Source organism: Cajanus cajan, chromosome 11, assembly GCF_000230855.2.
Source record: "Cajanus cajan strain Asha chromosome 11, NIPB_CcT2T_4, whole genome shotgun sequence".
NCBI lineage: Eukaryota > Viridiplantae > Streptophyta > Magnoliopsida > Fabales > Fabaceae > Cajanus > Cajanus cajan.
In genome coordinates, this window is record NC_138527.1 from 45,052,122 (window position 1) to 45,298,612 (window position 246,491).

The following is a 246,491-nucleotide window of genomic DNA, read 5'->3' on the forward strand; positions in this document are numbered from 1 at the left end:
TCTAATTTTATGTATATTTAAAAATCCACTAAAGATCTATTATTTTAAAGTTAGAGTTGATTTTAATTTTGTTAGCGTAAATTATTTACATTGATAACCAATTAAGGGCTCATTTATTGAATAACTTTTTATCATACAAAGTGCTTACGAATAAGTTGTTTTTGTATATTTAAAAATAAACCTGCTGGTTTTTTTTAAAAAAAAATATTTAGACTAAATTAAGTTGAAGAACCATTGACAAAGAGTTTTGCTAAAGCTTGTGGTTGTGGCGAAGTCCTTAAAATGTCCTCCATCCACCTGTGTGCAAATAATAAATACGAAGGCCCACTTTGAGATATTAATTATTATTGGGCCAGAGACTGGTCAATTTTATTTAAAACAATCAAAGTCTATCTTATCCGCAGAATGGGACATTGCAACTTCGGTAAATGGGCTTCAATAAGACGAAATCTAATATATAAACTATATTTTTATTTGACATTTTTTAAAATTAAATAGGACGGAATATAAAATTATAAAAGCTATATATTTTTATTTTCATTAAAATATCAAAATTTATAAAATAAAAAAAATAAAGGAATTTATTTTATTTTATATTCTATCTATATTTCAAGCATTACCTTTGTTCTAAAATACCAACATCATCTTGCCGTTTCACAAAAATGTGCATTTGCATGGAAGTACGTTTTATCTATTATTTTAGAAAAATAATTATATTTATAATTTAACCATATACCAGCTAATAGCTACTTTTTTTTTTAAGAAATAGTTATTTCTTTTGAGAAATTCTTTTAGAAAGTTAATATAAAATATTTCTTTAAAATAAATTTAACCGGGTGTCTGGCCTTACTGTTGGCCCAAAATGAAATTGCAGAACTTTAGCCCGACCCAAACAAATAACCGGGCTAAATGGAGTGGGTCAAAAATCAAACGCCTAAATTACGATACTTTTTTTGTTTTTTTTATTATTTTATTTATTGTTGTGTAGGATTTTAACAAAGAAGTCTTGAATAGGATAAGAATATTTGGCAAAAACTGGACAACACACATTATGAGTTTGCATAATGAAAATAAGCCCCATGGATGCAGACAGTTTTGGGCCTTTACTACGATCTTAATAAGTTTGCATATTTTTTCTTCTAAAAAAATTATTCTGTTTATTTGTCAATTTAAGTTTAGGATTAAAGAGTAATTAATTTGGAAAAAAATTACTTATCTTTTAGAACTTTGCAAAATGTTGGTTAAAATTAAGAATTATTTATCTAAAATAAATTGAACCAAATACATTCTTTGATGTATATTCTAATGAGTTAATCATCCCTACACTGTCAGTGTAAAATTTTTTATACTGACAACCAATTATATCTTTTAATGTTGTTTATTTTATTTATTTCATTAAATAAGCAACTGACATGTTACTACTAAAAGATATGATTAGTTGTCCGTGTAAAAAACCTTTACACTAACAGTACATAGATAATTAACTCTATTCTAATTTAGAGTACTACAACAAAAATTGTACAACATCATTTTTATGTAAAAGGTGATGTATATTCTTTCTCATAGGAAGCAAACTCTCACTGCATTCAAATTTTTCTCCAACAGTTTTCATTCTTGGCTCCGCCATGTGACAGAAGAGAATGCCATACTTATTGAGGACATGAACCATGTATAGCCCTAGTTGTTCAGGATTTGAGTCTCCACACTCACAATATTCTGTAAAAGGTGATAGCCTAATTCCAACTCTTTCTGCCTCTATCTCATTAACAACAGCTTCAACAACTTCCAAACCAAACCTGCAAGTGCAACGGTTCTCGAGGCATCCACCATACTCATCTGTTGTGTCAAACCTACATTTTCCACAATCACATTAAAAAAAAAAACTAAGCTATATAATACCATAAGTATCGCTGGTGTTGTTCTCTGATCAGCATATGAATTTTATTACGTATTATTACTTGAGTGAAACTCCAAATTCGACAGCAGTACTTATGTATTAGTACTAGTGCAGGTAAGTTTTATCAATATATATGTTAGTCTAGTTAGTGAGACAACAAGAGAATTTGAAAGTTTTGTAGGAGCAAAGCATGCAAAGTGAGAGAACATACCAGCTTCAATATATGGCATTCCTTGCAGCAAGTCTGAAGTCATTGACAAGACTTTTGTCCATATGCCTGGTGTGTTCGGATAGCTTCACATGCAATCAATGACATGGTAATGGAGAGAGTGTACTGTGTGAAGATGAAGAAGAAATGTGCAAAGAAGAATTAATGAAGTACCCTCGAACAGTTTCAGAAACAACACTGGCTTCAGCGATGAGAAGGCCTCTATTGGAAGTTCTGAGAGTGACAAGAGGAATAGAGTGTTGTGAAGGAGTAGCCATGTGACACACACACACACAATAAAGCTAGCAATTATTATAAACTCATGCACGTGAATGTGAGTCAAGTAGGTCTGTTGCGTGTAAATTGAAGGAGAAATGCTATACATTTCAAAATCATCCTCTGAAAATATTTGTCCAAACACTTAAGAACACTCATATTGATCAATTTACATTTTTGACATTTTAAAAATTTTAAGCATTCGGAGGATATTTTAGAATTCGAATTCGGAGGCTTTAGCATTTTTGAAATTGAAGACTTCTTATAATTTGTATGTTTTATTTTAACTAATAATTTTTTTAATTCAATAGCCATTGATTTTTTCTTTTAATAAAAAGGCATAACTTTCTCATTAGGTTGGTTCTTATATTAGGTTGGTTCTTATGGAATACACAATTGCAACTCCATGGTGAAGTCATAAATCAAACATTGGTGCTTAATTAAGAAATACAAGTATCAAACTATTTATGTTAATAATTCTTGATAATATTACTATCGATTTAATGATTAATGTTTCAAGTCTATTTAAATTCATTTTTTAAAGTAATTTAATTAAATTTTTAATTTTCAATTATAAAATTAAATGTATTATTTTCTCACATAGTGTTGTCGCAATGATAAATTTTTTTTTTTTACCAATATTGGTTGACATATGATAACAACTTGTATCTTTTAATTTACATGTCCAGGATTTGAATCCTAATTTTGAATATGAAGTATAGTATATTGGTAGCAGTGATAATATGGGTTGAACTTGGTAGATCAACTCATTAATCCGTCTAATTTTGATAGGTTAGATTAGACAAATGAGCCTACTAACCTGCCCAACTTGCTAATTCGATGGGGTAACTTGCCAGCTCACTTTTTCTTTAAAAAAATAAATTTGTAGAGAATTTATGTTAGATCAATGTTTTTATTTTATACTTTAACTTTTTTTCTAGATAATTATTCTCATTTTATATGAAATAGAAGTATATTGTTTTGATCACATGTTTTTTACTAGTAAATTTTCATGTATAATGTATTTTTTAATTGAAATATATATTACTTCGTGCCTTTTCATGAAAAATATAATATCTCTAGTTAATTTTAAAAATAATAATAAATTATATAAGTTGAAGTGATAATGTATATTGAAATATTTCAATTGAGATTTAAAAAAAAAATAAATGGGTTGAAGATGAGTCAATTTACCAACCCACCAACCCACTAAAGTGGACCAACACATCAACTCACTGTTAAGTGGAATGTGTTACATTTTTTAACTCATTTTTTTATGGGTTAATCTGACCCACTCTACTTCTTGATGAGTCAACCTATCTCTCTTTAAGTGAGTTGACTCACTTGGTCACTCTTATTTGTTGAGAGTAAAATATTCATCTTACTTTAAGTGAGTTGACTCACTTTGTCACTCTTATTTATTGAGAGGAAAATATTCATCTTATATGTACTCATAATTTCTCACATAGACAAAAATTAATACTTCGTATAAATATTATGATTAAAAAAATAATAAAAAGTTCCTATAAATATGATGTTTCAAACACCAAGCATTGGTCTCTCTTTTACCTTCTTTAGTCATATTTACATTTATTTTTATTTGGTCCCAAGATTTTGTTAAAAAAAGTTATTTAAACTTAAATTTAATCCAATTAAAACCTAAAATTTATGAGACAAGACCAAATTAATTCAATATTTTAACTAAAAGAATATATATATATATATATATATATATATATATATATATATATCATTAATAACATTAAATATAATTATAATAATAATAATAACTTTTTTCAAGTCTACTTTAACTTGAATAGTTACACACCGACTGTATCTCACATTTTCTATCTATTTTAGATCAATCATTTTTTCATTACGAATATGTTTTATCTTATGTTTCATTATACTTTTTCTTTTAAATTTAATCTTATCGAGTAATGCATAAATGGTATAATAGTGGAGTAGTTACTATGAGTAATATGATATGAAACGAAAAAAGAAATTAAAAGATATAGGCCTAAAATTTGATATTTTAAAAAACAAGGTTATTGCCTTGATAATAACTAGTTATAAACAAGCACTTTTTGCCTTCTGTATTTGTGTGTGTATATATATATATATATTATTTATTTATTTATTATTATTATTATTATTATTTTAATCTTTCTCTGTATTTGTGTATGTAGTTGAGTTTTTTAATTAAAAATAAACGGCGGTTAAAAGATGTGAATAACTGCTCTATTTTAACCCAAGAACCAGAAAAGAATGTTGTTTATGTTTCAATCTTTTTAATTATATAAACCAGTAGAGAGGATAAAGTAAGAGGTGACAAATCTTCCTGGCCTCTGACCACTTTTCAAATAACAAAAAAGTTGACACAAATTTGGGTACTGAAATAAATAATCCTCTTATTAGCACAAAGCTAGTATGGTATTGCAAAATCATAGCTTTAGCCAGATACTTGTCGGGAGCCAGTGACATTATTACAACAACAATGATCTACATGCTACATGCCATCACCATTTAGAAAACCTGCATTAGCAGAGATGTAAGGAAAATGTGAATAAAAATATAAGCAAGATTACACTGACCAACCAAATTACAAACAAGAAAGTGCAAGAGAAGATATGATTATTAAAACGGAGGCTCTAGTCTCTACCCTTGGTTTCTTCATTCAAGAAAAGGGTAGTCAGTATAACCAAGAACTGGATCAGAAATGTAGAATGTCTCTCTGTTATACTTGTTGAGAGGAGCATTTAGAGCAAATCTCTTTGGCAAATCTGGATTAGCCAAGAACAAACGACCATAAGCAACAAGATCAGCTCTGTTTTCAGCTACGGCATTGATCCCATCTTGGCGGTCATAACCTCCTGCAGCTATAAAAGTGCCCTTGAAGGCCTTCCTCATTGGAAGCAAACTGTGAGGGCACTCAACTTTTTCTCCAACAGTTTTCATTCTTGGCTCCACCATGTGGCAGTAGAGAATGCCATACTTGTTCAGGGCATTCACCATGTAAAGCCCCAATTGTTTGGGATTTGAGTCTCCACACTCTGCATACTCTGCAAAAGGTGATAGCCTAATTCCAACTCTGTCCGCCCCTATCTCATTAACAACAGCTTCCACAACTTCCAAAGCAAACCGGCAACGATTCTCAAGAGATCCACCATACTCATCCGTTCTGTCATTCACCTTGTCTTTCATGAATTGCTCAAGCAGGTAGCCATGAGCCCCATGAATCTCAACCCCATCAAACCCTACCATTTACACAACCACATGTATATATGTTAGTGAAACAATGTTAAATTGTACTTAATATTTTTTTCCCATGAGTCCATCACATAATCTATGCAATGTACGTGTATTTGATAATTAAAGACTAATCCGACATAATCTATGTAATGTACGTGTATTTGATAATTAAAGACTAATCCGACATAATCTATGTAATGTACTTGTATCTGATAATTAAAGACTAGTCCGACATAATCTATGCAATGTACGAGTATTTGATAATTAAAGACTAATCTGACATAATCTATGCAATGTACATAATTAAAGACTAATATGCGTATCTGATAATTAAATACTAATGTGTACTCCTTCTTAACACAAGGTCAACTAAGTCCCAAGGCTAGGGGATTTAATTTCAAACATTGGTAGGAGCAAAAGGTGAGGAAAATTACCAGCTTCTATGGCATTTCTGGCAGCAAGTCTGAAATCATTGACGATATGAGGAATTTCATCAGTCCTTAGGCGCCTTGGTGGCGTGAATTGTACTTGGTCAATGCCATTACTTCGAATTTGTGGTGAGAGTGGTTTGTCCGTAGAAGATATGGGTGGTTGGGCATTAGGCTGGTAAACTGTAAGAACATAAGAATGCAATTAGTCACCCCTTAATCAATAATCAATAACAAGAAAAGATGGTTGAGGAAAAAAGAAAAGACCTGAATCGGAAACCCTTCCGACATGCCAAATCTGACAAAAGAATATTCCGCCTTTGGCGTGAACGGCATCGACAATGGGTTTCCAGGCTTGGACCTGCTCCTTTGTCCATATGCCAGGCGTCTGCGGATAGCCTTGAGCGGTGTCGGAAACGCCGGTGGCTTCGGCAATGAGAAGGCCGCCGTTGGAAGATCTCTGAGAGTAATAGAGAACGGCGTGGGGCTGAGGAACGTTGCCGTAAGATCTCTGTCTGGTGAGCGGTGCCAAAACAACTCTGAAAAAATAAAGAGTGGAATCGGTTAAGAAATAGAATTGATGGAATAGGAAAAGGTGGTTAGTAGTTAGTGGTTAGTACCTGTGGGATAGGTTGAATTTGCCCATTTTGTAGGGAGTGAGAAGAGGAGTAACAGGATCTATAGAAGCCATTTTCTGAATGTTGCACCAATGGAATCGAGTGGATGCTATTTATAGAAGCTGAGCGTGACGTGTGCAATTGCGTTGCGTGGCCGCAGTCAACTTTGACCCATTAGCCACCACTCTCTAGTCTCTTCAGCTCACTCATTATTACTCAACTATAGAGATGAGGGGTGGGTAGATGGACCCGATCCGCGGATCGGTCTGTACGCCCGCGAATTTTGCGGATAACGGACCTATTTTTTTTTAAATTCGTATGATTATGTCTAATTTTTTAGTCCGGCTCGTTAAGTCTGCGGACTTGGCGGATTTAATCCGCGGGCTCGCAGGCTAGTCCGCAGACTTCACATTTAATATTTTTAAATATTATGGTTTTAATATTAAGTTGTGTATTTAATTTTTTAAAATTATTATGACTTAAAATTATGTTTAGTTGGTATATATTTGTCATTTGAATTATTTTTATGACATTTTGATGCTTTTATTATTAAAAGTTTGGTACTATTATTTAAGTATTTGTAATTATTTTTATTTTAATATTTTAATATTTAATATTTTAAACCATTTTAACTATTGATAAATTTTAGTATGATAAAATTTAGCTTATAAATAAAAAATATTTTTTTTCTTCTAATTTTATGTATTTTTATTTAAATATTTTTTTTGAACCATTATTTAGGCCCGCGGACCGGTCCATAATCCGCGGATTTTGGTAGGCCGAATACGGACTTAAAAAATAAGTCCATTTATTTTACGGACCGGACTTATCCGGCCCGTATAAAATGCAAGTTTTACGGATCGGGCCTTAAACGGGCCGGACCGGTCCGTATACCCACCCCTAAGAGATGGTAATGAGTCTCATGAAGGGATAATAGTAAAAATTTAATGTTAATTTTAAATTTATATTTAATATTAATTTTATTGAAATAATAAAAATACAAGATAATCAATATCTTAAAATATATAAATCTCACAAGTAAGTTAAAGTCTCGTCACAAAGATACAATAATTCAATCTCATAATTCTAAACAAAAGTAAATAACTTAAAATACATAAATTTTATTGGTCTAATCAAAGCTAAAAAATTAATCAAATTACATCTAACATAATTTTATAACATGTTTAACATATGTTGATAACTTCATCAACCTCACACTTATAAGAAAATAAGATGAGAGACTGTAGTTTTAGGATTATGTGGTACAAAGATAATTAAAATATTTAAGAAATATTATTAAACGGGTACTCGCGGGTACGAATATCATCATACCACCCCCCTGTTTATAAATAGATAAAAAATTATTCATCCTCATTATTCATGAGTAACCAATTAGCCTATTCATTTATCATCTGTAATAGATTTTACCTGCAAATACTTGTGAGTGCATGTATTTTTGTCATCCCTGCTCAACTAGCAGCCATGTCTTTTCCATTGAAGGGGAGTCGCAAAACAAAATTCTTTTTAAACCAAACGGACCCTTAATTTTACTAAATATTCTCTATAAGAGTATTTTAATTTAAAAATAATTAATATATAAAATATTATGAATTGAATGTTATGTAAAGGAAGAAATAAATTTTTAAAAATTAATGATTAAAAAATCAACCGTTTCAAGATCAATTATGATTGAAAAAACAATGTTTCTAAATTCAAAACCTAAAGGAAATGGATAAAATAATAAACCCACACCCACTCGGCCGATTAAAGTCCACGTTTCTTTTTTATGTTTACTTTTTGCCATTAAAGTAACTGTATCTGTCCACGAAATCGTCTACATTCATTCATCCTTCTCTATTAAAGTCCCTAACTCGGAAGAAATGATGTCCCCACCGTATAAATAAATTGTGTTTATTATTAATCATAGTGTCAAAAAATAGTTTTATAATTAATTTTTTTCTAAAAATAAGGTGATCACTTTTTAAAAAATATTATGATTGATGTAAACATAAAAGTGATAATTAATAATATATTAAAAAATTAACATATATTTATTTTAAAACTTATCTTTTTTTAAACACAATATTTACTATGGAATGGAGCGAATATCACTCTCTATCCTAAATTAAATATAGTTATAGTAACTTAAAAATATTTTAAATAATTAAAATTTTCACTTTTTAATATAATATTAAGTATTTTTCTTTCAATTTTTTTTTTACATTTTGGCAATTAATTTATTTTTATAAAAAATATCTGTTATATCTCTCGTCGTTATTAATAGATTATTTAATTAATGTATCTTTTTATAATCTAAAATATTTAAGAGTATATTAAAAAGATATATAAAACATTTTTTTAATAAAATCATATATATATATATATATATTAAAAATGGACTTAAAAAATAGTCTAAATAAAACAAAAACTCACGAGAGAAAATTACATTAAAAAAACAATCACTCAAAGAGATGATCCTAAATATTTATATCCCTCTTAACAAAACAATCCGCAACCTGACCTTTCAGAGAATATGAATACATTTCATAGAATGGATATATTAGTTGTCCGAAAACTTAAAATGTGAAACAAAATAGAGAACAAATAATATATTTATTACACTTTAATGTAATAATTACTTCTTGTTATTTTTTTTATTTTGACAATTCTAATTTATTTTAATTTAATTAATATAACGTTAAAAAATTATAAATTTAAATATATTTTTAGTCTTTACAAAATGAAAAAGTTTTTATTTTAGCGTTGTAATTTTTTTCATTATTCTAAAATTTGTAAACATTATTTTTTATTCATATAAAATAAGTAAAAATTGGTTTTGATCATTGTAAAACATTTTTCATTGATTTTTATCTCTCTAAAATCCAAATTCACTATTTATTTTGTATTGATTATTTTAAAGTATATACATAATATTTATCATAAAAATTTATAAAAAAAAATTATACAGGAGTCATAGGCTAACGAAATATTACAAACATTTGTGACTATCATTGGAATTATCACTTAACTCTCCAATAAACAAATAAGTATTCAACAAGGATTATTCGAGAGAGTAAAGACTAAAAAATATAGTTTCAAATTTTTGAGAATGATTTTTTTTTTTTTACAAAGATTGAGATTAAAACTTGCTCAATTTATAAGAACTAAAACATATTTAAAGTTGAAAATCTATTACACCCTTAATTTTTATTAGCGCATTCTTAAATTAATGTCTTTCCTTTTTCAATACTTATTTTATTAGTAAGAATCCAAGATATTTAAATATATATTTAAAAGTTAATTATATATTTTTTAAAATAAATCACATTAATTATAATTTTTAAATCTTATGTCAAAATCTTAAATATTAAATAAAACGGAATGGAGAGAATATATATATATATATATATATATATATATATATATATTTATTTATTTATTTATTTATTGAGAGAGTAAAATTGATAAAAAAAATGATGTATTTATTATTTTTTAATCTATATATAAAAAATTTAATCATTATGAGATAAAGGGAGTATTATTAATAAAAGTTTTAAGATAGTTATTATTGTTAGATCTAGTAAATTTATTATACATAACAATTGTAATAGTTTAATTTTCTTTTTACCTTTTTCTGTTGGTTCATAATTTTTTTCTTCTTAAAAATGACCTGATTGAATAAATTTACAATTGACAGTGTATTTAGTTTTAAAGTAAATACACTTTAATAAAAAAATTTATGCTACTGTAATAAAAAAAATATCTTTAATTATATTTTAATGAATGTAATTAAAGTAATTGTATTTAAAGTAAATATATTTTAATTAGTGTAATTAAAGTAATTAAAATTTTAAATTATAATAAATATTATTTTAACTTTTTTTGCTTTGCAAAAATTACAGTGCCAGTAATAGAACTTAAACTTAAGACTATATGTATATTCTTGATCACACCATTAATATTTAAATTTTAAAAATAGTTATAATTATTGTATATATTTATATGTTATTTCCTTCATTCGTATTCTTACAAAATTTTGCAAATTTCCCCTACCTTGTTGTTAATTTTTCTAGTGTTAGGAAGTTGAGTAGCTTACATACTATTTAATTAGAGGAGAATGGGGTGAGAGATAGATTTTTTTAGAAAAAAATTATAATTTTATTCAATTCTTAGGGAAAAAAAAAAGGAGATTTGATGAAAAGTGAATGAATTTTAAAGTATTTTTTTAGTATAATGTCCAAGATATTTTTATTTATAGTTTAAACTTAAAGTTATAAGAACATGTTTTTTTTTTTTATTTTTAAGTTTCTTCCATTTCCTTATGAATTAAACAATAAAAGAGATAATTTTTTATTTATCTTTTGAATCAAAGAAAACTTTTGACTTCTTTATTTTCACAATTTGAACTAAATATACTTTTAGGATATCACCGGTGATAAAAAAAAATTATAAAATCGGTTATTTTAAGTCAATAATTGATTTTACATCCAATTTTATTTTACTGATTTTATATCTAAACATTTTTAAAATTGATAAATATTCAATTTTAAAAATAAAATTCAGAATTGATTGTAATAACCTGCATGCACGTTCACACTTTTAGGGTAGAAATTAATAAATCAGAATGACAGTAAACATGATTTGGAGGATTTCTTTATTAAAAACGATGAGTTAAGTATTTATAAAAAATAATTAATCACAAAATTAATAAATATTTTTCATCAATAACATAATTTAAAAACAAAATAATCCGATTAAAGTTACTTAAATTATTCCATTAATTAAAAATTAAAAATAAAAATAAAATTAATAGAGAGATAAATTAACTTAAATAATAAATTAAAGAGTAAAATAAAAGTAATACTAGCGCTTACGAGACTCGGGGTGGGACGAGGGTGAAGAGGCGAGGAGCGAGGTTCGCAGGTTGTGTGGTCAAAGGAAGCAACGTTTTGGATCAATCGGAATCGCACGTTGCTCTTTCCCTTTCTCTCTTCTCCCATTCTTATTCCATTTGACTCTTTTTCTATCCAATTTCTCTTCCCAATCCAAACAATGGCTTCCTTTTTTCTTCGCCGCAACCGCAATCTATTCGCTCGCTCTCTACTCGGTTCGCTTCACTTTTTTTATTTTCGCTATTCTTTCTCTGCATTTAATTCTTTACGCTATTCCTTAATTTTTTACCATCAAATATTCTGAATTCTAATTAGTTATAGAACATAACACATGGTTAATTAATTTCGGATGTAAGCAATCCACTATTTTCCTATTATATGGTGTTGATGACATTTTATCACTAATCCAGGTAATACGGAGCATTTTCCTCTGTACTTTCAGTTCAAGTTTCAAACTTTAGGTGGTGCTGCAAACAAGGTACATCCATATAGCAGCCGTAATGGTCCCATCAGAAGTGATTTTACTGACTTGACGTAAGTATACATGTCTCATAGATAATCAGTATGGAAGTAATGTTGTTTGCTTTTGATTTCAAAAGCTGTTAAGTAACTTTTATTTTATGTGATTATTATGAATCTTTATGACAATGCCATGACTATGTAATTTTAGCTTACTTTTGATGGTTCTGAGTGCTGATGCCTGACTATTGGTTTTTTTAGTTGCCCTCATACATGGTATCCACAGGCCCGAAAGAAACGTCGCAGGGTTATCCTGCATGTTGGTCCAACAAATAGCGGCAAAACGTATCATGCTCTGAAGCAACTTGAGTCAAGTGCTTCGGGTAAGTTAGTTATCCATCTCTAGTTATTGTGAAGGTAAGAAATAATGTGGGAGGATGAAAATTTAGTAAGCAGATTTAGTATTTTTTTACTTTGCAGGTGTATATTGCGGTCCTTTGAGATTGTTGGCATGGGAGATAGCAAAACGGTTGAACAAGGCCCAAGTTCCTTGTGATCTCATTACGGGTCAGGAAAGAGAGGAAGTTGATGGTGCAAATCATAAGGCTGTTACAGTTGAAATGGCTGATGTATCAGCTGATTATCAATGTGCTGTTATTGATGAAATTCAGGCAAGTAAAATTTTCATTTGGAGATTCCTTTTTCATATTATATCTAAAATAACTCCTAGAATTACTTGGTTTTATGTGAACCAACATAATAAATTTCACGTTGAAAATAGGGTAGAACTTTAGGTTCCCCAAAAGGTTCTGTTCTTATCATAATCTTGTCGTGTTAGTTGTTCAATTTTAGTAGTTTTACTAGTTACTAATTGAGAATTGGATCTTTTTATTTTTATTTTTTTGTGTTTTTTAATAACTGAAACATTTACATCGAGGAGGCATTGTGGGCTTTTCTTGTTGTCATTCCATATCTTGTGATTCTATGAAAATAAAATCTTATAGGCTTTCCATGGTATGCTTGTTTTTGTGACTTCTTTTCCCATCTAACCTTTATTTTTGTTTTCATCCAGATGATAGGGTGTAGTACAAGGGGATATTCGTTTACACGGGCTTTATTAGGAATTGCTGCTGATGAACTTCACCTTTGTGGTGATCCAGCTGCTGTTCCCCTTATTCAGGAGATACTGAAAATTACTGGCGATGAAGTTGAGGTACTGAAACTCATGTCTTTTTTTGAGTATCTGAACAAAATCAAGAACAACATTTTATGTGGGGGATGGAAAGGGAGCATATACATTAGACCAATAATTTCATTCACGTGAATTTTCTGTGGTGGTAAATGACAACTGTTGTTCATGTCCCTCGGCTTATTCATGGTATTTTCATTAAAATGTTGTTTGAATTCACTGACTAAGTTTTCTTCTTCATGTGTGCTGCAGGTTCAATCTTACGAAAGATTGTCACCTTTAGTCCCCCTGAATGTTCCTCTTGGATCTTTCTCTGATGTAAGAAATGGTGATTGCATTGTAACATTTTCACGTCAGCAGATATACAAATTGAAGGTGAGCTTTACATGATTTAACTGTTCTTGAAATTAACTTGTATGCTTTCATATTTTGTTTTATGCTCAAACTTTTGTGTTTACTCATTTTCACTTTTATTGTTATTGTTCCCTTTTGTTTCTCACGTTAGATTGTTCTGAAAAAGAGGTTATCCAAATTTTTTTAAGAATTTATTTTAAGTATTAATGAAATGTGTGTCAAACATCTACATTTTTTTTTTGATAAATAATACACCAGCAATTTAGTAAAGGTTGTCACTGGTTTCAGTAATTTGCTTCATTAGTTTTCTCTATTTTACAGTGATCAATTTTTTTCCTTGGATAAATTTTATGTAGCTGACCATTAGTCTTTTGCTAAGTTAAGCAAAAAGCTGATCTATGGTACCTGGTCTACATAAGCAGTTGTGTCTAAAAAGGTGTTTAAATTCTTTTAATGTGACTTACATGTTTGCAACGTTATCAAAAGTGAAAAAAAAGAACAAAGTAAACAAAATGATTGATAATTTGATTTTTAACTTTGGTATTAGATGCCGAGAGGTAAGTAGGTAATTTGTGGAAACATTGATTTTTATTTTACTGTTTTGGCACTTCTGAATTTAAAACAGTATCGAGTTTTTGTCTTTGATTATAGATTTCTTTGTGCACTTTGCATTCCCTCCCCGCCATAAAGTTGATCCTCTACTTACTTTAGTGAGAACTGGATTGTGGTTGTGTCATCATCTCCACTATGATATAATTCACAAGTCACGACTATAATCAGATCTTAGTTGACTCCAATCTATTATCTTTCTAATTGAACATCCAAGCCTAAAGTTTTTAACAATATATATGGAATGTGGACAATATATACAGTGCCAGAGTTTGCTAGAATTAGGTAAGGTTTAGTCATTAAACACTCTTTTACTCTTTACATTTTTTTCTCCATTTTGATTAGCATAAGAAGAGAATGATACTTATAATGACATTTTATCTCATAAAGAATACAAGCTGCTAATGTATTGTGAATTGTGAAAATTCAATTGTATTGTTAGTGTCTACACTACAAACTAACTAACAAAAGTTGATATTCATATTGCTCAGAAGAGAATTGAGAAAGAAGGAAAGCATCTATGTTCAGTAGTTTATGGTTCACTGCCACCGGAGACTCGAACAAGGCAGGTGTGAGCTCCTACCTCTGTCTACGTAGTTTTTGGTTTTCCTTTTGAATTACCCTTGTTTCATGGTAATGTAATCTTTAAATTATAACATTTATGGCTCATATAAAAAATTATGCCATTGTTTTGTTCTTTTGTGATTTTTGTGTTTCTCAATTCTCAGTGTTATTTCATGGCTCTGTTTGAAAATTCCTTCTCTTCTTTTGTCTATAGTTTATTGGTTTACCTTAGTCTACTGCTACATTTATTTGGCATATATGTTAATAAATATTTCCCATTTCCTTTGTATTGTCCCTCCTCTATGCCAAGAATTTGCTCAGCTTAAAGTTTCATTAGGACTGCAGGCAAGCATGTTCAATGATGCAAGTAGTGAGTTTGATGTTCTTGTGGCCAGTGATGCCATTGGAATGGGTCTTAATCTAAACATCTCTAGGATCATATTTTCAACCATGAAGAAGTTTGATGGTTTTGAGATGCGGGAGCTGACTGTACCTGAGATCAAACAGATTGCAGGTAGCATAAAATACACATAAATGGATTGACCTTGTTCCTGAATTTGATTAAAGGATTGTATCTGATGTATATTAATGTTTTATGTTGTGTTGAATATTTTTTGTCAATAAGAATATTTTTTGTTATGTTTAAGCAATGTAACATTGACTATTAGCTTTGCATAGTTTTTCTAATCTTACCTTCTGTCATGAGGTATGCAGTTGGACCTATATATTGAATTTGATAGCTTAGATAAGTAGACATCAAAGCATCCTTTTTGTTTATATTTTATCCTTGTTGGATGCTGAGTTTGCTAAATAATTCGCATTTGGTATTAGGAACTTGTGTTTAACATTTTGCATATAATAAATTAATATTTTGACTCTGTTGCTTCTATGATACTAGTCAAATCTTCTAGGATGTAATTCAGAGATGAAAAGATTCTGTGGGACCATCAAAAGATTTTTTTTGGAAAAATCTGTGCTATTATACAAGAATTTAAACTTCTGCTGAAAGTTCGTTTTGTAACTTTTGTTCCCTGTTTTTGTGGCTTTAACATGCCCCCCTTGACATTTCTCCCCTTTTTTTTCTTTTTTTTTTTCTCTCTGCTCGACCTATTCATTCTCCTTAAGACAGCAAGAATATTTCTATTAATGTGTATGTTTTCTGTATTATTTTCAAGATTTTCATTGACTCATTTTAACGTTTAGGTAACTGATAACTTAGGGTTTGAAAAAACTTAACAGTAAAATAAAATTTCCATGATTCGCTGTTCTAACATATATTATTTTTATATTTTATGAATATGGAGGCTTTGGCTATTTATTATGTCTCTATTTGAATCACATGTTATTCGTGGTTGCATTGAAGGCATTCATACTTGCAGGGAGAGCTGGTAGATATGGGTCAAATTTTCCTCTAGGAGAAGTAACGTGCATGGATGAAAAAGATCTACCCTTGCTCCATTCATCATTGAATTCTCCATCACCCACTTTAGAGGTAACCTAACACCTAACTGTCCTATACGAAGTATGCAGCCTAGGTGAATCTGAAACAGTTTCTAGTAGATACACACTCATATCTGAACTTGGTTTACTTTATCTTTTATTGATGATTTGTTTATACTACTTATTCTGATACAGCGTGCTGGCTTACTTCCTACCTTTGATCTGATGTATATGTATTCACGATTACACCCAAGAAATGGTTTCTATCAAATACTGGTAAATTATATCTGCCTGTTGCTGTTTGCATCATCTTCCATTCTGTCATCCATAGTTACTATACATTGTATTATTTTTTATAGCAAAGAAAATTATGTGATTACTAGTCACTTACCAAATGGGCAACCATCCTATTCTACTCAATTTCATCTATCAAATCATTGAAGTTGAAAATCCTTAGGTGTCTTAACATCTAAATGCATTATCTTATTATATCCCAAAACTACATAATTATTTATCTTTTTTTCTTTAAATATTGCAGGCACATTTTCTTGACAATGCAAAATTATCTGAAAATTATTTCATTGTTAATTGTGAACAATTACTGGTATGTCTTTAATAGCTGCCTTGCCATTGAATTGTGGATATTTCATATCATTGCGACCTTGTTCATTAGTAATATCAATTATCAAATACCTCCATTATTTGATTATATTATTTACTGGGTTCCCTTTTGTTTGATGGGTGTTGTTTGTACATGCTGGTACTAGAAAGTGGCTGCTGTTATTGATGAGCTTCCCCTTGGATTACATGAGAAATACCTTTTCTGTATCAGGTACACAATTGTCTTTTCAGGAAATAACAAAATTTCAGAATGCAATATCCATGTCTGTATTTTATATCACTTAACCTTTTCAGATAAATTTTAACTGATACTTATTATAATATTCAGTCCAGCTGACATGGATGATGAGATTTCATCTCAAGGCCTGACACAGGTAATTATCATATTGTTAGTGTGAAATACGTTGATGTTAGTTTGAATGGCCATTAAAAATGATGCAATTTATGATAAACCAGTTTGCAGATAATTATGCAAAGAAAGGCCTTGTTCGGCTTCGTGAAATATTTACGCCAGGGTCACTCAAAGTGCCCAAGACGCCTGCTGCTCTTAAAGAGCTAGAATCCATTCACAAGGTTTCTTTTGTTTTATTTTTTTTTATAATTCACATGAATGATCCAGTGAGAGGGTGAACCACGGCACAACCCAAAGGTTGTAGCCTTATAACTTAATTGTCAGGGGCAATCAATGGTCATGGTCATGTGCAATGTCATGACTTCAATCACCATTTTTTCCCTTGGTTCAGTTTGTTGGAAAATAATAATAAATTTTATCTTTTTGAACCAATTTATCTCTCAATTTGTTGATGCAGGTCTTGGATCTGTATGTTTGGTTGAGCTTTCGGTTGGAAGACTCTTTCCCAGACCGTGTGCTGGCTTCATCCCAAAAGACTATTTGCAGCATGTGCGTGTTGGTTTTTATGTGGTTTACTGCTTTTATCCCTTTATTTTCTGTATATTTATGAATTTGAAACTATAGGTTGATTGAGGAATTCCTAGAAAGACTCGGGTGGCAGAAGCCAATGGCTAGAAGGTTGCCTGCGCATAAAATTTCAAGTTCTCTATTATCCCAACACATAAGACAACACCTCTGAGCGCATGGTTGGATATGCATTTCAAACAACCGATCTGCATCTGGCCTGAAGGACTCTCAGTTGCTTCTTCGTCTTTTTTGAATTTGATGTGAAAATAACAAAGAATGTGAGTTCATAAACACTGCAAGTCCACTCCCGTGCCAGTGCTACAATCCCGTTGAGCATTTTACAAGGTTCACTAACAAGATCGAATATGTTGTACATTTCTAGGTTATTTCCTACCTTTTTATACCTCTTGTTTTTTATTTATTTATTTATTTTTATCAGGACATGTTTGTAAACATTATATAATTCTTCATCTAAATGGTGAAAAAAAATGATAATGAACTAGTCTGGTTCAATTTTTAAAGCAACGATTATTACATCCCAAATCAAGTGTAAACTTGTGCGTTATAGTCATCAGGTTTAAGATTATTTTGGACAATCCTACTAGGAGGGTTTACGAAGAGACTGTTAACAATAATTTCTCTAATATAATTTTCAATACATTACTTTTATTGATGGAAATGATGAAATCATGACTGATACTTATTAAATAGTGAGTTTTGATCATTTCATAATTTTTATAAATTTTAATCAATAGTAATGAATATATTTGATAGTATATGTTAACATTTGTGATGTTCACAATTTTATGTATGATATAGTGTGTGTCTGTTTTTAGCCAAATTTTGAATTTTAATGTTCTGTTGAATGTAAAAAATATTTAACAAAACTTTTACGTTCAATGAATTTCAACGATGATGCAAACATGCCTATAGTGTATTTGGATTTGTTGGAAATTACGAAAATGACACAAGTAATTCAAGCATATCCACGTCTAGAAAAGAGTTACAAATTCACATTTAATGAAAAAGAAAAAAGTTATTTCTCAATTTGGTGTATCAAAAAAAAAAAACCTCCGGTTTTCCAAACTCAGCCACAGCCTTAATGTGTTTGGTTTAATATCCAAGATCCACGTTTGCATGCAAGTTTTGTCAAGGTATCGGACTGAACCAATGCATCCATGCACGTCAAGGTTCTCAACGCACAATCAAAACACAGGGTTACTACATAAGGTTAGACAGTAACAAAGTGAGACAGAAAGACTTGGGTTTCATGGCATGGGATGAAATGAGAGATCAATCACCAACATTTTATTAACTTAAAGCTTGTGCGAATTTATATAGTATGTTTTAATATCAACGACATTCTGCGTTAATATAATCTTCATCCTTCTTTTATATTTTTATATTAAAAAGTGTAAAACTTCATATAGCGTAAATTAAACAAGTTTCTAAATACACATCTTAAATAAGTTAAAATCATGTCGATTTCCTAACATAGTTTTAATTAAATGTTCACGTTGAAATAATTCTAAATTCAAAATTGACTTTTAAGTTAAAGTAATTCACTCGTTAAATATAAAAAAAAATATATATATACCAGGCATCATTACTAATTTACTTTTAAAATAAAAATATTCAAACATAAATTACTTCGCTTCAAAATCAACTTTAATAAAAAAAAATTACAAAATAAATTCCATTCAAAAACCAATTTTGTAAAGCCTAAACACACTAAACTGAAGTAGTACATCCTACGTCAAAATCACTAATATTTTGTCTCTGTGAGAAGCGTTCCATGAGTTTCTCAGCACGTTTCTTCTCTTCTAACATGCTCTTGGACTCAAGCTCTCCAACCAATCGCTTGAGCGTGGTGTCCTTGGGAATCAATCCCTGCAAGACCATTTCCTCGACGAACTCCAAAGCATCCTCTAGTTTCCCGCTGCTACACAAACCATTTACCAAGAGCGTGTAAGTCGCCAGATCAGGGCCAACATCGTTTTTGAACATGTGATCCAACAAAAACTTGAGCACCTTCATTCTCTTCTTCTTGCAGCACATCTTGAGTAATGGATGATAAGTCTCCACATTCGGCCTGCACGACCCCTCTTCCATTTCCTTAAGCAACCTGAGAGCAGTCTCTTCCAGCGAGTGTGCACAAGCAACGGAAATCATACTGTTGTAGGTCAACACATCTCTCCCAACCCCTTGCTTAGGCATATCCTCAAACACATCGCATGCATCCTTTAACCTCCCAGCTCTGCCAAGAATCACTATCAATCCGCTGTAAAACGCTGCGTCAGCCACACACCCATCACTCTTCATTTTCTCATAAACCTCCAAAGCCTCACTCAGTTGCCCCGCCTTCCCCATAGCCAGCATCACAATGGTGTAACTCACAGCATTAGGGGTGCACCCATTTCCCCTCATCTCCTCCAAAACTTCATCCACCTTGCGGAAATCCTTCTCGCGGCAATATGCTTCGATGAAATTGGTGTAAGAGAATACATCAGGCTCAAACCCATGTTCCTTCATATCCTTCATCACTTCCCTTGCAATTGTAAAGTGCCTAGCTTTGCACCACCCATGCATCAAAACATTGAAGGAATGAGAGCTCAAAGGAATCCAACTCTTGAACTCCAAAAAAACACTGTCGGCATCTTCAACACTGTCTCCTTTCACCAACGCATCCATGAGCATGTTCAACGCCGCGGTGTCCTTCTTGACGCCAAACTCCTCCATTCTTCGAAATGCGTGTATAGCATCTTTATGCTTGCGAGCCTTGGCAAACCTCCTAATTACCTTAGCCATCGTATCAAATGTGACATACCCTTCAAGTTTTGACATTTCCTCCACCAAGTCCCACATAGTATCAAAGATTCTGCACTTTCCCAAGATGTCAACCATTAAATTGTACTCTTGGGGAGAATGCCGATAACCTGTTTGTGATTTTGCCCAAGTGAAAAAACCCAAAGCTGAGACCCAATCGTTGGTGAATCTCTTGAGAACCTGAGACACCAAAGTGGTTGATGGCTGAAAAGCGAGTCCATGGAGTGCTGCAGCAACTGACTCGGGAGAAGAGTGGCGTTTCTTGAGAAGTTTGGTTATTGGTTCGATGGGGTCGAGGTTTTTTTGGTTGGGGAATTTGGGCTTGGTGGTGAGGATGTGGGTGTCCACCCAATGAGCGACGGAAGGGATAACGAAGTTGTCGTCGGAGTCCGCGTCTGGAGAGATGGGGGTGTCGGAGAACTTCAGCCACGGCGGAAGCTCCGGCGACTCCGCCATGGTGCAGAGAGGGTTTCCGTAAAGGGAGGCATTGACGGCGGCGATTCTTGAGTGAGGGAAGAGGTTAAGGATTCGGAACTTTGAGAGCATTTTTTTTTTCAGGAAGTGAGGCCAAGGTTGCTTAAGTTAAGACTCATCATCACTTCTATTTATATAATAACAGGATGAAAATAGTGTGTATAATTATTTTTAAAAAAATATAATAAAAAAATTATATCTAAAGAATATAATATTTTAATAAAAAATAAAGATTAAAAGTAATTATTTATTTCAGATATTTCTTTTATAACATGTATAAATTATTTTTTTTTTTATCTTTTCTTTTTATGATTAAGTCATTTTTATGTAAAGAAATATTAAGTGTTGTGAATATTTAATAAGATTTATATTTCATCTTATTAGTATTATTTTATTTTTAATTATTAAATAAATATTAAGTGTTATAAATATTTAAAGTAATTTTTATAATATGTTATTATTATGATAATATTTTCTCTATTGATGTTGTAACCTCTTAAAGTCATTTTTTTAAAATTCATATTTTGAGGTTAATTATTTTATTTTGAATCATATTTTATTCTTAATTATATTCTTTATAATATATATTAGATAGAATATTTATTATTGATGTGATTGTAAATTTTATTTAAATATAGTTGATCTTGGAGACAATTTAGAAAATAAATTATAATAATATTTTTATAAAGATCTAAAAGACACCGTTAAATAAATAAATTTTAAGAATATTTTTCTTTACTAAAAGTGAGAAAATGGTGCAAGATGAAAATGAGAGAATAATTTTTAATATTGGAAGTGAGAAAATAATACAAAAAAAAAATAATTCACCACAAGTGAGAATAAAATTATCCTAAAAATGAAAAATGATAGATTAAGTAACAAATACGATAGAAGTATATTACATTATGTTTGATCAATCAATATGAATAGAGTAACATTGAGAGCGAAATAATTTTGTCTAATTGTCTATATGATTTCCTAAAAAGATTATAAGTATCTTTACATTTATGATTTAATATTATTAATGATTAAATTGATTAAAATAATTGACTTGTTATGTGATTAAACTCTTGTGTTGTGTTATTAAACTAAAAAGCTTGGTTTCAATCAATTAATAAAATTGACATCGATGATATATGTTTTTATAACGTTATATGTATATTATTTTAAATTAATGGAGGCCAACGTGTATCAACCAGAATCATATGATTGTGATCTTTATAAAAATAATATGATCTAATAAGAATATGATTAATTTTTATTTATTTTTTTTAGATACAACATTTATAGGGAGAATAATTTTCTTAACTTTCTACATTATTTATTTTTTCTTAAAAGTCAACCAATGACATAAATATTTTTTTTTTATTAAATAATCTTTAAATTATTTTTATCTTTTTTGTTATTAATCATATAGTAAAAAGTCTAAATTAAATTTTTTTTATTAAATAAATCATGTTAGATTTTAAATAAGTTAGATGATATATTATTATTTAAGAAATGAGCTATTTAATCATAAAATCAAGAAAAGTTATTAAATAAAGGGTGAAGTTAAGTGACTTTTTATATTTTTGAATAATTTTTTAAAAATATATTAAAAAAAAAGTGTTAGAAGTAGCTTTGTACTATGCGGTGAAAGTGAAAAGAGTAGTGAAGTGCGGTGCGTGAGGGTTTGGTTGGAACCAACCTCCATCAGTAATCATTTCGATTCCATTTGGGTACACTTGTGTTTCAATTCTAGGGTTTTTCTTTCACTCACACTTCAATTTCAATTAGTTGACTTGAGCAGGAACAGCGATGAAGAGGCCATTTTCATGGGATAATCAAATTGATGTCTCTTCTTCCTCAAATTCCAGTAACACTTTTCGTCCTAATCCTCCAACTATCCCTAAGGCCCCCATACATATCACTTCCCAAGGCAATTCATACATTTCAATTTCAATTTCACTTTAATTAATTACTTGGAAATCTTATGCATTGCCTCCACAGGAATTCATAATACCTACTTGTTTTAGTACAGATTTCTGTTTTATTCCAAGATGTTGCTTTTATGCATATATGTAGTCTGTGGCAAAGGCAAATCATCAGGGTCGGATTTGTAATGAGAGTTTCGGATAGATGCATGCAGATTTAGGTTTCATCCTCATTGTCATTGTTGCAATATTTTCTACCGATAAGAAAAACAAATTATAGTCAGAGGCGTGAGTGGTGATTTATTGAAAATTATAGGCATCTAACCTGCTATGTTCTAACTGATGTTAAAGGGTAAATGGTCAGAATTTTGAACCATATATGTGATTTATTGTTCTGTTTTAAAGCATGTTATTGCTTTCTTATTCGATGTAAATTATTAGTGAGATCCTTTTTCTTTTTGTTGTATTTTGTTTCTTTGTTCAAAATACTTATGTTGCCAGTTGCTTTCAAGCATATCATCTAAGAGAATACAGATAGAAAGAAATTTCATTTCTAGTCACAGATAAAATGGAAGACCTTTGTAACATTTTAAAAGCTTATTGTTTTCACCCTGAACTTCTTGGTATTTTGGTTTCTAGATATCCTTTTACTTAATCTTAGGCTTTTTGCCATTCTGATTTCTGATGCATACACTTGCTTCTTGTATGCAGATGCATTCATCAAACGGGCAGAAATGTATCAGGATTACATGAAGCAGATTCCAATCCCAAGTCATCGAGGCTCTGTGATCCCATTTACCTCATGGATGGGATTGGGCAGATCCATTAAGCAGTTATACGGACAGCCTCTTCATTACCTCACAAATATTCTCCTCAAGCAGTGGGACCAGTTGAGAATTGGCAGTGAGGATGAATATAAGCCCTTGGACAACATGATTCATCCATGCAAAGCTGAAGCCACCATCTGGCTCGTTGAAGAAATCCATCGCCAAACGTCATCGCCTTTTCATATTGCTAGTCTGTGGCAGGTGGATCCAATGTACAATGGTTTTATTGATTCCATTTTCCCAACATTAGTACACACATCATGAAGTTAGTTAGTTTAGAGGCTTTGTACTGTATCCTGCATCTGCAAATAGTTTCAGCTATGTTTTCCTTTGGGTAAAGCAAAATTGAACAACTTTTTTGATACTTTTCTTGTTACCCTTTTTTGGTTTTGACTTTTTGACTGTTTTCCGTTTTATACATGGCTGCATCTCAGTATGTGTCCCAGGAGGCCAGGACACAGGATATTCCATTCCTAGTAAAAAATCCTGGCCTGAAGATTACATGATCCATCCCACTTTTTTGTTTTGAATTTTCGTCACAGGATCACTGCAAGCCCCTGTTTACACATTTTTAATAGCGTTGAACAAAAGAAACCCATATACTTCCCTCCTTGCATGCCGAATTTAAAATAGAAAGATATTATAATTTTGTTTGGATAATTTTTTTTTCTTCCATAAATTAGAAAGAAAAATGAAATAAGTTTATCTCACAAATTAAAATTAACTCATGCATAGGTTAAAATCAATTTTTAAAAAGACTAAATGATAGTGTTTTTCAAAAAGTGTCCATCAATTTGTTGTAGATGTGTAGTTATTTTAAAGAAGATAGTTTTCTTATTTAATAACATAATTTTCTTATTTTGACACATTTTTTTCATCAATAGAGTTGAACAGATCCATAATTTAAAACAAAAATTAAGTCCTTTGATTTCTGCCCATGCTTTTGGAATATCTATTTCACGTGTGATTCATGTATTGTTCGGTGTTTTCCCCTTCTGTTAAGTCCCACAAGCCCAATTGATAAATGTTTGGCTTAAATCGCTAAAAGAGTAAAGTTGATTTGTAAACCATAGGTAAGAAGATTCCTTTTAGTAAATTTATTACCAATAATCTTTACAAGAACAGAATCCTTCATTGAAAAAATGATACCTGTTATTGTCTCTAACTGTAATTTCCCTATTGTATAGTTTCGACACTAATTTTGCAAATGAATGACAATCAGAACACATTCGAAGATTTTTTACTACCCGAATGGGCATGCCTTGACCAGTAGTGATTAGTCCATAAGCCATGGCTAGTTTCTCACTATGTCTGCTGAGCAAATGCTCTTTCTCCTGCTCATCAACATCAAGTAAGACATTGGTTGTATCAGGAATATACCCTGCCTCGTTTAGCCTGCAGTTTATTTCCTGTAGCATTAATCCAATCTGTGTGTTCTCTGCGTGTGATTCATCACCAGAGATGAATTCATGAATCAATCCGTGAACCTCTATTAAGCTTGATCCAGGCACTTTCTGAACCCCCTTCTCCTTCATTTGCAACCTCACTCTTGCTACATCATTCCATTTTCCAGCTGATGCATATATGTTGGATAATAGCACATGAATCCCAACTCTTTCAGGGGCCAATTGTGTTAGCTTTTCAGCTGCATAATGTGCCAATTCAACATTTTTGTGTTTCCGACAAGCTGCTAGCAGGGATCCCCACACAACATCATTCGGTTGCATTGGCATACCCTGTATGAGATTGAGAGCTTCTTTCAACAGCCCAGCTCGACCAAGCAAATCAACCATACATCCATAGTGGACAATCTGAGGACTTATTCCGTGTGCCTTTTCCATTGACCCAAAAAGTTTCCTCCCTTCGTCCACAGAGCCACCATGGCTACAAGCTGTCAATAGTGCCACAAAAACAACATCATCTGGTTTCACCTTTTGCTTGAGCATCTCGTTGAAAAGCTCAATAGCCCCTTTTGTATTTCCCTCCATAGCCATAACTCCGATGGCAGCAGTCCAGGCAGATACATCCCGTTTTTCCATTCTTCTGAAAACATGCATAGCACTCGGAGGATCACCACACCTTGAAAACATGTCAACTAAAGCAGTGCCAAGCTGCAAGTCTATGTGAACATGATTTTTCTCAATGTAAGTATATACCCACTTGGCAAGATCAAGAGCTCCTAAGTATCCACAGGCAGAAGCAATACCCACCATTGTCACTCTATCTCCTTCAATCCCCTGGTTTTGCATATCTCTGAATAGCTCAATTGCTTCCTCAAACATGCTCGCTTGAACCAATGTCCCGATCATAGTGTTCCAAGATACAAGATCCCTTTCCAGCATCTCATCAAAGATTCTCCAAGCTAATTCCACGTCACCGTCTCTAACCAAACCTGCAATTAACGAATTCCAAGTCACCACCGTCTTGTTTGACATAAGCTCAAAAACTTTGCAAGCTGCTTCTCTTTTGCCACATTTCATGTACATGTCAATGATGGCATTGGAAATATTATCCCAACCTTCAAGTCCATTCCGTAAGACATAACCATGGGATGACTCCCCAACAGAAAGATCACCTAACTGTGCACAGGCTGCAATCGTAGATAACATGGTTACCTTATCCGGCCGTGGTCCTTTTCGCAGCATTTCGTTCAAAATTACTAGCACATCGCTGGGCCACCCATGGTGCACGTAATTTGACATGATAGTATTGAACATAACCAAATTCTTATCAGCACATTCATCAAAAATCCGCCTTGCAGCACATATATCCCCACATTTCATGTACATATCAACCAGTGCATTCACCATGAGTGTATTAAGCTCCACACCCAACTCTCTGATATAAGTGCATACTTTCTTACCCAATTCAAGATCCTTCAACTTGGCACAAGCAGATATAACGCAGACCATGGTGACCGGATTGGGCTCCACACCATCCTCAACCATCTGAAAGAAGAGAGAAACAGCCTCCTTTGCCAAGTCCCTCCCAGCATACCCATTGATCAAACTAGTCCAAGACACAACATTTCTCTCAAGCATTCTGTCAAACACCTTTCGTCCCAAGTCAACCTTCGCACACTCCGCATAAAAATGTATCAAAGAGTTACTAACAAAGATATCTCCCTCCAAACCCATCTTGACAACAGCCCCATGAACCTGCATACCCTCAGAAAGCGCCATAATCTTAGAGCATGCACTCAGCAAAAATGGGAAAGTGTACTTATCAGGCACAATACCCATCACCACCATCTTAACGTAGAGCAAGATTGCTTGATCACCTAACCCTGCTGAAGCATAACCTCTAATGAGACAGTTATACATGAACAAAGAGGCCATGTTTCCATCATCATCCTCAAAAGTATTTCGAGCATAGTCCAAGCTCTCATGGGTACCTATCTGAACACAAGCAGCAATAAGCTTGTTGAGGGCCTTGTGACACAACCCTTTCTTCATCATGTCACAGTGTAACTGCTTCAACTCCTTAAGGGTTTTGCAGTTTACAAGTAACTTAGGGGATGAGTTTGTGGTTATAGGTTTAGGTTCCTTCACGGTTTTGGGAACTAGAAGAACAGAACTAGGAAGAAGGGTGGTGGCCATGGCGTATCCGTAATTGGTGTGAGTTGCAGCACAAACTACACGACCATAATCTATCTGTTTCAACCTTTTAATATGTCATGTCTCCTGGATTTGTCTTTCATGTATACACATCATTAACAGTGCTATATTTTCGCATTACCGGATTTACCCTACATACAGCGAGAGTATTATTGGTTTAGTAATTTTTATAATTTTTTATTTACTTTTCGTATTGTATACAGTTCAAAAGAAATAATCCTATTTGTAAGATGTGAGAATCTAACATGTTTATATGTTTTGGTCATTATATCAATCATGATACAATATTAAACAATGTTATACTAAATAAGTGAGAGTATGACTTCACAATTTTATCCTAATTTATAAGATAACTCAAAAATTTCTATGAAATGAATTTTTAGAATCAATGACTGAAATATGGTTGTATTTTATAATTTTATATATGAAGTAATAATAATGAGATTTAAAATATTATAAATATTAGTATGTGAAATCAATTTTTTTTAGTTATTTTAACTTTGCTTGACAAAGCTTTATCATGAATATTAAAGAAAAACTATGACTATGAGTAATAATAATTAATTGAATCATTCTTCGGAGCCTCAAGAGAATATTAGGAATGAGATTTTGATTTCTTTTAATATGTTTGAGATATCACCATACAGTATTACAGATAAAATTAAATAGATAAGATGTCATAAATAAAGTTAGGAGAATGTCATTATCAAGAATTTATAATTACGTTTACAATAAGACTTTATTAGTCATAAATAAAATTAAGTGTCCTGTAAGTTAAGTAAATGTCATATAATATGTTTAGTCAGTAATGAGTTTTCTTCTCTATAAATTGAAGATTATATAAAAAATTAGTTTAGACAAATTTTAAATATAAATAACATTAATCAATATTGGGAGGGATAACCTAATCTGACTATATGTTTACTCATATTTTTGTATTTAGATGCAGAATATTAACCCTTAAAATAAATCAAAGTGAAATGTTGCTTATGAAGTATATGTTAATAATACTTACATGATGTATGCAATATATGGCACATATAAAAACAAAATTAATATTTAGGCATGCCGAATCCTATTTAGCATGAGAGAAAAAAAATGAAGAAAATATAGGTATAATAAGTAATATGATGTTATAACTAATAAGAACAGTAAAATAAATAAAAATGAGAAGTGTTGATGAAGTATTTTACATAAAATACTTAAAAATTACTACTCATAAAATATGCAACTACTACTTTTGCCTCTAAATGTCATACATTTTAAATAATTGACAAAGATTTAAAAAGTTAGTGTTAAATTCATTAATAATTTGTATCATTTTTCAAGATTACTTTTAGCATCATTGAAACTCTAAATCATGTTATTTTTACTTTATATATAAGAATGAGAGTAATAATTTCACATAATCAATTTTGGTTCTAAATTTGTAAAATCTCATCGTCTTTTTCACCAAATCTATATATTTGAATGACTTAAACATGTACCGCGTCTTTTTGGCTAGAATTCACCAAATCTCGAGACTTTTCCAACGAGAATTCACTTGGTCCCCACAAAAAACAGATAAAATTTCACGCCAAAACAGAATAACATTACTCTAGGTAGCCAGGAACAAGTAATAGTAATTAATAGTAATAGTAGGGGAAAGTTTGATTAAAGATTATAACCCATTCCATGCTCAAAAGAAACCAGTTTTGAGTACTAGATACAAATATGTAAGAAGCAATGAAGTCGCTCCTTTAGCCAAAATTTAAGAAATAAAATACAATTCCCTTCCTTTCTTGTCAGTCATTCTGGCCATCAGGAAAGGATGTTTGAGCTGTGAACTGGCAAAACAATAAAACACCAATTGCCAGTTGCAGAGTGCTTCACCTCATCTCTTGAGCACATTACATAAATAATAATGATGCATGTTGCGTTCAAGAATCAAGGACCACGGGTTGGAGCAAAACAAAAGCAACCTGAGTTCTGATCTTCAGGTATCATTCCACCACCTTTGCTTGTATCAAGTGCTTCCAGCATTCTCACCACATCTTCCATTTCTGGACGCTTGTTTGGATTCGCGTCCCAGCATTTCCTCATGATGTTCGCTAAGGCGCTTGGACAACACCGAGGAATGTCTGGTCGTAAATTCTGTGCAACAACACAAGCAGTGTGAGATCCATGCATCTATCATGGCCAACAACAGTAAATTAGGCAAACATTGCTATGAAAAAGTGTTGAACCCACCTGGCGAACAACCGCAGATGACACATCAGCAAAGCTTAGATCTGGATAAGGCATATCACAGCAGTAAATTTCCCACAAGCAAATGCCAAAGCTATAGACATCACATCTCCTGTTGTAAGGCTTACCATCCAGAACCTACATATAGTGTAATCCCAAGATTAAAGCTAATAACTGGAAGTGAAAATGTTTAGCAAATAACCCTGAATATATGCATACAAATAGTAATAGAAATGATGAGCCACAAGAATTGAGGGGTTTACATAATTTGTAAAAGGTCATACGTTCAAACATTTTTATTCCCATTGTACATACTATAATAGAAAGAATAAATTACACTCACATCCTATAAGTTTTCATGAAATTGCACGTAGATTCCATGCTTTTTCTATTCTTATATTGACTCTCTTAATTGTTTGAAAAAATACTACACAAGCATAGACATTAAACAAATCTCTTTTAATTGTTTGAAAAACATTACACTATGTGTCCTCCGGTAAAGGGGGTGCTATGCGCATTTTCCACAAAACCTTAAAAGATGTCGGTGTAATTTACTCTAAAAGAAAAGGAACAGTGTCATGCAAGTAACTTGTAAGTTGCAAGTTGTATTTGAAAACATAAAAAAGACAAATACGATAGGGAGGCAATCCCATGGAAACACCTACCTCTGGGGCCATATATCCAAGGGTTCCAGTTTCACCTGTCATGTCACTTGGATTCATAGCCTCAACCCGAGCAACTCCAAAATCAGCTATTTTTAGATTCCGACTATTATCTAGTAACATATTCTCTGTTTTAACATCACGATGAACGATCTTCTTCGAATGTAGATAACTAAGACTGCATATTGGGGAAAACAAATGATCTACATTAGTAAAAGATATGCAGTTTGTAATTGCAGAGATGATAAAAATGGGACATACCCCCTAGCAAGGTCCAAAGCCAGCTGAATCACAATCTTATAAGCAAGTTTCCTCCTCCTACTTTTAATCAAATATTGCTTTAGTGTCCCACCAGAGACAAACTCCACAATAACACAGCATGCCTTGGAAGGAAGGGACTCTTCAGCCGGATTTGAAGGGTTTTTAGAGGGAATCTTAAGATTTGAAGTACCCATTGAAGCTCCAACAAACTGTTGCAATAATGAATACAAAACAACTACTAATCTGAAAAGTTATTTATCAAAACAAAATTGCTTTGCAGAACTGTGAATTTAGTTCATATCTGATATCTCCTCTTAAACAGGTAACAAATACCGAAATCTAAGCATGCAGAATATAGCAGTGTGTGCTATCAGTAGATGTGGCTTCTTTCTTTAACTTTGTTAAGCATCAAGTAGTAGTAATTAATTTAAATAAATGAAATTGAAGACTATGAGTTTTTACTTTTGTCACATTTGGATGGTCAAGTTTCTGCCAGACAGCAACCTCCTGCCTAAACGATGCACGTAAAGCAGCGGCTTCAGCAGGAGTAGCTACACCATCCTCACCCCAGTCCAACACTTTCACTATAAAATTCAAGATGACAACCCAAAGGGATAATAGAATTAGTATACTGCTATATTTCCCCTACCACAAATTTATTATACACATTTATAAAAATATAGTTTGACATAGAGTGAATATGAGGAGTAAATAATCTAAAAATCCACTTCTTTTTTAAAATTCTAAAAGCTTTAGTTTTATTCGGTAGCCAGCAAAGTGACTTTAAAACGCATCATCTCAACATTTAACTTCATTGCTAAAAAACAAGGTGTCATTAGACCAACATAGAACCACATGGAGAAAAAAATAGCAAAACATTGCCTATTCTCTCTATGACAAAATTTCAATGCTAACTCAAATCACAAGAGAAGGACATCACAAGACATGAGTTACTCTTATTGAACACTACGCTGAGGCCACGTTCTCTTACTCCCATCATCATCAAACTCAGGCAAAGATTTAAATAATAATATTATAGCAAAACCCATATGATTGATTAAAGAAAGCATGTTTGGATTCTCATCAATGATCCACGTTCCTTCAAATGTTCACACCAAAAGCAATTAATAGTTGCTTCTCTTATCCACGTTTGAGGTTTGTGGAGGAGAATCCAAACACGTTCTAAACTCCACTACAACCATCCAATTGAGGTAGAAAGAATGCAGAACGTTCGAGTATTTAAAGAATAACATATTCAATCTCTTTTCACAATTTTTTTTTTAAGGGAAACACAAGATATAAAATAAATAAAGTTGAAATACCTGCAACGTCTAGAGTATCATATGTGCCCCTGTATACAGTACCATAGGCCCCATGAGCCACAGCATATCGTAAATCCAATTTGGCCAAATCAACCTCCCACTCTTCTTTGGGGCGTTTCAACTCAGCACTCCTCGACCAAACCCTGCTCAAGTGCTTTTCCAGTTGGGCATCCAAACTCTTGAGATCAATCTTATCAGCTCTGAAAATCATGTCTTTGCTGCTCATGTTTCCAGCACCCTTCATCTTATGCAGAGCCCCTTCTGCTTCCAATAAAATCTTTGGTGTCCTACCACCCTCACCTTCCGAATCCATTTCTCAACACCCACAACTTCAAATCCCAAAATCAATTAGGACAGCCCCAACAGTGTAAAACCACCAAGAAAAAATTAATAAAAAAAAAATTAAATCTGATAGCAAAGGAACTGCCTTCTTCTGTATGTTATATTCTGTCTAGAAAATTGACTTTCTGTGATTCAAACCCAGAATTTTTTTCTGCCCAAAAATTTGTTTTTTATTGACTATCTTCCCTTGGGAAAATAGTACCGTAAGGAATAAAGAAAAGCAGAGCTATCAGAAAACGACCCAGTTCGCACTATTCGACGACCAAGACCAACGAACCAGAAAAAATCATTTTTTTTATGGTGCAAAAAGAAAAAAAGAAAGGAAGAGGTATCAACCAATTTAAAGCACAAACCTTGAAAGCAGCAACCACGAAACGGGAAGCTGAAGCATCAAACGAAAGAAACAAAATGAGATTAGGAATTACGCTAAATAAGAGAAAAAGGCAGAGACGAAAAAATTGACTAATTTATATGGCCCAAAAAAAAGTGGGTGTTTGTTATTTTTTTTTATAAATTTTTTGCGTGTGTGGATACCTTTTTAGCTTTTGTAAGAATCAAAGGCTTTTGGGTTTTGATGCAATGAGCATTGCGGAGGTTGTCATGACCAATTGGGAGATGCCAACAGCAGGAACCTGATCCCAACAATTCATCGCTCTAATCAAACCCGCTTCCAAACGGTAGAAGAGCAAAAGGAGCGATTTTGAAGGGTAAAGCCACAAAACAGCAAAAGAAAACAGAAGGACCAAATAAACAGAAAAACAGCGGTGATGATCGCAGAAAGAAGCGCGCGTGTTCCCTAAAATGTGGTGAAGGAGAGAGAATGTTTCAAAATAGGTGGAACAGAACAACAACCATCATGCTTCCCTTCTTTCACTTCCTTTCATCATTCTTTTAACTCTTCACGACAATGTCTTTTCTCATTCTCATTATTCGCTTACAAAGGACACGTTTCATTCCTAATCTTTCATGCCCTTTTTCTCATTAATCTCTCCCATTTTACATTCTACCTAACACAAGGACAAATATGTCGTACAATCTTTTCATTACCATCAATTTTTGTCTCATAAATCCATAAGACGGGAAAATATCTTTTTTTTTTTTATTTCTTTCTTTCTTAATTTCTTATTATTATTTCCTTAAAACTATACTTATGAAGATTCAGATTCTGAGAATCTTAACTCCAATACCAGGATAATAATAATAATAATAACAGAATCTGTTTCATTACAACAAAATCGCTTTACTTTAGAAGAGTGTTTAATATTACATTTTTTTTTATTAAAAGTTACAAATATAATAGCCATTTTTTAACATTTTATTTATTTATTTAATATAAAAGGCAATCAAATGAAAAAATATAATTGAAGAAATGATAGCAAATAGAAATTTTTATTCAAACAAAAAATCCTGCATTACTTAGATACTCTTTCAAATAAACACGAAAAAAACTATTTACATTTTTTGAATATACTTTTTAAACATAATATGTTAATCTCAATTCTCATCTAATAAGTTTCACTCATATTTTTTTTTTATCGTTTTTAATAAATTTGACTAGTAATAAAAAAAATTAAAAAGATGTTAAATACTGTGATACTGATTTACCACTAATCCTAAAATAATAATAATAATAATAATAATAGTAATAATATATGAAATTAAACCACAACCTAGACAACAGAAATGACTTTTTTTTTTAAAGAAAATGTTAGTTATTAATATATTATGGATTCGAACAAACATCACCTTATTAATCCAGCACTTATACCCCTCTCCAAAACAATATTTACTTTGTTATGAAATTAGAAAACTAAAAGTAATTAATAAGTCATTTATTCGAGTAAAATAAATTCATTTTCTTAAGATTTGAAATTTATTTCTTATAGACAAAAAAAAGTAATTAAAAATAAAGAATATAGTAAAAATAATCGGCTAAATTATCTAATAGAAGTTAATCATTAATAAAATTAGTTGATATTTTACATGATTATCATTTAAAATTAATTTTTTTCTATAATTTTGCTTACTTGAATAAATTTTAAGAAAAAGTAAAAAAAAAAAAAGGAAAAGTAAAGATTTTTTTCCTTTTTTTTTTTTTTTTTTCCAAGTGCATATACCTACTGCTGAAGCAAGGGAGAAAAGTCAGAATAGGCGTCAATTATTATTTATTAGCTTAGCAACACACCAACAAACATAATGAATATTAAACCATAAATAATATAAATTCTTGAGCTCAATGATTGTGAGGCCTTCATCAGGTTTATTTAATTAAAGATATTGTTTGCTCCAGACTTAAATTGACCCAGTTAGCTGCTTCTGCTTCAGATTTCTTATTCTAATTTAGTCTCTTTCATTTCATGCATTCTTACCCTTCCTCTCCTCTAATTAATATTTCTTTCCTTTGACCTTACTTTAAAATATTACAATCAGAATAATAACATCGTCATCCACTCACCATGACATCATCACACACAATCTTTCAATTTCTTTTTAATTTTATTTTCCAAAAACAAGGTATATCCCACGGCTAAAAGCCATATGAACCAATCACGTGAATAAATATATTATCAACTATTGAGATATAAAATAAGAAAAAAAATAATAACTTATAAAATACACGTATAGTCCAATGTCAGACAGGCTTTTTAGGTGATGACTAAAAACAAAACTGTGAGGGCTTAATTCCAAAGCGGACAATATCTCATCATAATAAAGAAGTAACCATTTTGATAAAGTGGTGAAGAAGTAAAAATAGTATGTTAGGTTGAGTAAAATTTTATTAATTTATAATGAATAAATTATGTAAATAAATTTGATATTATATCTTAATTCAAAATCTTAAAATATTAGATTGATGAGTTTTTTTTTAAAATTTTTTATTACTTATATCACTTATCATGTCTAATTTTATTTAATATGAGTCTCTCATAACTATTCTCCCCATTCGTGATGAAGTCACTTATATGATTCATTAAATACAATCCAACTCAAACAGGATATACGACTTTGAAATTCGACAATAATGAAATGAGTGCGTCAATTAGCATGCTTTGGTGTGTCTATTTGTTAATTAAGTCAACATGGTTTAATTGTCCATTTATTAAATTATAGTATAATGGCAATTGACTAAGTATTTGGAGATATATATGATAACAAAATATGGGTTATACGGAATATTATAATCCAACTTTTTTTCTTTTGTCAACGACTAGCCTAATTCCGGTTGCGAAGAAATATGGGTTATCAGTGTCAAATTTTCCTTGCCTTTTTCTTTACTTTTAAGAAGGAAAAAAGAGAGAATAATATGTGGTATAAATAATTTTATATTACTATACACCTTGTACCATTTTAATTTACATTAAACTATAATTTTAATGTAAAACATAAAAGTGATCATGATAAAATAAACTTTATTTTTATTGTATTTTAATTTAATAGTATGAGATTTGGTTATGAAACCTTGCGACGCTACGCGTCTCCCAGTTCGAAAGTTAGAATATAGAAAACTTGTGATCATTGGTACGTACAAGGAAAGAACATTTGGAAAGTCAAGAAAATTATAAAGAACAGTATTTACATCAGCAAATGGTTTTCAGAATCTGCTGGAGAGTGGAGACGCAACACCCCATAACCATAATCATAATATTCTGCATATAAATTCTCATAATCACAAAAGGACTATACCAAGGAATATTATTATATACCAAAATAAAAAAGGAAAGAATATTGTTAATTATTTCTGTTTCAAACAAAATCATACATTTCATCATTATGCACATTTATAAAACATTTTATTTTTTTAGTATTCTTCTGTTTTTACTTATCTCTATAAATTAAAAATAATTATGTTTTCTTCACGACACCCTCATTATTATTATTTTTTTAATTTTTGCGTGTCGCGGATTTGATGAAATTAATTTTCTGTTGTGTATTTTAACTTAATTTTATCAAGATACATGATGAAATCTAACATTCCTTATATATTTTGACTAATTTTGGTCAAATTACACAATAAAATCTAGTTTCTTTCGAGAATAATTTTTTTATTAAAAAAATGTGAAACAGTGTGGAGATCAAATATGGGCCTTTGTTATCTGGCGTTAGGCCCATGTCCAGTAAAATAAGCACAAACATTTATTCTGAACTCTAACGCTACGTTTGTCTCATCTGAGCCTAAAGTGGTCCAAATTGAGTTATATGCGTCAAATGGCCCACTCCAATGTGCCAGTAACTTATTTGGACTGAAAAAAAAAAAAAAGATGTCAGAAACTTATAGATAGGTCCTGATGTTGTAAAAAAAATAATAATCAGAAGGAAAAAAAGCAGTACGCAACAGCATCCCATATACTGTGTAATAAAATATATTTGAATATTCCTTTAAATGCATTGGAGTGATAAAATGCAACATTTTCTAAATGAAGAATGGACAAATTAAATCTTGTACTTTGTACTGTCAAAGAGAAATCTATTGGATTCTGCAACGAATAAGGCTATCTGAGAAAGTTCATTAGCAACGTGACATGCAGGAAAAAAGACTACTCATTTGGATTCACACAAGCCATGTTGTGATTTTTTCTTCTTCTTTATTTCGGAATTCTGACATTTTCCTCTGTTCTCTAGTATCCACTTTTACTTTTGGTTTTGGCTATTTGGAACTTCCAAAGTGATGCCTTTTGGTGTTTTGGTAGACTTTACCTTATTAGATATTAGTTATTACTATTTACTATTTACAATTTACCATGTTTTAATTCAAATATAAGTTTTTTTTCTTTACTTATTTTTCCTCCATTCAAACAAACGAATGGAAAGAATTTAACTTAAATACATTGGTCGTATACATGTTGTTCTTATTAAAAATATTATTAATTCTAAAAACAGTCTTTGAGAGATATTCTCCACAGATTTTCCATTTATAGCACTATTTTTCCTCGACATATATTCATGGTTGGCTTCCAGGATATTCACTGATCTAGTTTGACTTTGAAGGATTCAAAGTCATACTAAGAGTAAAACTGTGTTTGAGGGATTTGATTTGACCACTTTTGTATATTTAGCCACTCATTAACGGTTGAACCGACTATGTAGCCCTTTGGATTATCCACAACCTCCCTTATTGCAATTGGCAAGTGTCACTTTTGGTAAGGTTCTGTTTTGTGGTCACAAATATTAATACATAAATATCCCACCACGTGGTTACTTCTGCGACCCTTTCTTCTCTTATATAAATGGATTCTCATGGAGGACATTATGACTAACAAATTCAAATTACAACATCATTTGTATCTTTGTTTCGGTTCTACAAAAACAAAATGGCTTTCAGGGCAGCGGTAAAGCCTTTTCCCCATTTTGATCATGATTATGTCACATTCTTACATAATAATTAATCTTGCTCTTGTTCTTATAGAAAACAAAATATATGTTAATGGACATAAAAATCATTGTCAATGGATTCTGTTTTATCGATGAATGTGATTGGAACAAGAAAAAAAATAAAATCTTGTATAATAATTGGTTTGATACACATGCAGAAAAATGTGCGATTGATCACACAGCTGGCTCAGTTTGGATCAGGAAGGCGATCATTTACTTCTCCCACCCTTCCAAAGTTGAAGCCTATGTCCACAACCATAGATGCTGCTAACCATACTCACAGGTGTGCCACCTCAAGCAACATAATTTCCCATTATTATTTTATCATTATAAAAACTTTACTAAGATAATTATTATAAAATTTTATATTAACTTATTAGGTATGATAACTTTTTATTGGTTGACTATGTAAAATTACTTTATATGAATCGGAAATAGTGTGTTTAATTAAGGTTTGTGATGGTATAGGATGACACTGAAGGCAGAGCTTGCACCAGTGTACATAGTGTGTGGAATGGTGGGTGTAGCTGTGGCAATTGGATCACACACTGCGTTTCAACAACTGGCACGTTCTCCAACTGTTCATATCAACAAGAAAAGAAGAGAATCAATGCCAGAGGTGTCTGATCCTGATCGCACCATCAACTCTGCTAGCAAATTCATTGATGGTTCTTTCTTAAGGAAGATGTCTCAAATTCAGGAAACCAATCCCACACTCCACGATCCTGTCCACCCTAATCCTTTCACCCGGTAAATATATACATCTTCATTAATCTTTTACTCAGACATTAATATCATCAAGTATCATTTGTCAAGACCAACAACGCTTAACATAAATTGTAACCACTTGTATTTCATATTCAAGCACTATAAAGTTTGAATCTATCTTATTATATATAACTCATGATTCTGATAAAAATCAGTCATTACTTTATGAACGATACTTTAGAGTTGGTATCAATATTATGGATAAAAAAACAAAAAATAGTATTATTGGACATGAAAACAAATCTAAAAACATTGTATTTGTGATGCATGCAAGTTTATGTTTATTATAGGGCTTGTTTTATATATTTACGAGTTAAGAAAGAGTAATGAAGGTGCATGGTTAACTTGTTGCAGTCCTAGAACCGCGGAGACATTGAAGACAGTGGGCATTGAGCCTAGCACCAGCAGGCGTTGAAATGCTTTTCCGTTATCAAAAGTGGTGGTTGATTGAGTGGTGCTTCCATCTTTAATTTTCAGTATTTGAAAACGTAAGATGAGAAGGTGTGGAGATATATATAATATATAATATATAATATATAGTATTTTTGTAATTTTGCATTTGAGTAAGGTTTGTAAATAAGGCGTGCAATCCTTCAGTTCATCACTCTTGGCTGAGACTTAGAAGAAAAATGAGACGCTGCTTGAGTTCTCTTTATCTTCTAGCGGCTTTGTGTATTAATTGTGTCGTGTATATATCTATAATATATATATGTAAATAACTTCTTAAATAAATTAAAGCCACCACAGCATTTGTAAATTCAACCTCAAGTTTCTCATGCATGAGTATCATTACAAGGTTATTATTTTTATTATTTTATATAGGCTATATAAATACTTTTGGTCATATATCTTAGTTTTTAGATTTATTTTTATTTTTTATTTTTTAAAATGTTTAAATTAAAATTGATATTCACTAATTTTAATTAGTAGTATTTAAAAATAACAAGAAAACGATATTAATACAAGACGCGTCACATATGACTTAATGAAGAGAAGAATCATTCTTAAAAAGTGTTCTTCATCACAATTCAAAAATAAATAATCATATTTATTATTGTCTTTATTCTAAATTTGAGCTCTTTCATTATTCTTGTCCTCAAATGAAAAGCTCTTCCATGTGAAGTTAGAGTTCATAGATTTAAAGTTGACATATTCATTAAATCTTACAATAAAAATGTTAAGAGTTTCACATTAATCAGTAAAATAAATAACTTGATGTGGTATTAAGTATGAAAAATTTTCACTTAATGAACTAGTTTTTTTTTTATATAAAAAATTTGTTCTTGTGCTTAATTTCTAACATTTTTATTTCTCTCTTTTCCTGCATCCCTTACCAAACATAAAATATTTAGCCACTCTCTTCTAGTTATTCTCTCAGTTATGTATTTCCTATTAAATCGATATAAATGAAACAAAAAGTCCAAACAAAAAAATTGACTAAACAAAAAACACTAATGAGAAATTATGATTAAAAACGGGTAACTGGTAAATAGTGTGATTCCGATATATTTGCATGTACAGTGTGTACATAAAACTATAGTCTATAACTATTGTTTGTATGCTTGGTTTATAAATATGTGTTTGTATTACTATTTTAAAGAAGATGAATAGTCATACATGTCTAATACACAAATGTGAAAATAAATTTTTTTTTTCTACTTGATCTTTACTCTATGTTATGTGTTTTGTTTTCTATGTATGAATGTTTGAATTTTTGTGTCATCTCCAATACTAACCAGGCAGGACAGGATTGGTAATGTTAGCATGTGATCAATATCTCCATAAAAATTAGGATATTATGCCTTCTATTGAGGAATTAAAACTTTGATTAAGGAATATATCTATATTAAAAAAAATAAAAATACATTAAAAAAATATTAAAGAGAGTAAGAGGTATATAAATGCGGCTGGCACACACGTTATGTAAGAACATATGTGCCGGGGCTTTGTTAATTGATTCAAACGGAAAATATAATAACAAAATGGCTATATTTATATATAAAATAAAATAAAATTGGTGGTTATATAATAATTTGCAAATATATCCTTATCAATAAGTTGCACATTTAAAATTTTTTATTCTAGGTTCATATGTAACCAGGAAAAACATTTGAATCTACGTACTAAAGCAAAAGTGTATCATTAATCTACTTTGGACCACTTTTTTTATTAGTCATTATCTGATTTTACAATTCTTTATTTAGATAGATTTTGTGATTTATTTGAATCTATCGGGTTCACAAAATTTTCGATTCAACAAGCTGATTTTGTCTAATTTCCAAAATACAACTATAACTATATATCGATCTTGACTCTAAATACTGTTAATAGTTTTTTGATTTTTCACTTACAAATGTTTATCAAGTTTACATCCACATGAAGAGGAAATATTTTCAGCCCGAAAAAGAAATTAAAATAGAGAGAAATCAACAAGTGGACAACCTAATTGATGGACAAAATTCGCAGTTTCTTTGGATGGCCATGCCCATGTAAGAAACTTCCTCCAGAAATGTATACAAAGTCAAACAAAAGTACCCAAAAGCAATTAAACAAAAAAAACCCTTGAGTTAAACATCAACTAGCATTATCTGCACATAATTTAGAGGGATGGGGGTGTCGCATATGAATATATATATATGTATAATATTCCTTCTGACACCACAAATAGATTATCAGTGTGTTTGTCTGGGACCTTGATATTTGATCTTCCTTCCATTTTTTATTAAAGACTTTTGGTCTTTGCTTTGGACATATCCATGCAGCAAACAGCATCCACGAATTAAGAACTAAACAAACAAACTACCCCCATATCTATAAACTGTTTTTTTTTTTTTTCCTTAATAAAAAAATCCAGAAAATCCCCGACACCCTCCTTCCCTCACCAGTGCCTCAAATGCTTTGATGGCTGATTCACTATTATACGATTATTTTTAAAATATATTATTTAAGTGAGATTATTATAAAATGATTTACAGACCGGTTACAATACAGTTCTTTTGAACTATAACGATTCAAGTGTCACATTTTTTTAAATAAATCATAAAAGTCATAAAACAAAGCTTATTACAGCTAATAGCGACTCAATTTAATTAAGTTGTCAAGGGTATAATAATAAAGTGTGACTTATTTTTATTTTTTTAGTCGTTATAATCTATAACAATCCAAATAAAAAATATTTTAAAATTGTTATAGGCCATATTTTTTTCAATATTTAAAGAAATTGTTATGAACCATGATGACTTCATTTAAATTTTTATAAAAATAATTATTTAATTTTTAACATATAATATTTCAAAATAATTTAATTAATTTTTATATTTTTTAAGGTTAACACAGTTTCTTAAAAAAAAATTTTAATTTAATTTTTTCATATAAAAAATATAATTGAAAAAATATATATGCATAACGAATATAAATATAAATATACGATTATAGGTTAATGTTTTTATTTGAAGTGAAATAAAAATTTAACAAGTTATTAAATAAATAAAAATAATAAATAAATATTTTTAATATTTAAAAGGGTCGTTATGGTCATAACGACTTTATTTTAATTTTTTTTGGTAAAAAATTAATTTATTTAATTTTTTAACATATTAACATTTTTAAAAATTAATTTGTTTATACATTTATAAAGTAAAATATAAAATTAATTTTTTTTTTGTATGAATTTAATTTTACAGTATAAAAAATATCATTGAAAAAATATATGTATAACGAATATAAGTATAAATTTATGAATGTAGATTAAACTTTTTGTTTATTTGAATTGAATTAAAATTTTAACATATTAGTAAATAAATTAAAATAATAAATAAATAAATAAATTTTTTAATATTTAAAAGGGTCACTATGATGTTATGGGTCATAGCAACTTCATTTTAATTTTTTTTTTGTAAAAAAAGTTAATTAATTAATTTATTGACATTTTAGAATTGTTATTGGCTGTAGTAACTTAAACATATGGCTAACTTGAAACCACCATTTACAAAATGACATGTGACATAAAAATCACTATAACGCATAATGATTCTACAATAAACAACTTTAAAAATGTAAATAATTTTGAAATAATCTCATTTAAGTAATTAATTTCTAAAATAAGTTAATAATAATCAATCAACTTGTTTTGATTATTTATTCATTTATATGTAATTACAGGTTATTATTTTAGTAAGAATTAGATATATCAAATATAAAATTTATAAGATTAGAATCTATAAATATTTTGATAATGGATGACCTCATAAGGTGCTCAACAACATTTACTAAAATATATATATATTAATATTATTTTAGAATATAAATAAATTTAATTTTATCTTTAACTCAATTTTATAAATCTAATTTATAAAATAAGAATTATTGTTTTCTACATAGATATACATACACTATTTTAACTGATGTGTGACATCTGACAATAATATATATATATATATATATATATATATATATATATATATATTATATTATATTATGAAGGTAAAAGAATGTATTAGTGTTATATGCGAAAAAGGAAGTAGAATCCGTTGAATATGCTTGATTTGTCAGTTAAGTTATCTAAAAAGACCAAGAGCACATAATTAGTTGTGAGAATGTATAGAACAAAGTAAGAGATGCCCTTAAATTGGCAACAATATGGCACGTGACAGACAAGGTACGCATGTTACTGAAATAGTCAACAACATGATATGGAATTGGCAAAGGTTGGAAAAGACATAAACACCCTTACTCTTTCATAATTGCCATTAATTATAGAGTATTTCTTTGTTACTTGCATTGAAGAGCGCAGGATAAATCACGTGAGGAACACCAATGTATGGCTTATAGAGGGACCACCTCTAAATTGCACCCAATCTTCGGGAAAGAGGAAACGGTGGATATTGGGAGCAGAAAGATAAGCCAATCGCATGCATAAATCATGAACATCTTTATTTTTCACCTCTATCTCTCATAAATGTACATTTTATGAACTTTTGTGCACAGACCCTACATTTGTACACTGACTTCGGGTGGTTTAGATTTCTATTATCCGGTCATTATGATTTCACATAATGTTATTATTTTTCAGTAAGGTGTTACAGATTATAAAGAAGTATTGAACAATATTAAATTGTGTTCATAGAAGTAGATTAGTAGTTCTGTCTCTGGTTGTTCCTTTAGTTATATTAGTTAGTATTATAACTTGGGTTTGTGTTTCTCATAGGTTTTATTTTAGTTTTGAACTCTAATTATGTCTCTGTGTCTCTTGTAACGGGTTCGAGTACCCATTATACTCCCTCTAATTTAAATCTTTTTTGTCCACTGGTTGGGGCTGGTGGTGTAATGGTAATTTTCACAGCCCAATCAACTAGGTAAACCAACTATACATGCTCAACAGTCTTCAAGTTATAACAAGATTTCATTACTGAGTGAATTGTAAAAAAGAAAAGTTTGATGGGAACGGCCCAACCAACGCACATTAACGTCTTAGGTTAGTTGTCATCCTAAATCCTAATCAGAGGATATGAAATTCCGTGCATGGAAGTGCGTGTTAGTTATTATGGGATTGCGCTCTACGTTAGAGAATGTAGCCTCCTGTCCCTCATTCAGGTTGATTAGCGTACCATCTACGCGAGTCTTCACCACTTTCCCTGTGCCTCGCTTACACCAGACCACACCCTTTTCAAATTCGACGCGCGCTAAAACGCAATTTCCTCATACGGCGTTGCCTATTTTGCACTGCTCATAAAATTTAACGGCTACAGTTAGGTCAGATTCCAAATCCTTCTTTTTTCCTTCGTCTATCAAAACAAAATTACTGTACTTTAATTGGTTTAATGTACAATAAAATGATTTAATTAGTGTAATTTTCATAAACGCAAAACTGTAACAACTATTATTCCATTAACAGGTCAATCTTTTTAATCAAATTAATGGAATCAAACAGTCAATTATGAGGCTGAAACGTTTCCTACAAGGTTTGTAACATAAGTTGAAAATTAAAATCTGGGTTCGATTCATTTTTCTTGCCACTATTAAGGATATGAATGTTTTCTTTTAATACCAGAGTTAATTTGGAGCTTATTTAATCACAGTCTTCCCAATACATTGGAACTTGGAAATATACATACATATACTATCAGATCAGTAATAATTTATTTACAATAAATTTTTTTTTTTAAAACCAGAAAGAAAAGAAAAATAAAGTTACGGGATAAAATTAATAATTAATAATATGACATAGAGATAAATAGAAATTGTAAGTGAAAATAAAATTACTCATATTATTTATTATGGTTGGAATGTGATTTTGATTGTGGTACCTACCTTTTTCTCTTCACACAATCAAAGAAAATAAATTTCATTGTTTGATTTAATATTAGCAAAAGTTTGGTAAACATATTTATGAGCATCATCTGATGACTAGAAACAAAACATTGTATTGTGTGGTACAACTATAGAGAAAGTATTTTGGTGGAGTGTAACATATTTTTCTACGAAGTTTCTTTTTTTTGTCCATAAAATGAATGAAGGTTAAAATAAAAAAGGTTATGATCCGTATGAGTCTAAAGAAACGGCGGTGAAAGGAGAAAGTGTTGATGATATATAATTGATAATGGAAGAAGAAGAAAACGGGTTGGAGGATAATTTGATTCTGATGGTAGTAATAATTATTATGAGAGGAAGAGGCGAGAGTTATTTAAATGAGACTTAGAAAGAGAAAATCCAGAAGGAGTAAAGATAGAGAATTTGGATGGTAACTGTTTATAAGTTACTTTAGCGACAAAAAAGCAAAGCAAAAGAGGAGAATAGAATAGAGAGACAGCTGTGGAAGTGGTCCCCACAAGAAAATCCTTCTTCTCCCGCCTTCCCGCTTCTTGAATCCTCATATTCATATCTTCTTCTCATTTCTCATCCCCACTTTCTCATTCTAATTACTTACAACAAAGAAAGAGAATCAAAGTAATGTAGCCTCTCTGGACATGGACACGCCAGAGAGGAACCAGATCAGTGCTACCCTCTCTAAGTTTGAGGTTTGCTTTCAGTTTCCTGCATGTCTTTCATCATCCACTTTTTTCTCTTCTTCTTTCACCCTTTTCGCTAACTGTTTTCTCTTTGTAATGTTGTCAAAGTGTTAGTGACGGTTTCTATTTTGGGTGTGTGAATTATTTCGCTTCTGTGGATCTCTCTTCAAGTTCGATTTTTTAGATACTTTGTTTTTGTGGCTTTCGGCTTTCCTATGTTGTACTCTTTTTTCTTATCCGTTTGTTTCCACAATTTTTGTCCCTTTTTTTCTTTTGGGTTATTCAGTGTTGATACAAGTCTAAACTTTGCGGGATGCTGCTGATGTTTTCAATTGGATGTGTTTGTTTATTTTCTTTTTTTATGAAAATCTTATATTTGCAATCAAGTTGAAAAGAAAAAAATACACGGCTTTCTAACGATTTAAACAGTCACACGCTGGTCCCAATTTTGTAAGTTTCTACAATTTTCTGTTTTGCGTCATTTCGTCATTGGTTTTATCGCTGAATGTGTTGTAATAGTACAGGGATTTCTTTCTGTATTATTGTCTCTGGCATGTACATAATTACAATGTTCAATGGACAATCTTTGTCAGATCTGGTCCGTTAACAAATAATTTCTGATTTTCTGCAGTTGTTGGTAACCTTAGTGATATGATTTCTCCATTTTTTTTAATTACACAAATTACTCTTATTTTCTTCGTGTATACAAGATTATCCTTAATTCATCTTCTTTAAGTATATTTTTAACCTTTGCTATATGCAGGATTCACCTGTTTTCAACTATATCAATAGTTTGTCTCCTATAAAGCCAGTTAAATCTGTTCCCATTAGTCAAACTTTCAATTCACTGAGCTTTTCATCCCCTCCATCGGTTTTCACGTCACCCCATGTCAGCTGTCTCAAGGAATCTAGATTCCTCCGAAGGTAATATTGAAATCTTTTATTCTTTATGTCATTTCTTGTTTTTTTGATAAGTTATGTTTCTCTATATAAATTCTTTAGTGACCCATTTCTGATGGTTGCCAATTATTCGTTTGTAGACATAACCCGTTGGGCACATCAAAGCCTAAGGTTTCTTCTGAAGATGTAAATAAAGTTCACTCAAGTGAAGAGACTCTTGCAGATTCTACACCTGAACATCATAATAACTCAAGTGGATTGCAGGAAAACGGTGATAAAGGGATTTCAGTAAGAGATGCTCCAATTGAGATATCTAGTGAACACATAAAATTCTCAGTTGAGCTATCGCAAGATTTAAAGTATAATTGTGGTAGCCCTGGCTATGCCCCTCCACTTTGTGGTGATGAGGCCAACTCTCTTTTGGAATTGCCTGGTGTTCAGGAAGGTTGCAAAACAGATTCAGTTGAGGGTGAAGTGCATATTCAGGAAATGTGTCAGATGGAGCCAAAGAGTGAAGGTCCAGAGTGTTATTGGGATGGTTTGATTCCTGATGCTCCTGATATGCTCATCTTTAGTCCCCCAGGTGAAGCAGAAGCTTTTAAGGGTCTAATGCACAAACCGTTGAACGATATTATGTCTATGCTACCGCATTCTACCATGCACAATGGTAGGAAAATGCACATTGTTGATTCGGTTGCTTCTGGTTCTGAACATGAAATTGAGCCAATAACAGCCACAGCCACAGACGAAATACAGAATAATCTTGCCAATGTTGCTTTGGTGACTAGCAATCCAAATGAGAAAGCAAACGACCAGGTAGGCAAGTGAAACCTGTCTGTGTTGAGGTGAATTATGTGTATTATAAATTTTCGTGTATGTTTGCCTTGTATATTTCCATGAGTTTATCTCTAAGGTGTAGATTTTCTAAACTCTGTTGCATTCGAGTATCAGTACTCATACGGAGTAGTTACAGAACTTCTCCCAAAAAAAATATCCAACGGTAAAATGGTGCGTTATGGCATATGAAGTAGTGCATTGTTAAATCATATATACATCCTTTTCCACATTTTTATGTGCTTGAGTATGATTTCATATTATTGTTGGTATCTCCTTTTGTTATGTTTTGTGTTTGAGTAACATTTCTAATTCTAAAACAATAGTGTATCACTGTGGGTTGAAGCCAATCAATGTTTTATAAGTACATCACTACAAGATTAAATTCATTTTTTTTTTACAATTAAAATTGTGCTGCATTTTGCATTCCCTGGTATGTGTTGTAGTAAAGAAGCATGCTATATATATGTCATTTTGTATTTTTTTTTTTTTGTGGTTTATAAATATTTGATTTTTTTTCTTCTTTCTACCTGTTTTATAAATGTATTTAACAAATCAATCAATCTATAAGAACTTCTGTGTTTTGGTTTCAGCTTGTTTCTGTCACACACCGTGCCATACGAAGGCGCTGTCTAGACTTTGAGATGGCCAATGTGCAAAGGAAGAACTCTGATGATAATTCAAACACCGGTTCTAGTACATCTGAGTCTGATGGAAGGAATGTTGCTAATGAAAAGCAACTTCTTCCAACGAAACGCAGTGGGAATTTACAAAAGGGAAATTTGCCAGGAATTGGTCTACACTTGAATGCAATTGCTGCCTTAAAAGATTACAAGGGCATACAAATTGAAAAATTGTCTTCCGGAAGACAACTCAATCTTCCCAACTCCACTTCTTTGCAAATCTCTACAAGCCAGGAACATCAGCATCTAGCATTGGTACCTTTATCATCCGAAGGAGACTTGGACTTGGATCCATTAGACAATGGGGTTCAGCCTGCTGAAGATTGTTCCCAGCCATTAGCTTACATGGCTAGTGAAGACTTCAATCAGAATAGCCCCAGAAAGAAAAGGCAAGTGCAGTTGTTGATTACTTGAGTATATGCTTGAAAAATTCCACCTCATTATTTTTATTTTTTTCTTTTCTTCATTAACCTTATACTAAGTTGGATTTGCAGGCGTAAGCTGGAGACACCTGGAGAAACTGAGGGCTGTAAACGCTGCAATTGCAAGAAATCAAAGTGTTTGAAGCTGTAAGTTCAAATAAATATTCTTTCATCATCTTTATTTTTGGGTTGCAGCAATGAAATAGGTTATATGTTGGGACGGCCTTTATCTATTTTTATTAATCAACTATAAATTCTAATGACATAGCTTTATTAAATTATGTGGTAATCGTATAGTGTCATCTCTTTGTTTAAAACCTTGAAAACCAAGTGAGCTAAGCTTTTTTACTCTATAGAATTTAAACGACATCTAACATGGAAATTGGAGTCAAATTTCCATGTTTAATTTGTCCTGTTATGGCTACTGTTTACAACAGGAAAAGAAAATGACCTCACTCTATTTGGAATTAACCTTATTTTCATTTTCTTTTCTTTTTGTATCAGTTATTGTGAGTGCTTTGCTGCTGGTGTCTACTGCATAGAACCCTGCGCCTGTCAGGATTGCTTCAACAAACCTATCCATGAAGACACTGTTCTTCAAACTCGCAAGCAGATTGAATCTCGTAACCCGCTTGCATTTGCTCCTAAAGTCATCAGAAGTTCTGACACTGTACCTGAAATTGGGGTTAGAAAATAAACTTAAATTAGTTTTAATCCTATGCAATTTAGGGTGTTAATTTTATTATCTTCATGCAGGATGACCCTAACAAAACACCAGCTTCAGCACGACACAAAAGAGGATGCAACTGCAAAAAATCAAGCTGCCTAAAGAAATATTGTGAATGTTATCAGGTTTTCACCCTTGTCCTATCATGCGTATCTCCAATTTCAGTAATGATATCATTGATATGAATTATAAATAGTAGTTTTCTTTTGAAGGGTGGTGTTGGTTGCTCCATTAGCTGCAGATGTGAAGGGTGCAAGAACGCTTTCGGTAGAAAGGATGGTAAGTTTTTAGTCAGGACCATCGAATTAGCTATCAATTTGACATTAATAGAAAATTCTTTTTTTTCGGTAGAAAAATTTTCAACAGTCCTTCTAAGCTGTATCGTAACAGACTGTGGATGTCTTAAGAATTTTTGTTCTTTCGTGTGGTAGCAATATCATGAAGCTGATTGGCTTGGTTCAGGTTCTGTTCCTGTAGGCTTAGAAACCGAGACAGAAGAAGCAGAAGCATCTGACAAGGGTCTGGCAGAAAAAGCATTACAGAAAACTGAAGATCATCATGATTCTGCTACTGTGTCAACACCATTACGGCTTTCCAGGTTTGATATGCCGACTTTGTTTTTGTGAGATGGGATGACAGAACTGATGATCCTTATTGATTGATGTTATTTCCATGGAACAGGCCAATGCTTCCATTGCCCTTTTCATCAAAGGGAAAGCCACCAAGATCTTTTGTTACAACCATATCTGGCTCTGCATTATTTGCCTGCCAAAAGCTTGGGAAATCAAATTCTCTTTGGTCTCAAGAAGCTAGTAAGCATTTTCAAACTGTCCCCGATGATGAAATGCCAGATATTCTCCGAGGTGATAGCTCTCCTATCGCATGCTCTCCTATCACATGCATCAAAACATCTTCTCCAAATGGCAAGAGAATCTCCTCTCCTAACTGTGACATGGGATCGTCTCCTAGTCGCAGAGGTGGCAGAAAGTTGATATTACAATCCATTCCTTCATTTCCTTCTCTCACCCCTCACCCTTAGAATTCTTGTTAGTTAAATCCCCCACCCCTTCATGTTTTCAATAGAAGCTATGCTTAAGGTTTATGTATATTTGAGTCAACTTTTACTTTGGTAATAATATGTTGCATTCCTTCCATAATGTACTATTTAAGTAATAGTTATAATCAATCCCGGGATTAATCTTTACGTTTTTTCTGCTATCATTTTGGACATTTCTTTATGATTAAGTTCCTAATGGGCCTTCTGGAGTAATTATCTTAATTTAAGGTGTCGATTTGTCCCAAAAGTGAATTGCAACTTCATCAACCAAACAAGATTGTTTAGTTTTAACCAATGCTGGATAAATCAATCGGTTCGCACAAATTTATATATGAGGCCTACGGTCTAACCCGTTGCCCAAAGCCTTCAGCCATCGTGTTTTACCGACAAAGAAAATACTTATTTGTACTGTAGATGTTGAGTGGAATCATTTATTTAATTTCAAACTTGAATATGTTTTTAGTTTTTATAAACCGAGTAATTTTTTATTCTATTTTTTATAAAAAAAATAATTTTTATTGTTCAAAATGTTGAAAGGGTTATTTATAATCCCTATATTATTATGTGTATAAAGATCAAATGTTTATCTCAACTTTGTGCAAAAAAAAAATTGATTATCTCAACTCAAGTGACATATTAATGTTTTTTTTTTTTTTTTGTTCGTTCTTGGAGCATCCTCAGGACGTTGGAGGTGACGGGTCCAGCCATAGAAAAAAAAATTATTGTGGTAGGTGTGATAAGTGTGGTAGGTGTGATAAGTGTGGTAGGTGAGGTAGGTGTGGATTAATAATGACCAAGTATCAAATCAATGGTTGTGGTGTTTTCTAGTCACATATATCCAATGGCCATGATGCATTCTTGAAGTATATATATAGGAGGCTTGAGAGGAGGCTTAATCATCCAAGAGTGAAGCATTTCCACTCATAGTTTGAAGAAATAGAGAGAGAGCCTTAGAGAGAGTTTCTCTAAGAGAGAAAAATAGTGAGCCAATTTGTGAGTGTCATCCACAAATTGAGGATACAATATTATTGTATTTTGTATTCCCATTATTTTTATAGTGGAAGATTAAGTGGCCTACTGGTCCCGTGGTTTTTCTTGAGAAAGATTTTCCACGCTAAAATTTCTGGTGTGATAATTTTACGTTTCCGCTCAGTGCCCATTTTGAGTTAACAGAGAAGGGAAATTATGATGCCATTTCCCAACAGTGGTATCAGAGCTCTCAGAGCTCTTGAAGACTAAGGTGTCATTCTCATAAGAAAATTCTTAGTATGCTCTGTGGTTGCAGTTTTATCTGATCTTCCACATCAGAAAAGATTATTCTTGTGGTTGGACACTATTCAGCCTGTATAATTCAAGATGGAGAGTACCACCACTCATGATGGAGATATGTTCAAGCTAACTGCTGATAATTTCTCATATTGGAAGCCGATGATGGAAGACCATTTATATTGCAAGGATTTGTATGAGCCAATCACCCAGCAAAGTAAGCCAGAGGGGAAGACTGATAAAGACTGGGAGATCCTGAATCGGAAAGCTGTAGCTGTGATCAGAAAGTATATTGATCGAAGTTTGTTCGAGCATGTATCAACTTATACCAATGCGTATGAGTTGTGGACAAAACTTGAATCTTTAATTCAAAAGAAGACACCTAGGAACAAAGCCCACCTTTACAGACGACTTGCAAAGTTGGAGTACATGGACGGTCAAAACATGATCGAACATCTGAATACCTTCAAAGGTCTTGTGAATCAACTGAAGAAAGCAGAAATAAACATAGATGATGAGGTGCAAACTCTTATGCTCTTCAGTTCTCTACCTGAAAGCTGGGACACTTTAATTATCACTCTCAGCAATTCTGCTCCAGAAGGAAAGCTCAGTCTAGATTCTGTTACAGACAGTTTGCTAAATGAAGAATCAAGACGAAGAGAAAGAGGCTTAAACAATCAGTTTGAAGCCAATGTCATTGACAATAGAGGGAGGAGCAAGAATCGTGAAAAAGGAGGACGAGGAAAATCACAAGGTAGATCCAAATCTCGTACAAGAATATGTTGCTATTATTGTGGGAAACCAGGCCATAGGAAGTCTGAGTGCAGATTCTTGAAGAAAGACCAACAGGCTGGAACAGTCCATCCTGACCAAATCGACCCAAGAAAAAAGAAGGAAGATGGAACTACTACTGCAGTAACCTCAGATGATGTATTTCTTGTCGGAGAAGAAAATTATTTGAATATTGCATTTGATGAATGCATTTGGATAATTGACTCAGGAGCATCTTTCCACGTCACACCTCATGAAGAATTCTTCTCATCATATCAAAAAGGAGATTTTGGTATGGTGAAGATGGGAAATCATGTCACAAGTAAAATTGTTGGCATTGGTGAAATAGCTCTAATGACTGAAAATGGAAACAAGCTTATGCTGAAGGAGGTAAGACATGTTCCAGACATGCGATTGAACCTTATCTCAGTAAGTAAGTTAGACGAAGCTGGGATGATAAATCAATTTAGTGCCGACAGATGGAAACTTAGTCGAGGAAGCATGATTGTTGCTCGTGGCAAGAAGGAAGGCTCCTTGTACACTATGCAGGGAAAGATATGTAAGGGAGATATGAATGTTGCTCAAGATGCATCCAAAGAATTATGGCACAGACGGTTAGGCCATATGAGTGAGAAGGGCTTGGAGATTCTCGCAAAAGATCATCTTCCAAATATTAAAGGGCAGCCACTTGAATCCTGTGAAGACTACCTAGCAGGCAAACAACATAGAGTATCTTTTAGAAGACCAGATGATGCAAGAAGAAGAAAGCATATACTGGATCTTGTTCACTCAGATGTCTGCTCTATATCTGAAAGATCCATTGGCGGTGCTCAATATTTTGTTACCTTCATTGATGATCACTCCAGAAAAGTGTGGGTGTATCCATTAAAGACAAAAGATCAAGTTCTTCAAGCTTTCAAGGAGTTTCATGCTTTAGTTGAACGTGCAACTGGAAGAAAGTTGAAATGTATAAGAACAGATAATGGTGGAGAGTACTTAGGTCCATTCGAGTATTATTGTAAGACTCATGGGATCAGACATGAGAAAGTACCTCCCAAGACTCCTCAGATGAATGGAGTAGCTGGAAGGATGAACAGAACGATTGCAGAGAAAGTCAGAAGTATGCTTTCTCATGCTAAAATTCCCAAGTCATTCTGGGGAGAGGCAGTATTAACTGCAGCTGATTTGATTAATTTGTCACCTTCAAGACCGTTAAATGGAGAGATACCAGAAGAAGTATGGTCTGGAAAGAAAGCCTACTATGGTCACCTGAAAGTTTTTGGATGCAGGGCTTTTGTACATATTCCTAAGGATGAAAGAACAAAGTTAGATGCTAAAGTGAAGGAGTGTATATACCTTCGTTCACCAAAAGATGAACTTGGCTTTAGATTGTGGGATCCTGTAAACAAGAAGATTGTTCGAAGTAGAGATGTGATATTCTTTGAGGATCAAACGATCCAAGATATCAAGAAACCTGAGAAGCCAAAGCAAAAGGAGGTTCAAGATTCAAGCCCCATAGTGATAAACAATTCAGGGGGAGAGATTTCTCAAAGAATTGATGAACCTAATCAGACAGAACAGCCTGAGTCAGAACAAAGTCAAACAATGCAAGAAGAACAAATGGAGACTAATCAGGAAGAACAAGAACCTGAAGTTAGAAGATCAATGAGAGTCAGACAACCGTCAAAAAGGTATCTCTCAGATGATTATGTTAATCTTACTGATGAGGGAGAACCTCAAAGCTTTATAGAAGCCATTGAGATGAATGATAAAGAAAAATGGTTGCAAGCAATGGAAGAAGAATTGCAGTCCCTGAAGGAGAATGAAACTTATGAACTAGTGGAGTTGCCACAAGGAAGAAAAGCATTGAAAAACAAGTGGGTGTTCAAGCTCAAGACTGAAGAGAACAACACAAAACCCCGATACAAAGCAAGGATTGTTATTAAGGGGTGCAACCAGAAAAAGGGAATAGATTTTGAAGAAATCTTCTCACCAGTAGTGAAGATGACATCCATCAGAGCAATTCTCGGCCTAGCTGCGAAGCTAGACTTGGAGATAGAACAACTCGATGTCAAAACTGCATTCTTACATGGAGACTTAGAGGAAGAAATCTATATGGAGCAACCTGAAGGCTTTGCAGAACCAGGCAAAGAACATCTTGTGTGTCGCCTGAAGAAGAGCCTCTATGGTCTGAAGCAAGCTCCAAGGCAATGGTACAAGAAGTTTGATCTTTTTATGGCCCAACATAATTTCAAAAAGACCTCCGCAGACCAGTGTGTGTTTGTGAAGAATTATGAGAATGGTGAGTCCATCATACTATTGTTGTATGTTGATGATATGCTAATTGTTGGAAAGGATAAAACAAAAATAGCTGCTCTCAAGAAGGCATTAAGCAAGTCCTTTGCCATGAAAGATCTGGGCTCAGTAAAGAAAATTCTTGGAATGAAGATAATTAGAGATCGTTCCAAAAGAATGTTGTGGATGTCACAAGAAGACTATATCAAGAAAGTTCTTGAAAGGTTTAATATGCATAACGCCAAATCTGTGCATGTTCCATTACCTGGTCATCTCAAATTGAGTAAGAAGCAATGCCCAGTGAATGAAGAAAAAGAAGAAATGAGCAAGGTTCCCTATTCCTCTACAGTAGGTAGCCTTATGTATGCAATGGTCTGTACAAGACCAGATATTGCTTATGCTGTAGGAGTTGTGAGCAGATTTCTATCAAATCCAGGAAAGGAGCATTGGAATGCTGTGAAATGGATACTACGATATCTGAAAGGAACTGCCAAAAGTTGTTTGTGTTTTGGCAATGGAAATTTAATGCTCACTGGATATTCAGATGCAGATATGGCTGGAGATGTAGATTCAAGAAAGTCTACATCAGGATACTTGATTACTTTTGCAGGGGGAGCTATTTCTTGGCAATCACGACTACAAAAGTGCATTGCCTTAAGCACCACAGAAGCAGAGTTTATTGCAATCACTGAAGGTTGTAAGGAGATCCTGTGGATGAAGAAATTCCTACAAGAATTAGGACAAGATCAAGAAAGTTATGTTCTCTACTGCGACAGTCAGAGCGCCATACACCTCAGCAAAAACTCGACATTTCATTCAAGGTCGAAACACATCGACGTAAGGTATCACTGGATCCGTGATGTGTTAGAAAGTAAAATGCTCAAGATTGAGAAGATACACACCAAAGACAACGGGGCTGATATGATGACAAAATCTCTACCAAGAGAGAAGATAGAAGTCTGTAAAGAAGTTGCAGGCTTAGCATCAACCCTAAACTAATCCAAGGATAATCCCTCTTTATGGCTGGAGGGGGAGAATTGACGGGTCCAGCCATAGAAAAAAAAATTATTGTGGTAGGTGTGATAAGTGTGGTAGGTGTGATAAGTGTGGTAGGTGAGGTAGGTGTGGATTAATAATGACCAAGTATCAAATCAATGGTTGTGGTGTTTTCTAGTCACATATATCCAATGGCCATGATGCATTCTTGAAGTATATATATAGGAGGCTTGAGAGGAGGCTTAATCATCCAAGAGTGAAGCATTTCCACTCATAGTTTGAAGAAATAGAGAGAGAGCCTTAGAGAGAGTTTCTCTAAGAGAGAAAAATAGTGAGCCAATTTGTGAGTGTCATCCACAAATTGAGGATACAATATTATTGTATTTTGTATTCCCATTATTTTTATAGTGGAAGATTAAGTGGCCTACTGGTCCCGTGGTTTTTCTTGAGAAAGATTTTCCACGCTAAAATTTCTGGTGTGATAATTTTACGTTTCCGCTCAGTGCCCATTTTGAGTTAACAGAGAAGGGAAATTATGATGTCATTTCCCAACAGGAGGCACATCAAAGGGTGGGATAGCTAGCTCCAAGATTTAATGCGACTGACCTTGCTTAAGTATGGATCAACTCTTACCGCTGAACCACATGCTTGGAGTTTAGTGACACATGAATGTTTAGTATCATATAACATAATATTCGTAAAAAAAGACATCTAGATTTTTAAAATAAGTGTTATTTCTTTATTTTATAATTTAAAATGAGTACTAGGGACAAAGCAATAAGTCAATATTTTAGAGGAATGAAAATCAAAGATAAAATTTTTACAAAGATTAAAATAAAAATTTACTCATCTTGTAAGGTTCAAAACACTTAATTTAAACGTTAGATATGAGAAACGGAGAAAATATTCTGACCGAAATTTTATAAAAACAAAAAATATATTAAAACCTTTAATCTTATTTATTTATATTCATTCTAGCCTTTTAGGTATTACTGTGTGGTTCTAATTTGGTATGTGCATGGAAACTATTATTATGGAAATTGAATATATATATATATATATATATATATATATATATATATATATATATATATTATCATTTTGCATCACTCGATTCATTTGTCAATAGAGTTTATGGTAGATAAGTTATGAGTTTACAAGTGTTACAAATTTATAGGTAGTTTTATTTGTTATTATTTTCTTGTTATGAATTTCTTATATCTAAATATTATTACTATGAAGAAAACTATATAACATAATTGGTAAATAACCTTATTCTTTAAATATGTGATTAAAAGTTTAACTCTTAATTAGTATGTATGATAAAACATTAATTTATTAAGAGAAGTCATCTGTTAAATAAATCTGGATATATTTTGAGAGATTAAACCTTAGTTTTTAGTCATAGAATAATTGGGATAAAAATAGCATGTGTTTTAATCTTCACTACATATTTTTAGAATTTTCTTCTTCTTTGCAGTGAGTGGTATCTGAGATCAATTGTTGTTGAGAGATCTAGTAAGGTTAGAGTTTAACCAAATAAAATGCTTTCCAATAACTTAGTGATAACATTGCCAGTTTTTAGAATGAAAATGATCCCATATCAGCAGTGACAATGGAGAATAAAAGGTTACAACTTACAAGAAAATTACCTCCTTCTCATTAGTTTTTTTAAAAAAAAATTTTGAAAGGGGGGGGTGATCAATACTCATACTGTTTGTTGAAACAAGACATTCAGAGAGGTGAGATTTCATTCTTTCAGCAGCAGCGTTCGTGCTATACGCAAACTTTTCCCCCTCAATTAAATCCTCACATTTAAAATATTGCCTCAGATAATTATAAATTAAAGTTATCAATCAAACTTACAAGGGTTTTATAATTATAAATCGTTTTCATGGAGAAAATTTAAAAACTAAATAAATTCTGAAGTCAATGATTTCATATCATTGTTGTGACATGAATGATCCAACTAACTTGATCAAGTTCCGTAGACCAATCATCACTTGTGTGATAATGGACCTCCAATCCAATGTTCAATGTGGGCTTCGCTTAATGACCCGTTGACAGAATCTAATCACTTGTTTATATTTCATCTTCCCATTCTTTCATTTCATATATCCCATAAAAGAAAAAAAGAGAGGATAATATTCTTTTTTAATTTGTTACTGTTTAAAAATAGAAGAATTATCTCATCTTACTTTTTTTTTTTTTTTTCCCTCCTAAAAACCCACCTTAGAAATGCACGCATGGATTATTAGGCTTGAAAAGTGAAGTACCACGTTTTGTTTTTGTGGAATTTTAATTCCGTATTTATCATCTTCCAAGAGTTTATTAACTGAGCCATGCAATGAGGAGAAAAATAGAAGGCACTGAAATTAATGCATCATGAATTGCAGAGTTGAATTATGGAATGCACAATAGTACTACATTATAATTGTAAAAACTAAAAAACCTAACAAGTTGTACGATAATGATGCTGATTGGGTGACGGTCGTGTCTCATCTAAATGAAATTATTAGTTCATTCAAGTACTGCATGTAGCCATATACTAACTTAGGGTAAACTGATCCTTACCAAAATAGTAAATTAATGGAGGAAATCACATTTGCCTATATAAATTCTTAATATACAGTTCAATATAGATTATTATTATCAGCTGCTGCATGTGGGTGGTGGTGATGAAAATAAATGAGAAATAATGTCACCCTTTTCTTGTTAATTCCTCTCTTTAATATTTAGCTTTTTTTTCTCTAGAAAAATTTATTTTTTAAAAATTTTAGAGATATTTTTTTAATAAAAAAATGTTTTTTGAGCTTAAAAAACAGCTGCCAGAGAGATGAAGTTTTAAAAAAGTGATTTTTATAAAATTATAACGAAATACAATTAAATTAAATATTTTCTGAAATGGGGCATAGATGGAGTGCCTTTTCCACAACCCCTTTAATTTCTTGTTCTAGACTAGTTGGTCTTCTCGTGGTTGGTGAAGTTGTGGTGTTCAAATTAAGAAGGTAGCAAGAGTGGTGGAAATATAAGATAAGCTAAATTTCTGAAGAAGAGAACCAATATTCTTAAGCAATAGTGTTTAGAGAGAGGGGCAAATGTGAGGAGTGAGATCACATCATGTAGGTCGCTCATTTGCAACCTCTACAAGTACTTTCTCTTGAAAGCATTTCAGTTTGGTTAGCTAGTTACATCAAATCATATAGTACCTAAATAAACAACTCTGCCCTCGAATCTTTGCCTTGTAAAACAGCTCATACTCTTGCTATTAATATATCCAATATTTCACTCACTAATTATACCCTCCAACACCTAAAGTTCATCCATTAAAATCATAATACTAATCATTTGAAGCATGTCCTTCTCTGTTCTCACCATTTTTTTAACTCCCTTCGTCTTCCCATCAATCGCTCTTTGCCATTACTAATTTTTCAAGTGCATGTATTATGCATATAAAACTTAGGATTCTTGGGTGTTTTTAGAGTTTTTTTTAACCCGAGTAACTTCGAAGTGATCTAGGGTGTGTTTTTTTATTTTATTTTATAATATACATCAAAACAAAGCCTCCTAGTTATCAATGACTATTAAAATTTAACTATATAATGAATTCTCACAAGAATATTACACCGTACACTATCCATTAGAGATGTATCTGTACGGTACAGTTTAAATGGCTATTGAACGTGACAAGTTCTAACAACAACAGTAGGTATAAGATTATTTTCTTGCATTATGTTATTTAAAAGATTGGCAATTCGCAATACATCACGTGGGTTACGACCTAAAATCAATAGTGTCAACTGGCTTAGCTGTCATGAAATTGCATACTCAATAATTCATATCGAGAAATACACAGTTTTTTTCTTAATCCATAAAATTATTTTAAGTGATCATATAACTTTAAATCCTAAACATCTATATACTAATATAATATTTGTTTCTGTGTTAGGATACACACTTCACTTATCCTTGTTATAAAGAGTCTGATCTTGGGTCTCGGTCTTCTCGTTCCTATCCGGGTAGTCCGATGTGAGGGGGGGTGTGCCTGCAAAGACACTCCAACGCTCAAGTAAGTGCTCGACGTAATAAATGTGGTAGTTGAAAGTTAGTTACGTACCTTGCTAGGATCCTATTTATAGTGATTCTTATTGGGCCGCGATTAAGGACTAGGCCCCGGGAAATTAGGGGGCTAATCCAGTGCATTACATAAATTAACCTCTCCATAATTATCCTGGCGTAAATCCGTGACTTGGCCGAGCACACCGACACGTTCCGTTCAGATTGTGAGTGGTCGGTGGGCTCGGGTATTCGGCATAGTCGGCCACGAACTCGGGTATTCGGCCTAGTCAGCCACCATACGGTATAATATTGAAATGGGAAAAATAATAACCCAAGAAAACTTGTTAATTTAGATCAATCATTTGCAACTAATATTATTCTAAACTAATAATTTTTTTTTAATTAACATTCTTAAATCTAATCTGATTCTAGACATACATGCATTTTGTAAAGATGAATATTCACTTTTGTGAGTTTCTCCATTACCAAATCTGAGTAGTCACTAAGGGGAAGTTCAGCGTCACCATTAACAATTGCTATTTTGAATCATTAATTAAGTATATGGTGGGACACACTTTCTTTTTCTAACCAAACACCTTGACTGTCATCATATGTGTTCCAAATTACTGGTGCAATAGACTCGAGAATCTTAAGCTTAATTGTATGCAATGCAGCATGCAGGTACAAATGTATTTTTATCTCATCACATAGTATAAAATCAGAATTATATTATCTGTAATGTATGTTTGAAAATAAGTATTAAAAGATTTACAATTGTTTAATGCATATTGTATTTTACAAAAGACAAACTCTTCCAACTACCACAGAGCTTTTGACTTTAGCATCGTGGCCACTTTATTCGAATTATTGCCATTCGATTTGCACGGTAGGAAGATATAGATATCAACCAGCCAACCTCATAATTAAATTACAAACTTTATATGTCATATATTGTCGGTTTTCTACATGTGTCGGTCAAAAAAAATAAAACAATGAAGCTGGAAGCAACCAATGACTGTTTTTACATTCAACACGAGGGAAACAAATATCATTGCGATAACTTTACCAGTTACCACACTATCTTCATGGTGTATTATACATTAGTAAAAACCATTTTTCTCTATGAGAATATACGCAAGTATGTTAGAATGGAATTTTTTTTTCATTTGAATCATAATTCTTCGTAATTATAAACTTTGAAAATCATATTTTTTAAGTAATAATTAAAATATGTTTAGTTCATCATAAATATTTTTTTTAAAATATTATTATATTACTTAAAAATTAATAATTTTTATTGTATTAAATAACTAGATAAAAATAACATGACATTGTTATCAGAATATAAAACTTTTTATTTAACTAAAAAATATTGAGTTTTCATCGAAAATAATTTTTTTAGAAATATAAAAAAAAAATATTATAGAAAATAATATTGTGTTTCCTATAAAAGTTTTTAATTAATAAACTAAATATGAGAAGTTTTTTTTTTTACTTTGTTGAAAGTGCAATTACAGTCTCACGTTATTTGGAAAAGAAGAGAATCATGAATTTATAAAACATATATTTTATTGATATAATTTTTTTTGGAAAATTAATAAAACAAAATTATGAGAGGTTATGCCAAAAATGGATAATATTAAACTAATATGGATATGTATGTGTGAAATACCCCTTGTACACACCATGCTTCAAATTTCTATAAAAAAATAAAAATAAAATCTTTATATTAAATGTGTTAGGATTATATTATGATATTTATCTAAACATGTTATATTTATCAAAAGGTTTATTGTTTTCAAATATTTGGAAGTATTTGCACACATAATTTTATAATAGTAATATATTATTCGACTTTAAATTTAATTTTACATAATTTTATTTTTAATAATCACTTAAAAAATCATTAATCAATGAAATATATATGTATTTTATAAATTTTTATTTTTTCTTTTGTTCTATTGAGATTTTGTTTATATCATAATTAAATGTTTAGAAAGAGTAATAAATATTAATCATTAATTTTTTTTATCATGAATGAAGATTAAAATATGTCACTTGAGTTCAAAAAAATAAATAATTTGCATACGTGATCAGAAAATATTGAGTTTTATTATTTAGATTTTGAGAAAGGAAAAAAAGTGTTATTCTTTTTTAAAAAAGAAACCCCTTGATTCCCGGAGATGATGGGCGAGGAACTCGAGCGAGATAAGGAATTGCCAAACAGTCACGGGCACTGTTTCCCTTCACATTTTCAACCATATGATATGATGCATAAATAATGCAATTGCAATGGAAGACCACACAAACATGAAGAATACGACCGTTTTATAATGTTTAGTATCCCAAGTTAATTATGGTGATTAAAACATAATCATGATTTTGGATCCCATTAATGTTTGTTGAAATGGGGGACTCTGCTTGCTATGCATTCGCACGCATCCTTTCCTTAGAGGATACTGTAACCTTAATTATTATAATAATCTCTCCAAACACAAGATGATTATCTAAACCACAACACTCTTTACTTTTCCGTGTTCTGTCCTTTTTACAGTTGACGAGTCATATATACATACAGTGTCAGAGCCGACACGACACAACACAACACAACACAATTCTATATTGCCAATACCCCACTTCAAAGATTGCACCTTCGTGTCTTGCAGATTGAGAAAAATGAGGTAGAATGCAAGTTTTGCAGCTGCTGGGGGTTCTCTTATCACCATCACAGCTGCTCATAGATTTCATCCTTCTGGGGTGTGCTCGATCCCAACTGGTCCCAAGCTTGACACTTTTTATGGTTTTCTGGACACCCATTTACTTGGTTTGATTGAATTTTGCTCCTTTAGGTGGTAGTTGATCAAGTTCATTGACTTGGTAAGCACTTGATCTCACATGGGCTTTTGCTGAACTCATAAATTGTTTTACTCGTGATCCCTGCCTTTTGAATTACCCTTTCTTTTCCCTGCCTATATAACCTTTTTGTCTAATTTTTCTTTTTTCCTTTAACTCTTCATGATCATTGATCAATTTGTGCCTAGGATCCTGCTACCAAATATTCTTTGCTGGTCTTTTGTGAATGCATTTGTTGATCATAGAAATTGCTCTTGCTTGAGGTCAAATTTTTCAGCCAATTCTATCCATACAAAATATAGAAAATGTATCTTATGTCTGCGCTTGGATTTTGGAGCCTGTTTTGCATTTAGAAGTATTTTATCTAATACAATTCATCATGATGAAGGATTGATGCTTCTACTGTTTTTAACTATATTGTTCCTTTCTTTGTGGCAGTCGCCCCCAATATAAATTTTCTGAACTGCTGAAATAAGAAGTTCCCTTCAGTGATCAGGTGGAACTGTGTACAATTTGGCAGGTAATTCAACATCATTCCATGGGAGCTAATTTTGACTTCTCATGAATCTGTAGTAAGTCTCATCAAATGTACTATGTTAACATTTGTTTGGTTATAGGTACAAGAAATGGTGAAACAGTCCTGAAGAGTCTCAAATTACAAAGACACTGCTCGTGGAAATCAACGATCTTATAGTCTTGCCTAGATCCAATATCAGGCTTTTGCCAAATTGAAACTAGCAGTGTTGTTCTTTGCTGGAGTCATGGCGACCTTGTCTCATTCCGAGTCCCGGCGCTCCTATTCTTGGTGGTGGGATAGCCACATTAGCCCAAAAAACTCAAAATGGCTTCAGGAAAACCTCACAGGTGTGTCTTTTTCCTCTCCCTCTCTATGTCTACTACTGTGCTAAAGGAATCCGAATATATTGTTTGAACTTGTTATGTTATCTGGTTTGCAAATTTATGTTTAATGTGTTGCCATGACAAAAAGACTAAACTAACAGAACTGGGGCTAAATATCTGTTGAAGTTGAAACTAACTTTGCCGATTAAGATCTACCAAAAGAATAACTTATTATCTCATTCTGCAACAAGAGACTACCTATAGAAAGCTCTAGAAAATATCATTCAGGTAGCTTTCACAGGAATGAAGAATTTGAGACCACAGTAGAGGCCATTAAATTTTCTATACTACGCATTTTAATTTGTTAGTTATTCATTTTTAATCGAAACTGCATCAGAATACATTCATACAATAGTTCACTATAACAAAATTCACAAAGATTATTACCGCGGGAGTAATAAGAGAATAGCTTGTAGCTTTTCTAAATCAGAATGTGATGTTCAATGTGTACTTTGTTGTCTGGGAGACGGAGACTGGTTGGAATATGCTTGAGCTGCTCAAATGTTATAACAGATTTTACGGTAAATCAATATCATATAAATGTGTGCAGCCATGCAGTTTGACAAATGCATCCCTATTTAGCCTACTGAAATAATTTTGTAGGGAGTTATGATAAAAGTTCACCCTATTTTGGGTGGGTGGACCGGAGTGGAAAGGAGAGAGAGATAGGAAGGGGGGGAAGGTAGAAAGAAAAAGTGATAAATTTGATAAGTGAAAGTGATGTAATGGAAAAGGAAGAGAGAAATATAGGGAAAAAAACGGAATGGAAATGAGACTAAAAATGAGTGTATGGTTATAATTTTTCTTTTGTAAAGATGCCCAATAGCTGTTCTCTCACAAGCTTAGGATTAGCATGACACAAATTCATTACCGCATCCTTTGGCCTATCTATCCTTGGTTGTTAATATCTTTTTTGGTGACAAAATCAAATTTCCTCTTCCGTTTTGTCATAAAATCATTATGTATATTTATCATGAGTCTTCTATAAGACAAAAGTGTGAGCTATCAACTACCCGGCAGTTATAATAAATACACTTTGCATTTTGTTGGTTGGAGGCTAACATTATCATGGAATTGGATTTTATTATATTTAAATTAGATATTAAGACTCAAACTTATAATTGATGGGTACCTATATATGAATATGGTTCTTCTTATTATTATTTTGAGAAATTGCAGTTAAATTTTAACAGTGAAAAGGAAATGGAACTCCAACTCAGCAGATCGGATCTGATATTTTTGCTTCTAATTCTCCCTTTTGTAAAATAGAAAAAATACTACATAGTGAATCTAAGAATATACATGCTTATTACGGAAGACTAATTAAAACTATCTGCAATTTCGGTGTTTTGAGTGTATACATGTTCACCATCCGAAAAGACAGAATGAAAATGACATTTGAAGCCTTTATACATAATTTCCTTCTGACGGGGTCCCTATTCTAAACACAAGCATCTCAGAAAATGTTGAACCACTTTCACATTTTATTTTTTCACACTCACTGTTAGACTGTGTGGCATTAAAAGTTGAGTTCATTGATTATACGCTTAAGCAAAAGCAGTTGCATACATTTTTTAAATAATAAACCCAGTTGTTATAACTTGTGAAAGATGCTATCTTTTATAAGTGAGTAAATAAGGATATGATGGTTGATTTTAGTCCATGCTTCTGTTTATTAATCCAATAACAAGTGATTTTATGTTTATGCAGACATAGATGCCAAAGTCAAATCAATGATCAAGCTCATTGACGAGGAAGCAGATTCATTTGCAAGAAGAGCAGAAATGTACTACAAGAAGCGCCCAGAGCTCATGAAGTTAGTGGAGGAGTTTTACCGAGCATACCGTGCTTTAGCAGAGAGATACGATCATGCAATGGGGGAGCTACGCCATGCGCATAAAACCATGGCAGAAGCATTTCCCAACCAAGAACATTACATGATGACTGATGATTCACTCTGTGTTGAATCACACACACCAGGAGTGCCTTATTCCGAGTCTGAGCTTTCAGGGAAAGCAGATAGCGAAGTTCTAACCTTAAGAATAGCCCTGGCCAAAATACAGTCTGACAAGGATGCTATCTTTCTTCAGTATCAGAAGAGTTTGGAGAAGTTATCTGAAATGGAAAGTGATCTTAACAAGGTACAAAAAGATGCTGGAGGCCTTGATGAAAGAGCAAGTAAAGCTGAAATTGAGACTAAAGTATTGAAGGAAGCACTGGCACAGCTAAAAGCTGAGAAGGATGCTGGTCAAATTCAGTACAACCAGTGTTTAGAAAGTATAGCTAAACTGGAGAATATGTTATCTCTGGCACAGCTTGATTCCAAGGCACTTGATGAGAGAGCTTCTAAGGCTGAAATTGAAGCTCAAAATCTACAGCAAGAACTTGGCCAGTTGGAAGCACAGAAGGATGCTGGTCTTCTTAGATATAAGCAGTGTCTTGAAAAGATTTCGGTTTTGGAGGCCAAGATAACCCTTTCAGAGGAGAATTCCAGGATGTTAAATGAGCAACTTGAAGGAGCAGAACTGGAAGTTAAAGCACTGAGAAAAAATCTTGCTGATCTGAATGAAGAGAAGGAATCTTTAGCTGTCCTTTACCATCAATGCTTGGAGAAAATATCTAAAATGGAGAATGAAATCCTGCGTGCCCAAGAAAATTCTGAGAAGTTAAATAGAGAGATTGAGAAAGGGGCTGAAAAACTCGAGACTGCTGAAAAACATTGTGATAGGTTGGAGAAATCAAATCAATCTCTTCAGCTAGAGGCTGAAAATCTGGCACAGAAGATAGCTATGAAGGATCAAGCCCTTTTAGAGAAGCATTCTGAGATAGAGAGGCTTCAGACTCTAATGCATGAAGAGCACTCTCACTTTCTTGAAATTGAGTCCACTCTACAGACTCTGCAGAAGTTGTACTCTAAGTCACAACAGGAGCAAGGAACTCTTGTTATGGAGCTTAAATATGGGCTTCAGTTGTTGAAGAACTTGGACCTTTCCAAACAAGGTTTTAAGGAAGAAATGCAAGAGAATGAGGAAGAAAACAGGATTCTGAATGATCTTACTTTCTCTTCCACTAGGTCATTATTAAGAAGACAGCAAATGGAAATCTCTAAACTAAAGGAGATCAAAGAGAAGCTCGAACGAGAGTTTGCTGTAAACGCTGAAGAAAACAATGCCCTCCAGCAGGAAGCTCATCAAATAAAGAATGATATCCAGCACTTGAATAACAGATATCACACTATGCTGGAAGAGATACAGACTCTAGGTTTGGAACCTAAATGTTTTGCAGCATCTGTGAAAGATTTACAACATGAGAACTCTAAGCTAAAGGAGGTTTGCAAAATGGAACACAATGAGAAAGAAGCTCTTCGTGAAAAGTCAAAGGGTATGGATGAACTTTTGATAGAAAATGCCTTTATGGAATTTTCCCTATCAAGATTAAATGATGAGATAGATGAATTAAATGCAACAGTGAGGAAATTTCAGGAGTCCTGTCAAGTTCTCCAGGAAGAAAAATCTACTCTAGTTGATGAGAAATCAGCTCTACTTTCTCAGTTACAAATTGTCACTGAAAGTATGCAGAAGCTATTGGAGAAGAATGCCTTGCTGGAGAAGTCCCTCTCTGATGCGAAGATTGAACTTGAAGATTTGAAGGCTAAATCAACAGACATAGAAGAATTCTGCAAGTTGCTAAATGATGAAAAGTACAATCTTCTAAATGAAAGAAGCATCCTGGTATCTCAGTTGGAAAGCGTCGAGGCTAAACTAAGTAACCTGGAAAAGATGTTCACAAAATTAGAAGAAAAACATGCTGACACAGAGAAGGAGAAAGAAAACACAGACAATCAAGTAGAAGAACTCCGTGCTTCAATTTTGGTGCAAAAGGAAAAACATGCTAATCATAAACACTTGAGTGAAGTCCGACTGACAAATTTGGAGAATCTGTTTCATGTGCTACAGGAAGAACTGCGGTTGGGAAGGATAGAATTTGAAAAAGAAGTTGACAAAGCTGTAAATGCTCAAATCGAGATGTTCATTTTGCAAAGTTGTATAGAAGATCTGGAGCAGAAGAACTTGGCCCTGTTAGCTGAATGTGAAAAGCATGTTGAGGCATCAAAATTTTCTCACAAAGTTATCTCTGAATTGGAGACTGAAAATTTTATGCAACTGATGGAAGAAGAGTTTCTGTTACATGAAATTAGAAAGTTTAAAATGGCTATTCATCAAGTGTGTGGGGCTCTTCATATTGATCCATATGGTGGGCATGACAAAGGAATCAAGCAACAGGAAATACCAATATCACATGTTTTGGACAACATTGAGGGCTTGAAAAGTTCTTATGTGAAAAGCCAAGAGGAGAAGCAGCAGTTGCTTCTAGAGAATTCTGTCATCCTAACTTCACTTCAGCTACATCGATCTGAGAGGGAAAAACTGGAGTCAGAGAAAAAGGTCATGGAGCAAGACTTTGAGAACATGAGAGAGAAGAATGTAATGTTGGAGAGAGAGAAGGTTGAACTTCTAAAGAAGAATAGGCAACTGAGGACTAAAGTGGCCAATGGAGAAGAAAAAGATAATGTATCAATGTCCAAATTGGCGGCTATGCATGCAGAGTTAATAGACTTGCAGAGAACAAATCACGTGTTTCAGGAAGAAAATAGTAAGATGCTGGAGGAGAAAAATTCACTGCTTAGGAGTGTTTCGAACCTCAAAGATGCAATGTCTGCTGCTGAAGATGAAAACAGTGTAATCCTCCATGAGTTACTAGCTCTAAGCAACCTCAACTTGGTTTATGAGAGTTTTCTCACCCAAAAAGTCATTGAACAAAAAGCACTTTCTGAACATCTCAGCAGCAATCTTAGCCGTTTAAATGGTGACCTCAATCAGGAACTTGGTGTGTTAAGGAAGAATTTTGAGGTGAAAGAAGCTGAGAATGTTTATCTGAATGAGTCTACTAAGAGGATGGATAAAGAGCTGCGGGAAATCAAAAATGCAAATTGCCGTTTAAGTCATCAAGTTGAAAATTCAGAGAATCTTCTCAAGAAGAAAGATGTAGAGCTTCTAGAAATCGTGAAAAGGCTAAAAGCTGCAGAGACATTGAATGAGGAGTTTTGCAGATCTATTGAGGAGATGAAGATGAGTCAAGAAAAATCAAGATTGATCAGAGAAAACCAAGACAGGCAGATTCTTGAACTATCAGAAAATTATATGAATCAGAAAGAAGAAATTGAGCACCTTAATGAAGAAAATAGAAGTTTTCAGTCTCTGATGAGGTCATTACGTCATGAAGTTGAACAACACAAGGTTAGGGAGCAAACACTGAATTCAGAGTTGCTGTACAAAATAAATGAATTCCAACTTTGTGAGGCTGAGGCAGCAGCATTCTATTTGGAGCTTCAGATTTCATCCATTAGTGAAGAACTGTTGAAAAGTAAAGTCACCGAGCTTACTGAAGTTTGCCAGAGAATCGATGATGAGAATGCTGCTAAAAGCTCAGTCATTGAACAGATGATAGAAAGAATCGGTGTACTGGAAAATGAAATTAGAGGACTGAAAGGGCAGTTATCTGCATATACTCCTATGATTACTTCTTTGAAAGAGGATTTTGCATCTCTAGAGCACACTTATTTTCTTTGGACCAGTAAAACTTTTGCTCAAGGCAACAGAGAACCAAAGGTATCATCATGTTTTAACTCGATATTATGTACTTTTGTTTTATTCTTCTTTTTCTCTTATCAAAACAGCTTATGCAGCTCACTTATATTTTCTATATATCCATGTCTATCATGAATGTTTGTCCAGGATGTAGGGACGACTGAGACCTGTCTCCAAGAACATAGCTATCAAAGTTTAAGAGGAAATGAAAGTACCTTAATACCAGATGGGGTTGCTGATTTGCTGAACATGCAGACAAGGATTGCAGCAATTAAGAAGCTAATGATGAGAGAACTTGAAAGAAGCGTGAAGGAGGAAAATCTGATGGCTAATGTTGAAGCAGAAGCTGTAACAGAAATGATTGAGGATTCAAATTTGGAAGTTGCCACATATCCAAAATTGGTGGTGAAAATTAAGAAAGACAACAGCACAAGAGACCGTAATGCATGGAGAACAAAGTCTCAAAAAAGGTTTATAATGAAAGACATTCCTCTTGATGACTACAAGGATGATCCAGACTCCAACAAGTATTACAAGAGAGAGCACAGTAGGAGGAGGGATGATCTGCTTGAGTTATGTGAAATGGATCATCATGATGTCACTGAAGAAAATAAACAGGATTCTGCTTCAATAGAGGATGTAATTACATGCCATCTGTTGGAAAAATATCAAAATTACTCATCAGAATTGGAGACAGAGAAGGAATTGGGTGTTGACAAACAGGAGTTGTGGAAGATTAGAAAACCAACAACAACAAGCGAAGACGGAAAAAGGAAGATCTTGGAGAGGCTTGCCTCCGATTCTCAGAAATTGGCCATTCTTAAAATGACACTGCAAGATTTGAAAAAGAAACCTGAGACAAAGAAGAAAAGCAACATGGTAAATGAGATTGAATATGAAACAGTGAAAAGACACATAGAAGATGTCGAGGAAGCTGTCATGCAACAAATAGGCATATATGATCAACTGGCAAAGGATATTGAAGAGTGCACATCCTCATCTTCGGACACAATGCAGTTGGAAAAACAAGGAAACACACAAAGAAAAAGGGTAACAGAACAGGCTCGAAGAGGTTCTGAACAAATAGGAAGGTTGCAGTTTGAGGTGCAGAACATACAATATATTTTGCTAAAACTGTCTGATGTGAAGAACAACAAAGGCAAAAACAGAATCTCTAGACCAACAGGTGTGTTGCTGAAGGACTTCATTCGCATTGGAAAGAAAAATAGCAGAAGGCGCCGCAAGGGGTGTGCTTGTGGATGTTCAAGGCCTTCAACTAATGAGGACTAAGTCATGTTGTGAGAACTTTTTTCGTTTGGGATGTTTCTACAATAACTAGTGTATCAATTGTTAACTTAGCTAGTAAAATTGAAGGTTTTTCATAAGAAATAAGAGATTATTGAACTTAGGCTTATCTGATCATAGCAACTTCTTTCACATCTGTATGTAATTGTATTGAGTGACTTGTATGAAGAATTGCATTGTAACAGTCAATAAAACTCTACATGCAATAATTAGTTTGCACCGTATGTTTTCCTTCTTTTCTAAACATGTACCGAGAATTTCCTTTCTTATTGTTTTGAGTCTAGTTGACTTATGCTATGTATTATTAAAATTTTAAAGCATCGATCAATACTTAAAATTAGTCCCCCAAATATACACACATTAGTCCTTGCTTTTAAAACTTTTGACCTCAATTTGATTAATTAATCGATTTTCAAATCGAATATATTATCTTACACCGTAAAAAAAGTGCTTTCATGAATAAATTAAAAGTTTATTTTTATGGGCCGATATTATAAAGTGTTTTTATATATATTTATCCGATTAGAACTATGTTATTAATCATGTATTATATTTAAAAATGATAAATGAATCTATTTATCTATCATTCATTTATAAGTAAATTCATCTATTATAATAAAAATAAATAATGAATTAGATCTAATTCATTCATTTAATTTTATAGAAAGTAATTTATCTACTATTTTTTTAAAATTCATTGAATTATAGTATGTCATGTTTATTAGATTGAAAATTTAAAAGATTATATAAGAATATAATAACTTATTAAAAAAGAAAGAGAAACAAATATTTCAAAAATAAAAATTATTTAATTTTTAAAATATTACTTTTATGAATGGATTGTATATCCATCCATTAAAAAAAAACGTTAATGGATAAATTGAATAAATTTTTTTATCTTAAATGGATTGAATTTTATATAAATTATTAATAAAATTAAATAAATTAATAAATTATTCTTATTGGATACATTATGATTTGCCTAAAAAATTATTTGTTTCATTCATTTATCATCTCTTATATTCTAATAAAGTAATGTTAAAAAAAAAACTTGATAATGTGTATTTTTAAAATAACTTTTTAACGAAATCTTTTTATGTATAAATCTATTAAAGAAAATAAATTTGTTACTTTTTCTAAATCATTGAAGTTGCTATTTTATAGGACAATATATTATAATTTCTTCTTTTCTTTAAACTTCTTAAGTGAGTCTTCATATATCAAAAGATTAATGTGAAAAAAGATTAATATATGATTTTCAGCCCGAGGATACTCGGGCAACCAAAAAACATTTTCTTTCTCTTTGGTTTTTTTAAAAAATAAATTCTTGATTCACAAGAAAACATGATTTGCTTTGGGCGGCTTGAAAAGTCAACAATGGCAAACTTGAACCTTCCTTCCTTGGTTGATTCTCACAACTATATTATACAACCCTTCTTCTTTTTCTTCTTCCAATCAAGTTCCTTTGTTTTGTCCATAAATAAGCCAAAACTGAACCTCATTCACATACGAAGCAAATGGAGAAAGAAGAGAGCGTTGATTTGAGTAAAATATCTCTTCGACCCCTTGAGCTCTCTGACCTCGATGATCTCATGGTGTGGACCAGTGACGAAAAAGTTGCCACCTTCTGCACTTGGGATCCTTACACGAGCAAAGACGATGGCATCAACTTCATCCAAAACATAGCAACAAAGTTTGTGTGGTGCAGAGCAATATGCCTCAACGACCGTGCTATTGGCTGTGTTTCTCTGTCCTCCAACTCAGAGTATGACAAAAGTAGAAAAACATCAGCGGAACTAGGCTACGTTTTGGGCTCCAAATACTGGGGCAAAGGGATTGCCACGCTGGTTGTGAAACAAGTGGTGAAGATTGCTTTCACTGAGTTGGAACACTTGGAGAGGGTTGAAGCTCTTGTTGATGTGTTCAATGTTGGCTCTCAAAGGGTGTTGGAGAAGGCTGGTTTCCAAAGAGAGGGGCTTCTTAGGAAGTATGTGTTTCTCAAAGGAAAAGCCAGAGATATAGTCATGTTCAGTGTTCTTTCTACTGATCCTCACCTTTGATTTCAATTGTGTTTTACACTGCTACATGTGACACGTCAATTATCATATGATGTTTCGTTCGGAATGAATAAACCAATTCCATTTCTTTTGTTTTCTACATATTCCCTTTCATTCTCCAAAATGCACTGGCACAACCATAGACGTATGAGACCAATTCACGTCCAATTTAGTGGGCCACTAATTTCCATATTCCTAGAGTTTTTTGCCTAGTGATATTTCCTTTATTACAGAAGGTCCACTAATATTCGTTTTTTTCTAAGTTCAATTTTTTTATTTATATCTATATGAAAAACAATGAAAAGTTAAAAGCAGAAAAATAAATATAAATACTTTTTTAATATATACCCACGAGTCTTTTTCAATGAATGCATTTAGTAATAGAAACAATCATCACAAAACAGTAACCGACTAAAGTCACGTGAAATTATGTTAAAAAAGAATAAGATAATTATCAATCAAATAAAAAAAATGATTAAAAACTATGTAGAAAAGGAGAGTGAATAAGTTTCATGAATAAATTGAACAAAATTATAACAATACAAATTTGATGCCTATAACTGTTCAGGCGACCATTAGGAAAAAAAGGGTAAAATATTTTAACAAGTCATGAAAATGCATCAGAAGTTATAGGTATCACGATTTGAGCCTATCCAACTGTTTTAACCCAATTTCCAACCAATTTGGGTTGGTTACGAAAAAACATAAATATAACACCTTATCATCTACAAATTGTGATTAGTAAAAGTCAGCTAGTAATTCAATTCCTAAAGGCGCCAATGCAACAAACATTATCTTGGGGGCACGTTTGGTAACATCGTACGTTTTTGTGTTCACACTCACCGCCCTATTAATCAAACAAGATAAATAATCTGCAAAGATTGCACGATTTGTCTGAGATGAGAAATTGGGAAAACTAGCAAGAGCCGTCTAGAAAATTAGGCATCTTCAAAAGGTGCTTAGTTATTGGGTTGTACCAATGAACTTTACCAAACCAAAAATCCAGGTTTAGATTGCAAAAACAAATACTTTTAAATGTCACAGCAAAACTGAACAAATAAATATTAGCAAAAAGCAACAGAAATTCTAAACAAACAAAAATGCATTATGAGCCAGATTAAGCTCCAACTACTTCAGTAGCTCCCTCAACCATTGTTTCATCAGCGGGTCTATCCACCTTAGTTCCAACATCTTCTGAGTAATCCCCGTGAACCTACGAGGATCAAAAACAAAAGTATCATATATCATCCTAGTCCCAACCGACCAGGCTTTAAATCACATGCTTATTGCTTGCACCCAAGAAAAATTAGGAAGACATTTCTTGAACTGTTTAATGGTCAACAAATTGACAGAAAATGAAAGTAAAACAAATGGAAGCGAAAAGTGTGAATCCTATGAATTTATTTACAATAAAAAATGTTGCCAAGACCCCAAACCAGATCAGCAGTACAACTCAATAATAATTCAATAATGATTCCTACAATGATTGACTAACAGAAGCTTTCAAGCACAAGAATAAAAAACCATACCTCCATCAGTTTCCCAAGATCAAACTTAGGCGCTTTCAGGATCTTAACTTTGCGAATGAACACGTTCTGCAGAGGATAGATGCTAGAGGTTGCCTTTTCAATCTCTTTTCCAATCATTTCAGGGATGAACTTGCGGACCAATTCTTTCAAATCACATGATGTTGCCTGGTTGACCATTATCTCTCTCATTTTCCTGCGAATCTGAAAACATAGATGTGTGTTTCACACTGTTAGATATACAATATCCACCTCCAAGTACAGAGAAAAAACAAGATAACAAGATAAAATGTCATGATAAGAAAGCAAATCCAGAAAATAACATGTGAAAATATAACTTAGTCCACACCCTTTATATTTTTGTTATTATGTTAGATACATCAATAGAAAGAAATTTGATTAAAAATCATACTCAGGTTACCCTATGGAATGCCAGAACACATCCCATCCCAGCATATATCTCAAAAACAGACAGACTGAGAACAAACCAAATTGTATGTCACAGGACAGCTCATAATGATGCAGAATATACCTGTCGGATTTGGCTTGATTGTGCATAACAGGTCCTCTTGACCTGGTTACTACGCCTCTTAGTAAAGCCAATGCAGAACATCCTCAAAGTATAATTATCAGTAGTCTTAACATCCACATGAGCCTCGATCAATGTTTGCCATTTTCGTACCAATGACCTCAACTTGTCAGTTGTGAAATCCATCCCCTACAGAGGGACAAATATCAGTAACATTAGTGCGAGAAGGTAGCAGTGACCAAAAGAAGCTCAGTCACCATCATACCCAGAAGTTTGTCAGAACATTCTTCCCTTGAACATCCTCAGCTCTCAAACGGATCTTCTTGAAGGCATGGTCCTCATCCCCTTGAAGATCAGCCAATGAGACCTCAAACACCCGATGTTTGAGTCCTTCAGAAGCAATCTGTTATTTAAAATAGCAATCACGTCACAATCTATATAGAGCCGCACAAGTCTCAGCAATTTAAATTGCACCAACACCAAATCACTCATTGCAATAACTATAAATTATAATGTACACATTCCAAACTATACTCCGCACTATGAACAATATCTATAAAATAAATCCAACATGGCATAAAAATTAACCTACAATACTAAAATACAGCGTCCAAATTTTCTTAATTCAAATCCATACAATTTGCGTGAATAAATGCAGATCATCTGCTAATTCATTATATAAAAATGAAATTCAATAGCCAAAGAGAAAAGGCAAACAAAATTACAATGTGTACACAGCTGTGCAATGAGAAAAAAAAATACCTTGGTTCCCTGGGTACGTGAGACAAGGGTTTTGCCAACATTCTTGACCTGGAACACGGAAGGGGCCTTGATATCATACCAATCCTTTTTGGCAAAGGGATCAGCACTGTGGAATAATGTAAGAAGAAAAATTAGTTAAACAGAAAAATGCAACAAAAAAAAAAGAAGAAGAAGAAGATGGGTACTAACGCCTTCTTCTTGCCACCCTTTTTGCCCTTAGAAATCCTCTTGTTCTTCCCGACGGCCATAGTTCTTCTTCTTCTTCTTCTCCTTCAACCTCTTCCCTCAGCAGCCGTAACCAAAACCTGTAACCCTAACTTTTTGTATCAGTACTACTTATTATAAGTGTCTCATCTTGGTTGGGCTTGGGCTTAGCCTTACTTCTTACTTCTTACTTCATGGACCTTTATTTTAAAATACAAAAAAAATAAAAAAAAATAACTGTTAGTCTACTACTTTTGGTCCATATATAATATTTTTTTTTAATCCATGAGAAGGTCCGTAAATTATATGATGCTATTATTTATTTTATTTTTTATATTTTACTGTTATGTGGTGTAAATTTTCATTTGATATATAAAATCATATAATATAAAATAAAATAAATAATTTAATTTAATATGTTTATTTTTTTCATCTAATACATACAAATTCTATCATTTAATATATTTTTATTTAATAAATATAATTTAGTATCCAAAATGTTTTTATCCAATGAATATTTAAATATAATATAATACTAATATATTTATTATTTAATTTTATTTTATATACTAAAATAAAAAATAATATAATATTAGTAATGTATGAAAATAAGATTAGTGCCTCTGTCAAACTTTCTTCAACTTGGACTTAATTAGATCTGTAAAACATTGGTTCAGTTTCAAAAAGATTTGGAGTCCATTACATTGGTCCATAAATATGAAAATCATCATTTTCATTTGTGAGAAGTGAAAGACTTCGTTTGTTTTATACTAAAAAATATTTTGTGTATACCATATATATTTCTAATGTAAAACATGAAAGCGACATTAATTTAAATGCATGTTCTAATTTTATTCTATAGTTTAAAATATTTTTTTACATAATCATTCGTATTTAACTTTAAAGTAAATAAGTTCAAGAACGATGATTGATTTAATCTATTTTATGTATAAAATTAATTGATATTTTATTTTTAAAAGATTAATGTGATTAATCATAAATCTTTTAAGGATAAAAATGATATTTTACTTAAATTTGTATTGTACAATATTTATATAATTATTTATTAATTTATTAAGATTTTAAAATAATAATTTATAAAACATATTCTAAATAGATGAATAGAGACGTGATAACGGTGGTAACAGAGAATGTATCATGAATAATATTTTTATATATATGTTGATTAGTTTCATAATTACAATATTGTGATAATTATTAGAGATGTGAGCAAAAACAAGCCAATTGTATGAATAAGATTTGTTATTATTAGACAATAAAAGATATTTGTAAAGGTTGAAACCATAAATAAAAAAACAAAAAAACATCATAACAGTGTGATCAAAATGCATGTTTTTAATATCTTTTGGGTCCTTGCATCTAATTATATATAAAAATAAAATACATGCATTTTGGATTTGTTATTATTTTACTATGGTTGTTTTTACATGCGCTGTGGAATAATCAGTAATACATTGTCCCCTTCACCTTCTCTTCAATAAGTTGTGATCAAAATAATGTATGTTTCCAGTGTGCCTCTTTAACTTATATTAGCTCCTTATGTGTTATTAAGAGTGAATATTTTAGTCATTGGTATTTTTCTTTTTGTTGAATTTTAAGAAGGGAATTGTTAAGAGCAATTTAATTACAATATTTGTTTACTACAAAATTTTAATTATGAAAATATTGATAATCTATATTGTCAGCATGAAGTGAAAATTTTGATGATGATTTATAAAAAAAAAATGAAATTGTGATGAACTAATTACATCATATCAATCATCTTATTTTAAGGTTTAAATTTAAGTGTTTTATTTTAATTTAAGTTTGTGCAATAATATTTTATATAAATATGTGAATCTTTGTTGATATTTTAACATGTCATTGACATTATGTGATATCTTTCCATTTTATCAATATTTTTGAAAAAAAAAATTATTTCACTAAATTTTTTTTAAACATTTTTACTTATACTTCCAAACCTTGCAACAAAACTTCTATATTACCAAACTTACAAATACCGGACCACAATCATCAATTCATTATTTATGCACTAAATCAAAGCTATAACATCACAAACAGATGATTTTTACTCATCCTCAAATAAAATAAATAAATACTATAAATTGATATAGGTTGATGACCTTAAAGAACCATGCAAGCCTGTCCACATGACCTTTGATACCAAAATATAATACAACACCCGTACCAAGAATGTTAGGATGAACACAGTTGAAAGATTATATTGGATAAGTTTAAAATAATAAAATATTATTGTATTTAACTTTAATATAAATTTATTTTTCTTAAAATAAAGATACAATAACTGTTAGGTTATAACAATGTGTCTCCTTAATCTTTAGATTCATCCATAAAAATTATTAAAGTTTATGTTTATTTTCTTATATAGCTTTCTTTAGGTCTTTAATGGTAAAAAAAATATATGGGAGTAGTCATAAGATAGACATTTTCCCTCCATCAAAAAATACGTAAATTATTAGATACTCTAATCAATAATTACTTTATATGAATATGCTCAAGTTATAATTAAATGATTTGATATACATAGATAAGATGGTATTTTTAATCACCATTTTATGCTGAAATCAACAATGAGAATAGATTAATGCTATACCATTATTTATATTAAGATGCATTTATATTTGAGGTATATACCCAGAACAATCCACAATGGAGTGTATGGATATATGATGTGAGCCTATCCAGAATCCACAATGACATAAGGCCACCTTTTGTGTTCATGGGACATACATTCACATTCAGAGTCACACAAAGCCAAAGATAGTTAATTGCAAAGCGCCAGTGTTGAGAGCAAAGTCAAAATTGAAAAGAAAACCACTGATTCTCATGCACTCACACGCGTCCTCATAATAACCCACCAAACCGCTTTCAGTTTCTCCCCCACTGCACTCCTATCTATGGGCCAATTTTCCAGGTTTCCACCATGCCATTACCACAATAAAGACCAACATAACCCCATTACTCACTAAACCTTTAAACCCTCATTACTGAAGAAGAAAGGAGTACTACCACTTCATTTCGTTCATCATTTATCATTTTTCTTCTTAGTATTATTTGGCCTTTTCCGTTTTGGGCCTGAAATGCGATCTTAGGGACCAGTTTTGGTTTTACTCTGGTGGGTCTCCCAGCATTTGTGAAATTGAAAGGTAGCGAAAAGGAGAAGCAAAAAATACAAATAACCCTCCTTTGTTTCTGATGCACCTCTGGTCCCTTGATCATGACTACTGAGACCCTCTTTGCATGTCGTTTCTCATCACCCTTTTGATTCCATTCTCTAAGACTGAGCAAGAGAGGGCGACAAAGCCGGGGAAAAAGTCACTTTTACATAACAATTTTCTCACTGGTTTAGGCATGGAGATTACAGAAGTATAAACAAGTTAAGAGAGAGGGGTTTTGTTTTATGGAAACTTGTGTTTTCTGACTCTTCACACAAAAGTGAAATTATTTGACTGCAGTTGTTTTGCACATGTATTGTACAAACCTCCACCAATACTGCACAAGAGAAACATAGAATTGATTTTTATGTTGTCCTTGCAGGTGATTCCTATAATCTTTTTAGTACACTCACTCACAGTTGTGTAATCAAGAATGTTCTTTTTTTTTTTGTATGGTATTTTGATATATATATTTTTTTCATGTAGAATAAAAATGAACCGTGGTGATAAAGAGATTCATTTAGAGCATTCCCTATTGATTGATAAGCTCTGATTCTGATGGCATTTTCTAGTTCCTCACCATCTATATCCGAGAAATACAAGAAACTCGTGTCATCTTTCTTCAGTTCTCCAAAGCTATTGGTCAATTTCGCATCCAAAGTGGTGTGTGAAACTGAGGCTATGATGAGTCCAACTTCAATACTTGACACTAACAACAAGCCTTTCTCTGGTTTCAAAAACCCTTTTTGGTCAGAAACTAACAGCCCCAGAACTCCTGTTGGTGAACACAAACGTTGTTGGGACAAATTGGATTCAAAGGGCCTAGTTGATGCTCTTGTTGATGACAACAAGCCTGGTGAAATGACATCAAAATCACAAAGCAGAATGATTTTATTTGGATCCCAGCTTAGGATTCAGAATCCTCCCATGATTCATGCAACACTTTCTCCATCTCAGTCACCTAAATCTGCTTATGAGTCTTCTATTTCAGTCAAATCTCCAAAAATTTTGAAGGGGTGTCTCTCTGCTAGTGAAATGGAGCTCTCAGAGGACTACACTCGCGTCATTTCTCACGGGCCTAACCCTAGAACTACTCACATATTTGATAACTGCATTGTTGAGAGTGGCTGCTTTGATGTTGGATGCTCTTCTTCTCCTATGGAAAATGTTTTTCTTCCTCCTCACATAAGTTACCCCTCTGAGAGCTTCATGAGCTTCTGTTTTTACTGCAAGAAAAATCTTAGCCAGGACATGGACATCTACATGTACAGGTAATTGCTTATTCTGTATCCATCCCATTAAACACCATTGACATATATATTTTAATGTTGTAGACGTGGATGCATATCATGTTCTGCAACTTGATTTGAAAGCACAAATCTAGTTAATTAGCATTTAGACAGACAAGTTATACTTTGAATGTTCTGATCTTAGACTGACAATAGGTCTTCTTCAGCGAGTTTTCCATCCATAAACAAGTTTTTGATGAGAATTAAAAGAAAATTTGACTGTTTGTGAAGTACAGATTTTAATCTTTGTGAAATTTAATGTGATATCATAATTCATAACTGTATTACATTATTGACCACTTTGCCTTGGCTTTGGACCACATGGCAGAGTTGTAATTGATATCATAATCATATGGATGTGTAACCATAGGCCAACATCTTTGGCCTATGTCTCGATGGCATATTAAAGGATATTTTATTTATCCATGGATTATAAACTGATGACAAAATGTTTGAAAAATTTGAATTTAGTATTATCCCTTGGTGATTTTGTTTTTTGATAAAAAGACTGATTATAAATCAAATTATTATAATTCAAACACAAACATCTTATGAGTGTAGTTGTGTGGTTATACTTCAGGGGTGAGAGGGCATTTTGCAGCCGTGAATGCCGTGACCAGGGAATGCTGTTGGAGGAGGGGATGAACAAATTGGAAGGTGGAGACATGTTTATGGGACATAATTGAGTTCCTTTCACGATGGCTATCTTTAGTTTTAGCCCTCCACTGATCTACCTTACTTTGCTTCAAAGAGCTTATGATAACTCTCTTCATTTTTATTAGTTGTCTAGGTTAATTTTTGGGACATAAAGTGGTCCTTGAAGATCCTGGATCACTGTACCTGATTTTGTTCTTTCTGTTTCTTTTTCTGGGTGGTAGTTCTGTAGAAGGTGGAAAAGATTGAAAATGAAAGGCCGAAATACTGTAGAGAAGATTTTTATGAATTAGGAGCATGCTACTCGGTTTTGCATTGCTTTTAATATAGTCCACATACAGTAATAATACAATAATTACCCACTTAGGTCCAATATCCCATCATGTCTATTAGATTTTTTGAGGATATGATCTGCACATATAATGTGTAGGAACAGTTTTGTGACTGAATTTGAGGAATGATTCTGTGTCCATTTCGAAAGGGAGAATTGGAAGAGGCCAATTTGCGGTTTACGATGGCAAAAGAAGAAGAAACCAACGATAAACGTCGTACCTTTATTTGGTTGTTGGTAGTTTTTGTAGGGAAGAACATCTTTGTCCTTATTGCTGCTTACTAATAATAAACTTCACAACCATTTATGCCGCAAATTTGATACTCTTTTTTATTATTTTTTTTTCTCTTTTTCCCCATCAAATTATACTATTATTAATTTCTCCCTCTTTCCTTCCTATCATTCCCATTCACAAAAAAAAAAATGTAGGGATGTAAAATAAATATTGCTTTAAACATTAGAAAAAATTATTAATATAATTAATACCATTAAATTTGTTGAAAATTATATTTTTTTTTAACATTATCCTTAAAATTATTAGGGTTGATTATTTCACTCTTCATTTAAATTAAATGTCTAATTATTTTTCGCTGTTAATCTTTTTTGATTCAGATGATGAATTTATCTTATTAATTAACTGACTTCAATAACTATCTAATAAAATTTCAAAATATTTTGGAGAATTTTATAAAAGAGACGAGAAAAATTCTCAAAAAAATTTTATATATCAAAATGAAGCTAGTAATAGGTAGAGGGTTAAAAAAATTGTATTTGTAGATAAAATTCACAATGGATAGAAAATAGATATTTTAAATGAATATATGTAAGTAATGAATGTAAATATATTTTTTTCTTTACATGTTAATGTGACAGATACAAGTATCATAATATTTATATTCGTAAATATCAATATTCGCTAATATCCAATTTACATAAATAATTTTATATATTGAGAGAATTTATTGATTTTTGTAATTTTATTTGAACTCATAAATTTGATGTTATTTAAACTTTATTTGAACTTACAATAGTTAAGTATTATATTTTGTTATCTTTTATTTTGATTAATTTGTAATCAAAATATTTTACTTTAACAATTATTGTTTTAACTTTAAACTTACGTGATTGAATATTTAAAATTCAATTTCTAAATCTATTTATTATGATTAGTATAATTATGAATAATATTTAAATTTAAATTTTATAATTTTTAAATTTTTTATGCATATTTTATTTGAATTTTGGTTATAGGCTTCGAACCTTTTTTTATGCAGATTTTATTTTGTAATTTTTTATAACTTTTAAAAGAAAAAAATTGTTATATATAACTAAAATGTATGAGTAAAATATTTTGTTAAATATTTTAAAGATATATCTTTTTAATAAATATCTATAGATATTCATAAATATTTTAAAAAATTATAGATGAAGTTATAGGAGTTAAAAAAATCGAGAAAAAATAGTTTTAAACTATAAATACTAAAAGATAAATTTGGAAAAAAAAATATTTTAATTTTTTGTTAACCATCAATTTACGATTTTTTATTGACTATATTGACCTGCCAACAACCATTTTTTTGCTTCTTCTGCCCTGGCCTGGCTTATCAAACCACTATTCAGATTCACTATTATTGGGTTAAAGTCTTCTTACTGAATATGTTTTGTCTGTTTCTTAATAAGGGAAGGGTCATTACATTTTAAGCTTTTAACATCTGGAAGCTAAGGCTACTAACCTTCTATTATCTCAGTTATTATGCATTTATGCTATTGCTATGCAGTGGTAGTTCTATCCCACCCACTTTTTGCGTATCAAAGAAGTTCGTGCCTAGTTCTATCTATGATTTTTTTGTGCACTCTAATGCAGTTTGGTGACAACCTTTATTGACAACATACATGGTGTTACTTTAAACACTCCTTGTTAAGGTTTTTATGCATAAATTAAGAATAATAAAAAATACATTATTTTTATTTGTTGTAATTTTTTCTTTTAGATAAATTTAATTTAAATTTATTAAAATTGATTTAGTTTATGAGATGATAAATTAAGATTGAAATTCTTTTCGAATGCTTAAATCAGAACTATTTTAAGACGCAGGGAGTATTTTTTTTCTTGCCTTCTCAGATGTTGTGGGTCTCTCTTTCTTAGTTTATTCCAATTAACTTTTTCTATAATCATTTCATTGTGTAATAGATGGTTTCTTCATTGCTTTAGAAGCATGTACAAACTCACTATTGGGTATTGAGCTTCCTTCCTAGACCCAAAATTGAGAAGCCTACTTGATGTCTCACTTAATTAAGTGGAGAGAGAGTCCGAAGCATAAGAGTGAGAAAAAGGGAAAGTCAGAAGTCACTTAGAGCACCAACACTTTGAGAGAGAGAAAGAGAGAAAGTCATTTTCATTTTTACACAGGGCTGCGACAGTAAAATCGGTACTGCATATTCGTTCACCGTTGGATCGGACTAAAAATTGGATAGCAGGTTCGTGATATCCGGTTCTTCATTCTGACCGGTTGGATCGTTGAAACGAGATTTGAGTAGGGAGATATTTAGTTCGCACTGTAGCTGTGTATTTGGAGTTTTTTCATCTTCTTTGTTCTCTATTTGTAAGCTTTATTGCTTTATTGTTTGGCTGGGTGTTCACACTATTTTGTGCAGTTGATTGAGACTTTTTTGTACTCTTTGTTGATCTTAGTGGAACTATTTCTTTGATTTGGACGACTCGTGGTTTTTTACCCTTACTTTTGGGAGTTTTGCATGTTAAAAATCTTGGTGTCTCTCTTTGTGATTTTTGGTGATTTATTATTGTTGTTCATTGGTTGTTGCTCTTCACAGATTCTTGCAAGTTTGGGAAATTTATTTCTGCTGCGATAACTGTTTGAGCTTGCTCTGTATTGTTATTGTGTTGTTGTTTCCCCATCAGAGTGGTATCAGAGCTCTTGTTGGCTTTGGTTTGGGGCTATTTGACTTGCTTGAATGATGGACGCAAATACTAAAATGATTGCTTTGAATGACACTAATTATCACTTTTGGAAGGGAAAGATGAAAGACTTGCTATTTGTGAAGAAAATGCATCTTCCTATCTTTACTACTCAAAAGCCAGATTTTATGTCTGATGAAGATTGGGACTTTGAACACCAACAGGTGTGTGGTTTTATTCGCAATTTGTAGAAGAAAATGTTTATAATCACATTGCAAATGAGATACATGCTAGAACTTTATGGGAGAAGATTGAGTCCTTGTATGTTTCTAAATCAGGAATAATAAATTGTATTTGTTGAATTGTCTAATGAATTTGAGGTACAAGGAAAGTTCTTCCATTTCAGATCACTTGAATGAATTTCAAGGGCTCCTAGATCAGTTATCCGAAATGGGTATCAAATTTGATGATGAAGTTTTGGGACTATGGCTACTGAATACTTTACCTGAGTCTTGGGAGACATTTCGAGTTTCTATTACCAACTCGATCCCTACTGGTGTTGTTTCTTTGCAAGCGGCAAAGAGCAGTGCTCTTAATGAAGAGATGAGAAGGAAGGCACAAGGTTCTTCATCTCAGTCTGAGGTGCTTGTCACTGAAAATAGGGGAAGAAGTCAGAAGAACGAACCGAAGGGTGGTAGAGAAAAGAGCAAGAGTAAGTCCAAGTCCAGATACAAGAATGTGGAGTGTCATTATTGTCACAAAACAGAGCATATACAGAGGAATTTTTTTCTGTGGAATGTTGGTTTTGTGAGCAAGCGCACCCAAGTCTTTGTAGTATAGTTAAAAGGTTGTCGATCCTCAGGAACTTGTGAAGTAAGCTTTGATTTCTATTATACTAATTGATACTTGTAAATTTAAAACTTGAGTAATTACACATGGTCAAATTTGATGTGAATGATAATGCAAACTTAAGTAATCAAAAGATTAGATTTAATAAAATAGATATGAGAAACAGTTTGGGATTAAATTCATCAATCTCCCTCCTATGTATTCCTAATGATTCTATCAAATGATTCCATTACTCATTGCCATTGAGTTCTCTATTTTCATTCAAACTCAATCCCTTGGCATAAGAAATCCTAAGAGATTTAACTCAATGAATGATTCCTCACTTCAGTTAAATATCCCATATTAAGAATCAGAACTTGTTGCAACTATTAATTTCAAGACCATCCTTGGCTCTCAAAACTAATAGGTGATTTGTTTCAAGTCTAGATTCAGAAAACGTTTTCCAACCAAATTCTAAATCCAAGATCAAAGATAAATGATCAATTTATCAGAGCATTAAGAACAGAATACAAATCACTGACATTGAGTAATAGATGAGATATATATATATATAAATCAAAGAGGAATACACAGGAGTTTGATGACTACATTAATCCCAAACCTAAAGCTTTAGCTCTCCATGGTACAAGAAATCACAAAACAACAAGATGAAAGGTAGAAGAAAGAGATCCTCTGAAGAATCGCGTCCCCACGAGCTCCAAAGTGCTCTGTTTCCTCGTTCCTCTCTGTTCTTCACTTCGTATAGCTTGTGATGCCCATTTTTCTCTCTCCTCTGCCCTTTTATAAGTGCTAGAATTAAAATAGAGTAGGCAGGAAAGAGAAGAATCCGCTCAGCGCCTTGAAACGGCTGAGCGGTTTGAAGAATTCTTCACCATGAAGTAATCTGAAGGGATGAGCCGTTCAAATCCGCTGAGCGCCTTGGAGATTCTTCACTGTTAAGCAAGCACAAGGGGCTGGGCGCTTCATATCCGTTGAGCGCCTAAGATGCAGAGAGCACTCCTTCTTCCAGGGCCAAATCTGCTCAGTGCCTTAGAGTGGCTGAACGCCTCTCCTTTGCTGCATTTGTTGAGCTCTCTGGCTTGAAGGCGCTCAGCCGTTTACCTCCAGATTTCAAAAACTTGATTTTAACCTTGAAAGCGCTCAGCCGTTTCAAGGCGCTCAGCCGTTTGCCTCCAGATTTCAAAAACTATAAAATAAGAGGAAAATCTGATCAAAAACTCATCACTCCATGTAATAATGTAAATTAAGAGCCCCTCTTTGATTCTTAATGTATTTTCCAAAATTATATCAATATATACAAAAAGTGTGCTAGATAAGTGTCTCAAATTTAAATTTCATCAAACTAATTAGACACTTATCATGGAAAAAGGAGAATAAAGGCAATAAGGGTAAGCAGAAAGAAAAGGATCATGATGATAATGATCGTGTTGCTACTGCTACTTGTGGTGATCTTGTTATTCTCAGTGACCATGGGTTAGTTAATTTTGTATCAGATGAGAGCATGTGGATTGTTGATAGTGGTGCTACACTGCATGTTACACCAAGGAAGGAGTTCTTCACATCTTACACTTCTGGTGATCTTGGAGTGTTGAAGATGGGTAATGATGGTGTGTCTAAAGTTATTGGTGTTGGTGATTTTTGCCTGCAAACCAACATGGGAATGCAGTTGTTGCTTAGAGGAGTCAAACATGCTCCTGATGTCCGCTTTAATTTGATCCTTGTGCAGATACTTGATGATGGTGGTTATGATAGCCACTTTGGTTCTGGAAAGTAGAAACTCACCAAAGGTAACTTGGTTGTGGCTAGAGGGGAGAAAATTTCTAAACTGTATTGGACAAAAGCTTTGGTTGCTAAAGACAGTGTGAATGCCATGGATATGGAGGCATCTTTGTGGCACCGAAGGCTTAGTCATATCAGTGAAAAGGGATTGAATTGCTTAGCTAAAAAGGATGTTCTTCAAGGGTTGAAGAGTGCAGAATTGGAGAAATGTTCTCATTGCATGGCTGACAAGCAAACCAGAGTATCCTTCAAGAAGCATCCTCCCTCAAGGAAGTCAGAGTTGTTGCAATTGGTACATTCTGATGTTTGTGGTCCATTGAAGGTGAAATCCTTTAGTGGTGCACTTTACTTTGTTACCTTTATTGATGATTGTTCTAGGAAACTATGGGTCTATGCTTTGCAGAGAAAAGATCAGGTGTTGGAGAGGTTCAAACAAATTCATGCCTTGGTTGAAAGACAGTCAGGGAAGAAGCTGAAACGCATTCGTACTAACAATGGTGGTGAGTATTGTGGACCCTTTGATGTTTATTGCAAGCAACATGATATTGCACATGAGAAGACTCCTCCTAAAACTCCTCAGTTGAATGGTTTAGTAGAAAGGATGAACATGACATTGCTTGAGAGGGTGAGATGTATGCTCTCAGATGCTAAATTACCCAAGCATTTCTGGGGTCGGTGCATGTTATTAATCTCACTCCTACTGTTATTCTTAACAGTGAGGTGCTAGAAAAAATTTGGTTTGACAAGAATGCAAGCTATGATCATTTGCATGTCTTCGGTTGCAAGGGATTTGTCCATATTCCAAGGGATGAAAGATCCAAGTTGGATGCGAAGACAAGGCAGTGCATCTTTATTAGTTATGGTGAAAATGAATTTGGTTACAGGTTTTATGATCCTGTTGAGAAAAAGCTTGTTAGAAGACGTGATGTACAGTTCATGGAAACCAAACCATTGAAGACATTGATAAGGTGGAAAAGACTACACCCGAGAAAGATATGAATCTGAATGATGTTGATCCTATGCGGTTACCTATTCACAATCTGGATAATGTTGATGGTAGTGTTCAACCTGGTGAACAACATGATGATGTTGATGATCAACAACTTGGAGGTGGATTAGATGTTCCTATTGATGATGACCAGAAGGACCATGAAATGTCTCATGATGAGAATATTGATGATGCACCTGAACCACATCAAGTTCAACTCAGGAGGTCTAATAGACAGAGACAACCTTCAACAAGGTATTCTTCTGATGAATATGTGACCTTGACTGATGGTGGAGAACCTGAATGTTTTGAAGAGGCTTTGGAAAGTGAAGAAAAGCAACAGTGGTTGGATACAATGCAAGATGAGATGAAATCCTTGCATGATAATCACACTTATGACTTGGTGAAATTACCTAAGGGCAAGAGGGCCTTAGAAAATAGGTGGATTTTCAGGGTGAAGCAAGAAAGTAATTCTACATCTCCAAGGTACAAAGCCAGATTAGTGGTGAAAGGATTCAGACAGAGAAAGGGTGTTGATTTCAACGAGATTTTCTCACCTGTGGTGAAGATGTCATCCATTAGAGCAGTTTTGAGTTTGGCAGCTACTCTTGATTTAGAGGTAGAGCAAATGAATGTGAAAACTGATTTCCTTCATGTGACTTGGAGAAAGAGATTTATATGAAACAACCTGATAGATTTCAGGTTAAAGGCAAGGAAGATTGTGTATGTAGGCTGAGAAAAAGTTTATACGATCTGAAGCAGGCTCCAAGACAGTGGTATAAGAAGTTTGAGTCTTTTATGTGTGAGCAAGGTTACAAGAAGACTACTTCTGATCATTGTGTCTTTGTTAAAAAGTTTTCTGATAATGACTTTATTATTCTGTTATTGTATGTTGATAACATGCTTATTGTTGGGAAAGATGCTTCCAGGATTGACAAGTTAAAGAAGCAATTGGGCGAGTCATTTGTCATGAAAGACATGGGAGTTGCCAAACAGATTCTTAGTATAAGAATCATTCGTGATAGAGAGAAAGGGAAGTTTTGGCTATCACAGGAACAATATATTAAAAGGGTATTGCAGAGATTCCAGATGGAAAATGCTAAGGCTGTGAGCACTCCTCTTGCTACTCATTTTAAATTGAGTGTTAAACAGAGTCCTACAAATGAAGCTGAGAAATTAGACATGGAGAGAGTTCCTTATGCATCTGCAGTGGGTAGTTTGATGTATGCAATGGTGTGTACTAGACCAGATATTGCACATGCTGTTGGTACAGTCAATAGATTTTTGTCAAACCCAGGTAGAAAACATTGGAATGCTGTGAAATGGATTCTGAGGTTTCTTCATGGTACTGTTGATATGAAGCTTTGTTTTGGAGGGGATAAGCCTACTTTGGTGGGTTACTCAGACTCAGATATGGCTGGAGATGTTGATTCTAGAAAGTCCACTTCGGGCTATTTGATTAAGTTTGCAGGGGGAGTTGTGGCTTGGCAATCAAGGCTACAAAGGTGTGTAGCATTGTCCACTATAGAGGCGGAGTTCATTGCCATTACTGAAGCATGCAAGGGGTTGCTATGATTGAAGAAATTCTTGCAGGAGCTTGGTTTTGTGCAGGAAAAATATCCTTTATTTGTTGATAGTCAGAGTGCTATCCATCTTGGCAAGAATCCAACTTTTCATTCTAGGTCCAAACATATTGATGTAAGGTATCATTGGATACATGATGCTTTGGATGCTAAGCTGTTGGAATTGGCTAAAATTCATACTGATGATAATGGAGCTGATATGATGACTAAAGCATTGCCAAGAGGAAAATTTGAAATTTGTTGTGAGATCGCCGGTTTGGCAGTTATCTCCACATAATTGTGAGGAGGAGATTTGTTGGGTATTGGGCTCCCTTCCTATATGGAGAAAAGGCCCAAAATTGAGAAGTCCACTTGATGTCTCACTTAATTAAGTGGAGAGAGGCTCTGAATCATAAGAGTGAGAAAGAGAGAAAGTCAGAAGTCATTTAGAGCACCAGCACTTTGAGAGAGAGGAAGAGAGAAAGTCATTCTCGTTTTTACACAGGGCTGCGACAGTAAAATCGGTACTGCAGATTCGTTCACTGTTGGATCGGGTTGAAAATTGGATAGCAGATTCGTGACACCCGGTTCTTCATTCTGACCGGTTGGATCGTTGAAACCAGGTCTGAGTAGGGAGATATTCAGTTTGCACTGTAGCTGTGTATTTGGAGTTTTTTCATCTTCTTTGTTCTCTATTTGTAAGTTTTATTGCTTTGTTGTTTGGCTGGGTATTAGCACTATTTTGTGTAGTTGATTGAGACTCTTTTGTACTCTTTGTTGATTTTAGTGGAACTATTTCTTTGATATGGACGACTCGTGATTTTTTACCCTTACTTTTAGGGGTTTTCCATGTTAAAAATCTTGGTATTTCTCTGTGTGATTTTTGGTGATTTATTATTGTTGTTCATTGGTTGTTGCTCCTCATAGATTCTTGCAAGTTTGGGAAATTTATTTCCGCTGCGATAATTATTTGAGTTTGCTCTGTATTATTATTGTGTTGCTGTTTCCCCCTCACTCACATCCCCTTCGTTCTCTATCTCTTCCCCAATTCGATAGCTTTAATTAGTATTTTATCATCATTCATACTACAGAATGAAACTGTTGAGAAAATAATGTCATACACTAAAGCATGATTTACGTGGTGAGTCAAGAGGCATACAACCACAGAAGCAAAAAGAGGTTAAATTGTATTCCGTTGTAAATTTGTGAAATAACAGGTATTGTTTTACGTTTGAAAAATAAATGCAAAGTTATTAACTTATAAAAGCATGCTGTTAAAAGGACTTCTTGAAAAGCCTTTTGGGAAATTTTGTTTTGGTCATGCTCAATTCACTTATCCAGGAATTGTTCACTTGTCATCGAGCAGTAATTTTCGGATCCAGGCAACACATTTTTTTTTGCAACTATTATGTCTGTTTCTAAGGGAGTACCTAGTATATATAATTGAGAGATTAATAGGTTTTGGCATGACTCAACTATGTAATAATGCCAAAACGAAGTTCACTTGGAACTATAGTAGTCATTTACTTAACAAACTAAATAGATTTCACTGGCAATCCTCATACAAGGGGGTGCACTTTGTCTTTATGATAAAGTGAAAGGCTACGAAAAGGAGAAACTTTATATATTTCTGGAAGTAGTCAGTGCAACAGTTGACTTGTCATGAGTTAAGGTTGCATTGGATTTGCTTTTTTTTCTTTTTTTCCCTTCTTCTTCTTTCTTTTGCCCCACTTTCGGGACAAGCTTGGATACTGAAATCTTCAAAGATATTAATAATGCAACTTTTTATTTTCACTTTTATCAAGCACATATCTCTTGCACCATTCAAAAGTATAGAAAATCCTGTCTAGGAAACAATTTCGAAACAAAAATGAGGCACGGAATGGAACATCGTCATGCAACCGATCGCATCATAAAAGAAAAAAAAACTGTTTGATATGTGAAATATCAAAAAGAAAATTTCAATCCACTACGAATTAAACCAAGTCAATGTGGCTTTGTATATGGTATGCACATGGTAGGGTGTCCAATGTTTGGTCATTGTCAAATGTTTCTTTGTCACATACTTAATAGCGGTCAGCTGACAAGTGGGATCATACTCAAACCTTTGAAGTCCTACAGTCAGGTAAGCAATAACTCGACTGATTTGAGTATCTATTTCCACGTTTGTTGAGACGTTACGATTTTATTTTTAGAAAAAACATCCAAATGAGTTAATGGAAGACATTTATAAGTTACTCTCATTTTTTATTCCTAAGTATTGCGATACTTTTTTTTTTTTAACATATGGGAACAAGCAGAGCTCATGCTTGCTTAGTCCATAAATCGTTGTTGCTTGAAGTGATGTACATATGTGCATTATCGTTTGATCGTTTCCCTTACCAGATAAGAAACAAAGGAAGACTTCATTACGTGCACCAAATTATACAAACATATTTACATGTATGTTGCTTCGCTGAGTTGGAGTTGTTCATCACCATTTACTATGGTATGGACATGGAACTTGAGTTTGCATTTTGATGCACAGAGAGAGCTAGTTACCTTAACCTCTTGGTAAATGTCGATAATTCCATCATGTTGTATAAGCATATTATTTCTTTGATACCAATAGTGTCCTAAAATTAAACAACCATATGATATTCTCCTAAAGATTGTCAAAAATAACCCAAACATGCATATAAATGTTTATATCATAAAATAAGTTTAAATAAATTATAAATAATTTCTTCTAAATGGAAATGATTGTGTTACTAACTATGTGTAAGTTGATTAGGTGTTTCTTGTTAAGATTCATCGCATAACGAATAGGACAGAATGCCAATCAAATTGAAGACATGAAACCTACTCTAGCTGTTTTAGTCAAAATGATTGAAGCTGACACAATACCAAAAGCTCACTATGTCCTAATCAACAATATTTTTTTTAAGGCACGATTTGTTCACCAATACAAAATACAGCTTTTTTTTTTTATTATAATTATTATTGTAATGATTTTCCATTGGTTTTTGGCAATCTAGGATACCCCTCATAATGATAATAATAAAAACAGACACACACATCCTCCAATTACAGATCCAATTAATGAAGTCTAAAAGGTCTCTGGTCCACCAAGTTATTGGTTGAAGAAATCTATTTGTTAGTTAAAAAGCAATAATTGTTTTTTATTTGTGTGTAATTGGTCTGGTTTACTAGGATTGTGGCGGAATCCTCCAACAAATTCCAATTGCTGTTAAGAATACTATCTCTCTCCAGTGGCCACAAACGACAGAGCACAGTAATGGGTTACCTGCTTGCATGAATTGAGTGTTCATTTTTTTTAATAGCCATGAATTTGATATGAAATATTTATTATTAGAAGTAATAATTAATCTTTGTCAAAAATTATAAACATATATAATAAATATTGACTTTTAATTATTATTGACAACTAATATTGTGGACAAGTCACACTTACATCACAAGAGTTAACCTTAACAGTTATGTTTCAGGTGACACAACCAAGGTGTAAATGTGAAACGATCCCAACTCACTCAAATATTTTATCTGAATTTGGTTGTTGTTCGATTCAATTTGATTTAATCCGTTTTACTTAAATTTGTGAATTCAATGATTGAATGTGATATTTTATTTTAATTATTATTTATATTTTTTTGTATTTAATAATTATTTATAGTTTTAAAATTCAAAATAATTTATAATCTTTTAAAATTGATAGTCAAATGAATCTATTATTGATGGAATTAGTTTGGTTTAAAATTATTAAAAAAAACAATAAGTTTGACTGAATTTAAATCCAAGTATTTTATGGATAAAATTATCCAAACCAATTCCTGTACAGAGCCAAGTGGGCTGCGTGGGAGGCTGGCCTCGGGGTAGTTGGGCCTTTTAAAATGAGGCCGGCCTACTCAACCCACCTGCGGCTAAGTTGCTTATTGCTGAAATCCTTCTTCTTGAAGTGAAATCTTTCCCACACAAGTAGGTCACATTTTATAGTGCTCATTTTTATATTTGCTTTTGAAAAATATGCACGTATCCAATCTCATATTTATAGGACTAATAATTTTAATCTTCATCTTTATATTGTTTGGATATCTATATACTCATATTTACACCAATTTCTCAAGTGGTAGAGCCGTAGAGCTATGACAAAAAAAAAAGGTTTTAGGAAAAAAAAAGTTATATTTAATACATAATTTAGAATAATGTTTTAGACAAAAATGACTTATATATATATATATATAAATAAAGAGGGTTCCACTTATTTTAAGAATAATTTTTCTTAGATTTATTTTATTCAATATCAAATTTTAATAATTCAATTATTAAATTAAAAAAAATTAATATATAAATTAAATCTATAAAAAAAATTTAAAAATTTAAATTATTTAATAATTTAAATTGACAAATAAAATATTTTGATGATTGTCTATCAATTTGAATTTATTAAACGAAAGTATCATATAATTTTTAAAATTTTAAAATATTTGTAAAATTAATTTATTTATTAAAAACTTATTATTAAATGATTGGATTGTTAAAATTTGTTATATAATATGAATTATTGGGTGGAATTAAGACAACCAAAACGTATACTTGAATATATATATATATATATATATATATATATATATATATATAGAAAACCAAACAGTCTCAGCTCAAAAGTTTCGTTTGCATACGCAAAGAGTTTTTCTTATTGGATGGTCCATGTATTGTATATGTCTCTTTTCAGTGGTGCTGGTGTGATTGCAGCCAGATAAGCTCTGAGATTTGTCTTAATTAATTGCACGGGCTCCATAGTTTGGGTGCTAAAATCTCTATGAATTAGAAACGAACCCGATATCAAATTTAGCAAACTTTGATAGTTAATTTCTGCTTATAAATTATTTTGATTATGATGTGTAAATGGTTGCTTGTCAAGAAAGAAAGAAAATGAGAAATACACTCTAATACTCTCTTGTTAATAATTTTTTTTATTGGTTAAAATTTATAAATTTATGTGATTATCACTAAATCAAGAAGACTCATCAAAAGATATGGGATTCATAAAATTTATGATTTTAAAAATAAAATCAATCTATAATCAAGAGAGTGTTTAAAATAGTACTCCTTCTAAACTTATATAAAAGCAAAAAATATTTAAATTTTTTGGATTGAAATATAAACAAATTTTAACTCAGTCAACTTTGTTTAATATTCTTAATTCAAAAGTACTCTTATAATAATAAATAAAAATACTATATCTATCATGAATGTGATTAAAGATATTTTAATAAATGTAATATATTTTATGTAAAATTATAAAAATTAAATGTATTTAATGATGTGAAATTAATCATTTTAATAAATGTAATATATTTTAGATAAGTATTTTAGAAAGAATGTTGTTAGCATTCTTCAAATAAGTATTATTATAATTAAAAGTTTCTTAATATAGTAGATAAATATTAAGCACTTAAAATACAATAATGTTTTCGTACGTTAAAATTTTTTGCATTGGTTATAATCGGAGACTAAAATTAATTTATAAATACCTTTCTCTCTTAAGTTATAACTCATTGAAACTTCTTTTTGAAGATATTATGATGATTTAATGAACATCAAAATAAGTAATACTTTAAACATGATGAATCTAAAAATGCTAGCAATAAAAAAGAGTCTAAGCACGTGAAGATCCATCATGTTCCAAAACGAACCATATCTGAGATGTGCTAACTCTTTTGATCATCACTCACCAAAGGGTTCTAAAATAATTATGTTATTGTTTGGGTTTAATGCTGTGAAGTTTACCCTCACTCTCTCAAATACGATTCCTCGTATGGCATGAACCTATCTAATTTTGATTTTGTGTAATTTAATAATTTCCTGGGCCGTTGTCACGATCCAATGAAAGCCTGATTGATGTTGGCTGAGTTGAGAACCACATATACAATAACTAACTAATAATCCTCTAAATTTTTGGAAATCAAGAGTATATAATAAATAGAGGTAATCATCCATATATTGTTAATGTAAAATTTTTTATATTAGCAATCAATTATATCTTTTAAATTATTTTATTTTATTTTTATTTCATTAAATAAGCAACCACTATTAACATTCAATATAAATTTTTTTTACACCGATAGTGTATAGGTGATTACTTGTAATAAATAAATGTTTTTATGAGAATCTATCTTAAGGGATAGTAAGCTGGGTGGTTTGAAACTCTGAATAGAGCATGCACATGCCATGTTTCCTTTCATATGTTCATCCTTCTTGAATACGCACCAACTCTGACTTTGAATTGCTTCCCTTTTGTCGTAAAAACATTTTAAGGTTTGATTTCGTGGTCAATGACAGACCAATTACGATCATACACAGCTCCCAATTCCAGAAGACCCATATTTATTATTTGCTTTTGAAAATGAATCAACAATGTTAGACCCAACATTGTAGGTGAAAGCAACGTTAAAGGAAGATAGCAAGCTGCCATAGGCCACACAATATAGATTTCAAATTCTGGGAAATTCTAGCAGCAAAATCCTCTAATAATTGATTAACTTCAATTAAATGATGTTAGGATACAGTCAGTGTCGCGTCACATAAAAGGAGACCCATGAAAGTGAACTCATAAGAAATTCAGAAATGGCGAAACACAGTGAAGTGGGGTCCTATGATATACGTATATTACGTGGCAAGTTTTGCCAGCAATATTTTAAATTTAAGTAAAATTAAATGTGTATATATAGGTTGGTAACAAGCCAGCATTTGCTAAAATTCTTGCATGCTTACAACGCAAACTTGATTAGTTGATTTGCCAAGACAACCAAGCAACGAGGTACATTTGCCATGTGCAGGTTAAGCAACATTGAATATACGTTTTTGACTAGAATCACATAAAAGAGATTTTGTTCGTTGTACACACGAAAAGAAAAAAAAAAAAGAAAAGACATTATTGTTTCAGCGAAAAGAAAAGGAAACAATCCAGAAATTTTGTTGTATTATTGCAACTTGCAACACCGTAGGAAATTGGGCATTGTGTTGTCAAATTTTATTGTTGTGTCACATTCATTTGTCAATTAAAGTTTGTAGTGATTTTTGTTGGGTACCGGTGAAAAGAAAACTTATACCGCGGAAGCATATACACGAGAAGAAAAAAAATAGAGAAACAAACTCAGAAATTAACGTGGTTCGACACTTCTTGCCTTCATTCACAAACACACTCAATAAATTAATTTTATCACTCCACTTGCAATTTTTATAAGGATAAAATTGCAAACCCTCTCTTGACAATTTTTGAATGAAAAAATTGTAAACCCTCTCACACAATTTTTGCACGAAAAAATTGTAAACCTTCTCTTGACACACAACTACCCAAGTCCTCAATACATCCAAGAACTAGTGTTGTTGTAGTGAGTAGACCCAAATTATCACCCATTATTTATAGTAGTAGTCTACAACTTTCATTCTTCAAAATTACCTAATGTAGGATTTTGGAGGATACCCACACACTTTAGGCACAACAATTTCTAGTGATGACAATAATATTTTGAATGAAATAAAATTGCTTACAAACAAAGAAAATGGCATAAGTTAAAAATAAAAAGGGACATAAGCAAGTGTTGTATAACTCTAAATTGTGGGCGTTTTAGACAAAGTACCAACATTAAAATCAGTTTCACAAGAAGACCAAATAATTTTCCAACATATTGTAGAACTTGAGTTACGTATCTTCATAAATTACAACATTATAACAGACTTCGCATAGTCTCACGGCCATTGATGAATGATGACCAAAGTAAGGGCATGTCCAAGATTAAATTAGGTAAAAAAAGTTTTTCATAAACATAATTCATACAATATTCTAAAATTGATAATAAAAATTAATTCACACTTATTATTTCCACAAGCCAAACTAGGTAATTGAATTTGAAAGTAAGTGTTTGAAATTAAAGTCTTATATTGATGCAGTGAAGAGTGAAGTGGGTTACGAGAAAGTTAAAATGAATATATATATAAAAAAAAAGAGGTAGATAAATATAAATTGTTACAATAAACCCGATTAAACGAAGAAAAAAAACACAACAACAATAAAATATCTAAGAAAAGTCCAACTAAAAAAAAGAAAGAAAGACTTATATAGCGTCACGTGTTTATTCAAGCAATGTCATTTTTAGAAATTTTGATACCTTAGAACTTTACATTTTAGTCTCACTTTAATAAAATTCAGTAATTTTCATTTCATTCTTTTTATTTTTATTTTTGATTTGAAAATTTGTTAATTAAAGTTAATAATTAAGAATTTCAAATCTCATTCTATTGTAATTCATTCAATAATTAATATCAAATTGAATCTAAAATAATTTAAGAACTTCTCTAGACAATAAAAGAATTATAAGTATTATTGATAATTTTCTATAATATTCAATTTAGGAAGGAAAAAAGTCAAGACACTCATATCAAGTTAAATAAATATTTATTTAATTAGTTATTTTTAAAATTTTCAACTATTGAGATTCAAATAAAATTTTTAAAGTAATTTCATATTTTTAATTTTGTTAAAATAATATTGGAATATAAGAAAATATATTAATTTAATATGTATACAAATTGATCAAAACTAAAAGAATAAAATTTTATTTTATAAAAACCAAAATAAATAATCTCTAATTGAATGTGTGATTCATCAGTCATCACTATCCATTAATTTCATCAGTGATTTTTTTATGTATTATATTATTTTTATGAAAATTAATCTCTGTTCATTTCAATGCCAATTTATTTGTTTTCAAAACAAATACAGACTATTTTTTTGATAATCTACAATAATATTTATTCATATATACGTATTTTTGAAATACATAGTCTTCCTAACCAATACCTGTGATTAATATACTAAAATTTTAAAAATATATAATTAAATTTATATATATATAAAATATAAAAAAAATATAAAAAAAAAGGAGTTTGGGTGGGGGCCTACATCGACTGCCTTGTTGGCCTTGTGGTTACCACGACCTTGTATTCAAGTTATTCACGCATTCATTTTTCACGTTCAAACAAAAGCCATTTCGGTAGTTTCTATTTTTCACATTCTTTATACATAAATTTGAACTTGTGGTGAAACCAAACATATACTTAATGTGTGTTTGAAACTCAGTAGAGTTTAATGTAAATAACGTCAACTCATCGTGTCTCTATTTCCTAAGTTTGATGCATTGGAAAGGGGATTCTTTCTTTAGAAGACTAGAAACAGATTTCCTAACACAGCGCTTGGGAATTTGAAAAATAAAGTTGCACATAATTTCAAATTGAGATAAGCGAAAGAAATATAATATAAATAAGAGATGTACAAGTTGAAATTGCATTATACAATTTGGATAGAGTAATAATCTGAAGTTTTATTCCACAACAAGAAGACCAACCTCTCTCCCTAGTCCCCACTATGTTAGACTTGGTTTCAGTCTTGTTAATGAAATTCAACTGAGCTATAGTATTCAGAAACATATAATATAACTACTTTTCATCCCAATGTATTGTAAAACTTTTGGTTCGATATTTTAACACTATATCATCAATCAGTGGAGAACCTTCAAGAACAAACTTATTTTCAGTGTCAAATTAATTTCAATTATCTTCCTTGTGGCTTTTTGATACCTTAGATACAAATCCGTTCATCAGTAAGTCAACTAGTCCGTTCATTATAGCTCACTAATAAAAATTTATACACGATTTTCTCTCTGATATATACAGACTAAAAATGTTTTTGAAAGTTTTTTTTTTTTGTTAAAAGTAGTAAAAAAATCTGTTAAAAACTCTATATCTAAACAGATTCAAAGTCACATTAAGTGCAAATAAGCAAAAGATGAGGGTAATAGAATTGTGATACAGTCATTGCAGAAACATGATTAAAATTGATATTCATTTTATCAGTTGAAGTTGATACAGTCCAGCTAGGGAGGGGGGACATTGCCATCTTGTCAATAAAGCTAAAATATCTTAGTTGAGATTGTGACTGTCTTACCTCACTAAGCAAAAACTAATGCGCGCGCATGTTTCTTCACATGGCCATTCTAAGGAAAATAATTAGTCACCACTCAACTCCACAGAGTTAATTAAGCTAACCAGAGGAACAAGACTAGTCAATGTAACCATGTGCTTGGAACTTCTCACAGTTTTCTCCTTTATTTCACAACAACGAAGGGGAGAGAAAAAAATAGGATTAGACAATCATAACCAAAAGGGAAGCTAAATACAAAGCTTACAACTTTTGAACCGAAAGCAAAGTTCAACAAAAAACAATAACCAGAGTCATACAACTCATATAGTCATATCCATAATTCGCACCATTTGTTGGATGGTACTTCTGTCTCAGTTCAATAAAGTAGAATTGTCAACAGTAAAAAAAGAAAAAATCCCTCAGAGCTATGATAATCATAAAGTTGTGAAAATGAAATTTGCGTAACATGAGTAGAACTACCGGACAAACTACCAAAAACGACGACAAAACAACATAAATAAACATGCTATATTGCTATAAAAGAATCCATCCACATACATAAGCGGCCCCTACTTTCATGTGTTTTTGGCCTTTGCTTAGTTCAATTCATAAGCTAGGCTTAGTAATCGATTAGCACAACAAGGACTAGGATAGACAGATACTGGTATTAGATGCCACATATAGTAATCCAGCCTCTTCAACTAGGACAGGAGTTGATTTAATACTTTCAATATCGATTTATGTTAGTGTTGAAATGATATTTAGAACATGAAATAGTTTTTATTGTAGATTTTAAAAACACTGCGAATGTCATATCTATGGAAGAAAGAAAAAAATACCACATATGGTTAAGTTAATTCATGTGGTTGATTAGATGCTGATGTGTGTTGACATTATTAATTTGATATTAAATGCAAAGAGTAATGGCCCCTCCGACCACTCTCGTCTTATTTCCACATCCCCCATGTCCCTTAGAACATGGAGGAAATTATGGCACTCTTCCCTACTTCAATTCCCATTCTCTCTCTCTCTCTTATATCTCAAACACCATAAAAGCCCTCGTTGAACAACAGACACTTACTAGTTCTTGAAGCAATAACATAAAGTAAATAAACCAAGACTGGCTCTTTCATCATTGCACTCGAATCCAACCAAAACAAAACCACCCGTGCCTTCCATTATCCAAAGATTCTCTTCTCAGCTCCTTATAAGTTACAAGCATTCAAAGTGGGATAACATAACAATTAAGAAACCACTTATGGAAGTTGAATCGGTCAAGTGTGAGTGCTGTGGCCTCAAAGAAGATTGCACCCAAGAATATATCCGCGACGTGAAGGCTAAATTTGATGGAAAATGGTTATGTGGGTTGTGCTCAGAAGCAGTGAGAGACGAAGTTAACAGAGGAAAAAGGCCTTTTCCCATGGAAGAAGCTGTGAAGGCTCACATGTCATTCTGTGGTAAGATCAAATCCAACCCTGCGGTTAGAGTGGCTGATGGAATGAGGCAGATGCTGAGGAGAAGGTCAACTGACTTGTCTTCATCGTCAAACAAGTACAGTGCCAGGTCAAACAATTCCTCCACTTTCTCATTGCACTGATCAAAATGAACAACAAGCTGCGAACAGAACACGCCATCACTCTGTTTCTGTTTCGTTCGAAAGCTGAAATAAACTTTTTACATAGCTTTTTGTCTCTAAGTCTTGTACAGAGAGTGCTGCTGTTTCACATGAACAGTCTTTTACTTCTTTGTTTTCCTTTCAACAAAAACTATTTAATCCCAACTTTATGATGCATGAGATAGATCAGGAGAATCGTTACCTTCAAATATCTACTCATTTTCTTAATGGCTAATCTTATCAGATGACTAAACACCTCTAGTGAGATTTTCATTTCCAACTTTTTCTATTCACAGTACTCGAACCCGAAATCTAAAGAAATTTGACTCAATTCTACTCGGACTAACCATTTGTTATACTAGTTAACCTTTATCTTCTAAGACTTCTCCTTGTTCATACAATACAACGCTTTCTGCTTCAGATGAAAATTGTGTATCAATTTTAATGCTTCTGATTAAATGACTAGTCCCTTTGATAATTAAAGAAGTTGTCAATCTGTGGGTTATTTTTTACTTTGCTTTCAATTCTTTGTTTTCCTTCTAAGAAAGGGTATCATATTAATAGCCTCGAAATGATTCAATGAAAACAAAATTTTGGATCCGTTTTTCAAACCAAGAGATCACAAAGAAGCTAACGTACTTTGCAAGTCAAGAGATATTTGATGTTGTTAGATTTAATGTGCAGTTTTTGAGCACTTTTATCCATCTTGGTTTTACTAAATAATCTGGGACCACACTTTTAGTGCGACTGGTATTAGATTTCACTCAATAATATTCAATCAAAAAATTGTATAAAAGTTTGACGCCATCATTACTTGTCCATAAACTTATCAAAGCATTTGATTAATATATTAATAAAGAAACTCCTATGGTCAACTTCTCCCTCCATAATAGTTATATTTTTTTTTCCTTATAAATATAGGTTACACAGTATATTAAAACTGGCAGTTAAAAAACTAATTTTCTTGCAGAATATAATTTTTATTAACCAATTATTACTTTTAACATCACAGAAATTGATCGTAAAAAATAGCTCTTGTATTTTAAAGCAAACCTTATGATCATTGCACAAATAGGTTTGATCAGCGTAATACTAATACTGAGTAAACAAAATGTGAATTTTATCACTGCCCGGTGACCATAATGGAGAATGTCATCATCACAACTTGCCTTAAATAATGATTGTATGCCATTTTTCCTTTTTATCTTACATGTGGCTGACGATGGTTAACTTGAGTTTGAGGCATAGAATCTCCATAAAGCTCCATTAAACTAACAAAAATCAAGTGGCGAAGGCACTAATTCCATTTGTTGCAGCTAAAGATGGTTTATGAATTGTGCTCGATAAGGTACATAATTAGCATTAACATTTGTCTGAATTATGAAACCATGATATGCTGAATCGTAGCCGCCACTAGGGAACCGCGCATGGATTCCAATTCTTCAAGTGCATTGATTTTTCCGTAAGCAATAAGGTATAAACTATGAGGCCTGCCCTTCGAAGCAAAATTGTTTATGACAATGGAACACGAGTGATAGTGTGATACTGCTACCATTGGAAACTTTTTCAACATGCACATCTCTCTGTTTATGTAATCATCAATCAGGTTTGACATTTTTTTTCTCTTCTTTAGTCATGATTGATTTTAATATTTTTCTTTTTCAAAAGAAAATCCATAAATAATACAAAAATTTTAATTAGACAACCAACCCCACATGCTTGGAAAATTGGCGGCTTCTGTGTAATAATACGAACTTGCTTTGTATGGATGCTGTTTGTGATGTTGCTTCATTGCAGCATTACAAAGTATCCCTATAGAAACGGATCTCTCCATTGAAATTTAGTATGAGAAGGTAATCCATCATTGTTTCATCTTATCCATAATGACATTGCTCAAGATGGGCATGTCATTTGTAAAATTACAAGGTCAAATTTTTAACTATCAACATCCAAATGAATCTATGGTTCAACAAAACTAAAAATAATTATCAACTTTATAGTAGTGAACCTTTTCCTAACTCAAGTACATGCCATAACATCTATAGGACAGGCCCAGAAATAAGGATGTACCAGTGTATTCAATTACTAATAGAAATAATTTATCAATAGTCTCTACAAGAACGAATTGCACCATTATTATGGTGAAACCTAATCCTATCCCTCATAACAATCTCTACTTGGTACACCTTTGAGACCAATATCATAAAAGAATGACGCTCCTCACTTTAATTATTGTTATTGCACAAGTAGTACTACTATTAGTGTAGTAACTTAAAAACTACTTCAATTATTTCTATTCTTCCTACTCTTGCCTCAAAATGTGATCCAAAAGGTAAGGGATTAGGAACAACAACAAAATTGTTAACATGAAGAATTAACAACCTCTGTTCAATGGAACTAACCAATCAAATATGTTGTTGTTTATCTTGTGAGGGAAGTGAATGTTGTACACGAATCACTTTTTGAGAGTGGAAAATTATTCAAGCATTTAAGGAAGAAGGAACAGAAACTGGAAGGCAATCAAGAAAGAAAAAAAAAATCAATCCGATTTTGTTAATGAAAAAAATACATAATTTAATTTTTATTTTTTACAGTAAAACCCAAATTCTAAATTCAATCATTAATAAAGGGTAGCGTGAGTGCAAAAAACTAGTAATTCTGCTTCAGATGACTAGTTCAAGAAGGCTAGAAGAAAATTAAGGAAATAGAAAATCAGAACGATAAGTTTTTGTTGGGTAAAATACGTAATTCAGTGAGAACTTTTCTTTTTTCAATGAAAACAGGTTAATGAATTTCATAAGGGTAAGGCAAGTGAAAAAAGCCAGAGATCCTGTTTTAGAAGGTAAGTTAGGATATGTTTAGATAAATTATTTTGGAAGCATTTTTTAGAAGAGAATAAAAAAAAGTTTTTATAAGTTAAAATTAATTTTATGTACAAACTAATTTGTAAATTTTTAGAAATTTGAGAAGTTTTATAAATTAATTTATACACATTAATTTTAATTTTAATTTTATTCTCTTAAAAGTGATTTTAGATAAATTTATCTAACCGCGCCTTACAATAAAAGATGAAGATATGTTATAGCACACGTGTTCATGAATATGATTTGAGGAAAGTTAAAAAATTTCTCACTCACATTTCTCTTCATGCCCTCATTGGTTAAAAGAATTTCAATTTTAATAAGTTTTATCAAATTAAAAAATGTTTAAAAATGTATTTCTAACATTTATCTTTTAAGATTTTATTCTCGATGCAACAGGAAATTTACTTTGGAGAACGATGCTACTTTACTAACACTGTTTGCTGCTAAGTTTATCAGAGTGCAACTCATTCTTACAACTAACATTATTACAAAAGCAAAGACCAATCCTGCTTTCCTACACCTCTAAACTTATGCTTTGTTGATGGAAGAAATAAAGGAGATGAAAGAGAATAAATGATAATTAATTTGATAAAAAAAATAAATAAATAATAGTATGAAATTTGTAGTTGTTTGATAAAATGAAATTAAGTAAAAAATATATATATTTTTTTTTTGATATTTTAAGACTTTTTATATAATTAGGGAGTGTATTAAATTGAGATTTATAAGACTTTTTTTAGTAAAAACAATCTTGTTAATTTAAAAAAAATTGTAAATTTTAAAAAAATTTGTAAATTTTTTTAAAAGACTATAGAAATGTAATGACTTTTAAAAGATATTTAAAATAATATTTTAATCAAGATTTTGTAATATAAATTTTAATAGATTTATATTTTAAGAATTTATAAGATTTTATTAGATTTTAAAGGATAATATATTTTTTTTAAAATACAATACAATTAATAAATAAAAAATAGCATAAAAGACAAGGTTTGAATAACGAAAATAAAATCAATAAATCTTTTAATATTTTAATAAACAACCTTCAATGTATTTATATTTTCTTATTCATACTATTGAATTTGAACAATATGTTCAAATTTAGATATTAATTAATTAATAGAATTGTCAAAATATATTTTTAATGTATATTTAAAATTTTGATATTTTAATATTAAATTTTATTAAACATAAATACTATTAAAATTTAATAATTTAATAATATAGTATTAAATAATTTTAAATATTTAATAATTAAAAATAAATATTAATAAATTATACATCAATATTTATAGATAAAAATGTAACAAAAAATATTGATAAAGAAAAAAAAGATAAGAGAAAAAATAAAAAAGAAGAAAAAATAAGAGAATAAACAAGAAAAAATAAATCATGCAGAATAATCCGTTAAAATCTCTATGTTTGTTAATATTAATAGATTTTTCAAGTAAAATAAATCTTAATTAAATATCATTAGATTTTAATATATTCCTAAAAAATTATAATTATCTTAATTAAATATTACTAGATTTTGTGTATTTTTTAAAAATTATAATTATCTTCATTAAATATGATATGACTTTATTACATTAAAAAAAATTGTAATTGAATACTAAAACAAGAAGAAGAAAAAATCATTAAATGAAAATTAAACTTCAACAAAATTTAAACAATAATCTTCAATACATAGTAGTATCATAATGCATGTCAGAGAAAATATTATTAACATTTATCTGGTTAAAATTTATTGAAATTAGAAAAAATATTCACATGACATTTGAAAGAAAAAAAATCAACTTTTAACAAATTTTATCACATTAAAAAATGCTTAACAATGTATTTCTAACATTTATCTTTTAAAATTTAATTCTCAATGCAACAGAAAAATTACTTTTGAAATCGATGCTACTTTACCAATACTGTTTGCTATTTAGTTCAACAAAATGCAGCTCATTTTTACAGCTAACCAACCTAATAGGTAACATATTACAGCAGCAAAAACCAACCCTGCTTCCCTACACCAATCAACTTAATTTGTATGCGTAGACAAAATAATTATTGATTTTATAATCAAATGATTTATGTTTAAATAATTTTATTATAAAATCTAGTTAATACTTAAATTCAGTGTACTTTCTTTTTTTGTTAAATAAATTTGTAGTCTCTCAACTTTTTAAGAATTTGATTTATTTTCTACAATATAAATTAGTCTTTAAAATTAACTTTTTTCTATTAAGTGAAGATGTATACTTATAAATTATGGCTGACTTGACTAATTTCCATGTGACTAGTAAATAAATGTCACATCACATAATACATGTAATTTTTTTTATTCGCTCATGATAAGATATTTTTTGAAAATAAAAAATAATATTAAAACAACTCTTCACCCATATAATCATAAACGAATAATAAAATTAAATATGTCATATAATTTGATATTTATTAAATAATCATGAGTATAAATAGTCAAAATCATAATTTATTGACAAATATCATCGTTTAATAAATAAGACTTAATTTCAATAACCAATTTATGTGACATAAAATTGAAAAAATAAATAACAAAAGAAAGTTTAAAAGAGACTAAAAATTAAATTCTTAAAAGATTGAGATCAGAACTTATTTAACTATTTTTTATCTAATACAAAAATCACCTAAAATTAAGTCAACTCAATCAATTTTAAATTTATAATCAATTCTTCAATATGAAACAAAGAAGTAACATCTACCTAAATTATTTTAACAGATAATCCAACACGATTTTAAAGAATTCAAAGTGAAATGGTACATGCCTAGGAATACAGTTCAATGCTAAGACTGGAAAATTTATGAAAAAAATTCAAAATTGTCTCACAATCAGATAAGATTTGTCAATTTAATTGGTGATTTCCAAGCCAAAGTGTTCTCTTATAATATCATTGGATGTGCTGCCAAAACCATTGGCTACCTTTTTCATTACTTCAAATTTCTTCGTCTCCTGTTCTATCTGTTTCATTCTGTGACTTATGACATCTGAGCCAGATGAGTTTTGACATGCTAATTGATTCTTCTCACTCTCTAGTTGCCGATACAAATTTTGTATATAGGTCTTTTGTGTTTGAAGTGTTTCTTCTGCCAACTTATATTCAAGCTCCTGTGATTTTTTAAGATTCTGGAGAACCTGATCAAGGTCTAGAAAATCATAAGATTTCAATCCAGTCTTAACATTTAAAAAGCTCTCATTGCCCGTAACACCATTGTCATGATCTGATGATAAACAAATATAAAATATTTAATATACTACTGGAAAGCACCCAATAGTTGAATGTTCAAGATCATAAAGACAAAAATGATAAATAGTCATTATATTTCTAAAATCTTATAGAAAACAGAGTATAAAAATAGAAAAATAGATAATAGGAGATGATATTTACCTGCGCAAGTTACAAGACTCCCATCCTCCTTCCAGATATCTTCAACATTAGTCCCATATTGAAGCTGATGTAAACTATCAAATTGGTCAGAAACATTTCCAATTCGCGAGACAAGCAAGATGATTTTTATATTTATTTTGGAAAAAAATATTTGAAAATACCTTTGAGATGACCAATTCAATACCACGCAGCAGTTCCTTTGCCTTGGATTTTTCTGAACCGCGCAACAGACAAGCACATAGATTCAAAATCTTCTTTAGAATTTCATCATCTAAATTAGCAGCTTTACATGTTTGTAGAAGATTATTAACATGAGAAATCATATCAGTCCTCTTATCACAGCGCCGGCAATGGTACTGGGAGTCTAGTCCAATACTTCCTCCAACTTTTCCAGCCAAGAAACTACGAAGAGCGCATTCCAAGTGAGCAACATGACCACAAATTCCCGCACCAATCTTCTCTTGGCACTTGATATAAGTATAGCCACCATACACAGAAGAAACAGTTTTATTACAAAGAATGCAACAACAGTGACGACAAAATCCAGATTCATTGCAGCAGATCTCACAAAACATTAGTGATGAGTTTTCAACTTCTTCAAACTCTAGACTAGGACACTTGCTATTCTTTGCTTGACATTTGACAACATTAGGGTCGGACTCTTCAAGTGATATCTGTTGAAGAGGTACAGCAGCTATAGGCAATGCATTGTCTGTCATGTAGAACAAAATAGGTAGTTAAAACTAAATACTATATTGCAGTATAATGTTAAGTCTCTCATTGACCATTGGTGGCAAAAATGGCTAACTATTACATTAATAAAATTCATATAACTACTCATTATCATATCTAGAACTTTATTTACTCTTCAGTGTTTTGTAACCAGATTTCACCTCTCAGATTAAGTAAATTATTATCTATATGTGCTAGTCATCATAATAGTATGTAATTGAAATTAAAATAATAAATATGAAGTCAAATTGCAACTCAACTCAGTAGACTAGAGAGCTTAATTATCAGCATGAATCCAAAGAAGAAAATGATAAAAAATAAATAAATAAATAAATAAAAACAAAGGCGTATTAAATGAAAAAGTAAAATAGAAAATGGTTAGGAATAAGCGAGAGCAAAGAGGAACCGTTGGAGCGTAGTGCGGGGATCTTCCAAGAGAAGGAAGCGAAGAAGGCATCAACATCGGCGTCAGGGAAGTTGTTTTTGATGTAACGTTCAACGGCGAGCTTGCTGGCGAAGATGTGTTGCATGCGGAGTGACTTAGAGGCAGACTCTGGATTCTCTTTCTTCTTCTCCTTCAACCGTTCAGGCAAGTACAGATACCGATCTTGAAAGTGGGTACGATTGGCGACGATTCTCCGTCCAGTTCTCCATCCCCAAATATCCCCTTTCTGAGGCCAATTTTCAGGCGCGTATGGATATCCCATGCCGGATTCCTCCGGCGCCACCGGCCTCAGATTCCATGAATCGTACTCGCTGTTACTCTCCTCCATCTCAAACCCTAGGCTTTAGGGTTTGCGTTCCATCTAACTAATACAGAGAAAGAGAAGCGATAGCTATCTATCGGAATAGCACTGTTGTTGTCAACGCATTGGACAATCGCGATGGAGACGAATGAAATGAAGGATCCCACTTTTACTTTTTATTTCATTGGTCACGCTTTGCAATGCAATTCTGTGCTATTTTATTTAAATAATAAAAAATTATAATTATAATAAATTATAAAACAAACACAATATACCATTTATTATTTTATAAATGTCTTTGGTATACACAGGTTAAACATGCTGTAAATGTGGGTAACAAAATAATTGTCTCCAAATTAGTCATAATAGGAGAAGAATTAATTATTTATATATTACTAGTATAAAACTTTTTTATACTAATAATTAATTATATCTTTTAATTATATTATACAATAATATGATATAATTAAAAAATATAGTTAATTGTAGTATAAAAAATTTTTACATTAATAATATATAAATATTAACTCGTAATAAAAAAACACGAGTCCTAAATAAAAGGAATACACATTGAAGCAGAAGCCACGTCATGGTGCCCTTGAAGTATTAGGGTAGGCCTTCTCGCCTTGTTAATAAGATTTAAAGTTAAATCCATTATTTTTCTCTTTTAGTCTTTAAATCGCAGAGTTGTAAGAGATAGCTAATTTCTTGAGGAATTGTTAAACCCGTGAGTACTTCATTCTGCCATTCCATGAGATTATGTCTTATTTTAATATCATTTTTTAAATAAAAAAAAATCAAAAAATCAAGTCATGAATTATCACAAAGTCTAAAAGTGCATTTATGTTTTAAAACGTGATTGATTTGGTAAAAATAATAATCGCTTTAGTGATTCATTGAATACTCATTTCTTCTTTAATTTGTTTCGTATTAAAATTTAAAACATCAAACAAACCAGAACAAAGTAAGTACACCCTAAATCACTGTAGTCTGTAAATAAATTATTCTTTCACATAATAATACTATATTACGTTTTTCAGTTAAATATGTATAAACATTGCAATGGTGGATGCTTAAAAAACTAAGTTGATGATTCAATATCAGCTAGCTTGCAGTACCTTTAATATATTTTACAAAGAAATCATGTAAATGAAATCCCAATTTACAAATATCCATACCCATTAGTTTGAAATACAAGTGTACATTTATTATAGATTTCCTTTAAACACACATTCTCTGATTAATTATAAATAAATAAATAAATAAAATTCAGTGATTTTCATACCTTGTTTAATAACTCTTTTCTGATTTTTTAATAACTAATGAGTTTATTGATAACATCTTCTTATACTCTTTTCTGATATTTTTAGTAACTAATGAGTTTATTGATAGCATTCTCTTATAGATTATAAATGTAATACAGTATTTGTAAAGGTTTAGTTAAATATAAAGAATATATCATATATTAAGAAATAATTTTTCAGCAGTTTGTAGTTTATTATAAACAAATTCATTTAAAATATTATGTTCGAGATATTATGTATATTTTTTGTTTAAATATAATTTAACTTTTACAAAATAAGTGTGTTTTACTTTAGATTCCTATAAAAAAAAATTATCTATTTAAAATTTAAAATTTTCATTTTAATTCTTATTATTATTTAATTTATTTTTAATTATTTATGTATTAATTATAAGTTATATGGTCATTCTAAGCAATACTTATGACTGTCTGTGATTTTATATGCATGTAAAACTTATAATTTTTTTTATGAATCATTAAAATAAGTATTATATATATATACTTTAAAATAGGCACTAAAGATTAAAAAAAAATAGTGACTTTAAATTTTAAAAAATGAAATAGAAGAAAAATATTTTACAAAGACAAAAATAAAAATTTATTCATTTTATAGGGATTAAAAATAATGTTTACAAATTTTATATAGATAAAATATAAAAAAAAATAAAAAATTGCTGAGATCAAAATCAAAATTTGTTCATTTTATAAAGACTAAAAACATATTTAAATATGTATTTTTTTTATCTAAATAAATTATTAAACACCAAAAAAAATTCAAGAAGTTATTATTCAAAATAAAATAAAACATATAAAATATTATATTTTTTTGAAATATTTTATTAAACATTTTCATATAGAATATATATTTTATACATTAATATTTAAAAAGAAGAAGAAAAAAAATCTAACTCTATAGCATCAAAGATATGAATTTTTTTATTTGTATAAAAAAATTATAATAATGAAAATAAGACTCAAATTTAAAATATTATGTATATTACTATCCCAACCTATTATCATTAAATTAATTCTAATTTTATATGAGGTTATTATTGAGCGAATAAAATATATTAAATATTATAGTTTGTTTTTACTCAAAATATCATATTAAAATAGTTTATTTAAAATTTCCATATACCCTACATATTTTATATTTATTAACATTTAAAATACGATAAATAAAAATAGTTAATCTTTTTCTTTTAATAAATAGTTAATTTAACTGGAAGTATGTATTACGAGTCTACTTTTATAGTATATAAGCATGATAATATTGTGAGTGATTTCATATTTATATGATTTATAAAAATTAAAAATCTTTATATAAAAATTTACTATCAATAATTATAAATAATGGTAGGTGTTATGTTTAATGTAATTATTTTAAAATTTAATAAATTTATCTTATGCGACAATTTGCAACTAAATAACTATTAAAAACTTTTTACTCTGTTAATATAAAAATAATTTGAATGTATAAACTTTGGAATAATATATAAACAAATGCAAATTATTTAGTTAATACAAACTTTAGTATTTGTAGTGTTGTTTAACTTTTCAAATTGTCACTAATATTTAACTTATGTAAGTATTAGTTGATTTTTAATATAACATCTTCTTTACATATAAATTAGAATAGATATATTAAATGAGATTATTTTGTACCAGTTATTTATACATAGTTAATATATTTAAAAATACTTATTTGCTAAAAAAAAAATTGACGTACTCACAACTTGTAAGTTGTTTCACTGTCTTCTTGATCGAATTAATTAAGCTTAATCATCAAAAGGGACACAATGATTTAAACTTAATAATATTCACTTTGAATTCATATAATAACATGTCACAGGTCAATTTCACCAATTCAATGAACAAAAAAAATGTAGGGCAATTGATAAAAAAAATCTAACTATAAAATATATTTAAAAAAATTATTTAAAAGCCAATTTTTTATTATTATTAACTATATATAATAATAAATAAATAAAAAAAGATAAAATGAAACGAGATTTACTGAAGTGATGTGTTTGTTGCAAAGGGAACCTCCTGGCTACTTCAAAAGTGTAGCTCTTCATGGATAGCCAACAATGGTTCTGCTACCTATTTTGCATAATCAAGAAACATTAGCAAAATTCAAATGATGCTATGACAAAAAAAAGGCATGATTTTGTTACACAAAATTAGGCATTTGTTACACAAAATTAGGCATTTGTGATGTGGTTCAAAAGTATTAAACTCTTAAGAATGAAGTTTATTACTTGATAGTCATAGCTATCTTATCATTTCTCAAAAAAATAGGCACATATCATACTTGATACTAAGAATAAAGTTCAAAATTAGGTATTTGTGATGTGGCTCAAAAATAGCAAAAAAAACTCAAATATCATTTCTCAACTTTTTATTTAACAACTTAATAAGACTTGCTTAAAGACATATATGACACTTTAAACAAATTTTGTATATGTAGATGTCATCGAGAATGATAAAAAAAATGATTATATAAAATGTCATGATTTTACTATTTATTCTTTGAAGTTCCAGTTTTAAAAGAAAAATACATATTGCTAATATAATTAATATTTTCAGAAGGATAAGATCCCATGCAATTATAAAATCACTACACAAAATTCATTCTTAGATGTCATGCGTGACTTGTTCATATTTAATTCTTGTCGATAATCATAATGCGTTCACTAATGTGTAATTTTATCAATTCTTAAAATAGATGACAAGGAGTATAAGGTTTATTTACGATCATAAAATCAAGCGGATAGAAATATTAATAAACATTTAACATTTGGGTGCAGTTATAACCAAAAAGAATTTGTTTTAATCCTATTGTACTAGACAATTTATGTATTTGGAAAAACTTCAAAAACGTGAGAAACCAATTAATTGGTTAAAAAACGTGGAAGCCTTGTTACATGGATCTAGCATTGGGAAACACTAAAATGTTTCAAACATACACAATATAAAAGTCGAGTTGTGGAACATACAATTTGCACATATCGACCATGACAGTATAAGGGAAGAATGGAGAATCGATTGATAAGAAATACAAATAATTCCAAGTTCTAACTAATGCCAGTATGCCACATAAAGTTGTCCTCCTGATGGGAGATTTTACACTCTGATTCTTCTGAATTGGTGAATTTGCAAGGTAATTGAGTTGGTGTATTCCATGAGATGAGGGAGGAGACCAAGCATGATAACACATACAAGAAGTATCCACAACAATAATCCCAAATCAACTGGAATCTGGTTGTAGCAGCCGAGACACATGAGGTGACCAAAAACAAAGTTATACACAATCAAACAAAATAATTAACCAAAGAACTTTGTAGTAGGTACTTTAGGCAGAAAAAAAAAAGGAGAATATGGTTCATTCCTCAAGAGCCTTTTTTTTTCTCTGCATTTTTATGACTTGATTGAGAACCACCAACTTACAAATAAACCAAATGCACTGTGACCATAATGAATCTATCTCAGCTTCCCAGTCCCAGTTCACAAACAAACCAAAATAGCATATTAGAAAGAAAAGGCAGAAAATTATGGAATAGAAGAATGGGAATTATAGGTGAAATTAGGGGAAATCGAAAATAGAAAGGGGGGTTTGAAGGAGGAGGCTCAGATAGAGGTATTGTCTGGCAAGAGAGTGGGAAAGAGAGTGTGGCTGCGACCACATCACAGAGTCACCTCGCCATCACACCACTCTTCCACACTCGATGTCTGCTCCAATTGCATAAAACATCGTCACTGCCTCCTTATAAACCCACAGGAGGAGGAAGAAGAAGAATAACATGCCAGCCAAGATGATGGAGCAAAAGAGAGAGGATTGTATGCGTATTTATGTGTGTCTGTAGACTGTAGAGGTAGGAACCAGGAAGAATCATCGGCAATAGCAGAACCATCAACCATGCTATGCCTCATTGCATTGCATGCAAAAGGAAACAGAGGCTCAGCGAAAGAGAAAAGACACTCTGTCGGTGGCTGCGTAACATAACAGTATAACACCACGCCACCACACCCTCTCCTCTCCTCACATTAACATCCATCACCGCCTCAACCATTTTCATATATTCACCATGGAGTTATTGTTCAGCCACTAGTATCGACAGGGTCTGAAATATTAATTTAGCCAACCTCATTTGACTATTTTATTCATCATTATTTCATCTTATGCATCGTGACATTGCTCAAGATGGACATGGCATTTGTAAAATAACGAGGTCAAATTTTCAACGAATGACACTATCAACATCCAAATGAATCTATGGTAATTTTCAACAAAACTATAAATAATGATCAACTTTATAGTAGTGAACCTTGGCCAAGCTCAAGTACATGCCGTAACATCTATAGAGCAAGCCCAGAAATGAGCTTGTGCCAGTGTATTCAATTACTAATAGAAATAATTTACCAATAGTCTCTACAAGAACAAATTCCACCATTAAAATGGTGAAACCTAGTCCTATCCCTCATAACAATCTCTATTTGGTAAGCCTTCGAGACCAATTTCATAAAAGAATGGCAGTCCTCACATACTCTCAGATTTTTAACTATACGAATGCATGCTTCTTTTCTCTCACTAATTAGCCCATAGCACAGTGCTAATTTTTCACTATGCCAGAGAACTATTTCTTTTTTCTCTTCCTCCTCTAAATCAACCAAAATGCCTGAAGTACTGGGTGTGTAGCCAACCAGCTTTAGTTGACTGACTACCACATCCAACTTTTTATATATTTCATCTGATTGTTTATGATATCTATCTGCCATCATAAACACGTGCACCTCATTGTTCATTTCAATCCTACTAAATGCCTTCTCCTTTGAGATACCTTTATGTCTCATTAATTTCCTAACCAACCCAACCTCATCCCATCTTCTTTCTTTAGCATAAATGTTTGACAAGACCACAAGGGCTCCATCATGATCAGGCTCTAACTCGAGAAGCTGTTTGGCAGCAAATTCCCCTAACTCAACCTCACCGTGATTTTGACAAGCAGACATAAGGGATCCCCAAATGATTACATTTGGCGGGAAAGGCATCGTCTCAACAAGCTCCAAAGCTTTTCTCAAGAGATTGGCTCTGCAATAAAGGTCCACCATGCAGCCATAGTGCTCACGTTGGGGAGAAATGCCATGCTCATTGATCATGGAGGAAAAGAAATTCTGGCCCTCCTCAACCAAACCTGCATGACTGCAAGCATAAAGGACACCTATAAACGTAACCCCATTGGGCTCAATATTTTGTTCTTTCATCCTGTGGAAGAGATCAATGGCACTATCAGCATCCCCATGCATGGCAAAGGCATTGATCATACTGGACCAAGATATCACATTTTTTCTAGGCATATTCTCAAATACCTCTCTCGCTCTGGCCAAGTTCCCACATTTGGCATACATATCAATCAAGGCATTGTTGACAGATAGAGCTCTCCCAAACCCATTTTTATCAACATACATATGAATCCATTTCGCTTGAACAAGTGCACCAACATGAGCACAAGCAGAAATGACACTCAGCATCGTGATCTGATCAGGCACTATTCCCTGCCGTTGCATTTCATTGAACAACCGAATGGCCTCATCAGGCTCATCACTTTCAGCATAACCAGATATCATAGCACTCCAACACACCAAGTCCTTCTCAACCATCTGATCAAATACAAAGCGTGCATCTTGAACCATTCCAAGTTTCGCATACCCAGAAAGCATGGCAGTAGAAACAATCAAATGTTTCCCCGGAAGCTGATCGTAGACTTCCCTAGCCAAATCCATAGCACCACAATTCGCATACATGTTAACAAGAGCAGTCTGTAAATGATAATCAACATAAAGCCCATTATCCTTGATGAACTCATGAATTGCTTTGCCATAGCTTAGATTTCCAGCATGCCCACAAGCAGAAAGCACGGTACAAAGGACAATAGCATCAGGCTCCGTCCCAGAAGTCTTCATTTCTTCATAAAGCTTTAAAACATGGTCATAAAGACCACTCTGGGAATACCCATCAATCATAATATTCCAGGTAACGACATCCCGGTGCGACATTTTATCAAACACCAAACGGGCATCAACAATGCGTCCACATGCAGCATACATTGAAATCAAGGAGGATTGAATAAACGGGTCGGAATGAAAACCCAACTTGAAAGCGAGGCCGTGAATCTCCAAGCCCATATTCAAGTTGGAAAGTTTGGTGACAGCCTTCAACAGTGGGGGGAAAGTGAACTTGTGGAGAGGGTAGGCGTTTATTCTGAGGTGGCGATAGAGGAAGAGGGCGTTGTGGGGAGTGGGACCGCGAGAGAAGTGACGGAGGAGTTGGGTGGAGAAATGGGTGTGAGGGTTTGGAATGTGGGAGAAGAGGGAGAGAGCGTAGTCCAATGCTGAAGGAGAAGGAGAAGGGAGGGTGCAGCAACAAAGAACGAGTTCCAAAAGAAGGGTTTTTGAATTCTCCACATTGGAACGGAGGATTTGAGCGTGGACTTGCTTCACATGCCTAAGCGATTTGCATGATGACACCAAACCCTTCTCACTGGGAACCAACCTCATGCTCATGGCCATGGCCATGGCCATGGCGCAGACTCAGCAAATCGTTTCAACAATTTGAATTATCTCTGTTTTCTTCGGGAGTGATGGTCGGAACGTAACATGGAACTCAACTAGGACTTCCAGAAACCTTTAGTATGGATAAACTTTTTTTATTTTTTATTTTTAAATCAAATAACTCATAATTTAATTCTATATGTAACATTAAAAGACAAATAAAAAGAATCAGAAGTATTGATTAATTTAATTAGTCACATTAAATTTATCAATAATGTGCATTATTTTTATAAAAGTACTATAACTTTAGTTTTTAAAATTATAGATGGTCATTTACTTTCTACCATTTTTTCCTACATAAACAAATTTTATTTTTAAAATTAATTATCTCTCTACTTAATTGCTTCATCTAAGTAATTAATGGTTGAAGAAAGAATAATTAATTAAAAATATTTTAAAAAAATAATAATGAATACATCTAAAAATTAGAAAATGATATTACATGAACAATTCGAAAGCCCCAAATTTGTTCCTCCTTTACTCTTCATTTCTTCTTTCTTGGTTGAAACTGAATCCTTTTCTCCTCTCCTTCTTGTTTTCTGAAGATTGAACTGAGGAGAAGCTAGGTTTTGGTGCTAAAAAGCTTGAAGTTTGGGAGAAACTCGGAGTCGTGTGGAAGGTGCTAAGTAAAGGTGTGGATTGCTTGCTGGAGGTACTAATATTATTTTTCTTCTTCTTTCTCTTCCCCGAAACTCGGATTCTTCTTCTCCGAGGTAAGGGAAGCTAAGGGGTTTGCATGTGGTGTTTTTGATGGTTGTTGAGTTGCATGTTGTGTTGTGTGCTGAAAATTTATGATTTCTTATGCTGGATCTTTTTGAATTGGTGTTTGTAGATGAATTTGGTGCATTTGCATGTCAGGTTTTGAGTGACAATGCTGAAGAACAAGTGGTTTCTGTCATAAGCGACTGAGCCCTTTTAAAGGGCTGAGCCCTTTGAGGGCAGTGTGCAAGAAAGCACTCTCTAGAGGTAAAGGGCTGAGCCGTTGGAAACGACTGGGCTCCTTGGGAAACGGCTGAGCTCTTTAAAAGGGCTGAGCCCTTTCAAGGCCGCAAGCCAGGGGAGAATTCATGGAGGCAAAGCGCTGAGCGCTTTGAAGGCACTGAGCGCTTTTGTGCTTTTAGAAATTGACTTTGTGGTCTTCATGAAAGTTGTAGCCTTGGATCTTAGCTTTCCAATGGCGCTAGAATGACTCGAAAAAGAGTTCTAGAACTCCAAATTTGGATGTTTTAGTGAACAGGGGTCAAGTGTCAGTATTAGTTATAACTACTGCAGTTTTTGTAAGTTTTGACAAAGTAGATGATGGAGTTATGAATTGATGTCTTCATAAGAGTTGTAGGAAATCTTCTTATATTTCATATGAGATAAGTATGAGCATGAAAGGAGTAGTATAACTCCCGATATGCTAATTTATGTGAAGGTTGCCATTTTTACAATGAGTGATCACTAGTGCAAAAAGAGGCTTTTACGTCACCTAAATGACGTCGAAAAACGGCACCACCGACGTTATAAAAACACGGTGGCATGTACCGTAATTTTGGTAGATTATTTACGTCGGTCCTAACTGGGTCCGACGTAAATTTTAACATCTACGTCGACTACGTATTGTGTCCGACGTAGATATTAAAATTTACGTCGGACCCAATTAGGGCCGATGTAAATAACCCATTAAAAGAAAGTGCATGTGCGTGCAGTAGCTATAGATTTCAAAAATTCACCTCCCGCGCGCAAAGGCTGAAGTGGTAGGGCCTTCCTCTTCTCCTTTAGAGTTGCTTTTCAGGGATTCATTTCAAGTTTTTCCTTCTTCCTCTTCAACAACTTAGATTTCTTCCCCCGTGCTTCTCGTTCAGCTTGGAACCACGAAGTTTACATATTCGAGGTTAGGGGATCCTACTATCTTGTTTTTCTATGAGGTAGCATCTTCTTTCAAGTTTGTGTTTTCTGGGATGTTTTTTTTGTAATAATGTTTGTGCTGCATTTCGAGTTTTTGAAGCTGCAGAAGGAAGTGACCAAGTCCGGATTTGAAGCTGGGTCTATCAAGCAGAACGGGCCGTTCTCCAAGCAGAACGGACCATTCTGCTTGCATTCATTTTTCTTTATTTTATTTTATTTTTATGACTTTTTTACGTCAGACGTTGTCATGTCCGACATAAATTTACATCGGTTTTTGCGCCTCGACGTAAATTTACGTCTCTCGCTTACCGACGTAAAATGTGTATTGTGTACTAGTGGATTTGGATAAGTTGAAGGTTGTTTTGGGTGCGCAGGTTAAGTCATGATGTATATGTTGTGTAAGTTGGCATGATAGATGAGTTGTAAACATGATGGGCGAGTTGTATTATGTGTTGAATATGTTGTATGTTGTGAAGTTGTTTACAAGTTGTGTGTTGATCTATTATATGTTGAACAGATGATATTGTTGAAGCATGTTGAAATTAAGTGATTAAAGTTGTTTTATGTTATGTGTTGACTAATTATATTTTGTGAAATATGATGAGATGATATAGTTGAGAGTTGTGAAGTACATGATGATAACGTTGTGAGTTGTGAGAAGCATGATGTGAAGTGTGTAGATGTATTAAGACGATACAAAAGTTATTAGTAGATTGTGTTGCTAAGTTGTTAAATGAGAGTTGTATGTTGTACTATGTGTTGAAAAGATATTAATTTGTGATGGTTGAGTTGTAAATTGTGAATTGAGTTATTAAGATGTTGAGCTGACTGTGTTGTTTAAAGTTGAAATGAGTTGATCATTGAGCTGATGAGATGATAATTGTGTTGCTTAAAAAGGAAATGAGTTGTTGAGTTGTTAAGATGTGTTGTTAAACAGTGTAGATGAGTTGTTGTGCTGAAAAACTGTGTTGTTAAAGTTGTGAGTTGATTGTGTTGTTCAAGTTGAAAGTTGATTGAGATGATGAGTTGAAAAGTTGTGTGTTGTTTAAGTTGTTGAGTTGAGCTATAATGATGAGTTGTTGATCACTAGGACTAGGGGAGATGTTTTCGAAGTTGCTCATCCCATTGTGTGGATCGAGAAAGCTGTGGTGCTTAGAGAGCCCAATTTGTTGAAAACCCTCCTTGGGAAGTTGTCCCTTGGAATGGAGGTTGTGTTGTTCTCCTCTAGGACTTAGTTGATCCCGTGTGTGGGCAAGGTCGAGGCACACATGTATAAAGCGATTATGTTATAAGGGTCAAGTCGAGCTATACCGATTACAAGCGGCCAATCCGAGTAAAGTACGAAGTCGGGAACTTAGTTCCTAACCGAGTATCGGAGGGTTGTAGTATTTGGAGGATAGTCGGTAGGCTAATCCCATAGGTAGCTTAGTTGAGCTAGCTAATGTCGTGGTAGGTCTAAACCCAGCTATTCTATCCTGACATAATACTATACTTCCTTGTTTAAGTGGTAAAGTCTGAGAAATCGTTATCGTGTTGTGGATTGATATCCAAATTTGTTGTTTACCTAGCAAGCGCAAAAAGGTTATGTGTTGTCAGTTCGGTAGGACCTAGCCACTTAAGCTGCTCATCCATGTTGTAGGAAATCTCCAAGTTGAAATGCGTGACGACGCATAAGTTGTTGATGAGTTGATATTGTAATGATATAAGTTGAATGTGTTGATAAGTTGATATTGTGATGATATAAGTTGAATGTGTTGATGAGTTGATATTGTGATGATATAAGTTGAATGTGTTGATGAGTTGATACTGTGATGATATAATTTGAATGTGTTGATGAGTTGATACTGTGATGATATAAGTTGAATGTGTTGATGAGTTGATATTGTGATGATATAAGTTGAATGTGTTAATGAGTTGATATTGTGATGATATAAGTTGAATGTGTTGATGAGTTGATACTGTGATGATATAAGTTGTATGTGTTGATGACTTTATATTGGGATGATATGAGTTATATGTGTTGACGTGTTGTGAAGGTGCTATTGAGATGTATGTTGTCTATGTGTTGTGTGTTGAACTATTTGATGATGATAGTGATGTTAAGTTGCTAGTGTTGTGAGTTATTTTCATATATATGTGTTGTTTAGATGTTGTGTGTTGTATGTTGAGCAAGTAAGATAATGATGATAGTGTTGTTATGATGTAAGTTGCTTTTAAACATGTGTTGTTGAGAGATGTGTAATACATGTGTTGGTTGTTGTGATGTATGGTAACTATTCCAATGGTTTGTACAGTAGTTGCGTTGAAGTGTTGATACTGTGGTGATATGTTAAATCAAGTTGAAATGATGTTAAGATGTATAGTATATGTATTGTTGTCTTCTATGTTGGATGTGAAGATAATTATATAGTTGATGTGTTGCATTTTTAATTATTATAAGTTGTTTATTGTCTCTAGCTTACCCTTGCATGTTTTCATGTGATTTGGACTGCGATGATCATACGATGTATGAGAGCAGGGCAGGGATAGGCTGGGAGATAGCTACTAGAGGCCACAAGAAGTGCCTGAAGTTGGATTTTTTTTTTGTTGACTACCTTATAGTAGCATATTATGTTGTATATAGCTAATCATTATTGGTTGCTTGATTTACAACTTGTGTTGTAATTATTTTATTATACTATTTTAGTATATATATTTCAGTAGTGTGTTGTGTTGTTCCGTAATGTGACGACCACGGCGGGTCGTTACACAATTAATTTTCTCAAGGAAAAAAATTTATACACAAAGATAAAGGTAATAAATTATAAAAATCAATTTTTTATTTGAATGAGATTTATCTCAATTCTCTTAAGTTAGACTTCGAATTCATTCAATCTTATAAATAAAAAATTATAATTAAGAGAAAAAATATTATTAAAAAAATAATCATAAAATTTTTCAACAAAAACTAATCATTAAGAAAATCAATAGTATTTTACATTAATAAGATAATTTTCATAATTTTTTTTATAATAATTATGTTTGATTTAATAGGATTCTTGAGGGTTTTTTCTTAAAAAAATTTAGCTCTAAAATTAAATTTTAATATATATATGTATATATATATATATTAAAATTCTCATTTGTTAAACGTATTTTTATATAAAAATATAAATTATTTATTATTATATTTTAAAAAAATTGATTTGATGACAACATTGAATACTTAAAAAAAAAAAATTAATTGAATCATTTAAAAATAGTTAAATTAAATTAAAATTTAAAAATAAATATAATTCAGTTAAAAAAAACGTGAAGATGAAAACATGGTCGGTGAAATTTTCTCCTATAAATTAATCATGAAAAAAATGAGTAAATTGATGATGATTGAATAAAGAGAGGGAAGAAGAAACGGATCTTAAGAAGGTGGAAGAAATACTATCAATGGGTGTATCTGTGCTAGATCTTCATGAAGTTCTCAAGTCCAAGAGGGTACCTTTTTCTTCGCTACTGCTAGGGTTCTCAATATCTCATTCTTTCTGCTTATACTCATTTTTAAAGAATTACTATCAATGGGTATTCTAATACTGCTTTCTTTTGACTCCCAGAGGTTGTTTCTACTCTCAATTTCAAACGTTTTAAATTTGGAGATAAATACTTTCACATTAGCTTCTCTTATTTGGTGATAATCATGGAAGAACATGATTTTGTGCTTTCAAATTCTTTGAAAAGGCTTTTGTGTACACATTGTGAAATATCTGTCTTTTTCTTTTCTAGAATAAATTCACGCTTCAGGAGGAAGAGATTTATGAATCTTGCACAACTAAAATTGCCAGTGATTTCTTATCTGGTGCACTTGCTGGCTTTACTGCTGTATGGTCAGGTTTGTCATTTCGGTATCCTTAATGATTGTGGTGCTTATGTACGATGTTCCAATGGATATTATTTCAATAAGTGAAATTTCTTGCTTTGGAACATTTATCTTTATCGTATTAAAAGTAATCTAACTGGTGACTAGTCCAAGCGCTGGTCACATAAGGTTGACTAAGCTATGAAAGAAAAGTTTTTCTTTCTTGTATTGCCTTAACATCTTGTTGGGGCCATTGTCATACTTCTTATTCCAGAGCTTCATAGAAAGCTTTATGCATATTTTATTTATTCGACCACAGTTAAAGCAGATTATCATTATTGCTGACTTCTTGGTTTGTATGATGATAACCATTATACCTTTTTGCAGCAACTTTTAAACTCAGTAAATTATTTCGACTCAGCCTTTCGGTAGGTAAGAGAAACCACCTGTTGTATCTTTATTTCTACAGTTCTACTAGGGCCTTCCACCCTTACCCTTGTTTGTTGTCTTATCCTTTTGAAGGAGCTGGTTATTATTATGCACTGAGGTTATCTTCTAGATCTTCCGATTCTTGTGCAGAACAGATTCTTGCAATGGATGGCAGTATGTTACAAAAGGAGTTAGCGAATATGTAGGTTTTCTCCTCTCAGTTGCTCACGTTTGGTAAACATTTTTGGTTTGTGCAATAAGTTCCAAGTACTATCTTATTCTCTAGTATTCTTGAGTAGGCTTTCAGACAAATGCTTCTTTTGTGTGACAAGATCAATGCCATTAGTGTCACTTCTTCTTTCTGAATAGAAGTATAAAGTAACTTATTAAAATGGAGGGGTACTGGCTGTCATTTCTGTTTTGCTGCCTCTCATTGATCGTAATGTCATGTTTAAATATTATGTAGACACTTACAGCCATAAATGACACTAATGGCACAATTATTCTAATTTCTATATTTAGGCAATCTAATTATATAAATTGAATGCACATGTTATATAGATCATAAAATAAGAATCATATTAATGACAGGGATCCTCTATTGACACTGGCTGCCTGTTTCAAATACGATCAAAGAAAGTTTAGGTTGCTTTGATAGGAATGATAATGAAGAGTTATTAGATGCAAGGAAAGAGTTATTATTTCTTATTAGAGGAATATTTATGGTAAGTTGAAAATGGGGTGATTGTTTTATTCATTCTAACTGAAAAATCTCCCGTTCTCCCATCAATCCACATATTAGTTGAAGATGCTACCGTTATCAGTCCAAACAAAATTGCTATTGGATTTAACTGATATCTTGAGGTGGTCTAGTTGTCAGTTTTTTTATATTTAAGAATAAGAATTTGACAACAGTTGAAGTTGTTCCAAATAATATAAAGATTTTTCCACATTTCCACATTTAAGTTTTCCACTTTTCTTAAGCATTCTAGTTTTTGTCTTGTTGAAGACCTTTGCCACCCTTTTCTTCTATTAGTTTTGTGCCTTCTGGCATTTGACAGAAATAGCTTTGGCCTCTGGTATCACTTGATAAAAAAATAAATTATTATTATTTTTTTTTTCCTTCTTCAATGTAAATAAACATATTAAACTGAAAAACGTACTATAAAATGGCAGTGCAAAGTGTAACTTGTATTAATTAAACCTATACAAAGAGCAGGAGCGTAAGTGGGGCTACAAAAGCAAAAGCCAGGATCCACATAAGCACTTTTAACTAAATTGACAGATGCATACAAGTAATCCTGAATTTGTTGTCGGTTAATTATAAAATATGGGAGTTGAGACCTGTTTTAACAAATCTGTTGTTGTAACCAGTTAATATTTTATACCTCTCAATAAGTGATTACTTTGCCTCAAATTGTGATTATCATCTTTGCACCTAGAACTGTCCGTGTCCCCTTTAAATTTTGTATCTCTCCAGATTGCTTTATCACTGACTACATTCCTAGCCTGGTAAGAAAAGTGGGGGCGATAAGGGAAGAAAAAGGATCTTCATCTCCTGTGGACGTCTATTTTAGCCTTATTTTTATACAGTTGAATTTATTTCTTTTACATATTTTGATTGTTGTTAAATGACAGAATGGTGACAAAATACCAGAATGATTCTTCACAAATGTGGCTTATGTCTAAGCATTTATACCTAGAGAGGGTTTTTGATGATTCAACGTCTAATAGTCCCAAATTAAGATGGAGATACCGGAATTTCTTTAGCGATAATGCAGTCCATGATCATCATTGGTTACATGATCATGAATCTTATGAGAACTCCCAAGACCACTCTCAAATTGATTCCAATGATAAATCCAAAGGCAGGTCTGAAAATGTCACTGGCACCAAAAGAATAAATCTTAAAACCAAGTGTACTTTTGTAAGTTTTCTTAAACTTCCCTGTTCTTTATTTTAATTAAATGAAATAGCTGCTTTTGACAAACTAAATCAACTTATTAATTTAGGAACAGAACGGCTTGGACTGTTCAGGGGGACACCAGGGGTCATTTTTTGCTTTGGCCATCTTGAATAAATGTCTTGGGGATGGGGCAATTAAACTTCAATTGTGCATGCTGAGAAAGTTACTTAGGGCACCTCCAATGGAGGTCCTTATTTTACATTTGCTTATTAAGCTCCAGTGCTTAATAAGATTTTGTCATTGGAGTTAGTGCTTATTAAAGACTCCTCAAACAGTAAGTGCTTGTATAAGCACTCTTCAAACAGCATGTTCTTAAAAATTGTGGATCCCATGTTCATGTATTTTTATGAAATAGTGCCTCTAGTATTAATGAATTCAATCAATTAAAAATTCAGTTGATTTCCGACCTACCAAATTAAGCAATTAGAATATTAGAATCTTATATTGGGCAAACTGAACTCATGGGTAGTTGATTTTAGTGCATACTTTATTTCCTTACTAAAAGGGTCCAACATAGTTGGTAGGTAATTGAGTTCTTTAAGCATGTCGAGAGGATTTTGATTATTTGGTTGCGTGTATGGAAAAAAACTTTTTTTAGAGATGTAAAACCCATTTTGATGATTTATATATCAAAAGAAATCATTCTTCGAGATATAATATATATATATATATATATATATATATATATATATATATATATATATATATATATATAAATAAATAAATACTTTCCCTTTAAGCAAGGTTTCAATATTCAACGAGCCTCATGATGTATGGAAAAAAAATATCTCCTGAAAGAGTTAATGTCAACGTGCTGGAAATGTTTTTGATTCAAATAGGATTGTTTAATGTAAAAGGGCATCCATAATCTTTGACCAAAAAATATTGGGCAAACCGACTCTGTTTGCAGTAGTAATATTATTTATTCGAAGGGCATATATTTTGATAATTTTTCAATGAATGGTTCTCTTGATTTGTCTATAACATGATCATGCCTAATATAATGTTCTCATACTTTTCTTACCAGGACGCGGCTTCTGTTACTAAATTGGAGGTAGACCCACTTGATTTTCTTTTTGGTTATGCTGCTCCAGTGGAAGTGAATGATCATTCTAATTCCCCAAATAAACCATCAGAATCAGGGATACATAATCTAGTTCAGAGAAGATCTCACCGCAGGCGTCGGATGCGTAATGACGAGTAGCTTTCAAACTCCGACCCTGTAGCAGGAGTTGTTTGATTGTCACTTAACATTTGCACAAGTTGAGGTTTAGGATTGGATTATGCAAATTTTGTGTTTTCGATTTTATGACACGTTCTGATCACTGCCCTTCAAACAATATTGCAGGAAGGAACAGTGTTACTAGTATGTTAACTGCAAAAGTACTCTGACACTCAAGTGAGTATTTGTTGTAGAGTAATAAAGGCTATTGTATTAAATAATCATATTTGTCTCATCAGTCCCATCAATACCATATTTATAGTGATGTTCTTGGGCCTGGTGGGTTTTTTGGATTATTGGGCTGATGCACAAGGTTTTGCACACTGATTATAGCTGACGTGGATGTGTTTAATGTAATTAATACTTGTTTTACTTTACCTCATGGATATTCGTTATAGTCGAATACTCATTCGGTATGTTCATCGGCCGATGGGGTATTCAGCATATTGGGGTATTCAGCATGTCCATTGGCCGAAGGGGTATTCGGCATGTCCATTGGCTGAGGGGGTGCTCGGTCTGTTCATTAGCTTGAAGGGGTGTTCGGCCTATTCATTGGTCAAAGGGGTGTTCAACCTGTTCATTGGCCTGAGAGGTACTCAGCCTGTTCATTGGCCTGAGGGGTACTCGGCCTGCTCATTGGCCTGAGGGGTACTCGACCTATTCATTGGCAATTGTTACTGCTTATGGACCCGAACCTGGGTGATTTATCCATGACCAGGATGAAGCTTGGGTGAGACTAAGTGGAGGTCCGAATCGACTGATGTTGAAGAATCAGCGAATGAGTTGTGGTTAGGGGTGAAATGTCACTCAAACCCAGAGCTAGTTGGTTCTCCCTGAAATGCGTTGAGGCACAGCAGTTGACTAGACATCTAGGGGTAAAGCACTGTTTCGTTGCAGGCCGCGAGAGCGGTACCAAATCGAGGCAAACTCTCAATACTAGATATTACCTCAAAATAACAGGGGTCAAGGTCGGTCAGTGAGACGATGGGGGATAAGCTTCATTGTCGAGAGGGAAACAGCCCGGATCACCAGCTAAGGCCCCTAAATGATCGCTCAATGATAAAGGAGGTAGGGGTGTAGAGATTCGTATATCTGACTCATGATTTAAATATATAAATTTATCTTCTAAAAAGGGAAAAATAGAATGAATTGATCGCAAATTATTATAAGATTTTACGATTTCTAACTCCTTTAAGGAAGAGATAAATAATTGTAGGGAAAATAAAATCTCCACAACGACAACAAAACCTTCTAATATTATTTGAGAATAAAAATTATTGTTGAGAGGTATTTAGTCATCGTTTGGGTTGAGGGGGTGTTCGATCATAGTTGAGGCCGAGGGAGTGTTCGGTCATAACTAGTACATTATTTCCTATGTCAGAGGATATAATGCATCTCATTTTCTTTGGGTTTGTTATGCTTCTCTTGATTCCTTTCATATTTCACTAGTGAAAGTGTATGCACCGCAATGTGAATTTCATAGTATAATTATTAGAGTCAACAAATTTATTATAAATGAAATATAGTATAATTGAGTAGTAATGTAGAAGACCTTTTTATTTATCGTCATTATTAATAAGAAATATTACAATGAAAAAAATGAGAATATTAGAGTCAACAAATTTATTATAAATGAAATATAGTATAATTGAGTAGTAATGTAGAAGACCTTTTTATTTATCGTCATTATTAATAAGAAATATTACAATTAAAAAAATGAGAATCACAATATCCTCATCGTGAGTTATATAACTGAAATTAAACTATCAATATAAATATTGAGTTATACAAACAATAAGATATATTGTTATAACAATATAAAAAAAATTGATATATATATATATATATATATATATATATTTTGTTAATCTAAGGGTTATATTTTAACCCTCTCATCTTTCATGATAAATTCTCTCTCACTTGATATGTTCCCTATATATATATATTATCAGTATATAAAATATCGGTATAAATTATTTTTTTAGTGTGAAATCTTTATGTTTATATTAATAGTTCATTCAACAAAAAGATATACAAACGAAAGAACTATGATAATTTTTGTTTATGAATAAACAAAAATTATAATATTAATAAATATTTTTTTATTATTGTCTTAAAATTTGAAATTATTATTTTTAATTCTTATTATCATATAACATTCATTATTTTCTTATGTGTTTAATTGAAAGTTAAATAATATTAATGGCGTATATGATATCTTGTTAACATTAATAATTAATAATGGTGAATAGTTATTATTATAATATTTAATTATTTGATATATGTTGTATTGGATTTTTATTAAAAATAACTTGTGATAAATTGAACTATTTAATTGATGTCCAATAAAAAATACTTATCTTTATACAATTAATTGTTACCTTATTAGACTATTAATATATATATATATATATATATATATATATATATATATATATATATATATATATATATATATATATTAAGCTAAATGTAAGCATGATAATAATTTTCACTTATTCAAGTGTCTTTTACAATATTTGTTTGAAACTCATGAAAAGAAAGACAAACAAATTTTATGCTCTCATTTTTCTATATTTATATAATAATATGCTATAATTTTGTATATATACGATTTTTATATGATTAAGATTTATATTTTTTCATCAATTTTAATTTTTAAAAATAAATTCAAAATAAATATTATTTATGTATCTTAAAATAATTGTTATAAGTCAAAAATAGTTATTTAAGACTATATACAAACGAAAATAAAATAATAGTATAGAATTACAATGATAATAATAATAATTTCAAATTTTAAAAAGCTTATTTCTAATTATTAAGCTTTCTTTTAGTAAATAATCTGTTTGTGAAATAAACCAGTTGTTTAGGACACACACATATATTTTATATATATATAAAGTTGATTTTTAGAATCTGAAATTTTGAAGTCGATGATTATTTTATAGCAGATTTTTTTAAGTTGATTCATTACATAAAAATTATTTTTTATTTGCAAATAAAATTAAATATATTAAAAAAAATTCAGCAAATTTGTCGAAACAAAATTTTATTTAATTATAGTTAATTATAATATTAATTTTTTTTTGCTAGGCAAAATGAAATATATTAAAAGTGAGTACAAGAGGTACTCCAACCCATATACAGTTAACTTAATAAAGATTAAGACATGCAGCAGGTTTCCTTAACCAACAAGAGAACGGATAGTAAAAATTAAGATCTTTAGCTTTCAGCCACTTCCAAGAGCGTAGTTTTATCAATTCGACCAGATCATTTGGGGATGTGAATTTATTAGTAAATATAGCTTCATTTCTCGCCAACCAAATGCTCCAAATTGAAGCCAACCAGATCACCGCCCATTTGTACTGATTTTTAGCACCACAACTCGGAAGGCCTAGGAATTGCTCAAAATGAGATATGAAATTATTATGATGAGCAGCAAAGAGGCCACACCCTTCCAAACACAACATCCAAACCTGGTATGCAAAGGAACATTCGAAAAATATATGGCAGGAGGTATCAAGACCTTGATTACACCACACACAACTAGAATTAGAAGACAGTAACAAATTCCTCTTTGCAAGATTAACTTTGGTTGGGATTCTGTCAAGCATCACCCTCCAAGCAAAACAAGAAACCTTGGAAGGGACAAGCCTACACCATATGAACTTATGGAGAGGGATTTCTGCAGAAATTGAGGCATTAACAATTATATAGTAGCCTGACTTGACTGAATACAATCCGCTTGGATCAGCTGACCACTTCCAAGAATCATCATTTGTATCATCTATTTGAACAACAGTTAGATCCATCATCAAAAGTGATAACTGAGATTGCTCCCACTGAAATAATTGCCTCCTCCAACACCAATTCCACCCACTCTCCGCCTCCCTACATAATTTCATATCCGCCACAGACATGTCTTTATTGTTAGAGATAGAAAATAACCTACTATACCTCTCGCAAAAAGGTTTTGTAGTGCACCAAGGATCCCTCCAAAAGGAAGTGTTCCTTCCATTCCCCACTACTCTCACACACTCCTTAGAAAACCAATTACATGTAATTGTTGCACCCTCTTCAATATTCCACAGGTCATACCACCATCTAGATACCCCTTTACGACCACCTCTCCTATTCAAAGAAGTCACTACCCCATAAATATAAGTGATCACTTTAACCCACAAACAATCTCTCTCTACTAACAAATGCCACCTCCACTTCCCTAATAAAGCTAAATTAAAAGATCTCAAATCTCTCACACCCAAACCCCCATAATGTTTTTCTTTACACACATCATCCCAAGACACCCAAGCTATTTTCTTATGTTCATCGTCCCCACCCCAAAGGAAATTTTTAAGTAAAGATTCAAGCTGAGAGATCACACCTGTGGGGGCCTTGAAAAAAGAAAGGAAGTAGATTGGGATTGAATTTAAAACAGATTTCAACAGGACAAGTCTTCCGCCAAAAGACAAGAGTTTGCCTTTCCACTTAGTCAACTTTTTTTCCACCTTAGAAATAACAGTTTGCCAAGTTGACAACCGATTGGGGTTGGCCCCAATAAACAAACCCAAATAAGAACACGGAAAATGACCAACTTTGCAATTCAAAAAAGTAGCCATTCGGCCCAGTATCTCTGAATCAATGTTAGCTCCCAAAAGCTTACTTTTGTGAAAATTTACTTTCAACCCAGCTACTAACTCAAACATTTGTAAAACAAATTTAATGGCCCAAACATTTTTCCAAGAGGCCTCTCCCACAAAAATAGTATCATCTGCATATTGTAAGAGAGAAATCGGAATACCATCTCGACCAGCAGAATAGCCTTTAAAAACTTGCATTTGAATTGCTTTAGTCATCAAAGAATTCAAACCCTCTGCAACAATTAAAAATAAAAAAGGTGCTAAAGGATCTCCTTGTCGTAGTCCTCTGCCAACCCCAAATTCACTAGAGGGACTACCATTAACAAGAACTGAAACCCGAGCAGTAGATAAACATTCTGCTATCCACCTCCTCCATTTACTAGGGAATCTCATTCGCTCCATCACAAATAGAAGAAAATCCCAGCTAACAGAATCATACGCCTTCTCAAAGTTAACCTTGAAAAATAAACATGCTTGTTTTTTCCTCTTTGTTTCCTCTAAAATTTCATTTGCCACCACAACACCATCAAAAATTAATCTTCCCTTCACAAAAGCAGATTGGCACTCAGATATTACTGATCCAATAACTGTCCTCAATCTATTTGCTAATAACTTTGCCAACACCTTATACATGCACCTAATAAGAGAGATAGGTCGATATTCTTCCACTTTTTGGGGGTTATCTATTTTAGGCACAAGGACCACAAAAGAACTGTTAGAACCCTTAACTAGCTTCCCATATGCATGAAATTCATGAATGTAAGCCATGAAATCGTATTTGATTGTCTCCCAAAAATCCTTAATGAAATTGAAATTGAAACCATTAGGGCCAGGGCTTTTTGATCCGTCACAATCCCACACTGCATTTTTCACCTCTTCCTCGGTAAAAGGCAAAATTAGAGATGCAGCTTCATCCTCCTGCAAAAATTTAAAAGCTGGATCGTTAAGAAAAAGTCTATTACTAGACCTTTCCTCAAAATGTTTCTCATAAAAACCTGTGACCGCCTCTTTAATAGCAGAAGGCTCATAATACGTCTCATTAGCCACCTCTAATGATCGAATTTCATTCCTAAACCTCCGTCGATTTATACAAGAATGAAAGAATTTGTATTTCCATCCCCTTCTCACAACCATGTTAACCGCGACTTCTGTAACAAAAGATTATCCTTCAAAGACATATAAGCTACCATTTATGCCCTCCACTGCTTCCACTGAAGAACATCCTCCTCCTGAAGATTAGAAACTTCACTTTTAAGATCCATTTTGTTAAAGTTATCTCTGGCTTTACTAATTTTGCGATCAAGATCTCCAAAAGTATCCTTATTCCACGTCCTTAACTTGATTTTCAAATTTTTTAGTTTTTCTTTTAAGACAAAAACAGCCCTTCCAGACACAACTATCTCCCGCCACTGGCTTTTGACAAAAGCCTTGTATCTGACATCATTTCGCCAACAGTCAAGCACCCTAAAAGGCTTAGGGCCCCAGTTCACCTCCTCATTTTTCAATAAAACAGCACAATGATCAAAGACACCTCTCTCTAGTCCCCACTGAACCGTATTAGACCAGGCTATCTCTAGTCCCCACTGAACCGTATTAGACCAGGCAGCTAGCCAGCCATCTGACACCAAGAATCTGTCTAATCTGCTCATACAAGACCCGTCAGATTTATACCAGGTATATTTCCTCCCATGAAGAGGTAAATCAACCAAGAATGCCTCTTGAATAAAACCATCAAAAGCCTGCATATCATCATCTCTCCAATGAGTAAACACACCCTTTCTTTCCCTGCCTGACCTCACTGCATTAAAATCGCCACCAAAACACCAAACATCACCCCCACAATTTAACCTGAGCTGTATTAAGCTACTCCATAATTCCTTTTTTCTATTCACATCACACGGAGCATAAAGATTAACAATAGAGCAAAGAATATTATTTTCTTTCCACGTTCCAGCCACGCCAATGAAATTTTCACCTAAAAAGATATCATTTGCAGTAAATTTGTCTCTCCTCCAAATTGAAAGTAAACCTCCTGACATACCATTAGATGGTTTGAAAGCCCACCCAAAGTCTCCACCACCAGTTAAAGAATTACAAAACCTATCATCAATCACCTCCCTTTTAGTTTCTTGAAGTAAAAAAACATCAGCCCTCTCCTTGCATAACAATTTTCTCACCTCTAATTTTTTCAATCTCCCCCCAAACTCCTTATGTTTAACGACACCACAATCATTTACTCAACAAAACACCCAACCACACACCCATATTCACCGAATAAAACTACTGAATATCCCTACCAACTGCCACCCGATCACGCTTTTCCAACTCTTGTAGATCTTTAACAATGACTTCATCAGGAACTAGTCCCTTTAAACCCAATTTTTGCCCAATCTCCCACACATGAGCTGCTACAGAGGCAACATTTAATTCCTGTATGCTATCATCTATATGCAAGTCGGCGTGAATCACCTGATTCTGTTTTTTCCGTGGTCTTCCTCTCTTCCTACGATTCCCAGCATCATTGGATACTCCTTGCGAGCCTACAAACAATATCTCCGTTTGTCGCATCAGCTAGGGAGATTGGCACCTCCCGCAACTGACCATCACAAAACACCTCACGAGAACCATTTTCTTCAGGCACATCCTTGGCACTTATTGCTTGATTTCCAACTTGTTTATCCATCATGCAAACTACTCTACTTGGCACCACACCCTCAACGCTACTGCACAACCTGGGGTTGGATCCGTCAGCAAAATCTACCTTTAGTACATCTTCATCAAAGTGGGCCGCTGCCTCACAATTACATGCGGAGCCCAGCTCGGTACCACACTCCACCACATTGTGCCGCAAAGGTGCAGTTTTTGTAGCTTGGCCTGACCCAACAACACCCTCCACCAAATTATCCCCACATGAAAGCTGAACACGGTCATTGCCTAAACCAATTTCATCCGTTTCTGGCAACGCATGCAGCAAATCCTTACGCCGAATTTCATTCTCCACATAAGATGGGTCAATTAATCCTTCATCCTCCAATAAGTGAGATCGGATTACTTCATCAGACCCAATATCATCACGCCTCCCTCCAACTAACTTATTTGGGCTAGGCACAATGCAAGGCCTAAAGTATGGGTCACTAACATGATGAACCGTATTGACATCCTTATTAGGCCCAAGTTCAACATCAGAAAGGCTGCACTCCTGTTTATTATTATCCCGCAACATGTGGTCAGAATTTGCGTCCAACATATCAGTTACCATATCACCAGAATTCAAATCCATATTCTCCTTTACTAACATGTCATCAAGATTCTCAAAATTACACCCGCGTAATCCGGTTACCTGATTTTCTGGATACTCACCAGCTTGAATCCATTGGTTGCACTTCCCCTATTCCATTTGAAATTCAAAAATACCATTCCTTTCCTGCACATCATGACAAAAAGTATCCCAGTTACTATCCCCTAGTGAAGATTAAGATGAAGAACAATGACTGGAACTCAAAAAATTACTTTGTTTTAAATATATTTTTAATACTTATAAAATATTTGTATTTTGATTTCACTCCCTATAAAGTTTTTTTTCATCCCTCTAAAAAATTGAATTATTTTGTTTTCTTAAAAAATAAATAAATTTTGATTTTGGTCCTTATAAAATATATTTTTCTTTTATTTTTATCTCTATAAAACTTAGTCACTATTTTAGTTCTTAATATTTTATTTTAAAATTGATAAATAATATTTATTTAAAAAATTTATAAATAAAAAAAATTAGATGCACTACAAACAAACATGATATCAAATACGGTTGTGCCTCGTGGGTATCACAAGAAATAATCACTTAATCATATAATAAATAAAAAATAATTAATAAAGATTACAACATACAAAAAGACTAAAAGATGATAATTTTAATTTTAGAAAAATAAAAAAATTACAGAACCAAAATAAAAAATAACTCATTTTATAAAAATTAAAAACTAAGAATTTAATTTTTACAGCTTTTCGTAACACACCTTAAGTTACTTATTGAGACAATTTAGTTTTTTTATTTTATTTATAATTTTAATTTCAATGGCTGGCGTGGCGAGTAAACCTTTTTAAAGTGAAGGTACATAATTTTGTTTTCTGATAAACTAAAATGACGCGTTGTTGTACTTCCACAGCACGTTTCGATAAAAAAACAAAACGAACCGAAGCTATATGCTTTCTATGTCCTTTCTTTTCGCTTTCAAGGAAGGATCAAAGCACCTTCCTTCTATGTCTTTATATAACTTATGTTTCTTTTTAAGTTTATACTACAAGAAGAAACAAAAACTAACACATTTTGTGTATTCATGAACTAACTTCAAAATTAATTTCTTTTTAATTATGAACATTATCGAAATGAGATTTTGTTTCTCTTTACAAATCTGAGAATTATTTACTCAGTCAAACATCTCACATAAAGAAAGAGCCTAAACTCACGAATATGAGAAATTCAAGAGGATTATTCGAGATTTTAATAGAATGTTTTGAAAGCGTCAAATTTTCTTGAATAATATGTCTATAACGCAGAAATAAATATGATAAAATTAATCTTATAATAAAAATAACTGAATTTCAAACTAAAAATGAAATATTCCACTTTAAAGGCTACAAAACTTTTGTTATAACTACGTAGACAGAGTTCGCGATAATTTTTTTTGTACAAAAAGATAAAAAGCAACGTAAAGGATTATAAATTTTTTTGAATTTGAATTATTTTTTATTTGATTTTATTTTTTTAAAATATTTTATTTTGATAACTCAATGTAATTTTTATAAATTTTAAATTCTTAATTTTGATATAACTAAAATTGATTTCTATATATAGTGAGATTTTAATATTAAATTTTATAAAAATAAATATTAGTTAATTTTAAAATATTTAATAATTTTAAAAATTAATATTAGATAATATTTAATAATTAAATTTTTTTGGCTATTCAATAATTAAAAAAAAGTATTGATATTTTTTGAATATTTAATAATTAAGAAAATAAATTAGAAGAGGAAAAAAGAAAAGGGAGAGAGCTACGAAGAGAAAGAGAAAATATATTATGATAGACAGAAAAGAAAATATAAATGATAGAAGAGATAATATATATATATATATATATATATATATATATATATATATATATATATATATATATATATATATATATATATATATATATAAAAGAAAGAAAAAAATTAAATTAAAATTAAATTCTGATTTTTTTTTAGAGAATTTGAAATTCTACTATTTTAAAAATTTTCATAAATATTTAAATTTTAAATTCTTTGAAAATTCTTCATCCAAAAATTTTACTTCAAGATATTTGAAATTCTTAAAAAAATGAATTATTATATTTAAATTCTTTATCTAAACACACTCTAAAATGTACCATTAGTATTTTAATATCTTTACAAACTAAATGTGTATTTCATTTTTTTATGGACATGATCCACGCAATATTCCAAATTGACAATTAAAAATTAATCTGTTTATGTAAGATATGACTTTTGTTGGGCAAACATTATTTTAATACAGACAAAAATTAAATCTATGAACATGAGGTCAACCTCTTGTGTTCCAAGGCCAAGACTGGCTCAATGATGTGTGATCTATATAAAATTAAAATTAATAATAAGTCATACATAAATAAATATTATATTTAAATATGTAAACTATATTTAAAATTTATGATGTATAATTTGTATCATGACACAAGATTATTCTTAATTATTGATAATTTATTTTTAAATATTAAAATTTATTTTCATAAAATAAATATAATAAATAAAATTTAAATCAGATAAGAAATTAAAAGAATTTCTAAAAATTATTTCATTAAAATAAAATATCTAAAAACACTTTCATTCAAGAAAAATATTATAAGTAGAAGTTTTATAAAATTTGAAAAAAGTGTAAATAATTTGAAATTTTATATTATAGATAGAATATAGATATAAATTATATATTTATTAACAAAAATATCAAGTATATTACAAAAATAAATTCTATTTAACACAAACTTTATATATATATATATATATATATATATATATATATATATAATTGAATATATAAAATGTTCGTTAGTCACCAAAAATTAATGAAACTCCATGTGATATTTTTAATCAAGGTTTCGGATCTTGAGTTTTGTGATGGAAAAAAATACTTAGAAGAAAAGCATTTTTAGAGGTTATCAACTTATTTATTAACTAAGATTAATTATTGACATGATAATAATTGATAACTAATTTACAATCATGCTTTTAAAGTTCGTTTTTTTATTTGTTGCTTTTAAAGTATTTAAGATTGGAAGATGAAGGGAAAAAAAAAAACTCACACTCTTTGGTATTTATCAGAAGAAAAAAAAAACTGCAAAGGATTAAAAATAGATACTTCACTGGAGTCGTTTATTAATTAACAAGAGAATGGAGGTAGTTTATCATACAATTCATATTTTAAAATTTTTAAGTATTTTAAATACATAAATTATATTATAAAATGTTAAAATATTTTGTAAAGATTAAAACCAAATATAATTATATTTCTAGGAATTTGAAATATATTTATCTTTTAAGTCAAAATATATGATAATAATTTTTATTAATTCTTATGTCAAAAATATCTCCTGAGTAAAGAGATGACAAAGAGGTGTAACGAGAGTGAGTAGAAACTCTTATTAACTATTTTAATTTAGTGTGAGTATTTGTGAATATTTGATAAAGTATGAAAACTAAATATAGAGACTAAAAAAAGCAAGAAATAAACAGTAAGAGAGATGTTAAAAGGAAAAAATAATACAAAATCTAAAAGATTATGATAAAATTGTTATACAATTGTAATATGTTTGTAAATTACATTCAAAATGTCTAATAAAATATGGGAAAAAATCTCACTTAAATATTACTATATTTTGACACCATAAGACTTACTTTATATTATTAAAAAATATTAATTAAATATTATAAACTTTCTTTATATAAAAAAATCTTTTAAAATCTTAATTCGATATACTCGTATTATTACCAAATCGCAAGTTAATTATATAATAACTTTTATTTAAAAATTATATTTAAATCTAGATTTTTTTTTAAATTTCTAAAACAAGACAGAGATTTAAAAATGGGCTAAATTATATCTTTTTAATTTATTTGAAGTCATTATTTGTTAAAATGTTTATTTTAAATTTTATATTTGGATTGGTTGGTAATAAAGTAATATGGGAACCTTTTTGTGTGTTTAGAATTTGAGCGCATATAATTGAGTGTGGCATATAGTAAAAAGGAAGAAGGCGAAGGCGAAGGCGCAGAGAAAATTCTTGATAACGCAGCAGAGAAACAAAAAGGAATCACTCTCAGCTAAGCCATAACAGGAATGGCTCCAAAGCGCAACATCAGCATCCAAAACATGATACCCAACCCTCTCTTGGAGGCGCAGGCCATTATGGGCCTCGCCACCAACAAGAACCTTCGGAGGCTCCCTCACGTCTTCACCACCGTCCTCGAGCTCCCCTTCCGCGCCGATGCTCACGTCTCCGTCCATGAGTCCCCTCACTGCTTCCGCTTCACGGCCGAGACGGACGCCGTCGGCCACGTCCAAGCCCACTCCGTCCAAATCCATCCCGGACTCACCAAGCTCGTCGTTAGGGAAAGCGCCTCTCTTCACTTTGCCCTCCACGAGTTCGACCTCGACGTCTGGAGGATCCGCCTCCCGGACTCCACACGCCCGGAGCTCGCCACCGCCGTCTTAAACGCCGGCGAGCTGGTCGTGACGGTGCCCAAGAAAGGGCAAGCGTGGGAAGATAACGATGAGAATAGTGGCATGGACGCTGCTGCTACACTCTTGCTTGTACAGTGATTTATTTATTTTGAGTAATATTATGTACACACCTAAAATTCTATAATAATTTATATAATATCATTTTTGTGTTTATATTTATTTATTAATTTTTAAAAATATTATAATAATAATAATAATAATAATAATAAAAAGTAAAAAAAATAATGTTAATCACTTTGTTAAAATTATTCATTTATTTAATTAAAGTTTAAGAGTAGTTTGTTTCATTATTAATATTGGAAAGTGTGTAACTCAAGCATGTGATTCAGTGGTAAGGGTTGATCCACACTTAAGCAAGGTCAGAAGTTCGAAACCTGCCTTGTGTATGCATCAGTATTAGGTTATATATTATTCAACATGTTTCACAACTGAATTTCAAGAATTAATGTCTCTCTCTCATGGATTATATTAGAGTGCTGTTTTGATATTGATTATTAGGTGGTGTTAATGGGTTTAGCATCGGTTGACTTGACTAGACCAGAATCTGAATTCCGGGCAATGACTTGTTTTCCGAGTTGTGGCCATTGGCTAACGTCAAATGCTTTTCTTAGCTTTCTTTTTACGCCATTCCTTAGAAACCAAACATCCTTCAAAAGCATTTTGCCACCTAGGGGTTAGGGGTGCCTACACCAAGAGGCTTCAGAGGAATTAATATTTTTTTTCTTGTCACAGGTTTTTCTCGTCATAGAGTAATCTTGCCTTGCTTGTGAATTGTGATAATGTAACTTATGTTAGTCTAACAAGTTTTTGCAAACCAATCGAACAGAGATTTTCGCTAGATATATCATTCCCCATAGCGTACGAGAAATTTTTTATTTTTTATTAGGTTTAAAATATTTATATATTAAAATTTTTCAATTCTTTTTTTAGTTTCGTGAAAACTTTTTAAACTATTTTAATCTCCCCAGATTAAAAATGTATCACCTTTGATCTTCTGAATAATTTAAATAGTATTTTAAAATAGTTGTAAAGTGTTATATATTCAGACCACTTTAAGAACCAAAGTGGTACATTTCCGGGTTAAAAGAATCAAAATAAAATATTTTTTTAAGAAACAAAGTAAAATTTAATTTGAAATGTTGCATGATAATTATAAGATTATTTTAAAATAATAAATTATCAACTTAGTTATTAAAATCATAATAACTAATTAAATTATTCCTTGAAGAAATTAATAAAAAAGTAAAATAATATCTAAAATTATAGATCATCGAATAACTTTATCTTTGAAATTGTAATAGTTGATTAAAAGGTGTGCAAAACTAAAAATAATGATAAAATGATCATTAAAATTATAAACCATCAACCAAGTTAGCATTTTATTATTAGTTAGTGTCATTTAACCTTGAATTAAAAAAAACTAAACTGACGCGTTAAATGTTTAAGTAACAACCAACAAGCATGTATAAATGATTATCACGTCATAAGAATAAAAATGGCCAAAACATTAATAAATAATCAATATTTTTCTTTCCTACATCTTTATTTTTCTTCCACCCATTAATTTTGCGCAAGTCCTTTGATATGTCTATTTAATTATACATATTTCACATAACTTGATTTTAAGAGCTATTGTGGTGACACTACCCATTGATACTAAAATTATTAATTATTTAAGAAAAATGGTATAATTAATCACTTAATTTTTGGTATTTTTTTTTCATTATTTAAAAAGCACCTCATGTTTATTTTTAGTAATAATTCATAGTATTTTTTATTTAAAAAATAAATTTTTATATATGATGAAAATTGAATAATTAATTTGAAATCAAAGGAAAATAAAATTTTATATATCATGAAAATTGAATTAATTTATCTAAATAATTAATTTGAAATCAAAGAAAATTAAATTACTTTATTTAAACAGTTAAAAAATTAATTAAAATAACTAAATTTCCATACATGTCAGATTTCATAAAATTTTAATATTATGTATTAAAACACTATATATCTAAGTTATTAAGGATATGTGATGTACTCCACCTAGATTTGTTCATTCTTTATTAATACATGAAGATCACATGTGTGATGTGCCTTTCTATTCTTGTGAATAGATATAAATTATAATTCATCTTAGATTCCTAGCATTATGCCATCGATAAATTGAACTTCAATGAGAAAGTTAGGAACTAAAGTTATGATGAAAACCAGTCATGTGATTTATATACTCAATGAACTGTTTCTCAATGCCTCTTCTCAATAAATAGGACACAAACTTGTGTTTCTTCATTATGTGAAGAGAACAATGATAATTATCGATATAAAAGTCAAATGTTATGACATTTTGATGAAAAAAGTTAGTAACACATCGTTTATATTATTGTTAACACTAAAATATTGGTTATAGAGAAGTTAGGTCATTCTTATCATTGATTTAGTCGTTGAGAATTAATAAGGATAGACTTAATATAATAAAAATAGATTGAAGACGCATAAAAGTCAAAGTCAAAGTAAAAAGAAATTGATGGTAAAATGGTGGAACTCCATCATCGACAATGAGGTTTCCTTCACTTCCATCAAAGCATTCTTAACATATGCAACTAAAGTTTGGATCAGGAATTTTAACTATAAATCCAACGCTTCGACAACAAAATCTATCGGTACTTGTACTAATGCACAAATGGTACGACTACTATTAGACTAACAACTACAAAACTACAATTATTGTTATTGTACCATTGCCTCAAAATGTGATTCAAGGAATTAGGAATAATAAAATTGTTAAAATGAAGGATTATCAACTTCTATTTAATAGAATTAATCAATCCAATACGTTGTTGAAAGTCAAATTGAAGACAAAACTTCTATACTCTAGACATTTTTTATTCAATTTAAATTAAGCACAAAACATTTAAGAGTATGTATTTTGAGTTTAATTTAATTTTGAACACAAAACATCTATCATTAGACATTTTGTGTTCAAATTCAAATTGAATACAAAATGTCTTGAGATAGATGTTTTGTGGTTAAATGACTCTCATCTTTGAAAAAAAAATTCTTGAACAAGTTATGTTTAGGAAGGTATGCATTTTTTTTGTTATTTTTTCTTTTCAAGTATTAATTATGTCCACCACCATGGATATTTTGTTTCCAATGTTACCAATGTGGCAAAAACAATTTATTTTGATAATTAGTTTTTTAAAATAAATTATTTTTAGTATTTTTATTATTATTTTATTTATTTTTGCTAAAAAGCCACCAAAAATCTCACAAGATTCATCTATCAAAACAATTTGTTAAAATCTATATGTTTTTAAATAATAATATTTTTATAAGTGAAAAGAATCATAATTAAATACCAATAGATTTTGACATACTCTTTAAAAATATTTATTATCTTAATTAAATATCACTAGATTTTGACATATATTTTTTTAAAAATTCTAATTATTTATATTAAATATCACATGATTTTTTTTATATTGAAAAATCTTGATTAAATATTGTAAGTTTTTTCATAATAAATAAATCTTTTGAAATCTCAATCTATCTTATGCACTTCCCTTATTTTTAATCCAAGAAAAAATCATTAAGTGAAAATTAAATTTCAACAAAATTTTGGACTATAATCTTCTATAAATAGTGGCATCATAACGAGTGTTAGAAAAAATATTATTATTAGTATCTATCTGATAAAAATTTATTGAAATTAGAAGAAATATCCGCACGACATTTAAAAAAAATAACTTTTAATAAATTTTATCAAATTAAAAAATATTTAACAATGTATTTTTAACATTTATCTATTAAATTTAATTCTCAATGCAACAGAGAATTTACTTTTGAGTACGATCCTACTTTACCTAGACTGTTTGTTCCTTATTTATCTATCAGGTAACATATTACTGCAGCAAAAACTAACCCTGCTTTCCTACACCAATAAACTTAGTTTGTACGCGTTGACAAAATAATTATTGATTTTATAATTAAATAATTTATGTTTAAATATTTTTATTATAAAAACAAGTTAGTATTAAAACTCAATATAATTTTTTTGGTTAAATAAATTTTGTCTCTCAACTTTTTAAGAATTCCATTTAATTTATCCTAAGTTTTTATCAATTTTTAGTCTTCTATTAATTTTCTATCACATAAATTATTAGTTCAAGATTAATTAAGTGAAGATATATATATATTTATAACTTATGAGTGACTTGACTAATGTTCACATAATTGCTTAATAAATGTTAAATCATATACCACATGTAATTTTATTTTTGTTCACTCATGATAAGATTATTTTTTGAAAATAAAAGACAATATTAAAATAACTCTTCATCCTTATAACTATAAACAAATAATAAAATTAAACATGTCATATAATTTGATATAATATATATGTATAAATAATCAAGTTAGTTATGATTTATTGATACATATCATCACTTAACAAATAAGACTTAATTTTAATGATCAATTTATGTGATAGAAAATTAATAAATAAAAGTTAAAAAATTTAAAAGAGACTAAAAATTAAATTCTTAAAAGGTAAGAGATAAAAAATTATTTATCTATTTTTTTATCCAATACAAAAATCACCTAAAATTAGTTAAACTCAAAATCAATTTTAAATTCATAATCAATTCCTCAATATGAAACGAAACAAGTAACATTTATCTAAATTATTTCAACAGATAATCCAACATGATTTAAAGGAATTCAAAGTGAAATGGTACATGCCTAGGAATACATTTCAATGCAAAGACTGGGAAACTTATGAAAAACTTTAAAATTGTCTCACAACCAGATAGGATTGATCAATTTAATCGGTGACTTTCAAGCCAAAGTATTCCCTTAGAATATCATTGGGTGTCCTGCCAAAACCATTGGCTACCTTTTTCATTACTTCAAATTTCATGGTCTCCTGTTCTATCTGTTTCATTTTGAGGCTTATGGCATCTGAGCCAGATGAGTTTTGACATGCAAATTGATTCTTCTCGCTCTCTAGTTGCTGGTACAAATTTAGTAAATAAGTCTTTTGTGTTTGAAGTGTTTCTTCTGCCAACTTATATTCTAATTCCTGTGACTTTTTAAGATTCTGGAGAACCTCATCCAGGTCTAGAAAATCATAAGATTTCAATCCAGTCTTAACATTTGAAAAGTTTTCATTGACCGTAACACCATTGTCATGATCTGATGATAAACAAATATAAAATATTTAATATCCCAAGTCGAAAGCACTCAATAATTGAATGTACAAGAATATTATCACAAGACAAAAATGATAAATAGTCATTATGTTTCTAAAGTCTTTTAGAAAACAGAGTATAAAAATAGAAAAGTAGATAACGGGAGATGTTATTTACCTGCGCGATGAGCTACAAGACTGTCATCTTCCTTCCAGGTATCTTCAACATCAGGCCCGTATTGAAGCTGGTGTAAACTATCAAATTGGTAAGAAACATTTCTAATACGCCAAAGAATAAGCAAGGTGATTTTTGATATCTATTACAAAAAAAAATTATTTGAAAATACCTTTGAGAAGGCCAACTCAATACCACGCAACAGTTTCTTTGTCATGATTTGTTCTGAACCACACAACATATAAGCACGTAGACTGAAAATCTTCTTTAGAATTTTACCATCTAATTTAGCAGCTTTACATGTTTGCAGAAGATTATCGAACTGAGAAATCATATCAGTCTTCCTATCACAGCGCCGACACTGGTACCGGAAGTCTAGCCCAATATTTTCTCCAACTTTTCCCGCCAAGAGACCATGAAGAGCGCATCCCAGGTGAGTAACATGGCCACAGATTCCCGCACCAATCTTCCCTTCGCACTTGATATAAGTATAGCCACCATAAGCAGAAGAAACAGTTTTGTTACAAAGAATGCAACAACAGTGACGACAAAACCCAGATTTATTGCAGCAGATCTCACAAAACATGAGTGGTATATTTTTTTCAACTTCTTCGTACAGCAGACTAGGGCACAGGCTATTCTTTGCTTGGCATGTGACAACATTAGGGTGGGACTCTTCAAATGATATCTGTTGAAGAGGTACAGCAGCTATAGGCAATGCATTGTCTGTCATGTAGAACAAATTAGGTAGTTATATGGTGCCGACTACTAAGAATCACTGAAAAAATATGAAAACTAAATACTATATTACGTATAATGTTAAGTCTCCCGTGGGCCATTGGTGGCAAAAATGGCTAACTATTACAATAATAAAATTCATATAACTGTTCATTATCATATCTAGAACTTTATTTACTCTTCAGTGTGTTGTAATCAGATTTCAGCTCTCGATTTAGTAAATTATTATCTACATGTGCTAGTCATCATGCATGATAGTATATAATTGTTGAAATTAAAATAATAAATATGAAGTCAAATTGCGATTCAACTCAGTAGACTAGAGAGCTTAATTATTAGCATGAATCGGAAGAAGAAAATGATTAAAAAAAAAGAAAAAGAAAACATAAATCAAAAGAAAGGCGTATTAAATGAAAAAGTAAAATAGAAAATGGTTAAGAATAAGCGAGAGCAAAGAGGAACCGTAGAGGCGCAGTGCAGGGATCTTCCAAGAGAAGGAAGCGAAGAAGGCATCAAGATCGGCGTCAGGGAAGTTGTTTTTGATGTAGCGTTCAACGGCGAGCTTGCTGGGGAAGATGTGTTGCATGCGGACTGGCTTGGAGGCAGACTCTGGAATCTCTTTCTTCTTCTCCTTCAGCTGGCGGTTTAATCGTTCAGGCAAGTACAGATACCGATCTTGAAAGTGGAGACGATTGGCAACGATTCTCCGTCCAGTTCTCCATCCCCAAACATCCCCCTTCTCAGGCCAGTCTTCAGGCGCGTATGGATATCCCATGCCGGCTACTTCCGGCCCCACCGGGTAGAGATTCAATGAACTGTGGCTGCTCTTACTCTCCTCCATCTCAAACCCTAGGCGTTAGGGTTTGCGTTCCATCTAACTTCTACCTTTAAAGGATAAAGAAAGAGAAGCGATAGTTATCGGAATAGCACTGTTGTTGTTAACGCATTGGGTAATCGCCGATGAAGACGAATGAAGTGAAAGATCGTAGTTTTACTTTTTATTTCATTGGTCACGCTTTGCAATGCAATTCTGTACTGTACACTATTTTATTTAAATAATAAAATATAATAGTAAATTACGAAACAAACACTGGACAACATTTATTATTTGGTAAACACAGCTTAAATATGCCACAAACGTGGATAACAAAGTAATTGTCTCCAGAGTAGTAAGAAGACACGAGTATTCAAAAAAGACAACACACATTTAAGCAGAAGTCACGTCATGGTGCCCACGAAATATTAGGTTAGGTCTTTTCACCTTGTTAATAAGACTTAATATTAAATTATTATTTTTCTCATGTGTCCAAGTAGTAAGAGATACCTAATTTCATGTGGAACTTGTTAAACAGATTAGCACTCCATTCTCTCTTTACATAGATCATGTCTTGTTTTATTTTAATTTTTTATTAAACAAAAAAAAACAAAAAGTCATGTCATGAATTGTCACAGATTCTAAGACTACATTTATGTTTCAAAACTTTAACAGGCGATTGATTTTAGTATTCAAAATAATACTCCTTTCTCTTTTCGTTTCGTTTTAATTAATGTTTAAAGTCTTGATAAAAAAATTTAAAGAATATAATTAATATATCTGCTTTCATAATTAAATTATGTAACTTTTAGTATATTCTTAAACACTTTAGATTCTCGCTGATAATAAAATAATGATTAAGGATATAATAAAAATAACATATTAAATATTACATTGATATTGTAAAATAAAAATTAAATTAAAACAGATAAAAAATGTTAAAAATTCAAACAAATAGAATGATTTAAATTCTCACTAATAATTAAGAAAATATATTAATAATGATTAAAATATAATAGAAAAAACATATTTAATGTTATATTAATATTATAAAACAACAATAAAATTGATATTCACTAAAAAGAATTCTAAAACATAAAAAGACATGAGTAGAACCTAAATCACTGTAAATAAATTATTCTTTCACATAATAATACTATAGTATGTTTTTCGGTTATAAACGTATAAGATGCTATGGTTTAATAGTGGATGTTTAAAAACTAAGTCGATGGTTCGATATCAGTTAGCAGTACTTTCAATATATTACGAAGAAATCGTGTAAATGAAATCACAATTTACAAATATCCATACCCATTAGTTTGAAATACAAGTGTACATCTATTATAGATTTCTTTGAAACACACATTCTATGACTAAAAATAATTATAAATAAATAAATAAAATTTAGTGACTTTAATACCTTGTTTAATAATTCTTTTTCTGATTTTTTTAATAACTAATGAGTGTATTAATAACACTTCTCTTATAGATTATAAATGTACTATGGTGTTTGTAAAGGTCTAGTTAAATATAAAAATATATCATATATTAAAATATAAGTTTTAAGCAGTTTATAATTTATTATAAATAATTAATTGTAAATAGTATGTCGAAGATATTAAGTGTATTTTTTTATTTAAATATAATTTTAGTTCCTAGAAAATAAATATGTTTTGATTTAAATATAATTATATTTTTTATTTATTTAAAATAAAAAAATGTTGTTTTAATCCATATTATTGTGTGATTATTTTTAACTACTAGTTAGAAGGTTATATAACTATTTCAAGTAATACTCACAATTGTTTGTGTTACTTTATTCACATGTAAAAATTATAAATTTTTTATAAATTATTAAAATAAGTGTTATATATGTACACTTTAAAATAGTCACTAGAAAAAAAATAATAACTTTAAATTTTAGAGAATGAAAATCAAGGAAAAATATTTCAAAAAGACTAACACAAATATATGTTCATTTTATAAGGATAAAAACAATGTTTACAAATTTTAGAAAAATAAAAAATAAAGAAAATTTATAGAGAGAAACATCAAAATTCATTCATTTTGCGATGACTATAAATATATTTAAATATATATTTTTTTATCCAAATAAATTATTGTTTATGAAAAAAAATCAAGAAGTTATTATTAAAAAAATAAAACATATCAAATATTATATATTTTTTAAATAGTTTATTAAACATTTTCTTATAGACTATATATTTTATACATTAACATTTAAAAAAGAGGGAAAAAAACAATTAATTTAAATCTATAATCATCAAAGATATATTTTTTTTATTTGTTCAAAAAATTATAATGATGACAATAAGATTCAAATATAAAATATTATATATTACTACCTCTAACCTTTTATTATTAAGTTAATTCAAATGATTGTCAAATATGTGAATCTATTTTTATAAGAGGGTGTTATTAAATGAATAAAATATATCAATATTATAGTTTTTTTTACTCAATATTATAGTTTTTTAAATTAGTTTATTAAACATTTTCATATAATTTATATAATTTATATTTATTAAAATTTAAAATAAGATAAATAAAAAATAATTAATTTTTTCTTTTTAAAAAAAATAATTAATCTAATTGTGTAATGACCCGCCATATCCTTTGCACCTTGTGAAGTCGACCAGGATAATCATTGATTGAAAATAATGCATGTATGGATATACGAGTAAAATAAATAGAACTCTTGTTTATATATACAAACCACCCCAATATATATATATATTTAAATATATACCGTCATCTAAAATCATGATAATGTCATGGTGTTGTTCAAGCCCTAAAACTAATATATCATATGTTAATACGACATCAGGACCAAAATCCCACACCTTTGTAGCGGTCACTATAGCTCCAAGCCAGCCCTGACCTGCTCCTATACAAAGTATGATCATCATAGTCCATTCACATGAAAACAGAAGGGTAAGAAGGGTAAGCCAAAGTTCATAAATCTATCATATAAGCAAAATGGTTCACATCTATGTTACACAATCATCATATCACCCAACATATTCATAGAGTCAAACAATGCACTTTATCATACAACAATCATGCAATAAATGCAACTCATGATAAATATCAATGCATATCAATCATCTAATGCATCGTCACACATTTACTTAGGAGATCTCCCTGATAATAGAGTAGTATAAGTGACATCTCATCCTACCGAAATCACCGCAACTGTTTTCACGTCCAATGAGCCCACTTAGTCACAACAAACCAAGATATTAATCCCCACTCGGGTTTATTCAGATGATGTCATTTACACACTTGGAAGTCCGGTTTCACTGTCTAGAATAATACAGTTGGGTATAGGCTTACCATGACCTTGACTTGCATTACCAAGTCACTTATGGATTTTGCCCATTGCCTATCCACTAGGAACCACACAACCTTCCCCAATACTTGGTTAAGGGAATAACCCTCGACCTCATACTCCGCTCTAACACTAGCTAAGGACTTAGAGGAGACTCACCCAAATTAGTGACTTATCCATGCACCGCTCTCACCCAAAATCAGTGGCCTATCCAAGCATTACTCTCATCCAAAACAGTGGCCTATCCAAGCACCACTCTCAAGAGACTCTATGTGAGCTCTTCTAGTTCAAAAACATTTTTCCCTTTCCACAAGTCCTAGACTAGTCACATGCCATAAGGCATCACATGCAAACAATACATCATACATGGTCAATCCACCATTATGATCAATATCATACTCATGTCAATATACATACATACCAAATCATGATTAGACATTCATATATATCATTACCAAGCACACATTTGAATCAAGCACCAATTTACATGATATATCATACATATATGAACCAACTCTACAACAGAGTATCATACAACTTTTTAATCCACATGATAACACCTTAGAACATCAAAACAACATGCATCTCCCTTCGACAATTGTCAAATAAAATAGCACACAAAGAGTTATACTCATCCAAATAAGCTTAAACTTATCTTAAAAGAAAGATAAGAGAAAAATCTACAACTCTTATCAAGACATAAAATTCTAAAAAAATCATCTATTTAGCTAAAAATGTCAAAAGTTGCAACAGATATAATTAATGTTGAAAACTTGATCCATGTTCACTAAAACAACCATAACTGGAGTTTTAGACCTCCTTTTTAAGTGATTCCAATGCCATTGTAAAGCTAACATCTAAAGCTACAACTTTTATGAAAAAATCAAAGTCTAATTCAAAAAGCACCAAACCGCTCAACGCCTACCAAAGCGCTCTACACTTTGCTTCTAGGGATTCTCCCCTGTCATGCGACCCCCAAAGGGCTCAGTCGTTACAAAAGTGCTCAACCCTTTAAAATGGCTCAGCCCTTTGGTTCCAGGGATCCCTCTCTATCACGCGGCCCCCAAAGGGCTCAACTCTTTTAAAAGCCCTCAGTTGTTTAATGACAGACAACATCATGTTCTTCACCATTTTTAGACTTCCACACTTGAAATTGGGAGAAATTCCACATGCAATGGAAGAGATAACACCCATACACAAAAAATAGTTCAATTCAAGTCCTAGAAACAACATGCACCCATCCGATATACATCAAAATCAACAAAAACCCTATTTTAGCCCGAAAACCCCAAAAATGGGGAAAAACCCTCAAATCAACAAATCAATCTCTAATTCATGCATCAATTGAGTTTCTAAACTCGCATGCAACCATAAACTATATAAAAAAAATTAAATATTTTTAGTTATAGTTGTAGTAGGTTGGTAAAAATGATTTGGAGTCAAGTTTGAACTCATGTTCTCCATAACGTGAATTCGACATATCTTATGACTAGGAATGAAAATAGGTTAGTCAGGTTAGACTTTGAATATATGGATTGGGTCTGTTCTGCAAAATAAAAGTCTAAGTTTGACTTATTATCTATTACAGACTTTTTTATAGGCCTGACCTGACCTTTTTAAAGTATAACATGACCTATTAGTTTATTAAAAATCTATTCAAATTATTAATGTTAATTAGGTCAATAAATTTAAATTTTAAAAATCAAAAAAATTATTTTTAAAATTTAATTTACTCAATATTGTTAAAATTTAAAAAATATAAAAGAAAAATTAAATCACTTTCTATTGAAGGAACAATTCATGTGTAACCATATATGTTAATGAACACTCGTGCACAAGTCGTAAGCTGATAAACTTATAATAAAAAAAATAATTGTATAAAAAATATTTTAATATATTGATAATTTATTTTTGTTTTGTAAAATTATTTATATTTTAATAATATATATTAAATTTTTTATTATATTATATAAATAAATAGACTGATCTATCATATACTTAATAGGTTTTTTTATAAATTTAAATCTGACCTTTTTTATATAAATAAATTTTTTTAAAAGTCTAAACTTGACATTTTCATTAAACAAGTCAGATCATATCAGATTTTAAAAAAATCAGATCATAAACCCTTACTTTATGTTTGACTTATTTTCATCCCTACTTATGATTATTAAAATTTTATTTATGTATACTTATTCAAAAAAAATCCTTTAATAATATAAATTTTTGGTAGTCTTTGCTATCCTTAATAATGATATTTGATTTAAAGATTTTCAATATATCATTAACTTATATATTATTTAATAAAATTAAAATTAGAATAATATTATAATCTCATGAGGAAAAAAATTATTATGAATAATATTATTTTGATAAAAACAACAAATATTCTCTGCACAAGAAAAATTCTCATAATACAAAATCTAAATAAATATAAAAATTATAAAAAAAGAATATCATGATAAAAAAAAGTTGCACATAGTTATTATTATAGAGATAATATCATACAGGTATTTATTTCACAAATATTAATAAAAATGAAAATATACTGTATCGTAACAACATCAGGTCCAGTTTGTGCAAGCACCAGAAAACGGGAGAAGCTCCATCGTAACCAACCGATGTCCATGACGTCTATTTCGAGATGGTCGAGCGATAGACAACTCGTGTTGGCGTTTGAAGAAATAAATATTTTGGCACCATGAAGACCAATGATTATTAGGTCAGGGTTTAGTGCATATCGCTGGAGGGTTCAGAGTTCGAGAGCACTCGCTAAAGTTGAACGTGGCAACACTGTCCAGGACGAGGATTCTTCTAGCGAGCAGATCTGACAGCATCTCTAGCGAGCAGATCTGACAGCATTGCACGCACGACCAGAAAAAGAGGCTCTTTACTAGTCCTACATGACCAATTACGGTGAGGGATGGAGATCCTGTCGGTTCCTCTTTGCCAATGGTGTTTTCTCTTTCGCCAAATTTAGATGGAGAATCTTAATCTTAACCACGTCTACAAATAGGGATAAAAAAAAATTCGGTCTTATTTAATAATAAAAAATAATATATATATATATATATATATTATATATATATATAATATAATTTAATATTTATTTTATTATTTAGATATACTAATTCATATGAATTCTTTAAATATTAAAAAATATATAAGTTAAAAAATGTATCCAAAATATTTTATTTTGCCAATTAAGATATTTAGTATGTTTTTACTAGTCAAGCAACTCGACTTAACCATTATTTGATAATGGGTGAGACTAGCCTATATTATTATTTCTATCTACAAGACTACGAGTGATCTAATTATCGTAACAACTTCCACCACTGAAGTTGGTCCTTATGACGATAATGAGTTCCCATGCTAACAAGGGTCGTTGCATGACCAATGGTCAATGAACAAAAAAAATTGTTGATAGGACCATGATCTACGTTGTTGTCAATGGTGGTGAATGAAGGAAATTGATGAATAGAGAGATGAATAAAAAATAATATAGTATAAGACATACATAATAAAACATATATGAGTTGAGATTAACCTAATGATCAAATATTATATTCTCCCATAAATCACTTATCAAGCTGAAGCACCATAACCTTCATAATAATTTGAATACTAACTTTTTTAATAACAACTTTATTCCAATCACATTACTTATTAAAAAATATAATAACATATAATAACTAAAATGCATTCAATAACTTAAATATATTTTTATACTTCTAAATATAATATTTTTCCCTCATTGATAATTCTTGTATTAATCTCTCTTCCCACCAACATCCAGATTGAGTTGAAACAATTTTTCGATATCAACAGGACTTAACAAGATATTTTAATAAATAAAGACATGTAAACTGTCCAAAAGTGTTTAACAAAATCTTTAATAAAATTTAAATATATGAACTAAATATTTTATCTTTTGAAATATCAACAACTAATTTTAAATATAAGCAATTAAAAATATTTTTTTTTCATATTGGATAAACTAAAAGTATATTTAAATCATATTTAATTAATCCAAAATATTAAGAATATTAATTAATATATGTTGATTAGGAATGAAAGAATATTACCACATTAAATTAACAAAAAAAAATCATGATTCCCATCTGAACAATATTGTGGAAAAACTATGAAAAAAATAGTCATTGGTAACATTAGTTTTTGATACTGCTATGTTTAAGATAATATATCAAATATAATATATATATATATATATATATATATATATATCAATTACAGATTAACTAAATCACCGGAAACATTACTCATTAACTAAAATCTTTCTATATCCCAATCGTTCCTTGAATTCAAAAAAACTCAAGACCAAATCTTCACCAAAACTAGAGTGCAAAGTTAAAACACCATAAGGAGTTTACTTATATAAATAGACATAGATAGATACCACTGCCACAACTATCGAACCAAAAGTATTTTATATAAAAAAGATAGCATCTAGTAAAGTTTAATTAAAATGATAACCCTCTGAAAGTGACATCTAGTAAAATTTAGTTAAAATGATAACCTCTTAAAGTGATGAACTTTTCTTGTATTTCAGCTACGCGCTTGACACTGTTAGCTTTCTTCAGTTCCCAATTTGATTTTTGGGATAACCCCCGCTGAATCTCATTAACAAGAGTTGGAATTGAGTTAGCAACATTTGTTAGTCTAGATGTCAACTCAACTTTACTCTTCTGCACTGTTTCAAAGACCCTAGATATCTCATTCCGTTTTGACTCAAGTTGCCTAATTTGATCATCAATTTCTTGAATGGCTAAAGTGTTTCTTTCCATTTCAGCCTCTCTGTGAGCTATTTGATCCTTTAATTTATTGTACTCATTTTTTATCACGGGAGCTTTAAGTTTCTTTACCTCAAGTTCAGCTAAGAATCTATCTGCCTCTTCAATGTTCTCCTTAGCCTCCAGAAAAGCCTCACTGAATAACGGAATTTGTTCCACCAACTTTAACTTTGCTAGTTGATCAATACTAAGGTTAGGATCTTTGCGAATTTGTGATGCAAGTGTTGCAGCTTCTATAGCATCATTACATGAGACCAAAGAAAGGAAGTCTTCATCCAGAAGGGAAGAAAGCTTCTTCTTCCAGCACTCCATCATTTCATCACCACGGGAGTTTGCAGGAGTCACGTGATCAGATGGTGTAATAACAATATCAGGCATAACAAGAATGTCTTCCAAAGTATCAAGATATTCATCAAAATTTTCTATAACAGTCTCTTCCGCTGCATGCATATCAGACCCTTTTTCAGAATCTAAGTTGTCATCTATATTCTTAGTTGCATCAATTCTTGCCTCTTCATTCAGATGGCTCAAGTCAATAACTTCATTTGCATCTTGATCCGGAGTTAAATGTGAACGAATCAGAAATAATCTGGAGGATTTTCGAGTTGGTTGAGAGGAACTCTGTGTTTTCCTTTTTAACTTTTTTTGATGGTCATTTTTTTCTGTGGCATCTTCTCCTGTCACCAGTGACTTCACCGCAGGGGTAATGGGCAAAGATTGTACAGCTAAAAGGTCATACACATCAAATAATAAGAAACATATAAATGAAACAAAGGACAACAAAAGTTACAACAATGAAAAGAAAAAAAAAGAGCTAAAAATCAAGTTACATAACTAATAAGTAAAAGGAACCCAACTTATTTCACAAGCTTCAACAACATATTCTTCATTTGCTCTTTTCATCTCATCATCATCATTTCTTAATCAATTAAAAAATACAACTGACCTACCACACATTAAAAAAAAAAAAAAAAGAAAATATACAAAAACAAGTCATCACCAGCATCCAAGGAAGAGACTCAATTAACAAATAATAAAAGTCTGGAACCATTCAAGGAGTAAATATTAAACAATTAAAGGGCTCAAGATAATCAAGGAGGAAAAGCTTCAACAAAAGTAATATAAATTAAGATAAATACAATACATTTTATGCAGAAAAAGAAAAACTAAAATACAGCAAATCAAGACAACACCAAAAATGCTAACAGTTAAAAATAATCCCATGAATAGACAATATTGTTTAGTAAAAGACAAAAGAGTAGTTGGTTTTGAATTCATCACACAGTTTGGTAAATAACTAGACGAAAATAATAAGAAAATAGTAACACTTGCTTAAAAGGAAATTGTGAAACTATTTTAAGCAAACCTTTTGCGGGAGTTTGATCAATTGAGGGAACCTTCCAGCTAAATAAAGCAAAGAATTCTTCAATTTTCATATTAGGAAAACTTGATTTAAGATATCGCATAACTGCAGGTTTGCTTTGGAGTTTCGCTGTCTTGCCTGACTCCTGAAGAGATTTTGGAAGAAAAAGGAACCTATCATGAAAATATCCAGCAATGTTTGTCCTTCTTCCCACTTTCCAGCCCCATATATCACCAGGATTTGGCCAACCTTGAGGTGCATATGGCCAACCTTCACCAGAAGAAAAAGGTGATACTGGTTGAAGATCAAAAGCTTTTTCCTTTGTCACATCCTTACAAGCATTACTTCCAATTGAAGCATCATTTTTCAAGGATCCCTTTTCATCCTGACAACTACAATTAAAACAAGATAATGTCAACTGCTGATTAGTCCATACAAGCACACACTGCTTACATCATTTTCTTTTGCATTAGATTAAAATGTTTTATGTATTCATGTGATTGTAGAATAAGTTTGATGATATAAACAGAATTTCCTAAAACTTAAATCTACTTGACTAAATTCACTGCAGTTGTGCAAATTTGAGCAAACTAATGCGAAGATGACCACAAAATAATGAGTGCACACAGATGATAATGTTGCTGACTTCATTATTCACCTACTTAGGAATTGAGCTAAATATGCAAAATCATGACCACAACCCACAATTAGTACTTCAAATAAACTCACTGAGATTTAATGTTTGTATTAAACAGCAAAAATGGAAGAATAGCTGATAGGAGACCAATGATTAAGAGGGTGTATTTAAGGCATAGAGGGGAAAACTCAATTGCAACTGAATGGTCTTTAAATAGGGAACGAAAGGGTGTTTAGTGGAAGGTAGACAGTTATAACAGAAGTTGTAGGAGAGGAGAGATCTCTCCAATACCTCATTTGTATTTTCTTTGGTTGCATTGAGAATTGCTGAGTAATATACAAAGCTCATGCCTGAATTATTTTCATTTTGTTCAATCTTTCTATCATATCAGTTGGAATCTATCAATCGCTTTCTAAACTCCAACAAAGCTAAATAAATTGACAAAGGCTCACAATGTGAAAGATGCACAATCAACAAAAATACCATAAGTATTCAATCATTACTTGGTCAACAGTCGTAGTCTGAAAACCTATTATGTTCACAACAAGCACATTTTTAAACAGCAACAAAAATCATATCTCACCAGGTAAAGTGAACTACATGGATCACAAAACGTGATTCGCCTGAGTTTTAAGAACATGAAACACCTCTTACCTATCCCACTTTTTTAAATGAAAAAAAAAATTCAAAAGTTTTTTTCTTTAAAATTAGTGAATCCAAATATGCATGACCTTTAAAAAAGACTATTTTCAACAATCAACAGTTTTATATATAAGCAACACAAGTCTAAAGGGGTAAGAACTTCATTGAATCTTCATAAAGCACAAAGAAATATATTTAATATTTTAAAAATGACAAAACGTAGGGACATGAAAAACAAATAACCCGGGGTTCATTGGTCTCCCGCAGAAAGCTGTATGAATTTTGTGATTGAAATAAAAAAGAAAAAAAAACGTAACTTCTACAATTTTAGTCTAAGCATGCATACAACATTTTCTAAAATCCAGTTCAAGCCATTCATTATTTTACAATAGCAAACTTATTCTAAGCAAAGGAGAGTGTGGATCAATTGCTTCCCCTTCAAAGTGACATAAAAAAAAGACCGCCATTACTCCATGCAAAGCAAAATCGTTAAAGAAACCATGAACATGCAACGAGAAAAAAATAAAAACTTGCTCTAATGCCTTTGTTTTAACAAAAAAAGAACTGAATCACGTTAGCAAACATGAGAGACCCAGAAAGGTTAGAACTTTACCTGGTGAAAATACTATTATCTGGAAGAGCCATAGACGAAAGAGGAAACAAGGAAATGTGTTATGTTTGTTCTAGACTTCTAGTATTAGTGATTAGTGAGTGAAAGAAGAAAGAAATATGAAAAACAACGGAATGTCACATGCAAGTCATGAGTGATATATAGACTTTGCCCAGTTGGAAGACAGATCAACGGTGACTGAAGGCTAATCGTCTTGGTAACCCAAATCATCATTCACTTATTTTTTTTTATTTCAAATATAATTTCTAATTTTACTTTTATAATGATATTAATAAATAATTAAGTTCAAGATCTTAATATGTTATTTTATATATAAATATATATTTTAAAAAAGTTAGTAAGTACTGGTATTTTTAGGATAATAATATTAAAAGAAAAGATACTAACTAAAAAATAAAGATTTGCTCAATTATGAATTATAATAGCTTAACTAGCGAATCAAAATAATTAGTATATTTTATTTTTTACATTATTTATATATTTTTTAGGAAAAAAATAGTAAGTTAAATATGTTTAGTAGCTTAAATTTAAATTTTATTAGTTTATCTTGAACATTTTGATTTGTCATACAGAATCAGATTAATTTTATTTTCTTTAAGCTTTAAATTAAAGGACTTGATAAATATTAAAATTTGATCATTTTAATGTCTTTATTTTTTTTATAAGTAAAATATAATTAATAAGAGTATAAGAGGTCATTTAACACATATACACAAAGTATTTTAAAAAAAATTAAAGAAAGTCAATATATTTCACGTCAATCTAAAAATAAAAAACCTCCAAAATAAACAATTTAATTAGTCTATATCCAACAAACTTCTCATATTCCAGACATTATATTACCAACAGAATGGGATAATAAAAAACAATCATCGCAAACGAGTAATACCAAACCAGTGAGACAGAAAGCTAACAATCAATGAGCAATATTAAGATATACAAGCACCAAGAGAATTTTTCCAAGAAAAGAAATCATAATTGAAAGAATGAAATCTTACCCTTTGATACAACAAATTAAGAAAGGAGTCAATAGAAACGCAACCCCTTTGATACAACAAATTCTTCTATTGGACTATCATTTACTAAGACGGAAATTCTAGATGTTTTTAGGCATTCTACGATCTAGGTACATCGTAAAGTAAGAAATCTCATCTTATACATCACAAATTATAGAAAGGACCAACTCACAGAGTCGTAGGCCTTTTCGAAATCAACCTTGAACATTTGACATTTCCTTTTCTTCCTTCTTACTTCCTCCACCATCTCGTTAATTTGTCTTCCTTTAATAATATAACACTGACAATTACCATCCGCAACCTATTAGCAAGAATTTTGGACAAAACTTTATAGAGGCAACCAATAAAAGAGATTGGTCTAAAATCCTCAATACCTTGAGGACAATCTTTCTTAAGAACCAAGACAATGAATGAGTTGTTTAATCCTCTTACTAACCTGCCATTAGAATGAAAATCACAACTCTCTCCGTTTTTTTTATAGTCGTTTTGTCAAATTTTGTTGTTTTTTTTTTATTGTCACTTTTCTAAAACTAATGACTTATTAAATTTTTTTTTTATTTTTACCCTTGATAATTAATGCATGTTTACTAAACAATGTGTCTATTTATTTTCTAATGTACCTATTTCTTTTCCAATCACCTAAAGGGTATAACAAGAAAATAGTTAATAAATATTTTGAAAAACTAAAATATCAATTATTGTCTTAATTCTTGTGCATAACCTTAAAAATAATAAAAAAAAATAGAGAGAATAATAAATAACATAAAATAATCCTATAGTGCATCCCAAAAGTCTTTAATAAAGTAGAAGTTAATACCATCTAGCCGAGACTCTTATTACTTTCACAATTCTAGACTGCCTCTTTAACTTCTTGCAAAGTGAAAGGCTTAATTAACACATCAGCCTGTTCTAAATTTTAACTCTTAAAAACCAACCCATTTAATAAGGGCAGATTTTGAAATAAAATATTCATTACAAAAATAAAATTAAGAAAAAGAGAGATAATCTTGAAATAAGGAGCAAAGTGCTTCTTTTTGACAGGAGATCAGTGTAGAGATTCAATGAAAGTCTTTGAACGTTGTTTTTTCTTTTATATTAAATTTCTCCAGTTTTGAAAAATGGGAGACTTACACAATTTACATGATATAAATATCGATAACAGTTGAAATTAATTAATATTAATAAATCTTCCATTTTACAGTAATTTATTTTTTTTTGCTTTATATAATGATTTGGTTAAATTATTCTATAAATCTATAACTTTAAAATTTTTATTAGGTAGTTATAAATTATCACTTATTAACCGTATTAGTGATATAATGATTATTTTTTTATTATAGGAACATGATATATTAATATGCTAAATATTTTTTTTATTTGCATTAAATATTTTTTTATTAAATATCTAATTTTAAGTTTTAACTATGGTGGACAGTAATAAAGTTAGAATGATTTAATAACGGTTGTCAAATATATAAAATATTATTAAAAAATTATATATTTTTATGTAAAACTTTACTGGGTTTCAATATGTTTAATAGGCTCTTTATATATATAAAAAAAATTTATTGTAGGCCTAATATTTTTATTAAGACGATAGGAAAAAATAAATTATTTATAATAGGTCTAATATTTTTCTACCAATATTATTTGGTACTTTTGATGTGTGACATTGTGTTGGTAACCTCCTTCTTATACAGAGGAAATGAGCGATATTTCAATTTATTTATGTAATGAAAAACTTTCTAGTGAGAGGAATAATCAATGAAAGACTTTAGTTTTTTTTTACACGATCAAAATATCTATTTTGGAATTGGTTTTCATTCACCCTTACTTGATAGAGGTGAAATTGTGAAGATGACAATAGATCGAAATGGATTTAAAAAAAAATATACATGATTAGTATAATCAAATTAGTAGATTTGGGAGAACATAATGTGAATCCCAAGTATATTATATTTACCTTTAAATATGAAGGTGTTTTAGCATATTTTAGTTTAAAAGACGATAATATTATTGTGTAACTCCTCTTACTCATGAGTGGACATAATCAATTACAATTCGTTTGACTTAAAATCATAATGAATTATGATATATACATTCAATTAAGCTATATAACATAATCGAATTAATATGTATATCATACTCAGTTATGGTTTTAAGTCAAACAAATTATAATTAATTATAATCACTTATCTTTATTATATTTCATATGATATTTAATCATGTTTATGCTAATCGATTACAATTTATGATTATACTTAACTATTTATCAAGTGAAATTATTTATGTTCTTTTATGTACTTAATCTAAATGACAAATGATAAATACTGTCATGTTTATTTGGTGAAATCATAATCATTATTACACTATTTTATTGTAAAGAGATGTGTCATATTCCACTATCTATATTTAATATTTCATTATGTTAAAATTATAGGTACTCAAAAAGTGTCTTAATTGATTATCCACATTTGATAATGCATTATGCTTGTTATTGTAAATATTAGAATAGTGTCATATTCAACTATCCACATTTGATATTAATGATGTTGAAATTATAGGTACTAAAATGTTGTTATACAAATTCTATTCGATATAAACTCCTCACCATATTTTAATAAGTTATAATTGTATTGCGTTAAGATTATTAACAATTATATGTATTCATATATACTTATATATTTGCGTGTCTCTTTATATATGTCTATATGTGGGAGTGCGTGTGTTGTTCGGAGAAAAGAGGGGAAAGAGATTCTCACATATTAAATTGAATTAATTTTGAAAAGAAAAATCATTTGATTTGATTAATATAATTTTCTTAATTAATCGTACAATCTATTTAGCTTAATATTTAAATTTAATTCAATCTATCCGATTTAAAGTGATTTGAATTGACTTTAATTTGGTTTTAGTCTTTTAGTTTTTTAATAGAAAATCTTAAATATATTATAAGTTATATAATAAATATAATTAAAAATTAAATATTCCATCTATAAGTCATTATTTAATTAATTGTATTATAATTATTCAAATATAAACTATTCAAGATAAATTTACACAACTTGGTATTTATATTTATATATATTTACTAAATAATTGCTAAAAAAATATCTTTGATTAAATATATTTTATAAAAATAAGTATAAGTTATGTGATAATTTTACAAAATATAAAATTTAAATATAAATAGAAGTTATATCACAAATATATATATATATATATATATATATATATATATATATAATCAAATCTAAAATCTAATATAATAAAAAAATAGTTTATTTGATTTTACGTTTTTATAGACTAATTTTTCAATTTTTATTAAATTTGATCGGTCTACAAACACTCTTGTATATGCATGAGAGGAGCATCACAAATTCACAATACTCAAACTTACATTCCTTCTCATTGAACCGATATATTACTCTACCAATTGTAAATATTTTTTTGGTCTATTGGATGAAATTTTCATCCTTAATAGTAAGTAAATAATAGCCAAACTTATATTTTTAATGATAAAAAATTAGTTGTGTCATTTAGAATTTACAATAAGCTATTAATTAATTACATATGTGCAATAATAGTTTTGCTTCCTCATACAACTAATTAAAAGTATATGACCTACTCACAACTTGTAAGTTGTTTCATTGTCTTTCATCTTGATCAGATTAATTAAGTTTGATCATAAAAAAAACATAATGATTTGACTTAGTATATCATTAATTCATTTTACATGTCACCTTAAAAGGTCAATTTCACCAATTTAATGAAGAACAAAAAAAAAATGTAGGGCAATCGATAGAAAAAATCCAGCTATAAAATATATTTAAAAAAATACTTAAAAGCAAATATTCCTTATTGTTAACTATATATAATAATAAAAACGATAAAATGAAAGGAGATTTACCATAGTCACGTGTCTGCCAAGTAGAACTTTTTGGCCACTTCAAAAGTGTAGTTCTTTCAAATATCAAGATGAGTGGCAAAACAAATACTCTTCATGGATAGCCAACAATTGTTCTGCTACCTATTTTGCATAATCAGAAAACATTAGCAAAATTCAAATGATGCTATGACCACAGGATAAAAAGGTGCATGTCTTGTTACACAAAATTAGACATTTGTGATGTGGTTCAAAAGTATTAAACTCTTAAGAATGAAGTTTATTTACTTGGTACTCATAGCTATGTTATCATTTCTATAAATAAAAATAAAAAAATAAAAAAAAGGCATGTATCATACTTGATGTTAAGAATGAAGTTCAAAATTAGGCATTTTTGATCGATGTGGTTCAAAAACAGCAACATTATTCTAGGTGCAAGGTCCAAGAAAAAAAAAACTCAAATATCATTTCTCAACTATTTTTTAACAACCTTAATAAGACTTGCTTAAAGACTTACATCATACTTTAAACAAATTTTGTATATATAGATGTCATGCAGAATGGAAACAAATTTTGTATATATAGATGTCATGCAGAATGGATGCTCTGAAGTGGAAAAAACATGATCACATATAATGTATTGATTTCACCATTTATTCTTTTAAATCCCAATTTTATAATAAAAATATATTTTGCTGATAAAATTAATATATTAAATCATAATATCTCACGCAACTATAATACCATTATACAAAATTCATTTTCAAAATACATGTGTGACTTTTTCATATTTAAGTTTTGTCGAAAATCATGATACGCTCAGTAATGTGTAATTCTATAAAAAAAAAGGATGAAAACGAATATAAAATTTATTTATCATTATCGCACAAGACATTTTGTGTGTTTGAAAAACGTACAAGACATTTTGTGTGTTTGAAAAATGTTAATAACATTAGAAATTAAATACGTGGAGGCCTTGTTACATGGATTGAAAAACACTAAAATGTTTCAAACATACAGAATTTAAAAGTCAAATGTATACATGAGCACCTGTTCAATGCTGCCATCTTCTATCTCAGTGTTGAATGTAAGCAACATAGATTCATGAAGTAGGTTTTCTAAATCTTCAACCGGAGTTGGTGCTGAAATTTAGATAATAAATAATCATTGGTCAAACGTTAGAGCAAAAGAGGAATTTAGGCATAAAAGTGTACAAATCAATCGATAATGAAATAAAAAAAGTGAATCAAAAAATTTGTCTATAACCATTGGATTTGGAGAACCATAAAAATAAATCGGTAGCAAGTTGGTGTGATTTTTGAAGAGAATCATAACCACCCCATTGATTTTGGACAGCCATTTGAAGGGCATACCATTGAGAAAGAAGCAAAATGATGCTATTTTGCAAGAGAATCTTAGGATTTGTTTCTGTTTTCTCGTAATGATTCCCTTCTATGGAATCCATTAGAAGCACCTTTATGTGTTTTGGGAGAAAATATTCATACAACACATAGAGGTGGATGAGAATGAAGACACATAAACTATATATGTGAATGGTATATTAGATGAGATACGCATGCAAAAAATGTTGATAATGATGAGATTAAAAAGTTGGAGAGAAAACTATTATGACAAAATGCTTAAATCTTTCTATATTTAGGAATTCTTATGATAAATAATTTATCATCTATTTGTATTTTTTTAGTTAGTTTATTAAAGATGAAAACAAGGCCGGTAAACTTATTTAGATTTATAATTTATCTCATATAAAGTCTAACCTAATCTTAAAAATAACATGTTTTATCTCCTTAAAAATTATCAAATTAACTTATTCAAATATAAATAATATATACTATTTTTTAATCATTGTCATATTAATGTTCCATGTATAATGTCTTGAAATTACATGCATATTAAATTACTTTAAAATTTAGGTTTGTTAATTTACTCATAGATAAGGTTGTTGGTAAAATTTTAAAAAATCAAATCAAATCAAAAGACACATTTAGGTTAATAAGATATTTAAGCAAAACTCTTGTATGAGAATTCATTATATGAGAGTAATTAATAAGTTTGATTTAGAAACTTTTTAACTTCAGTTAAAAAAATGCTAATTTTTAGAAGCTTAGCAATAAAACAAGCTAAAGAAAAAAGCTTACAAGTTATCAGGCATATATTATATAAACAAATACAAACAATATAAATATCCCTTAGAGTAAGTTTTTAAATGAATTTTCAAAAGATAAATTAACATTTTTAGAAGATAATTTTTTTTAAAAAGTTAAACCATTCTAATAATTAAAATAATGATAAAATATTTTATTCCTTCTATTATATGCAAATATCTATAATAATTACACTGTAATTGGCTAATGACAAATTTCAGTTTATAGTTCGTTTTCAAATTCCTATTTTGAGCTAAATTCGTTAACACTTGTTATAAATGGCAGATGTGCAGCTTAAAAAAGATTAACTATAACTTCTAAGTTAAGTTGTTATATGGAACATGTAAAACTCGCGTTAGATAAGAGCTATAAACTAGGCCAAGCCATATCATTAAAAATCCCAAAAGCAACAATATATCAAAATATATTCTTAATCACCACAAGACATTAGATAATTGATTTCTTGCACTTCAACTATTGATTTTTATTTCCTTCGATGTCACCTAATTATTTTATATTTTTTATGTTTAATTTTTAATAAAAGAAAATTTTTACTATTTGAATATAATTTAATATATATATATATATATATATATATATAATTATCTCTATTTCTAATTATTATCCTTCATATCTATAAATATATATTATCTCAAGTCCCAACAATATTTTCAGAATTAGGAATTAACTATAAAACTTATTTTCCAAAAATGAAAAGACAACATCTAATAAAGCGGCATTTTATTGAGGAAAAAATAAACGTTACTCAATTTATGATTCATCAGAATCAAGAAAATTTAGAAAGATTAAAATTAGCTTATTTAGTCATAAACATTTTTAAAAATATGAAAACATTTTTTTTAATAATTTAAGATTTTTATATTTAACTAGTATTTTAACTTGTCCACTATATCTAAATATTTAAGATTTGATTATTTTAAAATGAAGAGATTTGACTTTAAAAAATAAAATATAATAATAACTGTTATTAAAAAATTAATTTTAAATATAATTAATTTTAAATTTGATTATACATGTATTTAATTTTATCATTGTGATAGGTTATTAATTATTATACTTTATTTTCTAAAATAAAACCTCTTCACTTTATTTAGAAGAGTTAAATCCATAATTAAAATTTATAAAATTTATAAAAATAATTATTTTTATTTATTGATAATTTATTTTACAATATTAAAATTTAATTTATAAATAATTATAATAAATAAAAATAGAATTAAAAAAGAAATAAAAACTTAAAAGTTTTTTTTTAATAAAAAAATAGGGGGGTTGATTTTACTAAAACTTTCCCGTACGTAAGTATTTTTTGAGAATTAGCCGATTGATTTTGGTTAAGAAAAAGAAATTATGGAATAGAATAATGGGAAATGGAAAATAGAAAGGGGGAGGCTCAGATAGTGGTATTGTGAGGCAAGAGCGAGGGAAAGAGAGTGTGGCTGCGACCACATCAGAGTCACCTCGCCATAACACTCATCAATGTCTGCTCGCCTCCTATTGCATAAAACATCATCACTGCCTCTCACACGAGGAGGAAGAAGTTGCCAAGATGATGATGATGATGATGATGAGAGAGAGAAAGAGAGGATTGCATTTGCATATATATATATTTATGTGTGTGTGTGTGTGTAGACTGTACAGGAAGAATCATCGGCAATAGCAGAACCATCCACCATGCTATGCCTCATTGCATGCAAAAGGAAACAGAGATAAAAGAGTGTGTCACCGGCTGCGTAAACACCACGCCTCGCCGCGACACACTCTTCTCTTTCACCGCAACTTCCTCAATACTTCATTTAACCCTAATTTTATATATTATATTGGGCTCACTCCTTTTTACTTTTTTTTTTTTTTGTCATTGGGCCTAGACCCTCTTTCATGTAATAAGGTACCCACAAACCTTTTCTCCTATTCGAAATTCGAATAATACTATTTATGTAATAATAATGCATCATTATTATAAAATAACAAAATTATTGTTTATAAAACTTAAAGATAATTATTATAAGATGTAGGGATTTAAAACGTAACTCGTTCGTGCAATGAACTCGTTCCGACCCATGAGAGAATTGGATCGGGTTGGCCCAAAGAGAAAAAGCACAAAGAAAAGGAGCGGGACTACTGTACCGTGTTATCCGCAACAGAAATCGTCGATGGCTGTGGCTGTGCGCGCTTTCCACCAACTACACTCGCAATCGCACTCACACTCACACTTTCCATCAATTCCTCCGCACTCTCTCCGACTCACACTCAATGCTTCGCCGCTCTTCAAGCCACGACCTCTCACTTCCGTCGGAATCTCGCTGCTCCCGGAGAGGCGTTGCATGCCGGTGCCTGGCGTCGTAGAGGAAAGCCAGGAGAGTTCCGAACCGGAACCGGAACCGGAACCGGAACCGGAAGTGAAGACGAAAGCGGAGTTGGCGTCGGAACTGAAGAAGGCAATGGAGGAGAGGAAGGATAATTTGTTAAGCGGAGTGGCGCGTGAGATCGACGAGATCGAATGGCCCGCTTTTGGAAAGGTGCTGGGAACCACCGGCGTTGTCCTTGCCGTTATCTTTGGTTCCAGCGTCGTTTTGCTCACTGTCAATGCCGTTTTGGCCGAGCTTTCTGATCAGGTTTTCGCAGGAAAAGGGATTCAGGATTTCTTCACCTGACACACGAACATCGTTTCTTTCGTGCAATTTTCTTCACTAACCTTTCAATTTTATTACTACCAATTCATGATGGACCTTCTCTTTAGGCCAACTTTCTACGGATTCAGAGAAATTATTATTTGTTTTTCACCATTGCGGTCTCTCTCTGTAACATATACTGTACTGCTAGAGTTGTCGAGTTATGATATTATATTGCGTTTTTTATATGCGAATTCCGCTGCATAAGGTTTCTGAGACACTTGTGTTCCTAGAATAGTGAATACTATGCTCATCATATACTGGCACTTGATTTAAGAGCATTACTAAATAATAGGAATTGATATTTTTAAGTACACAATTGCACACTTGGCATAACATTGTTTACACTCAAGGTTTCTGAATTTACTGAAATGTCATAGATCAAGAGAAAACCTTGTTCTCCAATGCAATTTTATTCCCTCTTTCTTTTAATACAACATTTCTGTTGTAGTCTTTTGGAGCAAGTTTTATTTCAGAATCACAAACACTATTCTGACAATCTATAGTTCAAGCCTGTTAAAATTAACACGAAAAAACACAAGTGCAAGCAGCTTAAACTTAAAGGCTTAAATGGGAATTCAGGGCTCAAAGGTCATGCTTTCAGCTTCGCGTCGCACTGACTCAAACAGCACGGAGGACAGGTACCTCTCGCCGAAGCTGGGAAAAACAGCCTGCACCATATTAAAATGGAATCATAGCTTAGAAAGCGCACCATAGTTTCAGTAACTCAAGTGAAATAAATAAACACAAACGTGAAAATATATATACATATGTTGCCAGTTAAAACTTAAAAGCTATATTATCATGTTTCTGGTTTACATCAAATCAGTTCTACCATCACTACAGTGTTTCTGGTGGAACTGATCTGTTGTGAACCAGATTAATTCCTACGGGATATTCGGGTAAAAATGTTTTATACGGACCATACATAAAAATTAAACTTAAACTCAAAAATGTATCTACGTGTCTTTCTTAAATTAACAAAAATAAATAAAATCACCGGCCTTTGCAATCCTAAACCAAAATTTCATATGGTTAAAACAAACAATTCTTAGGTAAGCTTTTCCCATCTGTAATGTCATGTTATTGTGGTCCAAGAGATCACCAGTTCATTTGTTGAATACTATGCATAACGATTACACTATTAATTCTTTTTACTTTTCTCAATATACATTACTAAATATACTTTCAACAAAAATTTAGGGATACATCCACTTACAACAATAAGCTTCCCAGCATTTTCTGCTCTTTTTGCTATCTTAATAGCAGCAGCTGCTGCAGCTCCAGAAGATATTCCCACCTACAACAATATCCAGAGTGAGTGGTTCAATCAACTATAAAATTAGAAAAAGAGGAAACGTTATAAGTTATAACCAGCTTATTTTTTTTACCAAATCCAAATATTCATTACAAACTAGGCTCAACATAGTACATAGTAGCCGCTCACTTTTGGCTGTTTCTATAGGTTTAGAACTTACAAATAGGCCTTCTTTAAGCGCAAGAAGCTTTGCAGTTTCTATTGCTTCATCACTTGATATCTGCAAATCATACATATCTCAAGTTTAATGGAAAATTTTAAAAACAAATACTGCAAAAAGATGATATATTTGATGTCTCTCTAATACAATACTTCAATCACAATTTTATGTTTCATATTTTAAATTTTTTTATAGATTCAATCATATCTGCTAAAAAAATCAATTATGATATAGTATTAGAAGTGAAGTTCTTTATTACAAAATATTTATATGTCGAATAATAATTTGCCCATATTTGTATTCCTAGCCCTAAATCGGCACCTAATCTTGAAAGATATCTAGAATTCCCATTCTCTATATAAAACTGTTCAACTACATTTGACATGAAATTTAACCAGATTAGATATAATTACGTAAATTAGAACTCAGAAGTTAACTATAACTTTTTCCCTAGTCAGAACATGCCCAGGGAAGAGAACCATAGTGTTTTAGGACTAGGTTATATCACAATAATTTAATAGGTTCTCAAACTGGCAATGACCAATGAATACAAAAATTCTGTTTTGTTAAGTGAAAATTGTATCGATATTATCACATAATAAAACAGGAAACTGCTAGATCAAATCCATATCTAAAATAGGTGTAAGAATGTCAAGTGATCAATAATTGGGTGTAACAACTATAAACACATGAATCATCCAATTTTCAAAAACTCTACATGGGAAATTTAAATAAATATTTTCATAAACAACAATATTTTTAAAGCATGATTACATGATAGCTTGAATAATATAATTATTATCTACAAGTAATTAAAAGCTTACCTGAACGACTTCATCAAGAATATTGACTTCCAAGACACCAGGGATAAAACCAGCACCAATCCCTTGAATCTTGTGTGGACCTGAACATTCACAATGGAAATTCAGAAATGAACCACAACTAGAATATAAAGTTCTTTACCTCAACCCTAAGGAATTATTCTAAATAAAAATTGAGAAAACTATAGCAGTTAGTAGTTACAGCCTACGGAGAAGTTGTTCTCCCGGAGAACAAAACAAAAAAGAAAAAGACAAATAGGAACTGATTTATAGTTTAAAGGTATATTTTAAGCTGAAGAAAATATAGCATAATCACAGTGACAACAACTTTACATGATTACGTCTTACTACAGAGTATGTGATTAGTCCAAATATCAATCTAGTCAAGCGACCATGAAATGGTGTCAAGAAAAAGTCATAACGAGGAAAGAATGCTGTATTATGAAGAAACCTAGTGATAATCTTCTTTCAATGATTTGGACCAATGGAATAATTGAAACCCAGCCCCTCAAGTATGATAGGAGGAAAGTGAGATGGGGGTATTATCCAATAATACCTTCAATGCAATCAATTTTTAAAATGGCAGCCACTAAAGTTTACATGGTAAAGTAATGATCATGCCTTAACCCATCAAGTGGATTGGCTACATCATCAATAGATACCATTGTTTTCTATCATAACCAAAATTCCTGTAAAACCAAGAAGAGAATGGCAAGAAAGGAAAAGGTAAAAGCAGGATGAGCCTTTTTCAGGTTAGTTTTATTTTTAATGGTTTCTCCTAAAGTTTTCTTGAGTTCCATTTGATTTACACAGCTTTTAAACGCTGAAAAGAAAAGAAAAACAAAAAAAACAAATTCTAATGCAAGAATTTTATTATCACCCCAAAAAACTAGATTATTACAGAAGAGGTTATAACTCACCAGGCTTTCCTCCTGAGAGCACTGGACTTTCAACTGGTTCCACACCAATCAGCTGCATAAAGGGAAAAGATGTTGAGTACGTGAGAAAATGAATGATTATAGCCAATAACAGAGATAAGTTCTCTTGTTCAAGTATCCCTAAATGTACCTAAACATATATTAAGAGGAAAAAAAGAAAAAAAAAAACTAACCTTGATATTTGGATTCTGCTCTTTCAGATATTTTCCTGCACCTGTTATTGTACCACCAGTGCCTATCCCAGAAACAAATGCATCAATTTTCCCATCAGAGCCTTTCCATATCTCTGGACCAGTGGTTTCATAGTGTATCTGTGATGACAATAAACATTGCTCAATGTATCAAGAAACAGTTGTACGAATTACAGAAAAAATGTGCTTACATACCTTGGGATTGGCAGGGTTTTCAAATTGCTGAAGCATGTAAGCATTGGGCGTCTTAGACAAAATCTCTTCAGCCTTCTGAACAGCTCCTTTCATTCCCTTTGCAGGGTCTGTGAGAACCAACTCAGCACCAAAAGCTAATAGAATGATTCTTCTTTCAAGACTCATAGAAGCAGGCATTGTAATTATGAGCTTGTAACCCCTGGCTGCTGCCATGAAGGCTAATCCAATGCCAGTATTACCACTTGTTGGTTCAATGAGGACACTCTAGTAAAATAAGAAACCCAAATATGAGTATTATATATTAAATTACCAACTCAGAGATATACTAAATTAATACCCAGAATTCCTTTTCTCACTATACCCCATCCAAGTATTTTACATATCAGTTGTAAACAACAAATTAACAGTGTGTTCATTCAGATCTAAAATAACTTCTATGAGAGTAACACGAATTTCATTATTTAAGTTTATTTTATAGAAATTTTGAACATTTTATTTAAATTTGGGTCAAACCTCCCATATAACCTTCACCAAAGAGGACGATCCAGCCAAAATTGTGTTTTTCTTGAAGGCAAATTGTACAGAAAGCTATCCTACATATATATTGAGTAATTCGGCAATGAACCATTTTTGTCTTACTCCTTCACACTTGAAGGTTTAAGAACATTATGATTCAGACACACACACACAGAGTTAATCATGATATATCTGTTTATACCATTCCAATATGACAGCTTTACTAATCTACTACTAGCTTCACTTCTCTTCAATTATCAAGGTATACCAACCTTTCCAGGTGTGATAAGTCCCTTCTCTTCTGCATCAGCAATCATACTATACCCAATCCTGTGTGTCAAAAAAAAAAAAAAAAAAAGAGAGAGAACATGGCTCATAAAAAGGATATGCCGAGCATAATGTTACTGGAAGCATTTACTTAAAGAATCAAGACTCGTGACAAGGGAAAAATAGCTACCTGTCCTTTACACTAGAGCATGGCTCCATCAACTCCAGTTTAGCAGCAACTCGGGCAACACAACCATCCGCAATTTTATTTAGATATACTAATGGGGTTTTACCAATCAACTACATAAAAAATTGACATCAGGCAACAGTACATAATCTAGCAATAAACACTACTAACAGGGGAAGAGTCCAGTAAGAAAATTCATGTAGAAATGGGCATCGAGGTTCACAAACTCACTTCCGTAACATCTTTCGCAATTCCAGACCTTTCAACAGCCATGATATCCGCTCACTACAAAGCTGACAAACAAAAACAAATTATTAGCATTGAACTTTCAAATTCCAAATCCACAACCACAAATCTACCAGTTCTCTTTAGTCTATACTAAAAATGGGGTGGTGGTGGGGGGGGGGGGGGGTTTACTTTGCCTTGCAAATTCAAAACTCATCATAACACACGCCCAACAAGAAGAAGAAAATTCAATTTTAATCAAAATTCAATCTTGTTTGGCTACAGAGAAATACTGCATTTCAATATTTACCTGGCATCAACTTTCTCGGAAATATTAGAAGGATCACAAAAACGAGAGAATCTACTGTTTTTTGCGTGAAATATCAGTGACCAAATAAATATATAAAGAACCGTAAAACTAAAATGTGAAAATGACATTCTGACTATATTTAATAATGACCAATAAAAAATTAATAATAATCTAAAGTGAGGATTTGCATGCTGGTTCAAGGTTCACGGTTTTAACTCCGAAAACCATCATGCAAAAAGGAAAATAAGATTAAAAAGAAGAAGATGAGGAACTGAACCACTGATACTGACGGATTAAGATTGATTAGCGACAAATATACCCTAATTCTGATGTATAATTAGCGGACAAGAGTTTAGTTAATGTATTGGAAGATTGTAGAAAAACAAAGATCACCTCAATGAAACAAGCACAGCGGCGATCTACGAACTACAAAGTACGAACGGCGGAGCTAGCAACATTCGCATGTCACTCGACAGTTTATATATTGAGAAGAAAACGATGTAGTGTCATTCACGTATAATTTATATTTTATTATAAATTTTATTTGAATTAAGTTTTTATTATTTTTATATTTAACATATATTTAAAAATACTATTTTTTTTACATAGAAAATATTATTACAAGATGCGAAATAATTGCTAATATACATTTAACAAAAAAAATACTGATCAATATTATATATAAATAGATTTTTTAAAATTTATTTACCTTTTAACTTATTTGTATGTATTTATTTAAAATATTTTTATATTTACTCTTATTTGTCATTTTAAACAGAAAATCTTTTTTTTTTAAGTAATTGTACATTATTTTTCTAATTAATAACGATCGCTGTTGTATAATTGTCTTTTTTCACTAAATAAAATCATCATTATATTTTAAACTTGACAACATTGCATAATTTTTGAAGGAATGCATTTCATTAATTAAATCAATTTTATCCATACAAAATAAATAAGAAATTTAATCTTTAATATTTTCATTCTAAATATTTATATAATAATTTTGATTAATGAAAAAATAATATTAAAAACTGGGTCAACATAATCTCTTGGTGCTAGTGCTAGCTAGCGAAGGTGGGTGAAAAAAGGTTCTTACAACCACAGGTCTTATCCCTTCATCCACCACACGCTTCGCCCCATCTCAGAAACACTACTATCTTTGGAACTCAAACATGGCAAGCCTTCAGTTAACAACACCCTTCACTCTTTTCAGACAGAGGCACCCCACCACCAAGCTCTTCACTGCTTCTCAGTTCAACCCTCGGCCACGTCATGGTATGCGGCCACTGAGAGTGAGGTCGTATAAAGTGGTGGTTGAGCACGAGGGGCGGTCCACTGAGCTGGAAGTTGAACCTGACGAGACCATACTGTCAAAGGCATTGGACTCTGGCTTGTCTGTGCCTCATGACTGCAAGCTTGGAGTCTGCATGACATGCCCTGCACGTCTCATCAGAGGATCTGTTGATCAGAGCGACGGAATGCTCAGCGATGACGTGGTGGAGCGTGGCTATGCACTCTTGTGTGCTGCCTACCCTAAATCTGATTGCCATATTAAGATCATCCCAGAGGAAGAACTACTTTCGTTGCAGTTAGCCACAGCCAATGATTAGTCTGTTTTTGAGTTTTGAATGAAGTTAATACCATGCTGCTGCTGGTTTTGGTTGAGTCTTTGCTTGTTTCTAATAATTGTTGTTGTCGCTCTGGGCTTATCTATACTTATGTTTTATTGTGTAGATTTTTATTGATGCATGAAAATAGAACATTTGATTCAAATTAGAATAGACCCCAAGTGCCAACAATGCTGATTAATGGTTTATCTAACTTAAAGAACCAAATGTGGATAGTGGATATGTGATTATCATTATGCAATTTTATTTGGAAATACTAAACCTTATTCACATATTACAAAGGAGGAATCCAAAATGGTAGTAGAAGTTCACAGTAGACAAATGATTCAAACCCTACCTAGGCTAATGTTTCCAAGGTTTTTAAAAAAGATCTGCTGCCACGACATCAGGGTTTTTGAAGTCAGTTGGAGTCACTGCAACTATATTGCGAATTTGCACAACTGCAAGCTATATTTGTCTGGAATTTCCCTTAACATCAAGTATTGTGAAAAATAGCAACGGCATATTCAAACCTCGAGTCTTGCATAAAAGGACCCAACCCCTTCCGTTTGTGTAAAATGTAAGCTTATATGCGTCTCATATATATAAACATCGAACAATGGACAACAGATAATAGCAAGTGAACAAGCACACTTAAGGTCAAAAGCGGTTGAAAGATTTCTTGGGTCTCTGCTTAATCTTTACCTTTACGTTGACCCCATTATCAATGATAGACCGAAGAACAATCTGAAGCTTACCCTCCAACCTTTCTCCTTTCCTTGGAGTGTAAATCACGTCATGAATATCATCAGCCAATGCTCTCTGAGCCAGAATTGCCCCCACAGCAGCACAAGTGGTTTTGTTCTTGGTAGAAGCCAGGTCAAACTTGAAGTCCTTGGAAATGGAATGTGCCACAGCAACAACCCTGCTAGTTACCCTATGAACAACGCAAGCACGAACAGAGGCTTTTGATATGAAAATGTCCAAGCAAAACGGTTCATGGTAAGGACCTGTGAGTTGGTTAAACGTGGGAGTCCTCTGTCTCTTGTTCACAGGAGACCCATCAAAGATTTCATCCACCCGGGGCACAACACTTTTACTTATTTTCAAGTCATCAACTCTGGGAAGCTTTTGATCTTTGGAGGTCTCATTTGGAGTTGTTTTAGCTTTGTTTACCTCTTTTTTCTTGGAAGATTTCTTCCCGTGAAAATCAAAATTATACTCTTCAAACTCCTTGGAACTGCGCTCAAGCTTATAGAACAGATTGCCACGAACTCTCATGTTATCTATGTCTTCAAAATCAAATTCACCCTCAACATGGTCATCAAGGGCTTCATCAGTCACTTGCGGACCAAAAGAACTAGCTTTTGATGCAGGTCCTCGCCAGGCTTGTGCCACCTCAGATGAGACCCCCCAAGCATCATGATCCACAAGCTCGATATCAAATCCAGTTGGGGGGTTATGGAAGTCAGAGAAAAAGGGGGAAAGATGGAGGTTGCTAGAGTATTCAGAAGGTGGCACGGATACAGAACTCGCTGCAGCCTCAATGTCTTTGTTGGGAATGGTGGTTAGGAACTTGAAGCACATATTGAAGGTCCTGGGGAGAAAATGTTGACTGTATAAAGAAACAACCTTTCTTGCGAGCACGAACACCATTACCAGAGTTTTGAAAAGTGAAGCAGGAAAAACAAGTAGATGCCAACTAAAATTGCTCGCAGAAGTAAAAGAACAAACAGTTGGCGTGCACGCACTCACACAGTAGCTAACCGAGCCTTAGAGACCGTGTTATAATTGGAGACATGACCCTTAGAATGAACACGAATCAATGAATGAACCGATTTAAAGGAATCTGAAATCTATTTGGTTCGAGAATGCAAATACAGACAATAACAATGACTAGGATGGGGTTGTGCAACGACTTTTTTCTTTTCTACTTTCCTCTTGCGGGGTGCGCTAAACAATTATCTATACTTCCCAACTTTTCGGATTTAATTCTCAAATTTTAGAAATAATATATTTATACTACAACAAAAATATTATGCGTACAACAAAACAAAATAATTTATATAATATTACTTTTATATCTATCTTTTTTATTAATTTATTTATTATGCATAGATATATTATTAATAATGAAAAAAATATATACATAAAAATAATATTTAGTACATTTTTTATTATACTTGATATAATATATATATATATATATATATATATATATATATATATACTTTTACTTGGTATCTCAAATTTTATTTTCTTTGATTTTAGGTTAAAAATTTAATTTGGTCTCTTATAATATTTTTTATTTCAATTTAGTCTCACTTTAATTTTTTATTTTAATTTGGTCTCCAATAATTTAAATTATTGCAATTTGGGACTTCCTTCCAAATGATTTAAATGGGGTTAACTCCTGGTGACGTGAACGCCACTTGGATGCGAACGTGGATGCATACGTGAATGCTTAATTTTTTTCATGCATATGAAACCAGAACGACCCGTTCTAAAACCAGAACGGCCCGTTCTAAAACCGGAACGGACCGTTCTGGTTGCACTCATGGTGCATAAATTTTGCATCTGGAGCGAGGCGTTCCGGATGCATTATTTAACACCAACGAGTGCATCAGAACAGACTCTTCTGAAATCGAAACAGACCGTTCTGGTTTCCAAAACGGGTCATTCAGGTTCAGAATGAGTCGTTCCAGAACGCCAACCAACACACAATGTGGTTCAAAGATCAAAGACAAACCATTTACACATACATAATTTTTTTTATCTAAAAAGTAATATATTTTAAAAAATAAAAATTATATTCTAATATATATATATATTTAAATTATCATATGTATAGAATATAAATTTCGAAGAATTATTCATTTATCTCATATTTGTCAAACTTTTGTGTTTTCTATTTATTGTATATGTTGATAAAAAAAATAAAAAATGTAAAAATTTATATCACATATCAAAAACATCTTTATATGATAAATAAATTAAATTTTATTTTTATAAGATTTAACATATTTACTTTTATGTTTTTATTAGTGTTAAATTATTATTAAGTAGGTTTTTAAGATTGTAGTTCTAACCAAACATTTTAAAAAATGTCTATGACAGATAAATATATCATATTAATAACATTTATTTTTAATAAAAATTAGGTTTAATTCTGTTAAATTATAATATAACATAATCTGACCAAGTTTATTTTCATCTTTAATCGTACTTATAGATATAAAAAATTATAAAAAATAACTATAATATATATTTATACTTTTAAAAATTATATGTAAAATTTTTAATATTACAAATATATAAATAAGTATTGCCCCCACGATCTAAAATTTCTGGATCTGTCACTGATTATAATCATCGAGTTTCCAGGTGCAAAATTAACACACCAAGTGTGTAATCAGAACAGACCGTTCTGGCTTCAGATGCATTAAAAAAATTTGGCATCCACGTGTGCTTCCATGTGTGCATCCACGTGTGCATCCACGTGACATCCACGAGGCCAACTGTTAACTCCGTCTAAATCATTTGGACGGAAGTCCTAAATTGTAATAATTTAAATTATTGGGGACCAAATTTAAATAAAAAATTAAAGTGGGACTAAATTGAAACAAACAAATATTATAAGAAACTAAATTAGAGTTTTAAACTTGATTTTAATATATTATTAGTGTAAAAATTTATATTACCACTCACTTAAAAATTATTATAAATATAATTTTAAAATAACTTATAAAAAATTAATAATCTTATTCTACAACATAATACATATTTACCTACAACATAATAACTATGTGTTTATGTTATCCATCTTTTATATATAAAAATAAATTATTTTAAACAAGAATATTTTCATAAATTAATTTTTTAAGAAAAATTTCTTAATAAAAAATTAACGAGTATTTTTGGAAAACAAACAAACTCTTATATCATTCAAACTATTATTTTCATTTTTATTTTAAATTTAAATTTAAATTTTTAAAAAAATAGTCATGGATATAAATAATCTTATATCACAAATATTAATATTTATTATAAATCTAAAACCTAATTTATATTCTTAAAATTATTTATTTATTTATTATGAACTTTAATTATGATATAATTTTATATATCAAAATATTTATTCATCATAAATTTTAGTTATATAAAACAATCATTTATATTATGTATTGTATAAACTATAGTATTAATTTTATATTACGATTAAAAAAAAGCATATTTAATGACAATTTAAAACTTTTCGTCAACAAAAAGAGGTAAAAAATAGTCAATTTAAGTAATTTCTTCAATAGCAATACATAAAACACCAATATTTCTTGCAAATCAACCAATGTATGTTAAACACAAATTATTATCTTGAACAAAAATTTTCTAAATACTTTTTTTAACAAGAGAGTTTATAAAGATTTTTTTTAATTTTTTATCTAATTTAATTTTTATTCATTATAATCATTTATAACTAATATTTTCAAATAAACTATCAAAAATTAAAAATAATTTTGTGCTATAATATAAATTATGTTTAAAAATATTTATTTATACAAATTTAAAATATAACTTATATATTTAAATATAATATTTGTTTATAGGTGATTCCTAACCGACTTACACTTATTTTTTATTAGTTGAAATAAGTTAACAGTCAACATTAAAATTTTAGGATAAAAACTTCATATATCACTTTTGTTTACTTAAACTGCAATAGGGATATTATAGTAATTTGAAGGACCGTTGCAGATTACTTTCCAATAACTTCACCCATTCAGCTAAATGATCATATGGCAACAGGTCTGGTGCCAGATGCAGTAGAATCTTTTTGGCAGAAGTAACATTCACATAAAATTGAAGTGAGCTACTTTTAACCTTAAAAAATTAACTCATAAATGACAAGGGGACCAAACAATACTTCCCTCAATCAATAGAACTTATTCATAACACCGGATCAAAGCACAACGCCGAAACTTCAAAAACCTTGATAAACTTACAGAGAGAATCACGAGCAGTACATGACTTGATCATTCTGTTAGACCAGAACAGTCTCGGAACAATCACCTGAAGCATTTAGGCCACTTTCATCAAGATCCATTTCATTTGAAGCAACTCCTGCGTTACAAATGTAAATACTTGTCATTCTCAAATCCAATTTCACCATTGGAATCAGAACCTAGTTGCAAATAACTCTCATTAGCATGATTGAGAGCAGAACCGGAGACATCTACATTTTCATTATTCCCCTTTGCAATATTCTCTCCAGATAAATTCCCTGAAGGAACTGTTTCAAGAGCGTCATTCATATAAACCTCTTTAGAAGGCGTAGTATTGTCTGCCATTTCAGAATCCAACACTGGATTAATGTCAAGCTCCAATGAATCACAATTCATAGCAGTGGATGAGTGACATTTCTTGTCAAGGTTTTCTGCGGGACACCGTTCAGAACAAGCAGTTTCCTGAACCAAAGTTTGAGCTCTCCGAATATCTAATGGGTGACGACTCACAGAAGTGCCATTCAGAGAAATGGATTGACTTTTGGAAGAAGGATTTAATTTATCAACAGGAGAAGCAGTCAATTCTTCATTTTTCATTTGCACTGCACTATGACTTGTTCTAGAAGGAGAAACACATTTATCTGAAACTGAATCAGACACCATTTCCTCAGAATAAGATTTGGAACGGAGAGTCCCATCGACCAAAACATGGTTGTTTAGTTCTTGAGAAGCATAGCTACATTCATCATTCGACTCATTGGTAGGATTTGAACTAACATCATCACTTCCATGAGGATCTTGCGGAGTTGAAGAACCCAAATCAGACCTATTTCCCGTTTTGGTCAAATCATTACCTCCATTTTCCATTTTCTCAGAACCTGTCAGGACAAAAATAAAAGGTAAAACTTAAGTACAGGAAAAAGTAACTTCCTAAAATTTAAAATAAACAAAAACAACATCAACACCTGTGGTTGTATCACCCTCATGTTTTCTTTGTTCCACTATAGCCTTCTGTAGCATATCTATACCAGGGAAGGCCATCATATTCAGTGACTTCATTTCTTGTCTGAGTGATTCGTCTAGATGTGTGAAGCCAAAAATTGTCGTCCATGTATGTGTGAGTTCAGCAATTGCAGGAATAACTAGCTTTTCAACCTTCAGAGAGCAAAGGGCCTTCCGATAGAAACAGATAAGACAAGAACAAGTCAAAGTCATTAACAGATGCATACAAAAAGGCCCAACCAAAATTTTAGATAGATCTTAGTTGCAAGGAAAGCACAAAGAACCATAGCTTCAAGGTTTACCGATTCAATGGCAGAAAAAAGCCGGCGGCACATCCCTTGGCGCCTATATATATGGCGAGTTCCAATGAATGGCATCTCTGCTATCATAGTTCCATGGAACCTAAGATGGGAAAGTAAATACTTACATAAATACTCCCATTTATTCACATTAACAAGAAATACACAGAGCAGCATATAAACAAACTATGAGAGAGTGCAAGAAAATAGTCATGGCCTTTAACAATCCCTTTAAGCTAAATCAGTAGAACTGAATGTTATTTTCAAGGAAGTTAGGAACCAGAGCAAATGGCTACCTAATGTCCCTCATGTTCCTCATTACAAGTAATATGGCTTATTTTGATAAAGGTGACAGGATTAGGGCATTGCCAGCTCATGAAGTCTTTCCCCTCGTTATTGCCAACTTGGTTATTTCTAACTCAATTTAACAGACTAGTGTATTGAAAGGAGAAGCCCTCTCTAAAGTAGTCACACTTGTGTATGACAGATATTAGTAAACGCAACAGACTACTCATATGAAAAGGCAAAGCTCTCTCTAAAGAAATTGAACCAGGGCTGATATACATATTACATTATTAAGAATTCCATTTCCTGCACGTGATTAAAACAAATTCTCTAGGTAACTACGATATTATTTTTTTTCTCTTGTCAAGTGTCAGTTATTTTTTTAGTTATTTCCTTAGTTCCCCTAACTCTAAAGGTACAACTGGTAAGTAGGTGAACTTTCAATCAAATAGCAACAGAAACACCTTTCACTCTCCCAACTTCTTCTGTTTCTGCATTTTTCCCTCCTCAAAAGAAAAGGTCAGTAAATGAATCAGCAAGGCAAAGTCTGAGGCTTAGTACCTGATAGATGCTGCTGCGACAATTTCATCCCCTCTCTCCAAAATAGCTGTGTAAAAGCCACTATAACTCAACCGACTAAAGTTTGACCTGAAAATGAATAGAAAGCAAAATATTTATAAGAAAAACTGTCAAGGCTAGAAATCTTCGACTCACAGGAAACATCAAAATGCAGAAGGAGGATAATTTAATTTTTGAATGTAATGTACTTCGAGCACAATGCCACGGTAAATCATGGACCATTCTAAAAGAAATTTCAAATTTTGAAGTAACCCAAACAAACCAGACACTAAAATGATGCTTATAAACTAAAAGCTTAATTGTTAGTTCCCTACAGTTTTTTTAAGCCAATTAAGTCTCCATTTTTAAATTTAGCAAATTTGGTTCCTCCTCCATGTCGATTTTCTTATACCTAAACCACTGAAATTCTCACTTTTTTACTCAATCTTTAAAAATTGATCAGAAAGTGGAGCGGCATCCCAAATGATCATCAACTAAAGCAACAAATTTCACCAAAAAAATACAATTAAAAAAATTCAAAAATTCACCTCTCCGAACCCCTAATTTCACATCTTATAAAATCATTCAATTTTTCTCTAGTTTCTACTAAATTTTTTTCTTCTAAACTTGATTATTTCATATTTCAACTCTCATAAACCCCAAAAATTTGGATTAAAAAAATCTGATGGTTTTGTGTAGAAGAAAATTGACAAGGGGGTCAAATTTGCTTAACTTTAGAAATAGAGTTAATTAGCACGAAAAAAACTTGAAGAACCAAAACTGCACATAGTACAAATTAGAGGGACCAAAAGTGTAAATAAGCCTAAACTAATCATTTCATTTTCTACCAACTTAAGTTTTCTAACAGTCAACATCATTTACTGAGTCAGATAGCAGTATAAGGTAAAACAACAAAAAGGAAGGCGTTTTCTTAATTTTAAAAATAAAAGGAGTTAATTCGCATGAAAAAAACTGGGGGGACCAAAATTGCAATAGTACAAATTAGAGGGGCCAAGAGCGCAAATGTGCAAGTGCAAATAAGCCTAAACTAGTCATTTCCTTTTCTACCGACTTAAATTATCAAACAGTCAATATCATATACTGAGTCAGATAGCATTATAAGGTAAAACAAAAAAAGAAAAAGACATTTTTATCAATTTAATATTTTACAAATGCTGAAAACTATAAAACTTACAGAATCAGACATTGGCATTCATCTAAATGAGAGGTCTCGTGAATCAATTATAGGGTATTATGGTTAATTCATAAAGACTTACTAGTGCTTACCCACAATTATATAAAACATTACGGATTAAATTGATCCCACTCCTTCGATCAATAACAGGTAAAAAGCATTCATCCATCACTGTCAGTGCAATAGCCAGCTTGGAATTGCATTCTACCCTGTGGGTAATTCCCCTGCAAGCAGCTTCTGAGTCATCATCTGTTCTATGAATGAGAGACCAAGAAAAACCCGCTTCTAGTTCATGCTTAGCACCAAGGTATTTCTTCAAGTGTTCAGACAGCTGTAAAGTTACAAAGAATATAATTCAAAAAAAATAATAATAATAATAATAGTTCAGAATCTGGTCTTAGCAAAGCAGCACTACAAATGTTTGCTTCTATTTTTCTTCTCTGGAAAACTATTACTTTAAAAAAATTATTAAAATGCAGATATTCCTAAAAAAGAGAATTCTAAGAGTCTTGAAGGAAACACAAATTCTATACACAAGTGCACAAGTATAAAAGGTATTCAAGCATGCTCAATTGTAAAATAGAAATAGCTAAATAAATACATATACATTTAAGTTATGCTTCATAAAATTGAAAAAAGCAGAAGAAACTGTAAGAGGTACCTCTTTGCATTCTTTCCCACAAAAAGAAAGGCTTGATGTATTAAAGTTATCAGGAAGGGTATCAATCTCCTTAGTGCAAGAGTCATGATCTACGCAAAAAGAAAGTATTTATAAAACAAAGTTAGAAAAAAAGAAAAAACAAAAGGGTCGTAAGGGCCAAAACAATGTAAACATTTTAAAGAAACATCAAATATAAATAAGAGAAAGTGAATACATTTCTTCTCGCATAAGTTGCAAGTACGTAGGACATACACAGTTGCTTCATCTTTGTCAGAAGTTCCACTGGCTATGCCACAAAATTTACAGGTACAATTCGGACAATGCCATTCACCGGGAGGAAGCATCTGCAACAACATAAATGAATTCCTCATAAAGACAACTATCCTCCTAAAATACTTAATAAATCAATTATGTTGCAAAAATAAAATACAGTAAATTGCAACAAGTCAATAACACTTCCATCAAAGTGTCAATAATAAATTATTCTAGTTTTATGTGCAGGAACCCTGGACTCTACTCTGAGAAAACCCATTCAACATGCCTTCTATAGTTCTATATATCAAAGAAGATAGATAATCATAAATTTAATATTGACAGTAGGCACAATTTTTGTCTAGTCTTAGTAGATACAAGTTTTGTTTAGTGATACCATTTTCAGCATTCCCCTAACAACATTTGGCAATATCATAATAACAAGAAAGTATCTTCAGTCCCCTACTCCCCTTGACTTCATAACAAAAAACTCCCAACAATGAGATATTACTGTCCCACTTCCACCACCCTAAACAAAAATTAGACAAACGAAACAGCATCTGAAAGGGAAACATAAATTTAATATGCTAATGTTCAATAAGAGATTAAGAGAAAATGCAAAGCAATACAGAGAACAAAATATACACTAACAATATGTTGAGAAATGAAAACATAACATGCCATTTGGAGAATAAAATATGCACACATACCTGTATATCCAAGCATCTCTGATGAAATGTTGACGGACAACCATCACAACAGATTAAATCCCCTCCATCTCCACATATACCACAAGTATCATCATTTGGATCATCTCCATCAATATCAACAGAATGGAAACCAATTTTTTCAGAATGCTCTTGTCTATTCCATGCATCTATCTGGCACTGTAGAAGAGAAACTCCAGATTCCAAATATATGTTTTGATAAGGCTGTGGCAATTTGCTTCCTGCATGAAGCTCAAACTTTGAAACTGTGAGGATCTTACTACAGCAGCCACAATGAATACCATCTCTTGTGATCCACCCCTCCAGCAGGACTTTCTTCCGTCTGCGGTACTGAACCTTTTGGCTTAACTCTACTGATCCAGAGTCAATCAACCAGGAAAGAACTGTCCGTTTTCCCATATATGGGACAAAGCCATCAGCTTCTGAATTTAATCCTTTGTCAGAACTGCGAACTAACAAAGTACATCTTCCATGTTTTTTACTTTTCCGTCCATGTATATAAGGATCACATCCAAATGATGATTTTTCTATTCCGTCACTTGAGTGATGGTTAGCATTTGGAATTTTAGAGCGAGCACTGATAGTGGTATTTTCAAACATTTTATTTTTTATTGACTTACTTCCATGCTTTATAAAAGAGCTTAACTTCTCCCTGTCACTATCACTATCTGTGCTATTCATTTCATGCTTGTTGGTGGAAGATCGTCTTAACTGCGGCTCTCTTTTATTATCACTTTCACTATCATATCTTTTCTTCTTCTTTTTCAATTCTTTCTCCATTTTCTTCCTAGTTTTCCTTGTTAGCTGACTGAGCACCTCATCTGTAATAGGAGCAAAAGAAGAACTGTCTCCTTTGCGCATGGCCTCATTAGCATCATCATTCAATTGCTTTTGAAGTGCATCATAGGCCTTGATGATAGACCAATAGGCTGTACCTGATGGATTGATGTAAACTGCATCCAGGTAGTCTCTGTTCCTTCGAGGTCGATAGTCTATGGTCCAACCTGAACTCAGCAGCATCTCCCTTATTCGTTCTCGCAGCTTCTGTTTTTCTGTACCACTACCACGCTTGATTTTTCCTTCTTTAACTTTTGTGGTGGGGAGTTTTTCATGCCCTGGAGTCTGCTCATCGTCAGAGATTATTTTTTTCCCAGGCTTATGAGCTTCAGTATTTTTTATTCCCAGATTCAATGATGTGTCACTGTTATCTGAATCCCCCTCATCACCCTTACTGTCCTTGCTTGACAAGGATTTTCTTGATGCTATCCGTTTCTTCTCCAGCCTCTTAAGTAATCTTGGTTTCTCAACAGGTTTGGCTTCCAAGTACGATGAAGAACAAATTGGAACATTCTTCTTGGCAGTCTCTTCGGTCTTCAACTTCTTGGCATTTTCTTCGCTCTTCCATCTTGAGGCATTCTCTTCACTCATCCATCTTGTGGCATTCTCTTCACTCATCCATCTTGTGGCATTCTCTTCACTCTTCAACCTTTGCCTGCTTTCCCTGCTTTCCACAGGTTTACGATGATCATAGTGTTCTGATGACACACCCACCTTATTCTTATTAACCATTACCTTCAAAACACCATTTTTTCCTTGAACCCTAATGGACCCATCTGAATTAAGCTTCTCCCTCTGTGATGGTAGCGGTAGTCGAGCCATATCCCTGTTCATCTTGAGTCTACTGTGATCAACATTATCCCCGGGATACAAGCCACTGGGCCTGTCATAATGGGAGTCCTTTCTCTTATCAAGAACACGTCCACTTGACCCTGTTTTGAATTCCCTATCAACGCCAATTCTAGAAGCATGAACTGATCCCATAAACTTTCCTCCTCCATGACCAACTCCATTACCATCCAAATGCCTCCTCCTCATGTTTTCCATATCCATACCATCATATTCGTCAAAATCATACACATCCAATTTAGTAAGCTTCCTATCCCTCTGCTCCAAACCTCTCTCCGAAGCAATACCTTCTCCACTACCCCTAATCAGTTCCACTCTATTCCTCTTGCGACTAATTTCACTACTACCACGCTCAGAGGCAGCCAAACCATTGCAAACTCGTATAGTCTCCGGGCCAACCCTTCTACCGGGAGGCATCATCAACTCGTCGCTTGACCCAGAATCACTCAAGGACACGTTAATGTTGGCCCTTTTCTTCGATTCATAAAGCTTCCGAGAGGTGGAAGCAGTAGCACCCAACCCATCCCCTTTCTTTCGCACAATTAAACAACCCGAGGAGTTTCTGCTCTTCACCAAAACCCCAGAACCACTCGATCTCACGCCCGATTCCATCTACCAAAACCCCTCCTCCAAAATTAACATCACCCGCAACCAAACCCTAAATCCCAGATCTGAAGAGAAATCGACCGTAATTACGCAAAGTTTCCCCCTCCCCTTCGGACCAAAACAAAATTTCAATGGAATCTTACCTCGCCGGAAAATTCAAGGAATTCGTCCCTCGCAATAATTGGGTCATGCGAGTGCGACGCAAGTGCCCGCCGAAAATCCCAAAGTGATCCGGCAGCGACGTGAGACGGAGAGAAATTTAACGAAACCAATCAGAGAGAGAGAGAGATTTTGGGTTGCGATTTGTAGATGCAGCGCGTAAGCCAATATCTAAAATCGATAATCGATATTAAATAAAAGTTAAAAACACAAACAGAAAACAGTGTCAGCGTTTTCCCCCTTTATATTTTTCTTATTTTATTTTCCCTCCAAATTTTCTTTTTTTGTTGAATCCAACGCTTCTCATTCTGCCACGTCATGCATCATGGACGTGGCCAAATCAAAATGGTTTTCGCGGCTGTTTATACAGTTTTTTCCTACGTCCATGTTAATACCGGGCAAGTTTTTCTTACTTCAACTATTCAAAATTTTAGTTTGTTCACGTGTTAAAAATAATATTTTATATCGTAATTATTCTTTATTTCTATAATTTATAGATGATTATATCTTTAATTATTAAGAAAATAAATAAATAAGTTTAAGAATCATCATTGACGTAAATAATTATTTATACTATTATATTTTTTATTTTAATTTTTATTTATATTATCTATATTAAGATAATACTTCTTCTTGAGATATTTTTTTTCTATAATTTATGGATAATTATATCTTTAATTATTAAGAAAAATTAATTTTAGTAATTAATATTGACCAATTCTAAATAATCTTTCACATTATTATTTTTTATTTTATTTTTAAAAATATTTTGTGACATTAAAGTGAATGATCTATCTTAATATTTTTGTCTTTTCTCCCGCCACTTTATACAATATCATACTTATCTATATTGTAATTACTTACTTATTAAAATATTTAATAATTTTTAGGTTTAAATATTATAAAAAAATTGATTTTTTTTAAATAATAAATAAAATACCTAACAACTAAATTCTTAAAAACAATTAAGCAAAATATTTGTATATTTTTTTTTTATCATTTTATAAAAAAATTATCATCATTATTGTTTGGAATAAGCCAGACATTAAATAAGAGATTTGTAGTCTAATCTCTTTAGTAAAAAAATATCATATTTATACTTTAAAAATATATTTATTTATAAAATTTAAGTTTAGATTTATAAAATAATTTTTAGGTTTGATAAACTAATATGTTTATCTATATGATATAATAAAAATAATAATATACATATTATTTTATTAATAATAAAATTAAATAACTAAATATACAATAAAAAAATAGTTGATATTATTTTTTAATTAGAATGAAATTTTTATTTGTAATTGCATTTAATGCAAATCTTATTAATATATATTTGCGCATATTATTGAGATAAAACTCTCATTCTAGTGGAAAAACCACTGGTTGCAACTAAGGAATTGTGTCCAAGTTTTGTCCTATAAAAAAAAGTTATCAATATTTTTTTTTTTACATTTTCACTACACTTAAATATTTTACATTCTTTATCTATACAAAATCAAGAAATCAAAAATAGAAACTCTAACAATCGCATTTTTGCCTATTATTTTTCTTCACATTCATGGTTAGTTATTTAGAATGTTCTAAATGAGATAATATGAAATATTTAGAAAAAAAATATAACATTATCTTCTTTCATCTTGTGCGTGAGTGTATTATACATGAGTATGGATGAGTTGTCCCTCTTATTTTAATTTTTTATTTTAAACTCTAAATTTTAACAATAATAATAAAATAAATTATTTTTTTATTACGTAAATTAAAAAAAAAAAACTCACACATAATTAAAAATAGTTTTGTTGGTTTTACTTAAAATTAAGTTTTTTTTAACTTATTTAAGGTTACTAATGTAAAATTAAATAAGTTAATAGGTCAATCTAACTTTTAAAAAGGTGCTCATAAAAAAAGTAGATGATAGATAATAAAAGTTTATGATAAATAATAGGTCGAATTAATTAAAACAAAGTTTATTGGGCTTAGACTTTAATTTTATATAATAGGTATGATCTTGTATTCAAAGTCTAACCTGACTTATTCTCATCTTTAATCATCAACATCATCGCAATCATCATTATCATAACTATCACTACCATTATCATCGTTTCCATTGTCACCATTATTGTCATAATTGCACACCACCACCAACATCATAACCATCAAAATTATTGTTATTATCGTCATTGTTATTGTTATTATTGTCATCATCGTCAATAATAACAGTGGTCATAAGGATGGAGATGGTGAGAAAGGCATTGATGATGATAACAATAATGGAGATGCGATGATGATAATAGTGATAGTAGTGATGATGACGATAATGACAAATGGTAATAACATTTACGTGATAGTTTTGCTTGTCGTATATTAATTTAAGTTGTCTATTTTATTATAAGGATTCTTATTAATTGTTATGATAAGAAAAAAAAACATTTTAATGTGTGGGTATTTTTTTTTAATTTTTTCTAAAAATTTATTAGTTGGGTATTTTGCATAATTTTTTTTATTTTACAAAATTTCAATATACCTAAATTTGGGTTATTAAACATTTAAACTATAAAGATATGTTAACTTTATTATCTAAAGTGATAAGACTAGTTTAGAAGAGTTAAATCTCTCCCATCTTTCAATTTTCCATACAATCAATGTAGGAAAGAGTTGATGTGACTTGCATATTAATTCAAGTCAAATCTCTCCTAAATTTTAGGAGTTTTTTATCCTTTTTTTTATACTTGACTTTTTCTATATTTTTTTTAGATTAATTAATATTTGTTGAAAAATATAAAATTTAGCGGGTCTCACATCCTATTTGATAACTCTCGCTTCTATTTTGTAGTTTTTAATAAATTATAACCAATAAGAGTGTGTGTTAAGAAAAATGTACTAAAGAGTGTTGCTAGCTTTTCTCTTTCTAAAATAGCTCTTAGACTGTCTCATAAAGATTGTATATATTTGTATTCAATTTGTTAACGAATAAAGCATGCATTTCTTTCCAAACACTTTAGTGTTCTCATGGTATCACAAGCTTTTAGTTTGTAAAAATTTGTGAAAACTTGTGAGCCTCGTTATCATTTGGCATAATGTTTGAATCAACCCAATCTTCATCCATCTCGGATATCAATTATTCACTATAGATCACCTAACACAAATCGAATCAATCAAACTTTCGTGAATGATTTCAATATGTTTTGTTAGTCATTTAAAGGAAAGGAAAAGTAGAATAACTAATTGGCAAGATTCTTGCCTTAAAACTAAGTGATGCATGGTACAAGGCATAGAAATACGAAAACTTAATTGTTATGGTGTGGTTAATCAATTCAATGGAGTGTCTCATAGGGAAAACTTATATATGTTTTAACAAAATGCCCATGAAATTTGGAAGGTTGTTCAAGAGATGTACTTCAATCTTGAGAACACATCTTACTGTTTTAAATTTTGTTTCATTATAAGAAACATAAGACAAGGATCGATGATCATAACAGAGTACTAAAATTAGTTGATTGATTTGTGGCACAAGATGAATACATTATACATTTCATGGAAGTGTGTTGAGGATGAAATTTTATATAATCAAATGTTTGAGAAAGATCACATATCCAACTTTCTTCAAAGACTCAATAAAGTCTTGGATAAAGTATGAGGACGCATCCTTTGGATGAATATAGTTCCTTCTCTTTGTAAAGTGTTCTCTGAGGTGTGAGGAAAAGAGAGTGAGAAGAAAGTCATGTTGAATGAATTTGGATATGTCTTTCTAGAAGAACAATCTCAAAGATCAATACTTACGTCTACACAATCTCAACCACAAAGGCCAATAGAGCACTGCCTATGGTGTGAACATTAAAAGAAATCATTTCACACCAAATAAACTTGTTAGGATATCCATGAAAAATCTCAGGATTGAAAGTCACAAAGTCAAAGGAAAAACAACCTTACAACCCATGTAGATGAATTTGCTGACACTACAATCGTACAACTTAAGATAAGCCTAATATTACAACTTTTACTTAAGAGTAAATGGGAAACTGAAGTTCCTCTTTCAACAACAACAAATATCAAAGGCATTAGACAATTCATCTAAAGTAGCAATTGCCCAACAAGGTAATATCACATAATTTTTCACTCTCATAGAATGAAAACCAAAATGTTTGGATCGTTGACACTATACAATATGTCGATATTAGATACAACCTTATTGAATTATGAAAAATGTAACGATGAAATAAAGATTTATATAACAAATGGTGATACAATAAATGTGAGAGATGTTCTTTGGCAAGGATTATATTTAAAATCAATCATTTACGTTCCTAATTTAAGATATAGTATTATTTTTATTAAAAAGTTATCAAAGGATCAAAATTGTAAAGTGACTTTTTTTTCTTTCTCGTACATTTTAGGATTTGTCTTTAAAGAAGACAATTGAAAATTAAAATACAACATAATCACTTAAGTTATTATCCAAAATAAAATAAGGTTAATAATATCATAAATTATTTAAGCATTCAACCTTAGTCAATCTACCGATTTGACATATCTACATTATGTATTATATTTCTATAAAACAATTTTTAATTCATGAAAATGTATAGTTAAATTAATGTTAAGGCAAACTTTTAGTTCCTTATTTCAATTTTTTTAGTTTAAATTAAAGTGTTTTTGTTCTAAATTTGAAATTTTCGCTTTATTTCCTTAAAGTGCTTTTATTAAATCAAATTAGTTCTTCAAATGACACTTTAACTAACAAACTTTAAGAAATCTAAGTGTATAGTGTTAAAAAAAGAATTAAACTGAAATTTTTTTAACTTAAAGAACTAAATTGAAACCACAAATTAAAATTGGGTACTTAAATTCTAAATGAGCCTTAAATTAATTAAAATAACTATAAACATTGCATACAGATTCAATTGATTAATATTTTTGACCATTTAAGTATTATGATTTCATCAGCGGATATCACTCTTAAAAAAAATGTTAATTTATGATCATAAATATTTTATTTAACCCGTAAATGAAAGATTAAGTACACCATTTTTAAGAAGTAAAGATAACCAAAGTGTACAAAAAACTCAAATAAAAAAAATGAAACTAAAATTTTGGATTTAAATCATTAATCGTCTTCACTGCCACTTTCTTGTCATCATATAAGAATGTATTGAAAAATACTCAACTAAAATTAACCTTAATACAATTTGTGCAGTGTTGATTCTGCAAGTCCTCTGCTTAGGCCTTTACAAAGTTGATTTTAAAATAATATAAATTGTGAAGTCAAGACACAGGTTATCACACTAGTAACAACTTTAAATGAGAGTTTTTAAAAATTATTCTTTAAGGAAATCATCATTAGTGGTGTTGGCAACCCACACACAAATCACACAATATAACCAAATTCTATGTTGAAGAACTTCGGCAGAAATTGACCAAAAGCTGAATACAAGGAGCTCGGATTCGAATAAAAAACACATAACTTCTAAATTCCCTCAATTACTCATTAAATACAATCAAGCCAGATGAGACACATGCTTCTAATCTAAGTAAAAAAAGAAAGAAAAAAAAACCAAAAAAATCAAAGTAAAAAATAGCTCAAAGTATAATTGCTTGTGTCATATGATGATTGATGAATTACTACGGACGTTGAGTGGCACAAAGGGATTGAGCAGAAGCCCTATCCACTCAAGCAGATTCAGATATATACAATAGGAACCACAATCATATAATGCGAAGTATTTGCTTCTGTGGAAGAACCGATGCACATTACTTCCCAATTCCCAGTGACTTCACCTATTCGGCTAAATGATCATACGGCACCAGATCCGGTGCCAAATGTAGTTGAATCTTTTTGGCAGAAGTAACATTCACATAAAATGAAGTCAGCTACTTTTAATCTTATAAAATTAACTCAAATTGACAAGGGACCAAACAATATTTCCCTGAATCAATGGAACTTATTCATAATACCGGACCAAAAGCACAACACAGAAGCTTCAAAAGCCTTGAAAATTGAGTTGCATACAAGGCAAGAAACTCTGAGAAGAAAGCTTCAGAGAGTATCACGAGCAGTACAGGACTTGATCATTCTGTTAGACCAGAATAGTCTCGGAACTATCACCTGAAGCATTAAGGCCACTTTCATCAAGATCCATTTCATTTGAAGCAACTCCTGGGTTCAAATGTAAATCCTTATCATTCTCACATCCAATTTCCCCATTGGCATCAGATCCTACTTGCAAATAACTGTCCTTCGCATGATTGAGAGCAGAAATGGAGACATCTACATTTTCATTATTCCCCTTTGTAACATTCTCTCCTGATAATTTCCCTGAAGGAATAATTTCAAGAGCGTCATTCATATGAACCACTTTAGAAGGCGTAGTATTGTCTGCCATTTGAGAATCCAACACTGGATTCATGTCAAGTTCCGATGAATCACAATTCATAGCAGTGGATGAGTGAAATTTCTTGTCAAGGTTTTCTGCTGAACATGGATCTGAACAAGCAGTTTCCTGAACCGAAGTTTGAGCTTTCAGAACATCTAATGGGTGACTACTCAAACAAGTGTCATTCAGAGAAATGGATTGACTTTTGGAAGGATTTAATTTATCAGCAGGAGAAGCAGTCACTAATTCATTCTTCATTTGTAGTGCACTGTGACTAGTTCTAGAAGGAGAAACACATTTATCTGAGACTGACTCAGACACCATTTCATCAGAAGGAGATTTGGAACAGAGAGTGCCATCGACCAAAACATGGTTGTTTAGTTCTTGAGAAGCATCGCTGCATTCATCATTTGACTCATTAGCAGGATTTGAACTAACATCATCACTTCCATGAGGATCTTGCGGAGTTGAACCCATATCTGACCTATTTCCCATTTTGGTCTCAATAAAATAATTGTCTCCATTTTCCATTTTCTCAGAACCTGTCACGAAAAGAGAAAAGGTACAATTTACATACAAGCAAAAGTAACTTCCTGAAATTTAAATAAACAAAAACAGCATCAACACCTGTGGTTGTATTGCCCTCATGTTTTCCTTGTTCCACTAGCAACTTTTGTAACATATCTATACCAGGGAAGGCCATCATATTCAGTGACTTCATTTCTTGCCTGAGTGAACCATCTAGATACGTGAAGCCAAAAGCTGTTGTCCATGTATGTGTGAGTTCAGCAATTGCAGGAATAACTAGCTTTTCAACCTTCAGAGAGCAAAGTGCCTTTTGATCGAGGAGGAAGAAATAAGATAAGAACATGTCAATGTCATTAAAAGATGCATGCAAAAAGGCCCCAACCAAAATTCTAAGTAGATCTTAGGTGCAATGGAATCACAAAGAACCATAGCTTCAAGGTTTACCGATTCAATGGCAGAAAAAAGCCGGCGGCACATCCCCTGGCGCCTATATATGTGACGAGTTCCAATGAATGGCATCTCTGCTATCATAGTTCCATGGAACCTAAGACAGGAAAGGAAATACTTAGATAAATACTCCCATTTATTCACATTATCAAGAAATGTACAAAGCAGCATATAAATTGAGAGAGAGAGAGAGAGACAATGAGAGCAAGAAAATAATCATGGCCTTTTACAATCCATTTAAGCTAAATCAGTAAAACGGAATGTTAATTTCAAGAAAGTTAGGAACCAGAGCAAAAGGCTATCCAATGTCACTAATGTTCCTCATTACAAGTAATATGGGATTAGAGCAATGCCAAACTTACGAAGCCTTTCACTGCGCTATTGCCAACTTGGTAATTTCTAACTCATTTTAACATAGTAGTGTATGGAAAGGAGAAACTCTCTTTAAAGTAGTCAGAATAGTGTGTGACAGATGTTAACAAATTCAACATACTAGTCATAAGCAGCTCTCTCTAAAGCAATTGAAGCATGACTGATATATATTTAACATAATTAAGAATTACATTCCCTTCAAATGATTTAAAAAAAAATTCTCAATAACTACAATTTGTTTGTTTTTCTTGTTAAGTTTCAGTTATTTCCTTAGTTCCCCTAACTTCTCTAAGTAATACTGGTAAGTGGGTGAACCTTCAAATCCAAATGCAACCAAAACACCTTTCACTTTCCCAACTTCTACTGTTTCTGCATTTTTCCCCTTTAAAAGAGAAGGTCAGAGTCTAAGAGATCCAGTAAATAAGTCAGCAAGGCAAAGTCAGAGGCCTACCTGATAGATGCTGCAGCTATGATTTCATCTCCTCTCTCCAAAATCGCAGTGTAAAAGCCACTATAACTCAAACGACTAAAGTTTGATCTGAAAATGAATAGAAAGCCAAAAATAAAAGAGAAAAACTGTAAAGGCTAGAAAATTTCCATTCCAAGAAAACATCAAAATGCAGAAAGAGGATAATTTGGTTTGTGAATGTAATGTACTTTGAGCACAATGCCACAGTAAATGATGGACCCTTCTATATGTACTTTCAAATTTTGAAGTAACTCAAACAAACCAGTAACCAAAATGATACTTATAAACTAAATGCTTAATTGTATTTTATGGTCCTTTTAGTTTGGACCTTGCGTGATTTTAGTCCCCCACAATTTTTTAAGCGAATTATCTCTATTTTAAAATTTAGCAAATTTAGTCCCTCCTCGCATGTCAATTTTCTTATACCTGACACGAAAAAATTCTCACTTTTTTACTCGATCTTTATAAATTGCTCAGAAAGTGGGGTGATACCCCGAATGACTATGGTCGCTTGGAATCTTTTTTCTGCTTTTTCCAGTTTTGGTCTTCTGCTAAAAATTCACCAGCGAAAACATCAAATTTCACCCAAAAATAAAGTAAATAAAAATTTCACCTCTTCAAAACCCTAATTTCATGTCATTTAAAATCTTTCAATTTTTCTCTAATTTCCACTAAATATTTTACTTCTAAACTTGATTATTTCCTATTTCAACTCTATCATAACCCAGAACATTAGGAATTAAAAAATGGTTGTGTAGAAGGAAATCAACAAGGGGGTCAAATTTACTAATTTTATAAATAAAAAAGACTTGATTAGCATAAAAAAAACATGGGGGACCAACATCGCACATAGTACAAATTAGAGGGGCCAAAAGTGCAAGTGAGCAAGTGCAAATAAGCCTAAATTAATCATTTCCTTTTCTACCAACTTAAATTATCGAACAGACAACATATGTACCAAGTCAGATAGCATTAAAAGGCAAAACAACAAAAAGGAAGACAGTTATCAATTTACAATTTTACAATCGCTGAAAACTATAATCAGACATTGGCATTCATCTAGATGAGAGGTCTCATGAATCAACTTATAGGGTATTATATTTAATTCATAAAGATTGGACTTGTGCTTACCCACTATTATATAAAACATTACGGATTAAATTTATCCCACTCCTCCGATCAATAACAGGCAAAAAGCATTCATCCATCACGGTCAGTGCAATAGCCAGCTTGGAATTGCATTCTACCCTCTGTGTAATTCCCCTGCAAGCTGCCTCTGAGTCTTCATCTGTTCTATGAACAAGAGACCATGAAAATCCCCCTTCTAGTTCATGCTTGGTACCAAGGTATTTCTTCAAGTGTTCAGAAAGCTGTAAATTTATAAAGAAAATAATTCAGAAATAAATAACAACAATAATAATAGTTCAGAATCTGGTCTTACCAAAGAGCACTACAAAAGTTTGCTTCTATTTTTCTTCTTTGGAAAAATTTCATTTTAACAAAATATCAAAATACAGAAATTCCTAAAAAAAGAGAATTCAAAGAGTCTTGAAAGAAACACAAACTCTAAAAACAAGTACAAAAGTATAAGTGGCACTCAAGCATGCTGAATTTAAGATAGAAAATGGTTAAATAAATATATATACATTTGCAAAGTTATACTTCATAACATTGAAAATCAGAAGAAACTGTAAGGGGCACCTCTTTGCACTCTTTCCCACAAAAAGAAAGGCTTGATGTATTGAAGTTATTAGGAAGGGTATCCATCTCCTTAGTGCAAGAGTCATGATCTATGCAAACAGAAATTATTTATTAAACAAAGTAAAAAATAAAAATAAAAAGGGAAAGTATGGATAAACAAGATTAAGTGAATACATTTCTTCTCGCATAAGTTGCAAGTACGTAGGACATACACAGATGCATCATCTTTTTCAGAAGTACCACGGGCTATGCCACAAAATTTACATGTGCAATTTGGACAATGCCATTCACCGGGAGGAAGCATCTGCAACAACATAAATGAATTCTTCATAAAGAAAACCATCCTCCTAAAATAATTTACGTTGCTAAAATAAGGTACAGTAAATTGCAACAAGTCACTAACACTTCCATCAAAGTCAATAATAGATTATTCTAGTTTTGTGTACAGGAACCATGGACTCTACTCCTATGAGAAGACCCAATCAACATGCCTTCTAGATATCAAAGAAGATAGAGTCATAAGTTAAATAATTGACAGTATGCACAACTTTTAGCCATAAAAACTACTCAGGGTTGGCCCAACATATTCTAGGGCATAAAGCAAAATTTGAGGCCTTTATAAAATTAATCAAAGTAATAGGAAAAATGAGTCCTCATAAAAAAATAAAATAGTTTTTCTCTACCAATGTTCAACCTCTATTTATCAAGAAAAAAACATATTATTTATTATTAGACTAAATAAACTCTTAGTAAAAGTTGTACAAAATACTATATAAATTTTTTTGGGTGCCTAAAGCAAGGACTTGCCTGGCTTTATGTTTGGGCTGGCCCTGAAACTATTATAGTAAAGGTAATTCATCCTTTGACTGCTTTTTTTGACAATGAACAAACTCTACAATATCAGTTTTCAGTAGACACAAGTTTTGTCTAGGGATACCATTTTCAACATCCCCCAACATTTGGCAAAATCATAATAACAAGAAAGTGTATTCTGTCCCTTGACTTCATAACAACAAACTCCCAACAAAGAGATATTACTGCCCTCTTCCACCACCCTTAACAAAAAATCAGGTAAACCAAACAGCATGCAAAAGAGAAACATAAATTTAAGATTCTAATGGTCAATAAGAGACAATTCAAAGCAATATACAGAACAAAATATGTACTAACAATATGTTGAGAACTGAGAATAATAACAAGCCATATGGAGAATAAAATATGCACACATACCTGTATATCCAAGCAGCTCTGATGAAATGTTGATGGACAACCATCACAACAGATTAAATCCCCTCCATCTCCACATATACCACAAGTATCATCATTTGGATCGTTGCCATCAGTATCAACTGAATGGAAACCAATTTTTTCAGAATGCTCTTGTCTATTCCATGCATCTATCTGGCACTGTAGAAGAGAAACTCCAGATTCCAAATATATATTTTGATAAGGCAGTGGCAATTTGCTTCCTGCATGAAGCTCAAACTTTGAAACTGTGAGGATCTTACTACAGCAGCCACAATGAATACCATCTCTTGTGATCCACCCCTCCAGCAGGACTTTCTTTCGTCTGCGGTACTGAACCTTTTGGCTTAACTCTACTGTTCCAGAGTCAATCAACCAGGAAAGAACTGTCCGTTTTCCCATATATGGTACAAAACCATCAGCTTCTGAATTTAATCCTTTGTTAGAACTGCGAACTAACAAGGTACATCTTCCATGTTTTTTACTCTTCCGTCCATGTATATGAGGATCACTTCCAAATAATGAATTTTCTATTCCATTACTTGAGTGATGGTTAGCATTCTGAATTTTAGAGCGAGCACTGATAATGGTATTCTCAAACATTTTATTTTTTATTGACTTACTTCCCTGCTTTATAAAGGAGCTTAATTTCTCCCTGTCGCTATCACTATCTGTGCTATTCATATCACGTTTGTTGCTGGCAGATCTTCTTATTTGAGGCTCTTTTTCATTATCATTTTCACTATCATATCTTTTCTTTTTCTTTTTCAATTCTTTCTCCATTTTCTTCCTAGTTTTCCTTGTTAGCTGACTGAGCACCTCATCTGCAATAGGAGCAAAAGAAGAACTGTCCCCTTTGAACATGGCCTCATTAGCATCATCGTTCAATTGCTTTTGAAGTGCATCATAGGCCTTGATGATAGACCAATAGGCTGTACCTGCTGGATTAATGTAAACTGCATCCAGATAGTCTCTGTTCCTTCGAGGTCGATAGTCTATGGTCCAACCTGAACTCAGCAGCATCTCCCTGATTTTTTCCCGCAGTTTCTGTTTTTCAGTACCACTACCACGCTTGATTTTTCCTTCTTTTGTTCTTGTGGTTGGGAGTTTTTCTTGCCCTGGAGTCTGCTCATCCTCAGAGATTATTTTTTTCACAGGCTTATGAGCTTCAGTATTTCTTATTCCAGGATTCAATGATGTGTCACTGTTATCTGAATCCCCTTCATCACCCTTACTGTCCTTGCCTGACAAAGATTTTCTTGATGCTATTGGCTTCTTCTCGGGCCTCTTAAGTAATCCTGGTTTCTCAACAAGTTTGGTTTCCAAGTACAATGAAGGACGAATTGGAACATTCCTCTTGGCAGTCTCTTCGCTCTTCAACTTCTTGGCAGTCTCTTCACTCTTCAACCTCTTGGCAGTCTCTTCACTCTTCAACCTCTTGGCATTCTCTTCACTCTTCAACTTCTTGGCATTCTCTTCACTCTTCAACCTCTTGGCATTCTCTTCGCTCTTCAACCTCTTGGCAGTCTCTTCACTCTTCAACCTTTGCCTGCTTTCCACAGGTTTGCGATGATCATAGTGTTCTGATGGCCCACTCACCTTCTTCTTATTTACCATTACCTTCAAAACACCATTTTTTCCCTGAACCCTAATGGTCTCATCTGAATTAAACTTCTCCTTCGGTGAGGGTAGAGGTAACCGAGCCCCATCCCTGTTCATCTTGAACCGACTGTGATCAACATTATCCCCAGGGTACGAGCCACCTGGCCTGTCATAAGGGGAGTTCTTTCTCTTATCAAGAACACGTCCACTTGACCCTGCTTTGAATTCCATATCAACGCCAATTCTAGAAGCATGCACTGATCCTACAAACCTTCCTCCTCCGTAACCAACTCCATTACCATCCAAATGCCTCCTCTTCATGTTTTCCACATTCATACCATCGTATTCATCGAAATCGTACACATCCAACTTAGCACGCTTCCTTTCCCTATGCTCCAAACCTCTCTCCGCAGCAATACCATCCCCACTACCCCTAATTTGTTCCACTTTATCCCTCTTGCGACTAATTTCACTACCACCACGCTCAGAGGCAGCCAATCCATTGCAAACTCGAATAGTCTCGGGGCCAAGCCTTCTCCCAGGAGGCATCAACAACTCGTCGCTTGACCCAGAGTCACTCATGGACACGTTAGTGTTGGCCCTTTTCTTCGATTCATAAAGCCTCCTAGAGGTGGAAGCAGTAGCACCCAACCCATCCCCTTTCTTTCGCACAATTAAACAACCCGAGGAGTTTCTGCTCTTCACCAAAACCCCAGAACCACTCGATCTCACGCCCGATTCCATCTACCAAAGCCCCTCCCCCAAAATTACCATAACCCGCAACCAAAGCCAAACCCTAAATCCCAGATCTGAAGCGACATAGACCGTAATTACACAAAGTTTCCCCCTCCCCCTCGGACCAAAGCAAAATTTCAACGGAATCTTACCTCGCCGGAAAATTCATGGATTCCGACACTCGCAATAATTCTGTCATGCGAGTACGACGCAAGTCCCCGCCGGAAATTCCAAAGTGATCCGAGAGCGATGGCCGATGTGAGTCGGAGAGAAATTTAACGAAATGAATAAAGAGGGAGAAAGAGAAAGAAAAAGAGAAAGAGAGAGAGACTTTTGGGTTGCGATTTGCAGATGCAGCGCCTAAGCCAATATCGATAATCCATAATAATCCATTTAATAATATTATTAAGAAAAAGAAAAAAAAAAACGAAAAATAGTGTCACCTTTTTCCCCTTTATGTTTTGGTTATTTTATTTTCCCTCCAAAAATTCTCTCCGGTTGAATTCCACGCTTCTGATGCTGCCACGTCACGCATCATTGACATGGCAAAATCAAAATGGTTTCTGCGACTGTTTATATAGTTTTTTTTCCTAATACGTTGTATGTATTTCGTACTTCATCTATTCAAATTTTGAGTTTTAGTGTTTGTTTCACGTGTTTAAAAGTTCACTTTCGTGAATGGTGATATAAACACCGGAATATGCAAGTTTTTTTTTTTTTAGGTATTTTTATTTAAATTATATATCAATAAAATTTACATATTTTATATCTTTATATTTTATTTAATATTTATTAGATTAATTAATATTACATTTCATTATCAAATTTTAAATTTTGTGTTTATAAGAATAATTAATTTTTAATATTATTTTTTATGATTTAAAATTTAAAGATAAAATTATTTTAAAAAATATATACTCTAAATTAAATTATAACCTTTATAATATATAAATATATATATTGCAGTCTTTAATTCTTGTCAATTTTTTTTAGTTTTAAATAATTTTTACTTAATTTTATTATCTGAAATTTTACACTGAAAATCGTTAATAAGAGAATAAGTTTTTTTTAAAAGTAAAAGTAAAAATTGATGAAAGTTTTAAGACTAAAATTAGGAAAAATAATTTGTTAAAAACTAAAAAAAAAAAAAGAAAAACTAACAAAAGTACATATACTAGAACATATATAACTTATGTTTATATTATATTCTATATTTTTATATATTTATAATATTTACTAATATTTTAATGCGTATTTATTATATATATATATATTTTTTTTTAAGATTGAATGTGTCATTAATACATTAGATATATTTTTTTGACAGAGTTTATTTATTTATTTATACTTGATATTGTTGTATTTAAAAGGTTTATATTTTGTGAATTTAGCTTAAATAGATGTTTAATTTCTATAAAATAAGATTCTTTTATTTTAATCATCTTAATTTTAATTATTTTTACATTTTAATCTTCATAATATTAGTTATCTAAAATTTTAGTTGTTTTAATCTTTTCAAAATTTGGTTTCTATGATTATTTATTTTTCAATTTTGTTTCTTATATTTTATTTTTTATTTTTCTATTAGATTTAATGACTAACATGACAGGAAGAATAAAAATGAAAAAAAATTATATAAAAAGACTTAAATAAAATTGATTTATAATAACAAAAATTTATTTATTTTAATCATGTCACAGTTATCTTCATCTTATTAAATTAGAGATTAGTTTAACTTATAATAACGAAAAATTTATCACAAATGATATGTACCTTCTTATTTAATAAATGTGTCTCTTTTCTATATTTTATCTTTCAAAAAAAAATTAAAATATCTTTTTAATTTTTTTATCTTTTGAGATGAATTAATTTTTATATATAAAATACAAACAATTATATTATATTGTATAAACATATTTTTAACAGTTTTTTTCCACCAAGGAATTTATAAAAATTATTTTAATTTTGTATATAATTTATTTTTTATTTATCATAATTATTTATAAATTAAAATTTAATTTAAAATAAACTATCAATAAATAAAAATAATATTATATAATAATATAAATTATTTATTTTAAATGTAAAATATAACTTATATTACTTGTTCAAATTTTAAATATAACTTATATATTCAAACATAACAATATATATAATTTTTTAAATTTAATTATTTATAATAAATATTTAATTTGTATAATACATGTTAAAATACTAATTTTATTTTATAAAATCATCTTGCTAATTCAAACCATTTTTTTCTATCCTCTTCTCCCGCTACTTAGTAACATTAATATTATTAAAAAGAATTAATTATTAAGCAACTTGTGAAAATAGTTTGTATTTATTTATTTATTTATTGAAAGAATCAGATTTTAAAAAAATATATTATTTTTAATGCATAAACAATATTAATTATTTAAAAGTAACTCTAAACATATGATTTAGCGGTAGGGGTGATCCACGCTTAAGCAATGTAAGGTGTTCGAATCCTGCCTTGTGTTTATAGTTGTGTTAAATCTTGGAGCAGCTATCCCACTCTTTGAAGTACTTCTTTCGTAGCAAGAAAATTAATCGGCGGTGAATACTCCATGAAAAAAAATTATTTAAAAGTGACTTAAACAATTTTTAATATCATGTCAGCTTTTCTTATTATTTAATAATAAGCGCAACAACTAGTGTTGATTAAAGGCAGAATTAAATAATGGTGGTAAATTTCGCGGAAAAGAAATAACAAGAAGGTAGGACAAAGGGAGATGAGTGAGTAATAATAGTATTAAAATCCAACAATCTACGGCGCAGGTGTTGAGAATAATTGTGGAGATGGAAGGAGGGAAACGAAGCACGATTCTGATCACCAACGACGATGGTATCGATGCTCCTGGCTTAAGAGCATTGGTTCATTCGCTCGTCAACACCAACCTCTTCAACGTTCTAGTGTGCGCTCCTGATAGGTATCCCTTCCACCTTTCTTCACCAGATTCAATTTAATACTTGTTTCTTCAGTGGATTTAATGGTTCCTTTTGCAGTGAGAAATCAGCTGTTAGTCACTGCATCACTTGGCTCCATCCAATAGCTGTTAAGCAAGTAAACATCAACGGAACCACCGCGTTTGCCGTTTCTGGTTTGTTTCTCTTCACGCTCTACATGCAGCATCATTATTTCGCGTTTCAAATAATTGCTTACATTTTCTTCGCAGGGACTCCCGCTGATTGTGCTTCTCTAGGGGTTTCCAAAGCTCTCTTTCCTACAGTACCTGATCTGGTACGATAACTTTGCTCTGCGTCTTCCATTTTAGTTTTTTCAAACAATTCAACGCAGTAAGTGTTGAATCGATTCAAACGTGATGATGTTGAGTTGAACTGTTTGATTCCGTTACCTGACCTAACTTAGTGACTAGTGAGTGTTTACTGTAAGAAGATTTTTGATGTCTTGTTATTTTTTTATAGGTTATCGGATTTCCAGTTTTTTTTTTAAAACCTAATCTGCTATTCTGCCAGTGCTATCGTTTTTCTTTAATTCTAGGGTAGCGAGCTTGTATTTATTTATTTATTTAGAGAAAGTCCTCTGCATACAGGATCTATTTGACTATATTAAAATAAAAAAAAAATCCAGCCAATTGCTGATGAGTGTTATATCTATTTGCACAGGTGGTCAGTGGCATAAACAAGGGTAGCAACTGCGGTTATCACATGTATGTAGCGTCTTTTCCTTCCGCATGTCCTCACTCACACAAATAGTCATCTCATTCTCACTAGCTTTTCAACTTCTGAACTGCAAATGGTCCTTTACGAATTTAAAATGAATGCATATTTGCGAAGAAATGGTAAAGGGGGAGGCAGGATCTAAGGCCTTCTTCTTTTTCTGAGAGTAAGCAAGTTGTGAATCATGTCAAAATTGGCGTTGTCCGTTTGACAATTATCTTCATTAATCATTTCGTTCTTAGTTGAAATCTTTATGTGTGAAGGAGTGAAATATATTAATTTCAAGCCGTTAGTCATGTCAAAATCTATATATTATGATCTAACCATACAACATTTTTTTTTTGTTTCCATTGGCAATATAGTAATTTCTCCAATCAAGTAATTTCTATGTTGCTTAAAATCTATCTGCGGCAGTAAAGAATCCTGGACCTGATAGCAACTGATGTAAAAGAAGGTCGATTAATAGAAGTATACCCTTTGAAAACTTTTCCATTGACTCTAAATGGCAAGCAATTGCCTTTATCATTCTAACCATTGAAAAGATCATGATGATCCCAGTTCTTTGAAATCTTAGATGCGCTCCATTATGATCTGCATAATATTTCTTTCCACTATAATTGCTTCAGTAGTTATTACTTTATGACGAAACTTTTGCTCATAGATGTACTGAGTAGGGCCCTTTGCAGTGTTTACTCAGGCACTGTAGCTGGAGCTCGAGAGGCATTCTTCAATGATGTACCTTCTATCTCCGTTTCATATGACTGGTATGGTATATTTGCAATATGCTTTGATTTATTGCTGGATTTATCTTGAATGTCTGTTGTAAAATGAATTTTGAATTTTGCTAGCTTATATAATGTTGAGTTATGACTGGCAACTGAATGAATGCCTCTAGTAATGTGGCTCATTGGCATTGTAATCTATTCCAACATTCTTTCATCTATATCCTACTATGGCAAAAGATTTTCATTGACCTGGTTGACCCTTTGGAGGTTACTTTATATCTAGGATTAAAGGAAAGAGTAACCTACAAGACTTCACCCTTGCTGCGCAAGTATGCATACCTATCATAAGTGCTGTATTGGTTGAGATAAAGAATCCAAGCTTCCCTAGAAGATGCTTTTTGAATATAGATGTGCCAAACAATGTTGCTAACCATAAGGTATATCACAATTATTTTTGCAATCTGTCTAGCTTGTGATAAATGATTAATATGATACAAGCAAGATAGATTTGTTTTGTGGATTACTCGTTACATAAATTATAATGTGATGAAATGAACATGATACAGGATAAAGGGGGGTAAATTAAAATTATATGCTGTTTTTCAGACTTTATTTTTTTTCAGGAATTATTTTAAAGTATATGATTGTTATTTTCAGTAATTTTACAATAATAATTGTAGAATTGGCATCCTATTAGGATAGAGTATGGATTACACTAGTTGAAGATTAATTTCTTACTACTGTAGTTTTATTATGCCTCGTAAAAGGTCTTGCTCTGTTTAAAGCGAGAAGCATATTTTCAAGGTTTAGGGTTTAAATTGAGAAACATATTTTTGACATTAATATTGTTTCAGCTAGAGGAAGAGGTTAAAAAATGTGGTCTTATATGTTACTATGGCTTTTGGAATTTATTGCTTTGAATAACTATGATTTATGCGTAGTTTGGATGAACTTTTCGACAAGTGCTTATAGAAGAAAAAAAGAGTAAAATTTTGCAAAAGTTGGATGTGAGAGTTTCTATAAAATTGAAGTGCAAAAGTTGATTTAAACTTATGTGAGAAGATTAGACTTTATCCCCTCTTATAAAGTTTGTTAGAGTGTGTGAACAGAGTATTATTCTGAACCGCTGCAATGTCCTCTTTTTTCACTGCTTGTTTCCCCTGAATTTATTCCAGATGAATCCTTTACACTATGTTTGGCAGCAATGAAAGAAATAAATAGCTGAAAATAGGAAAGAAAGCAATGGGGAAAAGAGAAATAGATAGGAAGTATGGTGGATTTTTGAGTTGTTTGGATTGAGAGAAATAGAAGTGAAATTAAAAAGAAATAATATTGTAAAGTTGCTTGATTTGGATTGAAGAAGAGGAGAGAAATAAGATTAGAAATAAAATTACTATTTTAATCTTTATATACAACATTTAACCTGCACGAAATAGAAACAATTAATTATCAAATATAAGACTACCGATTAACAAATTGAAACCACATAAATCGGTTACAAAACAACTCGATCTCACAGTCTAGCAAAGAATATTTTTAGTGGGACACACCACTTTTACATTTCTCTCAAAATCAAAACTAGAACTGATAAGGATTCTAATACACAACATTGTGTAAAGACAAAAGCCATAAAATTCAAATTTAAAAAAGATAAAGTAATCCTAATTTTTATCAGCCAAAATTTATGCCATTTTCACACAAATGTATCCAAAATCAAAGACTTGAGATATTGTTCCAACTACCTGTCCTATGTATTTTTGTATCCTAATATTGAAGTTAGAAAATGTATCATTTCAAAGTACTGCCAATGCTAATTCTGCTGCAAGAATATAGTACTATGCTAGCAATTATAACTATTTCTTGGTTGTCTTATGTGTCTCTGTAAAAAGGGTTACAAGCTAACTAAGCAGGGTAAAAGTATCATCAAGATGGGATGGAGGCAAGTCACCTCTGAGACAGAAGGACAAAAAATGTCATCTGATATGACCAATACAGATACAGAAACACCAAAGAGTTTTGAGTCATCTGTATCGCCAGAACATCTTTTGTTTGCGAGAGAGGTGAGTTAATTTCCTTTTTCTATCTTTTTATTTACTTGAAATTGAAATGCTCCTATTGTAGTATTTTTACAATTACAAGTCCTTCACAGCCGAGTCTTGGGCTTGAGTATGCTGTGGTTGGACTGATTCTAAACAGGAAGTGGGGACTGTAAGTTGTCAGTTTTGTCATCTTCTGAAGTAGACATGAAGCTATATTGAATACTAATCGATCTTAATTGGATGGACGTTTCCTAATCCTTCCCTCCTCTTTTCCCCAAGGAAAATGATGTATTGATCTTTTTATCTTTTGTAGGTAAGAGGTTCTGTACTTGATGATGATGATACGGACTACAGATCTTTGCAGGAAGGATATGTGAGTATATATAAATTAGAAAAAAGAATTTGAATACACATGTACTAAGCATTTTCATTTTTTTAGATTACTGTTACTCCCCTTGCTGCTCTCTCTCATGCGGAGGTAAACTGTCAGACCTTTTTTAAGAATTGGCTACAAAGTGTCCCTGAACCCTCTCCATCATCTTTATGATGCTGTAAGTCCTATCATGTATTTGTTGTTCATATCACAACTTATATTGAAGTAATATACACAAGGTCTTAACTTTGAGCTATTACTGTCATTGGAATTCTTATGGATCTAAAAAAAATAACAGCTTAGATTGCAACATATATTGCTAGCTATAGCTTCTACATTTTTAGCATCCTTGCTAGTTAAGAATTATTCTTATGAGATGAATGGAAAATTTTGGCAAACTTTAATATAATTTAAATTACATCAGTACAAATAACATTTGGGTACCAATTATACCGAATTTATATAAGGGTCATTATAGACATATATCTACTTTCTCTTTCATCTCATTTTCACGGTTTTTTTTTTCTTTCTTTTTAACTCTTTGCATTTCCGTCACACTACTTATCACATATTTTACTTTCTCTCTACCGTTTATTTTCCTTCATATAATGCCCATGTACTTGAGGGTTCATGAATTCATAGGTTTTGTCATTCTATTCCAATACAGTTACTACCAAGAGTCAGTTTGATTTCCCCATAAAATTTGGAATAAACAATTTGGAATGGTTTTTTCATACAGAGCTCGTCCCTAACTTTTTCATCTTCATTTTTAAGGTATTGACCCTAAATTTGGATCATCAACGGCAACTTTTCCTGTTATTTGCAAAATCAGGAATAAAATTAATGAGTCAATGTATAAGTTGAACATTTGTCTATTAGGATATGACCTCAAGATAGGAAACTGGATACTTCCTCTTGTGAACGTGATCCCTTGTGTGCCAATCCAATACTACAATTTATCCGAGTACTGATGCAAGCAGTGGAACCAATTTGTTTAATTTTGATCGTGAATATATAAGGAATTGCTACTTTTCTTCACGTGGATAAAAAGAATGACAAAAAATGTCATTTAGTTTTCTTTTATAAAAGTATAACAAATATGTTAAATTATAAAAATACATTGAACCATGGTATTGATACATCATCAGTTGTTTTATTTTTTGTAAGGGTGGCTTCTAATGTTTTATTAGAAGCTACACCTTGGCAATTAAACAGGGAGGCAACATATTCAAATACTTGAGATTTGGCTCTATTAAAGTAAATAGTTCACTTTAAAGAGAAAAAGAAAGGAATCTCAATTGTATTAAGGGAGTAGATCATCAATAAATTCATGATTTTTACGACCATTGAGATTCCTTTTTTCCCCTCTAAAATGAGGGACTCACTTAAGGGGTCAAACCCAAATAATTATTATGCTCGCCATGATAAGCATTTATATAGGGCACATTCTGCTCTTGCATATCAGTTCAATACAATAGTCAAAATATTGGTACCCTGTGTAGCTCATTAAAGTTGCCTCCCGTGACTCAGTTTAGCATCATTTTTCATGTGATCAATTATAACATTGCCTCACCTCATTTTTTCATGGGTTGTGTGACTTGTGAATGCTTTTTATTTGCAGATTACTTTGGTTCACTGGAAGTTATGTCAACTCAATCTGTTGCTAAATCAATTAGTTAGATCCTGAGCAATATGGTTGCTCCGGTATCCATGCCATTGCTCCATTATAGTCATGGGGCAATAAAGACATTTCAATAGTGTTATATAATTGAATGAGAAAGCTTATTTTCTGCGATTTATTTAGTAAAACATATGACTCATTTTTAGATTGATTAACAGCAATTCTTCTTCCACCTGAATTGCACAGGTTGTTGTTTGAATGGATAAAAACTTAATCTAATGGAAATTCAAATTTCCTCTCTTAAGTTACGTAGATGCCATATCTCGTGCATATATTTTCCGCTTAAAATGGAGTTGCCAAAAACGCTGATTAACGAATATATGCTATGTTTGATGGAAGTTAACTCGTGATTAGTCATTGTTGGAATTTGTGCTATCTTCACGTATTCGTTTGGTTATCTTTTTCCCCCTACCCTTAGTTTCCGTCGTTGATCGTGTCACTTGTCAGGGTTTTAAGGAGCCTGGTAATTAACAAATAGTATTAAAAATAGGGTAAAATATATCTATGTTACTTCTAAAAATTTTCAAATTTGATTTTAATCCTTCTAAATTATTTATCTTACTTTAGTCCATCTATTTTGAATAACACTACTGATTTTGATTCTCAAACAGTAGTTTAAATAAGGTTTTATAACCATTTTTAAATGTTGTTTAAAGTACTTGAATGATTGAAATTCTAAAAGTGATGCATTTTGGAATTAGAAGAACTAAAATAGAATGAAAAATTTAGAGAGGTTAAAACTGAATTTTAATAATTTTAAAGGCAATAAAAATATATTTTACCTAATAAAACAAACAAAAACATTTATCTTATTATTTAATCTTAACGGTGTCTTTTAGCCTGTGTCGTACAGAGGCAATGAAGTGGAGTATGGATTGTAGGGTGAAAGCCCATCAAAGAGAGCAGATGGGTCATATAATTGAGTCCAAACCAAAAATTGCACGCAGACTGCATTAACTTCTTTTCAGTTTTCGTAACTTTTTTCAGTAATAGTTTTGATACTCTCTTCCACCATCCATTTTCATTGCCCCGTGAGTACTCTTTTCTACACTTATCACTGATCCCTTCTTATCCACAAATCTCATGATAGCAAATTAAACACCTATTTTGTATGCAAATTCAGGTTTATTTTCTTCACAAAATATAAAAATATCTCATTTTAAATATTAATTTCTTAATAAAGTAGTATTAAATATTTACGTTCATCTTTTGGTAAGAAGTTATTATAGCTTAAGTAGCGGTATACGTTTAAATCTTGAATTAAATACTTGAAAACTAACTCTAGCAACTTTGTTACCTTCAAAGAGCACGTATTTTTCTTCTTTACTAAATTAATCAAAATTCTTTTCATTTGTTAAAATTTCAACGAATCGTGATTCGTGCCTAAGAACTAATTATGAAATTGGTTAAAATCATTAAGATATGACAAGGCATACACCGGTTTTTAAAATAAAAATAACATTTTACTATATATTTTTTTATATTATAACTTTTAACATGTTTATTTTAAAAAAACTACCACAAAGATATCTTACAATATATTTTAGTTTTTCTTCCCTTCTTCTATAAGCGAAGACATTTAACTTGTAAAAATCTTATATATTAAGAATAATAATAATATTGTTTATAATATAATATATAATTAAGACATCAATAATAATAATAATTTAATGATATTTATGATTGGCCAAAGTATAATTTGGCACAACTGTAACATTAATGACTGAAGAATGTTTAATTAAATGGAAACGTTGTAGAATGTCAAAATTTCAAGTAGGCTCATTTGTAACATAAATGATTGATGAATATTTAATTAAGTCAAAATTTAATATTGGTGATTGACCAAAGTTAAATAAAGCTCAAGTGTAACAACCAAAGTTCAATGAGGTTGAAATGTTATACAAATGGTGAACTGAGACCCAAATTAGACACCTATAGTGATTGTTTTGACAAATCTAATTAGATTGAAGTGTTATAATAATGATAAATCAAGGCCTAATTAAGTTCTCCTATAATACTAATGATTGATCCAAACTCAATTAGATTGTAGTGTTATATATATCAACGATAAACTAAAGTCCAATTAAACATAATTGTAATAATATTAATTGACTAAGGTTTAATCGGAATGAAGTCATATGTTAATTATTAATAATAATTAGCTAGATAGATATAGATGTTTAAACATTTTTTTTAATTAATGCAAAGATTATTGGGCTATAATACATATAAATATCGAATTAACCAAAAAAATCATAAATATTGAAATGAAAAATGCCAAATAATGTAAATTAATGTGGTCCGAATGAAATGAAATATCTCACGGTCTCTCAGCCACGAATACCAAAATCAAGCTAGAGTATCTACCATTCAAATCAGCGTTCATTTGTTTTAGGTAATGTAAAATTAGGGTTTAAGAAAACCTAGCTTGAGCTAGCATTGGGGTTATATCCCATATATATAATAATTCGAAATTATGATAAATCTAAAGTTTCCTCCGCGCATATATATATATATACCAATAATAAATTAATTTAAACAAACATGTCTTTTAAATATTATATATTACGTTGTACGTAATTAAAGAGTTGGCGAATTGCAAAAGAACTAGTCAAATATAAATCTCGCTTCACTCGATCGGTAGTGGTAGACATATATTTGAGTTAATAACTTATACACTGCTAGTATAAATTTTTTTTACACTAATAACTAATTAGATCTTTTAATTGTGTCATATCACCAATGACAGATCCACATACATCTTAATGGGGGCAGTTGCCAGTTGCCCCCACTAACTTTTCAGTTTTTCCTTTTTAATATATATAATATTATATTATCTTCATTTAAAATCTAAAAATAGAAATAAAAAATTAAAAAAAATAATAAGTTATAAAATTACAACTGAATTTGAGTCTTGTTACACTTATCTTTGTGTGAGAAGAAAGATTTAAAAAAATATATTTTAATATTATAAAAATTAACAATAAATTACATTTTTCAGAAAGAAAAAAAAAAGTTGTTATGTATTTAAATTGTAAATCAAGATAAAAAATTATAAATTAATAATATGTATTTTAAGTAAAAATAATCCTAAATTATTATTAACCTCTTTTTGGATATTTTATATATTTTTTTCTATTTTATTTTTACTTTTTTCAATTCTATTCATATTTTGAGATTCCCTTCTACCTCTAACATATTTTAAAGTGTAGAGGGGTGAAATTAGAAAGAAAAAAAATAAACAAACTTCTTCTTCCATCTCTACTCCTTCATGTTTTCAATAACTAAACTATATATTTAAAGTGATCTCTGAGGTTAATGTATTTAAAGTTATTATTTTTATATTACTTTATTTGAATTATTTTTTTATTTTCAATGAGAAATTCAGTATTTTAATTTATTTACTCATTCTATTTTTATGTTTAGAAGAAATATCGTATGTTATGAACATTACATTAATTAAAATTATATTGCTTTTAGTTATAATAATGAAAATGTATTTTAGAAGAAAATCATCTTCAGAGCAACCATCTTCTCCTCGAATACATGTTGAAAAGAAGTAAAATTGGGTCCATCAACCAAAAAGATATTTTTAGAATGTGATTTGGAAAGACTTCCTGATGATCCTTGTTTAAGGCCAAAAATTTCAGATTATCATCCAAGTGATAGAGATGAAGTTAGAAGGGATTGGTGATCTTTCTATGAAACTTCTGGAGACAAGAAAATATGTTGTATATTCATTGGTGTATTTGCTTTTAAAGCTAGCCTTGATACTACTAGTGACATCTGCATTAGTTGAAAGAGTTTTTTTTGCTATTAATATCATCAAAAATCGGATGCGAAATCGTATAGGAGATGAATAATTAAATGATTGTTTAGTTACTTATATAGAGAGAGAGGTTTTTGATAATATTAAAAATGAGCAAATCATTTAATATTTTTAAACTATGAAAACTCTCGTAGAGAACAATTATGATACGTATTTGTCTTTATAGAAATTTTATTTTATATTTTGACAAATTTATATATTTTTAAATATTACCCCCTACTACTTAAATTTTATGGATTCGTCATTGCATCTCACTGTTAAAAATAAATGTGTTTATAGTGATATGGCACAATTAAAAGATCTAATTAGTTGTCAGTATAAAAAAACTTTACACTGACGATGTATAAGTGATTAACTCTATATTTATTTTCATTTGTTGTTGCATGCAACTCAGTTGCAACAAAAAAGAAATCTATACCAAGAACTTGGGTAATATATATATTAACTACATCCATTAATTAAACATAGCATATTAATTATAGCATTTAAATGATTAATCATTGATATAGTAATTTCGCAGAATCTCCTATGAAATTGACTGGACATGGATATAAGGAACATTCCCTATAACCTCTTAAGCAATGTGAACAAAATGAAACCAAAAAGTGGACTTTCCTATTTTCCATTTCTAACCCAAAAACACTATTGACGGTTCTTTTACACGCAAAGGAAGATCAGAATGCACAAATCCACAGCCCAAAATTCACCACTGACAGTAGACAGTAGTCTTACGTAGAAAGACACTAGATAGCCTGCCATGCATGTACATCTCAATCCTAATCTAAACATTTTTCCGTACAAAAGAAGAAAACACGAGATATTCTAACATATTTCAAGAATTAATGCTATATTATTTTAATAAAAACATATCATAATCAAATTAAATTAGGACAGTAATAACATTAATCAAAATATTACTTTTAAAATATATATTTCGTGAAGTACAATAACCTAACATATATGACTACATCCCGTGATGTCCGTTCATATGTCTGAGTCTTGGTTTTGGCCTTTTATCACTGAAAAATTATATTTACACAATTTTTTTTTACAAAAGAAATGTATAACAAACAAAGAAGATAAAAAAGGTAATGCAGCAAGATTCACATACAACACTGTTTTTTTACATCTATTTCTCTTCATCCCATTATTTCCATTATTTATTACATATCAATCTTTTCTCTTTTTTCTAGTGGTGGTAAAATTTGTTTTACAACTTAAATTTTGGCCAAAACTTAATGAGATTGACATCTCTGAACAAATACTCTTTCATACACACAAATTTGATCTTTAACAAATGCTTAAAAAATGATAGTTATATGTCAAATACCACACCTTGCCGGTATCATTTTTCATAAAATAGAGGAATAAAAGGAAAACATTATTGTTATATATATACCTTTGCAAAATGACTGTGTACTTACTTGTTTGTTACTCTAGCAATGCTACGGGGCCGATATGGGTGCAGCCTTTTTGCACATGTGACATGCCCAAATCCCGCTTTCATGGTCCATACATCGCAATAGAATTGTCAGCATGAAAATTCAATGCCGCTGCAGCGTGAGGAATATATGTATCAGTATCACATTTCTGATAAATCATACTCCAAAGTCCTAATCAGATCACACTACCATAATATATTTACATTATATCATAATAATATCACATGAATACAATAAGGCCACGTCTTTTGAGTTTTGACAGAGACAAGGATATAAAACAAACAAGTGGATATGAATGTATACCGTGTAATTTTTTTAAAAAGAAATTATATGATGAGCTCGTTTGATTAAGCAGTCGTTTTCCGTTATGAATCAGTAGTGTCGGACGCATCATTGCTGTGGTGACCCATTGAATAAAAAAGAAAACACCGCAACCTCGCATACTTTTCCCGTTTTTTTCTCCCATATAACTCAGTTTGCATGCAGCTATATATATATATATATATATTTCTCTTGTAGTTGGAAATTGATCATTCACTAATGCATTAGCACCACTTTTTGAAGTTGGTGTTTATGGAAATGAGTAAGAGAGTCGAAGCAGTTCTTGAACTCATCAGGAAACAAACCCCGCTCACTCTTAAACAGGTTGCGTGTAAAACGGGGTTCTTGGTCTGATGCATATGTTATGTGTAGTGTGGTTCTTTCTGTTCATAATTTGTTTGTGTGTAGGAGAAGTATTGCAACTATGCTTGTGTGGAACGATTTCTGAAAGCAAAGGGGGATAATGTGAAACGCGCTGCCAAGCAACTCAGGGCATGCCTTTGTTGGAGAGAGAGTATAGGCATTGGTAAACACATATATACATATAAGATCACATTCTCATTCTTTTGCAAAAGCATTTTAATAGTTTTGTGATTATTGTTATTCTTTAAACAATATTACAGAGCATTTGGTGGCAGATGAGTTCTCAGCTGAACTCACTGATGGGTTGGCGTACGTGGCTGGTCATGACAATGAATTCAGACCCGTAATGGTAATATTCTCATTTCTGACCCCTTCTGTTCTGTGTTTGGGTGTGTGTAGCTTTTTGCTCTCTCTTATGACTTGAATTGGGGTAACAGATTTTCCGGATGAAGCAAGAGTACCACAAGTTTCATTCCCAGAAGATGTAAGTCCCCAAACAGAAGAGAAGAAACCTTTTGTTAATTTCTTCATCTGCAGGTGGTAGAGCTAAACCGTGGTTCTTCTCTATCTCAAGGTTCACTCGTTTGTTGGTGTTCACAATGGAGGTGGCCGTTTCGACCATGCCAAAATACGTACAACAATTTGTCATGCTTTTCGACGCAAGTAAGTACGTCCAGCCACAATTCCCGTAATGCCGTTTCAAAAAACAACATAATTTTCTCCTACAATCACCCTTATTGCTAACCTAGCTAATTACTATGATTTAAGGAGTTGACTTTGGTAATTATATACTATATGTAATGTATATACTATATACAGAGACAGGGTTAATTAATAAAATAATTATGACATAGGATTATTTGTATTTGAGAGATTTATTGAATAAAGCATAAGGAGACGTTTGGTTGCAGGCTTTTACAGATCTGCATCTGCTTTTATGAACTTCCTATTGGCAGCACTGAAAATAACGGGGGAGTACTACCCTGGCCGCCTACATAAAGCGCTTATCATAGACCCTCCCTCGCTCTTCCCTTACCTGTGGAAGGTAAACAAAATAAAATAACCAATGCAATGCAACTAAATAGAGAGAGAGAGAGAGAATGATTGTGTGTGGTGCGGGTGCAGGGTGTGGGGGCATTCGTGGAGCTATCAGCATTAACAACAGTGGCGTCATCGTTGGATATCGAAGATGATGATGAATCGGCAGAATCGAGAGGAATAAGGGGGAAACCAGGTTCATGCTCCTCTTCGCGCTTCGCCTTCACTGTGTCGCATCACGTTGACTCGCTCAAGCCCTGGTACCTGAGCCTGTCGGACACGTCAGCACCGAGCCTGCCGCCTCCGCCGCATCGGACTCCGCAGGCGTCGTTTCTACGATCGCCGGCGGGAATGTTGTTGTTCCGGCGCGGAGAGAGGTCCCGGTGCCGGGAATCGTTGTTGGCGTATTGGAAGCTTTACCGAAGGCCATACGATGAAAGGGTTTACAGGTCAAAGATGCGGCCCCCACTCATCGTTAAACGACGCCACCTTTCACTTTCTCAGCGTTTCTGAACCTAATCACTCCCATCTTCTTTTCTTTCCCTATAATATCAAAAGTACATTCACCACTACTGTATTTTCTGCAAGTCTTTTATGACTACAAGAGTGCTCTCTACGTTTTGTGCGCTGAAATGGAGTATGTTGTTCTATTACCGTGACCAAATAATTGCATCTTAAACAGACGTTTTGTACTTGGCAACATGCAAAGAAATATCATATTACTTGTTCTGTCATATGTTTAGGAACCAAGTTGGCCATCTTAATTGTATTTGAAAGTAAAGGCGATGACCCATTTTTTCTAAATAAAATCTAATAAAACCAAAACAGAAGAGAACACAGAAACATACATGATTCATGCAGTGAATTAATTTTAAGTCTTCTGGTTCAAGTGAAGGCTTCAAGAATTATTTACTACATTTTCTAGAAGCTAAAGCACAACATTGGCAAACTATATGGCTTGGTATGCCATCATTTGATCATAAACCAAAGGAGGAACCCCAACTTCCACAGTTCCATCAAGCATTTGCATCACCTGCTTCATTGAAGGTCTAAGAGCTGGATTTGGATGAACACACCATAGTCCAACCAAGGCCATTTGCTCAAACCTTTCGAAATCATTCAGCACTTCTGAGTCATGTCTCACCACTACCTCTAGTTTTCTAGACACCACACACCTTAAAACCCAATTTGAAAGAACCAAATCATCATCTTCACTGTCTCCTTCATCCTGACAAGACTCAAAGTGCTTCCTGCAGCAAATAATCTCCAATAGCATAACACCAAAACTGTATATGTCAACTTTGGCAGTTATTGGTGCACTCTTTAGCCATTCAGGTGCCATATACCCTATTGTCCCTCTTAAATTAGTGCTTGTTCTAGTTTGATCTTTGTTCAAAATCTTGGAAAGCCCAAAATCCGCAATCTTTGTTGTGTGATTGGCATCAAGTAACACATTTTGGGGCTTGATATCACAATGTATGATTTGGGTGTGACACTCTTCATGCAAGTATAGTAAGCCTCTTGCAACACCAAGAGCCATCTCAATCCTTTGACCCCAGTGAGGCCTTCCTCCCTCTCCAAACAAAAAATCGGACAGTGCTCCGTTTGGCATCAACTCGTACACAAGAATTCGGTGACTACTCTCGAGGCAAAAGCCCAAAAGCCTCACCAAATTTCTGTGATGGGTACGGCCAATAATTTTGAGCTCAGTCATGAATTCACCTTCACTTTTCTCAATTTTCTTTTCCAGTTTCTTGACTGCAATACCAATCTCTACATCATCTATTATTAAAGCACCACGGTAGACTTTGCCTGAAGATCCCTTTCCAAGCATCTTAGTGAATCCATTCGTTGCTTCATGCAGTTCCTGGAACGTGAATTCTCTGAAGTTGATTCCGATAGCATTTGTATTCAGATACGTCTTCCTTCTTGTTAGTCTCTGAGTGAAAGGATGATAATAGACAGCAAGTGCACCAAAGAAACAGGCAAGAGTTGCAGTAACTGCAATCATAACCTTCAAAAATATTCTTACATTAAAACTCTTCTTGGGAACTTTAGTTTCCCGAGACTCAACATTGTTAGAAACTTTAAGTAGCGCTTTCTGCCTCTTTGAAGAAGAGCTATTCCTAGCATTCAGCAAGGGCAACCTCTTCTTGGCACATGTTTTGTCGGAAGCGTTATAAGTTGCAGCAATGATATTACAATCATCCATTACATACTTCTTACAACCTTCCCAATCAACATCAGTTATGTGTACAAAACTAGTATCAAATTGGAAATCAGTGTCCTCAAACACCTGCAGCTTGAAGTTTGTCTCTGCACAGTAATTGATCACTGCTGGTGGGTGACACCCTTTGGACACATCTTCATGATCCAACGGGATATAACCTGGAATGCACTCACACTTGGTTGATTCATTGTCAGAAGAAGTGCACAAGCCATACGCACCACAAACAGCATTCACTCTGCAAGGATCCTCCACAGCTCTCCAAACCCTCTTCCACCCGGTGCCATTCCTTTTGTGATATGCATATTGCTGGAAATTTCCATTCTCATCTATTGTAGCGCGGTGATAGTAATCATTCACCGGGGTTGGAGTGTTGTTGTGTAGAGAGTAGATGTTCCTTGAGCCGCTGACAAGGTACATGAGAGCACTAGTAGCATTAAACACCAAACTCACATTGCCTCCGGTTGAAGTGTACCAATAAGCAGGGTCTGACCATTGGTACGCTTTGAGAACCAAGTTTCCATCATTTTGCATTTGTAACATGAAATTCCCCCTTGAGTAGTTTGAAGCTCCTTTCCCCTTGGAATAGAGGATGTTGTTACTCGGCAAGGTTTGGTTCGGAAGGATTGTGTCGGCTGGAAACATGAAACTTTCCCACACAGATTTGAAGTTGTTATCCCTCATGACAAAATTGCCATCATCTTGCATGTTGGCAGAAGCTGCAGCACCACCGTTTCCTTCACTATATATGCTATAAGCGGTAGTTCCATTTGGGTATGCCACCACAAGTTGTCCTGCAGAAGTGAATTGGATTTGGGAATTTGGCTGCACAGGGGGACTCTGGTACCATACCAGTGTTCTATTTTTGGTTCTTCCAAACCATATTCCCACAAGAAAGAGATCATTGGGGAGAGCGTAGAATCCAAATTCAAAATCACCTGAGGGTGACTTCCATGTGGAATTTGATCCGGCAGTGATGCTTGTATTTGGTTCTATTTCTTTGGCATGTAAGCCATGCAAATGTGAAAGTGAAAGAAGTGCTAGAATACAAGGGAGAAAGATAGCTAAAGACATTGCATTTGATGTGGAGTGAGGGAAGAACAACGGGAAAGGTGTATAAAGAAATAATAACAAAAGAAGCTGATATGAATTGTCTTGTTCCATGTATGGTATTAATTGATTGCAAGTTGAAAAAAGAGGGTCTTCAAAGAAGCAGATAAGTTGGGCACAAGCAAATTTGTTCCACCTGTGCTGCTTGGAATTTTCTTGTCCAAGTAGATGGAGATGTTGGCAAGACCCATTCAAAGACCATAGAGTTAGGTATTATGGTGAATGAAAGTCACAAATGGTAGGCTAGAAATTTCTAGGCAATTATGCAGTGGAAGATTTTTGGCAGTGGGACATCCCATCCAACACGGGATAAGATTGCTTGACTAGCTTCTATAGCTACCAGGTCCACAAAGTTGATGATGATGATATACTTTGAAACAATCACATTTGTTTACTTGTTTAGATGTAGTGTTGTCACGCTCGGAACATGGAAATTTTGTCTCATTTTCCAGAACCTTCATTATGCAAATTTAGTACGGCATCAAATGTATATTTTAAACATTCAGAAACGGACTTCTGTCTAAGAAAATTAAGCAAAAGGAAGTGCTCTCTGTTGAGGGATTAGAAAAAAAAAAGGGAGGGGGAACTAATTGAGCAAGTAACGATTGAATTAATAAAAAATAATATATATAACAAGCAATTGAACATAATAATTTTATCAAAAATTAGTTGAAATAACTTCACCCATACTTACTCCTAAAATACAAACAAACAAACAAACAAGAAAACGGATCATATTTTCATTGCAAGCTGCATCATTGGCCTATCAATCAATTGAGTGGTGGAATACCCACTTCTATGTTACCTTCCAACATGTGTACCACCATTTTCATAGATGGTCGAAGAGTTGGATTGGGATTTATGCACCATAAACCAACCATTGTCATTCTTTCGAACCTCTTGAAATCACTTTCTACTTCAAGATCATGAATCACTGCGGTTCCTAAATTGTTTTCTTTAACCAGATATAGAACCCAATCTATGAGTATCATGTCATCACCCGTTGTACCATCCTCAATTTGATGCAACTCAATGTGCCTTCTGCAAAATATGATTTCCAACAACATGACACCAAAGCTGTAGATATCAACCTTTGAAGAAACTGGTGCATTTTTGAGCCACTCTGGTGCCATATATCCCATTGTCCCTCTAGCATTGGTGTTTGTTCGAGTTTTATCTTTCATGAGTAGCTTTGCCAGTCCAAAATCTGAAATCTTTGCAGTGTAACTAGAGTCAAGAAGAACATTCTGAGGCTTTATGTCACAATGGATGATTTGTTGGTCACACTCTTCATGCAGATATAATAAGCCTCTGGCAATTTCAAGCACAATTCTGACTCTACTCTCCCAGCTGGGTTTACCCCCTTCTCCAAAAAGAAAATTGGATAGTGTCCCATTTTCCATTTTCTCATAAACCAGAAGCCTATGATTCTGCTCATTGCAAAAGCCTAATAACCCAACAAGATTTCTATGATGAGTGAGAGCAATAACTTGAACTTCTGTTACGAATTCTTTCTCACCTTGGTCTTCTATTTGCTCCAATTGTTTGACAGCAACCTCAACATGTTGACCCTCCAAGATTAAAATCCCACTATAGACTGTACCATAGGCACCTTGACCGAGTTTGTTCTTAAATCCATTTGTTGCTTCTCTTAGCTGCTGGAATGAGAATGCCTTTAGATTGATATCCACAGGCTTTGGCTTTGGCTTTGGCGGTGTCCTTTTGTGTATGAGATACAGACAAAAGGGGTGATGATATATGGCAGTAGCTGCAAACAATACAGCAAGTAATGAGCAAAGGATGGGTGCCACTATCAAAACAACCAAAGACGATGAATCCTTTTCATTGTCAACCAGAGGAACTTTAATCAGCATCACAAGATTACTGGTGTCTGGGATGATTCTATCAGCATTTATAATTGGAAACTTTTTCTTATTGCAAGCCGTGCCATTGAAAACAGCAGCCATGCAGAGACAGTCATCCAACAGTTCCCTCTTGCAGCTTTCCAGATCCGCGTTATTTATGACTTGTAGATCAAGAAAAAAATAGCCAGGGTTTGGTATATCAGCATCTTGAACTTCTTTCACTTCCACCTTGAAGTCTGGGGAAGAGGAATTTGCAGCACACAAGTTCTTGGCCTGACTAAGATAGCAACCTTTGGAGGGTGCACTTAGATCAAAAGGTGTATAGCCAGGCAAGCATTCACACCTGTATGTTTCGGTGTCAGAACCAATTGTATTGCAAAAGCCATATACCCCACAAAGGGCTGTCACAGTGCAAGGCTTTGTTATGGCATTCCACATAACTTTCCACTCACTTCCATTTTCTTTTGGGTAAATCAACTTCTGAAAATTTCCCTGGTCATTGACCAGCACATGATGGTAGTAATCTTCAATTGCACCTATTTCCTTAGTTGCCATGTAACGTATGATTTGGTTGGTGGCATTGACCGCGTAAAGAGAAGCTGTTGTTTTGTTAAAAACAATTCTCACACCTTTGTTTTGGGCAGTGTCACTCCACCAGTAGGCAGAATCTGTGTACCGATAAGCTTTAAGAAGAATGTTGCCATCAGATTGTTGGATCTCCAAACTGTATTGCCCTGTTGAGTAGTCTACGGATCCATCGGTATTGGAGAAGAGCTTTTGACCAGTATTCAAAGTTTGGCCTAATAGAAGAGTATCCGTGGGTGAATCAAAGCTCTGCCAAATAACTTTGGAAAGTGAATCCATCAAGACGAAATTCCCATCGTCCCCCATCACTGCAGAAGTTGTGTTTGTTCCATTGCATATTGGAAATAAAGCACCATTGATAGGTTGGAGCACAAATTGACCACTTCGTGTGAGATTGATGGTTGATCCAATTTCAACCGGTTTGTCACGGTTTGCAGACCAAACCAGTGTTTTCTCTGGAATTTTGTCAAACCAAATTCCAACTAGATAACGGCCACTACGAAGGTGATAGAAGCCAAAGGCATAATCACCAGAGGATGATCGCCAAGATGAATTGGTGCCAGCGACAAAGCTGGACCCTAGTTCAATTGAGTAAGCGTTCCTTAGAACAAAGGAGCATAAAACAAAAAGAACAAGAAATTTGGTAGCCATTTGATTGGAAAGGTTAACCAGGAAAAACTGAACAATACATACTTGCATATGCTGAATGAAGGTCATAAATAATAGACTAAGAAATTCCAAATTTGTTGGCAATGATGCAGTGAAGACTTTGACTAACTAGCCTCTATAGCCACCACGACGCTGATGATAGACTTTAAAACAATCAAATTTGTTTGCATGCAATGCTTAGAACATGAAAAAGTTGTCTCATGCTTACCCAACCCTTCATCATGCAAGGCAGGTATACACTCTTCAAAGAACAGTTAACTAAGTTCGTTCTTCCACACTTTGCCAAGTCAATCCGCTATTTTAAAAAATTAGTGTTTCAAATTATTACGTTTACTTTCCACATTCCACCAGTTTTAAGTGATAAGATAAGACTGAGTTGAAATTTCAAGGGCACATCTGTTTCCCTTTTGAATGAAATGTTGCGATTGACATAAAGGATTGGTTTGTTCAAATAAAGGATTTTAACGGAGGAGTGGGGATCGAAGGGATCCGAAATTCTTTATAGTCGAGAGAAGATACCTCTTTTCTTAATTTTTTTTATGAAAAAATTGAAAAAATTTACCTTACTCTTATAATTTTAAATTATGGATTTAAAACACATAAAAATATTATACACATTATACTTAAAATGTTTTGAAATTTTTTTCTTTTTCATCAATTTTTTTTATCATGGTTCTCTCATAAATTCTAAAATTAAATTTATAGTGGAGAATTTATATAGAATTTTCTTGTCTAAATAATTAGATAAAAATAATACCTTAAAAATTTGAGTCTAACTTAATTTTATAACATTAATTTGTTAAAAAATTCTTAAAAACTCTCTTATCAAAAGAAAAATATTTAAAATATTCTCACATAAAATAGTCATTTGTGTTTTATATATAAGATTGATATTTTAAAATAAATTATCAATAAATATAAATTTGTTATATAATATAAATTATTTATCATAAATCTAAAATATAATTTAAAATTGACTTAAATATGTTTTTAATCCCTCAAATTTAAGATAAATTTATTTTTGGTCCCTCAAATTTAAAATTGTTGTTTTTAGTCCTTGTAATTTTCAAAAATCTTGTTTTAGTCCCTTAGGTCACCAATAACATATTTGAAAGTGACTAATTAAGATAGTTATGCAATATCAATCGGATTTAATGTGATATTTTCACTAATAGGAACACCAATATGTAGATTTTATGCAATAATGTTTGATAAATTTCTTAACAAAATTTGAATATAAAGACTAAATTAAGATTTTTTGAAATTACAGGGACTAAAAATAATTTGAGAACCAAAAATAGATTTACCCTAAATTTGAGGGATTAAAAACATATTTAAGCCTTATAAATTTTTATTTATTCAAATTTTAAATATAATTTATATTCAAATATCTTAAATTTAAATTATATATAATAAATATTTAATATATCTATTGTCTAGACTAAAATATTAATAACGATTAATCATTAAATAATAAATTTATTTAATGTATAAATAAAAGTTATAATATATATTTTTAATGAAAACAAAAGTCGTACATACATTTACCGAAAGATAAAAAATAATTATCAATACTAATACTATATCACCTTGTCTTATTGAGTGCATTTCTTTAATTAGCTTTGAAATGCAAAAATAGGTGAATTCTCTTAAAGACCACTTTCACAAGTGGTCTATGGGTGCATCATCAGTTTTTACCCTTAGATGCATCTAAACTAGTAGACCATAATACACCTTACCATACTGGATCTAAATTTTCGATTTTTTTACTGATTTTTTTTTAAATTACCCAAAAAAAAAAAGAACACGTGGTAACAGACGCAGCTGCTACTGACACTCGGAACGGGCCGTTTTGAAATCAGAACGGGCCATTCCAGATGACAAAAAAACACATAACGAATGGAACGGAACGGCCCGTTCCAACATCAGAACGACCCGTTCCGAATTCAAAAATGACACATCAATAATTAAATCAGAACGGACCGTTCTGAATTCGGAACGGCTCGTTCTAACTACAAATTTGTCACACGAATTTTTTAAAGCAAAATAATATATTTTTTTCCATTCTACTAAATTACATCTACACCCTAAACCCTAAACTCAAAAAATCTTATACTAAGGTCCATAATACAAGACCAAACAATATAAACTCTTGTACTACCAAATATATAAGAAAGGTGGTCATCCACTAAGGCTCATAATACAAGACCAAACATTATAAACTCCTATACTACCAAATATATGAGAAAGGTGGTCATCCATGTAAAGCCCAAGTAAAGAGAACCTTAGGCCCACCAAACCCATTAGGCTCACTAAGCTCAGAAGTAAACAAAAGCCCAAAGGCCCACAAAGCCCAAAACTAGGCCCAATAAGCTTAAAACCCAAAAAGTCTTATACTAAGGCCCATAATACAAGACCAAACATTATAAACTCCTATACTACCAAATATATGAGAAAGGTGGTCATCCATGTAAAGACCAAGTAAAGAGAACCTTAGGCCCACCAAACCCATTGGGCTCACTAAGCTTAGAAGCGGTCAAAAGCTCAAAGGCCCATGAAGCCCAAAACTAGGCCCAATAAGCTTAAAACCCAAAAAGTCTTATACTAAGGCCCATAATACAAGACCAAACATTATAAACTCCTATACTACCAAATATATGAGAAAGGTGGTCATCCATGTAAAACCCAAGTAAAGAGAACCTTAAGCCCACCAAACTCATTGGGCTCACTAAGCTCAGAAGTAAACAAAAGCCCAAAGGCCCATAAAGCCCAAAATTAGGTCCAATAAGCTTAAAATCCAAATAGTCTTATACTAAGGCCCATAATACAAGACCAAACAATATAAATTCCTATACTACCAAATATATGAGAAAGGTGGTCATCTATATAAAGCCCAAGTAAAGAGAACCTTAGGCCCACCAAATTCATTAGGCTCACTAAGCTCAAGCAATCAAAAGTCCAAAGGCCCATAAAGCCCAAAACTAGGCCCAATAAGCTTAAAACCCAAAAAGTCTTATACTAAGGCCCATAATACAAGACCAAACAATATAAACTCCTATACTACCAAATATATGAGAAAGGTGGTCATCCATGTAAAGCCCAAGTAAAGAGAATCTTAGGCCCACTAAATCCATTAGGCTCACTAACCTCAGAAGCAAACAAAAGCTCAAAGGCCCTTGAAGTCCAAAACTAGGCCCAATAAGCTTAAAATCCAAAAAGTCTTATACTAAGGCCCATAATACAAAACTAAAAAGCCTAAGGTTCTCTTTACTTGAGCTTTACATGGATGACCACCTTTCTCATATATTTGGTAGTATAGGAGTTTATAATGTTTGTCTTGTATTATGAGTCTTAGTGGATGACCACCTTTCTTATATATTTGGTAGTACAAGAGTTTATATTGTTTGGTCTTGTATTATGGACCTTAGTATAAGACTTTTTGGGTTTTAAGCTTATTGGGCCTAATTTTGGACTTCATGGGCCTTTGGACTTTTGATTGCTTTTGAGCTTAGTGAGCCCAATGAATTTGATGGGCCTAAGGTTCTCTTTACTTGCGCTTTACATAGATGACCACCTTTCTCATATATTTGGTAGTATAGGAGTTTATATTATTTGGTCTTGTATTATGGGCCTAAGTATAAGACTTTTTGGGTTTTAAGCTTATTGGGCCTAACTTTGGGCTTCATGGGCCTTTGACTTTTGATTACTTTTGAGCTTAGTGAGCTTGATGGGTTTGGTGGGCCTAAGGTTCTCTTTACTTGGGTTTTATATAGATGACCACCTTTCTCATATATTTGGTAGTATAGGAATTTATATTGTTTGGTCTTGTATTATGGGCCTTAGTATAAGACTTTTTGGATTTTAAGCTTATTGGGCCTAGTTTTGGACTTCAAGGGCCTTTGAGCTTTTGTTTGCTTCTGAGGTTAGTGAGCCTAATGGATTTGGTGGGCCTATGATTCTCTTTACTTGGGCTTTACATGGATGACCACCTTTCTCGTATATTTGGTAGTATAGGAGTTTATATTGTTTGATCTTGTATTATAGGCCTTAGTATAAGACTTTTTGGGTTTTAAGCTTATTGGGCTTAGTTTTGGGCTTCATGGGCCTTTGGACTTTTAATTGCTTTTGAGCTTAGTGAGCCCAATGGGTTTGATGGGCCTAAAGTTCTCTTTACTTGAGTTTTTCATAGATGACCACCTTTCTCATATATTTGGTAGTATAGGAGTTTATATTGTTTGGTCTTGTATTATGGGCCTTAATATATGACTTTTTGGGTTTTAAGCTTATTGGACCTAGTTTTGGGCTTCTTGGACCTTTAGACTTTTGATTACTTTTGAGCTTAGTGAGCTCAATGGGTTTGGTGGGCCTAAAGTTCTCTTTACTTTGGCTTTAGTATAGGAGTTTATATTGTTTGGTCTTGTATTATGGACCTAAGTATAAGACTTTTTGGGTTTTAAGCTTGTTGGGCCTAGCTTTGGGCTTCATGGGCCTTTAGACTTTTGATTGCTTTTGAGCTTAGTGAGCCCAATGGGTTTGATGGGCCTAAGGTTCTCTTTACTTGGACTTTACATAGATGACCACCTTTCTCATATATTTGGTAGTATAGGAGTTTATATTGTTTGGTCTTGTATTATGGGCCTTAGTATAAGACTTTTTGGGTTTTAAGTTTATTAGGCCTAGTTTTGGCCTTTATTCATAGGATGTTTGATATCATTGAGGAAGGGGCTTCATATCTCGCTCAATTGAAAAACTATACTCAAATTTTAAATGTAATTTAGTAGAATGAAAAAAAAACAAATATGTAGCCAGAACGGGCCGTTCCGAATTCAGAACGTCCCGTTCTAGTTTAAGTAATCATATGTTATTTTTAAATCTGGAACGGGCCGTTCTGATTTCGGAACGGCCCGTTCTGGTGTAGTCATCGCGTGTTTTTTTTTCTTCTAGAACGGCCCGTTCTGGTGCATTATTCCTGTGTTATTTTTTCATCTAGAACGGACCGTTCTGGTTTCAGAACGGCCCGTTCTGAAAGTGACAGTTGCTGCGTCAGTCATCGTAATACGTATTTTTTTAGGTAATTTAAAAAAAAAAATTTCAGTAAAAAATTCAGAAATTTTATCCTGTGTGTGAAGGTGTACAATATATTCTCTCACTAAATCACAATCTCAACCATTCATTGTTTTTAATATTATATCTATGGTAATTTTAGATGCACCACCCATAGACCACTTGTCCAACTTCTCTATCAAAGACATCACCGCAAAAATAATTGTTGCTTGCGTGGCGATGTTTAAGGACCCACTACAAAGATTATATATATATATTAAACATGAACATCTATTTTTAAAAGCTTTTTAACAAGAAAATTTATAGAAATTTTTAACTTATTTAATTTAATTTTTATTTATTAAATTATTATAAATTAAATATTAACATTTTAAAATAAATTATTAATAAAAAATATTTTTATATATTTAAATATAATATTTATTTATATAATTTTTTTTATAAATATTAATTATAAATAATAAATATGTCTATGCATAGGTGAAATAATAAATATTAATTATATATATAAATAATAAATATTAATTATATATATATTAATATATATATATATATATATATATATATATAAGTTTACCTAAACTTACTTCTTTCGATAACTTAAATTTTACATCAAATTTTAATGATTTAACTATTCAATTTAAAATTCTTAATATATGGACAAAATTTGCAAATTTTTAAAAAATTTGAAAATCATTTTATACTTTATTTCATTAACTCAAATTAATGCATATAATAATTTTATGATTATCCGTTAATTTAAATTAGTAAAAAAATATTAAATAATTCTTAAGCTTTTAAAAAAATTATAGACTTAATTTATGTATTAAAATTTTTAAATTTAACTATTAAAATTTAATATAAAAATAAATTATTAAATAAAATAAATTTAGATAAGTAAGTCATTTATTTATATATATATATATATATATGAATTGAAAGATTACTATTGATTCAAAGGCGAGCAAGTCATTTTTTGTACGAGCTGTAACGGTGTCGTTCTTTGTTAGAAGAGCTCTTTGCACGGGCGACTCCGAGAATGATGGAGGAGACACAAGAACGATGCCTGAGTTTTCCCCGAGGTGCAGATAATACACACTAGTTAGAAGATGGATCGGTCATCACTGATGAAGAAAGAAAAAAATTGCGGAAGCCATTACCAAAGTTGCAAAAAAAAAGTAAAATAACATTTTATATTCTTGAAATGATTGGTGTGAAAAATAGAAGACAGAAAGCTCATATATTTTCTTTTGGTGAGAAGAGAAAGCTCATATAAGAGCTAACTAACAATCTAATTAAGATAAAACAGAAAATAAATAATTAATTGAGTTTTTTAACTATAAAATGGCTAATAAATCAGTTGATTGGTGGAACACCCACTTCTATATTTCCTTCCAACATGTGTACCACCATTTTCATAGATGGTCGAAGAGTTGGGTTGGGATTTATGCACCATAAACCAACCATTGTCATTCTTTCGAACCTCTTGAAATCATTTTCAACTTCAAGATCATGAATCACTGTGGTTCTTAAATTGTTTTCTTTTGCCAGACATAAAACCCAATCTATGAGTATCATGTCATCACCATTTGTTTCATCCTCAATTTGATGCAACTCAATGTGCCTTCTGCAAAATATGATTTCCAACAACATGACACCAAAGCTGTAGATATCAACTTTTGAAGTAACAGGTGCATTTTTGAGCCATTCTGGTGCCATATATCCCATTGTCCCTCTAGCATTGGTGTTTGTTCGAGTTTTATCTTTCATCAGTAGCTTTGCCAGTCCAAAATCAGAAATCTTTGCAGTGTAGCTTGAGTCAAGAAGGACATTCTGAGGCTTTATGTCACAATGGATGATTTGTTGGTCACACTCTTCATGGAGATATAACAAGCCTCTGGCAATTTCAAGCACAATTCTAACTCTACCCTCCCAGCTGGGTTTACCCCCTTCCCCAAAAAGAAAGTTGGATAGTGTCCCATTTTCCATTTTCTCATAAACCAGAAGCCTATGATTCTGCTCATTGCAAAAGCCCAATAACCCAACAAGATTTCTATGATGAGTGAGAGCAATAACTTGAACTTCTGTAACGAATTCTTTCTCACCTTGGTCTTCTAATTGCTCTAATTGTTTGACAGCAACCTCAACCTGTTGACCCTCCGAGATTAAAATCCCACCATAGACTGTACCATAGGCACCTCGACCGAGTTTGTCCTTGAATCCATTTGTTGCTTCTCTTAGCTGCTGGAATGAGAAGGCCTTTAGATTGATATCCACAGGCTTTGGCTTTGGCGGTGTCCTTTTGTGTATGAGATACAGACAAAAGGGGTGATGATATATGGCAGTAGCTGCAAATAATACAGCAAGTAATGAGCAAAGGATGAGAGCCACTATCAAAACAACCAAAGACGATGAATCCTTTTCATTGTCAACCAGAGGAACTTTAATCAGCATCACATGATTACTGGTGGTTGGGATGATTCTAACGGCATTTATAATCGGCCACTTCTTCTTAAAGCAAGCAGTGTCTTCTAAAACCGCAGCCATGCATTGACAGTCATCCATCAGTTCCTTCTTGCAGCTTTCCAAATCCGCGTTATTTATGACTTCTAGATTAAGAAAAAAAAGGCCATCGTTTGGTATTATATCAGCATCTTGAACTTCTTTCACTTCCACCTTGAAGTTTGGGGTAGAGGAATTTGCAGCACACAAGTCCTTGGCCTGACTAAGATAGCACCCTTTGGAGGGTGCACTTGGATCAAAATGAGTATAGCCAGGCAAGCATTCACAACTATATGTTTCGTTGTCAGAACCATTGCAAAAGCCATACACCCCACAAAGGGCCGTTATAGTGCAAGGCTTTTCCACGACCTTCCCCTCAACAATCCACTCACTTCCATTTTCTTTTGGGTAAATCAACTTCTGAAAATTTCCCTGGTCATTGACCAGCGCACGATGGTAGTAATCTTCGATTGTACCTATTTCCTGAGTTTCCAACATGTTATATATGATTTGGTTGGTGTCATTAACCGCGTAAAGAGAAGCTGTTGTTTTGTTAAAAACAATTCGCACACCTTTGTTTTGGGTAGTGTCACTCCACCAGTAGGCAGAATCTGTGTACCGATAAGCTTTAAGAAGAATGTTGCCATCATATTGGATCTCCAAACTGTATTGCCCTGTTGAGTAGTCTACGAATCCATTGGTATTGGAGAAGAGCTTTTGACCAGTATTCAAAGTTTGGCCTAATAGAAGAGTATCCGTGGGTGAATCAAAGCTCTGCCAAATAACTTTGGAAAGTGAATCCATCAAGACGAAATTCCCATCGTTCTGCATCACCGCAGAAGTTGTGTTTGTTCCATTGTATATTGGAAATAAAGCACCATTGATAGGTTGGAGCAAAAATTGACCACTTCGTGTGAGATTGATGGTCGATCCAATTTCAACCGGTTTGTCACGGTTTGCAGACCAAACCAGTGTTTTCTGTGGAATCTTGTCAAACCAAATTCCAACTAGATAACGGCCACTACGAAGGTGATAGAAGCCAAAGGCATAATCACCAGAGGATGATCGCCAAGATGAATTGGTGCCAGCGACAAAGCTGGACCCTAGTTCAATTGAGTTAGCCTTCCTTAGAACAAAGGAACATAAAAGAAAAATAACCAGAAATTTGGTAGCCATTTGATTGGAAAGGTTAACGAGGAAAAACTGAACAATACATACTTGCATATGCTGAATGAAAGTCATAAATAATAGGCTAAGAAATTTCAAATTTGTTGGCAATGATGCAGTGAAGACTTCTTCAACAGCAATTAGTCAAGTCATTAGCTTACTTTTCATCATTCGACCAGTTCAACGATAGTGTCACATGGATATGGATAAAGACTGAGTTGAAATTTCAAGAAAACATGAATTTTACTTTTGAATGAAATATCGTGATTGACATAAAACGAGAGAAGCATTTAAACTTGTACTCACGAAACCACCACGAAGAGCATGCATCCAAGGAGGGAGAAATAAGGACAACAAAAGAAAAATGAAAAAATGTCTTACCTGGTCTGGTCTGACTGAAGTGTGAGAGACAAATATAAAAAATAATAAATAATAAAAAAATAGAAAAAAGGCATAGAAAACCTGTACAAATGAATGTATGAATGTTGAAGAAATGAGAATAGTTAATCAAATACTCAAAATGAACTGTTTACTGAAGTTTTCGGAATTAAATTTTTACTTTCATAAAAGTATATATATATTATAATTTCGTGCATTGAAATATTTTATAATTTGTTAACAAAATAATTAATACTTTTCCTTTTTTTCTTTTAAGTATATTTTTTCTTCTTCTATAGAATACTAAACTTTTCTAACAGAAAGGTGTTTAAAGAATAAATAAAGACAAAAAGGTATGGAAGGTGTATTTAACAAAAGCTACCTATTCTAGTAAAAAAGCCCAATTTAGATAACTTGTTCAAACCTCGTAATCGTAATAGTAATGGGCCTCGACGACAATCCACGACCCATCAGTTTAACCGGGTTATGAAAGCGTCAAGTTTTCGCTTAGTAGTGTACTTTGTTTTAATTAAATCAATGTCATTGATCCCCAAATATCAGATAAATATTCGACTAAAAAAAGCAAAAATAAATCGATATGCAAAATCAAACAATGATATTGGTTTCTGGCATAAACACTAGAAGGAGATTAATATTCAAAATAAAATCGAAATCATTTTTGAACTAAAGTCTTTCGCCATGCATTATTTCCATTATTCTACATACAAAATGCAAACATCAGACAAGTCATGTATACCAAGTTCTGTCGCTGAAGCAAACACAAGGAAACAACAACATAAAAAAAGAGGATAAACTGTGTTGTGTACTAGTTTAACACTTTATGCCTTCTTCCGGAGAGTAAGCAAATCCAATGAGGCACCGTAAGTTCTATTTAGCGCCTGAGCGCACCAGCCATGGTCATCATCCACAGTTGGCATCCTTACTTCCATAACAGGAATTGCAGGTTCGCGAGAACCAGGCATCAGGACAATAGCTAAAACTCTTAGCACGTTTGCAGCGTCTATGTCCATGCAAACATTGATTTCCGGGACTCCTTTGGGAGCAGCAGGTATTCCCATTATCTTGAAATATCCCAATAGGTGGTTTTCTTCTGCCTTTTTCCCCTCACCTTCATAGACAAGGATCAATGCCTCGGTTTGATTATCATGAACAGTTGTGAAAACTAGCTCCTTCCGTGCTGGCATTGTGGTATCCCTAGGAATTACAGGGACAAAGTTGTTCCCATCCGCTCGAATCCCTATGGCAAGAGGTGTAGCTTGGATAGTTAACAAGTCCAAGTTCCCAAAGGGATCATTGATGCCTGAAGCCACGGCTCCTTCCACTGCTGCACCGCAAACAGCAGCTTCCAAAGGATTCATGCCTTCATAAATTTTCTTCCCTTTGCATATGTTATTGACCAGATTCTTCACCCTTGGGATATAAGAGCATCCACCTACAATTATCACATCATCTAAATCTTCAACTTCTAACTTGGCATCTTGCAAACACTGGATGATAAGGCTTTCACATTTCTCAAACACCTTTCTGTTTACCTGCTCAAACACCTCCCGATCAACAACCTTGCATATCTTCAAACCATCGCCCAAGTCTACATCCACCTGAGTGCAGGACTGGGAGGAAAGCCTGTGAATTGCATCCTGAGTTGCAATTCGAAGCAGGCCCATCTGTTTAATTTCTTTGATCCCGTGATTCTTAAATAGATTTTGAGAATCTGGTAAGAGATGTTGCATCATATTCTGAAGCAAGTCTTCACCACCAATGGTACTTCCTGCCAAGGCTTTAATCTGCGATACTCCTCCCGCTGTAGCAGTTACAGCAACATCACAATAACCAGCACCCATATTGAAAATGAGAGCAATTTTCTCACTTCCACTACCCATATTCTCATGAGAAGTCTGCTGTTGTTGCTGTCCATATAACAAAGCCACAGCTGTAGGTTCGGGCATCAACCTGAGAACATGAAGGCCAGCCATGGCACACGCACGCTCTATCCTGGTTAGCTGAAATCGACTGAATGAAACTGGAACTGTAAGAACCACATTTCTTATTCTTCGTTTCAGTTGAGCTTCAGCCATTGCTCTTAATTCCACCAGAAATATTGCCAGGACTTCCTCTGGAGTGGTGGATCTCCACATATTGTTCACTAATGGGGCAATTAATGGGCGAACACCAATGTCCAAAGTCTGCACTAGAAATGGAAGATTCTTACATGCATGGACAACTGGGTCAGTATCAACTCTGCCAATCAAGCGTTTCATGTTGAAAATCGCGGCTCCAGAAAACATCTCGTCCTCGTGGGAGAGTTGACTACTAACTCCACCAGAAGGAATGTTATCCTTGAAGGTTACGTATGATTTCATAATCTTCTGATTCCTCGTGTTCTTCAAAAGCTCCACTTGGGAACCATTCCACACAGCAACACTACATTGTGATGTGCCGATATCAATTCCAATAGCTATTTCAGGAAAAGTAGTTGATTTTTCTTCTCCAGTGGTTTCACTATCAGATGTCACAGTATATGCAGGTTCAACCATTCTGCATTTAACAGACAGAAGAAAGTTGAGATTCACCCCAAACATTATAATGTATTAGCAGAACACTCTGAATCTGAACTCATAGCTTAGGTAAGTAACATTCTATTCAGTTATCAACTTATCTTATCATTATTTTGTTTGAAATTTTTATCTTACCGCATGACCACCACATAAGTGAGGAACAGAGCATACATAATCTTCCGAAACAACGACGCAAAATAAAATAGGAAACATTCTGATGTCGTTCAACAACAAATAAAGATAGGGCTCCCGATTCCATTCCCTTGGTTAATGAGAACAAGTGATATCTTATTACCGAAAATTCCACCGTGTTTGGGAAAAATCACAGACTCGAAGTCCCGATGTGATAAACCATAAAACACATTTCACCTGGTTCTTCTTCGTTGTTACAAAGATCTACACTACAAGCTGCTAACTAGAGTGATTTCGCTCAAGTAAACACAATTCTACAGCAAAAAGTCTCACTAACCGCGCATTATCCTTCTTAAACATCAACCAACTTCGTTACACGTCTCTTTCAAAGTTGTAGACTAATTTCATTAACACACGAGACCTAACAACAAATCTGTTGCTCTAATTGGATACGTATAGGCAACGAGTCCTCACCAAGTACATAGTTAAAAAAAGGCAGAGAAAACAGAAAACAGTTCAAATTCTTACTTTCTTTAAATACATTCCCCAATTTGGACATGGAAGCAAAACTGTGTTTGTAGTGTGAGTGTGTGAGTATGACGATCACGATTCCATTGGTGGAGTATAAACTATAAATTGAAATAAAAAGAATTAGCATAACAAAAGAGAAGAAGTGAAGAGATGACAAACCTGATTAGCGCAGCACAATTTGATGGAATGAGAAGCAAAAGCAACGATAACAATTGAGAATACACACACACACAAGCTAACTAACTAATATAGAGCTGCTGCACATGCACTTCTAGACCCTCCCAGAAACCGTCTAATACTTTCTCTTCGGTTATTCAACTTATATTACATTTATTTTTAATTCTTATTCATCGCAAGTATTTTAATTAATTTCAATTTTAATACAAAATGAAATGATTACATTAATTTAATGAAATAATAATTTTATCCAAAGCCAAAAATAGTTTTTTTCTTTTTAACTGAAAATAGTTTTTAAATAAATAACACATTAGTTTTTAATTTGTTATTTGTGTATGGATATGTTTATCATTTACCACGTGCCAGAAGTGTCCAGACAGATTTCGGTGGACAACGTGGCTTAAGGAACGTACTGGTGTCATGTAATGTAATTACTAATTGGGGTTACCAATGCCCAGCTCTCTACCTTGTGAGCTTATATTTTCTTGGGCCTGGGCCTTAGGCCCTCCTTGTAAACAAAATTAAAAAAAAAAAAAAAAGGTTATTCTCATCTACTTTGCAGATAATGAATCAGACATTCCCCAGAACGAAAAAACAAATTCTAGAAGTCACTTTAAATAAATAGTGTAGAAAAATTAATTGTATTCATAGCTAAGCGACGCTGCACCGGTTGTCCAAACTCAATACTCCACCATCAGATAGAACTGGATCGTCTAGGTAGATTAATTGTTAAAATTGCGTTATAAATAGTTATTATTATTTATGAACGATAAAAAATTATTTATTTATTAGATCAGCCAGCTATTTACAATACTAATTTCATAAAGTATAGACGACAGACATCTTATAATGACGAGTAAAATGAAACAACGTCTTTCTTTCAACTACATTTGTATTAAAAATTCACTGATGCCCATCGCCACGTAACGTTTCTCCATCACCTTTAAAATTCACAATCTTGTGATCTACCAATAGAGCCAAATCTCCATAGTGTGACTATTTATATATTACATGACACTTGTCCCCCAACCAATAAGAGTATAGATGAAGATGAGTATGCATATATTGGCCTAATTTGGTCCACACTCCACACTAGTTCATTTAAACTCGCAATTAAATACACTAATTTAATTGGTCCGTATAAGATCACGATTAAATGGATTAGTTTGTAAACCGATTTCCATATTCTTCTTTTAAACACTTGTTTCTTTTTAAGATAGTTAATGAACTAGTTACTCGATATTTTGGTCTCTGTGTTACTTGATCTTTTATTTTTTAAAACAATAATTATTTAGTCTCTATTCATACGACAACTTTTCGTTTTAGTTCTTCACTTCCTATATTTAAGAATTTTTTTACATTTTAGATTTTTAACTATACACGTGTATATATATATATATATATATATATATATATATATATATATATATATATATATATATATATATATATATATGTATGTATGTATATATATAGAGAGGTTATAATTATACCGGTGTAACTTTTACTAAGTATTACACTGCTCAATAACTTTTACTAAGCAGTATAGTACTTAGTAAAAGTTACACCGGTATAATTATAACCTCTATATATATATACATATATATAGAGCTGTCAAAATGGGCTCAGCCCGGTGAGCCAACCCGGCCCACCACGGGTTCGAGCCGGGTTGGGCTAAAAAAAATTTGCAAATTTCAGTGTGGGCCAATTTTAAACCCGGCCCACTAACAACCCGGCTCACCCGGGTTCAACCCGTGGTGAGCCGGGCTGACCCACCAGCCCATAAAAAATATAAAAAAAACTTCTGCTATTGGGTTGGGCCAAATAAAACTTCATAGACCATCATAGGTTCTCAATTTTATGTATTTTTTCTTCAAATTATGTAATTAGTGTAGGAATTTATTTACTTTTCTCTAGAAAAGCTTATGTGCATACTATTTTTGCAGGATTAGGCATTAAATTTGATTACATTTTTTTAAATTAGGTGATTTTTTCAAATTAGGTGAGCCAACCCGTTTAGCCCACCAACCCGTGGTGGGCCGGGCCGGGCTCAATTTTTTCCAGCTCGCCAATAAACGAGCCGGGTTGGGTTGGCCCACCAAAGGCTCAACCCGTGGTGGGCCGGGTCGGGCTGGGCCGGGTTACCCGTTTTGACAGCTCTACATATATATATATATGTGTGTGTATATATATTGTTTATAAAGAAGAATTTGTGATGCAATTCTTGCTCCCCTTTATTGTTGTCCAGACATATATATGTATACACAGTGTTCAGAAATTGTTGCCTCAATTCTAGCTAATTACGAGGTAACTATTCCTAAATATAATCTGTACATATTGCTATCCTATATTAACAGATATGACAAGATAATCATAGTAAATATGGAAGATACTAAATCAGTAATTACAAAATAGGAGATTCAGCAAGATCTCAATAATCCCGATTTCGTAAGATCTCCATAATCTCAATACCCCCCTCAAGTTGGTGCAGATGGATTACAGATGCCCAACTTGGACAATAGGCAATCAAATTGGGTCTTTCCTAAAGCTTTGGTGAAGATATCTGCCAGTTGAGCATGAGATGGCACATGATGTGTACTAATAGTTCCTTGCAAAAGTTCATCATGTACAAAGTGACAGTCCACCTCGATGTGTTTGGTGCGCTCATGAAAAACAAGATTAGCAGCGATGTGTAGAGCAGCCTGATTATCACAATAAAGCTTCATAGGTCCAGAATGAGCACACCCAAGACATGATAAGAGTTCCTTCAGCCATTTTAATTCACAAGTGGTAGTAGCCATAGATCGATATTCTGCTTCAGAGGAAGAGCGAGAGACCGTGTGTTGTTTCTTAGTTTTCCAATATATAGGAGAATTACCAAGAAGAATAAACCAGCCAGTAAGAGATCTCCTAGTCAAAGGACAACTGGCCCAATCTGAATCACACCAAGCATACAACTACAAATCACAGTTAGCACGTAACAAAATTCCTTGTCCAGGATTACCTTTCAAATAGCGTACAACACGTAAGGCAGTGTCCCAATGTTCTTGTCTCGGATGTTGCATGAATTGAGCAAGTGTATGCACACAATAAGAAAGTTCAGGCCTTGTAACAGACAAGTAAATCAACCTACCCACCAACCTGCGATAACGTTCTGGGTCTGGAAGAAGAGTACCTTTAGCCAAAGGTAATTGATGATGTTGATCCATAGGGAAACCAGCAGGCTTGGCTCCCAACAATCCTACTTCAGATATGATATCCAATACATATTTGCGTTGACACAAGAAAATGCCAGTAGAGTTACGAGCCACCTCAATGCCTAAAAAATATTTCAGCATTCCAAGATCTTTCATGTGAAAGCATGCATTCAAGTATAGTTTGAAGGCTTTAATGGCAGCATTATCATTTCCTGAAATCACCAAGTCATCCACGTAAACCAACACATGAAGTTGCACACGTTCACGTTGGAGAGTAAAGAGGGAATGATCAGAGGAGGATTGTGCAAATCCATAGCGTTTCAAAGCACCAGCCAATTTGGCAAACCAACATCGGGGAGCCTGTTTTAATCCATACAATGACTTGCGAAGTCTACAAACCTTACCTGAAGCTTGAGATCGAAATCCTGGAGGAAGTTTCATATACACCTCCTCTTTAAGATCCCCGTGTAAGAATGCATTATGAACATCCATTTGATGAAGCTCCCATTTTCTAGCAGCTGCAACAGCAAGAAGCGTGCGCATAGTCACCATCTTCGCTACCGGGGCAAAGGTTTCATTGTAATCAAGTCCTTCAACTTGGTTATTTCCCAATATCACGAGTCGTGCTTTAAATCGTTCAATAGAACCGTCAGAGTTATACTTGATTCGATAAACCCATTTGCACCCAATAGCTTTCTTCCCAGGTGGAAGTGGTTCCAAAGTCCAGGTCCCATTATTCTCTAATGCTTGAATTTCAGCCTGCATGGCTTGTTGCCATTGTTCATCTTTCATGGCTTGAGCAAAAGATTGAGGTTCGGTTCCTATACTAACAGCTGCCAAGAAATGTCGATAGTGTGCAGAGAAGTTATTATAATTAACATAATGTGTTATAAGATAAGGTGTACCTGAGGGGCGAGAAGTAGCAAGTGAACTTGGAGAGGGGTCTAATCTGCAGATGGTGTTTGCCACGAAATCTCTTAATCGAGTGGAAGGCATCTTAGCACGATGTCCACGACCCAAAGGATGTGTACTCACGTAAGCACTTAAGCCCCCCCTTTCTATTACACTAGTCTCAATATCATGAGAGTCAGTATGTGGACCTGTTGGCTCTTGCAAAGAAACTATACTCCCATTGTTTGCACCTTTTCTATTTTCAAAATCATCCTGTGCAATCTCCATTTCATCATCATCATCAACACTATTCCAAGGTGCAAGATTGTCCTTTTCTATGTCAATGTGTTTAGGTGTTGAGTTTTGTGATTCAGCACAAGGAAATTCACTTTCAGAAAACACCACATCTCTGGATGTTAGAAACACACCCAATTCCAAATCATAAACTCTCCAACCTTTCTTACCATAGGGATATCCCAAGAAAACACATCGTCGACTACGACTTGCAAATTTATCCCCCTTAGAATCTCTGTTATGGACATAGCACAAGCTCCCAAACACGCGCAGATGATTGAGTGACGGTGGTTTGTTGTAGAGCATCTCATAGGGAGTTTTCCCATGCAAAACAATTGATGGTGTACGATTAATTAGGTATCCAGCGGTTAGAACACATTCTCCCCAAAACTTAATAGGAAGATGCGCTTGAAAACGTAGTGCACGAGCAACATTAAGAATATGCCTATGCTTTCGCTCTACTCGTCCATTTTGCTGAGGAGTTCCTGTACAAGATGTTTCATGCACAATTCCATGGTTTTGAAAGTAGCTATCCATACATACAAATTCTGTACCATTATCGCTATGCACAACCTTCACTTGTTTTCCAAATTGGCGTTCCACCATAGAAAAAAATTGGCACATACGTGTGAAAACTTCTTTCTTTTCTTCCAACAAATAAATCCATACAGCTCGAGAATAATCATCCACAATGGTAAGAAAATATCGAGCACCACAATGAGATATAGTTCGATAGGGTCCCCAAAGATCACAATGAATTAACTGAAAAATAACCATGGTTTTATTTATGCTAATGGGAAAACTTTCTCTACATTGTTTAGCTCTAAGGCAAACATCACAAGCCTTATTACACAATGCATCACTTCTACTAAAACCAATATTTGGAATTAACTCCACAACCTTAGGAGATGGGTGTCCCAATCGCTTATGCCATAAGTCAAAAACATTTTCATCAGATTTTACAGCAGCAGCAGTAGCAGTCATTCCTTGAAAGTAGTAGAGCCCCTCTCTTTGTTCACCCGCTCCAATCACCGTCCTCAAGATACGGTCCTGTATTACACAGAATTTATTAGTGAACTGAACCTTACAATTTAATTCATTTATAAGTTGTGACACTGAAATCAAATTGCATTTTAAGCTAGGCACGTAAAGAACATGGTTCAGTTTTAGAGTATCATTAAGCACCACCGTTCCTTCCCTAGTAGCAAAAATTTGCTTTCCATCAGGAAGTCCTATTGGGCATTGCAAAACATTTCTCACATCAGTCAAGTATTCTATTGTTCCTGTCATATGACGAGAAGCACCTGTATCTATAATCCATTGTACAAAATTTTGCTTACCAGTCAGTTTTTCAGCAGCTCCTAATTTGACATTATTTAAGAGATTCACCAATGTTTGCCACTGCTCACCATTAAGTCCACTAACAGTAGACTTATCAGCATCTGTTATCATGGCATTAAATTTTGGTCCTCCTGTTGAAGCTTGTGCTACATTAGCCTTAGTTAGTGCACCACGTCCTCTACCGCCAAAGGTCTTTCCTTGTTGTCCAACTCTGCCACGACCACTTCCTCGTCCAATCTCTCGAGGTCGTTCTCCCCACCACTCTGGGTAACCAATTAATTGGAAACAACTCTCCAAGTCATGCCCTGAACGATTACAGCTACTGCAAATTACGTTTTTGTCCTTCACTTCAATTTTGACACGAGATTTTCCTCCAGTCTGTACAGCAAAGCTCATTATCTCATTGCGTTCCTCCTTTCCTCGGGTGATACTTCTCATATGTTCTTCCTGCACCAAGGTTGAATAGATTTTATTCAAGCTTGGTAATGGATCTTGTGCAAGTAAATTCGATCTCACTGTCCCATAGGTGGTTTCATCAAGTCCCATGAAAATTTGATGGATTTTCTCTTCTTCACGTTTCTTTTCCAGCTTGAATGCTAGATTGCAAGTACACGCAGCACACGTACACGCAGGTATCTGCTCATGGTTTGCTAACTCCTCCCATAGCTTCTTCAACTTGCCATAATAAGCAGCAATAGTCATTCCTTTCTGTTTACATTCAGCTAGCTCTGCTTTAAGCTGCTGAATGCGTGGCCCATTCGATATTGAGAAACGTTCCTTGATATCTGTCCATAGGTCTTGAGCCACCTCCATATGCGATATAGTTGAGCGGAGAGTCGGTTCAATAGTGTTCATTATCCATGATACCAATAACTCGTTATTGGTCCACCAATCTTCAAGATCTGATGATTTTTCTGCTGGTCGTTTGATTGTTCCATCTATGAACCCGAACTTCTTTCTTGCTCTCAATGCGGTTCTCATGGAGCGAGCCCACTCATCATAATTCTCTCCTTTCAATTGAACCAGCGTCAAAAGGCTTCCTGGATTGTCACTTACAGTGATGTCATAGGGTGAGATTGTCTTCCTTGCTATTACTTATTCTCTGTTGTCTCTGTTCTTGTTGTCTTCCTCAGCCATGATGGCAGTGATAGCCCAGATAGAGCTCTGGTACCATATAAAGAAGAATTCGTGATGCAATTCTTGCTCCCCTTTATTGTTGTCCAGACATATATATGTATACACAATGTTCAGAAATTGTTGCCTCAATTCTAGCTAATTACGAGGTAACTATTCCTAAATATAATCTGTACAGATTGCTATCTGTTAAGTCTCAATTTTACCTCTTTTTGGATGAGGCTTATTGAACAAATTCCACTCATCCTTTGAACCATTGCAATATAATTGTTCTCTTTTTGGTTCATTTTGTGTGCAGATATAACTAACCCAAATTCATCTAACAATACCTTAATCCACCTCATTTTTTGTGCAGGTATTGAGGAAGAGTGGAAAGTTGAAGACTCTTAGGATTGGAAACCTAAGAAGCTAAGGAGCAGAGAAGAGGTTCTGCGCCGGGCTCAATATAACCTGCGTTGGGCGTGACAAAAACAGAGTATTTCATCTCTGCCAGTTATATTAAGCCGGGCGCAAAAGGAATTAAGCCGGGCGCAAAAGGAAGTAAGCCGGGCGCAAAAGGAATTGCGCCGGGCTTGTGTTGAGACAGAGAGTGCTTGACTTCTCTGGAAGAATTTGCGCCGGGCGCGAATAATTGTGCGCCGGGCGCGGAACCCTAATCTGATCTCCCAGGCTCGTATTTGAAGCAATTTTCGGGGATCTTTCTCTCCATTCACACATTGGGCGCCTCCAGGAGCTGCGGAAGGGATTCCCAGGGCTTGGGATCGTCCGTGTGCGGATCTTTCCTTCGGTTCTTCACTTCCTCTTCCATCTCTATTTTGTATTTGCCCTCTTTGTTGAGTGGTTTCACCCATTTTGTGGGGTTAGATGTAACCAACGTACTCTATTGTAATCTTTACGGGTTTAATGATATATATACATGTTGTTTTATTCGTTGTTGTGTTTGTTTCTATTCTTAATGCTTGCTTTGGATTTAATCTCATTGCATGATATAGGTTCCATTGGGTATTGGAAAATAACCCTTGAAACTAGCTCTGAAACAAATGCCTAGTGGGAAATGTATCTAGGAATGGAGCTTAGCCCATTAGTAGTCTTAAACCCTAGCCCGTAATGCGGATGTAGATATTGGGTACTCAAGGGATTGATATTCAATATCCACATCTAGGCTCTTGCTCTAAGGGATTAGGTTTGAGTAAACTTATGGGTTGACTAAGCAATAAATTCAACAAGAGATTAAGGATACATTAGTGTTACGTTTGGTGAAATCTGACCCCCACAACCTCACAATACCACAATACCATTCCTTACCTTTTCCACTCACAAAACAATATTTATTTACAGCTTTCATTCCAATAGTCACAACTTTGCATTCACTGCACAAACTATGAAATTGGAATTATTCTTTAGTCACGAATAGTCAATAAATGCTTATATTACCTTCTAATCCCTGTGGATACGATATTTTTACTACTTGAACGGCCGGTATACTTGCCGTGTTTGAGACCGTTGATAGAATTAAACAAATTTACAAATATTAACAAAAGTGTTTCAACGGAATTCTCAACAAGTTTTTGGCGCCGTTGCCGGGGATTAGAATGGCGATTTAGTATTTGTAGCTATTTGTGACTTATTCTTTGTTTTTATTGTTATTTTTATTTGTGTGTTGGTAATGAATTGTTGAAGCTAACCTGTGCGCTCTAGTCCTCTGCTTTCTCTTGTATGCAAGGAACTGTGAAGTAGATTGACCAATTCCTCTGAGCAGTTGCTGAGCAATCCTCAGATTGAGCACAAAGCAAGGAGGAACAAGAGCAACAGGAGGAGAAGGAGAGTAGAGCACTTCAAGTTGGTCACTGTCAGGCTCGGGACAGTAAACAAGCGCTTCCTGGGAGGCAACCCAGAGATCTGACTTTGTTTATGTGTTTGTCCTTTCATTCTGTTGTAGATTTTAGTGTTAATGTTTGTTATGCATGATTGTTTTGTGTACACGTTGTTTGTGTTATATGTTGGTTTGTGGTATGTATTATTTTGTGTTAGATGTTGATTGTTAGAATCATGCTTGAGTGGGTAAATATAGGGTACATCTTGTTGGGAGTGTGAGGAAGAGGTAACTCTGTATCTAGGTGGAAATCAGGCCTTATCTCAAAGTAAATTTAGGCAAAACTGACCATATCAGGGTTATGCGCCCGGCGCGCTTCACCTCGCGCCCAGCGCAAGACTCGAATTGTGGTCTCTGGAACCCACCACGCCGGGCGCGTTTAACGCACGCCCGGCGCGATATCAGATTTTGAAACCTCATTGATTTTTACTGATATTAAGCCCGGCGCATCTGTGTTAAGCCCGGCGCACCACATTCCTGACAGCCCATATTTATCTGTTTTCAATCATGTTTCTTTATGTTCTGTTGTATGTTGTATGTTTGTGTGCTTTATGTTGCATTGTTATAGTTCATTTCCGTGTGCATGCATGTTGTGCTTAATTTTGGTCTAAGGATATTCTCCATTTTTGCTATATTTGTTTGGTCATCACTGTGTATAAATTTTGTGCTCACCATGTTCTTTCATGAGTACACTCTGCAATCACTTCTGGTTACCAGGACTTTCAGGCGTATACTGGTTGGCCTGGGGACCAGGCTCCTAAGTTTGGGGGAGTGGAGCTGCTGAGGTTGATGGAGTTGATGATGGTGGAGCAGCTCTTGGAGATGATGATGACCAGACCCCATAGATGGAAGCAGATGGAGCCTACCTTAGTTTACCTTTGTCTATTGCAATTTATTCTTCTGTCTTTTATTTTCAGTATTTAACTATTTTTATATATAGTCTTTTTGATGATTACTTTGTTGGTTCTTTTGTGAATAGTCTGCCTTAGCATGGTTTTTAATCTTGTTGATACTTGTTCTGCTTGTGATCGATTCTGGATTATAGTTTGCTTGATGTTTATGGTGTGTGTACCTTAGACATTTTCAAGTCACATTAGATCTTTAGTTCATAACTAGTTGCATACGGGTTTCAATGTTGATCATAGAACTGAGCTGAGTTTGATAGTTGTGCATGCATAGCCAGGTGAGGTGTGAGCCTAAATACCTATGAGTGAACTACACTTAGGTTGCATGATAGACTTTGCTTGAGTTTCCCTGGTGGTTTGCTTATGTTGTGCACTTATATGATCAAGGCATTCACATTTCCATCTTTTGTTAACCATCTAAGCCAAAAAGCCATCTCCACTCTTCACTTGACCCATACCTTTCTAAGCCTAAACACCACACCTTCCACTTGTCCCAAACCATGAAAAATTAACCATAACCCTTGTTTTGGTTAAGAGAGCAAACTGATGACATCAAATAAGTTTGGGGGAGTTGAAGAATGGGGAATTTTGGGAAGAAGAAAGTATGTGGTCAGCCATTACAAAAAAAAAAAAAAAAAAAAAAAAAAAAACAAAGCAAAACAAAAACAAAAATATTAAGATGCAAAAATGTAAATATGCATCTCATAAAGGCTAATGGCTTGGATCAGGTAAAGGGCATGTGCCAAATTGTTGTAATGGGGTATGGAGAGGGACATCATTGTAAAATCTTATTTGCTCTCTTAAGCTATAGCACCTTCAATCCTTGAAAAACCATAAAACTGCTACCGCTTGACCCTGCTTGACCCAGATTGCCCTAATAAAGACCTTGTGATAAGTGTCTGCATTTGTTTTACCACTGGTTTCATTTGGAAACGAAGAGCAAAGTTGAATTATGTGGCGTGAGTAGTAGACTAGAGAGAAACACTCACCCTGATACACTAGTGTGCATAGAGAGAAACATTTTCCTAGTGAGGATGCATACACAGATAGTCATTACTCTTCTCAGCTCTTTGATCTCTTTTGAAACCTTTGTTTGCACCTTGTCATGTTCTATTGCAATAATTGTGATTGGAAATTCATCTGAGGTTCATGCTTGCGAAAAGAAGATACAAGTGAACTAGGATGTAGAAATTGACTCACTTGCATTGTTTGTTATCTGCTAGATTAATTACCTTTTGCTTGAGGACAAGCAAGGTTCTAAGTTTGGGGGAGTTGTTAAGTCTCAATTTTACCTCTTTTTGGATGAGGCTTATTGAACAAATTCCACTCATCCTTTGAACCATTGCAATATAATTGTTCTCTTTTTGGTTCATTTTGTGTGCAGATATAACTAACCCAAATTCATCTAACAATACCTTAATCCACCTCATTTTTTGTGCAGGTATTGAGGAAGAGTGGAAAGTTGAAGACTCTTAGGATTGGAAACCTAAGAAGCTAAGGAGCAGAGAAGAGGTTCTGCGCCGGGCTCAATATAACCTGCGCTGGGCGTGACAAAAACAGAGTATTTCATCTCTGCCAGTTATATTAAGCCGGGCGCAAAAGGAATTAAGCCGGGCGCAAAAGGAAGTAAGCCGGGCGCAAAAGGAATTGCGCCGGGCTTGTGTTGAGACAGAGAGTGCTTGACTTCTCTGGAAGAACTTGCGCCGGGCGCGAATAATTGTGCGCCGGGCGCGGAACCCTAATCTGATCTCCCAGGCTCGTATTTGAAGCAATTTTCGGGGATCTTTCTCTCCATTCACACATTGGGCGCCTCCAGGAGCTGCGGAAGGGATTCCCAGGGCTTGGGATCGTCCGTGTGCGGATCTTTCCTTCGGTTCTTCACTTCCTCTTCCATCTCTATTTTGTATTTGCCCTCTTTGTTGAGTGGTTTCACCCATTTTGTGGGGTTAGATGTAACCAACGTACTCTATTGTAATCTTTACGGGTTTAATGATATATATACATGTTGTTTTATTCGTTGTTGTGTTTGTTTCTATTCTTAATGCTTGCTTTGGATTTAATCTCATTGCATGATATAGGTTCCATTGGGTATTGGAAAATAACCCTTGAAACTAGCTCTGAAACAAATGCCTAGTGGGAAATGTATCTAGGAATGGAGCTTAGCCCATTAGTAGTCTTAAACCCTAGCCCGTAATGCGGATGTAGATATTGGGTACTCAAGGGATTGATATTCAATATCCACATCTAGGCTCTTGCTCTAAGGGATTAGGTTTGAGTAAACTTATGGGTTGACTAAGCAATAAATTCAACAAGAGATTAAGGATACATTAGTGTTACGTTTGGTGAAATCTGACCCCCACAACCTCACAATACCACAATACCATTCCTTACCTTTTCCACTCACAAAACAATATTTATTTACAGCTTTCATTCCAATAGTCACAACTTTGCATTCACTGCACAAACTATGAAATTGGAATTATTCTTTAGTCACGAATAGTCAATAAATGCTTATATTACCTTCTAATCCCTGTGGATACGATATTTTTACTACTTGAACGGCCGGTATACTTGCCGTGTTTGAGACCGTTGATAGAATTAAACAAATTTACAAATATTAACAAAAGTGTTTCAACGGAATTCTCAACACTATCCTATATTAACAGATATGACAAGATAATCATAGTAAATATGGAAGATACTAAATCAGTAATTACAAAATAGAAGATTCAGCAAGATCTCAATAATCCCGATTTCGTAAGATCTCCATAATTTCAATATTGTTAGTCCCTTAGCCTCAATTAACTTAAGAGAGAGGGTGAATTAAGTTTACTAAATTTCCTCTTATAAAAACTTTTCCAATTACTTCTTTATCAATTTATTTCTTTAGACAAATTTGTATGTAAAGAATGAATGATGATGCAAACTACACAATTATAATTAATAACAAGAAATTAAAAGTGTAGGGAAAAAAGAATTGCAAACTTGATTTTATACTGGTTCGGCCAATCCTGCCTACATCCAGTCCTCAAGTCTCCCACTTGAGATTTCCACTACTCTTGTAAACCTTACAAGAAAATGAATCCTCCAACACCTCGGAACTCCCTTTCCTTGTATTGAGATTCAAACACCAACAAGGAGAAAAACCCTTTCTCCTTTACAGATCCAATGATCTATTAAGTATTACAGAATGACTCTCTTGAAGAGTGGATATTACACTTTTATGATCTTTGATGAACTCTTTAGAGATTTTGCAAATGATTTTGGCCAAGTGATTTGTAAAGATTATTTTCACAATAGAGTTCGCCACCTTTCTCTGAAAAATTATAGGTATTTATAGACAATTGTATCTTGAGTTATGTCTTTTCATGAAGAGTTGTAACTCTATAATTTTTCAGAAAATAGGCTCTGGTAATCGATTACAAGACTTGGTAATCGATTACAACGGTTTAAGTTCAAAATGTTTGAAACGTTGTATAGTTCAAATTCGAATTTTGAAAATTTCTCTTTTGGTAATCGATTACAGTCAGTGGTAATCGATTACCAGAGAGCATTTTAACATTTTGAAAGGTTTTCTTTCTCTGGTAATCGATTACAGCAAGTGGTAATCGATTACCAGAAACATGTCACTTGTTTTGGCTTATGAAAACTTAAGATATAAAGAGCTTCTATTTTCCAGTTAAAAATATTTTTGTTTAATCTTTTGAATACTCTTTTTGCTTTCTTTTCAAACAACTTATTCTTATAAAAGTATTAAGTTTAGGTTTTCTTGAAATTCTTATTTTAATGACCAAGTCAAATTTGCAAATTCTAAAAGTTCATTTTACATACTAAGCTAAGCAGTCAAGACTTATCTAGTTATT

At 32.2% G+C, this 246,491-nt stretch overlaps 31 protein-coding genes across 38 annotated transcripts; 13 read left to right on the forward strand and 18 right to left on the reverse strand.

Annotated features, from left to right (window-relative positions):
• Positions 1-4,772: 4,772 nt before the first annotated feature.
• LOC109810855 (12-oxophytodienoate reductase 2) lies at positions 4,773-6,833 on the reverse strand. Of its 2 annotated transcripts, XM_020374436.3 has the most exons (5): positions 6,682-6,833; positions 6,329-6,600; positions 6,068-6,244; positions 5,044-5,638; positions 4,773-4,916 (listed from the first exon to the last, which is right to left on the reverse strand). In XM_020374436.3, the coding sequence occupies exons 1-4, from the start codon at positions 6,750-6,752 to the stop codon at positions 5,055-5,057; spliced, it is 1,104 nt and encodes a 367-aa protein (XP_020230025.1). In that variant the 5' UTR covers positions 6,753-6,833; the 3' UTR covers positions 4,773-4,916; positions 5,044-5,054. The 2 variants fall into 2 exon arrangements, with proteins under 2 accessions (XP_020230025.1, XP_020230024.1); XM_020374435.3 differs by having other exon boundaries at positions 4,773-5,638.
• A 4,705-nt stretch (positions 6,834-11,538) lies between these two features.
• On the forward strand, positions 11,539-18,250 carry ATSUV3 (ATP-dependent RNA helicase). The gene is made up of 16 exons (XM_020374434.3): positions 11,539-11,785; positions 11,981-12,104; positions 12,291-12,412; positions 12,510-12,700; positions 13,102-13,242; positions 13,471-13,593; positions 14,673-14,750; positions 15,091-15,259; positions 16,125-16,237; positions 16,381-16,461; positions 16,724-16,789; positions 16,953-17,017; positions 17,135-17,180; positions 17,263-17,379; positions 17,616-17,707; positions 17,783-18,250. Exons 1-16 carry the CDS (start codon positions 11,731-11,733, stop codon positions 17,895-17,897), a joined length of 1,698 nt encoding a protein of 565 aa, XP_020230023.1. The 5' UTR covers positions 11,539-11,730; the 3' UTR covers positions 17,898-18,250.
• A 1,081-nt stretch (positions 18,251-19,331) lies between these two features.
• Positions 19,332-21,140, reverse strand: LOC109810907 (Pentatricopeptide repeat (PPR) superfamily protein). Its single transcript, XM_020374511.3, has one exon. It carries the CDS (start codon positions 21,095-21,097, stop codon positions 19,457-19,459), a length of 1,641 nt encoding a protein of 546 aa, XP_020230100.1. The 5' UTR covers positions 21,098-21,140; the 3' UTR covers positions 19,332-19,456.
• A 1,505-nt stretch (positions 21,141-22,645) lies between these two features.
• On the forward strand, positions 22,646-24,129 carry RDM1 (RNA-DIRECTED DNA METHYLATION 1). 2 transcript variants are annotated; one of them, XM_020374559.3, is made up of 2 exons: positions 22,646-22,880; positions 23,650-24,129. In XM_020374559.3, exons 1-2 carry the CDS (start codon positions 22,823-22,825, stop codon positions 24,027-24,029), a joined length of 438 nt encoding a protein of 145 aa, XP_020230148.1. In that variant the 5' UTR covers positions 22,646-22,822; the 3' UTR covers positions 24,030-24,129. The 2 variants fall into 2 exon arrangements, with proteins under 2 accessions (XP_020230148.1, XP_020230147.1); XM_020374558.3 differs by having other exon boundaries at positions 22,651-22,943.
• A 691-nt stretch (positions 24,130-24,820) lies between these two features.
• Positions 24,821-27,546, reverse strand: LOC114916660 (LOW protein: PPR containing-like protein). Its single transcript, XM_029273873.2, has one exon. It carries the CDS (start codon positions 27,362-27,364, stop codon positions 24,866-24,868), a length of 2,499 nt encoding a protein of 832 aa, XP_029129706.1. The 5' UTR covers positions 27,365-27,546; the 3' UTR covers positions 24,821-24,865.
• A 1,461-nt stretch (positions 27,547-29,007) lies between these two features.
• On the reverse strand, positions 29,008-33,145 carry LOC109810902 (serine/threonine-protein kinase 54). Its single transcript, XM_029273875.2, has 8 exons — positions 32,730-33,145; positions 32,549-32,577; positions 31,854-32,182; positions 30,994-31,115; positions 30,532-30,740; positions 30,274-30,448; positions 29,612-29,746; positions 29,008-29,515 (listed from the first exon to the last, which is right to left on the reverse strand). The coding sequence occupies exons 3-8, from the start codon at positions 32,164-32,166 to the stop codon at positions 29,309-29,311; spliced, it is 1,161 nt and encodes a 386-aa protein (XP_029129708.1). The 5' UTR covers positions 32,167-32,182; positions 32,549-32,577; positions 32,730-33,145; the 3' UTR covers positions 29,008-29,308.
• A 4,245-nt stretch (positions 33,146-37,390) lies between these two features.
• LOC109810836 (ribosome biogenesis NEP1-like protein) lies at positions 37,391-39,133 on the forward strand. Its single transcript, XM_020374409.3, has 4 exons — positions 37,391-37,522; positions 37,724-37,848; positions 38,034-38,315; positions 38,688-39,133. The coding sequence occupies exons 1-4, from the start codon at positions 37,505-37,507 to the stop codon at positions 38,746-38,748; spliced, it is 486 nt and encodes a 161-aa protein (XP_020229998.1). The 5' UTR covers positions 37,391-37,504; the 3' UTR covers positions 38,749-39,133.
• Positions 39,134-45,071: 5,938 nt separating this feature from the next.
• On the forward strand, positions 45,072-50,110 carry LOC109810845 (protein tesmin/TSO1-like CXC 2). The gene is made up of 10 exons (XM_020374419.2): positions 45,072-45,349; positions 46,104-46,264; positions 46,381-47,056; positions 47,668-48,146; positions 48,252-48,326; positions 48,684-48,864; positions 48,936-49,031; positions 49,119-49,185; positions 49,369-49,504; positions 49,588-50,110. Exons 1-10 carry the CDS (start codon positions 45,299-45,301, stop codon positions 49,943-49,945), a joined length of 2,280 nt encoding a protein of 759 aa, XP_020230008.1. The 5' UTR covers positions 45,072-45,298; the 3' UTR covers positions 49,946-50,110.
• Positions 50,111-61,877: 11,767 nt separating this feature from the next.
• On the forward strand, positions 61,878-70,300 carry LOC109810874 (protein NETWORKED 1A). The gene is made up of 5 exons (XM_020374462.3): positions 61,878-62,227; positions 62,642-62,723; positions 62,821-63,067; positions 64,814-68,772; positions 68,899-70,300. Exons 3-5 carry the CDS (start codon positions 62,965-62,967, stop codon positions 70,039-70,041), a joined length of 5,205 nt encoding a protein of 1,734 aa, XP_020230051.1. The 5' UTR covers positions 61,878-62,227; positions 62,642-62,723; positions 62,821-62,964; the 3' UTR covers positions 70,042-70,300.
• A 1,148-nt stretch (positions 70,301-71,448) lies between these two features.
• LOC109810875 (uncharacterized) lies at positions 71,449-72,213 on the forward strand. The gene has a single exon (XM_020374463.3). The coding sequence runs from the start codon at positions 71,574-71,576 to the stop codon at positions 72,114-72,116; it is 543 nt and encodes a 180-aa protein (XP_020230052.1). The 5' UTR covers positions 71,449-71,573; the 3' UTR covers positions 72,117-72,213.
• Positions 72,214-73,098: 885 nt separating this feature from the next.
• On the reverse strand, positions 73,099-75,280 carry LOC109810908 (small ribosomal subunit protein eS1). Its single transcript, XM_020374512.3, has 6 exons — positions 75,120-75,280; positions 74,931-75,036; positions 74,434-74,571; positions 74,172-74,357; positions 73,643-73,843; positions 73,099-73,326 (listed from the first exon to the last, which is right to left on the reverse strand). Exons 1-6 carry the CDS (start codon positions 75,176-75,178, stop codon positions 73,231-73,233), a joined length of 786 nt encoding a protein of 261 aa, XP_020230101.1. The 5' UTR covers positions 75,179-75,280; the 3' UTR covers positions 73,099-73,230.
• A 2,658-nt stretch (positions 75,281-77,938) lies between these two features.
• Positions 77,939-80,921, forward strand: LOC109810925 (FCS-Like Zinc finger 8). Its single transcript, XM_020374534.3, has 3 exons — positions 77,939-78,713; positions 78,818-79,602; positions 80,201-80,921. The coding sequence occupies exons 2-3, from the start codon at positions 78,890-78,892 to the stop codon at positions 80,304-80,306; spliced, it is 819 nt and encodes a 272-aa protein (XP_020230123.1). The 5' UTR covers positions 77,939-78,713; positions 78,818-78,889; the 3' UTR covers positions 80,307-80,921.
• Positions 80,922-99,338: 18,417 nt separating this feature from the next.
• On the forward strand, positions 99,339-100,525 carry LOC109810954 (uncharacterized). The gene has a single exon (XM_020374569.3). It carries the CDS (start codon positions 99,941-99,943, stop codon positions 100,277-100,279), a length of 339 nt encoding a protein of 112 aa, XP_020230158.1. The 5' UTR covers positions 99,339-99,940; the 3' UTR covers positions 100,280-100,525.
• Positions 100,526-105,870: 5,345 nt separating this feature from the next.
• LOC109810973 (uncharacterized) lies at positions 105,871-108,221 on the reverse strand. Its single transcript, XM_020374592.3, has 4 exons — positions 107,716-108,221; positions 106,739-107,289; positions 106,578-106,641; positions 105,871-106,410 (listed from the first exon to the last, which is right to left on the reverse strand). Exons 1-4 carry the CDS (start codon positions 108,080-108,082, stop codon positions 106,040-106,042), a joined length of 1,353 nt encoding a protein of 450 aa, XP_020230181.1. The 5' UTR covers positions 108,083-108,221; the 3' UTR covers positions 105,871-106,039.
• A 5,386-nt stretch (positions 108,222-113,607) lies between these two features.
• Positions 113,608-116,029, reverse strand: LOC109810919 (Pentatricopeptide repeat (PPR) superfamily protein). Its single transcript, XM_020374526.3, has one exon. It carries the CDS (start codon positions 115,938-115,940, stop codon positions 113,778-113,780), a length of 2,163 nt encoding a protein of 720 aa, XP_020230115.1. The 5' UTR covers positions 115,941-116,029; the 3' UTR covers positions 113,608-113,777.
• A 5,147-nt stretch (positions 116,030-121,176) lies between these two features.
• Positions 121,177-125,602, forward strand: LOC109810949 (uncharacterized). Its single transcript, XM_020374564.3, has 6 exons — positions 121,177-121,331; positions 121,617-121,722; positions 122,077-122,121; positions 122,212-122,320; positions 123,757-124,045; positions 125,112-125,602. Exons 1-6 carry the CDS (start codon positions 121,284-121,286, stop codon positions 125,286-125,288), a joined length of 774 nt encoding a protein of 257 aa, XP_020230153.1. The 5' UTR covers positions 121,177-121,283; the 3' UTR covers positions 125,289-125,602.
• An 11,602-nt stretch (positions 125,603-137,204) lies between these two features.
• On the forward strand, positions 137,205-137,897 carry LOC109804545 (uncharacterized). The gene has a single exon (XM_020366394.3). It carries the CDS (start codon positions 137,340-137,342, stop codon positions 137,820-137,822), a length of 483 nt encoding a protein of 160 aa, XP_020221983.1. The 5' UTR covers positions 137,205-137,339; the 3' UTR covers positions 137,823-137,897.
• Positions 137,898-142,320: 4,423 nt separating this feature from the next.
• On the reverse strand, positions 142,321-144,863 carry LOC109803693 (uncharacterized). The gene is made up of 4 exons (XM_020365378.2): positions 144,308-144,863; positions 143,280-143,833; positions 143,111-143,177; positions 142,321-142,937 (listed from the first exon to the last, which is right to left on the reverse strand). The coding sequence occupies exons 1-4, from the start codon at positions 144,684-144,686 to the stop codon at positions 142,567-142,569; spliced, it is 1,371 nt and encodes a 456-aa protein (XP_020220967.2). The 5' UTR covers positions 144,687-144,863; the 3' UTR covers positions 142,321-142,566.
• Positions 144,864-152,288: 7,425 nt separating this feature from the next.
• Positions 152,289-156,415, reverse strand: LOC145953271 (uncharacterized). The gene is made up of 3 exons (XM_083067181.1): positions 156,081-156,415; positions 154,192-154,580; positions 152,289-153,550 (listed from the first exon to the last, which is right to left on the reverse strand). The coding sequence occupies exons 1-3, from the start codon at positions 156,110-156,112 to the stop codon at positions 152,535-152,537; spliced, it is 1,437 nt and encodes a 478-aa protein (XP_082923307.1). The 5' UTR covers positions 156,113-156,415; the 3' UTR covers positions 152,289-152,534.
• An 89-nt stretch (positions 156,416-156,504) lies between these two features.
• Positions 156,505-163,532, reverse strand: LOC109803691 (Pre-rRNA-processing protein TSR2, conserved region). Of its 3 annotated transcripts, none has more exons than XR_003804511.2 (4): positions 162,267-163,532; positions 162,051-162,142; positions 161,025-161,144; positions 156,505-157,415 (listed from the first exon to the last, which is right to left on the reverse strand). XR_003804511.2 is itself a non-coding variant. In XM_029272324.2 (3 exons), the coding sequence occupies exons 1-3, from the start codon at positions 162,463-162,465 to the stop codon at positions 161,088-161,090; spliced, it is 348 nt and encodes a 115-aa protein (XP_029128157.1). In that variant the 5' UTR covers positions 162,466-163,532; the 3' UTR covers positions 160,511-161,087. The 3 variants fall into 3 exon arrangements, 1 of the variants encoding a protein (XP_029128157.1); XR_003804510.2 differs by having other exon boundaries at positions 156,506-157,394; XM_029272324.2 differs by lacking the exon at positions 156,505-157,415 and having other exon boundaries at positions 160,511-161,144.
• A 2,581-nt stretch (positions 163,533-166,113) lies between these two features.
• Positions 166,114-171,510, reverse strand: LOC109803639 (cysteine synthase). 2 transcript variants are annotated; one of them, XM_020365307.3, is made up of 11 exons: positions 171,377-171,510; positions 170,680-170,741; positions 170,452-170,561; positions 170,267-170,324; positions 169,479-169,742; positions 169,266-169,403; positions 169,075-169,126; positions 168,158-168,237; positions 167,334-167,393; positions 167,075-167,155; positions 166,114-166,526 (listed from the first exon to the last, which is right to left on the reverse strand). In XM_020365307.3, the coding sequence occupies exons 2-11, from the start codon at positions 170,719-170,721 to the stop codon at positions 166,434-166,436; spliced, it is 978 nt and encodes a 325-aa protein (XP_020220896.1). In that variant the 5' UTR covers positions 170,722-170,741; positions 171,377-171,510; the 3' UTR covers positions 166,114-166,433. The 2 variants fall into 2 exon arrangements, with proteins under 2 accessions (XP_020220896.1, XP_020220897.1); XM_020365308.3 differs by lacking the exon at positions 171,377-171,510 and adding an exon at positions 170,984-171,077.
• Positions 171,511-172,037: 527 nt separating this feature from the next.
• FDC1 (2Fe-2S ferredoxin-like superfamily protein) lies at positions 172,038-172,767 on the forward strand. Its single transcript, XM_020364606.3, has one exon. It carries the CDS (start codon positions 172,159-172,161, stop codon positions 172,594-172,596), a length of 438 nt encoding a protein of 145 aa, XP_020220195.1. The 5' UTR covers positions 172,038-172,158; the 3' UTR covers positions 172,597-172,767.
• A 67-nt stretch (positions 172,768-172,834) lies between these two features.
• LOC109803153 (Ribosomal L18p/L5e family protein) lies at positions 172,835-174,587 on the reverse strand. Its single transcript, XM_020364605.3, has one exon. The coding sequence runs from the start codon at positions 174,247-174,249 to the stop codon at positions 173,254-173,256; it is 996 nt and encodes a 331-aa protein (XP_020220194.1). The 5' UTR covers positions 174,250-174,587; the 3' UTR covers positions 172,835-173,253.
• A 2,759-nt stretch (positions 174,588-177,346) lies between these two features.
• On the reverse strand, positions 177,347-185,230 carry LOC109803205 (uncharacterized). The gene is made up of 8 exons (XM_020364671.3): positions 182,556-185,230; positions 181,808-181,937; positions 181,594-181,682; positions 181,025-181,263; positions 179,741-179,827; positions 178,898-178,997; positions 178,559-178,766; positions 177,347-178,471 (listed from the first exon to the last, which is right to left on the reverse strand). The coding sequence occupies exons 1-8, from the start codon at positions 184,869-184,871 to the stop codon at positions 177,717-177,719; spliced, it is 3,924 nt and encodes a 1,307-aa protein (XP_020220260.2). The 5' UTR covers positions 184,872-185,230; the 3' UTR covers positions 177,347-177,716.
• A 5,235-nt stretch (positions 185,231-190,465) lies between these two features.
• Positions 190,466-198,863, reverse strand: LOC109804483 (uncharacterized). The gene is made up of 8 exons (XM_020366317.3): positions 196,143-198,863; positions 195,087-195,216; positions 194,913-195,001; positions 194,343-194,581; positions 193,194-193,280; positions 192,368-192,467; positions 192,023-192,230; positions 190,466-191,937 (listed from the first exon to the last, which is right to left on the reverse strand). The coding sequence occupies exons 1-8, from the start codon at positions 198,501-198,503 to the stop codon at positions 191,099-191,101; spliced, it is 4,053 nt and encodes a 1,350-aa protein (XP_020221906.1). The 5' UTR covers positions 198,504-198,863; the 3' UTR covers positions 190,466-191,098.
• A 2,368-nt stretch (positions 198,864-201,231) lies between these two features.
• LOC109803988 (Survival protein SurE-like phosphatase/nucleotidase) lies at positions 201,232-207,261 on the forward strand. Of its 3 annotated transcripts, none has more exons than XR_014430586.1 (10): positions 201,232-201,448; positions 201,525-201,619; positions 201,695-201,759; positions 202,146-202,189; positions 202,886-202,963; positions 203,208-203,361; positions 204,814-204,984; positions 205,074-205,132; positions 205,277-205,336; positions 205,403-205,483. XR_014430586.1 is itself a non-coding variant. In XM_020365708.2 (10 exons), the coding sequence occupies exons 1-10, from the start codon at positions 201,318-201,320 to the stop codon at positions 207,021-207,023; spliced, it is 903 nt and encodes a 300-aa protein (XP_020221297.1). In that variant the 5' UTR covers positions 201,235-201,317; the 3' UTR covers positions 207,024-207,261. The 3 variants fall into 3 exon arrangements, 2 of the variants coding, with proteins under 2 accessions (XP_020221297.1, XP_020221296.1); XM_020365708.2 differs by lacking the exon at positions 205,074-205,132 and adding an exon at positions 206,958-207,261 and having other exon boundaries at positions 201,235-201,448; positions 205,403-205,441; XM_020365707.3 differs by lacking the exon at positions 205,074-205,132 and adding an exon at positions 206,958-207,261 and having other exon boundaries at positions 201,239-201,448; positions 205,403-205,514.
• Positions 207,262-212,781: 5,520 nt separating this feature from the next.
• LOC109804352 (uncharacterized) lies at positions 212,782-214,744 on the forward strand. The gene is made up of 7 exons (XM_020366169.3): positions 212,782-212,933; positions 213,018-213,135; positions 213,233-213,321; positions 213,410-213,456; positions 213,547-213,635; positions 213,884-214,017; positions 214,098-214,744. Exons 1-7 carry the CDS (start codon positions 212,862-212,864, stop codon positions 214,521-214,523), a joined length of 975 nt encoding a protein of 324 aa, XP_020221758.1. The 5' UTR covers positions 212,782-212,861; the 3' UTR covers positions 214,524-214,744.
• A 111-nt stretch (positions 214,745-214,855) lies between these two features.
• On the reverse strand, positions 214,856-217,520 carry LOC145953574 (G-type lectin S-receptor-like serine/threonine-protein kinase LECRK2). Its single transcript, XM_083067554.1, has one exon. The coding sequence runs from the start codon at positions 217,399-217,401 to the stop codon at positions 214,960-214,962; it is 2,442 nt and encodes an 813-aa protein (XP_082923680.1). The 5' UTR covers positions 217,402-217,520; the 3' UTR covers positions 214,856-214,959.
• A 432-nt stretch (positions 217,521-217,952) lies between these two features.
• On the reverse strand, positions 217,953-220,718 carry LOC109804351 (G-type lectin S-receptor-like serine/threonine-protein kinase LECRK4). Its single transcript, XM_020366168.3, has one exon. It carries the CDS (start codon positions 220,512-220,514, stop codon positions 218,118-218,120), a length of 2,397 nt encoding a protein of 798 aa, XP_020221757.1. The 5' UTR covers positions 220,515-220,718; the 3' UTR covers positions 217,953-218,117.
• Positions 220,719-226,886: 6,168 nt separating this feature from the next.
• On the reverse strand, positions 226,887-229,208 carry LOC109804131 (G-type lectin S-receptor-like serine/threonine-protein kinase LECRK1). The gene has a single exon (XM_020365911.3). The coding sequence runs from the start codon at positions 229,206-229,208 to the stop codon at positions 226,887-226,889; it is 2,322 nt and encodes a 773-aa protein (XP_020221500.2).
• A 1,045-nt stretch (positions 229,209-230,253) lies between these two features.
• Positions 230,254-233,131, reverse strand: HSP70T-2 (heat-shock protein 70T-2). Its single transcript, XM_020364602.3, has 2 exons — positions 232,976-233,131; positions 230,254-232,133 (listed from the first exon to the last, which is right to left on the reverse strand). Exon 2 carries the CDS (start codon positions 232,130-232,132, stop codon positions 230,417-230,419), a length of 1,716 nt encoding a protein of 571 aa, XP_020220191.1. The 5' UTR covers position 232,133; positions 232,976-233,131; the 3' UTR covers positions 230,254-230,416.
• Positions 233,132-246,491: the final 13,360 nt, after the last annotated feature.

Bases quoted from the DNA above. Each gene is read 5' to 3' on its own strand.
- LOC109810855 (XM_020374436.3), bottom strand. From the start codon at position 6,752: ATGGCTTCTATAGATCCTGTTACTCCTCTTCTCACTCCCTACAAAATG. The intron at 6,245-6,328 runs GTCTTTTCTTTT...ATGTTCTTACAG, and splicing joins CGGAAGGGTTTCCGATTCAG to TTTACCAGCCTAATGCCCAA. The intron at 5,639-6,067 runs GTAATTTTCCTC...TGTAAATGGTAG, and splicing joins CAGAAATGCCATAGAAGCTG to GGTTTGATGGGGTTGAGATT.
- ATSUV3 (XM_020374434.3), top strand. From the start codon at position 11,731: ATGGCTTCCTTTTTTCTTCGCCGCAACCGCAATCTATTCGCTCGCTCT. The intron at 12,701-13,101 runs GCAAGTAAAATT...GTTTTCATCCAG, and splicing joins CTGTTATTGATGAAATTCAG to ATGATAGGGTGTAGTACAAG. The intron at 16,462-16,723 runs GTAAATTATATC...TAAATATTGCAG, and splicing joins ATGGTTTCTATCAAATACTG to GCACATTTTCTTGACAATGC.
- LOC109810907 (XM_020374511.3), bottom strand. From the start codon at position 21,097: ATGCTCTCAAAGTTCCGAATCCTTAACCTCTTCCCTCACTCAAGAATC.
- RDM1 (XM_020374558.3), top strand. From the start codon at position 22,823: ATGAAGAGGCCATTTTCATGGGATAATCAAATTGATGTCTCTTCTTCC. The intron at 22,944-23,649 runs GCAATTCATACA...TCTTGTATGCAG, and splicing joins CATACATATCACTTCCCAAG to ATGCATTCATCAAACGGGCA.
- LOC114916660 (XM_029273873.2), bottom strand. From the start codon at position 27,364: ATGGCCACCACCCTTCTTCCTAGTTCTGTTCTTCTAGTTCCCAAAACC.
- LOC109810902 (XM_029273875.2), bottom strand. From the start codon at position 32,166: ATGGATTCGGAAGGTGAGGGTGGTAGGACACCAAAGATTTTATTGGAA. The intron at 31,116-31,853 runs GTATTTCAACTT...TGAATTTTATAG, and splicing joins TGATACTCTAGACGTTGCAG to TGAAAGTGTTGGACTGGGGT. The intron at 29,747-30,273 runs GTAGGTGTTTCC...CACTATATGTAG, and splicing joins TTGGATATATGGCCCCAGAG to GTTCTGGATGGTAAGCCTTA.
- LOC109810836 (XM_020374409.3), top strand. The intron at 37,849-38,033 runs GTGTGCCACCTC...GTGATGGTATAG, and splicing joins GCTGCTAACCATACTCACAG to GATGACACTGAAGGCAGAGC. The intron at 38,316-38,687 runs GTAAATATATAC...AACTTGTTGCAG, and splicing joins CACCCTAATCCTTTCACCCG to TCCTAGAACCGCGGAGACAT.
- LOC109810845 (XM_020374419.2), top strand. From the start codon at position 45,299: ATGGACACGCCAGAGAGGAACCAGATCAGTGCTACCCTCTCTAAGTTT. The intron at 46,265-46,380 runs GTAATATTGAAA...ATTCGTTTGTAG, and splicing joins GAATCTAGATTCCTCCGAAG to ACATAACCCGTTGGGCACAT. The intron at 49,032-49,118 runs GTTTTCACCCTT...TTTCTTTTGAAG, and splicing joins AATATTGTGAATGTTATCAG to GGTGGTGTTGGTTGCTCCAT.
- LOC109810874 (XM_020374462.3), top strand. From the start codon at position 62,965: ATGGCGACCTTGTCTCATTCCGAGTCCCGGCGCTCCTATTCTTGGTGG. The intron at 63,068-64,813 runs GTGTGTCTTTTT...ATGTTTATGCAG, and splicing joins GCTTCAGGAAAACCTCACAG to ACATAGATGCCAAAGTCAAA. The intron at 68,773-68,898 runs GTATCATCATGT...ATGTTTGTCCAG, and splicing joins AAGGCAACAGAGAACCAAAG to GATGTAGGGACGACTGAGAC.
- LOC109810875 (XM_020374463.3), top strand. From the start codon at position 71,574: ATGGAGAAAGAAGAGAGCGTTGATTTGAGTAAAATATCTCTTCGACCC.
- LOC109810908 (XM_020374512.3), bottom strand. From the start codon at position 75,178: ATGGCCGTCGGGAAGAACAAGAGGATTTCTAAGGGCAAAAAGGGTGGC. The intron at 75,037-75,119 runs GTTAGTACCCAT...ATTATTCCACAG, and splicing joins AAGGGTGGCAAGAAGAAGGC to TGCTGATCCCTTTGCCAAAA. The intron at 74,572-74,930 runs GTATTTTTTTTT...TTTAAATAACAG, and splicing joins CACGTACCCAGGGAACCAAG to ATTGCTTCTGAAGGACTCAA.
- LOC109810925 (XM_020374534.3), top strand. From the start codon at position 78,890: ATGGCATTTTCTAGTTCCTCACCATCTATATCCGAGAAATACAAGAAA. The intron at 79,603-80,200 runs GTAATTGCTTAT...GTTATACTTCAG, and splicing joins ATGGACATCTACATGTACAG to GGGTGAGAGGGCATTTTGCA.
- LOC109810954 (XM_020374569.3), top strand. From the start codon at position 99,941: ATGGAAGTTGAATCGGTCAAGTGTGAGTGCTGTGGCCTCAAAGAAGAT.
- LOC109810973 (XM_020374592.3), bottom strand. From the start codon at position 108,082: ATGGAGGAGAGTAACAGCGAGTACGATTCATGGAATCTGAGGCCGGTG. The intron at 106,642-106,738 runs GTATTTTCAAAT...AGTTTACATCAG, and splicing joins TTGAATTGGTCATCTCAAAG to CTTCAATATGGGACTAATGT. The intron at 106,411-106,577 runs GTAAATATCATC...GTTTATCATCAG, and splicing joins GAGTCTTGTAACTTGCGCAG to ATCATGACAATGGTGTTACG.
- LOC109810919 (XM_020374526.3), bottom strand. From the start codon at position 115,940: ATGGCCATGGCCATGGCCATGAGCATGAGGTTGGTTCCCAGTGAGAAG.
- LOC109810949 (XM_020374564.3), top strand. From the start codon at position 121,284: ATGGGTGTATCTGTGCTAGATCTTCATGAAGTTCTCAAGTCCAAGAGG. The intron at 122,122-122,211 runs GTAAGAGAAACC...ATCCTTTTGAAG, and splicing joins TCGACTCAGCCTTTCGGTAG to GAGCTGGTTATTATTATGCA. The intron at 122,321-123,756 runs GTAGGTTTTCTC...GTTAAATGACAG, and splicing joins CAAAAGGAGTTAGCGAATAT to AATGGTGACAAAATACCAGA.
- LOC109804545 (XM_020366394.3), top strand. From the start codon at position 137,340: ATGGCTCCAAAGCGCAACATCAGCATCCAAAACATGATACCCAACCCT.
- LOC109803693 (XM_020365378.2), bottom strand. From the start codon at position 144,686: ATGGAGGAGAGTAAGAGCAGCCACAGTTCATTGAATCTCTACCCGGTG. The intron at 143,834-144,307 runs GTTCCTCTTTGC...TCTACATGACAG, and splicing joins CCCTGCACTGCGCCTCTACG to ACAATGCATTGCCTATAGCT. The intron at 143,178-143,279 runs GTATTTTCAAAT...AGTTTACACCAG, and splicing joins TTGAGTTGGCCTTCTCAAAG to CTTCAATACGGGCCTGATGT.
- LOC145953271 (XM_083067181.1), bottom strand. From the start codon at position 156,112: ATGGCTCTTCCAGATAATAGTATTTTCACCAG. The intron at 154,581-156,080 runs GTAAAGTTCTAA...TTTTAATTGTAG, and splicing joins GATAATAGTATTTTCACCAG to TTGTCAGGATGAAAAGGGAT. The intron at 153,551-154,191 runs GTTTGCTTAAAA...ATGACCTTTTAG, and splicing joins TGATCAAACTCCCGCAAAAG to CTGTACAATCTTTGCCCATT.
- LOC109803691 (XM_029272324.2), bottom strand. From the start codon at position 162,465: ATGGATTCCATAGAAGGGAATCATTACGAGAAAACAGAAACAAATCCT. The intron at 162,143-162,266 runs GTTATAGACAAA...TCTAAATTTCAG, and splicing joins ATGGTTCTCCAAATCCAATG to CACCAACTCCGGTTGAAGAT. The intron at 161,145-162,050 runs GTGCTCATGTAT...TATGCAAAATAG, and splicing joins AAGATGGCAGCATTGAACAG to GTAGCAGAACAATTGTTGGC.
- LOC109803639 (XM_020365307.3), bottom strand. From the start codon at position 170,721: ATGGCTGTTGAAAGGTCTGGAATTGCGAAAGATGTTACGGAA. The intron at 170,325-170,451 runs GTAGCTATTTTT...TTTGACACACAG, and splicing joins TGCTCTAGTGTAAAGGACAG to GATTGGGTATAGTATGATTG. The intron at 169,404-169,478 runs GTATGTAAGCAC...TTGTCATCACAG, and splicing joins AAAACCCTGCCAATCCCAAG to ATACACTATGAAACCACTGG.
- FDC1 (XM_020364606.3), top strand. From the start codon at position 172,159: ATGGCAAGCCTTCAGTTAACAACACCCTTCACTCTTTTCAGACAGAGG.
- LOC109803153 (XM_020364605.3), bottom strand. From the start codon at position 174,249: ATGGTGTTCGTGCTCGCAAGAAAGGTTGTTTCTTTATACAGTCAACAT.
- LOC109803205 (XM_020364671.3), bottom strand. From the start codon at position 184,871: ATGGAATCGGGCGTGAGATCGAGTGGTTCTGGGGTTTTGGTGAAGAGC. The intron at 181,938-182,555 runs GTATGTGTGCAT...ATGTTGTTGCAG, and splicing joins AGAGATGCTTGGATATACAG to ATGCTTCCTCCCGGTGAATG. The intron at 181,683-181,807 runs GTATTCACTTTC...CTTTTTGCGTAG, and splicing joins CAACTTATGCGAGAAGAAAT to ATCATGACTCTTGCACTAAG.
- LOC109804483 (XM_020366317.3), bottom strand. From the start codon at position 198,503: ATGGAATCGGGCGTGAGATCGAGTGGTTCTGGGGTTTTGGTGAAGAGC. The intron at 195,217-196,142 runs GTATGTGTGCAT...ATGTTGTTGCAG, and splicing joins AGAGCTGCTTGGATATACAG to ATGCTTCCTCCCGGTGAATG. The intron at 193,281-194,342 runs GTAAGCACAAGT...ATTCATTTTCAG, and splicing joins AATGTTTTATATAATAGTGG to ATCAAACTTTAGTCGTTTGA.
- LOC109803988 (XM_020365707.3), top strand. From the start codon at position 201,318: ATGGAAGGAGGGAAACGAAGCACGATTCTGATCACCAACGACGATGGT. The intron at 202,190-202,885 runs GTATGTAGCGTC...GGCCCTTTGCAG, and splicing joins AGCAACTGCGGTTATCACAT to TGTTTACTCAGGCACTGTAG. The intron at 202,964-203,207 runs GTATGGTATATT...CTTTATATCTAG, and splicing joins ATCTCCGTTTCATATGACTG to GATTAAAGGAAAGAGTAACC.
- LOC109804352 (XM_020366169.3), top strand. From the start codon at position 212,862: ATGGAAATGAGTAAGAGAGTCGAAGCAGTTCTTGAACTCATCAGGAAA. The intron at 213,136-213,232 runs GTAAACACATAT...ACAATATTACAG, and splicing joins GAGAGAGAGTATAGGCATTG to AGCATTTGGTGGCAGATGAG. The intron at 213,636-213,883 runs GTAAGTACGTCC...GTTTGGTTGCAG, and splicing joins TGTCATGCTTTTCGACGCAA to GCTTTTACAGATCTGCATCT.
- LOC145953574 (XM_083067554.1), bottom strand. From the start codon at position 217,401: ATGGAACAAGACAATTCATATCAGCTTCTTTTGTTATTATTTCTTTAT.
- LOC109804351 (XM_020366168.3), bottom strand. From the start codon at position 220,514: ATGACCTTCATTCAGCATATGCAAGTATGTATTGTTCAGTTTTTCCTG.
- LOC109804131 (XM_020365911.3), bottom strand. From the start codon at position 229,208: ATGGCTACCAAATTTCTGGTTATTTTTCTTTTATGTTCCTTTGTTCTA.
- HSP70T-2 (XM_020364602.3), bottom strand. From the start codon at position 232,132: ATGGTTGAACCTGCATATACTGTGACATCTGATAGTGAAACCACTGGA.